This window comes from Microcaecilia unicolor, chromosome 1 (genome assembly GCF_901765095.1).
Source record: "Microcaecilia unicolor chromosome 1, aMicUni1.1, whole genome shotgun sequence".
NCBI lineage: Eukaryota > Metazoa > Chordata > Amphibia > Gymnophiona > Siphonopidae > Microcaecilia > Microcaecilia unicolor.
In genome coordinates this window covers 167,782,507-168,070,864 of record NC_044031.1, presented here as the reverse complement: position 1 = coordinate 168,070,864, position 288,358 = coordinate 167,782,507, and the positions used below count along the sequence as shown (strand labels likewise).

General features: G+C 42.7%; 1 protein-coding gene across 1 annotated transcript in view; it reads left to right on the top strand.

Annotated features, from left to right (window-relative positions):
• SKAP2 (src kinase associated phosphoprotein 2) overlaps positions 1–18,899 on the top strand; it is a 479,896-nt gene extending 460,997 nt beyond the window's left edge. Inside the window, exons 12-13 of the mRNA XM_030202306.1 lie at positions 16,614–16,715; positions 17,076–18,899. Of these exons, the coding sequence (XP_030058166.1) occupies positions 16,614–16,706 (93 nt within the window). The 3' untranslated portion in view covers positions 16,707–16,715; positions 17,076–18,899. The remainder of the gene's footprint in view (positions 1–16,613; positions 16,716–17,075) is intronic.
• The last annotated feature ends 269,459 nt before the right edge of the window (positions 18,900–288,358 follow it).

Here is a 288,358-nt window from a genome sequence, read left to right as displayed (position 1 = left end):
CTTCAAATCAATATTCTGGAGCTACAGGAAATCTGGAATGCTCTAAAGGCTTTCAGAGATTGGCTGGTCAACCAAATCATACTCATTAAAACAGACAATCAGGTTGCAGTGTATTACACCAACAAGGCGGGGGGGGGGGGGGGGAACCGGATCACATCCTCTGTGTCAGGAGGCCTTCCAAATGTGGTAGTGGGCCATCCAGAATAGGATTGGGCTCAAGGCCACATATCTTGTGATCAAATCCAACACCAAGGCTGACAGACTGAGCAGGGTCAGGCAACCGCACAAGTGGTTACTCAGCAGGAGCGTTGCCCGAGAGATGTTCTGAGTGTGAGGCACCCCCTTGATGGACCTCTTTGCCACTCCATACAATCACAAAGTCCCTCGGTACTGTTTTGGGTCAGGGCATATGACAGATTAGCCTTGGATGCCTTTCCCCTCTTGTGGAAAAGACTTTGCTGAAACTCAAGCAAGACCATGGAACCATGATCCTGATCACCCCTTATTTGCCCAGGCAAATTTGGTTCCCTCTTCCTCTGGAGTTATCCTCCAAAGAACCCTGGAGATTGGACTGTTTTCCGACCCTCATCACACAGAATGAAGAATCTCTTCTGCATCCCAGTCTCCAGTCTCAGGCCCTCACAGCCTGGATGTTAAGAGCTTAGAATTTGCTTCTTTGCATCTTCCTGAGGGTGGTGAAGTAATGATTCAACACTATTAGGGAAGTGAAAAATTGAGCAAAACTTTAACTCAGTTTGCTATGTCGGAAATAATTCTGTATGCAACTCATTAGCATGCATTTTCCATGCTAATTGTGCTAAGATTAATACAGTGCTTTACTTCTTGAATTGCATAAAATTTTGCTACATGGGAAATAATTTCAGCATAGTTTATAACATTGTTCTAACCATTTTTTTTGTTTGTTTTAGACACATTAAATTTAGCATTCATGAAGTCATTTGCATTTTGAAGAATTATAAGCTGAAAAATCATGCAAATCATTTCATTTGTGATTCTTCATGAGCAGAATTTCATTTAAATTTTTCACAAAGCAAAATTGTGTGTAATACTTAACTACACCTCCAGGTGATTTAGAAAAAAAATTGTCAATAAAGATCACAGTTCTGCACAGAACATATTGCAAGAAAAATGCTGTACTTCTAATTTCTATATTATTTAAATGAGCCAGCACCACACACAAAAAACTTCCCACAATTCTGGCTCATTGCCTCAAAAATCTTTACTGTTTAGTACATCAGCCTTTTTCTTTATCATATATTCTTCCTTGACATTATCTTAAGAAATTCTCTGATAGGTCACATAATCTCTTTCTACACACACACTTGGCTTTTCTTGTTGGTGATCTCTACTAAACATAGCAGTCTTTGTCAGTCTTTTTATAGACCCTGGATTGCACTTAAAATGCACAGCTCATGTCTTCCTTGGAAAGATTTATTAAAGGAAACTTCCTTCAACTTAACAGTAGCTTCAAGCTAAGAGAGGGTAAGCCAGAGTCCTGCCTTTGTACACAGACAGACTGTTTGGTATTTCCTTTCTGCCTGTCTGAACCCTTCCTGTTTGAAAGGCTAAATCGTGAAAAGCAGATGTTTCTTAATTCCTTATACACTATTGGTGCCTTTCACACATTTGAAATTTGTGCTGCACAAGATTATTTCTGTCGTGCTAATCTTTGCATTCTCAATGTGGTTTTCATGTCAAAGATTCTGAGATATGTTTATGAAAAGGCAGAACTCTGGAAGTCATCTATTTCCAAATCATTGAACTGTTCAACTCTGTTTTGAAATGTCTCCTATTTTTGAAAAACAAAATCATTTTGACTATTGGTGCTTTTCATAAGATGTAGGTTTTGTACAATACCATTTCCTGAAATGTCAGTTCAATTGATTTAATTTTGTTATTATTTTTGAATTGTCTGAAATGCATGTAAAATTCATGAGATGAGGTTGACCTTTCTGTGCACCCACAATATGGCAAATGTATGTATATACTGTGGTGGCCTGGTTATAAGACATTCTCAAATTTAAGATGACCCTTTTGCATTCAGTTCAATACAGAAAATAAAAATATGAGTTGGTGGGTTTCTGTTGCCTTCTCCCCTGCCAGAATTCTGCTGTTCTCTCTCCTGTCAGGCCCATCTTAGGCAGGGAGAAGCACAGTGATAAGAGGAAAATGTTTTGACAGCCAGGTTTAAAAATGGGAACATCCAGACAATTTAATTGATGATTCACCACAGCTGCAAGTGGAGTGCTTTGGGTGGTGGAACCAGGTTTTCAGTGGGGAAGGTGCTTGGTTCCAATTATAAGACAAGATTGGGTGTTTGACATACCAAATGTTTTTTTTAAATTTAAAAACTCTTGTCTTATACTCAGGTCAGTACCATATGTATTTTTCCAAGGAATATGTACACATGCCGTATAAACATTCAACATTTTTTTTAATGTTATATTGAAAGGCATCTCTACACAACAGTAATCATACAATTAACATTAAGGGCCCTATTTACTAAGCCACACTGTAGGCGCTCTAGAGTTTTTAGCGCAAGCTAAAAATTAGCACGTGATAATGCTAGAGACACACATATATTCCTATTGGTAGTAGTAGTGTTAGTGCACTCAAAAAATCCTAGTGCACCTTAGTAAACAGAGCCCTAAATAAAGGAATCTGTGTTAATATAAGATATAAACTAATAAGCTGACTCTAGCTCCATTCCAGTTCACAATAACAGGCATTAACGAACAGTGTTTTTGAATTCCTTTTTGTTTTTAGTTGTGACCACTATTTTATTACCCTCCAAGATGCCATTTACTAGTGTGGTGAAGTTATGCTCTAGCTAGGGGTTAGATGCAAAAATTAATATGCATTAAGTGCAACGCTTGTTCAGTGTTGGGGCTGTTCCCATACAATTACTGCACAGAATAGCTCTTTACTGTGTGTTAAGTGCAGGGGCGTAGCTACATGGGGGCATGGGCCCCCGTAGATTTGGCCCTGGCCCCCCTCCCTCCACCAACCCTCCCCCACCGCCATCTTGTACCTTTGCTGGCGGGGGTCCCCAACCCCCGCCAGACGAAGTCCTCTTCTCCGGCGCGGCCGTGTTGCTGATCTGCAAGGGCAGGCTGCTGTTTTTGTGAGTCTGACGTCCTGCAGCAACACGGCCGCGCCGGAGAAGAGGACTTCGGCTAGTGGGGGTTGGGGACCCCCGCCAGCAAAGGTACCAGACGGCGGCAGCGCGGGAGGGTTGGCGGCGGCGGGAAGAGGGGGTCGAAAGGGTTAGCGCCGGGGGGGGGTCAAAGGTGGTGGTGGCGGGGGGGTTCAAACTGGCAGGGGGGTCGGCGACACCGGGGGGGGGGGGCTAAAATGTGCCCCCTCACCTCGGGCTCTGGACCCCCTCCCGCTGAAGTCTGGCTATGCCCCTGGTTAAGTGTATACCCAGTCAGCACAGATGTACCTACTGCCTCCTATTTAGGAGCCTAGAAGACCCTCCCCTAGGAACCTTGGGCCTTAGGAGGTGGTAAGTGTATCCATGCTATCTATAACAGCAACAGTACATGGTAAAGTAACGTATGTTAACTGCAGTGCCCATCCCATGGGCACTCTAGTTTATATGGCAGTGGGCCAGGTTAAAGGGGCAGTACCCCTATCAGAATTCTCCCCAGGGTTTTAATGTCTGGAGGGCCAGTGAGAAGTCTTCAGCCTCATAACCCCATGCCAGCTCCAAGTATATCTAATCCTGACCCTGGCATGTTGATCCAGATCAAGCTCAACCACCCCCAGGGTTATCCTCATAGTTGTTTAATCACAAAAAGAGCATGAGCAATGTCCAGTTGTTCCTGCCTCTCCATCACTATCTTGCTGCTGTCAGCTGGTGCCATTTGTGAATTTGGGAAAAGGTGACTAAAGTCTCAGATCCATGTTGAGAGTGGCCAATTTTCATGTCATGGGTCCATAAGCAGTCTGAAAAAGTTACATGTTTGAGCATCTGTAACTTTTTAAAAATTTTAACATAAAACCATGGGATTTGAACTGTTGTATTACAAGTTATTTGCTCTAACAGAATTCATTAAAATCTCTCTCTCTTTTTTTTTGTTGTCTCTGGTGATTTTAGTTACCTTTTCCCAGAGCTTGTTGCACTTTCCAAGATGGCATCAGTAGGATAAGAGCAACCAGGGATCTATCCCAGGAGCATCCTGAGAAAGAATCATGCCCTGGGCAACACGCCCCCTTAGCACCCTCACTCTGCTCACTGCACCACAGCCACTGCAGGAGAGACAATGGATGGGGAGCATGTTTTGTGCCCCCCTCCATCTCCTTTCTTCCCTGTGTGACCACACCACCCACACACCCTTTAGACAGCCCTGATCAGACCTGCCTCCTTCTGGATAAATATTAATGTAGGGTAGACCTGGGGGAAGGGTCCACCAGGGGCTTTTCCCTTCCACACAGATGCAAGGCTTTCAGAGAGCAGGGCCTCATGAAAGGGAAGGACCTCATATTTGGGGCTGCTGCAGGGCCAGAGGGAGGGGTTAACAGGTCCCAAGGGTCCCCCCTGCCCAATTGGAAGTCTTTAAATAGGGCCTTGTTAATCCTTTAACCTTGGCTCAATGGCTATGAAGAAGGAAGTTTTTATAGATTTTAGTTGTATTCCCACATCTAGGAACACAAATTTTCATGTGGAAATTTGCTGTGGATTCTAGTGAGCCAGGAGTTCATTTACAACTTAAGTAAAATTTGAGCAAACTGTGAAATTTCTTGTAGGTTAAGTAGAGGAGTGTGGTAGCCGTGTTAGTCCACTCTTAAGGTTAATAAATTGTCCTCTATGGGAGTCATTTCATATCAGGGCATCAATGTGCAATTACCAAAACAGTAAATTATGTCGGTGTCTGAACTGAGCATGTGCAGGAGTGCCGGTGTCGGCGGACTTTCTCGCTTGGTGAACCCCTGAAAAGAGCTCATGGAACCCAGTTTGTGAATCACTGCAGTAGACTGTGCACAATACACAATTGGCTGTATCATATTACTGTAATAGTTCATTGCCTCTTGTAGATGCACCAGTTCCCTCCCCTTAGGGACTGGTGCATCTGTACCACTCCCTAGAGACTGGTGGCTCTGGCAGAAATAGGTAATGTTCATAAATATCACTAATAACCATCATAAAGAAAAAAATATCACGTGGAGGGGCATAATCGAACGTCGCCAGCGATCTATTTTGGCGGCGGCGCAACAGCTGGCCGGAACCGTATTATCGAAAAAGATGGCCAGCCATCTTTTTTTTTCGATAATACGGTTTAGCCTGGCCAAATGCCTTGAATTTCTCCGGGTTTGAGATCGCCGGTTTTGTTTTTCAGCGATAATGGAAAAAAATGCCGGCCATCTCAAACCCGGCGAAATCCAAGGCATTTGGTCATGGGAGGAGCTAGCATTTGTAGTGCACTGGTCCCCCTGACATGCCAGGACACCAACCGGACACCCTAGGGGGCACTTCTAACAATTTTTAAAAAGTATGCAAATACCTCCCAGGTGCATAGCTCCCTTTCCTTGGGTGCTGAGCCCCCCAAATCCCCCCAAACCCACTCCCCACAACTCTACACCATTACCATAGCCCTCATGGGTGAAGGGGGGTACCTACAATTAGGTACAGTGGGTTTGGGGGGGGGGGGTTGGAGGGCTCAACACTTAGCACCACAAGTGTAACAGGTAGTGGGGGGGGGGGTGGATCTGGGTCTGCCTGCCTGAAGTGCACTGTACCCATTAAAAACTGCTCCAGGGACTTGCATACTGCTGTCAGGGAGCTGAGTATGACATTTAAGGCTGGCATACAGGCTGGCAAAAAAGGTTTTGATTTTTATTTTGTTAATGTGGGAGGGGGTTGGTGACCAATGGGGGAGTATGGGGAGGTCATCCCCCATTCCCTTCGGTGGTCATCTGGTCAGTTGGGGCACCTTTTTGAGGCTTGGTTGTGAAAATAAAAGGACCAAGTAAACCCGGCGAAATACTGCTTAACGCCACTTTTTTGTTTTCCATTATCCGCGAAAGCCGGCCATCTGGTAGCCACGTCCATGCACGCCCATGTCCCGCCTTCGCTACGCTGCCAACACGCCCCCTTGAACTTTCGCCGGCGAGGAGACGGGAAAGCGGCAATCCTGTCAAAAAAGCCGCTTTCGATTATACCGATTTCACTGCTTTTGAAAGATCGCCGACCATCTCCCGATTTATGTCGGGAAATGGCCGGCGATCACTTTGGAAAATAAGCCTGATAGGTACCCTAAGATATGCTGCTCTTCTGAAGCAGAACCACCTTCAGCCAGAAATCATAGCAAAGGGAAGAGTGAATATAGAGATCCTTTTGTTTAATGATTAAGGAATTGGAAACTTACATTTGTTTCTTCTTAAGGACAGGATGTACTTAATTAAAATGACCATAGTTCTCAAATGCAAGCAACACTGTCTTGGGTAAGTAAGGATTATTGCAAACAAATGGAAAGGAAGCTCTAGGGCAAGGAGTTGTGATAAGAAGCTCAAAGAAGGTAGACCCATGAGTAACATTAGAAACTATTTTTCACGGAAAGGAGGGTGGATGCATGGAATGGCCTCCCAGTGCAGGCAGTGGAAGCACAAGCGATAAGAGAATTCAAGAAAGTATAGAGTAAGCTTAAAGGGTCCTTGGTGGCCAGTCAGTGAAGGAAATGCCAGAACACAATTGGAACCTATGGCATGCCAAAGGAAGCAAACTGAGCAATGAAGCAGGCCTTTGGGTCCTTATCTGCAATCATACTCTGTTTTTCTCTTTCAGTGGGGAATGTATATGGATGCCAAGCACGCAAGAATTAGATTGAAAATGCTTTACTCTCTTGTGATGGGTCTTAGTTTCCACTGAGTTTGGAAAACATGTCTTAGCTGCCCATTTGCATTATTATAGTGAAAGGGTTCACAGAAAAAAAATGAAAGAAATGCCATAAAACTTGAGCAGGCAATAGTAGAAAGGGAGGTTATGGGTACAATTGCAAATACACAGATATGTTTTTATCAGCAGATTTTGCATTGATTTTCATACCCTTACCTTGAAAGTACTCCCACACGCCTGCACCTATCTCCTGCTTGTGCAAATACATGCTTCAACTAAAGCACCACACGTGTTTTTGAAAATATAAATATGCCCACTTTGTTTCAGTCCAATCCCCACCACCTGTGCCCCCAAACATGAATAAAAGCACACACATTGTTACACTATCAGGACAATTCTATACAGTACGCGCTAACAATAATGCACCAATTATAGTTGTAATTTGCTGGGATAATGGCATATGCATGTGTATGTGTGCACAGATGCACTTAAATGCCAAAATTCTGCTTAGGCGCTATTCTGTAAATATGCACATAGGTTACATAGGGCCAGATTCTATATAAGGTGCCTAAAAAATCCACACAATAAACATTTTCGCCTAAGCGTATTCTATAAGCGGTGCCTAGATTTAGGCGCAGTTTATAGAATACGGTTAGTTGATATCCCAGCGCCTAAAACTACCATTTACACCAATGAAAATATGGCATAAATCCATGCATGTAGATTTACACGCACTGGGCCATATTCTATAACTATACCCATGAAACGCCCATTTCCTCTCCCATAGCCACGCCCCTTTTGAACTGCGTGCATTAGAATTTAGGTGCAGTTCATTCCAGAATACGCTTAGTGAGTTGTGTGCGCAAATTCTAATTATTACCAATTAGTGCTCATTTTTGCTTGTTAGTTGCTGTTATCAACAGTGATTAGCTTGTTAAGCCAATTAAGTTATGCATGCTGTTAAAGAATATGCTTGGATTTCAGCGCAGATCTCTTGGTGCGCTGTTTAGAATCCGGGGGATAGTGCATATTTGACAGGTGGGTGTCCGTGTGTGCAACTTACAGCATACTGTAATTTTCAGATGTATCTATGGCACTTAGGTGCACATACACCAGTTCATGGCTGGCATAAGTGTTGTGCCTAAATTATAGGTGCGTTTTTCATATTATGCTAGTATTCTATAAAGGAAAGTAGGCGCCTACATCCCATTATAAAACAGCCTCCTGCCAGGCCTCCAGTTATACAGTTGTCCCCTGTGCATCCACTTTTACCCACACACAGGATGGACACTTGAAAGTTAACCTTTGTGGGAACAATTATATTAAGCAGGGGCGTATCTGCGTGGGGCCTCAGGGGCCTGGGCCCCCGCACATTTTGCCCTGGACCCCCCTACCGCCATCAACCCTCCCCCGCTGCCGTTGCTTACCTTTGCTGGCGGGGGGCCCCAACCCCCGCCAGCTGAGGTCCGCTTCCACCTGCCGAAGTGGATTCAACAGCTCCTATCAACAGCAGCACGGCCACGGAGGCCGAAGATGAACTTTAAACACCTCGGGGCGGCTGGCGGGGGTTTGGGTTCCCCCGCCGGCTGAAGAAGTAGTTTTTAAGGCAGCGGCAGGTGGAAGCGGACCTCGGCTGGCGGGGGTTGGGGCCCCCCGCCTGCAAAGGTAAGCAATGGCAGCGGGGGAGGGTTTGCGGCGGGAGGGGGGTGGAGAGAGTCATTGGTGGTGGTGGGGGCTCTGACAATGGGGGGGGGGTCGTGGCGGCGGGGGGGGGCTAAAATGTGCCCCCTCCCTCTGGCTCTGGCCCCCCCTACCACCGGAGTCCAGATACGCCCCTGATATTAAGCATTTTCCACATGGAACATGGCCTGTAAAATGGTAAGGGGGATGGAACTCCTTCTGTATAAAGAAAGGCTAAAGAGGTTAGGGCTCTTCAGCTTGGAAAAGAAATGGCTGAGGAGAGATATTACAGAGGTCTATAAAATCCTGAGTGGTGTAGAACAGGTAGAAGTGAATCGAATTTTCGCTCTTTCTAAAAGTACAAAAACCAGAGGACACTCAATGAAATTACATGGAAATACTTTTAAAACAAATAGGAGGAAATATTTTTTCACTCAAAGAATAGTTAAGCTCTGGAACTCGCTGCTGAAAGATATGGTAATGGCTGTTAGCGTATCTGGGTTTAAAAAAGGTTTGGACGATTTCCTGGATGAAAAATCCATGTATGTTATTAAGATGCAGTGGCTTGGCCACAGGTGGGCCTGGGTGGGCCAGGGCCCACCCACGTAGGGCTCAGGCCCACCCAAAGGTAGCACACGTTTAGCGGTAGCTATGGGGATCCCAAGTTCTGCCAGCTGAAGACTTCCCCCCTGATGGTAACAAAAACGCTACTCTCCACGATACTGATACCTGCGCATGCTCAGTTTGTTCAGCGCATGCCTGCTGCAGACTGCCAAGGTGGAAAGAAGCATTTTCATGTCAGCTGAGATATTTTTTTTGTGGTGGTCTTCGGGGAGGGGGAGAACATTTGGTGCCCACCCACTTCTTGCCTAGACCCACCAAAATCTGTTGTCTGGCTACGCCCCTGTTAAGATGGACATGGGGGAAGTCACTGCTTGCCCCGGAATTGGTAGCTTGGAATGTTGCTACTATTTGGGTTTCTGCCAGGTACTTGTGACCTGGATTAGCCACTGTTGGAAGCAGGATACTGGGCTTAGATGGACCATTGGTCTGACCCAGTATGGCTATTCTTATGTTCTTAACACGTTGTTTGTATGAGGAATGCACTAGATGCATTATCATCAATCAGGGGCGTAGCCAGACTTCGGCAGGAGGGGGGCCAGAGCCCGAACTGAGGGGACACATTTTAGCCCCCCCGGTGCCACGGACCCCCCCCCCACCTTTGACCCCCCCCCCCCCGGCACCCCTCACCTTTTGACCCCCCCCTTCTCGCCACCGCCAACCCTCCCCTGAGTCTCCCGCCGCCGTCAGGTACCTGTGCTGGCGGGGGTCCCCAACCCTCGCCAGCTGAAGTCCTCAGCTGGTCTCCAGGCCAGCGCATTGCTGCAGCTGATCTGAAAGCCTAGGATTCTGTTTCTTCTGTGTGAGTCGTCCTGACGTCCTGCACGTTCAACGTACAGGACGTCAGGATGACTCACACAGAAACAGAATCCTAGGCTTCCACATCAGCTGCAGCAATGCGCCGGCCCTGAGACCAGCTGAAGAGGACTTCAGCACAGGTACCCGATGGTAGCAGGGGGGAGGATTAGCAGCGGTGGGAAGGGGGGGGGTCAAAAGGGTCAGCGGGGCCATGGCCAAATCTGGGGGGGCCCAGGCCCCCGTGGCTATGCCCCTGTCATCAATACTAAACTTGTTTGCACAGTACTTAAGGAGCCCTGACGGAAGCATCAGTCAAAACACAGCTGAGTCAGGTTATTTTAATGAAGATTCACATGCCAGCTAGGTTCCTGTGGATTTTCCTTCTATTCCTAGGCCATCTCTACACCACCTTGGGTCAACCATTGTCATTTGTGTTACCATATCATCAGGACAGGAATGTCTGGAGACAGTTCTTGTCTGTGAAAAGATTTTCATCCCAGTGATGGCATAGAAGGGGGAGCTGAGTGGGATGGGAAAGCAGGCCCAGGAGGAATCTGATTCTGGTGCCTTGCATTTATTTCTGATTTGTTTTTTTCATTTTTCATTTGTTTTATTGTTAAATATTTATGTTTATAGAATGAAGTAATCAATAAGTTTCTGTGAATTATTAGTCTTTTCAACAAAGAGTGATACTGGAGAGTCTAGAGAATTGGTGGGGGTAGGAGGCAGTATAGAGCATGAATATAATTGGAGCATGACTGCTGAGAGTGTTTAGGTCCAGCGCTAAAGCGAGGATGAACAGGAGGGGAAAATTCGTGGTCAGCACTCAAAAAAATGAAGTGTGAGTGGTATTGAGGGGGTGGGGGGAGGGAGTGGAAGAGTGGTGCTGCTGCAAAGCAGTCAGCTCATGGAAGTAAATGAGGGGAAAAAAGTCCAGTGTTAAGGCCCATTAGCCACAGAGCAGAGGGCAAGAAGCAGAAGAGGAGAGAAGAAAGCCACAAGAAGTTAGCTCCTATTTCTTTTCAAATTCTTCCCATATGTTTAGGACCCTACCATCTGCTGTGTGCTTGCTGACTGTACTTCAGGCCCCACGCTACCTGCTAGCTATGCACTCCTCCCAGTCTAGCTTTTGATTCCTCCTTCCAACCAACAAAGTCCTAATGATTTTGAAAGGGCCAATGCAAGGTGTGCAGTCAGAGCTAGCATTTGAGAGGGAGAAAAGTGGCACTTTATCCAACAGTATGTTATCCTGTACCTGAAAATATGAGGACATTCTTATCCTCCCTTACTGTCTTTTTCACACTTTCTTCCTCCTTCCTTTCATGATTCACCTCTCCCCTCTCCTCTTTTTCCCTGCTGTCTTACTCCTCTTCTCTGTCCCCTTTCCTTACATTCTGGGTAGCATTTAAAACTTTTCCTTTCACCCCAACACACTGTCTCCAACCAACAAGTAGCTTTTACAGTATGTGCATTCAACAGTATTTACAGTATGTGCATTCAACAGTATGTGCATACTTCTGTAACTGGGTGGGTACCAGGTAGAACCCTAATCTATAAAGGAACATAAGCGCCTCCCCCTCCTTTATAGAATACTATGCTACCTAAGTATATATGCACTTAAAAGTTAGGTACGAGCTGGTGATTACTGCAGATACAAGTGTAACTTATAATATTCTGTAAGTTACATACGTAATTGTGAATCCCGGTTATGCTATGCCCATGTGTTCACCCTCATTGCAAATACATGCTGTGTAAATTGTGTATCTTTACAGAATTGTGCTTAAGCAGGATTTTGGTGGTTATACACATATGTGCACACACACACATGCATGTAAATGCCATTATTCTAAAAATTTACATGTGTAATTGGTGCCCATGTTACAGAATGACCCCCTCAGTGCCTAACACTGTCTGGAGTAGGTGAAAAGGTTTTGGACCATAGTATGTAGTCAGTAACTAGCACATGCTTTAGGGAGTATATTTATAATTCAGATCTGTGGGTAAAAAGGAAAGGGAATGGGATTTGATATAAAAGTGTTTTATGCACAGAGGGGTCCTTTTTGTAAGCGGCGGTAAGCCCAATGCGGAGCTTACCGCTCATCATTCTGGAACTACCGCCGGGCTATCACAGGAACCCAGTGGTAGCTCCCACCCCCGGCATGCGCCATTTCCAGTAACCACCAGGTTAGTGCAGGAGCCCTTACCGCCACCTCAATGGCCCCCCCCAAAAAAATGGTGATGCGGTACCGCAAGGCCATTTCTTTACAGGAAAAAAGACAGCCTTTTACCTACTGTGGTAAAAGTGGACCTCAGCTAGTGTCAAAAACACGTCGCCTTTTACCGCAGCTTAGTAAAAGGGCCCCAGAATTAGGTGTTTACAAATTTGTATAAATGTACAAACAGCCTGCTTGTGGCGTATGTTACCTGACTCAAACTTAAGCATCCTGGGGATTGAGGGGGTCCTTTTACTAAGGTGCACTGAAAAATGGCTCACGGTAGTGTCGCCAATCCATTTTTCAGTGCTCCTGTAAAAAAAAAAACCTTTTTAAATTTTTTGCCAAAAATGAACATGTGGCAAAATCAAAATTGCTGCACGTTCATTTTGGGTCTGAGACCTTACCACCAGCCGTTGACCTTAGCAGTAAAGTCTCACACGGTAACTGGGTGGTAATGACCTCTGTGTGCCAAATGCCACTTGGCATGTGTAGCTGACACACGCCAGGAAATGAAAAATATTTTCCGGACACGCGTAGCAGACGCATGCCAAAAATGAAATTACCACAAGGGCCACGCAGTAACCGTGCGGTAACTCCATTTTGGCACACGTTGGGCGCGTGTAGACGCTTACACGGCTTAGTAAAAGGTGCCCCTGAGTTAGGACTAAACCACATGTGTGATTTTGTGTGAGCATATTTGCTTGAGCCTCAAAACTGGTGTAAGTGTGAGCACCTACTGTACAGGAGTTATTCCTTAAAGGCAGATATGTGAATAAATTCTCTTTAGATAACTTATGTGCATTTGTAAAGAACTAGGTAGGCAGCCTGCTATAAAATTAACCCTTCCTGTGAGTCACTAAGGGTGATTTTCATGGGTCAAGCGATCCTTTTCCCATAGAAATGGTCTTTATAAAATAGCCCACCCTTTATGCAAGTAACAGTATGCTCATAGTATGGGTACTTTTACCCACTGCCGTGGGAGGTGTTACTGGGGGCAGGACTTGAAACTCACACACAAAAAATGTATCCCCTCAAATTAGCAGTTGTAAATGTACACAGGTACTTTTCCTGATACATTTAGAGGAGTGTGGTAGCCGTGTTAGTCCACTCTTAAGGTTATCAATAGACATCAAACAAAATAAAACATGGAAAAGAAAATAAGATGATACCTTTTTTATTGGACATAACTTAATACATTTCTTGATTAGCTTTCGAAGGTTGCCCTTCTTCGTCAGATCGGAAAAAAAGGGCAACCTTCGAAAGCTAATCAAGAAATGTATTAAGTTATGTCCAATAAAAAAGGTATCATCTTATTTTCTTTTCCATGTTTTATTTTGTTTGATTTCTATTGATAACCTGATAAATTTCAAAGTGAACATATGTGTGTAGTTTTTTTTGTAGCACCTTTTTATTGACTTCAAATGTAATAAACAATATAGGCGACCATGTACAGATGGAGATGACCATCAGACAAAACATGCTCGCAGCCTTTCATTCTAAACACTCCTTCTCTGTTCAGGTGCTTCACCTCAGACTATGCAATGCATGTACTTTCACTTAGAAAACTGGTGCAAATTTCAGAGGTAAAATGTACCCCTGAACCTAGCAGCTGTGCAGGCAGTATAAATAATATCCTATTGATCATGTATGCCATTAAGCAACCTTTAATGAATTGACCTCATAGAACAATAGGGCTTCCATTTCTAACTCCCTGTCTTATACTTTCCATCTTCCGGTGTTACATGCCTGGAATAGCCTTCCTGAGCTGATTCCCCCCTGTACTCCCTCTCTGGCTGTATTTAAACCTTGTCTAAAAATCCCCCGTTTTAAGATTGTTTTTAAATCTTAAACTCTGGCTGTTCCTGGCCATAGGTGAATTGATTTTTACAGTGTTTCACAATGTTTTCTGTAAGGAATACAAGTCTCTGTCTTGGTTGTTGTAAGGTCCACAGAGAAGAAACTGTTTCTTCTTTCTTTCTTCAATATTTGGAGAAAAAGTACTTTACAAAGTGCTGCTTTGTCAGCATTTAGGCTGCAGGGTTTCCTCTAAATTTGTTGGAAAGCAGAAGCAGAAAGAAGTATGAGGAGAAAGTCATTTGTTGCCTGAAAGCAAAAGTGTTGTGTGTGCAATTTGTGCATGAAACGAGAGAGACATATTTCAGTACATTCCTGTATGATTTTCTTAAATGCCAAATTGTTGTTTTTATACTTTACTACATTAAAAAATGTAAATCTGATATATTATTGGTGATTTATAATCACATTAAACACTTCTTATTTTCTCTTTCATATTAAGCCAACATACAACACTTTTGCTTTCAGGTGACAAATTGTCCTCTAACAGACATATAATACTGGGCACTTTAAAATATTTGACAGCCAGAAGACAATATACTTTATGCACATGAGCACTAAACCACTGGTCCCTCTAAGCTGAGCTGGGGTTCTACAGCTGCATTGCTGTCAGTGAGGAGTGGTGCTTCAGTACTGTGTTTTCAATTGCTAAGGATAGGCAGGTTCCATGGAGTCCCTGTAGAGCGTTCCTGTCCCCCCACTATTGAAAATGTGGTAGTGAAACAGCACCCCCCACTGGCAGAACTATAGATTGAGGACTCCCGCTCAGCTTAAAGAGAACAGTGCACTAGACTATTTTTTCCACAATTTGCATCTGCAACAAAGATATTTAATATCAAAGCATTTGACTACAAAACTATGTTACATGCCTTGACCTGTATTGATTTGGCAGTATATCAAGTCCTGATACAGCGCTGCGTAACCCTAGTAGCACTTTAGAAATGTTAAGTAGTAGTAAGTAGTAAACAATTATAGAAGCTACATTGGTTGCCTATAGTCTATGGGTTGAGTTTAAGCATTACTGAAATGCCAGTGCTTTTCGCTTCTGCTGGTTGAGAGGCATACCCCACTCATCTTGGACTGGCCTTGCAGGACTCAAGGTGTCATGAAATGCCTAGCCACTCACCTGGGGTTAACCTGTGGCCACTTAGAGGGTCTATACCCAGCACAGCTCAGGCCCACCTGCATCAGCTGCTTGTGCTCTACACTAGCACCCTCCTTCCACCAACTGGATCATAGCCATCTCTGGGCGAGTATCCCGCTCTCAAATTATCCCCAGTGTTTTCTAGGTTACTGGGGGCCACACACCCAGTGGCCCCACAGTTCCCAGAAAACACTCACAGAACCAACACACAAACCACCAGGATTCTTTGTCAGTCCAGACAGGCATAGTCAACAACTGAAAATTCTTTATTGTCTTAAGAATTGAACAGTGAAACAGAAAAAGTGCAATCAGCAAACAATAACAGGTAACTGAAATATGGATCAATTATAAAACTATCTAAACATTTGTTTACTTTCTAAAAAGTACCTGGGGAGATCAGGAAATATGCCGCTCACAGATTATCAAATATAATTGATCACAGGGCCTCAGCAAAAAGATCTGTCTCTCTCTTCTCCCAGGCTAAGACTGGGGAAAAAAACAGTAAAATCCAAATGAAATTGAGCTCCTAAGCCAATCAGAACCTAGAACAATAAGTCTTAAAAAGTATACTGCAGACTGCCTTTCCAAAAGGCTTAAACAAAGAAAACGGCTTGGTTCTACAACAGCTTCAAAACATAAACATGCACCACCTGCTAGTCAAACTAGAGAAATACACTTCAGGAAATAATTAAGACAGTTTTACATGCTTAAAAAACCCACTGTTCTGTCACAAGGAAATTTAACAGGTAAGAGCAAATTTTACCTTTAATGGCACAGAGATTCATTCCTAATGAATATTGGCGGTCACTAGGAAGTGAACCAGGCAGTAACCAATATTCAGACCGGTGCCCAGTTAGTTCAGCAGCCTTTTTGCTGTCCTAACTTTATCTGCTTATTTAAGCGATATGTGGACTGAATATCACCACTAACTGGTTAAGTAGTGGCTGTGCCCAAACTCTGTCCATTGACCACTCTTTGACTAGCCAGCTGCACAGTGGCTAATTAGAGACAATATTCAACAGCACTGTCTGGTTAAGTGCCATTGAATATCAACGGGTAGCCTGTGCAGCGCGGTTAAGCCCCTTTAAATATCAGGCCCATAATGTTTTCTTTTTTTTCCGTCCTATGTAAAATTTGAGGGCTATTATATGATCCATTTCATACATTCCTCCTGCCATAAGTGCTAACTCCACTTGATATTAGTTGCAAATAAAAATGTGTCTTCTCTTTATGCAAATACTTTTAATCTGTCTGCCAAGCTGCAACATTTCATGTGTATGAAACAGAAAGACTGGCACGTTTGTGCTGAGTTCACACATTTGTTGTAACATGTTACAGAAAATACATAACATGAACATCCATAAAAAACAATTGCATAAGAAAACTATGTTGCATTTATACCACAGTAAAGGTTTGCTTTGTATATAATTTTTTGTATTAGGAATACAATAAATATGGCTGGTGGGTTGGAGAAATGAAGGGAGCAATTGGCTTAGTGCCTAAAACATACATAATGGAGATGTATGATATCTGAGTGGCCTGGGTAAGTACATTTTAATCCAATCTACTATAATGGCTTAGATGTTCTCTTGTTCACTGTTTCATAAGTATTTCCTCCCTGAAACCTTTGCAGTAGTTGTATTAACTTAGATTGTAGCAAAAGGAGCTTTTAGTGTTTAACACCGCTCCATTAGCTTTCTGCATCCAATAACAGCACCTTATATAGGGGAATGGTTATTTCTTAACTAACATCCTATTGTTATGCTACACTCTCTGTAAAATGAACTTTTAGGTTTTCCTAATTAGCTTGGTTATTCTTGTGAGGTGGGGGGTCAGAGGATTGTGTTTTTCTGTTTTTTGTATTGCTTTGTGCTAACTATATGTCTTTTCTCCTCTTGATCAGGACTGTTCCATAATTAAAAGCACTGAATAAAAGAAAACAGCAGCTTGTGCAAATTCTGCCTTCAGCACGGGGAATTTGGTTGTCTCAATTATTAGCAGGCCTGTGATTGGTAATGATGCTGGCAAAATATGTTTCAGATAATCACCTGTACTATATTTTTTTGTGCTCTCTCTTAATGTATTTTAAATGTGTGCTTATGAATGCAACAGTCATACCATCTCTAACATTTAGATGATTGTGAAAACTCACATAAAACTGCAGAAATGTTGAAGTGACTTGGATGTATAGTCTGTTTTCTGAGACTGGAGATAAAATGGGAATAGCAGTCTCCATTTTGCAGACATTTACTGCAGCACCTAATTTTTCATGCGACTTCTAATTCAGAGAATCAGTACTGTGGTGGCACAATTCTGATAGTCCAACTATAGTGTGCCTGGTTTGCCATCATAGCTTCAAACCCTAGAAATGCTTAAGGATGAAGTTGTAGAGGAAAGGTTGAAATTCCTCAAACTAATATCTTGGACAGACACAGAGGGCAGTAGTAGAGAGGGCTATAACTGGAGACTGAGAAGGGTTAAAGATAACATGATAGGCAGAAGCCACTGGACAGATGGGGGGGGGGGGGGGGTGGCTGATGCAGAAAGCTGCATGTTAGAGCCACACACTGATGGCTGAGCACACTGCTTTGACAGTAAGCTAATGGCATGCAAATTTGAAGCATGCAGAATTGTTTGCTAATGAGAGCAAGCCTACCCGATGCATGCGCACAAGGTTGTGCACTGAGGGCAGCTAGTGCTGTGTGCATTACCGAGCAAAATAAAAATGTCTGCACACATCTGGGGGTGTGGTGGAATGTTATTCTGTGGATAAATAACAGCCTTGCAAAAATTTCTTGCACATACATTTTTGCAATGCTGGTGTTTATGTGCAGAATAAAATTCCAGTTCACGTGCAGAAGTGTTTTGTTTTGTTTTTTCCTGTTGGGATGCACAGAGCTGTCACATCACATTGTGTGTTAAAAGTTGTGGGTCCTGTTATGTTTACAACAAAATTTTAAAAACCTAGCACTAAATCCCCCAAACTGGCATTAACATAATAATTTATTTTTATAGCCCGTAATACCTTGCAGTTCAATGCGGATTACAAAACAAGAAGCTGGACAAGCCAGGAACACATAATTGAATGACAATCAAAGAAACATAATCAGTTAAAATTAATACATTCAATTCCTAACAAAGTTTGGAAACAAGGATGTTTTAAGCAAATGTCTAAAACTTGCATACCCCGATACCTATAAAATCAAAGAAAAAACGTCTTTACCTAATTTAGCTGCCTGAAAAGAGAACAAAGTCCTTTCAACTAACCCTTCTAACCCTCCTCACACTTGGTGTTAAAATTCTAGCTTTGGGCATGCCTTAAAGTCTTCTGTGTACTTGTCTGCATTGAGGCTGAATGGCTAATAGCCTCATTACCATTCATTTTAATATGCTGTGTGCCAGTGTCCGAAGTTCCGATTTTTGCAGGAAACACTTCTCTGCATCATGCAGTCATAACATTGTGTGCAGACATCTTGCAAATCATGCACTTCCACCCATGATAGCTTTCTGCATCAGCCCCAGAATGTATGAAGCCCTTCTCTACTGAATATTACAGTATATTACTGTACTGCTCACAGGCAGCCCCAGAGCTCTGTACTAAAAAATCAGTGTTGTTCAAAGTACTTAATTAAAAGTACAACAAAGAACATATTAAAAATTTACTTAAGTAACAGTAAAAAAGTTATTGCCTAATATAATACTTTTTGAGTAAAAGTACTGCAACTACAAAGAAATGCAACTATTGTTAATGTTTTTATCTCAACAACTTTATTGCTCCACATTCAATCCAAACTAAATTTTGAAAATGACTGTCACTTATGCAGTGTGCTTGTGAGTCATTAAACCAGCACAGCCTTCAACAACTGCACTGGCAGGAAGTATTCAGTCTGATGAAAAGTTCCTTCAAATCAGACCATGCTGCAATTATACTGATGTCTTCTGACTGGGTCTACAGTTATTGATCAAAGTAATCTCTGGTTTAAACACGTGATTTCTGTATTGTAAAGAATATTTTATTGCCATCACTGTCGTTATCATCTATGTTAGAAGTGTTGTGGTCTATTTCATCACTTGCATTTTCATCTTTATTATCATCCTCATGCTCTCCAATTACAGAGAAGGCTTTCACAAAGCTGGAATCATTGTCTGTTGTTGATCTATCAATTTTTCATCTGATAGCAAACTCTGTTTGAATATCTTTGAGAACTGATGCAAGAGCATCAAATGTGTGGGAACCCTTCAGTCTCAAGGCCAGATGAGCAGACTTCCTTTCTATAGACTCTATCAATCCGGTAGATAGACATCCCAGTGTAAAATTTTCTATGGGATGACCAGCAGTCTGTTATGGCAGAGACATATGTCTATTCACCAAGAATTGCAACCAGCTTCAGCTTCATCGCCGCTTCAAAGTAATCCAACTCATCACTGCCCTCTTTGGCCAGTAACCAGTTCAACAGCCACAGACAACTCCACTGTTCTCATAAGCTATATTCACTGAGCAGCAACATTTAAGATGAGATAATCCACTACGTGACAAGGTTTGCAATAGCAAAATCCTATTCCAGGTTTTGCTGTTTTCATTTGGTTTACTGAGGAATTCTCAGTTACGTCTCACTTTTGCTTTTACTTTTAACTGCAAACATCAGGTGTAACTGAGTAAAAGTTGTAAACAATGGAGAAATTATTACTTTGGTAAAAGTAACAAATGTTTCCCATACTTATTTTCATGTACAAGTGACAAAATGTTTACTTAAGTACAGTAATTAGTAAAAGACCCCCTTAGTTACTATACAACACTGCAATCCAAAGAAAATAGGTTGCCTCATGTAAAAGAAACCTAAATATTCCTCAAAAGGTTATCATGCACCATGACATACTACTAAATATATTAGATCACTTTGGATTAATTGGGAATGTCCTTTGGTGGTTTCATGCTTTCCTTAAGTTCAGACCTTACCAAGTAAAGATGGCTGATTCTATCTCTCCTCCATGGACCTCTGATTGTGGGGTGCCCAGTAGATCCCCCTTCTTCCCCATACTATTCAATGTAATGATGCCACCTTTGGGTAGCAGGCTTGAATCTTCAAATATGCAGATGATGTCACTATATTAGGAAATGCATCTCTGAAATTTTGATCAAAATCAAATCTGGACTCAACGTTATGGAATTTTGGGTATCTGAGTTCAAACTTAAACTTAACAGAGATAAAACCAAGTTTCTGGTCATTACCAATCCATTTTGCTTCTACTCCTTTCAATTAATTTACTATTAATCAACTATCTTATTCCATCGAATACATTCTAAAGATTCTAGGTGAAACTATTGATCAGCAGCTTACATTTGAGCAACATGCAAACAAGGTCATCACCAAATCATTCTCGACCCTCTGGAAGCTTAAACTCATCAGGCCTTACTTCCCACCTGGTATCCTCAGACTCCTTGTTCAATCCTTAGTTCTCTCCTAGTTGGATTTTTGTATTGCTGTTTATTCAGGATGCAAGGAGCTGGTCCTAAAAAGACTCCAAACTGCTCAAAATACAACCATCCGATTTATTTATAAAGTTCCACATTTTGAAAAAGTGTCTCCTCTGTTAATTAGACTGCATTAAGTCCCTATTAAAGCTAGGGTTTCTTTTAAGATATGTACCTTTATCTTTCAAATAAAACTAACTCCAGATTATATGCACCATCTAATTGACCTACCTTCACATATTGCCTTCCTTGGAGCAAGAGATTTCCTCAGACTCTCTGCCTGTCAAATTTTAAAAATGTCTGCTATAAAATATTTTTCCTCAGATTTCTCCTACATTGGAACTAAATGTTGGAATCTCTCCCTAAGTCTGTTAGATTCCATTCTAATTTATGCAATTTCAAAAGAAGTTTAAAAACTCATGTTTTAACAACTTCATTTCAATTTTCTTCAACATTAGTCTAACCCCCCCTGTTTACTAAGACACACGCTTAATGCCGACACAGTCCATTCACTTTGAATGGGATGTGTTGGCATTGCCACGCCGCAGCCGCTATTGCGGCTTAGTAAACAGAGTGGTAAGGTTTTTGTTAATCTAATTAACTGGTTGACAACCTTATCTTCTGTTTGTATTATGTCTTTATCAAATTGTACATTGTTTTAACCCTTCTATTAATCTGTTATTCCTTGTTACTCAATCCAACGTATTATGACCAATGTAATATTTCATTCTATATTCATTCAATCTATATTGTAAGCCACATTGAACTTGAGACTTTTTGGGATAATGTGGGAAATAAATGTCACAATTTAAGCTGTGAGATTTTGCAAACATTTTATGTGGAAGATATGTATCACCAGTTTAAACGTGGACATAATCAGCAAGTGAATTAAAGGTGTGGCTGGTGATTTCCATGTCATGGAGCTTTAGACCTGGTGTTCTTCTGCAGATACTTTCTATGTACTTCTCACTTGCAGTTCTTTTTTTGATTAAAATAATGCTCTTAATATCTGTCATTTATAGTGATCACAAATTTCAAAGTAGATGTGATAAACCTGTACAAATGTGGGTTTGTTAAATACCTGTGCACATTATATTCTGAGGAAATGCTGTTTCAGTATTTGTTTTCTTATTAAATTCAATGAAATTTTAACCTGATAGAACTTTTTCTGATCTGTAGAAGTAGATTTATGTATTGTGACAGGATAGAAGTAATGAATGTTAAAATGAACTACAAAAAAAAACTACGTTTGCCAAGATATTGTAAAATATAGCTGCTTATTATGCTTTGTCATTTGGGACTCTATTGTATCTCATGTTATATCTTTAACCATTTGACTCATTGTATCACTGAATATCTGATAGCACTAATAAATCTCTGAAAAGAAAATCCCTGAAAGAAAAAGAAAACAACAACAGTGAGGTTTTGGAAATGTAGAGTCTGTCTTTTACTGGTGTTGATCACAGTAATCATTTTGACGTGTCAAAATCCAATTCATCTTGTACAGTGTGTTTTATGTGTCCTGGTCAATCATGGGCCCTTTTACAAATCCGCAGGACGGCTAATGTGCAGGTAGTGTGTGCGAAATCAGCAATACTACTGGGGTACAGCATGTACTCACTACCGCGCAAATTAAAAACGATCTACGAAACAAGGAACTTCTGCAAACTACTGAAGACCCATCTCTTTAACAGGGCATACTAAAAAGATCAACCAATGTGAATGTACACAGCTCCTCCACATACATTCAGAACTGTCTTACAATATCTGCTTGCTATACTACTATCACGTTTATCATCACCATGTTACCCAAAAATCCTTCTTGTTATTCTACTATTATGTTTTTTTCATTATCATGCTGCCCAAGATCCTTCAATAACACTAATTGTCTATTTTTTAATATATTTCCACCACTCATGATGTATTGTGTAAGCCACATTGAGCCTGCAAAGAGGTGGGAAAATGTGGGATACAAATGCAAGAAATAAATAATTCCAAGTTTGGCATGGGCCAAATCCTGTGGTAGAAAATATTTTTTCTATTTTCTACCATGGAGCATTCGCAGCGGTAATCAGCAGCATGTCCATGTTGGCATGCACTGCATGATTAATGCGTGGGTAGCTTGTGAGCCCTTACCACTAAGTCAATGGCTGGCGGTAAGGACTCAGGCTGTAAATAGGCACAAACTAGTTTTAATTTTTGTGCACGCCCATTTCCTGGTCCATTAAAAAATGGCCTTTTCCCCAGCCATGATAAACCATGGCCCAGCGTGCACCCAAAAGATGCATCTACACTACCGCAGGCCACTTTTTAACACGGCTTTGTACTAAAGTGCACTGAAAAATGGCCTGTGATAGTGTAGGCACGTGTTTTGGCCGCGGTCAGAATCATTTTTCTGCGCACCTGTACAAAATGCCTTTGAGGGGGCCAAAAATGGACGTGCAGCAAAATGAAAATTGGTGCGCTTCCATTTTGAGTCTGAGACCTTACCGCTAGACATTGACTTAGCGGTAAGGTCTCACGCGTTGACTGGGCAGTAATGGTCAACGTGCATTCAAATGCCAGTTACTGCCCACATGCTAGAAAATAAAAATATTTTCTGATGTGCGTAGTGGACGTGCATAAAAAACTGAAATTACCGCCTGGGCCACGCAGTAGCCAGGCAGTAACTCGGAACTGGCGCTCGGTGGGCACACGTAAGCGCTTATGCGGCTTAATAAAAGGGACCTTTAGTTCTTAGCTCTTAAAATAGTGCAGCCTACACTTTTCACAGTGCCCAGACAGCAAATCATTTTTCAGAGCTGCAAGGAACCAGTAGATGGCAGCAGCTTTTCATGGCATAGTGAAGACCTCTGCGTTCTTCCACCAGGCTCATCTGCATACTTAGATATAAGCTTTGAGGAAGGCTGCAAACATTCCTTGGGCTTTTTGCTTTGTTTCAGTTCATCCAGCAGAGGGCACACCTCGCCAGCTACTCAATAGCAAAAACCTTTCAAGATCAGTATTTTGTATATGCTATAAAGATGATGACAGTATAAAAATAAAGTACACCATTCTTCAAGTTTCTTTTGAAAAATTTTTTGTAGGCAAAAAACCCCCAAAAACCTAAGTGACCCTCCAAAAATGTTAAAAAAAAAATATAAATTCCAAGCGGCAAATACTCTTTCAATAAACTATACAGAATTACAAGGGAATTTTCTTTGACTAGACAACTTAATATAAAACCAATATTATATTAAATAATTTGCTAAATATCAATGTCTTATTATAAATCAGAGGATAAGACAATGCACCAAAGATGTTTTTTTAATTATTTCATTTACTCTTGATTTGACTCCTTGAGTCCAGTTGAAGGGAGCTAATGTGGTGTAAAGGTGACTGCTGTGTACTTTTGATACTGTATTTTTCTGGATTATTTCTAAGGTGCTGATACCTTACTAGGCTGCCATTAGATCTTACAATAATGTTCCACTCTGCAAATTTTTTAAGGTTCAAATAAAGTTTAATTGTTTGCAAACTGGTATGATACTAATAATTCAACAGCCTGCTGTGTTACTAATGAAATTACTTTGTTATGATTAATTTGGAAAATAGTGTGTTGATTGTAGTAATTAAGCACAACAAGGTGAAGTAAATGATTCTAATGCCATCTGGCCTCTAAACTAAATGAAGAAATGAAATGCTGCTGTCGGCTGAATTTATTCCAATAAGTGCATAGAAGTGATAAAGCAGATTCATAGATGTCCTCCGTTGCTGTTCGAGCCTAGCCTACCTGTGTGCAGAACTAAAACTTTTTACTTAGTTCTTAGAACAATAGAAAATGAAGCAGATAAGAATTTCATTTATTCAGGTTATAGAAGTAATTAATAATGTTTTTTCATGAGCTTTTTATTTTAAAAAAATGTAATGTTCTATTTTTATGTCTGCTGTTCCTTTGAAGAGCAGAAATAAAGATGTTCTCATGAATTTATTGAACATCTGGAAGCTGCCCCTGTAGCCAACGCAGTGCTTTCTATGTATTTCACTTTGAAAGGAAACCAACTCCAGTAACTGGTGTTAACCTTTGTACATAATCCCGGCTGCCTTTTGAAATTCTTTAGAGTATATACTGTTGAGGGAAATTGATCAAATAGGAGATGGATTGTAAAAATCGCAACTTCCTTGTAGTGATTTGAACCCACTAATGTGTAACTGTGGTTGTCTTTAACAGCCCCAGGAACTGACGAGCTGCCTCCTCCAGAAATGCAGGATTCTGTTTGATTTCTGTGTGAATTTATTAAATACCGTATTGACCGCTGAAATAGAATTACTACGTTAGTGCTGGAGCGGCACTAACACGAATTCTTTACAACGGGTTCCTCGTAAAAGAAAGAAAGATATGGTTGCACCCCTATCCCACCCTCCCTGTCTGTGGGTGTCTGCTTAAACTCGATCCTCTTCCGGGTACTTTCCATTCTTCATTCGTGTTCTCCTTTATCACATTGGTTACGGTTTTATGGATCTTATTGGGTGTTTTTTTGTTTTAATAATTGTAATTGTTATTTGATATTTCTGTCAGTTTATCCGTGTAAACGATCTTAAATGGGCAATGCCATGAAGAAGGAATATAAACTTCTGTAAATAAATATAGTTATGGGAGATAGTGAATCCACATACATTTCTTAAATTGATAAATCGGAAAGGTAGCCTTCCTCCTTAGATAATACCAGGATAATTATTCTCCAGCGTGTTTAAAGGCCAGGACATATGGTACAGTTTACATCCCATGTGGTGAAAAAATGTTTTTGGTTTTTTTTTTAAATGCTCTCCACCTCTAATCAGTTTGACGATAGTTTTGTAACTTGCTTTGATGAATGCATAAGGGATGCAAAACGTCTGGAAGCACTACTCTTGGACCAGCAAAGCAACACCCCATAATATCCTTATTAAATACTTTCAGAAAGATACATATAGTGATTTTTGCATAAGGGCTGGGCCACTCTGTTTCCTTTCCATCGTTATGGCTGTAGTTATAGACTCTACCAGAACCAATTTCCCCTTTAATAAACTTGTGCAGAGAATCTCTTCTGCAAATGCAACCCCTGGTGGGACCCAGCCCCACTGTCCGGGCTGTATAAACATTCAATTAAGAAACATTTTGCACTACTGCTCCCTACTCTTTCCTACGCTCTTTAAAGAGTATACATTTCTGTGCTACGAACAAAACAGCTAAAAGTGCTCCTAAACTCAGTCTGTTCTTACAGCTTTGCACGAATGTACTTGCTTGTTGCTCTTTTGCACCATAAAAGGGGGAAACTCCCCCCCCCCCCCTGTTCAGTCATGAGATTTAAGGAAACAAACCAATATAAAGGTTTGCATTATCGGTGCCGTTTCAAGCTACAAACCGAAAAGAGCCACAAAGGTCGTGGTCCCACCAGTGAAACTGGGAAACGAACGACACGGGCCATTAGGAAAAGCAGCTGCACTACAAACATAATAAATGAAGCTTTTTTTTTTTTTTGCAGAAATATGATCAGATGTTGAACATAATTGTAGTCTAGACGTATTTCTCTCTCTTTTTTTTGTAAATTTCGTGCGTTGTATAACCGCTACATTAACATTAGAAAAGCGGAGTGCTACTGAATTGTAATGAGGTCTGGCCTAGGAGGCTCCAGTGGCTTCATTTGTATTCCACAACGCATTCCCAGATCCGTGAGCATCCCTGTGGCTTCAGCTTGTGGTGCTGATCATCTGTTCCTACTTTAGGGGGTCTTCACTGCTCTGAGCTGGGGGGAAACAGTTAACCACTTTTCTAGCTTTTGTTCCATACCGGCATTTACATATTTCATAGGCTTCAGCTTCTTGGAAGAGAAAGGGAGGGGAGACTTTTTGTGCAATAGAGAAAAAAACGGGCAAATTGTTAATCTTGTGATTTTATGCGTTTCCCGGGTAAAGTCACGACATCTAAGACTTGTATAGGTAGTAATTTGAATTTTTCGTTCAGTAAACACGTCCATTTCAAATAAAAACAATTGCCATGGTGGAAGGCAAACAAACAAAAACAGCTTTGGGTTACTGCGTTTGTGGACGTTTCCGCTTGTTTGAATATTTTTAATAAAATAAAACAGCGCATTCTAGAAAAGTATATTTAGCGCAAAGGGACTGGAAGATGTCAGCAAATTGCCATTATAATACTATCTGCAGAAGAAAAAAAAAGGCATTGGGGAAGGGAACTAAGCCGGTGCCAAACAGATGGCACACCCTGCTGTGTTTTTGATTGAAAAAGAAAGGTAACATTTGCAGCCACGTCAAAGAGACAGTGATCAGCTAAACAAATTGGTCTCCAAAGGACCCCGCTGCTGCTGCTGCAAACCCTGCTGCAGGATGCGAGGCAAGGCTGTATTTCACAATAATGCTAGGTTTGCTGCTTTGCTTCTGCGTGAAGGCAGAAAAAAGCCTCCTTCAGTCAGAAATGTCAGCTGGACGCCTTTGTGGAAGCGGATGCTGCGAACACAGGCTAAGCCCTGAAAAGCAATGACATAAATGTCAGCGGGTATTTTATTCTCCTCCTTTAAAACCTACAAATAATCCTCAATAACCATAGAACGGTGTGTATAGTCGGTGCGCTTTTAAGCCTGCCAGGAGCAGAGGAGGGTGAGGCTGAAAAGGATAAATGCCATACCAGATGATCAGAAAGGTGCAAGTGGAGGGGAAAGGGTGTCATGGGGGGAGGGGGGAAATAAAAAGACCCTCTCATCATGCCTCCATCTAGCGTGCAGTACAACCATCAAAAATGGAGTGAGAGCGCGGTGGGGGAGGGGGGGGGGTGGCTGGGTTCGTCTCAGCTGGCAGCCTTATTCCACTTCAGTAAAGACAAGGTACAGAAATGTCCTTTGGGTGACATTCAAAACTCGATATAAATCCTCTGCTTTATGAGACTGCAGTGCAATAAATTACTTAGCCTAATTGTAGATGTAATGAATTACCATAATTAGTCATGGGCTACATTAAATTAATCAGCATGGTACATTATTTTGCTAAATTACATCTTTGCCTTCCGAAGCCACCGGTGCAGCAATCAGTGTTTCTTGCAAAAGGGGAATGATGCTGTAATGAGAAGCCTTTCTGCTCCTAAAACAGTGACAGGATATGAATTTTGATGGGAGGCAGGAAGGGTAGGAGACACTGGAGCCTCAACTTGTGCCTGAAGTGTCTTTGGTTGTTAATGATGCTCTAATCCTCCTGCAGGGGAGCAGTGGGCTGGATCTTGTGAAGGTTGTGGAAGATGTTTCTCACAGGGGAAGAAAAACACTTAGATGATGCTCTAAGGCAAATAATATAGCTGATACAAGAAGTCACAAAGCAGTGGGGTGGCAGAAAGATAATGTCTCTGAAAATATTAATAGATTTAGAATGTTCTTTCACATTGGATGATGAGATTTATAGTTACCAGATAATATTTTTGCATTATTTTAAGTATTAATATTGCTGGATCCAGGTTAAAATCTGTATCCTGTTTTTTTTATATACAAACCTTCAGCAGTTCTGAATTTTGCATGTGCTTCTGGAAGAGAAGTGGGTATGATTTAAACCTGTGTTTACCAATCAGCAAAGTGTTATTATTAAGCAGACTCTAGAGTTTACCCTAATGTGCAGGATATTTATATTTTTTGTCTTTTCATGTAAATACAAACAGCATTTTTTTCCATTTAATGAATTATGCTGTTTATATCACAGATGTGGGTGCTCTGAGCACCAGAACTCATATGGGGAGACAAACTTGCTTTCTCTACTGTGGTGTTTTCAAGGAATAAGGTGCTTATCCTGAAAAACAAGATTGTTTTTTCAAACAAGCTCAGTTAAATATTTAACAAATATACAGGAGGAAGCAAGATGGTGATGAATAATCATGAAGTAGAGCTATTGGTGATGTTTTTAGAAAACCATTCCCTTCCATAGTCTGCCAACTTAAATCCTGTTCATTCTGCTTATCACTGACTAGGCTTCAAATGGGTGTGACTGTTACTGGCCTAGGACCTATTAAAGAATGACATTTCCTATAGAGCTTAACAGGGAAGACCTTCTGCCTGTGTACTTGTGTATGTGGTTCACAAGAAGAAGAGGTCAGTCCGCCAAGTGCAACAGAGTCCAAATAATCTGAGGACTGGTCTGGTGAGACTTCAGCCCTGAAGCGGTAAAGTGCACTGCAAGCCTCTGGTCCCAAAGAAAAGTAACACCACAGCCTCATCTGTAGGAAAATGCAGAGGGAGGCAGAAAAGCCCTGCTTTGTAATTTGTGTTTTTGTCCTGGTGGGAACCCATTTAATTAGTGCAAGAAGGTATTGAATTTTAGCTTATCATGCATATTGTTTTCCAGCTGTACAGAAGATTGCCAAGTTTCTAATGGCCTGACCCTGTTCTGTAAATCAACAGTAAATTGCAGCATTTACACCGAGCGAAGGCAGAGGGCTCATTCTGTTGGGTTTCTGCTGTCACATGAACCTGGGCCAAGGGATTAATGGTTTGATGTTAAACATCTGTCCCCTGTCTTTTGGGGGACGTAAACATAAAGAGGGAATCTAATACCATCTACTAAAAGATCCTCAGTGAGAGGAAGCCCTTGCTAACATTTCCATCCAGTGGCACCTTAGACACATTGCCTCTTTATGCTAAAACCCCACAGCACTAAGGACCCTATAAATAGTCGCTATGTGACAGCTCCGAGAAGAAGAGAGGCTTCCTCCAGACATTAGTTGTGCTAAAAGATTCATCATTACCTGCAGTCATGAAATAAATCTCCGATACTTACAACTATAATAATCCATGCTCTACGTTTTATTGCAGATATAGGTAGACGGTCATTATTTCTGACACTTCCCCTGCATTACAAGAAGTACTCTCAGGGAAGAAAAAAAAAAAACCTAGTGCAGAATGTTAAGAAATAGATAGATCTAACCACATAGATACTGGTTCCTTCAGTGAGCCTTTCAGTCAATACAATATTCCCATCATGATTTTTTAAACGGTCACATAAGTTCCAGGGTATAAGAAATTCTATTTAGAAGCAACCACCATGATATTGAAATCAAATTGTTAAGGGAAATGTACATGATACTGTGGGCCATGCTAAATGGATTGAGGCATTGTTTGGTATCATAGGTTGATCATCCTAATTTTAGAACATGGTAAAGAGAAAGGGTCAACAGCAACTACATCACAACCCCTTGGGAGAAATGAGACGCGCAACATTTTCTAAACGGCAATACTAAGAATCCGTTGAGCGGTGGCTGTGGATTGCATGCAAGTGATGCATGTAAAATCTAATCTGCAAACAAACCTTTTCCGGAGACGGGAAGGAAGTAGAACTTGAGGACATGAAATGAGGTTGAAGAGGAGCAGAATCTGGCAAAATGTCAGGAAGTATTTTTTCATGAAAAAAATGGCGGATTCTTGGAATGCCCTCCACCTGGAGGTGGTGGAGATGAAAACGGTAATGGAATTTAAAAATGTGTGAGATAAACACAGAGGAATCCTGTTCAGAACAAATAGATCCACAGAAGTTTAGCAGAGATTGGGTGGCAACACCGGGTAATTGGGAAGCAAAGCTAGTGTTGACTTCTACGGTCTGTGCCCTGAAAATGGTGAGGACAAAGTAAGTTCAGGTATACATATAAAGTAGCACATACGAGTTTATCTTGTTGGGCAGACTGGATGGACCGAACATGTCTTTTATCTGCAGTGATCTATTATGTTACTATGTAAAATGCAAGTGCCCCTCTAGTACTGTAGGTATGGTGTTTCCTCCATGCCTGAGTTCACTGTGCAGGAAAATAATGGGGGGTCCTGGTGGGTAGGGAGGCAATTTCCTCCAAGCTTTCCCCTGCCTCAAGAAAAGTCAATCTACAAGGCTGTGTACTTCTCTTAAAAATTACCTTTATTGATATTTTCCACAAATCCAAATCTGCACAGCAAACAAAGCAAATCAAATGTGATACAGCTTATTCATTTCATTCAAAATCACAGTGCTCTTTTGAATACATTCATGTTATGCAAATAGTTCTTATCTGTTATGTTGGACCTTCCTCCAACCTCAGTACAGATTGGCAAGCTTCCTTTACTCTGATCTCCATCTTTAGGACCAGACTCCTTGCTCCTTCCATAAGCTCCCGGTTAGTACATGGCCTCTCCAGCTTCCCTGAAAGATACTCAAAATTAGACATTCCACCACAAAACACACCAATTCTCACATGGTACATTGGGCTAAAGATCTGTGTGCCATGGATCCTCTGTCAAATATCGAGAAAAAGGAAATCTTTACCACACCAGTGTACCTTGGGATAAAGACACAGAACAGTTGAAAAAATGTCCAAAATCTTCCTATCTGTGAAGGATGCCCAGGGTTGGCCCCTCACAAGTTAGGCTATATTGACTTCCAAAGTAGCTTAGAGGGATACATCTTCCAGGATCCTCCGAAATGGTATCCACATTCATCTAGAAATCTTCATGGGTTCCTGGACTGGGTCCCTGCTGAAAAAAAATGTGATGTTGACATCAGCTGAATGTGGACAAACTCTCCATACCCTTCAGGCTACACCTCTCTCGAGTTCCCTTTTCCTGTATTAGCCTTAGACAGCCTGGGGGCTGCCTCCTCTCTTCGTTTAAGGCCTAGCTGGCCATGAAGAGTGGTGGCTTCCTATTACTGCCGTGAGCCCCCCTGGGCTCAACAATCACTCATGCACGAGTCCAGATTTAGAGAAGGTGTAGGGCCTTTTACAGCTCCCTCTAAAACATAAGTGGGAACAGCCTCTTATTCAGATAGACACCCTTGCCCAGCCTCCTTCCCATCACTTCCATTACTCAGCTTAGATGTAGGAGACTCCATAAATTTCCTCCTCTAAAGGCAGAGCATCATTTTGGGGCCCTGCTACAAAATAAATTTGCCATAAGAATTGTATCTGTGAACGATCCTTTAATCCTTTAATACAGCACATGTATTAACTGATATGCCACAACTTAATGCTGTTATTTTATCTAAAAGATTAGGGGGACATCACTGAACTGGCAATTTATGTAAATTCCAGGTTTCAACCTTTTCTTCAAAATGTGAAAGAAATATAATTTAGCGTACTAGGTTTGAACCTAACAGTAGGACAACGTAGTATAAAAAAATAAAACAGGTTGGGCCCAGTTTTCACTGGCTCTTTGCCTTGAGTATATAACAATAGAAAGACTCTGTTAAAAATGTGTCTCACCGACTGACATTTTACTCTTCACCACAGAGTGAAAGAAAAACATTCGATAAAACTATCACCTATTAAATAGAATTCATGACAGCCATCTGGGATGGTCGTGTGTATGCAGGGAAGAAGAGCTGGGATTTACTGCTTGAATAGGGGGATCGTGGAAGCAGAGATCACTGCTGTAGGTTGGCAGATGATAAGCCTGTACGGCAGCAGTTCTGAAATACCATCTGTTACATAGAAGGGTTGCCCTAATTTTATGGACCTGCTCCTTCAATGCAGAGTTCAAGTGGTGGCAGCTACCTCTGAAAAGAATCAGCAACTGGAAATAAATCATTTTTTTTTCATATAGCCAAGATAATTATTGAATGACAGCTGCACCACAAATAGATGCTTCTGGATGCAATTTAAATTTTAGAGTCTATTGCTTTGGAGGTAATGAGAATTCTTCTTTCATAACCCTTGTTTCCTTTCTTAAAGCATTAAAGAAATTGAGCCCCAAATCAGCCTATTATTATGCTATTGTACATTGTTAACAACTTTCCCTAATCAGATTTTTTCTGCTGTCTAACTGAAGCGGGGGGGGAGGGGGGGGGAGGTAAATTGGTCGCAATGATTTGCTGTAGAAAAACCATATAATGTGGCCTGAAAGTGCAGTGTTCATTACACTAGTATGTACAAGAAATCATATCAACATAAATATGTTTTAGTGTTTCAAATACAGAAGTTAGCAAGCTAAGGTGTCCTTTCACTAAGCTGCCCTTAGGTGCTAACATGTGCCCTAATGCAGCATAAATGGACTAACAAGGGGGAGGGGGTCCTTTTACTAAGAAGTGGTAAAAGGGGGTCTGCACTAGCATCAGCACGTGTTTTTGAAATGCACGAGGGGCCCCCTTTTACCGCAACGGGCAAAAGGCTGTCTTTCTAGAAAAAAAATGGCCATGCAGTCAGTGAATTACAAATTGACCAGGGTTCTCTATATACTACTAAATCAGGGTCAGACGGTCATTATTTTAACTTCATTCTTGATTACCGGAACTGAGACCCTGACGCAGCTAGACGAAATGCTGGTCACGGTCTACGTGTGGAGGACGAAAAATTGTTCAGCTAAGTACCATGAGCCTGCTTTATTGTGTAAAAATTTTTTAAGGAATTATTGGAAGTCAATTTTGAGTACTGCTGTATTTTGTAGTTTTGTTTAAAGGAAGTATTTTTTGCCGATGATGAAGCAGTTCTGCTCCCGTGGCATTTAGCCGGGAGCTTCTTGAGGCTTTTTACTCCTTATTTTTTCAATACAGTTGATGCATCACTCACTTAGTAGTATATAGAGAATCCTGCTCAATTTATAATTTTGTTAATATTTTTGATTCTCTTCCTCATATAATATTTAGTTCATGTGGTAAGTGAACCATTTGCCATGCAGCCGTTTTCGGAGGGGAGCACTTACTGCCACCCACTGAGGTGGCAGTAAGGGCTCCTGCATTAACCCAGCGGTAACCGGGCAGTACCTGGTGCTGCCCGATTACTGCCGGGTAAGCACCGGCACTACAAAAATAGAAAATATTTTTGTGGCACCAGAAAGGGCATGCACTGGGGGTAGGAACTACTGCTGGGCTCTTGAGGTTAGCCCCTTAGTATTTCTGGATTGGTGCACAGTAAGCCTGTTACCGCATGCCAACCCTTGAGTAAAAGGCCCCCAGGATGCATCAACGCACCACAGGTTAGTATTTGCATGCGCACACGTTAACCATATGCTAAATATTTTCTTTTTTTTGGTTTGTTTTTGAGGAGGTGTATCAGTGGCGGAAATTAGGTGTATGGATACCGTTTGTAAAATAGGTGGCAGTAAGTGCTTCCCGCAGTAATTTTAAAAAATGACCACATGCTAATAGCAACATTAATGCACGGCCATTAATGAAATAAATACAAAAAAATGAGATTTTTAAGGCATGGCCTTAGCACACAGGAGAAAGACCTGCTTAAGGACACTCTAAGGCCTGTTTTTACAGCAGCTTTGTAAAAGGTTCCCTAAGTGACTAGTTTTAAAAATTGCATCAAAGTTAAGTTTCCGCCTTACCTTCGGAAAGTAAAATATTTTAACACACTGTGGAAAGACTAAGGTGATCATATTTATTGCATAACATGAGACCATCTAAAAGTGATTTTTGCCAACAACTTATGTGCTTTGTCTGAAAATCCAGATTCAAAGAATTATTTTCAAGGTTAACTAATTGTTTCCAGAGATTTCTCCAAAAGTCTTCTTGGGAAGACCCTATATTAGTAATGGGAAAAGCTTCTATCATGAAGCTATTTAGCCATTATTGTAGTACCTTAAATCTCATCTGTAGTTGTATTTGACATTGGAAGGCAGATATGCATACTACATTTCAAGACAAAAATTAAAATTATGACATTCCAATATCTGCATTTTTTGCTATCAAGCCATCAGGAATGCTGTTGATTGGACAACTGATTTTAAAATATATATAGTGCACATCCAAGGAAGCGTTCAAATGACCTCGACAATAAAGTGTGATTCTTGGCTGCAAGGTCTGTTGAAGGATGGCAAAATGCCAGCTACTCGTACATCATTTACAGGTTGCTCTTTCTGACAGACCAGTGTTAGTTATAGGAAATGAGTGACGGTACCTATAACTCAACTCAAAATCTTACCCCATTGGCACCAGCAGTACAACTCTCTGGCTTCTGTCTCTCTCTGTACCTCGCTCTTCAATGCTACACCCCGTCACAGTGCTCATCAGTACATGGGGCCACCTTGTATGTGATTGACGATAATTAGGTTTCAACTGCCTTCTGATGCAGAAATACACGCCATTACCGCACGGCTCAATCTACTTCTGCAGTCTTACCTCTGAAAGGGTATTGATTCACTCATTCACATTTTTAAAAGGTCATGGCAATAATTCCATCTGAACGGTGCTAAGTGAAAATAGTTTGTAGAAATAATCCCATGGCTTCTCAGTTTCACCATGCTGCAGTTGAAGGCCACAGTCCTTATTATTGTTCTTAAGATATTTTTAATTGCATTTTGCTTTTTTTTTTTGTAGTAAATGGTATCTTTGTAGAGGTAGAAAACTTTGTACAGTAAATATCTCTGTTTTCCACGGTGTGGGTGTTTTTTCTTTTTTTTTAATTTGGTGATACATAGCGTTAATGCCTGTTGTAAATGTATTCCATGCCAATATTAAAAATTAAAAAGCAGTGGAATTAAAAAAATGCCTTTTCCTCACCCTGTATATATCTATTTTAATAAGATTAAAATATATGTGTTGGTGTAAACATGGTGCTAAATTTGTGTATCTGTTTATTTATCTTGTAAATTACCATAGCTGGTGAGTAAACACCCTTCTGCGAGCTGGCAACAAACATATCATTCCCAACAGTTTAACTATCACACCACGATAAAATGAGTTTGTTAGGATGCACAGTGTGGCTGTTGCAATGCAAATCCCCTGGCAAGATGATTGGAAACTGAAGATGCTGTAGTATAAATTATTTGAATGGGTAGGTTGCAGTTCCCTGTTTTTTTTTTTCTCTTTCCAGAGCTACAGATTCCCGGTAAAATGCCATTATACCAAATACTTCCCTTTTTCTGTAATAATTAAAATATCGTGCTTGACTCATCAAGACTTCCTCCATTTGTGTGCCGACAAGAAGAGCCACGTCTAAGACATCAGGTGATTCTATTATCAAACAGTGCTTGGTTTGTGCTTTGAATCTTTACCTTCATTTCAGTACTTCAATCCATAAGTTTCTAACCTCTCTCTCAGTTTTTTGGCCCACGGTACAGTAAAAGCAAAATCACAGCTACTAACTTTTTTTTTTTTCTACAGTGTTAGAAAAGAGACTTTTAAAAATCTAAACATGCCAATTGTTCAGGTGATACCACGACTGGAGCTTGACAATTTGGTCTAATTAGAAATATGAATAAACCCTCTCTGTGTTCTCCATTTTATGTTTGTTTTTCCTAACAATCTTTGGGGTCCTTTTACTAAGCCGTGGCAAAAAGTGGCCTGCAGTAGTGTAGGCGCGTGTTCTTGGCACACTCCTGGCCAGTTTTTACCACATCTGGGAAAAAGGGCTTTTTTAAAATGGGCCAGGAAAAGGGCCTGTGGTAAAATTGAAACCAGCGCGTGTCTATTTATGGCCTGAGCCCTTAATGCCACTCATTGATCTAGCAGTAAGGGCTCACGTGCTACATAAGTAGTGACCAGTCAGCGCGTGCCAACTGCTGATTAATGCTGTAAACGCCATGCACGGTAAGAAATAAAAAAAAATAATTTGTCCCGGCGGTACGGCATGCGCCAAATCTGAAATTACCACCAGGGGGTATGCTAGCCTCGTGGTAGTCTCATTGTGCTGCATGCTGCACATACCTAGAGCCTACCGTAACTTTGTAAAAGGACCCCTTTATGGCCTGCATGTAAACCTTCGCTCCACAACCTACTTTTAGGAGTCAGCACACAACCTGGAAGACAATTTCCCCCAAATTCTATATATCGCACCTATGGGTCTGTTTACCAAGCAGCGTTAGTGGCTGTCCATGCGCTACTGCCAACATGGCATGGGTCGTGTCAGCACTAGCGCATTATCAACTGCTAGTGCTGCATAGTAAACCAGAGCACTAGTGTTCTGTACCAAAATACTACTACTGCTACTACTTATCATTTCTATAGCGCTACTAGACATACGCAGCGCTGTACGCTTGAACATGAAGAGACAGTCCCTGCTCGACAGAGCTTACAATCTAATTAGTACAGACAAACAGGACAAACAAGAGATAAGGGAATATTAAAGTGAGGATGATAAAATAAGGGTTCTGAACAAGTGAATACGGGTTAGGAGTTAAAAGCTGCATCAAAAAAGTGGGCTTTTCGCTTAGATTTGAAGACGGCCAGAGATGGAGCTTGACGTACCAGCTCAGGAAGTCTATTCCAGGCATATGGTGCAGCAAGATAAAAGGAACGGAGTCTGCGTATTCTATAACAATGCACATAACTTAATAGGCTTAACAAGCTAATCAGTGTTGATAACAGCACTTAACAAGCAATAATGAGCACTAATTGACAATAATTAGAATTTACCTGCACATTTAACGCAGAGTGGCCAAATTCTAATGCGCCCAGCCAAAAAAAAGGGACATATTATAGGCAGGGAAGGGGCGTTCCAAAATTTATGCGTACTGTTATAGAATATGGCCCTCTGTGCCTAAGTCTATACACCAGTATTTATGCCTTGTTTTCACTGGCGTAAATGGATGCACGTAGTTCTAGGCACTGGGTTATTAACTAAGCGTATTCTATACACCATGCCTAAATCTAGACGCTGCTTATAGAATACGCTTGGGCAGAAATTTGTTCCGTGCAGATTTTTCAGGCGCCATATTTAGAATCTAGCCCATTGTGCTACAATCAACAGAAAAGAAATGTGGCTTGGAAAAAGGACATAACTGCACATTCTTCCCAACCTGCTTCTGGAGGCACAGTTATGCAGTCTGGTTTTCAGGATATCCATAATGAATACGCATGAGATACATGTGCATAGTTTTCATTTATGGAAATTTGTCTTACACATATTCATGGTTATCATCATTTTTGGATTTAGCTCATACCTTTACAGTAGTCATTCAACATGAGTTATGTTCCAGTACAGTAGGTATTTCCTTGTGCACAGAGGACTTACAATCTAAATTTGTCCCTGAGACAATGGTGGGCTGAGTGACATTCCCAAGTTCACAATGAGTATCATTGGGATTTGACAACAGAGAAGTGGGAAATAGACCGGGCGATCCAGAGACAAACAATAATACAATAATAAAATAACAAAAAAATAGACCACATTGGTCCCTTTTCTTGAATCTATGATTATCGACCATCTGATGGCATTGCTTTTATTTAAAGGTCAGTTCCTACTTTATTTCATTTCAATATTGTTATTGAACATTGCTTCTTTTTGTTTTTTGTCTTGTAGACCCTTGCATATCTTATTATGTTTGTCATAATATCTTTTAAAATATTTTTTTAAAAATAATTCATTTTATTAATTATTTATACATGTTGTAGCATACTGTCATATTTTATTGTTATTTTAATGTTATTTTATTATTGTACTATTTTATTAGACTCCTGATGCAGACTACCAGCCGAAACACGGTACTGTGTCGAGTCTTCACCAATAAATTGTCCCATATCAACTCAAGTCTCCTTGTTTGTCTCTGGTTCGACCGGTCTATTTCCCACTTCTCAGTTGTCATTGTTTCTCCATGGGATCTCGGTGTTCCCCACCTTAGCGGTCTTTCACCTTCCCTTGTCCCCAATCCACTGCTCTAATCACTGGCCTACTTCTCCACTCCTATCCCGGCTATCCTAAAAGCCATACAGATTACGAATAGCTCCAGGACTGGGTTGGAAAACACTGCTTTAACTTTGATTGTGAAGCCACGATAATATTCAAAATCAATTATTTCCACATTCCGCCTCACTGCTACCTGGATAAAAGGCAATTTGATAAACTCTATCGATCAGCACTACTAATGTGCCTGAATGCCCTACAAACTATTTTATAAGGTAACGCATAATTGCTGTGGTGTGTAAGTGTGAGGGGGCACATATTTGAGTGCCAACACGGGTGTGGTGTGCACTTAGACACACTGCATAGCGTACCTTAGGCACACCAACTTACACTAGCCATTGATCTGGCACAAGTGGTCGCACCTAATGTAGATATGTTAACGCTGATTTGCACCAGTATTCTATAACTGAATCTTGATACCAAGAAGCTGTTATTGAATTGACACTTGGTGCACAGCATCAAGGTGCTTAACCTGAGGTGTCAAGTTAGAGAATTGCCCTGATAGTGCCAGGGCTGAACATGGATGGAGCCAGGGCAGTTCCAGAACTCTTCTAGACAACGGCAATATTCAATCCATTATCCAGACAAGTTAGAACTGGGTAGTCTGTCCTAAGTTATCTGACAGCAGACCCAGTATTGCCACTATCCGGAAAACATCCAGCCCTGACCGCATTATCCTGATAGTGCATTGAGGGGCCCTTTTACAAAAGAGTTGCCCCCGGCAATAGTTCTGGCGTGCCAGAAAATATATTTTTTATTTTTATAGTGGCACTAACCCAGCGGTAATCAAGCAGCAGCAGCAGGCACTGCCCAGTTACCACCAAGTTACCGTAGGAGCCCTTACCGCCGCCTCAGTGGGTGGCAGTAAGTGTTCCTCGCCGCATGACCACATGGTGAGAGTAATCTTACCACATGGCCATTTTATTTTTAGGGGTTTTTTAACTGCTACAGTAAAAAAGGGCCCTAGCGCATGAGAATAACAGCTGTCGCAGGTTTCTTTTTACAGCAACAGACATTTTTTGTGGAGTCCAGAGTGCTCTGTGTTGTAGAAAGTACATTGTCTAGTCTTTGCAGGTGAAAGAGTTCTTGTTGTAGTTGTCCAAAAGAATGACATTGGTCTTGAGAGAGCTCAAATTTCAGCTCTGATTCCCAATATTTCTTAAGGCCAGCCTTTTCTTTATGATAACTTTTTTAAGAACAATACCATTGGCTGAATATTGACCTGTAGGAGTGTAATATTCAAAAGGTTGGTTCAGGTAGATTTGGGAGAAATCTTCAATTTTTTGAAATCCCTCCCCCTCCTCAATTGAATGCATAATGTTTGCCTAGTCAACCGACAAGCAAGATAATATTTATTCAGTCAAATAAATGCAGTGTTTACGGTGTTTTTGAGTGCAGTTTCAATTTTGCAGGAAAGCACTGATAATCAACACTGTGTAGTTATGCTTAACTAGTTAACTCCAGGCTGTTAATGTTATCTGCATAACCTCCTGGTCATATTCAGGGACAAGGCTGATAAAATTATTTGGTTAACTTTAACAGGCCACTGAATATTGGAGAAGTTGGTTCAGATTGAATCCTGCATCCCTCACTGCATTTAGAGAAAGTTAGCATTAGTCAGCATGCAAAATCTAAACTCTCCTGATACATGTGGCTGACTTCAGCTTCATTCTGAACTTCTGTAACCCTACATGCCAACAGCTGGACAAGTCCACTGATTTCTGAGGTTGCCTTGACTTTAAGTACTCTGTGAAACTATTTTCAAATTACCTTGAAAAATGTGCTTACTTGTTTGATGTTCTACAGACAACTCATCTTTGCAGCAGTCATGTGAAAAATTGACATGAGAAATAATGGTTTATGGGATTCAGGGAAATCCAAGGGATTTATAACTTCCCACTGAAATCCAGATCTCAGCTCTGAATTGCCCAATTGACTTACAACCAAGATTAGGTCAGGCTGATCTAGTTCACAGTTGACACACATCCCAGCATAAATCCATAAAATGAAATAGCTTTGCATAAGGTAGAGAATAACACCAGTAGAAAAAGATACAGGCAAGTGAATATTAGAGAGATATATTTAATAATGAATGATCAGCCCAATTTTCAAAAGCACCTGTCCAAATAGCAGCAGCTTCTGTCTGGAGAGATGCCCTGTCTGTGAAGTTTCAGTGACATTTATACCAGTGGTTCCCAAACCTGGCCCTGGAGGCACCCCAGCCAGTCAAGTTTTCAGGATACCCACAATGAATATTCACGAGAGAGATCTGCTTGCACTACCTCCACTGCATGCAAATCTCTCTCATGAATATTTATTGCGAGTATCCTGACAACCTGACTGGCTGGGGTGCCTCCAGGACCAGGTTTGAGGACCACAGCATGATACAGATAGTACACTAAACATTCTGACAGAGTACCAGGGTAACGCGTGGGCATTCTGTCTAAATCTAGAGATAGTTGGTGATAGTTGAATAAAGTTAGGGTAGCAAAAAGGTTGTCCTAATCAACTGCATAGCTATCCAAATAGTAGCTGAATATCGCTGCTGTCCACATAATTAGTGCCGGTCACTACTGGATATATATCTTCAGTGCCGCTGCTTCTGCAGATGGCAGCATTGAATATACATGGACAATTTTTTTATTAGTTCAAAAGTTTTATTGTTATTTAAACATTACAAAACATTTGAAGATCTTTAACATTTCAGTATAATATAAAGAACTAAGGAAGTCTTTTACAAAGCGGCAGTAAGCCCAACGCGGGCTCACTGCTTGCTAAAACGAAGTACCACTGGGCTACCACAGCGGCCTGGCTATAGTTCCCACCCCCAGTGCACATCATTTCTAGTGCTACACAAATGTTTTTAGTTTTGTAGCGCTGGTGTGTAGCCAGTGGTAATCAGGCAGTGCCGCATGCTGCCAGGGTAACACAGGAGCCCTTACTGCCACCTCAGTGGGTGAAGATAAGTGCTCCCCCGCCCAAAAAAAAGCGGGCACAGGGCAAGTACTTCACTTGCCACATGGCCATTTCTTTAAAAAAAGAAAGACCTGCTTTATACTCGCTGCGGTAAAAGGAGGCCTCTGCAGATCAAAAACACTCATCCATGCCAGCGCAGGTCCCCTTTGCCGCAGCTTCATAAAAAGGCCCCTGAGACAACAACAACAGAACAATTAAAACAGTGCAGCCAGCATTTAAAACTGATGACCATGCCAGGGTCAACATTCATCCTTCTAACACACATTAGTAAAGCTCTATTTTCAGAAGGACACCTCAGTGCTCAGTAACTGTTATTGCCTAAAATCTGTCCTGGAATTTCAAGCAGAAGCTGTTTGAGTTGCACTGTTCTGAAAATCTGACTATGTCTAGCCTAAACATTGCACATACAAAGGGAAATTCAATAACAGGGCACCTGGTAGGATAGGTAGTCAACATTCATCCTTCTAACACACATTAGTAAAGCTCTATTTTCAGAAGGACACCTCAGTGCTCAGTAACTGTTATTGCCTAAAATCTGTCCTGGAATTTCAAGCAGAAGCTGTTTGAGTTGCACTGTTCTGAAAATCTGACTATGTCTAGCCTAAACATTGCACATACAAAGGGAAATTCAATAACAGGGCACCTGGTAGGAACCTATCCTATAAAGGAACATAGGTGCCTCTTTCCTTTAAAGAGCACCAGGCTAACCAGGTATATATGTGCTTAAAAAATTAGGCTTGGGATCTTACACCTGCCATGTAAATGCAGACGCTTCATTGTCAGAGGCACCAGTGGCGTAGGAAGGGGGGGCGGTGGGGCGGTCCGCCCCGGCTGCACGCTGCTGGGGGGTGTCGGCTTCGCTGGTTCCCTGCTCCCTCTGCCCCGGAACAGGTTACTTCCTGCTCCGGGGCAGAGAGAGCAGGGAACCAGCGGAGCCGACGCAGCTCCCAGCGACGTGCACCCTGGGCGGATTGGCGTTCCCGCCCGCCCCCCGCTTTTGTATGGCAGTAAGAATGCGTTCCAGGGGGGGGGGGGGTGCACAGCGGTGACCCGCCCCGGGTGTCAGCCGCCCTTGCTACGGCACTGAGAGGCACATGTGTAACTTACAGCATTCTGTAAGTAACGAGGAAACCCTGCCCATGCCCTGCCCCTGTGTACACCCCCCCCCCACACACACACACATACCATGAATGCACACTATCCCACTAATTCTATAAAAGTTGTCAAAAATTGTGTGCACAAATTTAATTGGATAACAAACTAATTATTTATTTATTAGGATTTATTTACAGCCTTTTTGAAGGAATTCACTCAAGGCAGTGAATTAGTGCCAATAATTGGCTTTTTAACAAGCAATTGGTACTAATTAGATTTAATTGGCATTTATACACATAACATAGTAACATAGTAGATGATGGCAGAAAAAGACCTGCACGGTCCATCCAGTCTGCCCAACAAGACAACTCATGTGTGCTACTTTTGTGTATATCCTACTTTGATTTGTACCTGTGCTCTTCAGAGCACAGACCGTATAAGTCTGCCCAGCACTAGCCCCGCCTCCCAACCACCGGCTCTGGCATAGACTGTATAAGTCTGCCCAGCACTATCCCCGCCTCCCACCACCGGCTCTGGCACAGACCGTATAAGTCTGCCCAGCGCTATCCCTGCCTCCCAACCTCCAGTCCCGCCTCCCACCACTGGCTCTGGCACAGACCGTATAAGTCTGCCCCGCACTATCCCCGCCTCCCAACCTCCAGCCCCGCCTCCCACTACCGGCTCTGCTATCCAATCTCGGTTAAGCTCCTGAGGATCCTTTCCTTCTGAACAGGATTCCTTTATGTTTATCTCACGCATGTTTGAATTCCGTTACCGTTTTCCTCCCCACCACCTCCCGCGGGAGGGCATTCCAAGCATCCACCACTCTCTCCATGAAGAAATACTTCCTGACATTTTTCTTGAGTCTGCCTCCCTTCAATCTCATTTCATGTCCTCTCGTTCTACCGCCTTCGTATCTCCGGAAAAGGTTCGTTTGCGGATTAATACCTTTCAAATATTTGAACGTCTGTATCATATCACCCCTGTTTCTCCTTTCCTCCAGGGTATACATGTTCAGGTCAGCAAGTCTCTCCTCATACGTCTTGTTACGCAAATCCCATACCATTCTCGTAGCTTTTCTTTGCACCGCTTCGATTCTTTTTACATCCTTAGCAAGATACGGCCTCCAAAACTGAACACAATACTCTAGATGGGGCCTCACCAACGACTTATACAGAGGCATCAACACCCCCTTTCTTCTACTGGTCACACCTCTCTCTATACAGCCCAACAACCTTCTAGATACAGCCACCGCTGTAGGCTTGGGATCTGCACTTAAAATTTACATATGATCTGAAAAAGGGGGCACATAATGGGAGGTCATGGGAGTAATGGGGGCATTCTTAAAATTAGCATGTGTTGTTATAGAATAACGGGGATACTTGCCTACATTTGCATCATGTTTCAGTTGGTGCAATGGCCGCATCTAAAGTTAGCCGTGATTCCCGGGTGTAAGTGCTGTTCTATAAAACGCACCTAACGTTAAGCGTGGCTTATAGAATACCGCTTTTTTGGCACTGATTTTGTTTGGCACCATATATAGAATCTAACCCTATGTAAATGAAGTGGGTATTTCCAGAACAGTGCTTGAGTGAAATTGGTGCACATATGGGTATATTTACCATTAGGCTTAAATGTTAGCACCTATTTTATAGAATTTCCCCCACAGGAGGAGAGTCTATATATGGCACCTAAAAAATCCAAGTAAAAAACATTTCTGCCTAAGCATATTCTATAAGCGGTGTCTACATTTGACACGGTATATAGAATATGCTTAGTTGATATCCCAGAGCCTAAAACTATGTGCATCCATTTGCACCAATTAAAACATGGCGTAATTCCTGATGCATAGATTTAGGCACACTGAGACATATTTTATAACTATGCCTGTAAATTTTAGAATGTTCACAAAATGTCCATCTCTCCGTCCATAACCACACCCCCTTTTGCCTGCATGCATTAAAATTTAGGTGCAGTGTGTTACAGAATGCACTTAATGATTTGTACGCGTAAATTCTAATTATTGCCAATTATGGTTGTTAACAACACTGATTGGCTTGTTAACTCAATTAAGTTACACTCGCCGTTATAGAATCCGCTTGGATTTTGGTGCAGAAGGCTAGGCGCGCTATAGAGAATCCGGGGACAGTGGGTAATTTCATTACTAAGCACCTTTGTGAAATGTCCAAACAGTGCCTATTTTTATAAAGCAACAAAAGGGTATATGTGCCTTGTAAAATAGGCTTGTACTGGACCCTCGGCAGCGCACAAATTTGCAATTGCTCCAAAGAATGTATAAAGATGTGTATGTGTTAAATGATGTGCAGTGAACGCATGGGCCTATGTTTATGTGATCTGTGGGCTGGCATTGCCAGGGGCATACATTGTGCAGAGCAGGGACAGAGTTGTAATATACATGAACACGCCCACATTCACATCAACTTTGGAACAGATGTGCAAGTGCGCATTAGCATTTCTGCACAATTGGAGCTGGATCTGGGAGTGCATTTTATAAAGACACATAGGTGCCAATCAAGCCTATTTTTGAAGGAGATCGCTGGCCATCTTCCGACACAAATCTGGAGATTGCCGGCGATCTCCTGAACCCGGCCAAATCGGTATAATTGAAAGCCGATTTTGGCCAGCGCCAACTGCTTTTCGTTGCGGAGCCGGCCAAACTTCAAGGGGGCGTGTCGGTAGGGTAGCGAAGGCGGGATGGGGGCGGGATGGGGGCATGATCACGAGATAGCCGGCTTTGCCCGATAATGGAAAAAAGAAAGCCGGCCCTGATGAGCATTTCGCCGGCTTCACTTGGTCCCTTTTTATTTTCAGGACCAATGACCACCGGAGGGAATTGGGGATGACCTCCCCTTACTCCCCCAGTGGTCACCAACCCCCCTCCCACTCCCCCCCCCCAAAAAAATATATTTTTGCCAGCCTGTATGCCAGCCTCAAATGTCATACCCAGCTCCCTGACAGCAGTATGCAGGTCCCTGGAGCAGTATTTAGTGGGGGTGCAGTGCACTTCAGGCAGGTGGACCCAGGCCCATCCCCCCCTACCTGTTACACTTGTGCTGGTAAATGGGAGCCCTCCAAATCACTCCCAAAACCCACTGTACCCACATGTAGGTGCCCCTCTTCATCCCAAAGGGCTATGGTAGTGGTGTACAGTTGTGGGGAGTGGGTTTTGGGGGTCTCAGCACCCAAGGTAAGGGAGCTATGCACCTGGGAGCAATTTCTGAAGTCCACTGCAGTGCCCCCTAGGGTGCCTGGTTGGTGTCCTGGCATATCAGGGGGACCAGTGCACTACAAATGCTGGCTCCTCCCACGACCAAATGCCTTGGATCGCCGGCATTAGTTTCCATTATCAGCGAAAACCGATGCTGGCCATCTCAAACCCGGCCATCTCTGACATTTCACCGGCCCCAACCGTATTATAGAAACTAAAGATGGCCGACCACCTTTTTTGATAATACGGTTCGGGACTGCTCTTTGCGGCACCGGCCATATAGATGGCCGGTGCCGTTCGATTATGCCCCTCGTTGCCTACATAAAATAGGCTTTAAATAGGTGGCTTTTTTGGGCTAACTCATATAGGTGTCCTGTTAAAGAATCAAGTCTCATGCATGTACCTGCGTGTTTTGTAAAATGAACTAACAAACTAGGTGATGCAAATCCTCAGAAAAAGCTCAAACTTAAACATCAAAGGACAATATTGCTCATTTCCCCAAAATTTAACAGACCTCAGCGGTGTCACTCAGAAATTCAAAGATCTTCATTACGTGTGAGATTCACACAAGCATCTTGTCACTGGTCCAGTATAATAATTTACGTATTTACCTTATTAATTTAACATACTTATTTAGCTTATTATTTTCTCAATTAGTAAATTGTATTAAATAAATGCTCATCTTAAACATTCAGCAGATCAACATTTCTCCCAATCAGTCAGGGGATTTTGTCCAACATGTTTTGCCCAAGGCTTTATCAAGGAGCTTCCCCTTAATATGCCGACCACACCATCCTGACTGGTAACGCTCAACCTTGCAATGTTTTATAAAATGTTCATGTTTCCACATGTAAAGCATGCTGTATACGTCGAAAAAGCTTTTTAAAATTACCCCCATACATGCCTGTGAACCTTTGTGTGGCTGCTTTTTGTAAGTGTGTCTTTTGTGAACTCTCTACTTCTGGTTCCTTTAGACAAGCATATAGCTAAGGTGATATCTCTCAGCTACAAGTCACTCTCCTGCTTGTCCTAGTGAAGCTGTTCCTGCTGAATGAGGGCCAACTACTTCCATCATCCCATGCCTGGAGGCACACCCTTCTCTGCCACTACAACTGCCCAAGAAGCTAGCCATGATCATGTGAAGGTGTTATATTTATGTTTGGAGAAATGTTTTGTAATGTTGAAGTCTCTTTCTTGTTTTTATGCTTTATTATGTATGTTTTGTGATACCCTGTCAAGCGTGGTAGATTGTGGAGTATATACATTTTTAAAAATAAATGGATGTAGAAAAGGGCCTGGGAGCTGAGGTTCTTTGAAGCAGAATGGCTGCTTCAATCACATGACTCTCTGAGGCCTGGTGCTGATAAGCAAATGCACAGATGGTCCTGCTTGTCAGGGCCGGCCCTAGGGTTTCTAGCGCCCTCCTGCAGTCTATTAGTCGGCGCCCCTACCCATTCAGAGGCGGGATCACTATGGCTCCGCCCCCACAGTAGACACACCGCTTTTAACCAGCCATGGCATCATTGAAAATATTACACCAGTATAGAAGAAAAATAACTTAGCACACAGACCAGTAATTAGGAGAACAGACAGTCTTGCCAACTCTGAAAAACAATGTGTTATCAAAATTTCAGAATCTAACAAACAGATCCCTATTCAGACACTTGGCCTTGCAGTCACACATGTAGAACAGAGATAGTCCCTCTTCAAATTCTTCAAAAATTAACCTGAAATCCTAAGAAGTTAGACTCTGCATGCAGCACAATAGCCTTTGCATCAAGCACAGCTTAGGATCTAGCTAGGACAGACTTAATCAGCATAAACTAACATATTCTACAATCTGAGTTGGACAGACTAACAGGAGTTACTGAAGTGGGAATGAGAGATAGGTGATGGTTAGGAATTGAAAGCAGGCATTGCCTCATGTAAGCCACATTGAGCCTGCCATGAGTGGGAAAGTGTGGGGTACAAATGTAACAAAAAACAAAACAAAACAAAACAAATCTAGCCCTCCTGTCCTGTGAGTTGCTGTGTTGGGGGTGGGGTGGGGGTGGAAAAGGGTGGGTCAGGTGCAGCACTAAACAGCAGTCTCTGACAAAACAAGGGTCCAGGCTCTGCTGTGCTGTCTCTGTCTGAGCCCTCTCTGGGCAGAGGACAGAGGTTAGCTAAGCTCCCACAAGTTATTTCAGAGCCAGATTCAGTTGGAGCAGTGACGTCCTCTGACAAACACAAGGAGGATATTTCTCTGCTTGGGAGGGGGGAGGGGACGGGACAGAGAGCTGACAGCTTTGGAGCCAGACTGAGATGAGCAGCAGAGATTAGATACTCAGCAGAGCTTGATTGCTTGCAAAGTGGCACCCTTAAAGGCATGCGCCCCCCTGCAGTGCTTACCCTGCTTACCGGGTTTGACTGGCCCTGCTGCTTGTACTCTGACTGGCTTGAAGTACAGTTACTACAAGCGAGGCAATAGTAGGCTGACTGGACCTACACAATGTCGGTTAAGTTTTAGTACCTTTTGGCACAGCTCCTATGGCCTATGGCCTTACCAGCTGACATATATATGGGACATTGTATCAGTGTCGGAGCAGATCTCAATGTGTTTAGTGTTGCATACCTGTTTAAAGGTAAGCAAAGGACAATGTTCAAGACTTCACTGTAGCTGCAAAAGGTGCCAGTATGTTGTAGAACAGCAGAGAGAAGGGACCCAAATCTTCCACAGAAACTCAGAGGATGACAAGAAAGGGGTGGAACTTGGAAGAGTAGCATTCCAAGGATGTCAGTCAAAAATGAAGTCTGAAGCTTCTAAAAACTCTGTTCTCCAACAGTATACCAAATGCATGTACAGTCTTCACTTGCCAAATGCATGAACAGTTCTGACCCTACACAGGCCATGTTTCGGCATAAAGCCTTCTTCAGGGGTCACCGATGTATCAAATAGCGCCTTTAAAATCAAACTCATGTGGAAATCCGCATTACAAAACCCGCATTACAAATTACATTAAAATGCATGTTAATGCAGTCATTTACTATCCCCTAGCTATGCAGAATTTTTAAAAAAGTTAATGCTTGGGAAATTTTGCACCAGATCTAGGGCAGTAGAGAAGAGTTGGTTGAGAGGAGTGGGTGACTAGTGATACCCCCTCTCTCACTCCAAGCCGACCACCCTGCCCAGACTGCTCTCTGCACTGGCCCTATCCCTGGTAGTCTAGTTTCCTCCCTCCCTCAGCCCAACCAGATTCTACCTCCCCCCTCTGTTCCCCTCACAGTAATGTCTAGTGGGCCCCCCCATCAACCAATCTGAATCCCTTCGCCCCCAATATCAGCACAAAAATCCCTGGTGGTCTAGTGGACTCCCTCCCTTCCCTCACCCTGACAAGTCTGCCCTCACATGTTAAAGGAAACCTCTTTGCTGACTAGCAGCACCCCTGGGCCTGTTGGACCTGAAGGCAAGAGTGATGTCCACTCACTCCTATTTCCAGCATTGTTATCCTACCCCACCTGATGCATCCTGGGATGTACCAGGCAAGGCCAGTTTACCATAAAAGGGAGAAATTTCACCCAGAACATTCCAGGATACACTGTACAGGGCAGAGTGCTGCCATTTTGCTCCTGCCTTCAGGTTAGGGGGTGTCATTAGATACCAGGTAAGTTTCCTTGTTGGGTTATGGGAAGGGAGGGGCCCACTAGACCACCAGGAATTTCTGGGGTGATGCTGGGGGTGGAAAGATTTGGATTAGAGGGTGGAGGGCACTCTAGACTACCAGGTATTTTTCCAGATTTACTGGAGTGATGAGGGGATTAGGGTGTGGTTGGGTTGGGGAGAAAAAGGAAGGCTGCTAGACTACCAGGGATAGGGGCCCTGAAGAAAGCTGGATCAAAGTGCTGGGAGGGGATTTTTTTTTTTTTACATTGAATGTCACCCTTCCTGTCAGTACCTGAGCCAATCACCTCTCAAGCGTGACAAGAAGAGTGACATTTAGTAATGAGCTGCAGACTACTGCTGTGATTTTAATGTGACAGTAATTTGCATGGTCATTAATTATAGCATACTGCAGTATATATTTTTGCAGTAATTTTGCGGTAGAGTGTAGACTGTCTGCATGGGCCCCTGAGAGGGTTTCAGCAATGATCCTATATTTGACCACCTAGCCCGAGTGTCACCCTTCATGATCATGAATTGAGGTGACCACATTGAATAAAATGATCGGTCATAATACAGGCTTGATGTTTAAATTGCATCACTGACGAGAAAAGTCTGTAAACACAGACACTGTCCAAGAGCTAAATTATCAAGTAATGATTTAGGGGTGGCTGCTGGTGCCCTTGCTTTTGAGTTGCATCACAAATCAGAACAGGTCTCAATTCATTCATCTGGAAATAGCTCTCTTGGCAGCTTCATCTCCTGAGACAAAAGGATACAGCAGCAGAATGTGCCAGAAAACTCTTGCTGAAAGCTGCATGCAGCCTGCTTCCTTTCTGGAGCTCTCCATCTGCTGCAGACACTTCAGAATAGAAAACAGCCCCAAACACTAGACAGAAAGGAGAGGTCGGGACCGGTGTAAGGCTATTAGGTACCCCAGTTGAATATCAGATTTGCACCCTCCTGTGAATTTGATAATTAAATGGCACAATCATGATTAGCCCAACACCACCCCTCCCAGGACAATCTTGTAAAAATGCACAGCTTTGAAATACTATACCCGAATGGAACTCACTTGAGCTAATAATGAATAAGTGTTGGCTAAATCCAAATAAATAAAGTTTTGTTTCATAATGAGAATAATTTCCAAAAGCTATTTATCTGGGTAAATGGGCTATTTGAAATCTGCTCACCATCCTTGCAGGTAAAAGTATGGACTGAAGGGCATGGCTTCCTAATGCAAAAGTAATGCCAAAGTTTTGTTCAGCAGTGCAGTGAGCAAATAATATGCACATCAGCCCTGCACAAGAAGCATGCACTAACATGGCAAAGTGCACCAGATGCAGGCACACATGGGCCTGTACTACCATAGCAGAAGCTAGCCTTCGCACAGATTGGCACCCAGAGACCTGCCTATGCACACATTTCTGTGCATGACCTGGAATGCTATTCGGTGCATAAATGTTTTGTAATACCAATATTTATGCACAGAATAGAATTCCAGCATATAAACAGATGTATGAGCTTGCAATTTAGGTGATGATACAATTTTTTCAACGCAGACCTGTGTTTCTCCACAGGCCGACACTTATGCTTTTTGCACCAGCATACCTCCCACATGCTTTAAGAAGTTGTGAATCCTTACGCCCACAGTAAAGGGATGGATAGGCATGAAATCCTCAGTAATGTTACTGCAGAAGGTCCAAGCAAATCTTTTACGCCTTCTCAGGTCTGGCATTTAAGCTCCAGTGTTGTGCTCAGCCTTTTGGCCTTCTTTGCTCTTCTGTGCATCTGTGCTGAATAGCCCAAATCCTCATGATCATGGTTTAAACATGCTGTGTGCTGGTGTGTGCTCTAGGTTTGCCCCCCCCCCCCCCCCCCCAATAAGCTTGCGGGCAGTGCCTGTTTTTTCATAGGGAACCCACAAAATTGTGTGCTAAAAGCCTAACACACTTTTCTGTATTGGTTCCTGAGTTTGTGTGGATGTCACGACTTACTGTTTTGCTTTGAAGGCAATGTTCTTTGTCACTCTCTAGAACAGGGGTGGGCAACCTCGGTCCATAAGGACCACAACCCAGTTGTGTTTTCAGCATTTCCCCAATGAATATGCATGAGATCTATCTGCATGCACTGCTTCCATTGTATGCAGATAGATCTCATTCATCATCGGGGAAATCTTGAAACCCTGACTGGGTTGTGGCCCTCAAGAATCGAGGTTGCCCTGCCCTGCTGCAGAAGCTGCTGCTTTATGGAAATGCCTAGTTTACTTAATAGTTAAGCCGGCCCTGGGGGCGTTGGATATCATTCATTGCCTACTGAAAAGGATCCATGTATTCATCTATAGTCATCAGTAAAGGATCACACTTGAGGGCTGACAAATTTTAGTTTTTGGGTCATGTGGAGAAAAAATCAATGCAAAACACAAATACAGTGGTGTTATCCTCACCATCCATTTCAAATAGCAAATTAAATTATTTTCAATGGACAGCGTGAGAGAACTTAACGTTTAATGAGACTTGATATATTGCCTTTCAATTGGAGTAATCAAAGCAGTTTGCAAAATACATGCAGAATGGAAAGAACTACAGTCACTGTCCTCAAAAAGAAGAATACAATTCAGGCTTTGCTTCTCCTAAGATCACTGCAAAATTATTAAAACCCAATAACCAGTTGTGAATAGATTTAGGGACTGTAACCTTCTTTTTCTTAACTTCCTCCTTACCCTCATCATTGTTCCTTAATACATAATCCTGTTCCTTGATTAAAAGCACAAACAAATCCACAAATTTTCCTTTCAAAAACCTTCAAAGACACATGAGTTCCTAGTGGAGCCAATGCACTAAAAGTATGTCCACTTTTGCTACTACATTGATCAACACCTGTCTTTTTTGAAACCTTAGACCTCACTCCTGAAGTACCAGCTCCCAAAACCACTCCCTCAGAATCACCATCAGAAGAAGATGAGGATGAAGACTCAGATGAATCTAAAGACTCCGAAGACTCCCAAACATCCAAAGCAGTTCTACCAATGTCCCTACGGTTTTGCTTCTCACTATCCTATCTCCTCACCACATGGTGCAAATTACATATACATTTTTTATCCCTTAGGAGATTGAGTGACATTGACTGCTATTAAACCAGTTAATCCTTCAAGGAAGTAGAGTCAGACATAGGAGGAAGATAAACAAGAACATGGAACTGGAGTAAGGTTACTATCATAGGCCTCTAGGCTTACCTAATGGCATCATCATTGCTTGTAAAGTAATTCCAGTGGGATGGGTATTTATTAGAAGGCTGTCCCTTTTGACAAGGGGAATTGTTAAGGCGCATAATTTTTATCAGGATCCTGGCACATGGGAAGGGAGATTTAATGTTATGGAAGTGTTTGGAACAGTTTAATAGTGTGCCAGTGTGGCAAACACCAGAGGTTTCAAATTCTGATTTGCAGTTATTCTCAGATTTTGGAATTGGGTTCAGCATTTACTTTGCTGAATCTTGGTGTGCTGAGGCATGGCCATCTATTTGGTTTGAGAAGAGTTGGACCAGGAATGTTGCCTTTTTGGAATTATTTCCTATTTGGGTTGTGCTAATGTTGTGGGGTAACCAGTTGAAGAATAGAAGATTAGTGATTAAATCTGATAACAAGGCAGTAGTCTTTGCTATTAATTGTGAGTTTGTGCATTGTGAACTGGTTTTTGTCTGTTTTGCACATGATTGTTTTAAGATGTTTGCATTTGAATGTTTTAATGAAAACATGTCATATTCCTGGTTATAACAATGATTTAGCTGATGCATTATCTCGCTTTCAGTGGTTCCATTTCTGGTAACTTGCTCCGAATGCAGAAAGAAGAGTGACAGGAATGCTAGAGGAACTATGGGCAGCTTTGCTTCATTAGTTGAGCAGTTTTTGGCTGCTTCCTTTTCAACTAGTATGATGAAAGCTTACTCAGCAACTTGGAAGAAATTTGGGTCAATAGTGGGATTTTCTTACTTTTTATTAGGAGGTCCTGTTCATGAAGAATTGATAGTTCAATTTATTTTGGAGGTTTGGAGAATTTTTTGGTCAAAGTCTGCTGTTCTGATGACTTTGGCAAGTGTTGGTGGTTATTGTAAATGTTTAGGGTTTAAGAATCCTTCAACTTCTTGAAGGATTCTTAAACCCTAAACATTTTCTTTGTGAAGAAATTGTTAAATGGGGCTTGTTTGACGAGGTTTAGAGTTTGTAGTGCTAAATGTCATCTCCCTATTAGTTACAATATTCTTGTATCGTTATTTGATGTTCTTCTGGAGATATGTTTTTCGGAATATGAGTTGGCCTAATTTCAGGTTGCTTTATCATGGGCATTTTATGGGGCTTTCAGGGTTAGTGAGGTAGTGGCAAATTCGAAAACAGATATCTCTATGAGGGGTTTGTTATTTGGTGATGTTCAAGTTCTTTCAGATAAGGTTGTGCTTTCCATCAGGAAATCTAAGACAGACCAATTGGGGAAAGGGGTTGTGGTGATCTTGAGGAGGGCAAAGGATTTATTTACATGTTCAGTTCTTGCAGATAAAATGTTTATGCAGAAATAGAGAGAGGGTGAAATCTATTGGTTTATTCATGATGATTTCAGTCCTTTAACTCATTATCAGTTTAATGCTGTTTTGAAGTTAGCATTAAAATTGATTGGATTGGACTCAGAGAGTTTTGGAACTCATTCTTTCAGAACTAGAGTGGCATCATTTGCAGCTGCTCAAGGGTTATCAGTTGAGGCAATTAAAAAGATTGGTCTGTGACGTTCTTCTAGTTATAACAGTTATGTGCACTAGCAAGTGCTTGAATATTTTAGTTTGTAGTTTTGTTTTAGTGCTACAGAATGAAGAATAATCGTTTGGATTTGCAGCCATTCCTATATTTTCTGGACTCAGAAGTATTTAGAGAAAGCAGAAAAAGGAATGTATTTGGGATTGGCTTGCTGAGGATTTTGGATCTACTGGCTTGAAATGCGTGGAATTTTCTGGGACCAGTTGTTGCTTTCTTTATTGCAAGTTCTAAGATGGTTGGCTGAGCCAAAACTTTTATTGTTGCATTTGGAGGTGGTGGTGGAGGGGGGGATAGGTAATGATTTCTGTATTGTGAAGGGAGTGGACCTTATTAACAGATAAAAAAGAATTTGTTGGAAATTCATGAGTGGTTTCCTGGAATACAAATTATTTGGTCTTCAATTATTTCCAGGAGAGTTTGGAAGGGTGCCTCTAAAGTAAAAGCTATTGAGCGTATGCAGAAGAGGGTGAATTGTGAAATGTCTAAGTTGGTGTTATTATTGGGTGGTTTTGTGGTGCATTACGATTTAATGATTGTCCTGGCCTTCATCAGTCTGATGGGGTCCATCTCTCTAAAATAAGTGTGAATATTCTTTTGAGTGATTTTCAAGATGTTTTGGAAGATGTGAGGAAGAGTATGCAGGCTGCAGTTAGGTTTGGGAGCTGAAGACAAGCAATTCACTGTCTTTGCTTTTGGCGATGGAAATTGGCATACCCTGTGAAATTCCAGCTTAAAGAGTTATGTGATAATGTTGGAAGGATAATACATTTTCTCTTGTGTCACCGCTTGAGAATGATTGTCCATTAAGAATAATTTGTGAAGGCATTTGGTCAGGACAAGGTGCTCGGCAAAACTGTAGGGGTCTTGGTTGGCCATTGTCTTTGAAATGTTTGGATAGGACGGTACTGTCTATCAAGTGCATAGCCAGACCTGACATTTTTGGGGAGCCCAGAGTTAACATGGGGGGCACTAGGTATATAAGTGAGAGTAATGCTTGGTATATTCCTAAATAATGCCTTAGAGTGCACTTGCTAATGATATCTAAGTAAACAGTCTGTCCTACAACAACATAAACTACATATATACTTATGGAAACTTTGCAAACACTGACATTTTAAAATAAAGTTGCATTATCCCATAACTTAAACTTTGTCGTCATACTAGACTTGAGTCTGATCAACTTCTCAATACACATAATAATTACTGCAGTGGCACATATCCCTCTACATTGCTTTGTAACAAATATAAAATGCCTTATTAAGCTGTATTAATAAAATAAGGAAATACCTTTGAAGTTGTCTCTTCTTTTCCTCTGGTTCTACTGCTTTCTTTCCTTTTTGAAGCTGACATTCACCAGTTCAAGTCCCTGGAATTCCTGTGTTCCTTCCACTCACTTCTTCTTATGAAGGAGCAGTCAAATAAAGGATTGTCGTAGATTAGGTGTGTAACCTGGACAGGCCCTTATCTCTATCCGCTGCCCCGTCTCCCAGGTTAATATTATCCGCCAGGTCCTTTACCTCTGAAGTTTTAATATTGATATTATTATAATCTGCCCAGGAACTGAAGAAGCATTTGAACTTGAAAAAGGCACTGGTCAACTAAACTGTCCTGAAGGGTCAGCAGAAAACCACCAGCCAAGCCCCCCTCTTAATTAAAACCCAACTGTCCATTCCTCGGCAATCTCTTTCATGGGGAGAGGATGTAGAAAAACCAGAAATAAAACTGCTGCCTAACTTTTATTGAGGTTTATTTCCATGTATTCTGGTAGACTGACCCAACCATCAAATTCCTGATAAAAGGGTAAGAAATCTCCAAGGGAGTCAAACTAAATTATAAATGGATGGAACATCAGCCAGCAACAGCACTAAACCTGATCATGGATGACTTTGTATATAAATGTTTCCTAAATAAATAAATAAAATCCTTCCACAGCAGGACCTCTGAAAAGTTCTTTGTATGTGGAACTATTTCTGATCATATCCTCCTTAACCTCTGCTGGCTGCTTGAGCTTCCAATGATCCTTGCTCCCCTGGTCCTCCTCTGGCTCTCAATCCAGTCTCATCCCCCTTCTCTTTATCTTTATTAGAAACCTGTCAACATTAGACCATATGTGGCTCCACTTAAAGGCACAGTTTGATCCCTTTGCTGTTGGCCCAGAAGGGCTTCCCTTAAAGGGCGGTGGTCGTCGGGCTGGACACTGTTCATGTGGGTGGGTTCAAGTAATCAGCTGGCGTCAAACGCTGAGATGCCTATTATATTCCTACTAGTAAAACAGGCCCATTTCTGACACAAATGAAATGGGCGCTAGCAAGGTTTTCCTCGGAGTGTGTATGTTTGAGAGAGTATGTGTGAGAGTGACTGTGTGAGAGAGAGAGAGAGTAAATGTGCGAGTGTGTGTGTGTGTGACAGAGAGAGAGATTGAGACTGGGTGCGAGTGTGTCTGTGAGAGAGAGAGAGTGTGTGTGAGAGTGTGTTCCAGGGGCCCTCGCCCCTCCCTCCCAGTTCCAGTGTCACCCCTTCCTCCGTGTTCCAGGGTCGTCGTCACCCCCCCCCCTCCCTCCCTCCAAGTTCCAGGGTCGTCCTCCCGCTTTTTTTTTCCTAGTTTTTGTACAGGTGGTGCATTCCCTTCCTCCTCCCCTCTCGTCCCCTCCGCCGAGTTCCAAACCCCTGTCCTCCACTGAGTTCTAGACACCCCCTCCCTCCCACGAGTTCCAGGCCCCTTCCCTCCCTCCCTCCCTCCTTCCTTCCTTCCAGGCCCCCTCCTTCCCCCCCGAGTTCCAGACTCCACCTCCCTGCCTCCCTGCCTCCCTCCCTTCGATTTCCAGACCCCCCTTTGAGTACCTGACCCCTGGACCCCCTGCTGCGACCCTCTCGAGCCCCCTTCCCGCTACCAACCCTCCCCCGCCGCCGTCAGACGCACGCACACAAACAGATTGCAACTTGATCAGATCATTCGTCCACGCCACGCGGCCGAGAAGAGGACTTTGGCTGGCAGGGGTTGGGGTCCCCCGCCAGCACAGGTACGTGATGGTGGCGGGGGAGGGTTGGTGGCGGGAAAGGGGGCTCGAGAGGGTCACGGCAGGGGGGTCCAGGGGTCAGGAACTCGGAGGGGGGTCTGGAAATCGGAGGGAGGGATTCTTCTGATGTCGTGTTACCATGGGTGGAGCGATTATGAAGCCTACAAACACTACAGGGCTTCAGGGCTTCACTGCCACAAAGTCAGCTTCAGAACGTTGGAGCTGCGAATTATTATATTAGATGGGCATCTCAGCATTTAAAGCCAGCTGATTTTTAATGCAAGCTAGAAACACTAGCGCACCTTCGTAAAAGAACCCCCCTAAGTTTGTAACAGGACTGACCCCTACGTTAACCTGCATTACATAAGGAGCATTATTTATAAACATGTTATGTATGTTTTTAATTATGTATTTTTATTGTGAATGTTTCATTTGTTAGTTACCGAGCACATTAGGATCATGCAGGTTATAAATATGTTAAATATATAAATAAATAAGGGGGTTTCTACAAAATCTCCCATACCAGTAGTGGTCCAGGGGGCATCCTGTTATCCATAGGCTCATTCTCTCCCCTAGGTGGGCAATATGACCCTTATTTCCATAGTTATACTACAGAGGGCTTGTTTCTTATGGGAAGGCTCCTGGAGGACCTCTGGTGGAACTCTGTTCTCTGGTTTGGGTCCTAATAATTCATGTTTAATTTATTTGCTGTATAGCTACACATGTACATCTTTAATGGGTCCTTTTACTAAGCTACAGTTAAAAGTGGCCTTAGAATGCCTTTATGCGGGATTTCCTTGTGCGCTAAGGGCAGGCCATTTTTACCGGAGTCACAAAATGGCCAATTTCCATTTTCTGACTGAATGGCCATGTGCTAATGTTGCCATTAGTGTGTGTCCAATACTAAAAATTAGCGTATGAGCCCTTGCCACTACCTATTTTGTGGTAATGTGGCTGAGCTAACTGATTTGTGATGTCATGCTTACCCTCTGCCTCCAGACATGCCCCCTCAGAAAAAGAGAAAGGAAACGGCACAGACAGGGCACAGGGAGAAGACAGTCCCTCTGTGCTGCTAGAAATAGGGATGCCAGCTGGGATTGGAAAGTATATAAAGTAAAAAGAAAATCATTTGAAAAATTTCTAGCCTTAAAAAATAAATAAAATAACTCACAAACCACAAAAAAAAGTCAGAAAAAATGAAAAGCACAAAATAAAGGATTTTATGTTTTTCCTGGTTGTTAAAAATGTTGGCTGACATCCAACTTGCAAAGTATTTCTTCCACTCCTGGAGATGATGAGAATGAAAAGAAAAGTGATCAGTTGTTTTAATTCTGTTTTTGACAGACAGGGGCCAGCAAGTGTTTGTCGGTAATGTTTTCCAGTTATCCATTAGTGGAGGAGGTCACTGCCAACTGTCTTATTTAATTTATATTTAGCCTTTATGTGTAGAGAATTAGCTGATTTGAGAACACATTATCAAATACATGCTGATGAGATTCAAGTTTTTCTACCAGTTACTTATTCTTTCTCTGAAACTTTTAAATCAGTAGCAAAGTGCTTATCAGCCATCAAAGACGAAGTTTTGCAATAGATTGGCAATTAATTTGAACAAGAATGAAATTATTGCCCTGAGAAGGAAAAGATCTGTCAATTACCCTGAGGTGTTAAGAGTAAGTGGATTGTTGTCTTGTAACATACTAGATTCAGCTATATTCATGCGTCTCTAGTTTGTCAGTGATTTTCAGTGACATTATTCAGAGCCTGGGCAGAGTGACAATTCATAAAGTGACACTAGCAAAAAAAAAAAAAAAAGTTGTCCTAAGCTATATGATTAATGGCACTGAATATTGGTTATTATCCTGCTAACAGTGTTGGTCATTGCATAAGTACATACTGGGACAGACCGAAGGTCCATCAAGCCCAGCATCCAGTGTCCAACAGTGGCCAATCCAGGTCACAAGTACCTGGCAAGATCCCAAAAGAGTAAAACAGATTTTATGCTGCATATCCTAGAAATAAGCAGTAGATTTTCCCAAGTCCATCTTAATAATGGTTAATGGACTTTTAGGAAATTATTCAAACCTTTTTTAAACCCTGCTAAGCTAACTTCTTTTACCACATTCTTTGGCAACAAATTCCAGAGTTTAATTACACATTGAGTGAAGAAATACTTGTAGTAATTTTCAGATCTGTGCGAGCTTCCCTCACTCTAAAAAATACTTTTTTAGCACTTGGATCACGTTTGGTGGCAGACAGTAGGCATGTCCAACACTAAGTGTTGGTGTTGTGATGACCACTCCCCCTCTGTGGAAGCAATGCTGATACATCAGTCTCCCCCTGAATCTGGGACTCTGCATCCAATTCAGCTTCCACATCTTTGCAGGCTGTTTCCACATCAGCACTGGCCCTGCCTTTACTGATGCCTGCCCTTGGGGAGTGGCTCCAAATCATGTTACAGGAGCAGCTAGGGTGCATCCTAGCTCAGCCCAACACCAAGGCATTGAGAGTGCTGGTACTGACTATGGTGCAGCTTCAGCACATCCTGGAGACCCATGCCCTGTCTGTCAGACATTCATCAAACTGGTGCCTCATTGGGCATCGGAGCCAGCACCGACAGATGCAGTGCTTCTTTCCAACCCATCGAGAGAGGAAGCGACTTAGGAATCCAGGAGGAAACCCTGGCATTCTCGCCCAGAGCCTGGTCGCACGTCCAATGGTCCAAGGCAGGTGCAGCCTCAGACATTCCAAGAGGAATACTTTGCTGAGTTGGAGTTGGACTGCTCCTGAGGATCTGATGTAGAACCAGAGGACTTCTTGGAGGAGGGATTCCTTGGCTTACTAGTAGACTCCTCTCTACCACAGGAGGTTTGTTTTTTTTTTAGAGAAATGGCAGAAGCTACTCCATTTAAGTTGGAGATTGAGGACAAGCCCAGGGCCAAAATGTTGGATATCCTTGATTATGACTCCCCTCCTAAGGACATGTCCATGTATAGCATCCTTATGACTGCATAGATGAAGAATTGGGAGACACTGTTCTCTGTACAGGTAATTCCAAAGAAGGTGGACTCTATGTATAGAGTCCAGAAGGCCCCTGGATTTGAGAAGCCGCAAATTTCACACCATTCCATGGTGATTGAATGCACTCTCAAGAGAGCCAGAAGCTCAAGGACCCATGACTCAGCCTCCCTGGACAGGGATGCTTTCACTCCAGAGTCTTTTGGGAGGAAATTGTTTCAGGACTTGATGCTCATTCCCCACATCCAGTCTTACTAGCTGTATATGAGCATTTACTTGAAGAACTTGTAGTGCAATGTGCTAGAGTTTGCGGACACTCTGCCTCCAAAACAGGCCGCAGAAGTTTGGCAGCTAACCACAAAGCAGAAGGAGTGTTGGAAGTATATAGCTTGGACCACTTTTGATGCTTTTGAAGCGGCATCCAGACTTTCCACCATAGGTATTGGCATGCATAGACTCTCATGGATGCGTGTCTTGGACCTCGAGCCAGCTGTTCAGGAAAAGTTGGCAGTCATTCATTGCTGAGTGACACTCTTTTTGAAGACTTACTGGAGAAGAGAACTGATACCATCAAGTCCCTGTCTTGGCCCACTCCTTCTGTGGCCTCCACTTCTTGGCAGTTTTCCAGCACAAGTTGAAAGTGTGCTTACCACTCTCAAATGGCTCCCAGATACAGCAAAAACATTCCCCTGGAACTGAGTCTCACCCCCTGCCATTCCAGCCATAGCATACCAGTCATCAATGTTCTCCACAGAGTCAAAGAAGGAGGTTCTGCCTGCAACCAATTTAACAAGATGGACTTATTTCCCATTAAGATCGCACATTTCAGAAAACCCTTAAGACCCTTTGGGAGGGGATGAGATAGTGTCAATACATCAAATAGGTTCTTAGGATTTAAGCGCCAATACACTCTACCATTGTCCCGAGGCATGAGCAAAAAATTGTCTCCAAAAGACTCCAATCCAGGGACAACATCAGAATATATGTCCCAACATCACTGAAGGCACTAAACACTTTGGGTAGGATCACTCTTTGTCAATTTGACTTTAGAGGCTCTATATGGAGAAATATGTAAGCGCATCACCATCTTGTACTGAAGTTCCCTTAATTGCGCATTAGCTGTCCAATGATAAGTACTCATCAAACAAGCCTGCACCTGGCTACCACTTAGTTCCATGGCTAGGTCAGCGGCCCACATCAAAGCCAAAGTGTCAGTCAAAAGCCGGTAACTGGTCCTGTAGATATTTATGATAACACTGCAAAGGGGGCCACCTGTTGTGCATCTAACCACACTGCATTTGTCAAAAGTTCCAAAACAGCTATTAAAGCAGATGCTAGCAGAGATGTGAGGTAATGATGAAGCTGTAAATAGACAAAGTGATCCCATGTAGATACAGAATATTCCCCACACAGCTCTGCAAAGGATTATGATGCTCCACTGTCAGCAACCACTTGATGTACATAAATGAACCCCTGTTGGGCCCACAGTCTAATGGCCACTGTAGTGATGCCAGGCAGAAAAGTTTTATTGCCCGGAATCAGCAGCAATGGGGAAATATTATGGTCCAGTCTCAGCAATTTAGACAGCCAGTGCCACTCCTGGCGTAAAGACATAAAGGAAGGGGTAACAAAGTGCACAATTGTTGACTCAAGGCATGTAGCACATAACTGAAATGGTAAGGCTTAACTAACATTGCTTCTGCACCAGTAAATGAGAATTGGGAGGTAGATGACACAAATTGCATGTTATAGTAAAACGACATATAGTCAACATCCCCAAGCCTCCCTTTATTCGAGGTGAGCTAACACGAGCAAAGGGGTTAGCGAGCTTTCTTACCATTCTGTGATACAATAGTGATACAATAGGCCTTGAAGCTGATTATAAAATTTGCCTGATAACATATAAGGAATCATTTGAAATACATAGAGTCATTGAGGCACCACCATCATAGTATACAGTGCAATTTTCCCAATTAATGATCGGGGAATAAGTCTGCCAGCAGCACAATCAGGCAGCAGTAGAACTAAGTAGTGGGGTTACGTAAGATCCCTAGGAACTGAATTCCCAAACATTTAATCAAGTCAATCACCCCACCCAGTCTCTTTGTATCTCTGGCTATAAGGGCAAGCCCACTGATTTTTGTACATTAAGACTAAAACCCGAGAAAAATCCAAATTCATCATCATACTAAGAGACTGGGACAAAGATTGCTGAGGGTCAGAGAAAACCAATAAAATATCAGCAAATGTCAACAATTTCAGTGGCGCAGGACCTAAACGGAGGCCCACTATCACCTTATTCTGTATAATAGTTTATAGCAGTGGCTCTAAACACAGAAGAAAAGGAGGCATACAAGGTCCATATAGCCTGCAAAAACCAGCCTTCCCAACCCACATAATCCAGAACCTGAAAAAGGAACCCCTAATCCACCTTATGAAAAGCCTTTTTGGCATCTAAGCTTACCAACATAGCTGGAGTTTTGATGGTATAACTATATTGCATCGCTAACAAGACCTTCCTAACATTAACTACTGACTAGAAGCCCAATACAAGTCCCACCTGATGTGGGCCTATAATAGTAGGGAGGTGAACTGAAGCCAATTGGCCAATACCCTAGAAAGGATTTTGATATCCACATTAATGAGGGAAATGGGCCCATAAGACTTCAAAAGGTGTGGGTCTTACTTGTCTTCGGTAGCAGAGTGATCAAAGCAGAATTATCTTCACCTGGGAAAGGTCCCCGCTGTAGAGCCTCCATAAAGAAAGCCTCCAGAGGGCCACACAACTAGGCCAATAACAGCTTATAAAACTGGGATGTAAATCCATTAGACCCTGGGGCCTTTCCCCACTTACTGTCAAAATAAAGGATCTTTGTGTAGGTGGGTGTCTGATTTAGCTTGGAATTTTATTCTGAATTTGGATATATTATTAAAATTATGTTGATTAAATAAATATGATTTCCAATATTGTTTACTTCATTTACAGTTGATACAAACAGAAGTTATATATATGTATATATTTTGATTGCCCTTTTTAGTTATTTATTATATGTGTGGCTTCTTATTTATGATAAATTTATAACATTGCTCATTTTATTTTAAAAGTTGATACAAACAGCAGTCATGTATGCCTTTTTAGTTATTTATTATATGCGTGGGATATATTTGTGTTATATTTATTTTATGTATTTGATATGAAATATGCAAACATATATTATTTATATATTTTTAAGTTATTTATTATATGTGTGGGATATTGTGTTATATTTATTTTATGTTATATTTACTTTCTGTATTTAATATACAATATGCAAACACATATATATGTAGCATGTATATGAGTAATTTTTCTAAATTAACATCTTTTGTTGTTTCTGCGTTATGTTTTTAAACGTGATTTTATTTGTTTTGTAGCCCCTGAAGCAGCCCTGCTGGGCGAAACACGGCCTGTGTCGGGCTGATTTGTATATACATTTTTAGTATTTCATTAATAAATTATATATTTTTTCTCATAACGATCTGCTTTGTTGATTTTCCATCTTGGAGTTTGCAGATCGTCTGCCCTTTTCCTTTCTTGGACCCCAACACGCCCTAGACCATCAAAGATTTAAAAATTAGGCCTAAAGAGGGCTACAGGGAGTGAGGAAGGTATGTGTAGGGCTACAAGGCTTTTGGGGAGTGAAGGGAGGGAGGGGAAAATCACATTTGGGGGGGTTGGGCTTTTGATCTTTTGGAAGGTGAGCCTTTGCTCATTGGAGGAGGGGTTGAGAGGGAGGGGGACAATAGGACATTTCAGGTTGCCACCTAGAAGTTATGCAGGTACTCAGTGCCGATGTCCGGATTGCTAACCAGGTGAGAATGGGTCTGCTTCTTATGCTGTCCTATCTGCCCAGTTTGCTATCCAGGCACCAGCACTGAATATCTCCAGTGCCCAGATAAGTGCCAGCTCCTCCCACGACTCCACCCCTGGATGACCCTTCTACTGGCTACATTTGACATGAGTGGTTAGTGCCGATGTTTAGCAGCACTGCCCGGTTAAGTGCTGCTGAATATCGGCAACTGACCTGCTCAGCATGGTTTAAACCACACGGAATAGCAACCTCTAAATGTCTCTCCCCCACCCCTCAACACCACTCTTTCATTGCCACTCCCATTCCCTACTGATCTCACATTCCCCATTAGCTCCATCTTTTCTCTTCCTTCTCTCCCCATGCGCATTATCTCCCCTCTCTCCTCCCCTCACCCAGGTCCAGTATCCCCTTCTTTCTCTACAGTTAATCCGGCATTCTCCCCCTTCCTTCTTCCTGTGACCTGACATGTCTCACTAATACCCATCCCCGCACCATCCCTGTGGCCCAACAACCTTGCTATTGTGAGCAGCAGCTCTGAAACATGCTGCCTCCGACCAGCACAAGACTTTCCCTCTGCTGCATCCTGCCTTCTCTGACTCAACTTTCTGTATCTGGCAGACAGGATGTGGCAAAGGAAAGGCCTTGAGCTGGTTGGCTGCAGTATCTTTCAGCACTGCCGTCCACAATAACTCAGGTTATGTTATTGGCTACTAACTCGATTTCATCCATTCCTAAATTCTGCACAATTGATGGTATTGATATACCGTTCGTCCAGAAAATTGTCACATGGTGTTATTATTGATCCAACTTTATCCATGCATGATCATATACGCAGCATTCTGAGGAACGTTTTCTTCAAGTTAAGGTTGGTGAGATGCTTGAAGCATTTTTTTTACAGATGACAATTTTAGAATGGTTGCACAAAGTGTGATCTGTCCCCATTTTGATTATTGTAATAGTCTGTTAATTGGTGTTCCTAAGTGAGTTTTGAAATCCATGCAAATTGTCCAGAATTCCACTGTAAGACTAATTTCTGGACATTCTAGATATGCAAAACAAACCAGTGAGGTAAGTCCAAGGAGGATAAAAGATGCTTTATTGTAAAAGGTAATATGACCCGTCACGGGCGTGTTTCGGCCCGAAGGCCTGCCTCAGGGGTCCTGATCAATCTTTGATGTTGTAAAGTAGTGCTTGATGACCGGATAAATTGTTGTGAGGAAATCTTCAGAAATCTTCTATTGTTCGGATGCACTACGAAAAATAGCCGTATAATCGGCCAATGTAAATATCGCAACTGCGCCCCTGATACAGGCCTTCGGGCCGAAACACGGCCGTGTTGGGTCATGTTACGTTTTACAATAAAGCATCTTTTATCCTCCTTGGACTCACCTCACTGGTTTGTTTTGCTTCTCACGGTTTCGTGAGGTTCCTCTTCTCCTCTTGTTGTTTTGTTTGTTCATTCTAGATATGAGCATATCACCCCCATTTTGAAGGCATTACATTGGTTGCCAATTGAATGCCGTATCCATTACAAGATACTATTATTGATATTTAAGGTTTTGATTAACAAAATTTCTCCAGTTGTTTTATCAACTTTGCATTTGCATCAATCATGGTCTTCAGCTTGGATAAGTGATGGCTGAGGGAGATAAATGATTGAGGTCTACAAAATCCTGAGTGATGTAGAACGAGTAGAAGTGAATTGATTTTTTACTCTTTCAAAAAGTACAAAGACTAGGGGACACTCAATGAAGTTACATGGAAATACTTTTAAAACAAATAGGAGGAAATATTTTTTCACTCAAAGAATAGTTAAGCTCTGGAACTCATTGCCAGAGAATCTGGTTAGAGTGGTTAGCATATCTGAGTTTAAAAAAAGGTTTGGACAAGTTCCTAGAGGAAACGTCCATTGTCTGCTATTGAGATAGACATGGGGGAAGCTACTGCATGCCCTGGGATTGGTAGCATGGAATGTTGCTACTATTTGGGTTTCTGTCAGGTATGACTGTTCTTATGGAAAACACAATAGAACGGGAGAGGATTCTTTCCTGATCTGTTTTTTTTTCTCAGTTAGGGACAATCCTTCTTCCTTTCATCTGGATGACTGAGCAGCTTACTGTAAACCTCCCCCTTATATTCCTAAATTGTAAAATGACAATAGCTAATAGTCTTTGATTACTCCAGACCTGAGGAGGAGCTTCATGCAGATCTAATGGGTGGCAGAAGGCATTTGCAGATAGAAGAGGATCTTCACCTTGACTGGGTGTGAGATGGGATTGCTGGTTCAGGAGTGTAGTTCTTTACAATACTGGGCCACTGGACTGAAGAAGGAGGAATTACTTGCTCCAAATGAAAGAGTTCTGGGGTGCTGAGACATGTGCCGGGGTAAATTTTAAGTTAACTTTTTAGCCAGCTGCGACTCAGCTGTGACTAAGTGAGCAGCTTAGTCACAGCTGAGTCGCAGCTGGCTAAAAATTTAACTTAAAAATATTTTTAGCTAGAGCCTAATCAGAAGGAATTTTTGGAATTTTTTCAAACCTGCTGAGAGATCTGTGCCGGGGCAAATTTAAAGCTAACTTTTTAGCCAGCTGCGACTCAGCTGTGACTAAGTGAGCAGCTTAGTCACAGCTGAGTCGCAGCTGGCTAAAAGTTAACTTAAAAATATTTTTAGCTAGAGCCTAATCAGAAGGAATTTTTAGAATTTTTCCAAACCTGCTGAGAAATCTGTCAAAGTTTTACCAGAGGAACATGGGGTAAACTCAAAAGAAATTGAAAAATTTGAAGTGAGTGTACCAATTTGACAAAATTCAAAAGACGTTTTTTGAATCCATTTTGAATTTCTCTAAGAGTTCAACAAAGTTTATTTGGAGAAGTTTGCACATTTATGTTTTAATGGTTAATATTACTCTCAACAGAAAACACATCTGCTTGTGTTAAACAGTGGCATAATTTATTAAGATGAAAATGAAACTAGAAGTCTATTGAGTATAATTTATGAGGCAGTGGATAGATAAGGCAAGCAGAGGGCATGTTATAGACCTATGTGTTAATCTGTTTTCATTGTTATGGGGTACAAGTTTCATAACTTGATCACACACATGGTAGGGTTTTATTTTAAATCAAAAGTTCACTATGGGGACTCACTCTACATTCCATATTAACAATACTTTATTAACATATTCAATAAAACAATATAAAATTACAAAATCTTACATTTCTACAAGACCATTCGAGTGATATGTCTTTTGTATTTCCTTAAAGATATTTATACATCTGGTTCACCTTCATTTTTAACTTATTCTCAAAGCCTCAAGTGAATTAGAAGAACATCCTTAAGATATTGGAACTGGTGATAAACATTAGGCTACAGTTTGGACATGATTGGCTAGAGTGGAGGAGTGGCCTAGTGGTTAGGGTGGTGGACTTTGGTCCTGGGGAACTGAGGAAGTGAGTTCAATTCCAGGCACAGGCAGCTCCTTGTGACTCTGGGCAAGTCACTTAACGCTCCATGTAAGCCGCATTGAGCCTGCCATGAGTGGGAAAGTGCGGGGTACAAATGTAACAAAAAATAAAATTGTTAAAGATATGAGATAATATAAAGTATTGAAAGTAGTATATCATGTAGTTGAATATGAAGTAGATGTATAAATATCTTTAAGGAAATACAAAAGACATATCTCTTGAATGGTCTTATAGAAATGTAAGATTTTGTAATTTTGTATTGTTTTATTGAATATGTTAATAAAGTATTGTTAATGTGTAATTTTGGAATTTAGAGTGAGTCCCTATAGTGAACTTTTGATGTAGATTATCATTAGGAGACTGAATGTTGTTGAAGTCCTTTAGTTGTACTAGGGTTTTATTTTAGCCATATTAACAATTCTTGTTTTCTTATCAATTCGTTTCTCTGCATCTGCTTAGAACCACTGGCCAAACAGAACAGTAGTTACCTTGGCACAGTGCAGGACGCTGGTGGGACACACAGTGTCTATTGCGAAGGGTAACCTGTTGAAGCTACGCTTTCCTGAAGTGTTAGCATATATACAACAATCTGTTACAGCAAACAGCCAGAAATGTTGAGCCTCTCAATCTTGTAATTTCTGGACTCATGCCATGGGAAAAATGTCAAGGTCAGATCGTGTCTAAAGAACCTTCTTCCTCTCCTCGTGCTGGCGCTCATGATAGTTTTCCACTGTAGAAGGTTTTCTCAAAAATGAGGTTGAGATCCCTTAAGAAATTGCTTCAATCAGCAGTAGTGCTTAATGACTGTTAATGGGAACTGGAGATAGGATAGTAAGTGTTACTTTGATTAATAAGAGAACTGCAGAGAATTTAAATTGTGCCATTGATGGATTATTTTCTTCAAGCTTGATAAGAGCTTCTCATTTGTTCTTAAATTTGGTCAATACTGTTAAAGACAGCAAAATGAAGTATAATTAATTCTTTTGCAGTTACTCAGGCCGGATTGTTACTAAGAAAGATTATGATGCAGGAAACAGAGAAACACTTTTGACAGTGGCCCTTCCAGCACACCTGTTAGGAGCAAGTGGTCTAAAAGATGGAAAACTATGTTCTCCCATTTTGGGGAGACAGGGGCAGTCAAAAACAAAGATGTAGAGCAATCTATTGCTCAGTCGTACATTAATACATATTAGTCTGTTAGTAACGTGGGAGAAATATAGTTATAATTAGCATACAGTATAAATAGAGATAGCACAGAAAGCACAAAGATTCCCACATTTAGAAATATGTAACACACATTGCACTGAGGTTATATGTCCAGTTAACATTCCCAGCTATTTATAAAGCTTATTGTGAAGCATTTCCAAGGTTTCTGTCACCAATGCGCTTCTCCCACGTTGCATCTGTGGCAAAGTAAAGGAAACCACATTTAATGACATTTGATTGCTGCCTCCACCTCTGTCCTAAATCTGCAGTTATCTTTCTCTTTAATCTATACAGATTTAAATGTAGTACAAGGAAGAGCTGAAATCAATGTGAAGGCGCGTTACAGCGCATGTTTTGGCTGCACTGCTATAAAGTTCAATGTTACACATTCACATTCTCTACATCTCTGCCCCCCCCCCCTTCCCGTGCACTCCGCTCCATGGATAAATCCTTCTTATCTGTTCCCTTCTCCACTACTGCCAACTCCAGACTTCGCGCCTTCTGTCTCGCTGCACCCTACGCCTGGAATAAACTTCCTGAGCCCCTACGTCTTGCCCCATCCTTGGCCACCTTTAAATCTAGACTGAAAGCCCACCTCTTTAACATTGCTTTTGACTCGTAACCACTTGTAACCACTCGCCTCCACCTACCCTCCTCTCTTCCTTCCCGTTCACATTAATTGATTTGATTTGCTTACTTTATTTATTTTTTGTCTATTAGATTGTAAGCTCTTTGAGCAGGGACTGTCTTTCTTCTATGTTTGTGCAGCGCTGCGTACGCTTTGTAGCGCTATAGAAATGCTAAATAGTAGTAGTACTAGTAGTGTTAATATCATTTAGCTGTTACATACATTTTCTGTTGTTTTTTCCCCCCAGAAAAGTAGACATATGAGACACAGGGGTTGCACATGCAGACAATGGGTGAATTAGTACAGGTTTGACATTTGTGAGCAGTCTTGCTAACAGTGGGGGTGTTTTACATAAGCGTGCTGGCGTTTTTAGCGTGCGTTAAAAATAGGCACATGCTAAACACTAAAGATGCCAATGTATTCCTATGGGCGTCTTTAGCGTTTAGCGTGCACCTATTTTTAATGCACGCTAAAAATGCCAGCATGCCCACATACAAGACCCCCAGTGTTTTTATATACAAGGAGCATTGACAATTACCCATCTGACTTTTTAAATAATTTGTCTACTAATCACTAGATTTATGCTTTAACTAAGAATAGGGATCAGCTTTAAGGGGTTGGAGAAAGAAATTTACAAACTTCGAAAAAAGAGCCCCTAAAGTGAATATACCTCATTATACCACAATATCAGTTTGTATTCATTCATACTATGTATTTGTTCAAACTGTAATCGGCTAACACCGCTAAAGGTTATATGTAAGCCACATTGAGCCTTCGAAAGGTGGGAAAATGTGGGATACAAATGTAACAAATAATAATAATATCTGTGAGTGAGGCGTTGTTTCAAATGTTGCACGTTTTATTTTTATTTTATTTATTGTATTTATACCCCACATTTCCCCACCTTTTTGCAGGCTCAATGTGGCTTACAGAGTATGGAAATGAGAACGTCATTACATGATTTAAGTACTGAAGTTGCTTAAAACTTGCAACATCTGTACAGAAATGAAGCGGTGCCGGGAAGGCGTGTTTTCCCCAATGCAGGATGCATCATTTCAGCTTAAATTTTCTTTACCATCTTAGCTGGTACATCTGGGTGAGCAAACAGAGCACTTTAAGAAATGCTCTGCATGCGGCCTGCACCTCACTAAAAATGAAGGTGCTCAGTCAAATTAGTACCCCCCTGTAAAATTAATTGGGAGATTTGAAAGATCAATGAACTCTTCTTTCTGCTCTCTGTTCCATCTTGTTTATCCCCTTTAGTGTCTGTCTGTCACTTTGCTACAAAATTGTAGGCATGTAGGTCAACTGTGTAGCCCTGCTTATTGCTGTGGTTTGATGGTGGAGCAATAAGCTTGTCCACTGTAACTGTGTAATGGCCTCATTTGTCAAATTTATTTGCAGTTCTAACAAAAAGATATAATTACACCCCACCTTCAGAACCAACATCATCTAAAATCAAAGTTAACATTTTTATGTGCTTCGATGATATGGACATGCTGTTCTCGGGGTGTTTTTTGCAGTTAAGTGTTGTCAGAAGCCAGAGTTTAGCTAATGAAGGAGATCTTTGAACAGGCAGAAAGCTTTATAATGAGTGAGGAGTACAATTTGTTACAGTGATGTGGTTACTAAGCTGTAATATCTTTTTGAGTTTTATTAAATCATATAAAATTTCAATTTAGGCTGTAATAAGCTATAAAGGATGGAACACATGCTAGTAATAACGATGACAACACGTCTTTCATTTACGAACTGTGTTGTTGATTGTGTTGAAAACTGCTGTACCCAGTAAGATTATTTATGTTAGAACAGTAATCTTCTATCTTTCAGTTTAATGTAGCTAAAGTTAATTACAAATCAGAAAAAAAAATGAGTGAATGTTTTTGAAAACCAATGAAATGGTGATATAAGATGATGTTGGGGGCAGGACAAAATCCAGTCTCTTTTTATTGAGAATATGGTGACTATTGAGAGATTAGAGCAGCCCACAGGACACAGCCTATGAGACACAACCTATGTGAAGAGGAATGAGGTTTCCAAACAATATTATTAAAACAAAAGCCACCAGACGGGGAAGGATAAAGAAAACAGAATAGTGCAATTTGGTAAAAATCAACACAGACTTAGCTTAATCATACTGCTGTATACATAATTTTTTCAAAGGAATGAAAAGAAAATATATCCTTATAACCATCTTGACCGCTCTATCAAACTCGATATTGTAAAGCGGGTCCGCTTCCTCCTCTTGGGTGGAGCCAGCAAGCCTGCAGGGCTCCCAAGGTTCCAGGACAGAATACTGCTGATACTGGGACTCAGGGCCAAAGTATTTTATTATCAAGGCAATTTCATACCAAAAATCATAATATATTCTTCAAAACAAAAGGTACAGCCCTCTTAATATAGTCTTTAAAAGAAAAAGGTACAGTCCTCATAGGATAATCTTCAAAAGGAAAAGGTACAGTCTAGGTCTCAAAATCCCTCAGCAAATGCTCAGGTCTTCTATTAGGGCATTAGCTTTCCCTTCCCCCTCCTTCAGAAGGGTTTAGTAAGAGTTCAGCACACTTCCAATATAGCACAACAGTTCAGAACAAATCTTCATGGACAGTCTTTGCACGTCACACCAATACCACAAATCACCTGCCTTATCACAGCACAGAGGGAACCCTGTAAGGAGCAGGGTTGGCAGTTTCTCTCACCTCTCAGCACCACGCCTGGTGTGGCCTCCTCCATTGCCTTCAAGTGCTGGGCAGGGCAACCTTTGAATTCTTCCACTCCATGGTAGCTGGCTCCTCTCCCTTGGGCAGCTCTAGTGGCAGGCTACTTCCTTCCTCCACATACTCCATGGAATCTCTCTCTCCGTTCGTCTCACCTCTCTCCTGGTGACTGAGAGCCTCCAGGAAATCTGCTTTCCTCTTCTCATAGCTGGGGGGAATTATATACTGATGGCGAAGCCAGGGAAACTGAGCTTCATCCTTCCCTCTCCCTCTAGTGGGGAAGGGAGTAACAGGCTCACCCTGCCTTGAGCCATTGCTCCCCCTGCTGGGGCTGGGGATCCATTCCATTTTTTTTGGACTACTCTCTTCTCTCATTCTTGCAAGGACTTCTGGGACCCGTAGTTCTGGGCTCAACTGCTTCACTGGGGAATCTCTGGGGCTTGCCTTGTCACAATAGTCATACCAGGGCCACCAAGAGATAAGTCGGGCTTAGTGCAAACAATGTTAAGGGTTCCGCTGCCACCAGTCCTCTACTTTCCTGGAGTGCAGCAGTAATTGAGAGAGACTGCTCTGTCAGCCATGGGTCCTTCCTGCTGCATCCCGTCTCCTGTGAAGTAACTTCCTGTTTCCACAGAGGCAGGACATGGCAGAAAGAAGGACCCATGGCCAGCAGAGCAGTCCTCTGTATTACTACTGCCTGCCATTCAATGACTCCAGGTAAGTAGAGGATGGGGAGGGGGGAGGGGTGTGTTGGAAGGGAGAGAAAGATGCTGGATATCACCTGGGTTGCCAGTGCTGGGCCCCACTTGGAGGACAGGCCCTGGAAAATCTTGCCTCTCTGCTACCCTCCCCCCCTCCGGTGGTCCTGATTCAGATATGTGGTCCACATAGAATTTGAAATATCTACTTTAGTGGTTCAATTCATACATATGTCAGTGACACTGTGAACTCGATATTCAAAGGATTTAAGCTCCTAACTTTGAGAATTATGCTCCTAAATTAAATTGGCCTCTTAGAAAATTTACTAGGCATCTGGATTTGACCTAGTGCTGAATATCCAGTCCAAAATTTGCCTGTAACTCTGGTCTCACCACAAAGTTCTGGGCACCAGTTAGCTCTTCAGATTAGTACCTGAACCAGGATCACCACAAAAATTTTATTTCTTACAAGTCGTTGGTGGGGCCTTACTTGGAGTATTGTGTTCAGTTTTGGAGGCCGTATCTTGCTAAAGATATAAAAAGAAATGCTACAAAAATGGTATGGGATTTGAATTGCAAACCGTACGAGGAGAGACTTGCTGACCTGAACATGTACACCTTGGAGGAAAGGAGAAACAGGGCTGACATGATACAGATATTCACATATTTGAAAGGTGTTAATCTGAAAACAAACCTTTTCCGGAGACGGGAAGGCGGTAGAACTAGAGGACATGAATTGAGGTCGAAGGGGGGGGGGCAGACTCAGGAGTAACGTCAGGAAGTATTTTTTCACAGAAAGTGTGGTGGATACATGGAATGCCCTCCCGTGGGAGGTGGTGGAGATGAAAATAGTAATGGAATTCAAACATGCATGGGATAAACACAAAGGAATCTTGTTTAGAAGGAATGGATCCATGGAATCTTAGCGGAGATTAGGTGGCGACGCTGGTAATTGGGAAGCGAAGCCGATGCTGGGCAGACTTCTACAGTCTACGCCCTGATTGTGACTGAATAGATATGGATGGGCAGGAGTGTAAATTTTAAGGGGTTTCGATATTAGCTTCAGAACTTAGTACAAGAACACTGCTGGGCAGACTTCTACGGTCTGTGTCCTGAGAATGGCAAGGACAATTCAAACTCGGGTATAAAGTATCACATACCATGTAAAATGAGTTTATCTTCTTGGGCAGACTGGATGGATCATATAGGTCTTTATCTGCCATCATTTACTATGTTACTATCCAGCTTATTTTCGAAAGAGATCGCCGGCCATCTTCTGACACAAATCTCCTGAAGCCGGCCAAATCGCTATAATGGAAAGCCGATTTTGGCCGGCTCCAACTGCTTTCCGTCGCAAAGCCGGCCAAAGTTATAGGGGGTGTTTCGGAAGGGTATGGAAGACTGGACGGGGGGCGTGGTTATGAGATCGCCTGCTTCGGCTGATAATGGAATAAAGATGGCCGGCTCTGACAAGCATTTCGCCGGCTTAACTTGGTCCATTTATTTTTACGACTAAGCCTCAAAAAAGTGCCCCAATTGACCAGATGACCACCGGAGGGGATCGGGGATCACCTCCCCTTACTCCCCCAGTGGTCACCAACCCCCTCCCACCCAAAAACAATTTTAAGAACAATTTTTTGCCAGCCTCTATGCCAGCTTGAAATGTCATACCTAACTCCCTGACAGCAGTATGCAGGTCCCTGGAGCAGATTTTTGTGGGTGCAGTACACTTCAGGCAGGTGGACCCAGGCCTATCCCCCCCCTACCTGTTACACTTATGGTGGTAAATGGGAGCCCTCCAACCCCCCAAAACCCACTGTACCCACATGTAGGTGACCCCCCCTTCACCCCTTAGGGCTATGGTAGTGGTGTAGAGTTGTGGGGAGTGTGTTTTGGGGGGGGATTTGGAGGGCTCAACACCCAAGATAAGGGAGCTATGCACCTGCGAACAATTTTTGAAGTCCACTGCAGTGCCCCCTAGGGTACCCGGTTGGTGTCCTGGCATGTCAGGGGGGCCAGTGCACTACAAATGCTGGCTCCTTCCACGACCAAATGCCTTGGATTTGGCCGGGTTTGAGATCACCGGCATTAGTTTCCATTATCGGCGAAAACCGATGCCGGCCATCTCAAACCTGGCCATCTCTGACATTTAGCCGGCCCCAACCGTATTATCGAAATGAAAGATGGCCGGCCATCTTTTTTGATAATACGGTTCGGGACTGCTCTTTGCGGTGCCAGCCAAATAGATAGGCGGCTATCTATTTGACCGGCGTCGTTCAATTATGCCCCTCCACGTTACTGAGCTGAGCACAGACTGGGGCTGTAATAAATCCAGTAGGCCATAGGGTTTTAAGTCACACTTTTACCTTATGTCTTTAGTCTGGGAGCAAATTAACTTCACTCTCGCTCCAAAGAAATTCTCCACTCCAGGATTTATGAAACCAATGCAAACTTTACTGGAATGCTTTAATAGGCAGAATCCAAACTTCATATTTTCTTGTAACAAACAGTTTACTTGATATCAAACAATTCAAATTGTATCCAAACAGTTCTTTTTGCTGAAAAAGGGGTTTTGTGCCAGTCCAAGACTATTTTTCTTAGGGGGTAAATCAGATCAATTATGAGCGTAGCTTTTGTTGCCTTTTCCTTTAGTGTGGAAAAATTTACTAGATTTTTGTCGACTTCTCTCTTTATTACCAGGCTCTTGCCTTTTGGAACTCTTTACTGCTGGAGCTCCGAGCAAGTAGTTATTATAGTTTTAGAAGGTTGCTTAAAACTTTTTTTATTTAAGAAATACATAGTAAGTTCTTCTAATTAAGTTTTATTGTATAGGTTAAATTGTGCTTGAATTTATGCATGTCAATATTATTTTTTATAAATTGTGTATCTGAACACTGTGTTCACTCTTTTATTTTGTAACCCGCAGTGAACTGTATTAGTATTTGCAGGCTATAAGTCCTGTATAAAATAAAATAAACAAATAAAAAATGTTGATAAAAGAACTACTCACTAAATTGGCAGTCTCTTACTACTACTACTACTACTACTTAGCATTTCTATAGCGCTGCCAGGGTTACGCAGCGCTGTACAAGTTTAAACATGGGGAAGGACAGTCCCTGCTCAAGAGAGCGTACAATCTAAAGGTAACAAACTATGTAGTAAGTGCAGGTATCATGAATGGAGAAGGTGGTTAGGCGCCAAAAGCAAGGGAGAAGAGATGGGCTTTGAGTAAGGACTTGAAAATGATCAGGGAGGGCGCATGGCGTATGGGCTCGGGAAGTCTGTTCCAGGCATAAGGTGATGCGAGGCAGAAGGGGCGGAGTCTGGAGTTGGCGGTGGTGGAGAAGGTATTTACATATTTACAGCACCTCCAGTGCAATACCCATCCCTTTGTGCAGAATTATCCAAGGCTGTGCTTGCAGCGAGAAATCCCGCTGGGCTTTATTCCAGCTGCTGGACCCACTCAGGATTAGACCTCCCTGTCTGTCTTCTCCTCCCAAGGTGCATTTCTTTGAGCTGCTGCCTTCAGTACCAAACAGGCTCTTTCCTGTTCTGTTTCTGGGCTGGGTTAACCCTTCTACACACCCGGAGCACTCCTCACTCTCCAGTTAATGTTTTGTTGGCAAAAACCTGCTCTTTATTCAGCCTTAGGTTATTGGGCCTATCCAGGATACCCCCTCTCCTCATGGGTCCTGGTGGGGGTGAAGGCAACCAAAGACCATGTGCTCCCTATTCCTATTACTTTTACCAACTGTGACCCCTACTGTCAGTTACTCATTGCAAATCCTCCCTCTGGGCTGGGCTCCACTCCCACCCAAGGAAGTTTAATAAGACAGGAGATGGTATGACATCACAAGGCTGAAGCCGATTCCCTTGCGGAGCCGCTGTCTTGGTACTTCCAAAACAAAGCAAACAAACTATCAGCTGCTGCATCCACTTTGTCGTTGTTCATTGTTATTTTATCTTAGTAATAAAAACATGCCGGCTTGTGCAGCATACGGATGTACACAGTGGAACTGTCAGGATGGAATAACCTTTCATCAGTTAGAGCAGTAATTTGTTCTAAATCGTAATCATTGTGTCATTTCGAGGGGCTGATTATAAGGACACCCTAGCAGGTGTTGTACTGGTGCTGAGATTTTTTTTTTCACCTAGTAAAGGACCACACAGACATCATGTTATGAGAATCAGGTGCTCAACTTTCAGGGTTTTTATTTTGAACTACAAAGATTTTTTTCAACCTTAATTACGTGGAAACCTGGGAGCATTTAAAATCTATTTTTTCCTATGTGTAGATCAAAAAAGAAAGATGTATGTGGGAATATGCTCCTTTTGTTTTGCAGTAGTACAGTATATTATAAAAATGCACCTGATATTTTTTATTACTACTATTTAAAAGAGAGGTGTTGAATAACGAGGGAAGAGCTAACTTCCTGCAGAAGTCCAGAATCAGTCTAAATGTACCAGTTCTGTTGTATATATTTATTTCTTGTTAAAGTCTGTTTGGATGTAAATGCAAGCAGCACACTATTAGCCACCACGTTCATACAAAGTTAATTATTTTCAGTGGAAAATAAATCTGTTGGATGCCTGCTATGTGAATATTCCATCACTGTTTTATTATTGCTACCAAGTATTATATATTTGGGACATTTGCTTAAAACTTTTATTGTTTTAATTCATTTATCCAGACCTTACATGCACATGGTATTGCTTTTTAAACCTAAAAGCAAAACCTAAGGGTGGTTGAACAATTAATTATATACTGTGTTGTTTCTGACTTTACATGTTTTGGATTGCTTTGGGTCTTACTGATCTGTACAACTGCTGTCTAGAATTTTGGGAGATGGAAATTTTGGATGTACTCTGTAGAAGTTGTTGTTTACTTTATATTTATTTATTAATTAGGATTTATTTACTGACTTTTTTAAGGTATTCACTCAAGGAGGTGTACAGTAAGAATAGATTAAACATGAGCAGTAGGCCATTACATCAGTAAAATATTTAATTAACAATACAAAGTATAGCATAGTATACTACTTACAATGGCAACACAATACAATACATAATAGAACATTTTAATTGATAGTGAAGGGTATAAGCAAAGCTAGAACATATAGATAGGCAAGAGAGTAAGAAAGGTGACTAATTTAAAGAAAGTTGCACATGAGCTCAGAGGATCAGCAAGATGGCCACCGACAGCGACAGGATGGTCACGGAGCTGATGCTCCAGTGAACCAGATTGTTGCATGGCCCGAGGGAAATCGTTTGGCTACTGGGACAGCGCGAGCGGGACATCGCAGAGCGCAAGTACCTCACGATCCCATAGCACAGACGAAGGGATGCGGAGACCGACCGTGGGACCGAACGCCGAGACTGACTGCAGATCACTGCCTGCCTGCCTCGTGGCCGAGGCGCGACTTGACCGAACTCGATTCCCATCCACGCCGGAATCGACTACCACACCAGCGACCACAGGCAACGATCAAAGCGGCTGGGCTGACTCTCCCTGGCCGTGAACACCGCTCCGGACTAGTGGGGGACCACGAGCGGAGGACTCCAGCCACCGACTGCATCGACTTGGGAGGGTAAATCATCGCTGAGTCGACGGAGTGTCGAGAAGCCGCCTTGTACCAACGAGACCCTCCTGAGGTCCCATCACTGAGTTGATCGCCACGGACCGACACGATCAAGCCGATCCGTAATCGCCCATTGAGGAACCACGCTGAATTGCCGCAGCCACGCAGGAGAGGCTTGCACCCATCGGAGAGAGGCACGCGACGGCACATCGGAGGTCGTGTCTGCGCTGGGGAGCATTCCTGCACCCCCACACAGCAATCCCTGACCAATCCCTAGCTGCCTCAACCACGGACTTGCGCAGAGCGCGACGGCTTCGCAGGAGAAGCCCCAACTCGTCTCCACTGAGCACCGAGCAGAGAACAACCGGTGTGAAAGGGACCTTCAGCTATTGAGTCCTCCTTCAGTAGTTCTAAATAGTAAACACATCATTGCAACAACTGATGACAAATCTGGAGACTCCATTTTAACAGCATATGTTGAAGAGCCATATGCAAAAGCAATGCAGAGAGGTCAACAAGGGCCCAGCGTGTTCCAGTCCGGTTGCTCCGCTCTCTTTGGCTCCAGCCTGTCCCAGCCCGGTTTCCTCTGCTTCAGCTGGCTGGCTCCAGTCCATCTGCTCTAGCTCGTTCCAGTCCGCCTGATCCAGCTCGTTCCAGCCCATCTGCTCCAGTCCGGCTCTCCTCTGCTCCAGCTGGCTCCAGTCCATCTGCTCCAGCTCGTTCTAGTCCGCCTGATCCAGCTCGTTCCAGCCCATCTGCTCCAGCTTGTTCCAGTCTGCCTGATCCAGCGTGTTCCAGTCCATCTCCCCCTGCTTACTCAGCTCTCCTCTGCTCCAGCTTGTTCCAGTCCATCTCCCCCAGCTTGTTCCAGTCCGCTTGATCCAGTTTGTTCCAGCTTGCTCCATTCCTGCTGCTCAGCTATCCTCTGCTCCAGCCTGTTCCAATCCATCTGCTCCAGCTTGTTCCAGTCCGCCTGATCCTGCCTGTTCCAGCTTGCGCCAGTCCTGCTGCTGCTACTCTGCTCCCCTCTGTTCCAGCCTGTTCCAGTCCATCTGCTACTTGTCCCAGTCCGCCCGACCCAGCTTGCGCCAGCTTGTTCCAGCTTATTCCAACCCTGCCGCTCAGCACTCCTCCGCTGCAGCTTGTTCCAGCCCGCCTGATCCAGCTTGTTCCAATCCGTCTGTTCCAGCTTGTTCCAGTTGCCTGCTGCTCCACCCTCTTCTGCTCCAATTTATTCCAGCTTGTTCCAGTCCTGCCGCTGAGATCTCCAATGCTTAGCTCTCCGCTGCTCCAGCTTGTTCCAGTCACATCGCATCAGCCTCAGCCTACCTGCCTGCCTGCTAGCCCATCAACCTATCCACCTGCTTGTCAGCCCATCAACTTGCCTGCTTGTCAATCCATCAACTACCTGCCTTCTAGCCCACACAACTACCTACCTGCCTCCCCACCTGTCGGCTCGACAGCTTATCAACTTGCTTGCCTGCCAGCTCACCCATCAACCTCAGTCTACTCATGGCCCCTATACACATTCTTTTCCTTGCCCTGTCCCTTCCTAATCTTTTCCCCCTCCCCCTACCGCTGTCCACCGCAGAAACTCACTGCCCATCCATGTCCTCTCCCATCCTGCTCACTACTACAATACCCTACCCACTCCCGTCCCTCATCACCTCACCATCTCTCCTATCCCCCTCCTCCTTCCTAGCTCTCAACCTTCAACACTTCCTTCCTGCCATTAACCCATTCCCATTCCTCCTTAGCCCATCCCGTCTTCATCACCTTCGTCGCCCTACCTCCCCCACCCTCCTCCGCATTCTCTTGCTCCTTCTCCTGCTATCCGTGGGAGACATCAATCCCAATCCAGGTCCCCCACACCTGTCCTCGTCCTATCCATGCAAACGATTCCATGATGTCTCCAATCTCATCTCTATTCCCCTCCTCCCCCCTCTTCACTCCCCTTCTCGTGTGCCCTGTGGAATGCCCGCTCGGTCTGCAACAAGCTTTCCTTCACCCATGATCTCTTCATCTCCCATTCCCTCCAATTGCTCGGCCTAACTGAAACCTGGATTACCCCCGACGACTCTGCCTCAGTCGCGGCCCTGTGCCATGGAGGCTATCTTTTCTCCCACACTCCCCGCCCAGTTGGCCGCGGAGGAGGAGTCGGGTTTCTACTTTCGCCCTCCTGTAGTTTTCAATCCCTGCTCCCACCGCAGTCTCACTGCTTCTCATCCTTTGAAGTCCACTCCATCAGTCTATTCTACCCGCTGTCTCTCAGACTTGCAGTCATTTACCACCCCCTGATAAGTCCCTCTCTTCCTTCCTTACCGACTTCGATGCCTGGCTCTCCGTTTTTCTTGAACCCTCATCTCCGTCCCTCATTCTTGGAGACTTTAATATACATGCTGATGACCCATCTGACTCTTATGCTTCTCAATTCCTCACTCTGACATCCTCCTTCAACCTCCAGCTGAGCTCCACCACCCCCACTCACCAAACTGGCCATTGCCTTGACCTCGTCCTCTCCTCTACTTGCTCACCCTCCAATTTCTGCACCTCTGCTCTTCCTCTCTCAGATCATCACCTGATCACCTTCACACTTCATCACCCTCCCCCTCAGTTCCACCCATCACTAACCACTACTTTCAAGAATCTTCAGGCTGTCGACCCTCCCACCTTATCCTCTTGTATCTCTAATCTCCTCCCTTCCATCATGTCATCCGAGTCTGTCGACAAGGCTGTCTCTGCTTACAATGCCACTCTCTCCTCTGCCCTAGACACCCTTGCACCATCCATCTCCTGCCCCACAAGGCGTACTAATCCACAGCCCTGGTTGACCCCTTGCATCTGATATCTTCGCTCCTGCGCTCGATCTGCTGAATGCCTCTGGAGGAAATCTCGCACTCATACCGACTTCATTCATTACAAATTCATGCTATCCTCCTTCCAGTCCTCCCTATTCCTTGCCAAACAGGACTACTGCACCCAATTGACTAATTCTCTCGGCTCCAACCCTCGTCGTCTCTTTGCCACCCTTAACTCCCTCCTCAAAGTGCCCTCCGCTCCCCCCCCCCCACTCTTTCCTCAATCACTGGCTGACTACTTCCGCGACAAGGTACAAAAGATCAACCTCGAATTCACTACCAAGTCATCTCCTCCTCTTCACCCTTTAACCCACTCCCTCAACCAACCAACCCAGGCCTCCTTCTCCTCTTTTCTTGATATCACTGAGGAGGAAACCGCCCACTTTCTTTCCTCCTCGAAATGCACCACCTGTTCCTCTGACCCCATTCCCACCAACTTACTAAACACCATCTCTCCTACTGTCACCCCCCCCCCCCCCCATCTGTCATATCCTCAACCTCTCTCTCTCTCTCTCCACTGCAACTGTCCCCGACATCTTCAAACATGCCGTAGTCACACCACTTCTCAAAAAACCATCACTAGACCCTACCTGTCCTTCCAACTACCGCCCCATCTCCCTCCTACCCTTCCTCTCCAAGATACTTGAAAGCACCGTTCACAGCTGCTGCCTTGATTTTCTCTCCTCTCATGCCATTCTTGATCTGCTTCAATCCGGTTTTTGCCCTCTTCACTCGACAGAAACGGCACTCACTAAAGTCTGCAATGACCTGTTCCTTGCCAAATCCAAAGGTCACTACTCCATCCTCATCCTCCTCGACCTATCTGCCGCTTTTGACACTGTCAATCATAATTTACTTCTTGCTACACTATCCGTATTTGGGTTCCAGGGCTCTGTCCTCTCCTGGTTCTCCTCTTATCTCTCCCACAGTACTTTCAGAGTACATTCGCATGGATCTTCCTCCACCCCTATCCCGCTCTCTGTTGGAGTTCCTCAGGGATCTGACCTTGGACCCCTTTCTTTTTTCAATCTACACCTCTTCCCTGGGCTCGCTGATCTCATCTCATGGTTTCCATTATCACCTTTATGCCAATGACACCCGTCTATCTCTCCACATCAGACATCACTGCGGAAACCCAGGCCAAAGTATCGGCCTGCTTATCCGACATCGCCGCCTGGATGTCCAACCACCACCTGAAACTGAACATGGCCAAAACCGAGCTCATTGTCTTTCCACCTAAACCCACTTCTCCTCTCCCTCCACTCTCTATTTCAGTTGACAACACCCTCATCCTCCCCGTCTCATCTGCCCGCAACCTCGGAGTCATCTTCGACTCCTCCCTCTCCTTCTCTGTCCATATCCAGCAGACAGCCAAAACCTGTCGCTTATTTCTCTATAACATCAACAAAATTCGCCCCTCCTCTCCGAGCACACCATCCGAACTCTCATCCACTCTCTCATCACCTCTTGCCTTGACTACTGCAACCTACTCCTCACTGGCCTCCCTCTTAACCATCTATCCCCCCTTCAATCCATTCAGAACTCTGCTGCCCATCTTATCTTCCGCCTAGACCGATATGCTCATATCACCCCTCTCCTCCAGTCACTTCACTGGCTTCCGATCAGGTACCACATACAATTCAAGCTTCTCCTACTAACCTACAAATGCACTTAATCTGCAGCCCCCCATTACCTCTCTACCCTCATCTCCCCCTATGCCCCTACCCGTAACCTCCGCTCACAGGACAAATCCCTCCTCTCAGTACCCTTCTCCACCACTGCCAACTCCAGGCTCTGCCCTTTCTGCCTCGCCTCACCCTATGCTTGGAATAAACTCCCTGAGCCCATACGCCAAGCCCCCTCCCTGCCCATCTTCAAATCCTTGCTTAAAGCCCACCTCTTCAATGTCGCTTTCGGCACCTTACCATTGATCTCTATCCAGGAAATCCAGACTGCCCCAATTTGATTGACTGCATTTTTGTCCTTAGATTGTGAGCTCTTTTGAGCAGGGACTGTCCTTCTTTGTTGAATTGTACAGCACTGCGTAACCCTGGCAGTGCTTTAGAAATGTTAAATAGTAGTAGTAGTAGATAATATTATCTCAGCTAGAGTATGAGTGGATAAACAATGTGTGTATGGATGCCTGTTCTGGTGTGTGCATGTGATAATGTTTCAATAACTAACTATACTTATAACTATGATTTCTGAAAACACAGCATCATTACCAGACATACTTTTAAATGCGCAGTTGGGTATATATGCTAATCTTAACTTTGTTAAATGTTTTAGATATATCAATTTACTTGCTCCCATGATGTTACTGAATTCTATTAATCTGTCTCACTGTATTTTCAAATGTAAGCCACATTGAACCCGAGTTTGCTTGGGATAATGTGGGATATAAATGATAAAAATAAAATCCTTTATACTTCGCTTTTTAAGGCAGTGCCTAGCCAACTGGATGCTGATTATACAAGGAAATCAAGTTTGGCCCAGTGAAAACTTCAAAATAACCTGTTCCTTAGCTGTGCTCAAGTACTACCATATTGAAAATGCGACCATACCATGCCTTTGTGGTTATATTCGACTAATAAGTTAAGGGGGTCTTTTACAAAGGTGCACTAGCATTTTTAGCGCACACTAAACAGTAGAGATGCCCAAAGGAATAGTACTATTACTTATCATTTCTATAGTGCTACTAGACATACGCAGAGCTGTACACTGTACATGAAGAGACAGTCCCTGCTCGACAGAGCTTACAATCTAATTAGGACAGACGAACAGGACAAATAAGAGATAAGGGAATTACTAAGGTAGGAATGATAAAACACGGGTACTGAACAAGTGAGTAAGGGTTAGGAGTTAAAAGCAGCATCAAAAAGGTGGGCTTTTAGCCTAGATTTGAAGATGGCCAGAGATGGTGCTTGATGTATTGGCTCAGGAAGTCTATTCCCGGTGTATGGTACAGCAAGATAAAAAAGAACCGAGTCTAGAGTTAGCAGTGGAGGAGAAGGGTGCAGATAAGAGAGATTTGCCCAGTGAATGGAGTTCCTGGAGGGAGTGTAGGGAGAGATAAGGGTAGAGAGGTGCTGAAGAGCTGCAGGATATTTCCTATCAAGAATTGTGGGACTTATATCAGCTGCACCATAAAAGCCTTGAATGGAAATTGTACAGGTTTTGATACATTTCCTGTTTCCTTTTGAACATTACTAAGTGTGAGAGAGTTCTGTTACTCAGGCATTACTATGGAGTGGCAAGTGCCATGTCAAAAAAAATGGATTTCCATGCTTTTGCCATCCCAGTTTCAGCACGTTTTCAGTTTGACATTCCTCTCCCCTGCGAGTGCAAGGTCTGGGATTTCTCCCACCTCCTCCCCTTCCTTGTGCAGTCTGGCAGCAAAATCTCCCTTCCTCCCTTTCACTGGTGGTCCTCCAACCTTCACGTGGATCATCGGTTGGTCATCGTGGGTCATCGGTGGAGTTAGTGATTAATGAAGTCTGCCTGTAGCTGGATCCAGAAACCTTCTATCTGGTAGGATGGAGGGAAGTTGGAGGGCTTCTGGGGGGAGGGACAACTTGGGAACAGTGGGAGGGGGGAGAGAGAGAGAGAGAGAGAGAGAGAGAGAGAGAGAGAGAGAGAGAGAGAGAGAGAGGTGCTGTACCTGTAGATGTGGAATGAAGGGAAGGAAAAAAGAGATACTGTACCCTGGGGGGGGGGGGCAGGGAGAGAGATGCTAGACTGAGGGTGGAGTGGAGAGACTACAGATCAGATGAGGGGATGGGGAACAGAGGGGTAGAGATACTAGACTCACAAAAGAAAGGGGGAGGGAGAGAGAGAGATGCTGAGATATGGGTGAGCAGAGGGGGGGGGGGGGGAAATGAGAGAGACGAACGCTGGACCCATGGAGGGAGAGAGAGATGCTAGACCACAGGGATGGGGTCAGGGAAGAGAGAGGGAGATATGCTAGCCCTGAGGTGGAGGAGAAAGAGAAGAGAGGAGAAGAAAATGGACATAGGGAGGGACTCAGAGGGATAATGCAAGAAATGGAGGGGATACGGAAAGGGACACAGAGGGGAGATACTAGTCAGAACATATAGGGATACAGATGGAATGATGGTAAACATGGAAAGAAAAGACATTTTAAATGGACAGTAGACCCTGAAAAGAGCAGAAGATAGATGACATTTAGGGGTCTTGGAACAGAGAAAATGGATAGGACTCAGGAAGGGGATAGAAGAACAGAGCAGAAAATGACTGGGACTTGGTAAATGAGTGGGAGAATGTTGGGGAGTAAAGCTGGAAATTGTGGATAGGAGAAGTGGAATTTTGAGGGGATAGTGAGGACCTGGTAACTGGTAGGTATAAGTGGGGGTGTTTTGATGGGTTAGGAGGATGAGTGAAGGTGTGAAATGGAGGGTAAAATAAAGCAGATGAAGTATGGGGAAAGGTTTAGACATAATATGAATGACCTGGAAGACTGCAGGGAATGAGAGGCATTGAAAAGGGGTGGGGGTACTGAGGAGGGGTTTGAGAAGACAGGATTGAGTCTCTGAAGGGGTTAAGTGAGGGTGGAAATGGAGTTAAAACATGGTGAAGGAGAGGCAATAGGAGATGGGGTACATTGTAAGAGAGAATAATGCCATGGAGACAAGAGGAGAGCTGGGGCTGGTGAGGGGAATGAGAAGCAGTGGAGGGTAGGTGAGGGCTGAGAGGGTGAATACAAACGATGGAAATGGGAGACTAAGGAGTGGGTGAAAGATGAAAGGATAATTTTTCAAGCAATTTACCATGCTATGGGACTAATTTTGTAAAGCCCTAGTGTAAAGTGTGTTTTACATGTGAAAAGAGCTCTTTTAAATTTACACAGCCAAATAAGGGCCCCTTTAACTAAACTGTGGTAAAAGGGGTTCTGTACTAGCGGCAGCGTGAGTTTTTGCCATGTGCAGTCTCTTTTTACTGCAGCGGGTAAAAAGGTGGAAAAAAAGAAACGGCTGTGCGGTAAGTTCTCATTTGCTGCGTGGCCATTTTTTGGGGAGGGGGGCACTTGAGGCGGTGGTAAGTCTCCCACACTAACCCAGAGGTAACCAGGCTGCCCGATAATGCCAGGTAATCCCCTATGGTGATAATTTTCCAAAAATTGCAGCAGCACCAGAAATGCTAGGCACTGGGGCGGAACTACCGCCTGCGGCCACGTTGGGTTGGCAGTAGTTCCAATTTGCTGCAAGGCAACCCTTTAGTAAAAGGGACCCTAAGAGCGTTAAAAAGATTCATGCCAACAAGATGAAACACACTTAAATGCACAGCATGTGTTGGCATTCCCAGGTTTGTAGTCTGACTTATGATATAAGCTCATATTTGAAAAAGACATGAACGAATGTACACATTTACATCTTTTTTTTGGAGCAGGTGTATTTTATGCAAGAACATTTGCATGGGGTCTTTGTAGAAGCCTGTTTCATAAGGGCACAAGGACACCTTTATTGCCTTTATACAGGATGCAACTTTTGGGCTTTTCACTTAGGCATCCTCTTATAAAATAACCCCCCCCCCCCCAAAAAAAAAAAATGTGCATAAATTGGATGTTTGCAGAATGCTGTCCGTATATATAGCCCAAGTTCATGTATTGTTCTAGAATGTGCACGTGTTTAGCTCTAGTTAGAGAGATGTTCCTAGGCGTGTACCTTGGCTGAGATCCACAACTAACCATCATAAATTGTACTTTCTCATATATATGTGTTATTTTCCGAGGAAAATCTACCATGGAAAAGCAGATGCAAATATTTGCAGATACTTTGGGGCCATTCTATAAAGTGGCATCTAGAGGTAGGTGTTTCTTAGGCATGTCAAAGTTGCCGTTAATTGACAGGTAGGTGCCTATTGTGCTCATTTTCAACGCAATGGATGTCTTAAAATGCGTAATAAAATGTCCATCTGCTAAAACATCCAAATGCTGCTTTTGGAAAGTCAGAATTTGGACGTTTTACACTGCAGTTTGTCCAAATAGCAAGGGAGTGTGTTTTAGGCGGGACTAAGGAGGACCCAAAAGTAGGGATTTTCGAATGGAAAGAAACGTCCATCACTAAAAGGAAAGATGTTTATATCTAGACCTGTTTCAGTCACATCCAAGTTACAAAACATTGCTCTATCTGTGCAGCTGACCACTGGAGGGATTAAGACATGACCCCTTCTTAGTCCCCCAGTGGTTGCTGTCCCCCTTCCTTTCCCCTGAAAAGGAAACTGGAATGGAAAATCTGGCTCTATGTCAGCTGTCCTACTTCAATACTCCTTTTTGAAAAAAAAAATAAATCTGAGCTTTCCAGAAACAGAAAAACACTGGAAGGTAGCATCGTTTTGGTAGAAGGGCTGTTGTACTAACGCTGCTACCTGTCTTTTATATTATATCATTTGTTTATTGCTATCACATTTTCAGTTGTATGTTTTACTCTTTTATGTATAAAATTGTATTTTGTAAATTGGTTTTTTTAAATAAATATTTTTACACAGTTCTGTGACCCCTGAAGCAGGCAGCAAGTCCACCGAAACATAGACCTGTGTTGGGTCTTACTTTGGTGCCTCAATTAAGACTTTTTCATCTGTTACTCCTATCTTGAGAATCATGAGTCACCCTCTACTCCATAGAGGTTTCTTCTTGTTTCCCTGTGGATTCAGTCAGAGCGTGTGCCTACATATGGGCAATGCCAATCTTTCACCACTAGACTATAAAAGAATCTTTGTGCCATGTTGCTGTTATAGAATTGGTGATAAGCACACAGCTTCGGAGCACCTTTGCTGAAACACCAATTTATAGAATTGCCCTCTTGGTGCCCAAGGCATGTTTCAAAGTGAAAGTAGGCATGGATTTTATCCCAAAGTGGCAAGTTGAAAATTACCCCTAATCTCTTCTGATAGGAATGACCAAGAAGGAAGTTTAGTAGTGTGAAGCATAGAGCTCCTGGGAGCCCCCTGCTGAATTATTTTATGAAAACAAAGAGTATCACACTATGAGGAGCAGGACTAGTGAATCTCTCTCTTTTTTTTTTTAGTTCAATTCTTTTTTATTAATTTTTTTAGGTAAAGTAACAAAAGCATGTATGCAAAATGATGTTTCATCAGATAAATACATTACATGCTCAAATGAATAGAACTATTGAAACAATTATATATATATAAAACTTCTGACTAAATGAGCAGGTCATGATATCTTTATTGAAAAATCAGGTTGCTATTTGGTTGTTACCATATATTTTTTTAAAGATTGATAAGAAAGAGAGATATTTAGAGTTAGTTGGGTCTATAATATTCTGTTTTTCTAATCTATTAATCTCATGCTCAAGAGTTTTCTTTTCCAGAAGGTCTTGTTTTTGTTTCCAAATAAAGTAACATGATTTCATCTCTGAGTGAAGCCTTATAGGCCTCCCATACTAATATTATGTTGCTGTTTTCATATAGGTTATTAGATAGAAATTCTAACATACAAGTTTCAATTTTTTTGTTAAAATTGAAATCTGTTAAAATGTTATTGTTACATCTCCGTTGAGAATTAGCCTTATCTTTGGTGGAAATATCTAGCAGTAATGTGATAGCTGCATGATCAGAAACAAGAATAGGGAGTATCTCACTTTTCAAAGCTGAGGAGGAAATTAATTTGGAAATTAAGAAATAGTCAATTCTGGAGTAGGTATTGTGTGGTACTGAGTAAAAGGTAAATTATATGTAGGGTGGGTTAGTCTCCATGGGACAACTAGGTTCAATAGGTCAATAGAATTAAGTAATTATTTCCAAGAATTGGATTTAGATGGATGGCAGGAAGACCGTCTGTCGATGAGTAAGACTGAAATCACCAGCTAAAATCTTTATGTAATCTTTATAATCAAAAAGCAATTGTGTGATATATTGGAAAAATTCTGGATTATAAGAAGTAGGAGCATATGTACTCATGAATAAATATTTTTGTTCATTGAGAAGACCAGTTATCAGTAACCATCTGCCTCTTGGAGAATAGTGAGTCTCTTGATAAGAAAATGAGGAGTTTGCTTATATTTCAAGCTTCTCTCCATCTCCAAGAAGTACAATTTCAAAATATAAGGATACTCTTAATTAGTTTATACAGGTTAACTACTGACTGAGTTATCTAAAACAGTCAAAATGTTTTGGTAGTCCTGCCTCTTTAATGTGAGGGAACATAAGAACTTAATAGATATTATCATAAAATCACTTGTACAGTGCTCAGCTTTCCCTTTTTTAACAGCAAGGCGGATTCCATTTGCAATTATTTCTGCTATAATAGGAAGTTGCACTAGAAAATGGACATTAAAAAATCATTAACTGTGGTCTATTAATTTTCATATTTTAATCTAGTATTTTTCATCTTCTTTGAACAATAAATTTCAAAAATAATGGCATGTGGGAAGCACATCCTTTTAACTGTAGGTAAAATACTATTTCAGCAACCACTGCAAAATGGATATTTATAAAGATGACAAGATACAGCGTTCCATTCTTTAACAATCATAGACCTTCCATGCACAAGCCCTAACTGAGGAAATACCACACTGCAGCTCACTCACTGGATCATTTTAACAGCCACATGTTAAAGAATCACTATGAAAAATAGAAAAGGAGTAAACCAAATCCCCGTTATCTAGTTTTGGGAGGAGGGGTAATTCAAGTTTCAAGTTTAATAGGACTTGATATACTGCTCTTAAAGCAGCTGTCAGAGTGGTTTTTAGTAAATATAAATATGTCAGAAACAGAAAAGAACTACAAATCTCGTAGAACGGAGAATAACAGTCCAGCAACCAGTGGGTCGAACTGCAGCTAATCACAACTTAAATGCATCAGTGAATAGGTAAGTTTTAAGGTCCTATTTGAATCTGCCAAATTAGTTTTCCAGGCGGAGGGTTACAGGTAGAGCATTCTAAAGGGAAGGAACGTTCAGACTATATATATGGGAATGAATAAAGTTTTGATGTACAGTATGAAGGGAAGGGATGGTAAGCATGTTTGATGATAAAGAATGAAGGAGCTCCGTTGGCATGTAGGAGGTCAGAAAGTGAGACAGGTAGAGGGGAGTACCTGAAGTGCAAATCTTGTAAATCAGTCTAATTTGTGTGTGATTCTATGAGTGACTGGCAGCCAGTGTTCTGTCTTAAGAAGAGGAATAACGTGATCACATTTTTTAGAACCAGTGATAATTCATATAGCTGCAGTTTGGATGAGCTGGAAACAGTGAATACCATGCCGTCTAATGCCATGTAGTAGAGAATTGCAGTAGTCCAAATGGGTAACGACAAATGAATGAACCAGGACATGAAGAGCAGAGTGATCAAGAAGATGTCAAATGGAGTAAATCTGTTTGAGTTTATAGAAGCAATATCTAACTGTATTTGAGATCTGGGATTTAAAGAATAGTGTGATGTCTAGGAAAATTCCTCACACTTTAATTAATGGGACAAAGCATAGTGGTGTCTCTGTGTGCATAATTGGAGAGACTGGGGTACAATCCCCATGATGGCTAATGATGAAACCTTTTGTTTTGTCAAGGTTTGGCCTGAGTTTATGGGAATGAAACCAGGTGGCAATACTATCTAGGTGTCAGTTTAGATTATGAATCTCATCCCTATCAGTGCAGGTTATGCTGGCCAAGATCTGAATATCATTGGCATAGAGAAGGGGTGTCAGCCTAAAAGATTGAATAAGGGTTAGTAGAGGTGAGAGGAATATATTAAGCAAGGTAGGCACAAGGATGGACCCCTGTGGAACACTGCAGGGGAAGGAGTAGGTATGGGAGGTGGAAGACAATCATGTTACTATATTATTCCTGACAGAAAGGTAAGATTGAAACCAAGCATAAACACTGTCCCTGAGGTCAATGGTGTGCTATAGCCAGCTCACACTGGTTTGCAAGAACTGGTTGTTAGATTTTCTGAAAATCTGCAAGCTGATTTTATGCCAGTTCAGCTTGGGCAGGAGCAATCCTCCATCCTACACTCCTGCCAGGGCCGGCGCAACCCAGTAAGCATGGTGACTCACAGTTCCAGTCCTAGCCGCAGCCCCCGGTCTTCCCTCAGCTCCTGCAACAACCTGCGTTTATTTTACCTCAAAGCGGCAGCGTGACAGCGGTTAGTGAAAGAAGCAGGCTGCTGGCTCGGGCCTTCCCTCACTGTGTCCTGCCCTCATGGAAACAGGAAATTACATCAGAGGTAGAAACTTAACAGCCAAAAACTTTAAAAGGCTCAAATCTTGTTCTAAAAGACAGTTATTTTCTGTTCTTTGGTTGCTGGAGAGATAGCACAGCCAGTGACCTCAATTATGTGTTAACTAAGGTGTGAGGAGGTAGAATATTTGCATAGATTGCTGAGTTAGCTTCAAAGAGCCTGTTTTGAATAGGTCCCCTTAGATTCAAAACTATATAAAGAGGAAAGGTCCCACTGAGCTTTCTGAGAAGTTCCAAGAGAAGAGAACATTCCTCTGGTAAGTGAACACTATTTTGCTTTGTGGTTTGGGAACGTAAAGATTGGACTTTAAAGGAGGAATCGTAGGTTAGTGATAGGCAGAATAAAAATATAAAAAAGCAAATTTTATCAACTAATCTCCATAGTCTTTTCCCCTTAGTTTTAAAACTTGATCTTTGTACCACAGCATGAACAGCCTCTAGCAGGCACTGCAGGATCTAGTTTAGTCTTCCCGCCCACCCCTAGGACAACTCTTCATTTATAGTCAGTTATTATAATTAGGGTAACAAGCAAGGAGTGCTCTTACAGAGTTTTAAATACATTTCATTACCATCAAAGAAGGCAACACTAAATAAATCATACAATATACTATATAAAATACATTTTTATATTAGGCTAATATCCTTAATACTTTAGCAAGTTTTAAATTATTGAAAAACTCAAAAATACTAAGATGGAGTCAGCAGTCCAGCAGAGAGAGGGGTGCTATCCAGTCTTTTACATTGAGTGTCACATGTATGATTATCTCCCAGTTGGTGAGATGTCATATGTGTGTGCCCAATGCAAAGAGCTCCTAGCTCTCAGAGAATGTGTTTGTTTTCTTGAGGCTACAGTAGCAGACTTGGTGGATCTGAGGGAGACAGAGAGGTACTTAGAGGAGACCTACAGGGATGTTGTAGAGGAGTCTCACCTCCAGTCTGGTAGCCCCCTGTGCTACCTTGGAGGAGGGAGGTCTCCTAGAAGGAGAACATCACCCTGGTTAAGTAGGAAGTATGTCTGTAGCCAGGACCTGCCCACCAGGGAATGTACTATCCTCTCGCACCAAGGATATGTCTCCAAGTGCTGCCCAGGAGGGAAGGATTAGGACAGCTGTTGTAGTTGGTGATTCGATCATTAGGCATATAGATAGCTGGGTGGCTGGTGGATGTGAGGATCGCCTGGTGATTTGCCTGCCTGGTGCGAAGGTGGCAGACCTCACGTGACACCTAGATAGGATTTTAGATAGTGCTGGGGAGGAGCCATCTATCTTGGTACATATGGGTACCAATGACATAGGAAAATGTGGGAGAGAGGTTCTGGAAGCCAAATTTAGGCTCTTAGGTAGAAAGCTCAAATCCAGAACCTCTAGGGTAGCATTTTCTGAAGAGCTACCTGTTCCACGTGCAGGGAACAAGAGACAGGCAGATCTCTGGAGTCTCAATGCGTGGATGAGACGATGGTGCAGGGGAGGAGGGTTTTAGATTTGTTAGGAACTGGGCAACATTCTGGGGAAGGGGGAGCCTATTCCGAAAGGATGGGCTCCACCTTAACCAGGGTGGGACCAGGCTGCTGGCATTGGCATTTAAAAAGGAGATAGAGCAGCTTTTAAACTAGAAACTGGGGGAAGGCCGACAATCACTCAAAAGCTAAAATCACCAGCTATGGTTTGGGATAAGGTATCTTTCAAAGATATCACCAAAACAGGTAAGATAGGGTATCTCGATAGTGAGGTTGCAAAAGAGACCGTAGTAGATCAGGTGTCCTTAAATAAAAATCAAAATCAAACAAAAGATTGCAAATTAATACTGTCAAGTACTGAGCATGATGTAAATAGGAACAACAAACATAGTTTGAAATGTCTATATGCGAATACCAGGAGCTAAGAAATAAGATGGGAGAGTTAGAATATATTGCACTAAATGAAAAATTAGATATAATAGGCATCTCTGAGACCTGGTGGAAAGAGGATAACCATATATATCGTCACTCAGAGGATGCCTGATTGGTGCATTTTCTATAAAGGATAGTAGGCACCTACATTGCTTTATAGAATACTAGCACAACCAGGTAGACACAAATGGATATGCTCAGGCAGGAACACTTATGATAGCCATAGAGCTGGCTTAAGTGTGTGAACCTATATTCCAGAGATATGAGTGTATTGTAGAACTTATGCATGGAGTTTTGCACCTCAAACCATGCTCCACCCAGACTCCATTCATGTGTACACCTACCTGTAAATTATGTACTATTGGAGATAAGTACATACTGTGTTTCCCCGAAAATAGGGCATCCCCATAAAATAAGACCTACCGAGGTTTTTGGTGCCCTTGGAAAATATAAGGCCTCCCCCAAAAGTAAGGCCTAGCAAAGTTTTTCTTTTACCTGTAAGTAGGGTCACCCCCCCCCCCGAGATCGCCAGGCCCCCACTCCGTCGCTCCAAAACTAACCCCCACCCGAGGTCGCCCCCCCACCCGAGATGGTGCTCCCACCCGAAGTTGCCGGACCCCATCCCCCTCCGTCGCTCCGAAACTAACCTGAACTTAAGCCTCCTTTCACTTCCTTCCAGTTCGCAGCAAGCAGCAGCAGCAGGAGGGCAGGCCACTCCTTCCTTCCGTGTCTCGCCCTCGCCTGACGTAACGTAACGTCAGGCGAGGGTGGGGCACGGAAGGAAGGAGAGGCCTGCCCTGCCCTGCTGCTCCTGCGAACTGGAAGGAAAGTGAAAGGAGGCTTAAGTTCAGGTTAGTTTCGAAGCAACGGAGGGGGGGTGGGGTCCGGCGACTTCGGGTGGGAGCGCCATCTCGGGTGGGGGGGGGGGCGACCTCGGGTGGGGGGTTACCGGTAGTTGCAGGAGCGACGGAGGGAAGGTGGGCGGGCCAACCGTGTTTCCCCGAAATACTAAGACATCCCCTGAAAATAAGACCTAGCGCCTTTTTGGGCGCAAAAATTAATATAAGACAGTGTCTTATATTCGGGGAAACACGGTAGTTATAGAATAGTGCTTAGCACCTATCCAGCATATATGCCCTTTTGTGCACAAATATGAGTGTATATGCTAGTATTCTGAACATTTACACATGTAACTGGTGTTAAAATGTTAGTGGGGGAGGATGTACATTTCCTAAAGCTGACATATTACAATTAATAAATTCAGAAAAAAATACTTTTATTCTACCTTTGTTGTCTGAGCATTGCTTTGGTCCTACTGTCTCTCTTCTATTTTTTTCTTAATTCTTTCCAGATCTCCTGTCCTTTTGACATTTCTTCTCTATGTTCACTATCCATCTTTCTTATATGTCTCAATCCACCCTGTCCTGTGTTTCCCCCTCTGTGTCCCTGTCTCTTTACTCTGTCTCTCTCTCCCTCCCTCCTTCTAATTGGTGTCAGGTTCTCAGGTTCAGAGCCCGCAGGGACGGGCTCTGGAGCAAACGTGAGCCCTTGGACTGCTGACGAGGAGCAAAACCCACAAATCAACACTGGGCCAGCACACTGGCACAGGCAAAGACTGCAGGCACCGTCCAGCGAGCCGGAACACATGAACCGGAATCCACTGGACTGGAGTACACCGGACTGGTCCGCACTGGACTGGAACACACCAGACTGGAACACCCTGGACCGGAACACACTGGACTGGAGTACACCGGACTGGTCCGTATAGCTTCACCTGCATTTAGCCACTGTCCCCCAGTAGTTGAGCCCCTGGGTTCAAGCGGCCGGCAGGACTTACCGGATACAGGATAACACAGGGACCAGGATACTAGAACAAGCTTGAAACAGAAGTGCTCCTAGGTACTGACCTAACAGAAGTGCTCCTATGCACTAAACTAACAGGGGTGCTCCTAAGCACTACACTAACAGAAGTGCTCCTAACAGTAAACTAACAGAAGTGCTCCTAACAGTAAACCAACAGAAGTGCTCCTAAGCACTAAACTAACAGGGGGGTTCCTAAGCCCTACACTAACTAAGGTTCCACTAAGCACCAAGCTACAGCAGTGCTCCACAGCACTAAACTAACACAGGTGCCCCTAAGCACCAAGCTACCAGGAGTGCTCCTAAGCACTCCACTAACAGAAGTGCTTCTAACAGCACCAAAAGGGAAAGCAGGGGAGCCACAAGGAAAAAGCAGGGAAGCTAAACACATAAGTCAAAAGTGCACACTGCACCAACACTGACTTGGACCTATAGCAAATGCAAGCAGGGAAGCTAGACACAAAGTCAGAAGTGCACACTACACCACCCCTACCTAAAGCAAACGTTGCAAAGGCCCTGAAGGGAAGAACACCACTTCCTTATCAATGTCCTGCCTGATGATGTCACAACTACCAGACACAGGCAGCCAGCATACTGAAACACAGAGAGGCGTAACCCACACAGCTGCAGTATAGTAAAGCAATTAGAGCTATGCTGGAAGCAGCCAGCACACAGAGACAGAGCTAGCTCAAAAAGGACAGACAGAAGAAACAAAAGCCAGCTAAGAAGCTGACCCCCAGAAATAAGGTAAGTCTGGGGGGGGGGGGGGGTTCACGGCCACAATCATGACAATTGGGCTAGTGTCTCTCCCCCAGTCCAGTCTCTGCCTCTCTCTCTCTACCTTATGCTCCTTTCCCCAGCCCAGCATCTGCCCCCTCTCTTACACTCCCCTTTGCTCCAGGTCTCTCTCTCTCTCTCTTCCCTCAGCCCCACCCGACCCCAGGTCGAGCATCCCCTCTTTCCCTTCTCCTTTGATTCAGGCTCTCTTCCCCTCCCCTCTCCCACATGCCCAGGTCCATCATCTCTCTCCCGCATGCACTTACATGGGCCCGGCATCTGTCTACCTCCATTCCCCCCAGTCCTCCAAATGCTGACTGGTCACGGTAGAAGAAGCACTGAAGTCTGTTCTATGTCCTGCAGGGCCTTTCCCCTGCTATGTCCTGCCTCTCTGATGGAACTTTCTGTGGGTAGGATGTGGCAGAGGAAAGGCCCCACCAGACAGAGAGCAACCTTCAGTGCTGCCACTACTACAACCCGTCAGCATTTGGAGGACCTAGGGGGGGAGAGGTGGAGGAAATGAAGGTCAGCAATTGCCAGATCCACTTGGGTGCATGGGAGTGGGGGGTTGATGCCAGACTCAGGTGGGGGGAGGGGGCTCCAATTTCAGGCAGCCCCTACGATTAGGCGGCCCTGGGCATTTTGCCAGGCTCACTCAACGGTAGCTATGCCCCTACTATGATGAGCTTTAACAGTAAGTTTGAGAAACTGAGATAATACTCCATATACTCTGGCTTAGGAATGGGGTTTAGTACTGTAATGATATGTGCAAAATAAATCCATTTGGAGATATTGTCTCTAGTGAGGCACTGCTATCCTGTAATTGTTTCTCAGTATACTGAAGAGGGCAGGGGTCTCCCCAATGACCTGCACCAACATGAAGATGTATGCTTAATGCATAATGTGTTTCTGTCCAAAATATAAGCAAAGAGGAAATTGTAGATATAATCACCTTTTGGAGTAAATTCAGTTAATGGCACCCAAATTTGGACCAATGAGGGTGAAAGTGAGGAGAGTTCCAAATGACCAAGGCAAACAAGGAATAAGAGTGTCCAAGAGTTTATTTGTCAAAATATGCTGGCACAAAGACCCTACACAGACTGTGTTTCGGCACAAAGTCTTCCTCAGGGGTCATAGTAGTTCAGATAAAATCAGCTTCACAGAGTTTTTAAATGGAAAAAAAACATAAACGCGCTGGAGCAATATGCGCTGTAAATCATGGCAACCAGAGACGCATGTGTCTTTATAGAATAGCGCCTCACAAGAGACACACATAAATCTAAATTGCTGCCAATTAGTGCCAATACTTGTTAGCACTAATTATTGGCGCTAGTCAGCTCATTATTTAATTAAATTGCATGCGTAAATTGGTCACATATCCAAAATTGTGCATGCAGTTTTAAGCGTCATTTATAGAATTTGTGGGTATATGACATGAATTTCACAATCATTACCTCCTTTCAAAGACAGCATAACAACTAGCCACAAACTATTAACAATACGTCAAATGTTACATACACATACAGGTGTTAGAAAAACGCTATTAACCAGTGTGGGTAGGAGCAGTTACCAAGGGAACAATAGATGAGCTAGAGACAGTATAGATGGCTTATGGTTCTGTGCCACAGCCTGTACCATGGTTAGGCAATGAAAAAAAAATCATGTGATGAGTTTACCGGGCCACAATAATTGTTTTTGTAGCTCTGAAACTGATCACAGCGGTAGTAAAAATGAGCCAGTGATAATGGCTCTGCAAAGTTCTCAGAGGTGATTGGTCATGTTATGTTATAATAATGTTATATTCCCCTCAAACACCTTAAATAGGTTCAGAGTGCATTGCAGTATAGTAGGAAAAAAACAGTCAATCAGACTGATAGCTTATAATGTAAAAAAAAAATTACAATACAATAACTACACAATGTCTAATTAGAAAGTACATTTATCAGTATGAGTGCATAATAACTAGGGGGCCCTTTTACTAAGCCATAATGGAGTTACAGCCCGGTTACCATGCGGCTCTTGTGTTAAATTCATTTTTGGTGCAAGTCTGATACGCGCGGCTGAAAAATAATTTTTATTTTCAGACACGTGTATCGGATGCGTGCCAAGAAGCATTTGACGCACATAGATCATTATCGCCCGGTTACCACGTGAGACTTTACCACTAGGTCAATGGCTGGCAGTAAGGACGCAGACCCAAAATGGACGAACAGCAATTTTAATTTTGCCGCACATCCATTTTTGGCAAAAATAAAAAAAGGCCTTTTTTACAGGTGCGCTGAAAAATGGATCGGTGTGTGCCCAAAATCTGTGCCTACACTACCGCAAGCCATTTTTCAGTGCACCTTAGTAAAAGGACCCCTAGATGTATAATTTAATTTAAAAGGACTCCTATAATCCTCTTAGTCCCAGATAAGATTCAATGGGGAGCACAATCAAGAAACACAATTCACAGTGGAGGTAATTTTGTAACAGGAGAACCTTTTAGAAAGGTGCTTATTTTAAGCCTGAGTCATCCAGAATTGTTGTCCAAAATAGCTAAGAGTATATACAGGCAATGGTATATTACAATTGCATCCCATTTTTCACACGGGTCCGTGTATTGCTTACACTCAAGGCCCAATATTAGGAATTGGGTGGTCCGCTCATTTATTGTCAATTTTCAACATTGACATTTGTAATATCACATTGGAATGTTCAGAATGGATGCACCCACATACAGGGAAAATTTATCACCTCAAATTCCAGACCACTTGTGATTCTGATTTCTGTGTATACTTATTACTCTGTCCTTGCCATATGTTTTATGTGGGTCAGACTTCAAAGAAAATCAAAGTGTGCTTAACAGAACATAGGAACAGAATTAACACTTGGAAAATGTCAGTTCACTTAGGGGTCCTTTTACAAAGCCATGCTAGCGTTTTTAGCTTGTGGTAAAAATCAGCTGGTGGTAAACGCTAGAGCAACTTTATAAATGACCCACTTTTGGGCTTATTTTCAAAAAAGAAGGACGTCCATTTTTCGACATAAATCGTAAGATAGATGTCCTTCTCCCAGGGTTGCCCAAATTGGTATAATCAAAACCCAATTTAGGATGTCTCCAACTGCAGTCCGTCGCAAGGACATCCAAAGGGGTTGTGTCGGAGGCATAGCAAAGGTGGGACTTGGGCGTGCCTAACACTTGGTCGTCCTTGACCCATAAACAAAAAAAAAAACAAGGACGTCCCTGACGAACACTTGGACATTTTCACCCGGACGTGTTTTTATTATGAATAAGGCACAAAAAGGTGCCCGAAATGACCAGATGACTACCGGACGGAATCGGGGATGGCCTCCCGTTACTCCCTTAGTGGTCACAAACCCCCCCCTCCCACCCTCAAAAAACATCTTTAAAAATATGTTGTGCCAGCCTCTATGCCAGCCTCAGGTCCCAGCGCATGCAGGTCCCAGGAGCAGTTTTAGTGGGTACTGCAGTGCACTTCAGACAGGCGGACCTAGCCCATACCCCCCTACCTGTTACATTTGTGGGGGAAACAGCGAGCTCTCCAAAACCCACCACAAACCCACTGTACCCACATATAGGTGCTCCCCTTCACCCGTAAGGGCTAAGGTAGTGGTGTACAGTAGTGGGTTTTGGGGGGCTTAGCACACAAGGTAAGGTAGCTATGTACCTGGGAGCAATTTATGAAGTCCACTGCAGTGCCCCCTAGGGTGTCCAGTTGGTCTCCTGGCATGTCAGGGGGACCAGTGCACTACAAATGCTGGCTTATCCCGCGCCCAAATGGCTTGCATTAGGACATTTTTGACATGGACATCTTTGGTTTCGAAAATCGCCGAAAGTCAGAAACGTCCATGTCTAGGTATGTCCATATTTAAGGATTTGGATGTCTCTGATGGTATTTTCGAAATGAAAGATGGACGTCCATCTTTTTTTTGAAAATATAGGTTTCCCCACCCCTGGATTCTGCCATTTTGCAAGGACGTCCAAATCGCAACTTGGACGTCCCTTTCAAAAATGCCCATCTTAGTGCAGCACTTTGTGGAACAGTAACACACTTTTGACCAAATTAAATGGATAGTTATTGATAGGGTCTGTCCATTACCCTTAGGTGGTGATCGAGCTCAATGCCTTCTTGAAATGGAACAATGGTGGATTTTTAGCCTGGGTGGTTACGCTGAGTGGGGCCTTTAATGATAACGTTGAGTGGAATTCCATATTATAATGTTGCCAGAACCAGTGATGTTACATACTCATTATTGTTCAATTTTCATTTATATTGGGTTAGTTACTTCAGTCAGTTTTGTACTTCTAATAAAGTTTTCATATCTAGCCATTTTGATGTCATTATGTTGTTGACATCAAGAGCCACATAATGCAGAGAACTCTCAAGAAGGCACCTCCTAGAAGCAGAAGCGTAGCTAGGAGGGGCACAGGGGGAGTGGTCGCCAGTGTTGCCAGGTGGGCGGTTTTACCGCCCAATTGGGCGGTTTTCCGCGACCCGCCGCGGGAAATTTTTGCCCGCGGCGGGTTGCGGTTTTTTGGGCTGGTTTTTGTGCTTCGGGCGGTTTTTTTCGGCCGCGGGGGGGGCGGGGTTAATGACGTTTTTGGGTGGGGTTAATGACGTTTTGGGCGGGGTTAGTGACGTGGGAGGCGGGCCGATGACGTGGGAGGCGGGGCCGATGACGGGGAGGCGGGGTCGATGACGTAAGAGGCGGGGCCGATGACGGGGAGGCGGTGCCGGTGACGTGGGAGGCGGGGCCGGTGACGGCGGGGGCGGGGTTGATGACGGCGGGGGCGGGGGTGATGACGCGGGGGCGGGGGTGTCAGGGGCGGGGTTTGTGTTTGGGCGGTTTTTGGGCTGTTTTTTGGGCTCCAGTGGGCTGGAAAAAAATTTTCCACCTGGCAACCCTGGTGGTCGCTCCCCTAAATCGATTTTCAAAAAAAATGGCGCCTATGCAGCGTGCATGCGAGGCAGCGTCTCACCTTCCCGCCTATGCACATGTGCTGCCAACTTCCCACTTGCACGCGGTGCCACCAGTTTGAAGGATCGTCGTCCGATCGCGTCGCCTGCTGCTGTGAGCCGTCCAGTGTCTGCACACTCCCCGTCTCCTATCCCCACACTGTGCTGCCTGCAGAAGTGCTTGAAGCCAGGAGAAGGAGAAAGTCGTCCAGAAAGCTGCTCAGCTGGAGCCGCAGCAGCCGCTGTGAGCTGTCTCAACAACATTCTTCTCCTCCTACTCTTGGCTTCAAGCAGTGCAGGCAGGCAGGCAAGCAGGCAGGCAGGCAGGCAGCAATGTGAGGGGTGCGCGGGGCCCAGGCCAGGGTCCTCTTCAGCACAGTCCTCATCGCCCGGTGTGTGGTCGATGCAGGGCAGGCTGCACTGCTGCAGCCCAACTGTTCGGCGGTGGCGCTTGGCTGTGGAGGCTGATGGAACATGAAGGCAAACTCACTGTACCCTTTGCTCCAAGGTCAGCTTTTGATATTATTCAAACCGCCGGTTGATTAACAAACCGGTGATGTGTGCAGAGGGGGAGGGGGAGGAAGGAGATAAACCACTCCATAAGCAGCACACAAGTCTTCTTAAAAGGAGAGCTTCACTGCATACTACTTAAGGTATACACACAGAGATTCTGTATCATTTAAAAATTTTCTAAGGTGTATAAATTTATTAATCTGCCTTAAAGGAAAGGAATTTATTGTAGGGAGTGCTGTAATCAATTTACTTTGTGGGACCTGGATATTAATGAGATGTTAAGTAATTTTGAGTATATAGCTCAGCAATAGCTAAATGAAAGTTCTGAAATGAAGATTTTACATCCACTTCAGACTGTACCTTGAGCATATCATGGAAACTGGACTATATATCGTGAGAATACACATGAGGAGCAAATTCCCTGAAAATGTTATGAGAAAAGTCATATTTATTGAAAACCAACTGTGAAACTCCACCTTATGTATTCGAATATTTTTACTGCTGTAATTGCCTATTGCTCGTGTTAGATCTATTCTTACTGTGCACCGCCTTGAGTGAATTCCTTCAAGGAGGCGGTAAATAAATCCTAATAAATAAATTATGTGGACCCTTTCAAAGGCAGGTGGCTGCTTGAGGCACTCCTGCCCAGGGGTGTATCTGAACTGCGGCGGTAGGGGGGGCCAGGGCCAGAGTGAGGGGGCACATTATAGCCCCCCCCCCCCGCCGCCGCCGCCGCCGCCGCCGCCGCCATTGCCGATCCCCCTCCCCCCAGCCGCTACCATTGCCAACCCTCCCCCTCCGTTGCTCGCTTACCTTCGCTGGCGGGGGACCCCAAACCCCCGCCAGCCGAGGTCCGCGTCCTCCTGCCGCTGCCGCTGCCGCTGCCGGCTGCCTTTGGTGCTTTCATTTGTCCATTGAAGCTGGCGCCAACTAAAGTTTCTTTTGACTCTGACGTCGCTGCACGTTGTACGTGCAGGACGTCAGACTCAGAAAATGTTTCTGAGTCTGACGTCCTGCACGTACAACGTGCAGCGACGTCAGACTCAAAAGAAACTTTCATTGGCGCCAGCTTCAATGGACAAATGAAAGCACCAAAGGCAGCCGGCAGCGGCAGGAGGACGCGGACCTCGGCTGGCGGGGGTTGGGGTCCCCCGCCAGCGAAGGTAAGCGAGCAACGGAGGGGGAGGGTTGGCAGCGGTAGGGGGGTCCAGGGCGAAATCTGCGGGGGCCCAGGCTCCCCTGCTCCCTGCTCCTGCCTGAACTCACACAAAATGGAGGACATAGATGTAGTTTGACTGTTCCATTTGGGGGGCAAAATGTGGGCTGTGACACACTATCATATCCTTTTCCAGAGATGGGAAGGAGGTAGAACGAGAGGACATTAAAGGAGATTGAAGGGGGACAGACTCAGGAAAAATGTCAGGAAGTATTTTTTCACGGAGAGAGTGGTGGATACTTGGAGAATTCCTTTATTAAATAAAACGGAAAAAACCAATATTCAAGACATTACATCATGCCGTTGTAAAACCAGCCCCACTACACTTTTATACAAAAAATACAAACCCGATAAAACCCGTCCCCCCCAAATCCCCCCCACACCATACATTCAAATCAACTTCAAGCGGACATGCTTCCACCAAACCCCAAAATTATGTACCCCCCCCTCCACCTTTTCCCAGCGTGCCAATTCCTGGACGGCTCGGACAATGTCCCAGGAAACCTGCTCAGCCGACCTGCACTCCTGGCGCATAGACACCCCGCATCGAGCCACCCACAGGCAGTACCTGATAATGACTGATATGAGGAAGGCGGTACCTGGCTCCAGCCGCCCCGTCCCCTGCTGCCTCCCGTACACCCAGTCTGCATAGGTGTAGGACGTGAAGCTGGGGATGGCCAACAAGGCGGCCACTCTTCCACAAACTGCTCTGGAGAATGGACACACCATAAGGAAGTGGTCCATCGTCTCCAGCTGACCAGCACACTCCCCCCTCGGGCAGTTTCGGTCCTGCATGCTTCGGTGCATATTTGCCCTAACATATAATTTACCGTGAAGGGACAGCCAGGCAATGTCCCTGTACTTGTTCGGGAGTCGTCTAGATGAAATAAAGCGCAGGCCCTGCCTCAGCACGGGCCCTGGAGCATCCCTAAGAGTCAGGGGAGATGAGAAATGCTGGGAGCGAACCCGCTCCACCCAGCTCTCCCTCTGCCCCGCCCTTATTTCCTCCCATGTAATGTCCCACAACCGGACCAGCTTTACTAAGGATTTGTAGTAGCCTACCCCCTCCGGGAAACCCTTCCGCAACCTCCCCACCTTCCCCCCTCCCCACCAAGGGCCCCAAAATCCCTCCCACCACTGCACAACACTTTGTGCCCACCCTGGGGCCTCCGGCCCTCCCCCCCGCCCAGGTTAAACTGGATGAACAGGGAGGAGAATAGCAGGACAGGGTTTACCATCCCCACCCCCCCTTCCTCCCGTGACCGGTAAGTAATATTGCGTTTTACCGGGTTCATCCTGTTGCCCCACAAAAGTTGAAAAAACACGCTGTACAATGAAGTGAAACAGCATTCCGGCAAAAGGCAGATGTAACTCAAGAAGAGAAACATGGGGACTATCTGGGTCTTCAACAACCGGACCCTGTCTGCCATGGACATCCGCCACCCCTTCCAACGATCCACCTTTTCCCTTGCCTCCGATATCTTTTGCTCCCAACTCTCCCGCCCGTAATCCCCCCCCCCAAAATACACTCCCAACACCCGCATTCTTTCAATCCCTGCAGGAAACCCGCCCCCTAGGTTAAATCGCCGTTCCTCTGGACCCACCCACAAGCTAGTACACTTACCCAGGTTTACCCGTGACCCCGATGCCTTGGAATATTCTTCAAGGGTCTCCCGCAGCATCCTCCCCTCCCTCTGGTCTGCCACCCAAACGGTGACATCGTCTGCATAAGCGATGACTCTCAATACGTTCCCTTTGCCAACCTCTACCCCTCTGAGCCCTCCCTCCCCCCCCCCTCCCAGCCTCCGCACCAGGGGATCTATGGCAAAAGCGTACAGCAGGGGGCTCAATGGGCACCCCTGCCGTACCCCTGCCGTGACCCCCACCTCCGCCCCCCTCCATCCATTCACCAGGGGAAAAAATCGCGCCCCAGCATACAACAGTTGCAGTTGTGCGATCCACTCCCCCGGGAAGCCATAGTGATCCAGGACCTTCCACAAGAACTCCCACTGCACTCGGTCGAAAGCCTTGTCCTGGTCCAAGGCCACGACCAACCTACCATCTCCCACCCGGCTATGTTCCAAGCCCTCCCTCACCCAGGCTACTGCCTCCAGCACCCCCCTTCCTGGGACCCCACACCTCTGCGGGACTGCTAGCACTTCACCGGAGACCTTCCTCATGCGAGCATGAAGCATGTGGGCGAAGATCTTCCGGTCGCTGTTCAATAGTGCTATTGGTCGCCAGTTCGCCACGTCTTGAGGATCCTTGCCTTTGCTAAGGAGGACCAATGCTGATCCTCCCATAGACTCTGGCAAGGATCCTCCTGTTCGCGCCTCCTCCCAGAGTTCCAGCAAGAGCGGCGCCAGCTGGTCCCTGAACCGTTGGTAAAACTCCGCCGGAAGTCCATCCGGCCCCGGCGCTGTTCTGCGCCGCAAGGCCCCAATGGCCTCCTCCACCTCACCCAGCGTCCACGGCTGCGTTAAGACCTGAAGATGGGGCCCCCAGTTACCCACCCCCGGGGTCCCCTCAATATATCTTCCCATGGCCTCTGTCCCCAACTGTAGGTCCGAGAAAACCCGCCCAAAATGCGTCCCCACCACCCGCAAAATACCTTCCCTGGATTCTTGGAGCACCCCCCCCTCATCCCTAAACCCCACCACCACCCTCCTCTCCCTTCGTTCCTTGCAGCAGTCATACGGGTCCGGACCAAGCAGCTTCCCGAAGTCCCGCTCGTAGACGAGGGAAGAGTAGCGGTTGTACTGTACTCTTTCAACCTCCTGCTGCAGTACCTCAATATCCTCCCTCCTCCCCCCCCGGGAAATTAGATTATCCCGTCGCTTTCTCAGGGCGATCCCCAACCGGGTGGCCTCCCTTCCCTCCCGCCTTGCCTGACGGAGAAAAAAACCCTCTGGTGCGGTGTTTCAGTACTTCCCACCAGTCCCTGAGGGAAGGGAAGACACCCTGAATGGACACCTGGTCTGCTAGGAATTCCAGGTACTCCTGGTGCAACACCCCCTCCTTCAACCATTTGAGATTCAATCTCCACAACCCTTTCCCTAGCTTGCACGCCCCCCCTCCCCCCAACTCTATCATCACCATCCTGTGGTCAGAGAAATCTACTTCCACCACCCTAGGTGCCTGCCTACATGCCCCTTCCCGAACTAGAAACCGGTCAATTCTGCTCCTACAGGTGCCCCGTGAAAAGGTGAAACCCTGATTCCCACCACCAAGTGCAATATGTACATCCACCAGCCCTGCTCCTTTCATAATCCCCGCTAGTCGAACCCCATCATAACGTACTTGTGGTGCCCGCCCCCCCACTATCCTCTTTCCGTAAGATAGTGTTGAAGTCTCCTCCCCACACCAACTGCCTTGAAGTGTATAGGTAAGGCTTAATTTTGTTGAACAGTGCAGACCTTCCCTGTTTGCTTTGCGGTCCATACACATTAATCACCCGCAAGGCCACCCCCCGCAATATTACGTCCAACACCAAACACCTACCAATACCCAGCTCCACCACCCTCTGAATCTCTACTTTATTGGTTTTAAAGAGGACGCCTATCCCCCCATACCTCTCCCCGGCCAGACCCCAAATAGAGGGTCCCCATCTCCAGGCCCTCTTTGCCCGCCGGATGTCCTCTAGCGTCTGCAACCGGGTCTCCTGTAGGAGGAAACAGTCCGCCTCCACAGCAGAGAGGCCATCAAATGCCAAGCTTCTTGCCCTCTGGGAGGCGACACTAGCCACATTAAGTGTGGCGAACACCAATAGCAGTCCCGCCATCAGTCCTCGCTACCACACCCCCCGCCTTCCTGGCTGCCTTCCCTTCTCTCCACACCATCATCCGTGGTCCCTTCCCCTCCACCCTCTTCTTCCTCCTCCGCCCAATCCCGGACCCCTAGCTTAAACATCCCTTCCCCCACCCTTGCTTTCTTCCTCCCTATCTTCTTTTGTCTTCACCCACCTCCCTCCCTCCCTGGGGATCATCAAGCGACCTGCCCCCCTCCTCTCCTCCCTCTTCCACCCCTACTACCTCCTCTTCTTCCACCCTTCCCATCAATCCCGCCTCCGACCCTTCCTCCCTCCCCTCACGGGCCTGCATTACTACATCCTTTCTTACCTTCCTTTCCTCTCCCGCCCTCCCTGCATCAGCCGTCACCTCCCCCGATCCACCCACCTCCCCCCCTACCCTTCCCCCCTCTTTGTCCCTCAAAACCCTCCCCTCCCGTTTCTCTTTCCTCTTACCCGCTGTTCCCTTCACTCCTTCTCCCCTACCTCCCAACCCGTCCTGCCGGCTACCCCCATCCTCTACCTCCTCACCAGCCAGTTCCTCAACCCCTCCCTCCTCTTCCAAACCCCTGAATCTATTCCCTACTTCTATCCCCATTCCCACCCCCCTTCCCACCTTTCCTCTCCGCTGTTTCTTGGACACCCGCGTCCAGCCCTCATCCTCCCCTTCCTGCCGCTTCCGACCCTCCCCCAAGCCCCCCCCTCTACCTGTCCCTGTCCTTCCCTGGACCCTTTCCCTCCCGCCCCGGGAACCTGATCATGGTCTGCTTCCCCTCCCCCCTCCCCCTGACCTGAACCATCCCTATCTATCTCCTCCTCACCCCCATTATGGGAGGCCCAAGGGCAGGCTCGAAATGCATGCCCCAGACCCCCACACAAGTTGCACCGAATAGACGTACAGGACTCCGTGGGATGCTCCTTAGACCCGCACTTTCCACACTGCACAACCGGGCATGACATACTAAAATGTCTAAATGACCCGCACTTGTGACACTGCCGTGGCTGCCCCTTATAAAAGCAGAGAATCCGATCCCTGCCGATGAACGCCGAGGAGGGAATGTGCTGGGTGACATGCCCTGCCTGCCTCAGCCTAACCTGCGCACCCCAACCTCCAGCCCACACCCTACTGGGGTCCGGGAGTTTGGACAAGGGGGTACGCAATTCTGCGTACCGTTGTAGCCAGAAGGCCAGGTCCGCCCCTGATAGAGACTCATTTCGAACAAGAAGGGTTACTTGCACCAGGTCGGGTCTGCTGATCGGTACGGCCCGGTAGTTCTTCCAGTCCCCTCTCCCCCGTACCCCTTCGTATCTCTCCCAGAAGACCTCCATGCCTCGCTGGGTTAGAAAGCTGACATCGTATTCTGGTATATTCACCGGATGAATACAGGCATAGAGGTCCTCTGGGAGGAATCCTAGACCAAGGACCAATCTCAGGACCGCATCCCTGCTTGGCATCCCCCCCTCCCCCACCCATCTCAATTGTACCACATTCCTCCTTTTGGGAACCTGGCCTCCCCCCCACCCCCCTCCCCATCCTTCCCCGCTGCCCCCTACCCCCCTAGTTCCCCTGCGGCCACCTCCTCCACCCACCACCGCCGCAAAGGACGGACCCCCACCCCACCGTCCCCCCCCTTCTGCAGCGCGGGGACCCCCCCCGCTCCTGATGCACCATATCCTCCTTCTCTTGCCTTCCCCGTTTCTCAGCCTCCCTCCCCTCCCTCCCTATCCCTCCCCCCAACATGCCTTGTACCCCTTCAACCAGCAAACCTTGGTCCCCTGCACCCCTCACCCCCCGAGCACTCGTATCCCCTGTAGTCACAGTGTCCATCAGTTCAATGCCTCCTGCAACAGAAACCCTGCCTGTCTCCCTATCGATTTGGTCCATAGGAACTTTGAGAGCAGGTTCCCCTATATAACTGGTCCCCTCCCAGTGCCCCTGCCCCCCTCCCGTCGAATCAACCCCTCCCCCCAGAGCCAACCACCCCGCTGCCTGGCCGGAATCAGAATCCCTAGTACCACCAGTTAAGTTTACTTCTGGTGCGCATGGCAAGGCAAGCACCCCTCCCTCCCGCCCAAAACCTGCTCTCTGGACCGGGTCCCTTTTTCCTCCAACGTTCTGCTCCTTCGGATCCTCCAGCCCCGCTGTGTCGCCAAGCGGATGAGGCTTCCCACACTCCAGAAGTGCCTGCCCTCTCACACATGGGGAATCTTCTGGCGCTGCAGCTATTTCCCCTGCCAGCCTTTGTAGCTGTTCTGCAGTCTTTCCTGCTCCCACAGCCCGATTGGCTGGAGCCTCTGCTGCCAGGCTGGTTTGTTGCAAACACTCCTGATCCTCCAGTGCTTTCTTTATCGAGAACCCCTCCTTTTCACCTGCTGTTTGTCCAGCTGCAGCACTCTCTGTCACCAGGTTTTCCTCTGCTAAAACCTCATCATTCTCAGTCTTTGGCAGTGCTGCAGCCTGCCTGGCCGTGACCTCCAGCCCCTCAGTGCTGCGTGGGCGGGGCCTCCCCAGCTGCAATGGAGTCAGTGTTTGTTTGCTGCTCTCAACTCCTGCTGCAGGCAATGGGCACAAAACCTGTGGCTGCAACTGCCTCTGCTGACCTCTTGCTTCTTGCTCAAGTAAGTTTTTCAGTTCTGCTTCCACTGGTGTAGAAAAGAGTCTCTCTCCTGAACTTCCAACCCCTGTTTCTACAAGATGAAAAGTCTGGGTTTTAAAACTTTTTTCCTGTTCAGTTTTTCCAACCTCAGGTTCCCTTAACGAGCATGCCTCTCCAGCCCCACCTCCAGTCCTGCTTGCTTCAGAAGCTGCCAGAGACTGACTAGCAAGGTACTGCATATACTGTAATGTCTTTTGGGTACTGGGCCCAGGAAGCTCCTTTGGCCCCTGGGTGTTCTGGGGTCCAAGGTCTGAGCTCCTACTCTCCTTCTCTGTTTGCTGTTGTGACTTTTTGAAGGTTGTCAGGGCTTTTCCCCCCAAGGCCATTCTTTCTCTGTTGATGTAAACTTCTCTCAGAGGGTTCCCAGGGCCCTTTTTCAATGCCCCCAGCAAATGTTCTTTCTTTTGAAGAAGCTTGAGTAAACGGGTTACCTCCTTTGTATAAGTCTTGCGGTGCTCCACTGGGGCTAGTTTGCACAGGGCTTTTGCCATTTTAACCCGTTTCCCCAACTCTACCACCTCTTTTTCTGTGCTTTTTATTTTTCTCACCATTTGAATCAGGCCACTGGTCGGGTCCTCTGGATCCTGACTATAGTCTGTGAAATCTTCCTCCTCTGAGGAGTCACTGTCCTCCTCCTCTGACACCGGTAGGGCCTCCCGGCAGATCTCCATTACCTCTGCTCTCTCCTCTCTCTCCTCCGATCTGCTGTTCTCTGGGGCCTCCCCCAGCTCTCTCCCCCCCTCACCTGCTAGATGGCGTGCCACTGTGAGGGGGGTACCGGTCTGGGTTCCTCCCATGGAAGCCTGCACTCTTCGATCCACAGGGCTCCTTTCCCTCCTCTCTGGAGTCCTGCCAGAGAGGGAACTACTTCTCCTGGCCTTCTGGTCCCTGGCCCCAGGAGACCCCCTGGCCTGGGGCTTTCCTGAGGACTGCTCCCCAGGGACCTTCCTCATTTCTGGGGAAGGAGCTAGGCCTCACTCCCTTCCCCCTGGAAGCCTGCAGAGCCTCTGGCAGCACTTCCTCCTCCTTCCAAGTCTCAACAGCAACTAACTTGGAATTCCCTCCCGCGGGAGGTGGTGGAGATGAAAACGGTAACGGAATTCAAACATGCATGGGATAAACATAAAGGAATCCTGCTCAGAAGGAAGGGATCCTCAGAAGCTTAGCCGAGATCGGGTGGCAGTATAGCGCTGTGTGAGTCTGGTAGCACCTTGGAAATGTTGAGTAGTAGTAGTAGAGGTGGGGGGGGGGGGGGAGGCGGGGCTGGTGGTTGGGAGGCGGGGCTAGTGCTGGGCAGACTTATACAGTCTGTGCCATGACAATGGCGGATACAAATTAAGGTACGGTATACACAAAACGTAGCACATGAGTTTATCTTGTTGGGCAGACTGGATGGACCATGCAGGTCTTTTTCTGCCGTCATCTACTATGTTATGTTATATGTTACACTTCTGGGTTTTGTTTTGTGTTGTAGGTTACTGAGAACCTCACAAACCACCAGAGGTACACTGCAGTGCTGGCTGGGGCTTTGGTCTGGCTATATCACCTCCTTTCCTCCCCACCTTCCCCACAACATCTGCATTATATTTATTGATTGGGTGTGTTTAAGGGGAAGGGAAGGGGGTGGGGATGAGGAGCGCTTTAGCCGATATTCAGCTGGAGATAACCAGCTATCTCCTGCTGAATATCCCTGTCAGTGGCTAGCCCGGTCACCGACTATATCGCATGATACAGCTGGTTACCGCTGATTTTCAGCAGCTGAGTTTCTTATGCATTATTCTTTGTTATGTATCGTATACTGTTTATTGTAAGCCACATTGAACTCAAACTTGTTTGGGATAATGTGGGATATAAATGTCACAAATAAATAATAAATAAATAGATAGACCCACATAAATAGCAAGTCTATCTTTGGCCACTAGAACCTAGCCAGTCAACTGATAAATATCAGCTTAACCGGCTATGGTTGCAGCACCAACCCCCCCCCCCCCCCCCCCCCCCCCAGAAATTCAATGCTGGTGGCTGGATACAGCCCCGGCATTGGATTTCTGGGTTTGCCAGCCTCAGCGGGAGTAAGCCAGTCTAACCTCTGCTGTCTCAATGTCAGGGCCATTTGCTTTTAAAACTTGTTTATTTAGAGTATTTATAACCCACATCATCTATAATTCTGAGCTAGGTACAATATACAGTACATATACAATAAATTTATAATACAAATAAATAAACAGAAGAATTTAAAAAAAGAATTAAAACAAAAACTTTTGACAGTAAGTGTATAATAAAATGTTTTGCATAAATAGCAGACATAAAAGAGCAGCTGGGCAAGAGTTCAAATTTTTTATGAACTGTAGATTCCTCTAATTGTATTGAGTTTACATGTAATGGGATGAGGCAATATCAGAAATTACTTCTGGATGAAATTCAGTGCCTCGAGGCATTAAAAAAACCCTCCTCAACTTAGAGAATGAACAAAAATTGCCTACCTTTATATTCAGTTTTAAATATCTGTCACATTCCAACTCAAGATGAGCTTGAAAGGTCTAATTGTGTCAGACAACTGACATTTTAATAAACATTCGACAAGCACAAAGAAAATCTTCATCAGAGCCTGAGTACAGCTTTCTCCTCAGACAGAGAATGAATTTGCTGAAATGTTTTATAATGAAGGCCTTTTGCTCTGTGTGAAAACACATTTGATTTATAGACTTCTGTCTTGTAATTTGCACTTGTTTTTAAAGAGAGGGGGAAATCAAAACATGATCAGTGCTATCACAGTCAACTGACCTTGGTAGTTACCAGTATGACCACCCAGTTAAACACCATTTCCTTCATTCTTCTGCTCTGCTTAGGCTGACTAAGCTGCTCCATGTCAAATGTGATAGTCCTAGTTCTTCCCCATGCCATGCCATACCTACTATCAACAATGTTTTTTGCTTATATCTGCTTGTTTGAATTTTGATTATGTTATCTTCTATAGCACCCCCACCTTACCTAATACCAGTACTGTTCTCTACTTATACTTACTTGTTTAAATTTCGATTACGCTATTCTTTATGTAACACTAACTGTTATCTCCTAATCTACTATCTACCAATAACGACACATTGTAAGCCACATTGAGCCTGCAAAGAGGTGGGAAAATGTGGGATACAAATGCAATAAATAAATAAATAATAAATATACAGGGCCGCCGAGAGACTGAGCCAGGCCTGGGGCAAGGCCGACCCGGGGGGTGGGGCAGCGGCGTCTCCCTCTCCTGCTCTCAGGCCACCGGCGCCGCGCTAACGTCGAAGCTCCTTAAAATTTACGCTCCAGCCCATCCCTATCTATTCAGTCACTATCAGGGCATAGAACGTAGAAGTCTGCCCAGCTCCCATTTTGTTTCCCAATTACTGATGTCGCCACCTAATCTCCGCTAAGATTCTGCGGAAACATTCCTTCTAAACAGGATTCCTCTGGAGTACCTGGCAAGATTCCAAAACAGTACAATACATTTTATGCTGCTCATCCTAGAAATAAGCAGTGATTTTCCCCAAGTCCATCTTATTAATGGCATATGGACTTTTCTTTTAGGAAGCTAGCCAAACCATTTTTAAACCCCGCTAAACTAACTACTTTTACTACATTCTCTGGCAACAAATTCCAGAGTTTAATTACACATTGAATGAAGAAATATTTTCTCCAATTTGTTTTAAATTTACTACTTTGTAGCTTCATTGCATGCCCCCTAGTCCTAGTATTTTTGGAAAGAGTAAAGAAGTGATTCATGTCTACCCATTCCACTTCACACATTATTTTATATACTTCTATCATATCTCCCCTCAGCCATCTTTTCTCCATGCTGAAGAGCCCTAGCTGCTTTAGCCTTTCCTCATAGGAAAGTCATCCCATCCCCTTTATCATTTTCAAAACCCTTCTCTGTACCTTTTCTTATCTATCTATATAAAGCAGATGCATGTGTTTGTTTGTCCATGTACGAACTCCTCCAGCCCTAGAAGAGCTATGGCCCCCAAACCTGGCTGTACCCGCCGTTGCAGAGGTTATTGTGTAGTTTGAAGTGATTTGGTTCACGGGGGCATTAAATGAATAGGCAGCAGGTCGGAAAGTTCTTTCTTGCTGTTGCTAAGCAACAAACTGCTTGGGACAGGGTGAGGGCTGAGAGACTGGTGGGGCGAAACACGGACAGCAGCTGTGCATTTGTCCCTTTCTCATTGACTAATACCCTCTTCTCTAACAATTTCAATACAACGGGGGGGGGGGGGGGGGCATTCCTGGAAACATTGATCGGAAAAGAAACGTTAGTGCTACCTAGGGATCCAGTCTCCACATTTTCTGATTTAAGAGAGTATTAGACTCAATGTCAATGTCACCCTTTCTCACACACCCCTCAGCAAAAGACCCCAGTTACACTCAGCCATTCTTACACTCCCCACCTCCACTCATACTCAACCATTCTAATACAGCACTCAGCAAAACACCCCACTCACACTCACACTCACCCATTCCCACACACCTCTCAACAAACAACCCCAATCACACACCCTAGAATAGCACACCGCCACTCACACTCACTCCTCAGCACCACACCCAACCTGACACCCACCCATTCTCACACACCCCAGAGTGGCACATCTCCATGCACACTCACCCCTCAGCAGTATACCCCCACCCACACACCACAGAATAACACACCCCCTCTCACACTCATCCATTCTCACACACCCCTCAGCAAAACACCCCCACTAACATGCACCCATTCTCACACACTCCTCAGCTAAATACTCACACTCACCCATTCTCACACACCCCTCAGCAAAACACCCCCATTCACACTCGCCCATTCTCACACACCTCTCAGCAGGAAACCCCCACTCAAACCCTCTTCACCAGTACATTCCCATTCACACTCATTCATTCTCACACTTACCCCTCAGCGGTACACCCCAACTCACCCATTCTCACATCTTCGTAGTAGCACACCCCTATTCACACTCATTCTCACACACCCTTAGTAGTACATGCCCACTCACACATTCTCACCCCCTTGGTACCACACCCCCATTCACACTCACCCATTTTCACAACTCCTCAGTAGCATACCCTCACTCACACTCACCCATTCTAAGATACCCATTCTCACTCACTCAGCAGTACACCCCCACTCAGCCAATTTCACACACCCCTCAGCACTATCAATATTTAAGTAGAATGTATTTAAAGTAGACCATAGTTTTTCGGTCAGTCATGGATCCAGATGCCAAATAGTTTGTTTTCTATCCTGGGTGGTTGAAACTACAATGGAAAATGAAATATGGCTTGCAGATCAGCGGAAAAGGCTGGCTAAACTACGAGTTGATGAAACGCCAGTTGAAAATCAAAGGCGACTTGAGCACCAAAAGGGAAAGGCAAGCTCAAATAAGGAGCATTGAAAACCAACAAGAAAATGAAATATGACTTCAGTACCAAAGACAAACACAAGCTGCTATTAGAGCCCAAGAGACAGGACAGCAAAATGCTCAATGTTTAGAAAGTAATCGTAAAAGAGAAGCCACTAGAAGACTATTAAAGATGTCAAAATGTACAAGGGACAGCTTTTTCTTACAACTGAATGAACGAATATAAAGAGTCTCCTCAACTGAGCATTGGCAAAATGAATATTGTCTATAAATCATGTCGTGCACCTATTATTTATGTTTCATTTCTCGTATTAAAGACATCAAACAAAATGTAACAACCATCATAAACAAGTTACAAATACATACTTATACAGTGTAATTACACATAAATAAACCTTGCTTTTTTCAATTACAAAGTACGAACTTATCACTGAGCGACACCAGCAGGGATAGCTAGCTCCACCACATCTTTTTTGAGATGCGGTGACTAGAATTGCATACAGTATTCATGGTGCAGTCACACCATGGAGTGATACAAAGGCACTATAACATCCTCATTTTTGTTTTCCATTCCTTTTCTAATAATACCTAACATTCTATTTGCTTTCTTAGCCACCACTGCACACTGAGCAGAGGATTTCAATGTAGAAATACATAAGTATTGCCACGCTGGGTCAGACCAAAGGTCCATCAGACCCAACATCCTGTTTCTAACAGTGGCCAATCCAGGTCACAAATACCTGGCAAGATCCCCCAAAAAAGCTCAATACATTTTATTACACTTGTACCCCGTGCTTTCCCACTCATGGCAGGCTCAATGCGGCTTACATGGGGCAATGGAGGGTTAAGTGACTTGCCCAGAGTCACAAGGAGCTGCCTGTGCCTGAAGTGGGAATTGAACTCAGTTCCTCAGTTCCAAAGTTCACCACCCTAACCACTAGGCCACTCCTCTCAGAAATAACACAAAAAAAATAGAGTGCTATGGGAGAATCACTATGGTGGAGTTTACGGGCAAAGTCTCATATTCAAGTCGCAGCTAATTTTAAACTTGCTCGCTGCTAACGTTCTAATCATAGACACACGCCCTCCCTCCTACTACTACTACTACTTAACATTTCTAGAGCGCTACTAGGGTTACGCAGCGCTGTACAATTTACCATTGAACTCAGCTAGCAGCAACGCTGATTTCTTTGTATCACTTTTTTCTTATTTTTGTTTTTTATTTTTTATATTATTCTAACATGCTGCTAGCTTTCATATTACTGTAGCAAACTTGCGAAAGATGGCTTTAATAACTTATAACTTATCTGCATGCCATTGGACTGCCGTTGGACAAGCTTGTTTGTTGTCTCCAATTTCCTCTCCATGAGGTATTTTGTCAAATGCCTTTTGAAAATCTAGATACACAATCCAGCTTATAATTGAAAAAGAAAAACGCCTATATTGCGACCCAAATCGGGAGATAGACGTTTATCTCACAAAAACGAATAAAGCGGTATAATCGAAAGCCGAATTTGGACGTTTTCAACTGCACTCCGTCGCGGATGTGGACAAAGTTGATGGGGGCGTGTCGAAGGCGTGGTGAAGGCGGTACTGGGGTGTGGTTATCGGGCAATCAGAGATGGGCGCCTTTTGCCGATAATGGAAGAAAAATATGCGTTTTTAGCGAGAATTTAGGGCACTTTTCCTGGACCCTGTTTTTCCACGAATAAGGCCACAAAAAGTGCCCTAAATGACCAGATGACCACTGGAGGGAATCGGGGATGGCCTCCCCTGACTCCCCCAGTGGTCACAAACCCCCTCCCACCACAAAATATGCCGTTTCACAACTTTTTCTTTTCACCCTCAAATGTCATACCCAGCTCCCTGGCAGCAGTATGCAGGTCACTGGAGCAGTTATTAGGGGGTGCAGTGGACTTCAGTCAGGTGGACCCAGGCCCATCCCCCCCACCTGTTACACTTGTGCTGGTAAATGGGAGCCCTCCAAACCGCCCCCCAAACCCACTGCACCCACATGTAGGTGCCCCCCTTCACCCCTTAGGGCTATAGTAATGGTGTAGACTTGTGGGCGGTGGGTCTTGAGGGGGATTTGGGGGGCTCAACACCCAAGGGAAGGGTGCTATGCACCTGGGAGCTCTTTTACCTTTTTTTTTTGTTTTTGTAAAAGTGCCCCCTAGGGTGCCCGGTTGGTGTCCTGGCATGTGAGGGGGACCAGTGCACTACGACTCCTGGCCCCTCCCACGAACAAATGCCTTGGATTTATTCGTTTTTGAGCTGGGCGCTTTCATTTTCCATTATCACTGAAAAACAAAAACGCCCAGCTCACAAATTGTCGAATAAAACATGGACGTCCATTTTTTTCGAAAATACGATTCAGTCCGCCTCTTCACGGACCCGTTCTCGGAGATAAACGCCCATGGAGATAGACGTTTTTGTTCAATTATGCCCCTCCACATCAACTGCCTCACCATTATCTACATTTTAATTCACCCCTTCAAACAAATGTAACAGATTAGTGAGGCAAGACTTCCCTTCACTAAATCCATGTCGGCATTGTCTCATTAATCCATGCTTTTGAATATGCTCTGTAATTTTGGCCTGTATAACAGTCTCTACCATTGTCCAGCACTGATGTCAGGCTCACCAGTCTATAATTTCCCGGGTCACCTCTGGAACCTTCTTAAAAAATTGACGTTACATTGGCAACCCTCCAATCTTACGGTTCCATGCTGGATTTTAAAGATAAATTTCATAATAATGGCAATAGTTCTGCAAGTTCATTTTTCAATTCTAACAATACTCTGGGATAAATACCATCCAGTCCAGGTGATTTGCTACTCTTCAGTTTGTCAAATTGTGCCACTACGTCTTCCAGATTTCGTTCAGTTTCTCTGACTTGTCAGCTTTGAATACCATTCTGGCACCAGTATCTCTCTCAAATCTTCCTCCGTGGAATTTATTTAATCTCTCAGCTATGGCTTTATCTTCCCTGTGAGTGCCCCTTTTACCCCTTGGACATCTAACGGTCCAACTGATTCTTTTGCCGGCTTCTTACTTTTAATATACCCCCAAAAAATTTTACTATATGTTTTTGCCTCCAACGCAATCTTTATTTCAAAATCACTCTTTGTCTTTCTTATCAGTGCTTTGCATTTGACTTGCCATTCTTTATGCTTTTTCTTATTTTCAATTCCATCCTTCTTCCATTTTCTGAATGATTTTCTTTTAGCTGTAATAACTTTCTTCATGTCACTTTTTAATCATGCTGTCTGTCGTTTGGCCTTCCTTTCTCCTTTTTCAATAAATGGAATATAACTGGCCTGGGCTTTCAAGATAGTATTTTTGAACAACATCCACACCTGATGTAAATTTTTGATCTTCACAGCTGCTCCCTAAACTTTTTTTTTTTTTTTTTACTGTTCTTCTCATTTTATCATAGTCTCCTTTTAGAAAGTTAAATGCTAACGTATTGGATTTCCTGTGTGTATTACTCCAAAGCCGATATCAAATCTGATCTTATTATGATCACTGTAATCAATTGGCCCCAGCATCATTACCTCCTGCACCAGATCATGCTCTCCACTAAGGACTAGGATAGAATTTTTCCTTCTCTTGTTGACTCCTGTGTATCAGCTGCTCCATAAACTGGTCCTTGGTTTTGTCAAGGAATTTTACCTCCCTAGCAAGCCCTGATGTTACATTTACCCAGTCAGTATAAGGGTAGTTGAAATCACCCATTTTTTTAAAGTTCCCCAGTTTTTTAGCATCCCTAATTTCTGATAACATTTCTACATTTGTCTGTTCATCCTGGCCAGGTGGATGGTAGTACACTCCTATCACTATCCTTCCCCTTTACACATGGAATTTCAATCCATAGGGATTCCAAGAAGTGTTTTGTGTCCTGCAGAATTTTCAATCTATTTGATGCAAGATCCTCCTTAACATACAGTGCTACCCCTCCACTAATTCGATCCACCCTATCACTACGATATCATTTGTACCCTGGTATGATAGTGTCCTACTGGTTATCCTCTTTCCACCAGGTCTCAGAGATGCCTATTATTTCTATTTTTTTCATTTAGTGCAATATATTCTAAGTGTCCCATCTTATTTCTTAGGCTTCTGGCATTCGTGTATAGACATTTCAAACTGTGTTTGTTGTTCCTATTTACATCTTGCTCAGCAGCTGACAGTGATAATTTGCAATCTTGTGTCTGCTTTTTATTTAAAGACACCTGATCTACTATGGTTATAACTATCTCTGTGGTGTTTCATGCTGTGTGCGGCCTAGCATTGTTATGAAGTAGCAAAATGTCCTTCTTCTGGTTCCAAAGTCTTCTCAATCATTCTTTCAGAGTTTTCATGGTTGCAATATAATGCTTTCTCATTTGAGACCTGTCTGTTGCTGTCATTAGTCGTCCACTTCTTTTTTGAACACATATATCAGCCCATCCCAGCCCACAGTGTTTACATGTTTGGCCCAGCAATGTGCAGTACTCACATCAACATATTCATTACCATAAACAACCTGCATGTGGTGGTCCATTTTCATCAGAGGGACTCCTTCAAAAATCAGAAATTCTATCACGGCATGTTGCTTGAATCACACCGATGAGGGCTCATTACATGCTTCCATTTCACAAGCAATAGCAAAACAGCCTCTTCATACAAACATTTCTCACCAACTGAGGTGAAGGAAGAGAATTTAAAATAGCAAGTGAACAAATGAAGCGCATCAGTGCTCCCATCTATTGATGAATTATGGACGTGAAGGCATTACTTTTCATTTAATCCTTGTAGATACCTTGTTTTTCCTAAGAAAAGATGGTTCAGTGTACGCAAATGAGTAAATCAAGGACTGGATCTACCCGCCCTTTTTAATATGGAGTTATATCGTTGCCCTAGTTCAAGAGTAGACAATTGCCACTCCCTGAGGGCACTAATGTGCTCAGGTTTTCAAGATGTCCCCAATGAGTATGCAAATCTTCTTTATGAAACTTAATGGAAGCAGTGTGCATTTGGATTGCAGTAACCCAAGAGAGCAGTACTGTATAGGGCAATGTTTTTCGTTGTAAGATCTGGGGCTAATGGTGGCTCTTCTCTACCCTAATTGTGGCTCCATGACTCCCTTCCCTCAAAACACACTGTCCTCTGACCTTATCGTTAATTCTATATCAGCAATTATGCATGTAATTGCCATTATAGAATAATAGCTTAAGTTTGAAATTATTTATTTATCTATAAAACTTTATATACCCTGGATTGGCATTAGGGGAGGGGCAAACAGGGCAGCTGCCCTGGACCCCACAGCCCTAGTGGGCCCTGCAGTCGAGTCATCTCTTTATCTCCCCACCACAATCTGTCTTCTCCTCCTCCCTTCCCGATCTTCTTTAAAAAAATGATTTCCCTTCTCAGAAGGGGCCCCAGCATGGCAGCCACTCTCATAAGCTGCCTGCAGCTGCCCCAAAGCTTTTCCTCTTTGCCACGATCCACCCCCCTCTGATGCAATTTCCTGTTTCCGCCTGAGCAGATCACAGAAGAGGGAAGCTTTGAGATAGTCAAAGGTAGCTTTTGAGGATTGCTGCTTCATTGGGGCCCCTCTGAGAAAAGAAATAAAAATTTTAAAGAAGACCGCAAGTTGAGGGGAAGGGAGGGAGGCGGATTGTGGTGGGGAGAAGGGGAAGAGATGCCCGGACTGCATAGTAGCAATGCAGGTAGGGAGATTGGGGGAGGAAGGATCAGGGAATCCTTCCTTAATTTCTGCCCTGGGCCCCACCATGTCTAAAATGGGTCCTGTATATACCCTCTTCTTTGCAAACAAACTGCCATTCAAGAAGGTGATTGTATAGGAGTGGAGGAGTGGCCTAGTGGTTAGGGTGGTGGACTTTGGTCCTGGGGAACTGAGGACCTGAGTTCGATTCCCACTTCAGGCACAGACAGCTCCTTGTGACTCTGGGCAAGTCACTTAACCCTCCATTGCCCCGTGTAAGCTGCATTGAGCCTGTCATGAGTGGGAAAAGCACAGGGTACAAATGTAACAAAAAAAAAAAATCTCAAAACTGGAGAAGTCCTCCACCACATAAAATACCAATTCAAAACACAAACCAATGGAGTTATATCAATCTTCATCAAAATACTTTTCATCTTCAGTTCATTGCTTGATCAAAAGCTATTCATACTTATGGAAGAAAAGGTCTCAACTGTCTTTGGCTGTGCGATTCAATTTCTGGTATACTGCTTGTTAATCAGACTTATATATTGTCTCCAACAGACCCATATCAATCATTGGACAAAAACATCCATGTTAAAATTACTCTTGATTGTATAAGTTGCATGCATAAATCTTCATAAATAATCTGAACTTCAAAAGCCCATCCAATCAATGTTTAAATAGTTTTAATACTTTTTAAATACTTTCTGTCAAGGGGGGGGGGGGGGGGGGGGGAGGAAGCATTCAACTTTCATAACGGTCCTATTGGGGACCTGTTTCAGCCACTGCTTCTTCAGGGGATCCTTATATACTTCAGTACTAGTGAGTACTTCCAGTGCAATTCACTATCCCACAGTTTATAGTTCCACTATTTTGAGCTTTGAATTGATACATTCAAGATGGTGAGCAATACAGTGAAATAATAAAAGTACATAAATAAAACACTTGGGGATAGGATGATGGAGACTGATTATTGGGAGGGGTGGCTGACAATTGAAATTGGCTGGGATAAGGTGGGGGAAAGTGTATTGGGAGAAGAAAATGTGGAACTTGGATAGAGAAAGTTTTTTTTAGGAGGAGAGTGTGTTAGGGAAGATAAATTGGGGAAAGATGGACTGAGGGAAATGTTTGTTTCTGGGGAAGCAGACTGTTTTAGTTACACATGCCACTCTGAGTATCTGAGCAGCCCTGCTTGCTGCATCAATGGAGACCCCCCTCCTCCAACCCAATTGCCCAGGCCACGTTGAGTGAGGTCCTAGCACCCACATTGAAATTATTTGGCTAATGTGATCCTCACTTGAAAAGTAGTTAAGATGACTGGTATACGTGAGGCAGAAAACGAGATGGTGATGATGATCATATCTGATCTTAAGGTGACCAGATAGACAAAATGATGGCAAAATCCAGAAGGATACTTGGTTATAGAGGGAGAGGAATGGCCAGCAGGAAAAAGGAGGTGATAATGCCTTAAATTAGTCTCAAATGAGAGCTCAAATACTGTGTGTGCAATTCTGGAGAGCACACATTCAAAAAGATATCAACAGGGAGGTAGATATTCAGACTGAGGCACTTATAGCTGCAGGCTGAACTAATCCTAGATATTCAGTGCTGGGCTATGTCCGGTCTCAGGCACAGAATAGCTGGGTATGTGCAGGTACTCAAACCAGTGCCCAGTCTCTAACCAGTTAAGTTCCAGTTCCACCCCGGATCCACCCCTGGATGGTCACAGGCAATATTCAGCAGCACCAACCATTTAAGTGCCACTGAAAATTGCTCAGCTAGGAACTTTCTGGAAGCAATGCCAGCTCAGCCGGTTTAACTGGGCTGGATGAATTTGATCCAGAGAGCAGCTATTAAAATGGTCAATGGTCTTGTGAGTAGAGGAGTGGCCTAGTGGTTAGTTTAGTGGGCTTTGAGCCTGGCAACCTGGGTTCAATTTCCACTGCAGCTCCTTGTGACCTTGGGTAAGTCACTTAGGAGCCCTTTTGCTAAGCTGCATAAGCGCTTACACACGCCCAACGCGCATCAATTCTGTTACCGCTCGGCTACCATGTGGCCTGTGCGGTAATTTAATTTGTGGTGTGCGTCCCCTATGCACATCAGAAAATATTTGTATTTTTTGGCGTGCGGGCAGTAATTGGCATTTGAACGTGCATTGACCATTACCACCCAGTTAATGTGTGAGACCTTACTACTAAATCAATAGCTGGTGGTGAGGTCTCAGACCCAAAATGGACGCACGCCAATTTTCATTTTGCCACACGTCCATTTTCGCCCCCCCCCCCCCCAAAAGGCATTTTTTTACAGGTGCGCTGAAAAATGATTCTATGCACAGCCAAAACACACGCCTACACTACCGCAGGCCATTTTTCAGTGCACCTTAGTAAAAGGACCCCTTAACCCTCGAATGCCCCAGCTACAAAAAAAACTTAGATTGTGATCCCTCTAGGGACAGAGAAAGTACCTGCATATAGGGGAAATTCTATATATGGCACCTAGAAAATCCATGCGGAAAATATTTCCACCTGAGCATATTCTATAAGGGGTGTGGAATATATAATACGCTTAACTGATATCCTATCGCCTAAAATTATGCACCTTCATTTACACCAATGAAAATGTGGTGTAAATCCCATGTAGATTTAGGCACATTGGACCATATTCTATAAAAATAAACGTAAATTCTGGAACACCCACAAAATGCCTAGTTCCCCGCCCATAACCATGCCCCTTTTTGTCTGCATGCATTAGAATATAGGCACAATGCATTACAGAATACACTTGGCAAGTTATGCACGTAACTTCTAAGTATTGCCAATTAGAGCTCATTATTGCTTGTTTGGTGCTGTTAACAATGCTGATTGGCTTGTTAAGCCAATTAAGTTACATGCGTTGTTACAGAATACGCTTGGGTTTTGGTGCAGACTGCTAGGCACGCTATATAGAATCCAGGAGATAATGTGTACAGTGCTGACTGTATTTAGTAGTGCTATAGAAATTAATAGTGGTCTCCATTATACTGACAAACTCAAAATTGTAAACATATGCACACTTGAGGAAAGGAGAGAGAGGGAAAATTTGACAGAGATATTTAAATATAAGGCTTAAATGCACAGGAGGTGGGACTCTTTCAACAGAAAGAAGGTTCTGGACCAAGGGGTCATTGAATTAAGGCTGAAAAGGGTAGATTCACAAGTTATCTAAGGAAATATTTATTTTCATAAAGGGCATTGGATACATAGAAGAGCCTCTCAGTGGAGGTGGTAGAGGCAAGGATAGTATCTGAATTAAAGATGGGATAAGCAGAGTGGATCTCTGAGGGAGAGGAAGAGATTGTAGAGATGAGTGGTTAGTATAGATATGCAGACTAGATTGGCCATATGGCCTTTAATCTGCTGTCATGTTCTATTTTTCTGTGCTTCTTTTTACATTGCAGATATCTTTGAAAATCCAAATGGATTGGAGTCCACAGGGACTGGAGTTTGTCTTGTCCTGTCCCTTCTTCAATTTATCCTTTGCTGCTGAGGTAGACTGGTACCGTGTATTCACTCATTCCAGTTTCTGCCCCCCCCCCCCCCCACACACACACACTCTGCTCCTATCCATGAAGCAGAAGCCTTGCCTGTCCCATTTATTAATTATTCCTATCACAGTATTTCCACGTTTAAATGTGGAGAATCAAGGCTAAAGCACAGTGTATTAACTTACAAATGAAATGAACCAAAATTATGTAAATCAATGGGAAAATGCATCAGAAAGTCTATGAAAAAATAACAAGGTATCTATCTACATATAAAAGAAACAGAGAATGCATGAAATGAGAATGCACTGATATATTTACATACTTCATTCTAGAATATTCTCTAATATGCCCTTCACAATAATAAAAATGTCTCCATGTAGCATGTAATGAATGTATCATGCACACAAAATTCACTAGGTTCATTTTTCTCCCTGTTCAGTAGTCTACAGGTTAGTAAAGAGTAGATACGATGGGGACCTTGGTCTTTCAACTCTGTGACCTTAAATCCAGCCTTATCCAAACTGAGTACAAATCATCATGATTAGATTGCTGTTGTAAGCCTTGAGTTCAGTGGGTCTGAACTCCCTTGCCAAACAACTAAATTCAGTGAAAGGTTATCAGTGTAAGATGGTTGGCGTTTGCAAACCTCCTCAACACAATTGCAAGCTGTACTATTTTTGCATTTTGCTGTAGGAGAAAGTTACTTATATGATGCACTATCAACTAGATTACCTACTGAATGCAACACTATTCATTTATTTCTATTTGACTTCCAAGATGAAATAAGTATTGATGTATCTAAAAACTCCTCTCTTTAAATATTCCTTTATCACTGAGCGGTATGATAAACCCAGGTGATGTTATGGCAATTGACATGAACCAAAAATATCAGCATGCTAAAGAATCCTAAAATTAGATATTTTATCTATTTATTAGGATTTATTTACTGCTTTTTTGAAGAAATTCAGCCAAGGCAGTGTAAAAAAAGAATAAGCCATACATAGGGGGTCTTTTACTAAAGATTAGCTTGTGTTATGTGCAGCAAGGCCCATAGGAATAAAATGTGACCTGTGCAGATAACTCAAGCTAACCTTTAGTAAAAGACCCTTATAGACAATAAACAATAACAACAGTGAAAAATATTCAGGGGATCTTTTACAAAGGTGCACTAGCATTTTTAGCGTGCGCTAAGTTTTAGCTTGTGCTAAATGCTAGAGACACCCGTATATTCCTATGGGTGTCTCTAGCATTTACCGCATGCTAATTTTTAGCGTGTGCTAAAAATATTAACACACCTTAGTAAAAGAACCCCTCAAATAATAGTATACATTATGGCACAGTGTGCTACTTATAGGAGCGGATGATGAAGCAAGACGTTTGGCCATTGGTGTTTCGATGCCTGCATTTCTGCGCTGCTGTCATGGTGCAGACCTTTTGGCTGCACTAATTTTGGGTGTGCTGAAATATTTAGACATAGACAAAATTATTGCTGCTCTCATGCTGGCACCAAAACAGCAACTCCCCCTGCCAGATCTTTACAGCCCTGCTCCCCATACTCAGCCTGCCTGCAGAGTCAAAATAACCGGTGTGGGAGTAGTGTGCTGTGCAGCCAAGTTGGTTCTAGAGTGCAGCTGGGGATCCTAGAGCAGAAAAGAAATGTTGGCTGCCCCAGGTGGTGCCTGTGAGGAAGGACAGTTCTATAGGAAGCCTGTTCTGCCCTTCCTGGGACAGCCCACATTTCCTTTTTGCTCAAGGACCCCCGACTGCTCCTGAGAACCGCCCCAGCTGCACAGCACGCTGCTCCCACATTAGCCACTTTGACTGCAGGCAGTTGCTGTTTTGGCACTGGCAGGAGAGGAGCAATAATTTTGGCCATCTCCAAAATTCCAGCACCGCCAGAATTATTGCAGCAAAAGGTTCACAGCACAGAAATGCCAACGATGAAACACTGATGCTGAAAATTCACATACCAGTGATGGAGTAGCCTAATGGATAGAGCTGTAGGCTGAAAACCAGAAGGTACAGGTTCAAATCCCACAGCAGCACTTTGTGGCCTTGGGCAAGTTGCATAACCCTTTGTTGCCTTTGGTGTGATGCTGGGCAGGTTCTGGAAGCAATGCTAGTTCAAGTCAAGCCCCCCTATGTTGGGAAGCAGCAGCATAGTGGTGACTCACACTGCACAAGAGAAGGAAATGGCAACCTACTCCTACTGTATTTCATGCCAAGAAAACCATGGGGGGGGGGGGGGGATAGGTCCTTCACTGTGGTTGCCAGGAGTTGGTTTGACTCGAGGGCACATCTGGATCTGGATGCTACTTACAATGTCAACCTAATACACATTATAACATTTTAATAAACTGCATAGGGTGTAAGCAGAGGTGGAACATGTAGGAGCTAGAAACAAGGATAATTAACTTAAGGAAAAATTTACATGGAGTCAGAAAAGATGCGTGAAAATGATCTCAGCTAGATTGAGTCAATAAGCAAGTCCTGTTGCAGGTTATGCAGCTGGTGTTATTCCTTGTGTGTTAGACAAGCTAGTTAGTTGCTTTTCCATGACAGGCTTAGAAGAAGATCCAAGCTTTCACCAGCTTCCTAAAGTAGAGGTAGTCTTCTGTTAAGCAAAGCCTTTCTGGGGGTGCATTTCAGAGTGTCCTTGTCCTTACTGTAGGGTAATTTGTCTTAATAAGCAGTGATTGCATACTGTGTTATAGATAGACAATATTCTAGAATTAAGCAGAAGGTGTAGCTTTTGTCTCCCTCCAGTAAGTGGCAGTGCAGAAGCTCTGCAAGAAAATTTTATTTCTGAACTCATTTTTTGCAGAAAGGAAGCAAAGTCCTAAACTACCTAAGTAGAGAAGCGAGTTGGAAGAAATTTATCTCCCTAGCTTCATAGGAAATTTCTGAAGTCATAACTCTTCTTCCATCCTGTTGCTGAAGCATCATTCTTCAGTTTGAAAGATCAGTCAGTCAACTTCCAGGAGCTGTAGTTTGAGAGCCATGTGACTTGTATACTGTTTATCCTAGAACATAAAGACACAAAGAGAAAGGTGTTCTAAACTAGGTGTAAATATTAACAGCCCTAGAACTGGAAGGGCTGTCAGACAGTATCACCTATCTGAAATCCTGTGACTGGGGTGACTTTCCATATAGGGGGTAATTATATAAAGTGTAAGTAAATCATTTGAGTAATAGTATTTATTCAAGTATGTGTGCACATATATGTAAATGACAAAATTCCACTTAAGCGCTATTCTGTAAATTTGTACATACTTTACATAGCACATGTTTTAGAGGTGGGCATACACATAGGCATAGTCTATTAGGAGCAGGGGTGGGGCTTAAATTATACCCATAACATAGAATGCTATAAGTTATGTGCATATCTCTAGTACTGTATTTAAAGGAAATTGTGGAAGCAGACAAGATGAAAGATAGATGAAGGCTCTGATACTCAGATATTCAATGCCGGTCCGTTTCCGGTGACTGCTTAAAGTGAGACCGACCAAAGTTATTCCACCTATTGTGAAGGCCAAATATGACCAAAAAAATTGGCCACTCTCACTTTAAAAATCGGCGGATAGCTGGTTATATCGCCCAATATAACCAGATATCTTTAAGCTATTAATGGCAATATTCAGTGCCGGATAGCCAGCTGTCTGGCACTGAATATCACTGGATAGCCACTAAAGTGACATTTTAATGGCCATTATCGTTTGAATATCAGGCGGGAAATCTTCAAACTTTTATTTGTAGTAAAGTTAAAATAACACCTGACACGGCCATATTTTGCCCTGCATGTGCTGCTTCAGGGGCACAAACTTAACTGTAAAACACAATATAATACACAATAAATAACAGATTATAAACAATGGCAAATCATAAAAATAATGACATTTAACATTCATTTAACATTCAAAATAAATATTAATAACACTAAAATTCTACATTCAAAAGGATGCAAACCCTTTAACTAACATATGGCCCTGTTTACAAAGGCGCGCTAGTGTTTTTAGTGTGCGCTAAAAATTAGCATGCACTAACCATGTAGACGCCCACAGGAGTATTATGAGATAAGATAAAACATAAGCACTGGCAAGTCAGATGCAAAGCATTAATAAAGAAGGCTAAAAGAGAATATGAAGAGAAACTTGCCACAGAGGCTAAAACTCAAAGTAACAATTTGTTCAGGTACATCAATAGAAATCAAACAAAATAAAACATGGAAAAGAAAATAAGATGATACCTTTTTATTGGACATAACTTAATACATTTCTTGATTAGCTTTCGAAGGTTGCCCTTCTTCGTCAGATCGGAAATAACGAAGAAGGGCAACCTTCGAAAGCTAATCAAGAAATGTATTAAGTTATGTCCAATAAAAAAAGGTATCATCTTATTTTCTTTTCCATGTTTTATTTTGTTTGATTTCTATTGATAACCTTAAGAGTGGACTAACATGGCTACCACACTCCTCTACTTCAGGTACATCAGAAACAGAAAGCCTGTGAGGGAATCCATGGGACCATTAGATCACAATGGAGCAAAAGAGGTGCTCAGGGAGGACAAGGCCATATTGGAAAAATTGAATGAATTCTTTGCTTCTGTCTTTAAGGAAGAAGATGTAAGAGATCTGCCTGTACCGGAAATGGTTTTCAAGGGTGATGATGCGGAGGAACTGAAAGAAATCTCTGTGAACCTGGAAGATGTACTGAGCCAAATTGACAAATTAAAGAGTAGTAAATCACCTGGACTGGATGGCATACATCCAAGGGTACTCAAAGAACTCAAACATGAAATTGCTGATCTGCTCTCAGTAATATGTAACCTGTTGTTAAAATTGACCATAGTATCTGAAGATTGGAGGGTGGCCAATGTGATGTCTATTTTTAAAAAGGATTCTAGGGGTAATCTGGAAAATTATAGACTGGTAAGCCTGACATCGATGCCAGGCAAAATAGTGGAAACCATTACAAAGAATAAATTCTAGAGCACGTAGACAAACATGGTTTAATGGCGTGAATAAACATGTAGATAATGGTGAGCTGGCTGATGTAGTGTGTCTTTCAGAAAGCTTTTGATAAAGTTTTTCATGAGAGACTCCTGCGGAAATTAGAGTCATGGGATAGCAGAAGTTTGCCTAAGTACAATTCTATAAATATGCATTAAAATGTCTTTACCTGTAATTGTTTTAGGCATTCACAAACACAGATCTGCCAAGGGAGGGTCAACATTTTGAGCGGGAGATTTAGGGCACACTCATAGCACCGCCCCATTCTGGCCATAGCTCCGCCCCATTCAACCTATAGCTCCACCCAGCCTGTCCATAGCTCCACCCCACTCCGCCCCAGCTCCCCCCATAGCTCCACAACACTCCGCCCCCAGCTCCATCCAACCCACCCATAGCTCTGCCCAGCCTGCTTATAGCTCCAACCAGCCCACCCATAGCTCTGCCCTAGCACACGGTGATTTGCAGCCAGGGGCCCCAGAAGTAGCCTCCCTTTCTAGTGACAGCAGGAGACGCCTTCATAAAACATCATCTCCTGCTGCCGCGGGACCAGTGGCAGCAGGAGATGATGTTTTATAAAGGCATTTCATGCTGCCACAGGAAAAGGAGGCTGTTCAGCAGCAGATCTTGGCTCCTTGGCGGGAGTGAAGGAGATGACCTGTAAAAGCGGGAGACTTGGCAGGTCTGATTCATGTGGGAGGACATGGGCGTATCATAGGCAGGTCTGACATTTACACTGGCTACTTACAGAACACTGTAAGTTACATGTGTATATGTTGCATTTGGGTACTAAACTTATGCCATCCATAGACCTGACGTAAATGTGCTTGCTTACACTGAAGTACACTAATGCTGGTGTGTGCCAGTGTTCTACAAAAATACTTAGACATGCGAGTGTTCTTATAGAATAGGCTCACTGTCTGTGCCAATATGATGCCTAAATGTTGGCATCTTGTTATTGAATTGCCTCCTATGTGTCTTGCATGTGTTATTGCTGGCAAAGTGAAAGGAAGTGTAGAAAGCAGGGTTTACTTCTACTACTACTTATCATTTCTATAGCACTACTAGACGTACGCAGCGCTGTACACTTGAACATGAAGAGACAGTCCCTGCACTACAGAGCTTACAATCTAATTAGGAAAGACAAACAGGACAAACAAGAGATAAGGGAATATTAAGGTGAGGATGATAAAATAAGGGTTCTGAACAAGTGAATAAGGGTTAGGAGTTAAAAGGACAGTCACACTGAACATTAATGACATAAATCTGCATGCATTGTAGACTCAATCCTCCCCAATATTCAGCCAGCAGCAGACAACTTTTTTAAGCACCGTCGTCGCCAGCTAGATTAGCCCCCAATATTCAGTGCTGTGCCATGTCCAGGCACCGGCACTGAATATTGGGGCTAAATGTGATGGGGATGTCCACCGGATCCTGTGCAGGTCCCAAACAATATTCAGCCAGGGCCCACATAAGAGAGTTATGTGGCCGTGTCTGAATATCGTCCGGGACCCATATAACTCTCTTTCACCTTCAAAGCCCCCCCCCCATCCCCTCCCAGTCCTACAAAATAGCCCCTATCCCTCCTACTCCCTCCTCCCAGTCCACAGGCATCAATGGCATTTCCCTCCCCCCCCCCCCCCGAAAAGACCCTCCCCACCCCAACCTCCCTGAGGTCTATGTAGGCTCTCCCAAGCATACCTAATATACCTGATGGTCTATGGGAGGATCATCGGGGACAGGATTAACCCGTTTAACCCCTGCTCCTCCCTAATGTCACTCCCGGTACTGCCCCTGACCTGCCCACTTTTTCTGGGACTGGTCAGAGGGGATATGCAATAGCACTGCCCACTTTAGTGCCGCTGAGTATCAGGAGTTAGGCAGTGGTAACCAGTGGCGTACCAAGGGGGGGGCGGTGGGGCGGTCCGCCCCGGGTGCACGCCGCTGGGGGGGTGCCACGGCGTGCGCCTGTCGGCTGAGTCCGAATTCGCTAACTTCGCTAACTTCGTTCGTTTGTTCGCTGCAGCTCCCTCTGCCCCGGAACAGGTTACTTCCTGTTCCGGGGCAGAGGGAGCTGCAGTGAATGAACGAAGTTAGCGAATTTGGACTCAGCCGACAGGCGCGTGCCGCGGCACCCCCCCCCCCCAGCGGCATGCACCCGGGGGGGTGTCATTTTGCCGGGGGGGAGGTGTCATTTCGTGGGGGGGGGGGGCGCATCGGCGATCCGCCCCGGGTGTCATGCAGGCTAGGAACGTCACTGGTGGTAACCAATTTAAGTGGTTAGAAGAGGCTCCTGCTCAACATCAGGACACTGTGTAGAAAATAAGAACTACAGATCTGAAGCAAGAGCTCTGTTAGACAAATTACCGCCAAAGCCGAAGGCGGTTTTGGCAGTAATTTGTCTAATGGATCTCTTGCTGCAGAACTGTAGTTCTTATTTTCTACACAAGTGTTTTTATTTCCTAATGTTGAGCAAGATTGCTATAACTGTGCTTTTTATATTGAAGAGATTTTTTAAAAATCTATACATATATGGACATTTAACTTCATTGTGACCCCTGACGTAGGTGCTTGGTCTCCGAAACACTGCCCATGTCGGGTCCTTTCATTAAAGATCCTGTTTTGTCCTGTTCCTAAAGGTCCACTTGTGCTTTTTGTTTGGCTTTGGTTTCTTACTGTACTTTGAACCTTCTCTACTCTCACTACACACAAAAAAACCCTCACAGCATTACATCCTGTTAAGACGAGGGCTGTTCTTTATGACAATATTTGTTTTCTAATGTTGATAACATTAACGCACTGTGAAATAGAGAATACGGGGGGGGGGGGGGGGGGGAGTTGTCAAGGTGCAGTAAAAAGCAAGCTTTTACAGTACCTTGATTTACCATAGCAGTCACCAACATGCAGTATCTCATTGCAGGTTGCTGACCACTGTGGTAAATAAATAAAGCCACCTCACAAGCAGGGTCATTCCCACAGCATGGGAGCACTGGGCCTCAAAGCCATGGCCTGATGCTCTTGGGTCACATCTCAAAGGCACCACAGTCTTCCTTCTCTTGATCATCACCTCCACCCCTTGATCAACACCCTCCCATTCAGAAGCCTTCCCCCAATGTCCTAATCCACATCTCAACCATCCCCAATATAAAGCTCCCCCCCAAAAATCCCCAATTCACTTCTCAAACTCCCTCCCCTATCAGAGGCTCCTCTCAACCCCCGTGGATCTACCAGCCTGTACCTGGGATCAGGAGAGCTTCTGATCAGGGAAGTTTGAGGTGTGGATCAGGAGGTTGTGGGGCTTTTCATCAGAAGGGCTTTTGATGAGGGGGTTGATGATTGGGGATGGGAGGTGATTGGAAGTATTGATTGGAGAGATGGAGGGACAGCACTGTGGTCCTTTTAAGATGTGGCCAGAGACCAGGCTGCATTTTTGAGACTAAAAGCTCCCAGGTGGGTAAAATAACCCCAGCTTTATTTTAATGACTATACCACAGCTTATGTTGTGCACTCAGTGCACACTGCAAGCCACAGCTTGCTATTTACATAGTAATGAGCTGTCTTACATGCATTTGCATATTTTATATCTCATTAATATGTACTGTGGGATAACTTATTTAGCGCTGTGTTAGGGCAAGGCACCCAGCGTTAGACCCCTTGAATACATGTAAAGGGGAAAATAATAATGGTTAATGCCCTGTGTCCTAATACAATTTGATAGCTCCCACCCCCAAGTGGTCTTAGTTAAGATGATGTTATGTGGTTTGAAGGAAATAATCTCCCAGTATCTGTGACTGAAGATCTGAGTGTAAGAACCATGTGCATTTGTTACTATAAATTCAATTCATTAAGTGTGCCTTAAAAAAAAATGTAATTTAATGTTCATTAACCTATAAGCTAATGTGTGTTGTCAATTAAAACAAATAGTGAAATGAACTCAAAGCATATCCGTAAATTGGGGAAAAAAAGCCAAATCAAAAATGATTTCTCTGAACACTCTTACAGTCTATCTTTATTTAGGGATTTGATACTGTATTCAAAAGGTGTCCCATTTGTTTTAAAGTTTGTAATAAACTATGCTGTAATATTTGAGTGGTAGCTGCTTTTAGGTAATGGCTTCTTTTTTCTGTACTATTACAGCAATATGCTTTCTTCCAGTGAATTGAAAGTCGGATAAATATCAAATGTTGGGTCAATATTGCGCCAGCAGTGCTTGCGTTTTTCAGAATTCAGACTTGGATATTCAGTGCCAGGTCATATCTGGGCACTGGCCCTAAATATTTGGGTTAGCAGTGGCACCCAGAAGTTATACGGATGCGGCCAATATTCAATACTGTACCTGCATAGCTAACCAGGCAAAAACAAGACTGCTATTTAAGTGGTTCTACTTGCTTGGTTAGCTATGTGGACTCTGACCAGACTCTGCCCCAGACTACCCAGACGCTGTCTGCACAGAGCTGAGGTGTCTAAAGGGGATATTCAGTGACACTGCTGGATATCCCCTTCTGACCTGCTCATTATGATTTAACCAGGCAGGAGCCTTTCCTGACTGGTTAAATACTTTTTAATATTGGACCTAGTGAATATAGGTTCTCATACTATATTTCTATTTTGTAGTTAGTTTTTTTTGTTTTATTTTTTTCTTGTACGTGCAATTGTAACATGATTCATACTTTTGAGGCAAAAAATCTCAATAAGAAGAGAGTGGAAAAAGACTCATTGAGAATGTTGTTCATATAAAACTTCAGAGTAAATGCAATGGTGCCTGTTAAAGCTGTTTACAAATGGTTGTCTTTTCACTGTGTAATTTTCAGGGCTTTTTTGAGGGGGTACTTGGGGGCACTGAGTACTGGCACTTTTTCCATTGTCTTCTAAAATTGACCCAAAGTTTTAATGAAAGAGCTCAGGCTCTATACACCAATTGTGCCCTGTCTTAGATTCTGTGACTGGTTGCAGGACGCCTGGCTATTGTGGGGTGGGTCCCTCAGTGATCACCCCACCCCTGAAGGGTAGCCTGGCATTTGAGTATAGGCACCTTTTTTGCTAGAAAAAACACACTGGTAATTTTACTCTTGAAATTCCTAATTCCATCACCACAGAAGTGCAACTTTGAATCCACACTAGTGGATTTAGATTCACAGGTTGGGAAATAGTGATATCCAGTGGCGTACCAAGGGGGGGGGCGGTGGGGGCGGTCCGCCCCAGGTGCACGCCGCTGGGGGGTGCTGCGGCGCGCGCCTGCACTGAGTTCCCTGACTTCGTGCATTCGGTGCAGCTCCCTCTGCCCTGGAACAGGTTACTTCCTGTTCCGGGTCAGAGCAAGGGAGCTGCAGCGAATGCGCAAAGTCAGGGAACTCTGAGCAGGCGCACACTGTGGCACCCCCCCCCCCCCAGCGGCGTGCACCCAGGGGGGAGGTCCGCGCTGCATCGGGGGGTGGGTGCTGCACCTGGGGGGGGGGGGGTCCGCGCTGCATCGGGGAGGGGTGCTGCACCTGGGGGGGCAGGGCACCGCCCCGGGTGTCCGCCCCCCTAGGAACGCCACTGGTGATATCCATTGCATCATCTGATAATTATGACCTTCCAGCCCTGGGGGGGGGGGGCACAAAGGAGGGACGAGAGAGGGACACTTGCTAGACCCCCAGGGAAGGTGCCAGGAAGGAAGGAAGAGAAAGGGAGAGATGCTGGCCCATGGGGGATAGAGGGAGGGACAGGGAATGGTACAGGACAGGAGGGAAGGAAGAGAGATGGACTGATATTGGCCACAGGGGATTGGGCTGTGCAGGAGAAAGGAAAGAGTGAGGGGAGAAGCTCATATAAGGAGAGATATAGGTACAGAGGTGTGATGCTGGACATGGGGAGGGGGATAGGGAAACAGAAGGGCAATGCTTGGCACATGGACAGAGATATAGACACAGGGAGAGATATGGACATTAGAGGGAAGATACTGAACAGGACACAAAGAGGGGAGATGCTCAACATGGCAGGAAATGAGAGGCAGGGACAAAGAGGGGAGATCCTGTACAGGGTGAATAGGGATACAGAAGGAAAATAAATAGTGGACATTGACAGAGAAGAAATGCCAAATGGACAAAGAGACCCTGGCAAGAGAATTAAGAGAAGACAGAGGAAAGCAGAAAACAGAGACTAGGACCACCAAGTTAGAAAATTAAAATGACTGGACAACAAAGGTAGAAAAAGGAATCTTATTTTCTATTTATTGATTAGAATGTGTCAAATTTTGGAATGTACATCTGACATGACTATGGCCTGTGAGAAAAAACTCACTCATCAGCCTTCAATCGCAAGCATACTGAGTAGTAAATCTTCAGCTTGGCATCTCTGTACCATGCATACTTTTATATGTGTAACACCCTGGAAAATTTTATATAAGCCCATTTACACATCTAAAAAGGCCTTTTTGTACAAAACAAAATCCTTTTTTAAATTACTGCCAAGGTGTGCTGCAAGTTCTGGGCATCCCTATTTAAGAGCAGGTGCAAACTAGATAGTTTTAGTGCATATCCTTTACCTATATTTTCAAAGGGAAAGTAAATGCAGGGTTTCCTTTTGAGAATTTCAAGCCACTATATTGACTATTTGAAAATTGCTCTTTCAAAGCATGATAAGCAGAAGAAGCAAATAGAGAAAAAGTGAGGAAGCAATTAAACATCAGTCTCTGTTGTGTACAAAATCCTATTCCAAGCCTCAAACTGGCTTACTGGTACTACCCTTTCACTGTTGCCAAGGTAACAGCAAAAAGTTACATTTCCCATAACCTCATTCTGACCTTATAAAAGGTTGTCGTCCTGGCAACCAACCTTTATGTTCCCATAAAGGGCCATAACATGAAAATTCTCTGGACATCAATTAACCTGAACAAGAAAATTGGGGGAAAAACCCCCTTTGAAATAACAAATAATTTCAGGAACAGTGAAAATGTGTGATTCTTGCTATAATTTTTGTGAGTTTTGGCTCAATCCTCAAAAGAGCATTCCAGCTACTTCAAAAAAGAAATTGTGCTTCCCCCCACCTTGTCTCGCCCTTCTTTCCCCTCCCCCACCTAGACAATCATCTGTTGATATCTGCCTTATTGGTAGGTAGTTTAATTCAGATGATAAATGTTCCGATTCATAAGGGAGATCATACTGTGGATTTGTTTAGGATGCTAACAGAACTATAATTAAATTATATTTAGCCTAATTTCTATCAGCTGAAATGAGTATGAAATTCTACTTATGTCAATATGTCTGTTGCATGTGTCTCTTCGCCAGGGTTTTTTTTGAGGGGGTACTTGGGGGTACTGAGTAACGGCACCTTTTCCATTATCTGCTAAAATTAAGTTTTAATGAAAGAGCTCAGGCTCTACACACCAATTCTGCCTTGTCATAGATTCTGTGACTGGTTGCAGGGGGCCTGGCCATTGTGGGGTGGGTCCCTCAATGATCATCCCACCCCTGAAGGGTAGCCTGGCATTTGAATACTGGCACCTTTTTAGAAAAAAACGCACTGCTCCTCGCCCTAGTTGGAAATCTCGAGGGATATAAGTTGGAAACTTTGGGTAAGTAAAGGGTCATGAATTTGATATACCACCTTTCTGTTGTACAACTAAAGCAATTTACATTGTTTTTAAAATTATATGCAGGTACTTCTTTATACCCAGTGAACTCACAATCTAAGTTTTTGTACCCGGTGCAATGGAGGGTAAGGTGGCTTGCCCAAAGTCACGAGGGACTACAGTGAGAACTGAACCCAGTTACCCAGGTTTTCAATTCACTGCACTAGCTATTAGGCTAAGTACTCCCCCACTCTACATTGTGGGAATATGGAAGAAGATTTGAATGTTTAATAGTTTAGATAATATAGTGTAACCCCTTTGGGGTAATTATTTAAAATACCTGAGGGAAGGGGGTCCCATAATCCTCTGGTCTTTCCTGACCCAGTCTTCCATCATAGGTGGCTGGTGGAGAGGTTCTGGGCTGTTTTTTGGAGGGCTCTGGAGCAGAGCCACTCTCTCTGCGGCCCACCATGATGCTGCCCAGCAGGCGAATGAGGCTTCTGGCCGGGCACGTCAAAGAAAATGGCTGATTGAGACCTGGGCGGGAGTTCTGTGCATGTGCAGAATCACCCAGGGATCAGCACTAGGCCCAAAACAAAGTCGGGACCTAAATTTTGAAGGCTGCTTGGTCGGAGCTCCACGAAGTTTGCGGTTTTACTATGCAGTCGCTGGGGGTCCATCTGTACCTGAATGAAGGGTGGTTACCATGTGAGGAGATTCTGGGGAGGAAGGTAAGGGTCTGGTGAGCCGTGTTAACTTTTAGTATTTTAAAAATGTTGTTATTTTTGGGCACTCACTCTTGGGACGTGAAGGGTTAATTTTATTTAATTTTTCTTAGTATTTATGGGTTTTTAAGAACCTCTTGAGGTGGGCTAGGAGGGTGAAATTTGAGGAAAATTTCATTTAGTGGATAAACCCCAAGGTAGTGCTTGTAAGGCCTGAGGTAGATGCCTTTGGAAATTCCTCAACAAAGGAGGTGGCTGGGATAGTATATTAATTTTTCTGAAGGGTGTCTAGGAATTGCGTGAAATGTTAAACTGTTTTATTTGAGGAAAATGCAAGACATCTTTAGGAAATGTGTATTTTTAAATATTAAAAACACTGAAGTGTTGGTATAGCTGTGCTAACGTGACATGGTAAATTGGATGTAATTTGATGTTTATTTCCCAACAAAAATCTATAAAAGTAAATTCTTCCCATTATTTCCTATGGAAAAACTTAAAATCAAAATAGAGATTGGTTCTATTTAAAAAGGTTCTATGTGGAGAGAAAAAAAAAAACCCTGAAGGTTCTAAGGGGGTGATTGGCTGAGCTCAGTGAAGTGACTCACCCAAAGTAGTGTTATTTAGGGAACCGCTGCTTCCCTTACTGTTGCTCAAAAGAGCAGAAGTAGCCTAGTTAGGCAGACATGCTGTGCCTGTGCTGGCTGCACAAGTGTGAAAAAGGGCCTGACTTAATTGGCTGAGTGTGAGAAAACCAATTTAGAATAGTCTGTGAGACATTGTATGTGTCCTGAATGTGGGTGGGTGATTTTGTTTTCCATTTTATTTATATCAGTTAGCAGATAGAAACATCAAACAAAACTATGGGGTGCAATGAAAAATAATATAAAACCTCTCAACCCCCTCCACCCCCCTGCTCCCCATCTATCTAGAAAGATAAATTGTCCATCCAACAATGCTCCCACATGCTGGTCAACCATTCAATACCAGACTACGAGCCACATGGGATAAGGTGGACCAGAAAGGTTTACAACACCATTGTTAGTGACGACCTTGGCTCGTATCCCAGTCTTGCACCGCAGCCCACTCTAAGAGCAATAACTGAATCATGTAAGTGTGCCAATGGGCTAAAGTATGAAGGCTTCCATTCAACCACTGAGCCAAGACTGTTTTAAGACTCATGAGCACAGCCCGATGCAAGAAGGGCATCATTCCCTTAGGAACAGGGTGCACGAGATCATATAACCTGAAGAGGCTGTATGCATTGCAGTGCTATCGGACATGTCACATGTGACTCGCATATGCAAATAGTTATTTCCAATAATGGCTAATTACAGTACAAGTCCAAAACATGTAAGCCAATGTAGCATGAGACGCCAGTGTAGACAAACACCTCTCGATCCAGGCCCACTCAAAATGCTCACCAGGGAGCAATGTATATTCAAAACAAAAATTTATAGTAGTCCAAAACTGTAGAGACTTCAAGAAATGTTGTAAGTGTTCAGTGCGGAACTCTAGCTGCAAATCAGAACTCTATGTTCGGGCACATGCTGCATAATCCACTTCATGCTCACGGTCCTGTAAATATTTATGATGACATTTAAGTGGCACTATGAAGTGAGTATCCAAGCAGTACAGCTCAGTGAAGGGCTTGCATGACTACTGAGATTATGTCCTCCTTCAATGCTGTTGTAAAGGTGTCTGCCGGCTCGGGCACTGGACCCGCCATCTTGTCCTCAGCATCTCATGCATGATTCTTGTAATTTTTTTATTTTTTTTTTTTTTGGGGGGGGGGGGGTTGCCTGCCATACCAGCACACGATTTTACTAAAAACTTGTCCATATGATCTAGAGTAGTTGACAGGCAACACCAGAGGTGTCAAAACCACCAAAAAGAAGCTGATCAGATCATATTCTATGACCACTGCTGAGCAGATCAGGCTAGCACGTCCTACCTGCTCACAACATCTCATGACCTCCTGGGTGGGTGATTTTAAATTTGAGTAAGCTCGAGTATGGAGATTAAACTAAAGACAGAAAGACAGTGTCTGCGGTATGACTGAGCTGGTTTGAAGGGTCCTTGAGTGAATTGTGTGATAGAAGTGTTTGGGTGAATGAGCCTAGGTCACTGGATTTCTTTAAAGTGAATGCATAGGCTGCTAGAGAGTGTGTGTGACATCGAGAACAGTGGAACTCTTCTGTACTGCAGGGAATCAGTTATTATTGTTTAGTTTTAAAGGAAATGTATACAATAAATCTTGACATAACTAATTGTTCTGGACCATATTTTCTGGGGAAAAAATCCTGAATTTAGCTTTTTTTCCTCCTCCTAGCCCTGGGTTAGGAAAACAAGGTTGGTTTATTTGTCCCCACTTGTTTTAGAGGTGCAGCTTGAGATATTACATACAACTACTAACATCAGGAACTGTAGAGCTGAGCATACCCTGAAACAGAGTGAACAACAACAGCGTAAGCATCCATGGTATGTTTTTGGCCAGTTGACCTATGCACAGTACATTGACATGTGTAGAGTGGCAAGTCACAACTTTAGAATCAAAATGAAGAGGCAGCAAGAACTAAGACTATTTAATTGTTATATTAAATGTTCATCCACTTTGGGCTCAGGCCACAGGTGGGCCTAGGCCCATCCACTTTGGGCTCAGGCCCACCCAAAATTGTTGTGTGCTTTTTATTGGCTGGTGGGGATTCCCAAGCCTCACCAGCTGCAAGGGTCCTCCGGCAACAAGAACAGCTCCCTTTCCTACTTGCTCCAGCCGATGGCACTGTCTACATTCTGCCATTGCGCTGGCCTCCCCCCTGCCGTATGTGTGAAAATCAAGCATCTGCAAAGGGACAGGGCGTTGGCAGTGCATGGCCAGTGTTGCCAATTTAAGCAAGAAGGAGAGGGATCTGTTCTTGATGTTAGAGGACCCCTGCAGCTGGTAGGGCCTGGTGATCCCCACCAGCACAAGTATTTACTGTAAAGTTTTGACTTGGCATGGGGGTGGGAGGGTGTTGTGAAGACTACAGTACATGTGCCCACCCAGTTTGCCCAGTGGCCCATCCAAAATTTAAGGTCTGGCTATGCCTCTGGTTAAAATCCACTGTGAAAAGGCCAGATTTCTCTGTGGGTCTTCTCACATGAGCTGCTAGTCAAAAAGGGACTTGCCAATAATTAAAGCATTATGGAAACCAACTCACTATATCTTAGATAAAGAAAATTAGGCAATTCAGTTTAGCAAAAACCATTATGTACTATGACTATCTGCTGTAGCAAATAACTCATCTGAGCTTTTCAGGGTTCTCAAGGAATTATTAGGAAAATCTTTGATTCCAGCTGAGTCATTGGATCTTACTGATTGTGAAAACTATGTGCTCTTTTTTCAAGAGAAGATTAATACAAGATGACAAGAATTAGATTTGAAAGGAAGTTCCATACCTCTATTTAAACCTGATATGATTAAACATTCTTGGACTACAGGTATTTTTCAGCTGCTATCATTATAATATAAGACAACATCTGAGTGACATCTTGTACGGCTGAACCACGTCCTGTTTGGTTAATCATATATTCACATGACAGACTGTAAAAAAAAAGCTGAAATAGTAACAAAAAACAGGCCACTGTTCATAAATTATAAGAGATCGTAGCAAACATGTGCTTAGCATGTGAAAACAGGCTACCACAAAAATATTGAAGTGCTTTGCAGTAATTTTTCTATTTCCATGCACTAACCATGCATTATTTATTTATTTTTGGGAGGGGGCATGGCATGGGTGGGGAATGGGGTTACATATTAGCATAGCAGATAGAGGCAGATAAAGACCTGTACGATCCATCCAGTCTGCCCAAGATAAACTCATAATATAAAATATGATGTGAAACAGAAGAAAAGAGCAGACATTATTGGAGAAAAACGGTCTTTAATGGGTTGTTTCAAAGCTCCCAGGACTTACAAATGAATGCTCGACATGGGCATGTCTCTTCCTGGGTCCAGTTTCAAATGGACATAGGAAGAAACACATTAATCAGCATTGGTGGAATTTGTAGGTTAACAAAAGTTCTCTGTTGCACCAGAATGTAAAACCAGACATTAATTCGTTTCAATTTTTTAATTTTTTAAAATTGCAGTGCTCAGTCGTGCTGATGTGCATAAATCCATAATGATATGGAGTAAGACCTCAGCTTCCAAACAACACAGCACAAGTCCTTTCTTCCTTTCCTTGTTTATCCAATCTAACTAATCTTGCGCTGCCTCAGTAGACTGTTATCTATCAATAAACAGGTCACAACTGATATCTGAGGTAAAACGTTCTTCACTTATCTTTGATGAGTAGATGCCTGAGTCTAGTCTGCTCCATATCTCCCAGTGTTTAGTGTTCTGTGTTTTAAAATCTTCGTTAACACCAGCAGGTTTCTGTTGCCCCTGACATAGCCTGTACTTCTGGATTTCATGTGTAAGTCCTGGGAGCTTTGAAACAACCCATTAAAGATTGGTTTTCTCCAATAAGGTCTGCTCTTTTCTTCTGCTCCACAGTGGATCTTGTACATAAGAACGTAAGAGTAGCCATACTGGGTCAGACCAATGGTCCATCTAGCCCAGTATCCTGTTTTCCAAACAGTGGCCCAGCCAGGTCACAAGTACCTGGCAGAAACCCAAATTGTGGCAACACTCCATACTACAAATCCAACGGCAAGCAGTTGCTTCCCAAGTCTGTCTCAATAGCAGACTATGGACTTTTCCTCCAGGAATTTGTTGAAACCTTTTTTAAACCCAGATACGCTAACCGCTGTTACCACATGCTCCGGCAAAGAATTCCAGAGCTTAACCATTCGTTGAGTGAAAAAATATTTCCTCCTTTTTGTTTTAAAAGTGTTTCCATGTAACTTTCTCGAGTGTCCCCTAATCTTTGTACTTTTGGAACTAGTAAAAAATCGATTTGCTTCTACTCGTTCTACACCACTCAGGATATTGTAGACCTCAAATTTATAGACCGGTTGCCTTCTTGTTTTCTCACCTAAGGTATGATGTGATACTACATACTTATACTTGAGCTTGATTTGTCCTTGCCGTGTTCGGGGCACAGACTGTAGAAGTCTGCCTGGTACTAGCCTTGTTCTCCAGTTACTGAAGCTCTACCCAGCTAGTGCGTTGCAATTAGCGTATACTAACTGGATAATACAGTTAATTCATTAACTGTGCATTTTGTTTCATGTAGAATTTGATTCTATGCTGTCCTTAACATAGATCACCACCCTTCACCAATTTGATTCAACCTATCATTTCTGTCATTTGTACCCTAGCATAACAATGTTCCATTGATTATCCACATTCCACTCAGCCAATGAAATGCCTATTACGTCAACAGTGCCACTGAATATTTTCTCTGACCACCTTGACACTATCTGGACAGTGTCAGGGCAGTCTGTGGGTGGAGCATGGGTGGAGTGGGGATTATCTGGCTAGCAGCCATATTCAGACTACTAACCAGATAGCTAACTTGATAAAGTTAGAACAGCAAAAAGGCTGCTAACTTTATCTGGTTAGTAGTCTGAATATGGTCACTAGCCAGAAAGCATATCTGGGTTGGTACTGAAAGTGGATTTTCAGTGCCATCCAGTAACTGAGTACCAGAACTGAATTTCCAGTTTCATTTTAATCACAGCAGTCAGTGTTTTGCCTAAACACTGATTGTCACAGTTAAATATCGGGCAGAGAATTTTTAAACTACCCTGCATTCTACTTTTAATTAAACAAGCACAGACAAACTGATATTCAAAATAAGTCAAATGGATAAATGCTGTGCAGTAAGAACCTATTTTGTAATAGCATCTGAGTGCTCAGATTCCTTTATAGAAAACTAGTGTAACCCGGTATCAACATGCCTAATATTCAGACACTGGCAGTTACACCAAACATAAACCTGATGCAACTGCAGGTCAGTTACACCAAACATAAACCTGGTGCAAGTGAAAGTCAATCACACCAAACATAAACCTGATGCAACTGCAGGTCATTAACACCAAACATAAACCTGGTGGAACTGCAGGTGCCTAAATGCAGTAAAAATGTGTGTAAATTACTGCATTCTGTGTGAGCATAAGTGGCAACCCTGCCCATGCCTCTCCATTGCTCTACTCCTGTGACTGCTCACCTTGCATTTACATGCTATCCTCCTAATTCTATAAACTTGTGCGTCCAAATTTATGCCTACTGTGCACATTTTGACCTACAATTTTAATGTCAGTTGCACTCACAACTTAATTTAATAATTAGCTAATTGGAGTTAATAACCAATTGGCTTGGCGTTTCCTGATATCACCGAAGAGGAAACTGCCCATCTTCTCTCCTCCTCGAAATGCACCACCTGTTCCTCAGACCCCATCCCCACCAACTTACTTAACACCATCTCTCCTACTATCACCCCCCCCCCCATCTGTCATATCCTCAACCTCTCTCTCTCCACTGCAACTGTCCCTGACACCTTCAAGCATTCTGTAGTCACACCTCTCCTCAAAAAACTTTCACTTGACCCTACTTGTCCCTCCAACTACTGCCCCATTTCCCTCCTACCCTTCCTCTCCAAAATACTTGAATGCGCCGTTCACAGCCGTTGCCTTGATTTTCTCTCCTCTCATGCCATCCTCGATCCGCTTCAATCTGGCTTTCGCCCACTACACTCGACAGAAACGGCATTATCCAAAGTCTGCAATGACCTGTTCCTCGCCAGATCCAAAGGTCATTACTCCATCCTCATTCTCCTCGACCTATCCGCCACTTTTGACACTGTCAATCACAACTTACTTCTCGACACACTGTCCTCTTTTGGGTTCCAGGGCTCTGTCCTCTCCTGGTTCTCCTCTTAGCTCTCCCATCGTACCTTCAGAGTACACTCTCATGGTTCTTCCTCCACCCCTATCCAGCTCTCTGTTGGAGTCCCTCAGGGTTCGGTCCTTGGATCCCTTCTTTTGTCAATCTACACCTCTTCCCTGGGCTCCCTGATCTCGTCTCATGGCTTCCACTATCATCTTTATGCTGACGACACCCAGCTTTATCTCTCCACACCAGACATCACTGCGGAAACCCAGGCCAAAGTATCGGCCTGCTTATCCGACATTGCTGCCTGGATGTCCAACCGCCACCTGAAACTGAACATGGCCAAGACCGAACTTCTTGTCTTCCCACCCAAACCCACTTCTCCTCTACCTCCACTCTCTATCTCGGTTGATAACACCCTCATCGTTCCCGTCTCATCTGCCCGCAACCTCGGTGTCATCTTCGACTCCTCCCTCTCCTTCTCTGCGCATATCCAGCAGATAGCCAAGACCTGTTGCTTCTTCCTCTATAACATTAGCAAAATTCACCCTTTCCTCTCTGAGCACACCACCTGAACTCTCATCCACTCTCTCATTACCTCTCGCCTTGACTACTGCAACCTACTCCTCACTGGTCTCCCACTTAGCCACCTATCCCCCCTTCAGTCCGTTCAGAACTCTGCTGCACGTCTTATCTTCCGCCTGAACCGATACACTCATATCACCCCTCTCCTCAAGTCACTTCATTGGCTTCCGATCAGGTACCGCATTCAGTTCAAGCTTCTGCTACTAACCTACAAATGCACTCGATCTGCAGCCCCTCCTTACCTCTCAACCCTCATCTCCCCTTACATTCCTACCCGTAACCTCCGCTCTCAAGACAAATCCCTCCTTTCAGTACCCTTCTCCACCACCGCCAACTCCAGGCTCCGCCCTTTCTGCCTTGCCTCACCCCATGCGTGGAACAAACTCCCCGAGCCCATACGCCAAACCCCTCCCTGCCCATCTTCAAATCACTGCTTAAAGCCCACCTCTTCAATGTTGCCTTTGGCACCTAACCACTACACCTCTACTCAGGTAATCTAGACTGCCCCAACTTGACATTTTGTTATTTAGATTGTAAGCTCCATTGAGCAGGGACCATCCTTCTTTGTTAATTTGTACAGTGCTGCGTAACCCTAGTAGCGCTCTAGAAATGTTAAGTAGTAGTAGTAGTGGCTTAAATTGATGTTAATTCATGCTTAGTGTGCATCATCCCAGCATATATATTTTGGCGCTCTTTCTTGTATCTACCCCTATGTCACTTATGCATGCCCTTAAAGAATAACGCTCAATTGATTTACTGCCCCTTAAGTACATAAGTGCCAATTTTAAGCATCCTGTCATATAATTGCCCTTTATGGCCCAGCTTCTATGTATGGTGCTCTTAATTGTGTGCACAATTCAATTGGTTTACAAGCCATTTAGTGCTAATAATTGGTATTAATTGGCAAAAATTAGGATTTATGAGAACATCTAGCTAAGCGCTAATCTATAATGATGCATGCGTAAATTCTTCAATGTACAATTGAAAAGGGGGTGTGGCCATGGGAGGGGCATGGGTGGATCAGGGGCATTTACTAGAGATGCATGCTGTATTATGGAATTTGGGGGATCTGTACCTAAGTTACGCATGAAAATTTACACCAGCTTTCAGTTGGTGTAAATCCGTGTGCCAAAATTTGGCCTCAGGTCCCAGTGGTAAGCACTATTCTATAGAGCACCGTCCATAGAATAGCACTTAGCGCAGTTCTTTGGTGCCCAAATATGGGCATCATATATAGAATCCGGCCCTATATGTTTATTAAGCATTTACTACCTATATGAATATACGGATAAACCAGCATTTAACTAAATCCAGTCACTGCATAAGCTGAAAACTGGCCCCAGAATTTTTAAACAACCCTGCTTTCTAATTTTAAATAAATGTGGGCTGGGCCCACTGTTTTTTAAGCTGCTAATTCCAGGGTGATACTCAGATGCATGTATTATAGTTCACCATTTGGGTTCTAGGGGACAGTGGTGAGGGAGCCAAAAAGCACCATAGCTCTCACCAGATGACTTGGTAAAAAATACCTTTCACTTGTAGTGATGCTTTTTGCTAAAACTTCACCTTTACTATAGTGAAATAACCGAATTTAAAAGTGAACACAACAACAATATTCAATCAAAGTAGCAGGAATAAATTAATAGCAACCTAAAGCCCTCTTTTAAGGGTTCTTCTTAAGTAGAGGAGTGTGGTAGCCGTGTTAGTCCACTCTTAAGGTTATCAATATAAATCAAACAAAATAAAACATGGAAAAGAAAATAAGATGATACCTTTTTTATTGGACATAACTTAATACATTTCTTGATTAGCTTTCGAAGGTTGCCCTTCTTCGTCAGATCGGAAGTTGGTTCACCTTGTGAAGCAACTTAAAGAGGATCTACATAACATCCAAGGAGAAAAACAATACATTACTATCCGCAAAAAGGAAATAAAGCTATATTCTCTTCTTCAAAATCAAAGAGAGAGAAACTGCTTATCCTTGAATAGCTACAGCTCTTCAGAACCAACATCCCCAGACACCTTGGAGACACTTGGATACACATCTGAGGCATGTGAAAATCAGAGCCCAAACAAACCAGGGAATACTGATCACACCTTTACAGATGCAAACCAAATGGGGATAATAAACTTCTCGAACCATCAATTATCACAGCATGAGGTCTCCGTGCTCTCCAAAGAGCTCTCATTCTGCCCATCCAGGAAACTACATGAAATCCAACTATACTCAGACCTAGAAGAATTCTTTAGAAAAATGCGCCTTAAAACACATTTCTATAATAAAGGGACACCAAACAGACCGGAATACAGTCTTAAACAAAAGAACAATTATTTCACCCCACAGGAGAGACAAAACTACAAGCTGGATAATTACATAGAAAGTTTCAGACATAGGGTGAAATCCCAACTTTCCAACAAGCAAAAGAGAATCCTGTACAATCTTACCCCACCAGAAAGAGCGGCCATAAGAACCCTACAAACTAACAAACGCATTATCATCAAACCCGCAGACAAAGGAGGCGCAGTGGTAATTATGGACATTCAAAAATACATTGAAGAGGGGCACAGACAGCTCTCAGACAATAAATACTACAGGAAACTAACTGAGGACCCCACACAGGATTACACAAAACAGCTGAAAGACCTTATCAAAACATTTCCTACACAAGCGCAACCTCACCTGAAGAAACTCATACCAAACCAGCCTGCTGTGGGCACATTCTACATGCTACCCAAGATCCACAAACTGGGAAACCCTGGCAGACCAATCATATCAGGTATTGGCACACTCACGGAAGAAATATCTGGATTCATAGAGGGAATTCTGAAACCTCTCGTACACAAAACTAACAGCTTCATACAAGACATCACAGATTTTCTGAATAAATTGAAAAATATCAAGCAACTACCACCTAACACCCTTCTGGTCACGATGGATGTAGAATCACTATACAGCAACATTCCACATGCGGATGGCATAGCTGCATGTGGAAGACTCCTAAAAAAATCCACACTGGACCATTAATACTCACCAGAAACTATTACAAAATTAATCAAATTCATTTTAACTCACAACTACTTCCACTTTAACAATGATATCTATCTACAAATAATGGGCACTGCGATGGGCACCAGGTCAGCACCCCAATATGCCAACCTTTTTATGGCTGAGCTGGAAGAGACATTTCTGAATACACACCAGACCAAACCTCTAAAATACTACCGGTACATCGATGACATTTTTATGATTTGGACGGAGGGTGAAGAAACTCTGAAACAATTTTATTCTGCCTTCAATACATACCATCCTACAATCAGATTCAAAATTGACTACTTCCCAGAAAAAGTCAATTTTTTGAACACCAAGGTCTCAATCAGTGATGGCTGTATACAAACATCTATATACAAGAAACCCACAGACAGATGCAGCTACCTCCACAACTCCAGCTTCCATCCTTCACATACAAAAAGATCCATCATTTACAGCCAAGCCACAAGATACCACCATATCTGCTCTGACCCAGGGGACAGAGACAGACACCTTAAAAGCCTGACTGCATCCTTCAAACAGAAAGGCTATAACCCCAAAATAATCTCCAAGAATATTGCCTCCTCCTCCCTCAAAACACCCAGGGAGAATCTGCTACAGTACAAGGAGAAAAAATCCACAGACAGAATCCCCCTTGTAGTGACATACAATCCAGAGCTGGAAAAACTGAGGAAAATCATAAGAGACTCCAGGAGGATGAATTACTGAAAGAGATATTCCCATCCCCACCAGTACTGGCCTTCCGACAGCCACCCAACTTAAAACACAAGCTAATCAGAAGTAAACTTCCATCACAGACTGAAAAGGAACAGAAGGGCACACTTCCCTGTAATTTATCCAGTTGCAAACTATGCCAAAATATTTCACAGGACCCCAAAGTCATCCACAAAGGAAAGATATTCAACATAAAGGGATCTTTCACTTGCTCATCTTCCAATGTGGTATATATCATTCAGTGTAAAAAATGTAACGAAGGATGCTATATTGGAGAAACATGCCAGATGCTTAAGACAAGATTCAATTTACATAGACATCACATGGACAATACTGGTGCCAGTAGGGTTCCCACACCTGTTGGTCAACATTTTACAGGACCAGGACACTGTACCAGTGACTTCACAGTGAGAATCCTGAAAGGTAACTTTAAAACCATACAAGAACGTAAGACCTTTGAAGTCAGAATGATTGAATATTTTAACACCCAACAGAAAGGACTTAACAAGGATCTGGGGTTCCTAGCCCATTATAAACCATAAAGCTGTACTGTATGTCTCTGTTGATCACCCCACCCCTCACCTATCCACACCCATCCTGTTAGAATATCAATGATATGCTTTGATGTTCCCATGCATACCTCCTACCCACCCCCATCCTCCCACCCTGTCAGACTGTCATAGTAATGCTTGAATGTTTTCACTTATATACACTGTTAGCTAGCACATTTGCTTATTTCCCATCTGACGAAGAAGGGCAATCTTTGAAAGCTAATCAAGAAATGTATTAAGTTATGTCCAATAAAAAAGGTATCATCTTATTTTCTTTTCCATGTTTTATTTTGTTTGATTTATATTGATAAGGGTTCTTCTGAAATCAGAAAACCTCTGTCTCCGTGTGTGGTCAAATGGGCCAATCTCTACAATTCTCTGGACCACTTTCTCACTGCGCTGTTCTTTTTCTCTCACCTTGCTGCAGGTCCTTGATTGGGTATCCCAGACTCCTGGTTCTTTCTCTGAAAACCTCTCACAACATACCAAACCATAGTTCCTTTGGAACCTAATTTAAGCACCTGTGTCTATATTATGGACCTTGTACTCCAAAAACTGAACATTCAAATGTAAGATTTAGCAGAAACAATGATGAGAGAAGCACGAGAATCATGAGAACTCCTCTCTTCCAGCACTCTAACACCTGCTCCGACCTGGCATTATTTTTTGCAGTGGTAAAGCAGTTTTGTTTCAGGCACTCTTTTCTGAGCATTGGGGAGGAATACAAAATGACCTCATTTACATGCTATCTGTGCTAGTGCCTGGAGCGCTCATTGTTTCCTGCACTAGACCCCTCTGAACATTCTGTGCAGGTAAATGTGGGTGCTAGTATGACACTAATGGGTTTACTTTTGAGCATCGGGGCATTAGAGCTTTGAGGCATCGTGGACTATATCCTTCTTTCTGCGTTAGCCTTAGCCAGAGCTGAAACCACAACTCACCCAAGACTTCATCATACCCATAGGTTTAGATTGTTTACACAGGCCAACACCCAAGCAAATGCTTGTCCTGGCCTCAACATTGGAAGTTGATTGTCAAATGAGCTGGTGAGATGCTAGTGCCCTCTGGAGCCACAGTAGGTAACTTCTCACCCTGGCATCACTAGAAAGTATGTCCTGCGGCTGGCTGAGATACTAATTGACAAAAATCCTTTTACCCCTCCACTATATCCTTTGCCTTCTTGAGATGTCCCTTGGGCTGGGTTTCCTCCCATCCAGGGACATCCCAACTCTCCAGCCCACTGGCAAGGACCTCCTTACCCCTAGGGCCTTTGAAAATTCTAACTCTGCAAGCTCTAGTAATACCCACATCATAGGGTATTACACATTTAACAGAACCCCCTCCTACAAGTGGGTCATAGGCATGTGCTAGTTTGCCTGTGCTTTAATCCTGCCCTGAGTCCTGGAGTTCAGATGCTCTCCCACTTCTGTCCTTGCAACTGAAAAACAACCTCATGCACCAGGCTTACTTTTATCTAGGTTTGCAGCAATGGGGCTGAGTCACCACTTAAAAAAAGGATTATTCTTCCTCATTTTAGAAGATACATACTAATTTGTGTAGTGTCTATATCCTGGCTGGCTATTTCACAGAGAATCCATACTTTTGGGGACTGTACGCAGCTTAATACTGTGCATGCACTATAGCAGTGTTCTTCAATGCAAGGCCCCGGGGCCAATGGCAACCCCCGGAGACCTATGGGGTGGTTCTCATTGTCTTTTTGGCTTTTGTTTCCCTGCTACTCTACCTCTGTACCCAGGTTTAGGACAAAAAAGGGGAAAGTGGATGGGGAGAAGAACCACATGTTTGAAGGGCAAGACATTTCTCAATAGACAAAAGAGAATGCATTTCGATATGTTCACAACCTTGAAGAAACTGTTCCCCTCCCACCCCCATTGAAGTTTGAAGGTGGGTTAGTGGGAGTGGATGTCATTGATACACACTGGTCAACAGAGTCCTGGCTCAGCATGGGAAGATAGCTCTCCTTCAGCTTATTAGAATCCATGGAGGGGCATAATTGAAAGGGGCGCCCAAATTTTCCTGAGGACGTCCTTGCAGGACGTCCCAGTGAAGGGGCGGGGAAACCCATTTTATCGAAACAAGACGGGCGTCCATCTTTTGTTTCGATAATACGGCCGGGGACGTTCAAATCTTGAAATTTAGGTCATCCCTAGAGAGATGGTCGTCCTTAGACTTGGTCATTTCTGATTTTCGGCAATAATGGAAACTAAGGACGCCCATCTCAGAAATGACCAAATACAAGCCCTTTGGTCATGGGAGGAGCCAGCATTCGTAGTGCACTGGTCCCCCTGATATGCCAGGACACCAACTGGGCACTCTAGGGGGCACTGCAGTGGACTTCAGAAAAAGCTCCCAGGTACATAGCTCCCTTACCTTGTGTGCTGAGCCCCCAACCCCCCCCCAAAAAAAAACCCCCACTCTCCACCACTGTACACCACTACCATAGCCCTTGTGGGTGAATGGGGGCACCTAGATGTGGGTACAGTGGGTTTCTGGTGGATTTTGAAGGGCTCACATTTACCACCACAAGTGTAATGGGTAGGGGTGGGTGGGCCTGGGTCCACCTGCCTGAAGTGCACTGCACCCACTAAAACTGCTCCAGGGACCTGCATACTGCTGTCATGGAGCTGGGTATGATATTTGAGGCTGGCAAAAAATATTAAAAAAAATTTTTTTGAGAGTTGGAGGGGGTTAGTGACCACTGGGGGAGTAAGGGGAGGTCATCCCCGATTCCCTCCGGTGGTCATCTGGTCAGTTCAGGCACCTTTTTGTAGTTTGGTCGTAAGAAAAAAAGGACCAGGTAAAGTCATCCAAGTGTTCGTCAGGGACGCCCTTTTTTTTCCATTATGGATCAAGGATGCCCATGTGTTAGGCACACCGAAGTCCGGCCTTCACCACGCCTCCCACACGCCCCGTCAACTTTGGTCGTCCCCGCAACAGAAAGCAGTTGGGGTAGCCCAAAATCGGCTTTCCATTAGACTGATTTGGGCAACCCTGTGAGAATGACGCCCATCTTGCGATGTGTGTTGAAAGATGGGCGTCCTTCTCTTTCGAAAATAAGCCTGAAAGTGTCTTCAGCTCAAAAATGAATGAAGACCACTACACTATAGAGATGTAATTTTAGCAGATATGTTAAAAGAATTTAGGGCCCGAAATTCAACCAGTGATGATCAGTGTCTTGCTGACTGCTGTCAGAGTTTAACCTGGAAATTCAATGCCGTGCTATGTCCAGGCACTAGCATTGAGTTTCCAGGTTTCTGAAGACAGCTAACACACAGCCGGTTAAGTGTGATTATTCAGTACTTAACCGGCCATGGATTACTGCGTAAAAATAGGACAAACTTTTATGTGGTCCTATTTATGCAGTTAACCTGGCCGTCTAAGTTCTGAATATCAGCACTCAACTGACCAAGTGCCAGCTCAGCCCCAGATTGCTCCCCAAATATTCTATTTTCATTTCGGCGCTAACCGGTTATTTGCAGCAGCACTAACTTAAGTGCCACTGAAAACTATCGTAGCCCGAACAGGCGATTTAACCAGCCAGGAGTCATTACTGGCTGGTTAAATCACTTTGAATATCGACCCCTGAGTACACTATGCAGTATGTCTACTAAAGTGTGTTAAGCCCAATTCATGCTTAACGCACATGAAAATGCTTACCGCAAAGCGCATTAAAGCATTTTTTGATAAGTAACTTTTTTGTGCATGCTAAGCACATGTTATTTATATTTTTGTATTTATTTTTTGGAGGGAGTGTTTCAGGGGCAGAGAATGGACAAGGACGCGCTAACCAGCTAACATATCCACATAAGTGCTTGACCTAAAAAAGAAACAATTGAAACACTCTATTTCCTGGGTGCACTAGAAGTGGACTTAGTACGCTGGAAAGTCCCATGTCAGCATGTGCTAGCCCCCGGATTCTATACAGCGCACCTAGAGATCCGCACCAAAATCCAGGTGTATTCTGTTAACAACGTGCATAACTTAATTGGCTTAACAAGCCAATTAGCGCTGTTAACAGTATTTAAAGAGCAATAATGAGCACTAATTGGCAATAATTAGAATTTATGCACACAACTGCCTAAGGGTATTCTGTAATGCACTACGCCTACATTTTAATGTGTGCAGGCAAAAAGGAGCGTGATTATGGGTGAGGAAATGGGCAATTCAAAATTTACTCGCGTTGTTATAGACTATGGCCCTCTGCACCTAAATCTACATGCTGGGATTTACGCCACATTTTCACTGGTGTGAATGGAGGCACGTAGTTTTAGGTGCTAGGATATCAACTAAGCGTATTCTATATAGAGTATGCTTAGGCGGAAATGTTTTCATTGTGGATTTTCTAGGCGCCATATATATAGAATGTGGCCCTAAGCCCATTTAGTAGAGTATTTTAGTAGATATATCCCTATATGTCAAACCAGTGATTTTCAACCTTTTTCATCTTGTGGCACACTTACAAGGTACAAACATTGTTGAGATACACCACTGTAATCTGACCCATACCCGCCTGTCCCTGTTAAGATCCACTCCATCCCCACCCATACCTATAACCTTCAGAAGTAGTTATTTCATTAAATATGCTATTGAAATACATTATAGCACCAATAGACCTGCTACTGGGAAACTGAAAGAAGATGGACTGTTACAGATTTCTACACAGACACCACATGCCAGCAGAATCATTTATCTCAGCTGAAAGTATAGAACATGACTCTCATCTGATACAAAATACGGAACTGCAAAAAAACATGCAGATACAAACTGAAAGCAGAGATACAGGACTCTGCATGTTATGCAACATTAGAGAATCAATGAAATGCATGTCCTCCTGTACAGTGCAAAATAAAACCAACACATGCAAATTCTCAACACTGACATAATTCGATCACTAAACTGAAAATAAAATAATTTTTCCTACCTTTGTAATCTGGTGATTTTATTATTCCAATCATCTTGTTCCCAATTTTTGGTTCTGCTTTCTTCCACCTGTGCGCTTAACTCTGTTTCCAGGGCCTCCTTTCGATTTGCAATTTCTTTTCTCACCTGCTGCCCTATGTCTGTTTGGCACTGATCTTTCACGTTCAGCTTTCTTCAATTTCTCTGCCTCCTTCTCAAATTTATCTTGTCTCCCCTGTTTCCTTCCCTTCATATGCAGCCTGTCTCCCCTTTTCTCTTCCCTATCTGTGCAGCCTCACTCCCCTCTTCCCTTTATGTGCAGCCCATCTCCCCTCATCTCTATCCTTCCCTATATGTGTAGCCTATATTCCCTTCCCTATATATGCAGCCTGTCTCCCCTCTTTTCTTCCATATCTATTATCCACCTTCCCTCTGTGTTCCTGTCCTTATCCTACCTCATGTTCAGCATCTCACTTCCCTTGCCCAATATCTCCATTCAGTATCCCTACCCCCCCCCCCTTTTCAGCATCACCCCTCTGTGTTCCTATCCCCACGTGTCTAACATCACCCTTTTCCCTAATCATAGGCTCCCTTCTATGTCCCTAACCACCCCTCCCCCAAGTTCAGCATTGGTCCTCTGTATCCCACCCTCTCTCTATCCAGCATTGGCCCTCTCTGTTCTTAAAACTTGTGCTAAACTATTTTTGGCTTGTGCTATCTAGATCATTGTTTAACAGTTAAGCAATGTTCAAATTAGCACATGCCAAAAATAGCTTAGCATAAGTTTTAAGAACATAGGCCCTCCTAATGTCGAAATCAAGGTGCATATGTACCATTTTCCGGAAGGAGCCACAATTTGTGGTCCCTGGTCAAGTAGTACGACTCAGTGACTGAGCTGGATAGAAAGGGAGTTTAAAATGAGGACATATCCTTTGGTTGTGGCAGATGGTTCCATAACCCAATAGAACCAGTTCTGATTGAACTAGAAGCCCACAGAAGCTGGCAGAAACCAGTGGGCAAAAAAAAAAAAAACCAACAACCCAACAACCTCTTGATTTGCTGTTACAGTGCATGTATTGCAATACATTGCGCTCCTAAGGTTTGCATCTATGTGTATAAATTTGTCATATATTTTTGTGTGCAATTTCATTTTTATTTTGCAGTGTCAATGTTTGGTTACTTGTCATTTATAAGCCACTTAAATAAAGGTAAATGTAACATTCAGAATGGTTTATCATAAAGCTAGGATAAGGTGATCTCTTGATATATTACAAGACTTTCATAGCATGAAATAACTATCAGCTATTATTTTACTGCTGACATTTTTATTTTTAAGGGAATTTCACTTGATTTGTGCTGCCGAGTGCTGACGTCCCTGATATGTTGTTTCCAGTGACCTTACATCCAAAACTAGCAGTGTGTGACATTTGATGGTCCAGATAAAACACATTAATGGAGAAACAGGAGGTGATATTTTACTGGTCATAAATTATGTTTAAATAACTCTGAATTTATTTTAAACTCTTCAGTACTTTTTACTGTCTGCCCAATAAATGTATTTATTACCGGTGACTAGTTTCTGTTTCCTTGGCAAGGAGGCTTGCTTAGCTTATATATATGGCCTAATCCCTCTTACCTGACAAAAGCAAGCTATTACAGTCAGAATTCGGGTCTCTCAATCTGAGGCACTTTAAACAGGAATCAACAACAACAACAACAAAAGCAGAGGGATTCTTTCCTTTTCTTGACCTTAAACTATCTTGCTTCATCCTTCAATTGATGTCTTCCTGGTAAGTTGGTGCAGACATAGAAGAATGAGGTGTGTTTAGGAGAGGTAAAATGTTATTGTTGCCCATTTTTTAATTTTAAATAAAGTTTTGACATTCCATGGATGCTTCATTTCCTGTGAGCCAATTAGGTTTGCATTTGGTTAATGGGAACATGTTACACGATGCAGAACTGCCCAGGTCATTATGGAGCAACTTCCAGGGGAAAGTTTTACCCCGTAGATCAAACCTATTTCACACATTATGGGGTTGAATTTTAGTTGAATGTGGCCAGCTATCCAAGGAATTAGACAGCTTGATTCCAGAAGGTGAAAGTACAGCCCTCAAGAGAGGCTAAATCTCGCTGTTCAGTGTTAAAAATGGGTGAGATTTAGCTGCTCAAAAATCAGGCAGTTACATAGACATTTCTATGAGTAGAGAAGGACTTAGCCAACCAGCTGTAATTCTCTGTAAGGCCATTCAAAATTACCAGTCTCCCATCTGGAGGACTTCATCTGATGGCACAAATGCAAAACATCGCCCAGAGTCTTCTAGACAAGTTTTCATAGTATATAGCAATCAGAGGTCCCAAAGACAAATTATAGAGAGTTATTTCCATGTGGAAGTTGGGAGAATCGGAGCTACAAGATCCTACTGGTGAGCACATGGAAGATAATTTTATAACAAGGTGCCTAGGCTACAAAGGCAAATAGGTCCATAGGAGCTGGTACCATTCAGCTGCCCTAGAAGTGTAGCACTTAGTATTTATTTAATGTTATGCAACTCTTTGAAACTTAATATTTTAGTCCCTTGTCTTCAAGGTGCCTGGCAGTGTACCTGTACAGTAATAGTTTGAAAGGTTTGGTTTAAGGGGGCATTAGGCATGTAGTAGAAGCCTATGCTACAACAGGACCTAGGTATCTAGGTTTCATTAAAGAATACATGTGTAACTAGCTATCGTTGCCCCTAAAATTTACACACTTGAACGTAGGCCAGCCAAAGAGCTGGTGTAAGTACGAGTATCTAAGTGCAGCAGGGAGAGATACAACTTAAAGTAAAGTTAGACACCCCAGTGGGAGCCCTGCCCATGTTCTGCCCCCATGTATGCTCCCTTACAAATATGCATTATGGGGGAGATTCTATATATGGTGCCTGGAAAATCCACGCAAAAATCATTTTCACCTAAGCGTATTCTATAAGATTTAGGCACAGTATATAGAATATACTTAGTTGATATCCCAGTGCCTAAAACTACGCGCCTCCATTTACACCAATGAAAACATGGCGTAAGTCCCTGCACGCAGATTTATGCAGACTGGGCCATATTATATAACAATAAGCGTTTATTAGGAGAGACAGAAGTTGGGACTGCCTGTAAGGACTGCTGGTGTGTCTTACCAATGAAAACCAGCTGGGTGGAGGGAGGCAGAATTTGAGTAGCATCATCCCTCTGTGCCTATTCAGATCTTTGTTGCTGTGGTGCACAATCGCAAGTTGTGCCCAAAAAGGTTTAGTCAAAGGGGCAGGCTTTGCCCCTTTGGAGCCCCTTCAGAGCACTGAGTAGTGGTGAGGAGTGGCGTCTCTGCTTCTTTTTTTTGTTCAGGCAAAACGCTCTAGTATGGGTAAGTGAAAGGTTAAATCTTACGGTCAGCCAGCTGCTTCTGCAGTTAGGTCTGAGCCTATGGATATGCATGTAATATCTGGCACACCATGTCAGGATGGGGCCTCTCTTGGTGATGGGGCCTGCCTACCTTAGTTCAGGCCCCACTGCCCATTGACTTACCGTCTTACCACATGTTTCTATAGTTTTCTCTCCTGGTGTATCTCCTATTTCTAATATGCTCATGTCAGGGGTTAGTGCTCAGCAGAGGATTCCTTTGCTATCTGTTAATGAGACTCTTCAAGAAGATTGTACTTTTAAAGATGTGTCTCTGAGAGACTTCTTCAGGTTGGTTACTCAGGCCAAAGGTTTGTTGCAAGGAACAGTCAAACTGCCTTGTGAAATTTCTTCAGAGGATGTTGCTAAACTGGGAGAATTGGACACTTTCCCTCTGATTCTATGTCTCCAAAAATTGCATGCCACAAATTTTTAGGCATGATTTATAGAATTCACCCCTTTATTCCCTGCAATGGATAAGCAAATCACTTTATTAGAATCTCAAAAATTGTCCCTACAGGCAGCGGGTACAGCAGCTATTAGGGATAATTTGAGTTTGCATTATAAACAAGAAATGTTGAAGAATGCTTTAAGGGCTTGTAACTTATGATTTTTTTGAATTGCCCTATGACTCATTATCTTAAATAAGAAATTCTTTTGAGTATGTATTTAAAGGAAAATCTTAAATTGTTGTAGATGTTTATAGCTAATTGTCATTATCTACCTATCTATCCCTCCCCCGCCCCCTTGGTAATCATGATCCTCAGTGCTCAAGGTCTATACTCCTTCCAACAATAGATTACTGGCTAGCCATTATAGCTCCTCCCTCTCACTTTCTCATTCCTGCTAGTTGGGCTTGTTGATCAATTAAATTGTGCGTGAAACTTTGGGCACATCCTCTGGATTCTATACAGTGTGTCTAGAGATCCAGGTGTGTTCTGTAACAAAGTGTGCAACTTAATTGACATAAGCTAATCAGCATTGATAACAGCACTTAACAAGCAATAATTGGCAATAATTAGAAGTTATGCACATAACTCCCTAAGCACAGTTCAAAAGGGGTTTGGGTGCGTAAATCTACACACAGAGATTTATGCCACATTTTCTTTGGTGTAAATGGAGGCATGTAGTTTTAGGCACTAGGACAGTGATGGCGAACCTTTCAGAGACCGAGTGCCCAAACAGCAACCCAAAATCTAATTATTTATCGCAAAGTGCCAACAGGGCAATTTAACCTGAATAACAGAACTTTAAAAGCATTTGGCATGCTTTTGAATAATTAATGTGATTTTTGCTGTTGCAAATTAAATGATCCCAGGTTCCAATCTAATTCATGTTTAATGTGGGATAAAATGCCATAAATAAGTAAATAAATATAAACTTTTAATGTTGAGCACCTGATTCTCAAAGTGGACATATTCCAAACACTATAATGAAAATAAAATGATTTTTTTTTCTACCTTTGTTGTCTGGTGACTTTGTTTTTCTGATCATGCTGGCCCAGTATTCTGCTGCTATCTGTCCTCTTAACACCGTTTCCAGGGCTTCCTTTCCATTTATTTCTTTACTTTCCGCCTTTCTTCTTCATTTCTTGCCCTACATCCGTAAGTAAAAGCTGGGTCCTCCGCAGACTTGATTGTCCAGTGGATCCAGCTTCTGCTTATTTTCTTCATCCATGTGCAGGTTTTCTCCTCTCTTCTTTTTTCCTCATCTCATCTTCTTCCTCACTCTTCCCTCCCCTCCATCCATGTCCTGCATTTCTTCTCTCTCCCTTCCCTCCCCTCCATCCACCCATGTCCAGCAACCCTCCTCTTCCCCCTGCCCTCTCCTCCATCCACCCATGTCCAGCAACCCTCCTCTCCCCCTGCCCTCCCCTCCATCCACCCATGTCCAGCGATTCTCTCCTCTCCCCCTTCCCCCATCCAGCCACCCATGCCCAGCGATTCTCCTCGCTCTCCTGCCCCCCTCCAGTCACTCAGGTTGTGCAGTGGATTCTTTGGGGCAGGCAGGTAAGAATCCCAGTCTTGCCTGCCTGCTGCCGGCGCTGACTCTCCCACGGCGCTACTGCATCACTCTTCAAAATGGCTGCCGAGACTTACAAGGGTGGCCTCCAAGACTTCAGCAGAAGTCTCGTGAGGCCGCCGCTGGAAGTCTCGGTGGCCATATTTAAAGAGCAATCCGGCAGCGGGGGAGGGTCAGCGCCGGCAGTGGGCAGGCAAGACTGGAGATCTTTCCTGCCTGCCCCGAAGAATGCCTTCTTCAGGTATTTGGAGGGACCCTGTAGCTCAGGGGAGAGAGGGAGGAGAGCCGACTCCAGCACATCACTGGGTGGAGGCGACTGTGGTGCCGGCCCGGGGAATTTTGTCCCCCCTGCACCCCCCTCTCGGCTTCCCTGGCGATGGTGCGCATGCCAAGAGAGAGGGCTCTGCATGCCCTCTCTGGCAGGCGTGCCATAGGTTTGCCATCACTGCACTAGAACATCAACTAAGCATATTCTATATGCCATGCATAAATCTAGGTGCCAATTATAGAATATGCTAAGGCGGAAATGTTTACTGCATGTATTTTTTAGGCACCTTATATAGAATCTGGCCCCATATATAAAACCCTGGGGTACAGTATTCCTCTTCTCTGCCCAAACTACGCCATGATATACATTTTATTTTATTTCCATTTCGCTCACACCTTTTTCAGTAGTAACTCAAGGTGAGTTACATTCAAGTACACTGGATATTTCTCTGTCCCAGGAGGGCTCATAATCTAAGTTTGTACCTGAGGCAATGGAGGGTTAAGTGACTTACCCAAGATCACAAGGAGCAGTAGCAGAATTTGAACCGGCCACCTCTGGAGTGCAAGACCGGTGCTCTAGCCACTAGGCCACTCCTCAACTCTCAGGTACATGTGCAAATACTGGCTTTTCTAATATTACTATTCATATGTGTATGCCCATTTTCGCATGTACATCAGCTTTTCACATGTTGAAATTGTGTCCCACCCTTCTGAAAGCAAGGTATTAATTTTAACAGAAAACTTGCCTTAATTAAAGTGGCCAGAATTTGACTGCCTACGTGAAGCACTGGGCATTTTTTTGACATTGACTCAATAATCTTGGCAGATCTTCACTTCAGGCTTCTCTTCTTGGTTTTTTGTTCTTTGTTCCTGGGAGGTCCCTTCTATTTTGCAGGATTTATTGAGCCTTCTAGGAGGCCACACTCATCGCAGCAGGTTTTGCTTGCAGTGCCTGGAAATGTTAAATTGTAATCGACTTGTTCACAAGCATTTATGGCAATGGGGCCTAAGTTGTGGAACACATTTGCCATTAGAGTTGCATTAAAAGAGAGGTTATTTAACATTTAAAGAGAAAATTAAAACATGGTTTTATGTGAAAGCTTTCAGCTAGTTGAGGGACAAACAATGCTAATTAAAGAGTTGTGGAAGGGATGGGTTATAGGGTAATTGGTTAGTTTTATTTTTTTGTATTAAGGGGTATGTTTTAATTATTATTATTAATTACTGCTAACATGCTTCAGGCTTTTATTGGTGAGGTGTGAGTGCTATGAAATCCAGTAAAGTAAAGCACTAGTGTTTCAAGCTTTACATGCAATGTTGTCTTTTCCCAAGGACGTCTTTACTTGGAAATGAATTCAACTTCAATTATCTTGCTAAAGGTATACACATTGTACAAGCCAGGCTTCATCATTATGGGTGATCTTCTAATTAAATTCCTTTTCCAGTTTAGAGAAAAGAAACATTTAAATAGCTCTGGACAATGTGCCTAATTTCCTGATGCAATAGAAGAATTGCTGTTTCCAGTGTCAGGTCTGGATGGGTAATTCCTTCTTATTACACAAAGATATACCTGTTGGAAACAGGATGCTGCACTTGATGGACCTTTGGTCTGATCCAGTATGGTAGTCTTATATTTTTTGTGCATGTTTCAGGAATTATTCATATTAAAAGCTAAATACCTGGATACAGTCCATGCCTTAATACCAATTTGAATCCAGAACAGACTTTTCTGGAATCTGTTGGGAAATGTCACAAAGATACTGTATCCTGACAATTTTAGAGAACAAAAGGGCTTACTCTGCCAACTGGCAGGTAGTTTCCCCAACTGTTGCAATAGAATAATTTAAGAGAGAATTATGAGCTGCATATCCCCCAACCCCTCCTGAGTTGATTAAGTTCTCTGTTTCATGTTCACTAGGCAACTCTTGCAGGCAGGGCAGGCCTTAATCAGGAGCAACAGGGGCAGCCGCACAGGGCCCCGTGCTTAACAGAGTCAGCTTTGCAACTGGTAGCTGACCAGAACTTTTCCCATCTTCATCTCCCTCTCCATTTATATCTCCTTCTCTCTCTCTCTCTCTCTCTCTCTCTCTCTCTCTCTCTCTCTCTCCCCCCCCCCCCCCCCCCCCCCCCTTGGTAATCATGATCCTCAGTGCTCAAGCTCTATATTCCTTCCAATACATTACCGGATAGCCATTATATCTCCTCCCTCTCACTCTTCCATTCCCACTGGTTTCACGCTTCTTAGAGAGATAGTGCCATTTTATTAACTTTTCAGCTTCACCTCCTTATACATGTTCATGTGGGTGGGCCCTGCAGTAGCACCAACTTTTCCAAGCACCAGCCTGCCAGGTCCCCGGGAGACAATCACTCTCACCTTCCCAGCCAGGCTCCAGCCAACCTCAGTCACAGTCATATCGGAAGGGCAGAGGTGACTGGAAGAATCACTCATTGATTGAAGTCGTGCGGGTACTGGGAACTAGCTTGTCTCTCAGGTACTGTGGAGAGGAAGACTGGAGGAGAAGTTGAGAGGGACTGAAGAAGCCTGGGTGGCAGGCCTCACTGATCATTCTGTCCATGGGCAATCTAACTGGTTAACAACAAGTGCATGTAGACTGGTATTTTGTTCAGTGGTTATTGGTTCTCCTTGGTTTTGTTTGCATTTCTCATTTCATTTTGCTTAGCTTGCTTTTTTTATTTTGGAAATATTTCTACCGGAACATAATGTAAATATACTTAACTTATTTATTTTAATAAATTTTGTTTAGAAATAAATATATGCAGATGTTTTATTTCTAATACAGTGTAATAAGTAGGTGATACGATGTAAAAATGTAAACTATCTATTAAAAATTAAGTAACAATAAAAATCACTATAACTCAACTTCATAATCACATAGAAAATACAGCAGAATGGAAAATTCAGGGAAAAAAATGCCTGGCTAAATAAGTTTGTGTTTAACTGTTTCTTAACCACAGATAAATCTGTGATACCTTGTAACCTCTCAGGCAATTTGTTCTACAAACATGGACTATAATTGAAAAAGCAGCATTCCTTCTGATAGTGTAAGTGTATCTATGAAGTGCCTAATAAACAGAGTAAGTATTTTCCCTCAGATTGTAATGCCCACAGTGGGTGATAAACCTCAAGGGCCTGTTGAAGGTACTGTGGTGCCAGCCCAACTAAAGACTTAAATACCAAAACTAGCAACTTGAAATGAATTCTATAATGGACCAGCAACAAATGAAGGGCCCTGTTTGCTAAGCAGCGCTAAGGGTGCGCTAGCATTTTTAGCGCATGCTAAACATTAGGGCGTGCTAAACACTAAAGACACTCATAGGACTATATAGGTGTCTCTAATGTTTAGTGAGCACTAAAAACACTAGCACATCTTAGTAAACAGGGCCTGAAGTGACTTCATTACCGGAGAAACATGCTTAAACTGCCCTGACCCTTCTATCATCTGTACTGCTGCATTGTGCACCACCTGGACAGCCTTGCACCTAGTTTGAGATACACCCTTATACAGATCATTGCAATAATCCAATTTTGATAATACAAGGCTCTTCTCAGACTGAAAGTCAGACAAAAGGAGAAGGGGTTTCAGTCTAGTCTATAGTCACTTTCGAAAACTTTTGAAAACTTTTTTCTTTATAAACTGTATTGAACAGAACTTATGATAATAGAGAAGGAGTAGAAGGTTAGGTTTAACTGTATTTCATCTGTAGATCGTACCAGTTATGTCCTTCTTTGTTATTTTTGGTTTGCTGTGCTTTTCTATCAATGATTGGAGTTCTTATTTATTTATTTGTTTGTATGTGTGTATGAGTTGTATTTTTTAAATGTAAACCGTTCTGTTTTGCAGTTGCAATAAGAAACGGTATATAAAATGAATAAATGAAAATGAATAAAAGATCTGCAACTGATGAAAAGAAGACTGAATCACCCTTGATATTTGAGATTGCAGAGTCAACTCTGAACCAGCACAACTTCCAGACTCACCAACAACTGCTGTATGGGCAAAGTGACTCCCCAAAACCGAAACGGCTCATAGTGAACATCCATTGGCTGCCTACAAATAATCATTACCTCCATTTTCCCAAGATTCAGTATAAGTTTTTTTTTGTGATCATCCAGCCCTGTATCTCTCCCAATGTTTCAAGTAGATGAGAAATGTCTCTATTTTTGCTATTGTACTACCTTTGGGGTCCAGGGTATCCCAAGCTCATAAATCACTACGATTACAGTAGTAGTCAGCGATTAAAGAACTCTGTTTCAATAAATCCCTGACACCTCATTTGAAATCTTAAGCTGTCAGTGGGGTGGGGGGGTGGGGTACCAAACAGGTCTGAACAGGGCCCCACAATTGCTAAGGCCAGCTCTGCCTACAAGTATACCTAAAAGTACGCATGGTGCAAGCTAGCACTAGTACAGTAAACATGATCATGGGAGAAATTTGGGCAGAGCAAGGGCGGGGTCACAATTTACACATATATTTTATATAAAATATTTATGCACTAATATATGGTCCTGCTCCCAAGCAGGTGTATATGTCAGCACCCAAAACCTGGTACTCTATCTCTACAGAATTAAGAACATAAGAACCGCCATTAATTGGGTCAGACCAAAGATCCATGTAGGCCTATATCCTGTTTCCAACATTGGCCAATCCAAGTCACAAGTACCTGGCAGGATCCCCAAAACTGGTAAGATTCCATGCTACTTACCCCCAAGGATAAGTAGTGGTTTCCCCTAGCTCTAACTTAATAATCAGTTATGGACTTTCTTCCATGAGTTTCTTAAACCCAGTTATGTTAGCTGCTTTTACAAAACCCTCTGGCAACAAGCTCCAGAGATTAACTATGTGTTGAGTGAAAAATATTCTTATAAAACTGGCCTCTTCCTGCCCTATTAACCTAGGGAGTCTATTATAAAATTACCCTCTAAAATGGGCACATCAGAACTCATAATAGAGTCATGGCAATATAGAATACAAGTTTAGTGCAGATCTTTCCAGCACCTAAATGTGGGTGCCGTTTATGGAATCTGTCCCTAAATGTTCCATCAAAGACAAACTAATGGCATGATGAACTAAGTTTTCACAAGACTGCCTCATCCTGGCAAGGTAGCTCAGCAGTGATGTGGGGATTCCAACATAATAGTCCTATCTGTACCATAAAGTATGTTTGATTGTCTTCAAGGCAGCTGAGGGATACTTTATAGTTACATCTCATCATACCTGGACATTTGCCAACTTTTGAAAATCTGAAATACTTTGGCAAAAGAGATTGCTTTACCTCTGCATGAGAGACCTCATGTTCTAAAATGCCACCTTACTGACCTAAAAGAGGTTCTTCAGACTTTGCTGAGGTTTCATGTTGATTGTACTATACATCTCTTACATCTCAGGCAAGCAGTCTGGATTCAGCTTGCATCTTGATTTTGACACAGACCAATGTTATACAATGCATGCTTGGACTATAAATTCTTTCAAAGCATCCCTGCAATTAGATTCTCTTGGTGATTGCATGATTAGCATAACGAGAGCTGGCCACATGAATGTGTGGCAAAGAATAAACATTATTGATTCTCAGCTCCCAAGATTCATTGGAAACAGGTGAAGGACTCCGGTTAATAGAATCGTAGTCAGAATATACATCTCCCAACAAAGGCAAGCCAGGGGAAAGTACAAATGGGTAACTTCTAAGAAAACTCAAAGAAAGTCTACTTCACTTCTTTGTTTCATTTCTCCAAATGAGACTGAAGGAATATTGAACTTAACTCCCCCCCCCCCCCCTCCACCCACCAGCTCCATACACAGGCACACAGAGAAGGTTATATACCATTAAGGAGTCCATGAGGTTTACAATTAGCAGGCAAAGATGCGATGAAGTAACACGGCAGGGTTTTTCCACAGAAAGTCACAGCCTAGCTGAAATGCAACATCTCATTAGTGAGAGGCCCCGGTGATTATCCGCTAATCTCTTCCATCCATTACTGATAGATGCCTTCCAAAAAGACCTCCACATAAATAACATTCTGGCCAATCAAGTAAACATAATTTCTTCTAATCTTTGTCGTTAACCCCCATTTTGTATAATTCACACTTTTACGACTTACCATGATCTTGCCCACATAATTTAACCCTCGTGAGATTTCCGTTATTAACCTATTTGCCTCAGTTTAAATAGAATGCATCTCGGCATACTGTATCGCTGCTGTGGGTAAATGGCAGTATTAATAGCTCCGTTGTCAGGCGCCATATTCATAAAGAAAAAAAAAACCTACAGCAAACACTGATTAATTGATTAAGCATTGCAACTGTTCCCAAAGAGAATGATTTGATTAGGGTAATTTATAGTGATTGTATCTTTTGTCATCATTTGTCTTTTAAAACAAAGACGAAAACTGCTTCTGAGGGCATGCAGCTGCCAGTGTGAGATATGGTGTGTAGTGTATCATCAGTTACAGCACGCTGCCTTATTCTGTACCTTTCTAGCTAGTCAAATATCCAATCACACACACACACACATTCACCAAAAAAAAAAAAAAAAACCATCCACAATTGCAATCTGCACTATAAACTTTTCTTGTTCTCCCTTATGAAAATATTTGGGGTTGCTCATTGCTCTGCTTTCTGTACCATAAACATTTATTTAAATAGAGCTGTCTCTTCAGTAATGAATAATGAAAGAAAAACAATGGGCTGATTTTGACAAATTAACTTGTGATTTGGAGAGTCAGTGAAGCAGGGAAGAGACATTCCTAACTATTCTAATTAAATGAGCTTGTAACATTTATTTCGATGCAATGGAAGCAGGCACATGAAGATGCACATTTTAATTTATTTTGCAGTGACATTATGAAAAATTTCTTTGCTGCAGCCTATCTAGAAAAACAGATCTCATCAGGATCCAAGTTTGTATATAAAAGCTACCTTCCCCAGCAAGAGAAGCAGGTTGGGTTTTAAGCTTTAAAGTGCTGGCAGCTTTAAATGGATAATCAGTAGCGTTTTAAAGCAGTTGCAGTGAAAACCAAATCAGCTTGTTTCTATGGGACCATGCAAATGAAAAATATCTAAATCTCTTTTATGTGGAATGCAAATGTAGCTCATTAGTTCAAAAACATTTTCTATGACAGGCTGCTGAATATTCTCAGGCAGATGAGATGTAGTTTGAGCCAAAAATAAATATCACATCAGCATTTGAAGTTGTTTCTTTCTTCATGGGCATCCCATGCTACTGAAATGGAAAAATGTAGGAAAACTTGGTTCCTTCTGCCAAAATATCAATTCCATTATTATAATATGCATAATTTCTTAAGATGGGTGGGGGAAGATGAGTGCTTCACTCACCCAAATTATTTTGGGTGTTATGGAGGAAAATGGAGCCAAAAACAACAAATATTTGGTGAAAGAAGAAAATATTAATGAGGCATAAAAGGATATTTGGAATGCACAGAAAAAAAAAGAACTACCAGATATTTCACTGACACCCTCCACTCTACTGCCCTCAGGCCTGTCCACAACACCAGTTCAGTCAGGTGAAAATGTACCTTTTATTTACCTTCATCAACTTTCAGATCAGAATGTATGTGCTTGCTTCAGCTCAAGGCAGGAGTAATTCCAGACTTTAATACTACTGCAGTCATGCAGTTCCCATTTGTTAATCTAAATGTAATGTTAATATTTTGTTGCTTGGAAAAATAGGAAAGCTTCCTCTATCAAATTATGCTTTCATGTACTACACTATAAGCTTTGACTCCCTTTCTTTCACATTTATTCACTCATCTGAATACTTCAGTAGTATTGCAAGGTTGTTTGTAGAGTTTGTGGTGGCAGCCATTTTGTAAAGGCTACCAGTAACCAGGGGCTTCAGGTAAGCCCGGAAAGAGGCCTATCCTGAGTTGGGTGGGAATGGAAGGGAATATGGACCGGCTGTCTTGGTACATGTGGGTACCAACAACATAGGAAAATGTGGGAGGGAAATTCTGGAAGCCAAATTTAGGCTCTTAGATAGAAAGCTAAAATCCAGATCCTCCAGGGTAGCATTTTCAGAAATGCTCCCTGTTCCACAGGCAGGACCGAAGAGGCAGGCAGAGCTCCAAAGTCTCAATGCATAGTTGAGACAATGATGCAGGGATGAAGGATTTAGATTTGTTAGGAACTGGTCAACATTCTGGGAAAGGGGGAACCTATTCTGAAAGCATGGACTCCACCTTAACCAGGATGGAACCAGGCTGCTGGCACTAACATTTAAAAAGAGATAAAAAGCAAATTTTAAACTAAAATGGTGGTGGTAGGGGGAGCCAACAGTCTCCCAGGGGCACATGGTTTGGTGTAGGGTATCCTTGACAGATACTATTGAAACAGGACATTTAGGGAATCCCAATAGAGAGTTTTAACCAATGGTGAAAAAAGCCAGGAGTGTTTAAAGGGAGAACAGAGTAAAGGATGCAGATTATCACCATCAACTTCTAAGCAGCTTGTAGATACAAAGAAAAAACACATTTTGAATTGTCTGTATACAAATGCTAGAAGCCTAAAAAAATAAGATGGGACACTTAGAGTATATCGCACTAAATGAAGAGACAGATATAATAGGCATCTCAGAGACCTGGTGGGAGGAGGATAATCAATGGGACACTGTGTTAACAGGGTACAAATTATATCTCAATGATAGAGTGGATCAAATTGGAGAGGGGGTTGTGCTATATGTTAAAGAGGGAATTGAATCAAACAAAATAAACATTCTACATAAAACAGATAGCAGCTTGGAATCCTTATGGATAGAAATTCCATGGATGAAGGGAAGGAGTATTCTGGTAGGGCTGTACTACTGTCTGCCAGGACAGAATGAACATACAGATGAAGAAATGGTTACAGAAATTAGGAAAGCTGGCAAATTGGGCAACAGTATAATAATAATAATAATAATAATAAGTATTTCAATTACTCCGATATTTACTGGATACATGTTACATCAGGGAGCACTAGGGAAATAAAATTCCTAGAAGTAATAAATGACTGCTTCTTGGAGCAACTGGTACAGGAACCAACAAGAGGGGCAGCTGTTTTGGATCTAGCCCTTAGTGAAATGCAGTGCATAGTTTGAGAGATAATAGTGTTGGGTCCACTGGGAAATAGCGATCATAACATGATCAAATTTGAGCTAATATCTGGAGTAAAGTCACAAAGGAAATCTACTGTAGCAGCATTTAATTTTTGAAAGGGCGACTATGATAAAATGAGGAAAATGGTTAAAAAGAAGCTAAAAGCATTGGCTACAAGGGTTAGGACTTTAAATCAGGCATTGACATTGTTTATAAATGCCACCTTGGAAGCCCAGACCAGATACATTTCATGTATTTACAAAGGTAGAAAGAAGAGCAAATGACAGCCAGCATTGGATATTAGAGCCAAAAGAACACCCTTCAAAGAATGGAAAAAAAGACCTGAATGAAGAAAATAAGAAGCAACATAAGAACTGGCAAGATAGATGCAAAGCATTGATAAAGAAGGCTAAAAGAACATGAAAAGAAACTTGCCACAGAGGCAAAAACTCACAGTACCAACTTTTCAAGTACATCAGAAGCAAAAAGCCTGTGAGGAAATCTGTGGGACTGTTAGATCATGAAGGAGCAAAAAGGGGTACTCAGGGAGGACAAGTCCATAACAGAGAGACTGAATGAATGAATTCTTTGCATCAGTCTTTATGGAAGAAGATGTAATGGATCTATCTGTACCAGAAATGGTTTTCAAGGGTGATGATGCAGAGGAACTGAAAGAAATCTCAGTGAACCTGAAAGATGTACTAAGCCAAATCAGCAAATTAAAGAGTAGTAAATCACCTGGACTGGGTGGCATGCACCCTAGGGTACTGAAAGAACTCAAACATTCTGCTAGTAATCTGTAACCTGTCATTAAAATTGTCCATAGTATTTTCTAGCGCTGGCGGTGAGGAGTGGGCATGCCCTTCAGTAATCAGGCAGCACCGCGCGCTGCCCAATTACAGTTGGGTTACCTCCAGAGCCCTCACCACCTCCTAAATAGGAGATGATAATGGCTCTAGCAGTAAATGACCATGCAGCAATTTTTTTATTACTTCATGGCCATTTACGGCCCCTTTAAAAAAAAAAATACCACCTTTACCCACAGTGGTAAAAGGTGGTCTCAGCAAGTGATGATCCCCTGTAAAGATGCAACTACAGGCCATCTTTCACCGCCATTTGGTTTAAGGCCCCAAAATGTTTTATCTTATTTGTTTCAAATGTACTAATTAGTCTTTGTACTGTCGGAAAGTCAACAATCAGTTCATGTTTACGTTTATTTAAAATACGTTATACTGCCCTTCCTCAAAAAAATATCACAGTGGTTTATAAACCACTCCACTCTACTCAGGATTTTATAGACCTCTATCATATCTCCCCTCAGCCATCTCTTGTGCAAGCTGAAGAGCCCTAGCCTCTCTAGCATTTCAAATAGGGGAGTTCTCTTATGCTCTGGTTTACTAAGCAGCGCTAGTGCCGATACTGCCCATTCAGTGGGCCATGTCGGCAGTAGCTCATGGATAGCTGCTAGCGCTGCTTCGTAAACAGACCCCTAAATATATTTAGATGGCAAATAGTCTGACTGTAATTTCAAAACATCTATTTTAAAAATGCAGTGGAGGCAAAAGAAAATGCAATTGTGTATGATGTTAACACAGCAGGAGGATTACTTTTAATTACCATGTACCTGTTGTACTAATCCACTGACAATTTCATGAAGAAAATCAATTATATTTATTTCTTTATTGGGATTTATTAACCATCTTTATGAACAGATTCACCCAGGTGGACTTTAGCAGGTATAGCTTGACATAAAATTTACAATTTTGTTAATGACCAAGTATAAACATAAATATATCAATGAGGTAAATTTGGTCACAGATAAATTGTATCCTAATAAGAGGAATAACATGGTACGGTGTCAGAAATTATTTTATTAAGGGGCCCTTTTACAAAGTGGCAGAAGAGCTAGCGCTGCTTTGTTGCACGCCAATCCGGCACTACCGCTGTCTCACTGTGGGAGCCGGAGGTAGTGCTGCCCCCATGTGCTATTTCCTGGGCTATTTCCTGCCACACACTGCTAGTTACCGCTGGGTTAGCACAGGAGCCTCTACTGCCTGCTAAATAGCAGGCGGTAATGGCTCCCCCAGGAAATGGCCACTCGGCAAGTGTATACTTACCGCAGAGCCATTTCCTTTTTACAAAAACCCCCCACTGTGGTAAAAGGGGCCTTGGCATGTGGCAAATTCATGTGCCAAGAGCACCACAGAGCCCCTTTCACCACAGCGTAGTAAAAGAGCCCCTAAGTGCATTGGGGGTAATTCTATAAAGTGGGCACCATCATTTTGGTACCAAGTATGAGACCTGAATACTGGCCTATATGTGCACATATGCAAGTAAATACCATAGGTCTGGCAATACAACTACTTTATAAAATGCCAAAGCAATAGTGTGTATCTAACCTGTTTGTTTACTCTTTCCAAAAATACTAGGACTAGGGGGCGTGCGATGAAGCTACAAAGTAGTAAATTTAATATGAATCAGAAAAAAGTTTCTTCACTCAATGTGTAATTGAACTCTGGAATTCGTTGCCAGAGAACGTGGTAAAGGCGGTTACCTTAGCTGGGTTTAAAAAGGGTCTGGCCGGCTTCCCAAAGGAAAAGTCCATAGACCATTATTAATTTGACTTGGGGGAAATCAACTGCTTATTTGTGGGATAAGCAGCACAAAATGTATTGAGTTTTCTGGGATCTTGCCAGGTATTTGTGACCTGGATTGGCCACTGTTGGAAACAGGATGCTGGGCTTGATGGACCTTTGGTCTGTCCCAGTATGGTAATACTTATGTACTTATGTAAGTAAAGTAAAGGGTAATGGGATTTGATAAGCACCTACTTTCCTTTACTGGATAGGTGCCTTCTAGGCACCTAAATATAGGCACTCTGGGCCAAATTCTATATATTGTGTCTGAAAAATCAGCGCCAATTAAAGACATGTTTAATTGAACAACAAGCTAGTCAGCGCTGATAATAGGAGATAACAATCATCAGCACTAATTGGCAATAATTAGGATTTAGGTGCATATCTGATTCTATATCAGATTGCACCTAAATCCTATTGTGCATAGCAACGCTCATAGAAATATATAGTCAGCTCTAACGTTTAGGGTGTGCTTATTTTTAGTGCATGCTAAAAACGCTAGCGCACCTTTGTAAAAGGACCCCTTAGGCATCCGTTTGAAGGCCTAAGCAGGCCTAATTGCAGCCGTCTACAGTCAGATGCACCTTTAATTATTATTAATTTAGATTTTGCTCACTCCTTTTTCAGTAGTAGCTCAAGGTGAGTTACATTCATGTGCACTGGGTATTTTGCTGTCCCTGGAGAACTCACAATCTAATTTTGTACCTGAGGCAATGGAGTGTTAGATGACTTGCTCAAGATCACAAGAAGCAGCAATGGGATTTGAACTACACACCTCTGGATGCCAATACTGGTGCTCTAACCGCTAGTGCTAAGCACAAATCTATAAAGGAAGCAGACTCGTTATAGAATCATGCTATGCACGTTACATTATTGTCACTGATTTTTAGGTGCTACTTATAGAGTTTACCCTTCTGTGAAACAATTGCCCTCTTTGGGGTCAGTTTTCAAAGGAAGTTATACTTTTCCCAGTTGCTGGTAAATATATAATTCCCTATTCATACACTATGCATTAAAGGGGAAATTCTATAAATCGTGCTCAGAAACGGGCACCAGAAAAGATTGTTGCTAAGTGCAATTCTATAAAAAGCACATACCTAGATGCTAAAATTGGATACAGTCTTTAAAAAGACTATGGGGTCTGAGGCACAGACTGTGCAGAGTATTGCCATGATAGTTGTTCAAAACCGTTAAAGTAACGGCAATACACTGCACTGTTTGTGTTTCAGATTTTATAGTCTTTTTGTCATCTTTGTGGGGCTTTTTTTTGTCACGCTTGGGCTTATGACTTGTATGGAGACTCCTGGTGCAGGCGCTCTGGCTGAGGCACGGTGCTATGTCAAGTCAGTATGTGCTATGAAATAAACTGAATGTAACTACCACCGTCTTTCTGGTGTATTTGGATGTGTCCTGTTGGACCACATTACTCCACTGTTTGACTAGCTGTGCTGTAGAAAAGCATTAGTATCATATCTGTGTAATTAGAATGTTCTAATGTGTGCTTATTATTTATTTATTTATTTGTATCCCACATTTTCCCACCTATTTGCAGGCTCAATGTGGCTTACATTGTTCCGTAATGGTGATCACCAATATGGAAAAGAGAAATACATAGTAGAATGGAAGTAACAGAGTTAGATGTATTAGATGTTTTATCATTAGGTTTCATTGTGCTGTTTTTCAAGTTTTCCTCATTTATTGTATTTATGTTTATACTTGGACATTTTACTATTGTTATGCTGTTATCAAAATTGTAAGTTTTATGTTAAACGTACCTGCTGTACACTGCCTTGGGTGAATCTCTTCATAAAGGTGGTTAATAAATCCCAATAAATAAAAAATAAATAAAATACCCTTTATAGAATTGTGCTTAGTGCTGATTTCTGCAACCAGTCTTACACCTACTGAAACTTGATGTAAATGCTGGCATCCGAGTTGGGTGCGCTAACTTCATATTATTTAAGTACATGCACACCCATACCCCTCCCGTGGCCATACACCCTTTTCAGATGTGCGCTATAGGAAATAGGCACCTTACCTTACAGAATAGTGTGCAGCCAGATGCATGCGCAAATTCTAATGGGTGCCAATTAATCTCAATCATTGATTGCTAACACCCAATTATTGATGGTTCAGAGCTCATTAATCAATTAATTTGCACATGCATCTGGGGAGCACAAGCAAATTTTGGCATGCAAATCTAGAAACCATATATACAGTGACAGGCAAAAAAAAGTAACCCCCTAGAGATTTTTTGCTGTTTTCTCAGCAATCACTTGGAAGTTCAATGTGAAATTTTACAGCATTATTTTATTGTTACTATCTACGTTTATGTGCCAAGTGGAATGAGATTATCTTTAAACACGGTGAAGTTACAGACTTTTTTGCATGACCACCCAGTGATTTTCACACTTTCAAAAATGTTTACACTGTAATGCTACCATTATTTGGAAAAAAAAATGGGGTGCCAGTTTACTGTTAAGGATGTCACAGTGACGTAGACTTTTGTAAACAGTCATTTGAATAATATGCATTTGATAATGTGATAATTTACAGATAATTTCTTTTTTAAAGCATTTTGGATTGGAACGGCAATCTTGAGCAAGGTGTTGGCAGATGATCTGGGACAGCCTGCCACAGGGACCAATCTACAAGGCTATTAAGAACTTTCCAAAGCAACTGAAAGCCTGTGTTAAATCTGGGGGTGGACACTTTGAGCATTCACAGTGACTGCAAAATTCTGACACATTGTTAATTGGATCTTTTGAATGGTGTTTTTTTTTTTACTGTGTTTTAACATTTTTAATGCACATAAATCTCTAGGTAATAATGCTAAAATTTCAGTAACATCAACATAGCTTAAGATAGTTAAGGAACCCTTTTACTAAAGTTTAGTGTGCACTTAATGCTAGAAAGCCCATTTTATACCTATGGGCCATTTAGTATTTAGAACTAGATTCTATATATCATGCCTAAAAAATTGGTGCCAAAATAAAATTCACATAACTGTATTCTATAAAGTACGCCATAATTTAGGTGTACTTTGTAGAATAAGCCTAAATTTCCATGCAGTATATAGAGTATGCTGAGAGCTGCTCCATGAGACTAAATTTAGTTGCGGGCAGTTACGCCAAGTAAAACTTATTTTAAATCCCAATGCTTATATTATGTGCGGAGTGGGTGTATTCTATAACAGTGCACATGGATTTTAGAAAAGCCCGTGACCTGCCCATTCCATGTCCATGGCCACACCCCCTTTTCAACTATGCAAGTTAGAATTTGAATGCACCACATTACAGAATATGCTTATGCACGTAAATTCCAATTAATGCCAATTAGTGCTGATAATCAGTTGTTATCATCTAATTATGAACATTGATTAGCTTGTTAACCAATTAGCATATGTGCATTGTTATAGAATATGCTTCGATTTCTGTTCGGAAATCTCGGCACAATATATAGAATCCAGGGGGTTAGCTTATGCCAGTGGTTCCCAAACCTGGTCCTGGAGGCATCCCAACCACTCAGGTTTTCAGGATATCCACAATGAATATTCATGAGAGAGATCTGCATGCACTGCCTCCATTCCATGCAAATCTATCTCATGAATATTCATTGTGGATATCCTGAAAACCTGACTGGATGGGGTGTTTCCAGGATCAGGTTTGGGAACCACTAGCGTATGTTAAGCTTTAATAAAAGGGCCCCTAAATGTTATTTAATAGTAATTTGTAAGTATCATAAAATAAGTAAGTAAAATTTATCGTTGACATTCATAGCGGTTACTGGAAAACTGCAAAAAAACTGTGAGGGATTGCTTTTTTGTGCCTCACCCTGTAGAATCCAGGGGTAACTATCTCTACTGCTGAGGAGCACAGGAAGGACAGATTGAGGGTGGCATCTTGACAGTATCCATACCATATATACAAATACACTATAAGTTTGAGCTTGCTGATTATTGGGTCTAAAGGAAAGAGCAGCAGCAGCAGAGGTCCCTGCACTGCATTGCCATAATTGAACAGTCACCTCAGAAATGTTCATTGCTTGTAGCTAGGGAAGTTCAAGAGTCTGCAGCTTCTTCACACTGACCATATCACAACTAGGCCTTGATAAAATAGCTGCTTGCAGTTCTGAAATTTAAAAGCAACCTCCAGGCTCACAGTCAAGTACTGATGATCTGACCAAGGTAGGACAAGTAGATCAATTCAGTCTGTTAATAGTTCATAGTTTTTTCCCCAGGAAGGTTACCTCTGAAATATGTATAGGAGAATGAGTAGGACCTTTAATGATCTGAATGAGCCCCAGTGCAGACATTAATAGCAAAATTTATTAGCACACTTCCCTTCTATTGTGTAGAGTGACAACAAGCTTCTCAGGAGTAAAAAGCACTGATTAACATCAAATCAGAATCTAATAACCAGGATTAGATCATGAATGGCAATAGATTTGTTCCTCACAGATTACTCATATTGGGGGCTCACTCTTCTGGGACTACCGCCGGCCCAACACGGCCACTGGCGGTAGTCCCGCCCCAAGCGCACACTATATCCAGGGGAAAAAGAAAACCTCCGGAAATGGCTTGCATGGCAGTAACCTGGTGGTAATCGGTGCTAGCACAGGGCTCTTTTTCCCACAGCTTGGTAAAAGGACCCCATGGCGAGAAAGCAGTTTTTAGATGGTCAATTTATGTGAGTAAATCATTTATCCACTAAATAGCTTTTAAAATTATTTTCTGTAAGGCATCATACTGAGGCCAATAGTGCAGAATTACCAATCGGAAAATAACATGGCATGCTATAAGCCATGAGCATGCAAATTACTGCCATGTTACAATCGTGGCAGTTAATGTGCAGCTCATTGCGAAAGGTTACCCTTTTTGTCAGCGTGTGAGTGGTGATTAGCTCATGCACTGGCAGGAAGGGTGACATTAAAAAAAACATACCAGCTTCGGCATTGGCTTTGGCATTGGTCTCTCTCCTTCTAGGCTTCCCTGAACTGAACCTCCCACCCTAGGTGTTTAGTGGCACTGTCTACCCCACTGTTCCGACCCCCCTGCCCCAGCCTAATAAAAAAAACAATTCCATGGTGTCCAGTGTACCTCCCAACTCCCTCCCCGCAACTTTAAAATATAATCCCTGGTGTCTAATAGCACCCCTACTCACCTGACCCCTCCCTCAGGTTCCTCTGATCCTTCTCAGATTGTACCTTAAGGATGGCAGGAGCCCCTCTGAAGGGACACCACCTTGTAAGTGGTGGAGGGGCTTCCGTGTTTCAATGACTTAGAGGGCTATGCTGAAGGGTTACCCATATCAGACAGGCCTCTGAGGAGAAACCAGACAAAGAGTGTCCCAAACTGGAGGATCCAAGATGGCGTCGAGGAAGGACGTACATTAGTTGAGTTCCCGTTTTACACCAGAATACCTGAAGAAGAATGGGGAAGAAAAAAGGCAAAGCCGTGGTGTTGTCCTCCTCGAACACGGCTGGGGTTCCCACCACTTAGTCTACTTTGAAGAGATTCGGGGTCATAACGTCGGGGATATCGGTTCCTGCTTCGGGGAACAGTAAGGCTTTATTGCCGAATCTCAGTGGAGAGGGAGTGACTTTGAGTCCCCCTGTTGGCATGACCTCTCCAAGACCCAGAAACAGTAACGCTTCGCTATGGAGGTCGACAGTGGAAACTCCCGAAGTGGGTTAGGATTCTCACGCGATCCAAGGAGGTCCTGGCGCAGCATTGACTCTGGATAATAAACTAACTGGGGGATTGGAGAGTGAGCTCTTCCCCCCGAAGATATCTGGAGCGGTTTCTGTGGAGAAATTGGACATGGTGAAGCCAAAAAATGTCATAATGGACGCACTATGGGAAGTGCTGCAGAGTGTGAATAATTCTCTTTTTCAGATGTCAAAAAGTTTTCAGGAATAAATATGTGATTATATCAATACTTATCTAACAAAGTGGAAGTCCAAGATATAAAAATAGAGACTTTGATTACGGAAATGGTTTCTTTACTAAAATCAGTTAATCTGGTAATGAAGGACAGTCGTGTTTCTTGTAAAAAAGTGGAACTTCTGGAGAACCAATTAAGGAAAAATAACTTAAGAATGATAAATCTTCCTAAAATACCCTATATAGAGAGTTATATTACTAGTGACTTTTGCCTTTGATTTAGATAGGAACAATGTTTTGAAATTGTATTTCCGGATCATGGCTGATAGTTTTTTTGGGGTTCAAAGATAAATATATTTCCTGATATATCAAGGGAATCACAGACTAAGAGGTGTGAACTCTTGGCTTTTAAGCCAAGAATCATTGCCCTAGGTGGGACCTTCCTAGAGCGATTCCCTTGTAAGTGTTTTATTTCCTTATTACTTATTTGTTGAACCCAAGAGATTACAAGAGTTTGTGGAGTTAAAAGAACAGATGAAGAACCCTCTGCAGCAACTTCCTTTAGTTACCACTGTACCAGCTGCAATTACCGATTAACCTTCCTCCCTCAGAAAATATGAATTTGTAAGATTAACTACTTGGTGTTTTTCTTATTTTCTTATTTCCTGATCTTGGATCCCCCAATTGTGGACAATTATATATATTGTTGAGAGAAAATGTTTTTTTCTTTTTTTTCTTATATTAATTTCTGTTTTTCCTTACATTTATGTGATAAATGTGAATGTAATTAAGTAAAATGATAAATAAAAAAATTTAAAAAAAAAGGATGGCAGCAGCAATACCCTGTTGCTTCTGCTTCCAGTGCCAGTGTATCCTGGGACAGACTGGGTGGGGTTAGTCTACCATATAAGGGAATTTTTCCTGTATTTGGTGGTCTCTGCCCAAGCACCAAATAAGGGAAAAATTCCATTATATGGTAGATTGACCCTGCCAGGTGCCACCATTTTCCAAGATGGCAGAGCAATGCAGGAATGAGCGGGTGTTGCTCTTACCATCCTTAAGGTACAACCTGATGAGGAGTTTGGGGTTAGGGGACCTGGGGGAAGGGTTGGAGGGTGGGGGCTACCAATAGATACCAGGCATAGGAGCCGACTCTGTGGGTGCTGTGGGCGCTTGAGCACCCCCAATATTGAGAAAATTCCATGAATATGTCCAGTGAGGAGTTATTTCCACTGGGCTTAGCACCCCCAATAATTTTGAAAACTTGGCTCCTAGGGATTATTTTTTAAAGTTGAGAGGAGGGGGTTGGAGGCACCCTAGACACCAGAGTTTATTTTCTAAAGTTGTGGGGAGGGGGTCAGAGAGTGCCCTAGATCCCAAGGATTTTTTTTTTTATTAAGCTGGTGTAGGGGGATTGGGGGGGTGCCTGGGGGGTGCCCCTAGACACCAGGGAAAATTGTTTAAGTTGGAGGAAAGGAGGAAGGGAAGGGGGTGCCAGTGCAGAAAGCTAATAGTCCAGGGAGGTCAGGTCAGGTTACATTGCTCTGGACCTGGTGAAAAAATCCAGGCAGTAAGTGCATGCCCAAGGCCACTTTTTACTCCCATTAGTTGCCAAGGCATACTTAATGGCCTCCTATGTAATGTGTATGCAATGTGCAGTCATGTATGCCACAGGAGTTAAATCCATGCAGAACCATGTGCGTGCATTACACACGTGCATATACCCAGATTTATCTCTGCAGCTGAACTGGTGATAGCTTTCTGCTTTGGCCCCCATACTTGTCTTTTCTTAGTTTTAAACAGCCAACCACTAGAGAAAATTCTATGGGAGTTACTAAAAACAAGAAAGATGTTGTCACTCTTGTGCAAAAGCTACTAGTTGTAGTTTTAAGAGAATCTATTCTGGCAAGTCAGACAAAAATAGTTTGGGAAAAAGAGGAAGATATGCATCTCTCAATTATTAAATGTATTTTTCTTTTTATGCAATTTGGTTGGGATCTTACCCCATGAAATACTGGAATATCATATGAAAATAAACAAATAAATAGATAGCTGGGTGGCTGGTGGACGTGAGGATCGCCTGGTGACTTGCCTGCCTGGTGCGAAGGTGGCGGACCTCACGTGTCACCTAGATAGGATTCTAGATAGTGCTGGGGAGGAGTCCGCTGTCTTGGTACATGTGGGTACCAATGACATAGGAAAATGTGGGAGAGAGGTTCTGGAAGCAAAATTTAGGCTCTTAGGTAGAAAGCTGAAATCCAGATCCTCCAGGGTAGCATTTTCTGAAATGCTACCTGTGCCACGCGCAGGGCCCAAGAGACAGGCAGAGCTCCAGAGTCTCAATGCGTGGATGAGACGATGGTGCAGGGAGGAGGGCTTTAGATTTGTTAGGAACTGGGCAACATTCTGGGGAAGGGGGAGCCTATTCCGAAAGGATGGGCTCCATCTTAACCAGAGTGGGACCAGGCTGCTGGCATCGGCGTTTAAGAAGGAGATAGAGCAGCTTTTAAACTAGAAATGGGGGGAAGGCCGACAGTCGCTCAAAAGAGCATGGTTCGGGATAAGGTATCTTTCAAAGATATCACCATAACAGGGAAGATAGAGTATCCTGATAGTGAGGTTGCAAAAGAGATTGTAGTAGATCGGGTATCTTTAAATAACAATAAAAATCAGACAAAAGATTGCCAATTAATACTGTCAAGTACTAAGCATGATGTACTTAGGAACAACAAACATAGTTTGAAATGTCTATATGCGAATGCCAGGAGCCTAAGAAATAAGATGGGGGAGTTAGAATATATTGCACTAAATGAAAAATTAGATATAATAGGCATCTCTGAGACCTGGTGGAAGGAGGATAACCAGTGGGACACTGTCATACCGGGGTACAAATTATATCGTAGTGATAGGGTGAATCGGATTGGTGGAGGGGTAGCATTGTATATTAACGAGAGCCTTGAATCAAATAGATTGAAAATTCTGCAGGAAGCAAAACACTCCTTGGAATCACTGTGGATTGAAATTCCATGTGCAAAGGGGAAAAGGATAGTGATAGGAGTGTACTACCGTCCGCCTGGCCAGGACGAACAGACGGATGCGGAAATGTTAAAGGAAATCAGGGACGCGAACAAACTGGGCAACACAATAATAATGGGGGATTTCAATTACCCGCATATAGACTGGGGTAATGTAACATCTGTACACGCAAGGGACATAAGATTTCTTGATGAAATCAAGGACAGCTTCATGGAACAGCTAGTTCAGGAGCCGACAAGAGAAGGAAAAATACTAGACTTAGTCCTTAGTGGTGCTCATGATCTAGTGCAGGGGGTAACGATACGAGGGCCGCTTGATAACAGTGATCATAATATGATCGGTTTTGATATTGGCATTGAAGGAAGTGAAACTAGGAAATCAAGTACGCTAGCGTTTAACTATAGAAAAGGTGATTACGACAAAATGAGAAAAATGGTGAAAAAAAGACTGAAAGGAGCAGCTCGCAGAGTAAAAAACTTGCATCAGGCGTGGATGCTGTTTAAAAACACCATCCTGGAGGTTCAGGACAAATATATTCCACGTATTAGAAAAAAGGGAAAAAAGACTAAACGTCAGCCGGCGTGGCTAAACAGTAAGATAAAGGAAATCATTAGAGCCAAAAAACAATCCTTCAGAAAGTGGAGAAGAGAACCAACTGAAAGTAACAGGATAGATCATAAGGAATGCCAAGCCAAATGCAAAGCGGAGATAAGGAGGGCAAAAAAGGACTTTGAGAAGAAATTAGCGTTGGAAGCAAAAATACATAGTAAAAACTTTTTTAGATACATTAAAAGCAGGAAACCGGCCAAAGAGTCGGTTGGGCCGCTGGACGAAAATGGTGTTAAAGGGGCGATCAAGGAGGACAAAGCCGTAGCGGAGAAATTAAATGAATTCTTTGCTTCGGTCTTCACCGAGGAGGATTTGGGGGGGACACCGGTGCCGGAAAGAATATTTGAAGCGGGGGAGTCGGAGAAACTAAACAAATTCTCTGTAACCTTGGAGGATGTAATGGGTCAGTTCAGCAAGCTGAAGAGTAGTAAATCACCGGGACCTGATGGTATTCATCCCAGAGTATTAATAGAACTAAAAAATGAACTTGCGGAGCTACTGTTAGAAATATGCAATCTGTCCCTAAAATCGAGTGTAATACCGGAAGACTGGATGGTAGCCAATGTTACTCCGATTTTTAAGAAAGGTTCCAGAGGAGATCCGGGAAATTATAGACCGGTGAGTCTGACGTCGGTGCCGGGCAAGATGGTGGAGGCTATTATTAAGAATAAAATTGCAGAGCATATACAAAAACATGGACTGATGAGACAAAGTCAGCACGGATTTAGTGAAGGGAAGTCTTGCCTCACCAATCTAATGCATTTTTTTGAGGGGGTAAGCAAACATGTGGACAATGGGGAGCCGGTTGATATTGTATATCTGGATTTTCAGAAGGCGTTTGACAAAGTGCCGCACGAAAGACTCCTGAAGAAATTGCAGAGTCATGGAATCGGAGGTAGGGTATTATTATGGATTAAGAACTGGTTGAAAGATAGGAAGCAGAGAGTAGGATTGCGTGGCCAGTATTCTCAGTGGAGGAGGGTAGTTAGTGGGGTCCCGCAGGGGTCTGTGCTGGGTCCGTTGCTTTTTAATGTATTTATAAATGACCTAGAGATGGGAATAACTAGCGAGGTAATTAAATTCGCCGATGACACAAAATTATTCAGGGTCGTCAAGTCGCAGGAGGAATGTGAACGATTACAGGAGGACCTTGCGAGACTGGGAGAATGGGCGTGCAAGTGGCAGATGAAGTTCAATGTTGACAAGTGCAAAGTGATGCATGTGGGTAAGAGGAACCCGAATTATAGCTACGTCTTGCAAGGTTCCGCGTTAGGAGTTACGGATCAAGAAAGGGATCTGGGTGTCGTCGTCGATGATACGCTGAAACCTTCTGCTCAGTGTGCTGCTGCGGCTAGGAAAGCGAATAGAATGTTGGGTGTTATTAAGAAGGGTATGGAGTCCAGGTGTGCGGATGTTATAATGCCGTTGTATCGCTCCATGGTGCGACCGCACCTGGAGTATTGTGTTCAGTACTGGTCTCCGTATCTCAAAAAAGATATAGTAGAATTGGAAAAGGTACAGCGAAGGGCGACGAAAATGATAGTGGGGATGGGACGACTTTCCTATGAAGAGAGGCTGAGAAGGCTAGGGCTTTTCAGCTTGGAGAAGAGACGGCTGAGGGGAGATATGATAGAAGTGTATAAAATAATGAGTGGAATGGATCGGGTGGATGTGAAGCGACTGTTCACGCTATCCAAAAATACTAGGACTAGAGGGCATGAGTTGAAGCTACAGTGTGGTAAATTTAAAACGAATCGGAGAAAATTTTTCTTCACCCAACGTGTAATTAGACTCTGGAATTAATTGCCGGAGAACGTGGTACGGGCGGTTAGCTTGACGGAGTTTAAAAAGGGTTAGATAGATTCCTAAAGGACAAGTCCATAGACCGCTATTAAATGGACTGGAAAAATTCCTCATTTTTAGGTATAACTTGTCTGGAATGTTTTTACGTTTGGGGAGCGTGCCAGGTGCCCTTGACCTGGATTGGCCACTGTCGGTGACAGGATGCTGGGCTAGATGGACCTTTGGTCTTTCCCAGTATGGCACTACTTATGTACTTATGTACTTATGTAATATATCACACAGGTGAAAGAGAAGTCGAGGTGCTTAAGAGTAATCACACTAGTGGGGAATCTCCATTTCAGTGGTAACTGGCTGATGTAGAGTTCAGCCTCTGGCCAGTCTATAGGAGTAGAGGTTGTTTTCTAACTGCATGTAGGTAGACTAGCTCCTATTTAAACCTTCAAATACTTGACTGAAATGTCTTAGTGACTTAGGCCAGAAAGCTGAATAATAATCTAATAATGGACTTTGAATGAAAACATTGTAACATAGTAAATGTCGACAGATAAAGACCTGTACGGTCCATCCAGTCTACCCAACAAGATAAACTCATTTTACATGGTATGTGATACTTTATACCCGAGTTTGATTTGTCCTTGCCATTCTCATAGAAGTCCTTGCCAGACCATAGAAGTCTATCCAGCACTGTTCTTGCACTAAGTTCTGAAGCTAACGTCGAAACCCCTTAAAATTTACACTCCAACCCATCCATATCTATTCAGTCATGATCAGGGCATAGACCGTAGAAATCTGCCCAGCACTGGTTTTGCTTCCCAATTACCGGTGTCACCACCTAATATCCGCTAAGATTCCATGGATCCATTCCTTCTAAACAGGATTCCTTTGTGCTTATCCCATTCATGTTTGAATTCCATTATCGTTTTCATCTCCACCACCTCCCATGGGAGGGCATTCCACATATCCACCACCCTCTCTGTGAAAAAATACTCCCTGACATTACTCCTGAGTCTGCCCCCCTTCAACCTCAATTCATGTCCTCTAGCTCTACCGCCTTCCCATCTCCGGAAAGGTTCATTTGCAGATTAACATCTTTCAAATATTTGAACATCTGTATCATGTCACCCCTGTTTCTCCTTTCCTCCAAGGTATACATGTTCAGGTCAGCAAGTCTCTCCTCGTAGGGTTTGCAATGCAAATCCCATCCATTTTTGTAGCTTTTCTTTGCACAGCTTCCAGTCTTTTTATATCTTTAGCAAGATACGGACTCCAAACCTGAATACAATACTCCAAGTGGAACCTCACCAATGACTTGTAGAGGGGCATCCACACCTCCTTTCTTCTGCTGGATATACCCCTCTCTTTGCAGCCTAGCATCCTTCTGGCCATGGCCGTCACCTTGTCGCCTTGTTTCTTCACCTTTAGATCCTCAGACACCAACACCCCAAGGTCTTTCTCCTGAGTCGAGCTACTAATCTCTCCCCTCCTATTCGGTATCTTTCTTTTGGGAAGAAAATGAAGAAAGAAAAAGATAGTTTGTGCATCATGCTTCATATCTAGGAAAAGAAGAGAAGTTAAGTCCCATTCAAAAGAAGTTATTACTACTACTACTACTTATCATTCCTATTGTACTACTAGACATATGCAAGACTGTACACTAAGGTCTAGATTCAGTAAATGGTGCTCAGAAATCGGTGCTCTATGCTATTCTATAGCATTGAGTGCTGATTTCAGCACTCAAATTTTGGCGCCAAGACTTGCGCCTACTGAAACCAGGTGTAATTCCCGGTGCTCAATTTGAGTACACATCCCTAGTATTTCATAACACTGTGCACAAATTTTAGGCATATCCCTGTCCCATCTATGCACCTCTTTTGACTACGCCTCATTTTGGATTGCATGCTATGGGATTTGGGTGCACACTGATATAGAATAGAGCATAGCAAGATGTGTGGCAAAATCCAAATTGGTGCCAATTAGTACCCAATTACTAGCACTTAATTGGCTCATTAGCCAATTTAGTTGGGCACATATCTTGGACTGGAGCCCAATTTTGGATACCACATATAGAATCCGGAGGTAAACATATATGAGACAGTCCTTGCTTGACAGAGCTTACAATCTATTCACGACAGACAAACAGGACAAATAAGTGATTAGGGAGTTATTTATAGTGGAAATGATTCAAACAAACATGAGTACTGAACCAGTGAATAGGGGGTTAAGAGTTAAAAGCAGCCTAAAAAAAGAGGGCTTTTAGTCCAGATTTGAATAGAGCCTTAGATAGAGAATTTCATATGGTCTCAGGAGGTTTATTCCAGTCATATGGTGCAGCAAGACAAAAGGAATGGCCTCTGGAGTTGGCAATGGAGGAGAAGGCTACAGATATGTCAGTCCACTAGCCCTACGGATCCAATCATTTAGCACTAGTTCATATTCATATGCAGATGATTTTTTACTGATATATCACACAAACCCCTAATCCACTGATTTGCAGCTGATTCAAGATTATCTCTTTGAGGTTGCTCAATTGCTTAAACTTCATTGTCTTGTACTCAACCCAGACAAAACAATAGCAAGCTGGATCTCAGGTTCTCTATCTACACCTGCTCTAAACCCAACACTCTTTGGCAGGCAAATTGTTCCTGTATCCTAATTTAGATACTGAGGGATCATCATAGATTCTTCCCTTTCTTTCGGTCCCCAAATGTCTCACATTATAAAAACAGGTTTCTTTTTTCTCCACCGGCTCAGATCCATATGGTAGATTCAGATTCTCTTCGTTCTTTGTTTTACGCTTACATAAACACTCAATATGATTACTGCAATATTGCCTATGCTGGTGTAATGGTATCAGTTTAAGTGTCAGGATTATTGAAATATGTAGAATTGTGCTGAATCAGGCACCAATATAAAAATACAGTTTTAAAGGACTTATTGAAACTGCAGCAGAAACTGGCTTTCAGTTCAAGCCCCTCTTCCCCCTCCCTTTGGGAACATTTAAAATGACAAAAGGAACTACTTCAGAAGTCTTCAAACTTCCTCTCCCCCTCCCACTTGAAGGACTGTTAATAAAACTTGGCTAGGCGTTCACCTAAAAGCCATTAACACCTCTACTACTTAACAAAAGGACAAACAAGTAAGAGGCTGCTTCAAAGGTTTAACTTTCTTCCTCTGATCAAAAGCCTGGCTGATCAACACAACAAAGATCAAAGAGGCAAGGAGACAGAAAACCTGTGATGGCGGGAATCCACACACCTATTGACAAAAGGAAAGTATAATGTGTATCTGCTACAGAGACTGGAAGCCTTTTCACTTCAAAAGACCATTTATCAGCAAAATCCAGACAGGAAGTCTTGTGATGTCATAAGACATGAGACCAAGATACCACTATGCTTTGCAAATACCCAGGGTCCAGTGCAAACCAGGAAGCAAATGATCCAGGACATGCACTCAGTCTTCCCTGCAAACTAAGAATATAAAAGGAAGAAGTGTTCTTCAGCTGCAACCCAGATCCATCTCTGCTGATGCCTTGCTCCTGACCATGTGCTCACCTCATGCTGCTCATCAATCAGCTGGATCACAGCATGCTCTGTAACAAAGACTCTCCTGTAAGTTAAATTATAACCTTAACTTTTAAACCTGCTACCTTACAAGCACAGATTCTCTGTAAGATCTCTTAAAAGAACTATCTCTCGCTTGTAACCTTATTTATACAAGTGCATTAATCATATTGTAACTTAATAAACCCTTTTGAATCTAAATATATAGTGCTTCTGTTCTTTCATAAACCTGGTAATGCAGGTTAATGTAATCTAATAAATGTACTTAATGCTTAATTCATTGCAATTGTGAATATTGTTGCTTTAATCGGCAACTGGTGGAGAATGTTTATAAAAATTATAAACATTAGTGAGTGCTCTAGAGCTATCCCCAAGTATAAATTATTCCTTGTAAAACTGGAATCAATAAAGCGAATCTAAAGCGTCTACACACACTACAGAGCACTGTCTGTATTATTTGTCGGGTTTCTACATATGACAGAGTCTCCCTTCTCCTCCAACAACTACATTGGCTCACTATAGAATATAGAATAAAGTTCAAAGTTCTAAGACTGACGCACAAAGCCTTATATACAGTTACCCCCACCTACCTGGCTTCTTTAACCATTCTGTAAACCCCAGCCTGTATTCTGCACTCATTAATTGACAACAAACTAGTCATACCCCCTCTGTCTAAAGCCAGATCGGAATCTACTAAAAATTCAGCTTTTTACTTTCTGGCACTAGCTCTATGTAATTCACTTCCCCAACCAATTTGGTTGTACAAATCTTACATACTTTTTTTGTTCTGCACCAAAAACTTACTTCTTCCAGCTAGTACCTCTTGATAATGAGATTCCCACCTCTACCAGTGGGTCTCTGCAATGAGAAATATTGTAAATTTGCCATTTCTGGACTCATTTAAATACCAGAAATTTGAATGTCTGTTACTTTCTTATTTTGTGTTAATGGTTGATGTGTTCTCTGGGTCGCCTTATGTACCTTGTAAGAATGATTATAGATGGAATCTGTCCTTTGATTTTATGGCATTCTTTTCTTATTGTGTTTAATTTTTTTATTATATTGTAAACCATTCTGACTTGCTTGGCAAATACGGTATAGGAAAATTAATAAACGATAAACGATATGAGTGATTTACTAGATGAATGGAATTCCCAAGAAGGGATGTAAGGGAGAAATAAGAGAGGAGAGAGACTGTGGAGCTGTTATGAGACTTAAAGCCTGGTTAATGAAGAATTATTTCTATTTTGTGCCTCCAAGGCTTGCTTGTGAAATCAAACCCACAAAGGTACCACAATAATACATTTCTGTTAAAGTAAGCATTAGTACAACTTAAAACTGAACTGTTTAAGGATTATTCTGTTACATTAAAACAGAGTATGTTTATTGCACAAAACTAACTACATTTTCTACAACAAATAGATGCATCCCTAAAAGAAGAGTTTCTTTTGCATTGCAGTTGAGTACTTAATAGTTTTCCCAGTGCACCAGAAAACTAAATTATCGTGTCAGAGTTGTGCAAACAGCAGTAAAACATATAACCCAGCTCCCTGACCTCCCTTAGAGCTCTGTGTTTGTAATATGCTTGGGCTCAGGCTATAAAAGGGTCCAGCCTCAATAAAGAGGCTAATAAAATAGAGTAAGAATGGTTGAGTTCACATTGATAATGAAAGAGGGCTCCAGATTCATCTTTCTCAGTCATGTGTTGTGGCAGCCTTTCCATTGCAGTACAGGCAGGGCCCTCTGTTCATCCAAGAGCAGGAACAGGTTGGTCTTCATTATGGAATGGAAACCTTTTCACATGTTAGGACTTTATGGTATGTTGAGTTGTGTGCGAAATATCCTCCAGACCATAAATGTGAATGCAAGGCTTCCTGAGATAATGACAAAAAAAACAAATGCTACGAAACTGTATGCTCTAACAATTTTCTGTTTTCTATGTCAGGAAAGAGCTCACAAGTTCAGGCTCTGATGGTTTCTTTAGGTTTGCGTTCATCATGATGCGACCATGGATTTGATCCTCACACTGATAGCCCTTATTAGGGATGGGCTGTCATTTGCAAAGGCATGGGAAATGTGAACAATATATCCCCATGTCATTACATGTCTTTAACAAAGGAACATGAGCAGAAAAAAAAAACACTTTTTTTTGTAGGGGGGGGGGGGGGTTCATTTGTCAACAATAGACTACACTTTTTCCAAAGAGGACACATTCCCCCTGATATTCAAAACCATTTAACTAGCCAGGAACAACACCTTGCCAGTTAATGGCACTTAACCAGCTATCTGGTGATAGTCAGTGGGAAATAGCCGATTATCCCCTGCTGAATATTCCCAGTTAGCGTCTAGCAGATAACCGGCTGTATCACATAATATAGCTGGCTATTCGATAGTCAATTCACATCCAGCTGTGGCCACTTAAATAGCTTTATATCTTTAGCCAGTTTAAAGTTAACCAGCCAGGGAGCATGAGCCAAAGACAAGAAAACTCTCCTTGACTCGACATTTATATCACCCCAGTTTTCCCTTCAAGGGATGACTCCTCCCACCCTGTCAATCCAGGCAGAAGGGCCATACCTTGTTCCAGAATTTGATATACTCCCAATTGCACAATGTGCCATTATCCTGATAGTCACAAGAGGTTTCTGCAAGTCCGTAAGGGAGCAGAACCATGGGGTCTCTACATTATATTTAAAAACATTTTTGAAGTACTTTTTATCAAACACATCATCCAGAAGTATAATATTCACATAACTACAATAATGAAATGGCCAGTGTTAAGCATACAGTAGCCCAGAACAGAAACTGGGGAGGAAGCCCTAAAGCCTACCTTCAGGCTATGCCTCCTTGAAATTGCATCAGGCTTTTGCCCTGTGGCATAGGTCAGACAGAGCTGGAACTTTGAATAACTATACATTTCAAGACTGAACAACATCACAGCACCCTTTACCAACTTGACTCCTAGCTCCATTCTTCCCAGGTTGCACATGTTGTGTGCACTTTTCATTATCATTGTTATACATGGTTATTGCTATTGTATCTCTTTCCCTCCCACCCTTCCTTTATATACACCACCACAATTCCTTCTTTCAACATTCATTTGTACCCCCTTCCCACGAAACCAGGCTTCAACATATCCCTCACCCATCTTTGTCTTTGTTACCACTAGCTCTGCACATGAAGGGAGAGACCCCTTCTTACCATTCATCATCTCTTCTACCTTCTTACCTGCTGCAACAATAATGTAGCCTCCTCTGCCATTAAGTCTCTTCCCCTACTCCTACCCTGTTCAGCTGCTCTACTAACTTCTGCATGTTTGCTTCCAACTAGTAGTAGGCCATTTTCACTGTTGTTTAAAATACTAGGTCAAAGTACTTGAGTAAAAGTAAAGATAAATACATATTTTTTTTTTACTTAAGTAAAAGTAAAATGTACAATGAAAAACATATTTAAAATTTACTCAAGTAAAAGTTGTGTGAACCTTCATGCGGAACTTTGGGCGTGACTCCTTGAAGTAGGGCACCTCCACTGTCCTTTGTCTGCCCTGGACAATCTTTGTGACTTTTACCATGCTGCAGCAAGTGAACTTTATTCCTTGGATCTGCTGCTTATTGATTTGTGCGCTGTTGCTCTGCCCTCATGCTACTGCGCTGAAAGTTTCATGTTCGATTCTTATTATAATCTTTCATAGGATTAATCACTCAGTCCCTGCCTGTGCAACCTTGCTTCAGTCAAGCTTCTCTTGCGCTCATGCAAGGCAAGGAACCTCCTTCTCCAGATGCCATTTAATCTTCAATTAGTTCGGTCTCCACCTCCAGCCTCCCTATTCCAATTGGGTATGTAAATGCTAGGTCAGTGGTCAATAAAACTGATGTTATTAGGAGTTGGTTGGTGGAGAAACAAGTTGGGTTGTTGCTTGTCTCTGAAACGTGGCTTCATTCAATAGAGGATTCTTTACTCAATGCTTTTTGTCCTCCAGGTTACAAGGTCCTTCATCAAACTAGAGCAAATCAGAAAGGGGGTGGAATTGCCATCATTTATAAGTCCTTCTTCAAAGTAGAACTATTGTCCCAACTGAACTCTTCTGACCTTGAGACTATTAATTGATCCTGCATTGTTGGAGCCTATATGCCTTGTTCTCTTCTATCGCCCTCCAGGAAGCTGGTCTGCCTCGGAAAGCTGTTTTACTGAATTCCTCTCTAATATTTGTGTTACATTTTCTAATGTTTTATTAGTAGGTGATATTAAGTTGCATCTTGATAATCCTATGGATGTTAAGACAAAGAGCTTACTTGATTTTCTCACTTCCTGGTGATTCCTTCTGCCACATTCCCAATCCTCCCACAGTAGGGATCATCTGCTGGATCTGCTGGCTTATAGAACTATACATATGGAGAATTTCTACCTGGGTGACCCATTCTGGTGCCCTGTCCCTTGGTCAGACCATAAGACTCTGGAGTTCAGTCTTTACTGGAGGGAAGGTACTAGATCTTTTCAGTCTATTCTCACCTCTCCTTCTTTTAAAATTAGAGACAGAATTGATCCTGTAAAATTCTGGTCTGGAATATTTGATAGTCCACAGCTTCCAGATGCAGACAGTGAGGATTTCATGTGTAAGTGGGATGGGTTATGTAGTTCTACCCTGGATAGTATAGCTCCCATCAAAGTTTTGCCCAAATTCACTCATAGGGTGTCACCCTGGCATAATCAAGATATTCTCCTCCTGAAGAGGCAGTATAGAAAATTAGATAGAAAGTGGTCTAGACATAAATTTGACAAGAACAAAATGCTTTGGAGGAAAGCTATAAGAAAAAGATTGTAGAAGCTAAAACCTACTACTACAAAGATTAAATTGGTTGCAACCACTTCAATACCCACAAGCTCTTTAGCCTTCTTAATAGGCTTCTGTCACTGAAAACAACATCAGTTACTGTAGCCACTCAATCTGCTAATCAATTAGCCATGTCCTTTGAACAAAAAATAACTAAAATTAGGGGGGGGGGGGGGCTGTACTGCAACTTAAGGCCACTAGCATTCAATCTTGCATCAAGCAGCCTAGTTTGGATGCTGGTATTTGCAGCTGACCAACTGTGGTCCTCCTTTCTGCTACTCACTCATGAGAATGTCAGATTCTTTCTCAAAAGTTCTCTCTCACATTGCCTTCTGGATGCTTTTCTGAATTATATATTAAAAACTGCATCGACAGGATTCATTGACCTTCTTCAAGCTCATATCTCATATGAATTACCAAAATCCATAAAAACAACACATGACATAATTAATTTCTGAAAATTACTGAAAACCAACCTATTCAAAAAGGCATATCACAAAGATCCATCCTAAACACCAGTAATAAATTTCCACCGGAACTACACAAAACGTAACCTTTAATTTTCTGATTGTTCAAACTAACCTATTCACGATTGAAACTTATTATTTCTGATTGTTCAAACTGATTTATCACGATTGAAGTTTAATCTTATACCTTTTTACTTCTCAGCATGTATTTTCTCTTTTCCGGAATTGGTGATCACCATTACGGAACAATGTAAGCCACATTGAGCCTGCAAATAGTTGGGAAAATGTGGGATATAAATGCTACAAATAAATAAATAAATATCTTGTTTATGCTGACTCAGGGTGCTTTTCTTCAGCAGAAAGGTTCCATTATTCTTACCCCAATCCCTAAGAACACCTTGGTTTCAATGGGAGACATTATTAATTACAGGCCTGTCACTTAGGCTGACTAAGGTAGTGGAGGGAATAGTTGGTAATCAGCTTATGAATCATATTTCCTCTTTCTCACTCTTGCATAAATCTCAATTAGGCTTTAGGCCTTGTTATAGTACCGAGACCGTCTTGACCACCTTAGTATCTGATTTTAGGAAAGCAATCAGTCTAGGCTTTAAGTTTTTAGTGATGCAATTCGATATGTCAAGTGCCTTTGACCTTGTTGATCATAAATTGCTTTTAGGCCTGTTGAACCAATTTGGACTATGTGGGAATGTTCACCAATGATTCCATGGCTTTCTAAAATCCAGATCATATCAGGTGATGTTGTCAGGTTCTCTCTCATCATCTTGGTCTCCTGATTGCGATGTGCCACAGGACTTGCTGCTATCTCTAATCCTGTTCAATGTTATGATGGCTCTGTTAGGTGAAAGACTGGAGGCAGTGGGGTTCTGCACTTTCATTTATGCGGTCAATGTCACAATCTATATCCCTTTCAAAGACTGGTCTTCCAGAAATGTCCCTGAGATTAGGCTTGGTCTTGATTTGTTGGAATCCTGGGCTTCTGAATTTACATTTAAGTTAAATAGAAATGACTAAATTTCTTGTGGTAACCAAGCCTTCGACCATGCCATATATAATATTTTACCATTGATAATGAGGCATATTTTCAAAGCACTTAGCCTTCCAAAGTTCCATAGAAACCTATGGAACATGTGTCCTACCCCCTAGACACTACGTTTAAGGTACTGGGTGTATTAATTGACAGTCCTCACGTTCAAACCTCAGGTTTCCTCAGTAGTGAAAATATCCTTCAGATCTCTTTGGAAGCTGAGGAGAATCAGATCATATTTCTTGCCAGACATCTTTAGAATGCTAGTTCAATCCTTTGTTCTAACTTAGTTTGATTACTGCAATTCCCTCTCTGCTGGATGTAAGGATGGTGTCCTAAAATGGCTGCAAATGGCCCCAAATAAAGCAGCTAGGCTTGCCCTCAGGGTATCACATTTTGATAGAGCCACTCCATTATTATGCAAGCTGCACTGTCTGCCCATTAAAGCCAGAATTATTTTTAAATCATGCGTTTTTGACTTTCAAATATTATATGGCATGACACTGGATGACATGCAGCCCTTAATAACTATTTCCTTACGCAATATAACCTCTGTTTCTAGGTACTACCTTAGACTTCATCCTCCAGTTGGTTCACTCTGCAGACTTTAGATACCAAGGTGCTAAGTGGTGGAACTCACTGCCAATGGTAACCAAGGGTCAGCCTGATTACTTGGTATTTTGTAAATGATTGAAAACTTTGAGAGGTTTCTACCCATTTATGGAGCGTATTAGTTGTAACTGGCCATCAATTTGTTTATTATTTAATTCTTATTTGTGCTACTCTGTTCTTACTTGATAATGATATTTTGTTTATGGTATTGTAAACCTTGCCTGTCATTTTATTTATTGTAAGCCACATTGAACTTAAGTATGTTTGGGATAATGTGAAGTATAAATGTCAAAATAAATAAATAAAATAAAACAGATAAGTGCCTAATAATACTCTTTGAGTAAAAAAATACTGTGACCATAAATATTTATATTTCTTTGTGTTTTTATTAAATTTGATATACCACTAATGGCAGTTGTATCACAGCAGTGAACACAGTCAATTAAAACCAATTAAAATTAAAATCAAATACTTAACACAAGTAAAAACTGGCCAAGCAAGAACATGTTTTGACAATGATAATTGATTGTCTATTTAGACACACACATACTTATTAAAAGTGTCTAACAAGTTTTAGTGAACAGGATAAAGAGGGAGCCTTACTATTTTGCAAAATGTGCCTTTTGCCACGAAAAAACATCTTACAGTCCTGGACTTCAGAACAGCCTCCTGCATTTTGGCAGTGGAGAAATCAATTACACCAGCTGCTTAGCTGGGAGGTGAGAGAAGCTCATGGCTCCCACAAATGTAAGTCAAAAAATTGAACAAATCACAAGATGGAGGTCACACAGCAAATTCTTTATTAAGAGAAACCCGATGTGGCCATTTCACCTGAAGGCAGCGTCAGGAGTAATGCCAATAGGGATTGAAAGATAATACTCCCCTATTAGCCAACTAATGGTCCGATGATAAGAAGCAAACGCAGGTGCTAGAGGCTGTTAACACCATACTAGCACCTGCATTTGCTACAGCCCATGATCATAGCCCCTGAGCATGTAAAACAATGCGCTTGCGGGTCTGAACGCAACTCGCATTTAAATGCATGCAAAACAGAACTCTTAGCGCAAGTAGCATGCAAATGCATGCTAAACATATTCCTTCCCAATGATCAGCTTGCAGCACACCAAAAATTGTCGCGCTGTCAGCGGCAAACCCTAACGCCAGCTCAGAGCTGGCGTTAGGGTTTGCAGACCATTGGGGAGGAATAGTGAGCCCTGTACAGCATGCATATGCATGCTAGCAGGCCTCCATTCCCCCCAATGCAGCAGCCCCCTGCAGAAACCCTGACCCGAACTCCCCAGCGGCATGGGGGCTGGAGCTCCGGTGGGTCTCCGGTCCCCCGACCTCCCGAACACAAGTTCAGGGGGGCTGGACATCCGGTGGGTCTCCAGTCCCCCTAACCCCCCCCCCCCCAGCATCCCCTCAGATGTCCCTGGTGGCCCAGTGGGCCGTGAGTCAATCCCCCCCACCTGGTGGTCTAGTGGCCCTTCCCCACCCTCTACCTTCATTAGAGGAGGAATGTGGCATCCCTCCTCTTCCATTGGTGCCACCTCGAAAATGGCACATAGCCCTGTCCAGTGCAAGGGTGTCAGGGGGGTTGGGGGACCAGAGGTCCGCCGGACCTCCAGCACCTGTTTTTGTTGGCTCGGGATGGGGATACATGGGGTCTGGTGGTCCCATGGATCTCCAGCCCCTGTGTTTGACAGGTCTGTGCTTTTGACAGCCCATACCTGTCACAAAAGTGGGGGAAGATTGTGCCTGAGTACATGCTCAAGCACAATCCTCCCACACTTCTACCCTATGATCAGAGAGAATAGCGTGCTTAAATTTGCATGCTATTATCTCTGATCATAGGGGCGGTAAAGCCCCGTGCTGTTCCAGCTCCCATAGGAAATGCACAGCAGAGTAGGAATTGAAAGATATCTCTCCCTTGTTGGCCAAATAAAAAGTGTATAGCAAAGCAGAGTAACAGCATCTAAACACAACAAAAAAAGAAGTTGGGTTTCTCTTTAAAAAAGCATTTGCTATGTGTCCTCCATCTTGGGATCTGTTCTGTTTTTTTTGGCTTGTGGCTGACTTACGAATCTATAGCACCTTTTCTATTTGGACTCCCACAAACATAAGACTCGATTTTTGAAGCTCTGGATTGGGAACAATAGATAGCTGTGAGGAATATCTGTATTTTCTATTCATTCTGTTCGTTAAGTGTATTTATTGTAAGAGATGTTCTGTTTAAAGAAAATGTCAATAAAAATAGTTTTGAAAATAAATACACTTGCTGGAATTTAAGAGAATGACTACAACTACTGTTGACATTTTTATCCTCTATGATTCAATCCACTTGTTTGCCTTTAGTAACACTAAATTCTGAAAATGACTGTCACTCATGCGAGTACGCTTGTGAGTCATTTTAAACCAGCACAGTTATAAAGACATGCAATGGCTGCACTAGCAGGAAGTGGAGTGTCTGATAAATAGTTCCTTCAAATCAGGCCAGGCTGCAATACTACTGATGTCTGACTGGGTCTGCAGGTGTTGATCAAGGGAATCTTTGTCTAAAACATTTGACTTCCTTATAGCAAACAATGCTTTATCATTATCATCGTCACTATTATCTGCTTTAGAAGTAATCAAATCATGTGAAGATTTATTAGGAACCATATCAAGGAGGTGTCATATATTTTGAAGACTCTTGTCCATAGTGCTCTGACTGTCAGTCCACCCTGTGCAAAACTTGGGATGCAGGATTGCTGTTGCAATTGCTTCTGATTCATCAAATAGATCAGAGAAGCATTGCCCAATTGCATTTATGAGGGCAGTCACAAGAGGCTTGCAAGTTGTTGATGCTTTCTTGTCAATGAGTATCTGACAAAGACTGGTAATGTTTGACAGCAAGTAGGCCAGGAATATCTTCTTTTCTGACTACAGAATGTTCAAAGACTGAGCAACAGGTTTCAATTCAGAAGCATAATCAACCAAGAAAGTCAACTCACTTGCAGTCAGTCTTTGGACTGATGGAACAATCAAACAAGTCTCTCAGCTGCCAGGTAAACAGAGTTCCATTGTGTCTGGTTTGGTTTCTTGAGACCCAGCCCAAATGAATCAGTTACTTTATCAGCAGCCAATGCAGATCATCGATATTTAATCCAAAGTCCTTGGCATTTGGCAAAAGCACTTTGAGATATTTTCTTGAAGGCCAAATCACTTTCAGCTTTGTCAGCATCAGTAGTAGACATCAGTTTTAATGTACAGTATGGCAGGCATGTTGCTGATGACGAGGAGGCTCATAGACATGATTTCCACTAGAGTAGAAAGTTCCACAGACATTCAATGCCTCAACTTCTTTGCCATCTAATTCATCACTTGCATCTTCATCGTCATTATCATCATCAGACTGTCCAAATAAAGAGAAGGCTCTCACAAAGTTGGAGTCATTGTCTGTTGTTGTTCTAACAATTTTTCATCTGATAGCAAACTGTATGACTCTCTTCTAGAACTGATGCCAGAACATAAAACGTGTGTGAACCCTTCAATCTTCTTAAAGCCAGACAAGCAGACTGTCTCTCTAAAGATTATCAATCCAGTGGACAGTCACTCCAGTGTAAGATTTTCTATGGGATGACCGGCAGTCTGTTGTGGTAGAAACATATGTCTGTTCATGAAGAATTGCAAGCAGCTTCATCTTCATCTCCTCTGCAGAATCACAGGTTTTCTGCTTCAATGTGACCCGACTCATCACTGTTCTGATTGGCTGAATACCCACTAACCAGTTCAGCAAATGCATGCAACTCCACTGTTCTCATAGGTTGTGCTCCCTGAACAGCAAAATTTAAGACAAGATGATCCACTGTTATTTACAAGATGAGGTTTGCATTAGCAAAAATATGTTCCGGTTTTTGTTGCTTCATTGTTAATTTTTCATATGTTCCCATTTGGTTAGGATGCATTCTGTACAAATGTTTTTTTCAATGCTCAACATTCTGTGTACTTTGGTGTGCAGAATAATCATATGAGGACGACAGTATTTCCATCTATACTTTTCAACTGAAACATTGATGGCAAATAGGGCCATGGATATTCCATATTTTCAAATGACTCTGACTCACTCATTATTAACCTGGGGGAGGAAGGCTTCAAAGAAAGATGTATAGAGATTATACAAAAAAAAATTATAATCAGAAAACGAACAGTCAAAATAGAGAAATAGAAATAGATGCCAGATGTTGAATAGGGGTAGGGGAGATTCATAATTCCAAAGGCTGGCATATTCCAATTAATAAATTCAAAACAAAATATTTTTCTACACTTACCAAAGCAACAACAACAAAAAAAATTCCTCTCAATAAAAATAAACAGTCAGACCCCATAGAGTAGTTTTGTAACGATTATAGGAAAAATATGGTAACATGTAAGCTTTGGCATCTATCCTGTCCTTCCTAATACCCCACCCCCAATCCCACCTTGAAGCACACCAGCACAAATATTAAACTTTTGTTTTTAATCTAGGCACTGCAAAGCCCACCCCCCACCCCAAACCCACCAATATTAAATCTAAGGGGGTCTTTCACTAAAGCTTAGCTCGAGTTATCTGTAGCAGGGCCCATAGGAATAAAATGGGCCCTGCTGCAGATAACTCAAGCTAAGCTTTAGTAAAAGACCCCCTAAAACTTTTGTTTAAAACCTTGGCAGTGCAGAGCCAATTCCTACTTGAAAGCAAAGCCCACCAATATTAAATATAAACTTTTTAACTTGGGCATTAAATATAAAACTTGTTTTTAACCTATTGAGCTGCCCCAATGAGGCCCTGATTGATGAGCAGTGCTGGAGAAGGGGCCCAAGCTGGCTCTGAGTCCTTGTAGTGCTGCAGGGCCAGGGGAGAACTGTAGACTCAGTGGGATGGGACTGATGACAGCCACTGCCTAAATTTCTCAGCACAGCAGCAATACTGCCCAGCATGGGATGGGGGGAAGAGGGGGGCCAGCAGGCTAAGTTGTACTCTGGAGCTTAGTCCTGGTGCTGCTGCCTGCCTGCCTTAGTTCAACTAAACAGAGCTCTCCAAGTGCAAGTTTCTTCGCCGGTTCCTCTTGGGACTGGCTCGCTCTGTCTAATGATGCATTTAGTCTCCTACAGGATCGGCAGCAAATAACAAATTCAGTTGCAATAAACTGAGGGGGCACAGGCAGCTCACAGGAGGCTTCCTCTTGCATGTGGCTGAAATGCTAATGCCAGAGCAACTTACTGCAGTTGTGCAGGGTAACCGGCGTCTAAGACAGGCATCTGATTGGTGGTGATCAGAGACAGACAGGGTAGTCCCATAGCTATGCCCCTGCCTCATAGACCTCCAAAGGATCTCAGAGCTGTGTGAAGAGGAGGAGAGGGAGGAAAATTGAGTTTTTCAGCCATCACGTTACTTGTAATGAAACTGAATTGTAACGAGGTGAAAGTGCTTTAAATTGGTGCAGATAATACAAGGTAAAAGTGCTCTGTCTTATCATGTACTCAGTAATGAGTAAAAGTACTGAAATGTTTACTTAAGTATTGTAACATGTTACTTTTATGGTTACTATAGAGAGATGAGTGGAAAGATGGGGAGAGAAAGAGGGGACATGGAAAAGGGCAGGAGAGAGAGAAGCTGCTGGGGAGAAGAATGGGGAGAAAGGGGGAGACCTTGGCTAGTCAGAAGGAGGGAGAGAAAAAGGGAAAATGCTGGAAGATAGGGGCAGAAAGAGGGAAGACGCTGGATGGAAGGGTAGGGAGAGCAAAAGAAAAGACACTGGAAGGATGGGGAGGGGAGGAGAGGGGACATGCTGAATGGAAAAGGGTAACAAGAGAGACACTGGATGGAAGGATTGGGAGAGAGGGCAGACATTGGATGAAGGATGGGGAGATAAAGAGGGAAGACACTAGATAGAAGGGTAGGGTGAGAGGGAATATGCTGGATAGAAGGATGCAGAGAGAAAGAAGGAGACACTGGAAGGGTGTCAGAGAGAGAGGGGGACAAGCTGAATGGAAAAAGGTAGAGAGAGAGAACTGGCTAGAAGGAAGGGGAGATAGAGGGACACACTATGGAAGGATTGGGAGAAGGTAGATAAGTGGATGGATGGGGAGAGAAAAGGAAGACATTGGATGGAAGGGTAGAAGAGGAAGAGCGAAGATGATGGATAGAAGGATAGGGAGAGATAGAGGAGATGCTGGATGGAATGATACAGACAGGGGGAGACACTGGAAGGATGGAGAGAGAAAGAAAGAAAGAGGGGAGATGCTGGACGGAAAGGGGGAGAGGATAAAGTTAGTGAAAAAGTAGAGAATAATAGGAAGGGGCATGGGGAGAACAAAGGTGAGGCAAAGATGAAAAGCCATAGGTAGATGAAGTAAAAAGAGGGAAATTAAAGAATGGATAGTAAGAATGAATTAAATCTGGACAGAGAGAGAGAGAGAGAGGTAGAAAAATAAATTGAAGAAAGGAGAGAAAAATGACAAATGGACAGGAAACCCTGGCAAGAGAGTTAAGAGAAGACGAAGGAAAGCAGAATCAAGAGACTGGGACCAACACAATTAGAAAAGGTAAATGGCCAGACAACAAAGGTACAGAAAATAATTTTACTTTAGGATAAAATAATATGGTAGCTGTGTTAATAACAGTTAATAAATGCAAATACAATTCTAAATAGAAAATAAAATGATACCTTTATAGTGGACTAATTTTAATACATTTTTGATTAGCCTTTAGAGACCAACACTTCTTTCCTTAGGTCAGGAGAGGATACCATAACAGCAGTATACTGTCTTGACCTGACCTGAGACAAGAGGTTTTGGCCTCTGAAAGCTAATTGAAAAGGGTATTAGGCTACTTCAATAAAAAGGTATTATCTTATTTTCTATTTTCAAATGTCTGAACTTAACATATGCAGGAGGGCCAGCATCGGTGGCTAAAGTACACCGCCAACTGCTGCACTGCTCAAACAGCACATTAGGAGGCACATGCAATGGACCTCTTCAACTAGCGGGGCTTGGGCAGCTCCAGTGATTCAACAAGTGCCACAATTTTGGAGTCGCTGTTTTCTCCCTGGGGGGAATAGATACTGGACAGGGGGTGTAATAGAGTGAACTGAAACACTCCCTCTTACACATCCCTGATGTCACTGGTATAAATACCACTGGAATGGCCATAGGATTGAGGTGTGCCAGAGGGTGGAAACATCAGGTAGAGTGGATAGAGCCAAGGCAGAGTGGGGCAGGGCTGGAAGCATGCACTAAAATCCCCTCGCAAAAATCGGGACCCCTTGGCAGCTCTGCTCCCATGGTCTGGCATCTCTCTTCTTCCCCCCACCCCACCACACCCCATCCACAGTCTGGTATCTCTCTTTTTCCCTTTCCTTCCCTCCCCCCCCCCCCCCCAGCAATAATGTGGTGGCTCTTTCTCCCATCCCTCTCCAAATCCATGGGTGCATTTTGCTTCTTGCACCCTCTACCCATGGGATGTGGTATGTGGTACTGCTCCTTCTTCCCTGTCATGCTGCCCTCCTTCAATGTTCTGGGCCGTTGGCACTGTCAGTGTCAGTGAAGTAAGCAGATTGCCTTCTGTAGCTTGTAAGTTTTTCCTCTGCTACAACTACCTGTCCCCACATAGGCAGGCAGGAAGTTGCAGCAGAGGGAAAGCTTCTGGGGCAATCTGCTTACCTCACTGACACTAACTGCTGTCAGCGGCCCAGAACATTGTAGGAGGGCAGCACTGCAGGAAGGAAGGAGCACTCCATGAATGCGTGAGAAAATGGGGCTTTGGTGTGTGAGCTGGAGTCTGGCGCTGAATGCGTGTGACTTGATATGTCTGTGATCTTTCCTTCCACTTTCACTCCTCTGTGCCCAGCATGTTACTCCAATCTCCCTTTCCACCCTCCTCCATGCCCTGATTGACCTCCCATTTCACCTCCCACATTCCTCCATGCCCAGCACATCCCCCGATCTCCCCTTTTACCATGTCCAGCACGTCCCCCCAAGCTCCCTTTCCACCCTCCATACTCAGAATGATCCCCAATCTCTCCTCATTCCTGTGTCCAGCATTCCCCCAATCTCCCCTTCCATCATATGTAGCATATTCCCCAATCTCCCCTCCCAGCTTTCTCTGTGTCCAGAATGTCACCATGATCTCCCTTTCCGACTTACCTTCTTGCCCATTGTATCCCTCTAATCTCCTTTTACACCTTCCATGTCCAACATGTCCCCCAATCTCCCCTTCTACCCTCCTCATGCCCAGTGTGTCCCTCCGATCTCCCCTTCCCTTCCCACCTTCCTTGCCACTGCTAAGCTGCAACGTTGAGCAGCATTGATCCTCAGCCGCTGATGATGGTGCCAGCTCCACAATTTAAAATGGTGACTGCAACCTCTCACAGTAGCCAGCACAGAAAGCAGTGATTAGGGGATGACTGCTGCCTGACCGGATGCCAAAGCAGCCTCCTCTCAATACTTGAGAGGAGGGAGCTTGGGCGTGTGAGCTGGAGTCGGGAGCCTAATGGGTGTGTCACATGCAAAATGCATGTGACTTAGTATGTCTGCAGGCCTTAGCCTTACAGCCACATCCCTCAGTGGCTTGATGTGGTGCACTCACATCTTACTCCACTACTAGCTGTCTTGAGACCCAGATGTTCAGGTACGCATGACTCAGAGAATGTGTTCAGTTCCTGTTTCTGTACCATCTCTGGAAGGCCCACCCTGCTAAGATTTCAACAGCTCTTATTCGTCTGTTCTTCTACCCTATCCAGAAGATGAACATTTTTTTCCACAACATTTCCGCTTACCGGATGAGTCGGTGAATTCCATCCTCTTGCAAGACACTGTCTGTTCCACATCTATAAGCCATTGCCCCTGGGATTCAAACCTATCATGTATTTCTTCCATGGCTGACATATTTTTGATATTTCCTGGACTAAATCTGCCAATACCACCATCACCAGTCTTTTCCCCTTTGCCACCGTGTTACTTCATGTACTTTTGTTTTGCTATGACCTCCTTTCTGCCTCTTCCATAACATCCCCTGCTCTCTTGGGTAGTTTTAGTCACCCATGTCTCCACCATCATAATCCTGGACTCAGGCTTCACTGCTTGAGGAGGGGGTGGTTTCTGCACAACTCGCTGCTTGGGGTACAAATTAAATAAGCCATGGGAACAACTCTAACACATACTTGCTCTGACCTCCCCTCCCCCCCCCCCCCCCCCCCCCCCCACACACACACGCTTTTTGCATTTTAGAGCCTTGTTTATGAAGCCACACTAGCAGTTCCAGTGCGGTAATGCCAATGGAGCCCATTCAAAGAATGGGTTTTGTCAACATTACCACACCGGGAGCCACTAGCGTGGCTTGATAAAAGAGGCCCTTAGGGGGTTGTTTACTAAAGCTTAGCTCAAGGTATGTGCAGCAGGGCCCATAGGAATAAAATGGGCCCTACTGCAGATAACTCAAGCTAAGCTTTAGTAAACAACCCCCTTAATTTGTTACTGTTGTTAGAGGATCATTTACTAACAGCACACATTAGCAACATTAATGCATGTTATTTGCCACAAGGCTCATTGCATTAAAATAGGCCCCATAGTAGATAATGTGCATTAATAGCATCAGTGCATGTCAACTGTTTGAAAACAGCCCCCTTAATAATTATTGTATCATTAATTGCTTTTTACATCACCTGGACTACTATTTGGTAGAATGAGCCATAAATCTTTAAATAAAGAAATAAATGAAGACATATGTCAATATGTCAGTTTGTTTGACTTGTATTTTAATACTAATGTATATGTAAGTGATTATGTCTAACTTGTTTTATTTTTTTATTGTTGCCCATGTTGTAGAAAATTTTGGAGTTGGCAGAATAGAAACTGCTTAAATAAAAAAATAATCTGGACTATTTATTATGTTCTACACAGATTTCTTACAAAGGGTGGGGTGGGGGCTAGCAACACATAAAACAGAGGCTGATTAAGGGAATTTATGCAAAGGCCAGAGTAATTAGATCCGCTGATTGAATTTTCCTGGTAGTCAAAACCTCCCTATGTACTCCTGGGATTAGAATCATTCCATCGCCAGCCATACTGCTATGTCCAGGGCTTCTGATCATAGCTGTTAATAAATTACAAATTTAGACCTTTATTTTCCAGCTAAAATTTTTTTTGAGGGTAAAAAAAAAAATCTGTGTTTTGATGCCAAAGGTAGAGCTGCTATCTCTTCTGGTGGCATAAAACATACACAGTTGTGTCAATTAGGAGTCATTAGCACAGAAATTGTAAAAAAACAAACTGAGTAGAGGATTGGAGACAAATCAGGGAAGGGTGAGAGAATACTAGGGAAAATGGAGTCTTTCCAGTATTTAACAGTGGTAAAAACTGGCTTTAGCACGTCCTTACACAGGTCATTCCCGCATGCTAAGGCCATTTTTACCACTGAGTAAATTAGTCGATTTTTCTATTTCCAGCATTAATGACCACGTGCTAATTTTCCCATTAGCGTGTGGCTATTAGTGCATGATCCCCTACCGCCAACCATTAGGTAGGTGGTATGGGCGCTCGGCAATGTAACTGTGCTAACCGATTAGTGCAGAACACGCCCACCCTCTTCCTCCAACCCGCCCCCTTTGCACATCCAAAATTACCGCAGGACACCTCAGTGCACCCTGAGGTAAGTCATTTCTTGCTATGGTAAGCACGGATTAGTGCTTACAGCAGCTTGGTAAAAGGGCCCCTTAATTTTGCTTATCAACTCAAACCTAAAATCAGTCATCACATGAAAGTAAAGGCAATCATTTCTTTCATATTTCCTCCAATATTTACTCCTACCCTTACTTGACAGTATTTAATGCTACTGGAGACCTTGGATTGATTTGACATAATACACTTCTTTGAAACCAGTGTTTCTTCTGTAGGGAAAACATATTAATTGAAATTCATAAACTTTTTTCTTCTATTCTTTCCTTTTTAATCTGATACCTTTAATTTACTTTTATCTTACTGGCTACCATTTTAGCCTTATATCGCTCATTTGTGTTACTTCTCCTTTGTTGTAACTTTGCAATTGTCTCATGATATTGCACTGTTTGCACAGCAGCACAAAATCATAATAAAATCACTAATAAAATGAAATTAAACACTAATGACTGATAAGTGGAGGAGTGGCCTAGTGGTTAGGGTGGTGGACTTTGGTCCTGGAGAACTGAGGAACTGAGTTTGATTCCCACTTCAAGCACAGGCAGCTCCTTGTGACTCTGGGCAAGTCACTTAACCCTCCATTGCCCCAGGTACAAATAAGTACCTGTATGCAAGCTGCATTGAGCCTGCCATGAGTGGGAAAGTGCAGCGTACAAATGTAACAAAAAAAAAAATAAGGAAGACTTTATGGGCTACTAATGACCAGCTGGAAGAATTTCACCTCAGACCTTTAACCTAGACAATACGTAATGGGCAGAGAATACCGACCTAGAGGTCATAAGTGAAACTATAATCCATAAAGCGTAAATAAAAATGAGGAAGATTATTTTGTAACTTATTTTCAGTGACTGCAAATAACATTGCAAACACTCTGCATCTATAGCAGTGGAACATCTCCTGGACACTAATGAGTGTTATAGTTTGTAACTAATCAGAAAAATTGGATTCCCATCCTTTCCATTAGATTTACAATTTGCATTTATTTTAATGAGCATATATTTAAATTGCTAACAGGAGCAATAATGGTCAACAGGACAAAGGATTTGGCAGCTATTAACAGCTTGCTGAAAGAGCTGGCCTGTCAGTCATTAATAGATAAGCAATGCTTCATTTAGAGTGAACAGGTATAGTATATAACCAAATACTGTACCCAAAAATACAGGATCTGCATACAGTATTAGTTATTTCCTGCTTACCAATGTCTGAAATTTTAATCAAAGAGTACAGGATTCATATTCTTGTATCAGAAGCCTCATCTCTTAGATTCTTCATATATAAATTAACGCAAAGCAGAGTTTGTGATCACAAAGTTAAATACGTGTGAGAGAAGAGGGATGTTCAGAGAGTAATTTTATCTTTAGAGGATAATTTTATAATTTTTTATGTGTAAATTCGATGTGCATAATAGACTGCTTATAAAATTGTCCCATGGTTTACACATGTACTTCCCTCAAAAGGTCCACCTACATTCCCCAGGATTCTATATAGAACACCTAGCATTCTGCGCTGAATCTAAGCATATTCCACAACAACATGCACAACTTAACTGGCTTAACAAGCTAATCAGCAATCATAGCACACTTAACAAGCAATAATGAGCACAAATTGGCAATAAGAATTTAAGTGTACAACTCGCTAAGCGTATTCAGTAACATACTGTGCCTAAATTCTAATGCATGCAGTTCAAAAGGGACATGACTATGGGTGGGGAAATGGGCATTTTGTGGGTGTTCTAAAATTTACGCACATAGTTATGGCATATGGCCCAGTGCTCGTAAATCTATGCACAGGGATTTAAGCCATGTTTTGATTGGTGTAAATGGATGTGCCTACTTTTAGGCGCTGTGATATCAAGTAAGTGTATTCTATAAATCATGCCTAAATCTAGGCGCTGCTTATAGAATACACTTAGGTGGAAATGTTTACTGTGTGGATATTTTGGGCACCTTATATAGAATCTGGCCCATTATGCAAACCATATATAGGCATGCTCAAGGCATAACTGGATCGGGGCACAGGCAGGGGTCATGAATTATGCAAATCCCTCCCCTCCCCTGATATTCATAACCATTTAATGAGCTAGGAATGGCACCTGGCCAGTTAAATGGTACTTAACCAGCTATCCAGTGATATTCAGCGGGAGATAACCAGCTATTTCCTGCTGAATATTCCCAGTTAGCGAATAGGAGATAACTGGCTTACTGGTAGATATGGTCAGCTATCACCAAATATTCAGCACAGAGCCAGCTCTTGTAAGCCGGTTTAAACTTATCCAGCTATCTCCAAATAGTAACATAGACAGTTACGTTTAAACCAGCCAAAAATAAACCGGATATTCAGTGCCGCTCACTGAAAATGGTCTGGCATTGAATATCCGGTCTGACTGCTGACCATTGGAGTTAGCCGGGCTCCCTGAATATTGGCCCTATAGTTTATAAAATTCATACTTACGTGTGTATTTCACCCACATACATTTACATCTGTAAATGTACCCAGCTGCATATTAACTGCAATTCAGCAGATTTTCTGAGGCTATTTTATAAAGATACATAGAGGCATTTTCAATATGATGCCCAGGTCCAATTGTAGATATTTTGCTGAAAATATCTTTATATCTCATCTTCAACATAGAAAACTTTGAACCAGAAAAACGTCTATTTTTTTTTTCCAAAAATCACAATTTTGCAGACATTTTGTGCTAAGTAAATATATCTTTAGGTACCTATAACAAAAAAAGTCCTACAGAAAAACGCACAAAAACAAGCCATTGGGGTAGCAATGTGGCACCGTTCCTAGCAGAGCAGAGGGACAGCTCACACAGGCTCACAGGTACCACTTGGGCTAGCCCACATTTCCCTTCTGCTGAAGGCCCCCAGCAGCAGCAGCGAGCAGGCACAGGACCTGCTCCTGAGTACTGGAGGTCAGTGCATTGGGGTTGGGGGGAGGATTTTTGGAGGCAAGCATCCAAAATTCCAGCACAGCCAAAATTATTGCTGCAAAAAGATCTGTGCGCTGACTCTGGCATTGAAATACCAGCACCAAAATGGAAGAGCCCAAAGCCTGCCCCTTCAAATGCCACATATTGGTTAAATTATTGAGATAGACATGGGGAATAAGCCAATGGTGGTATGAGGTCAAGACCACTTATTCCAGGTAACTATCTACTCTGAGGAATGGGGACTTTGAACTGGGGAGATCCAGATTTGGGGATTAGCAGAGTAGGGGGTTATATATAGGGGGGAAGTTATCAATGTGTGCTACTGTAAAGTGGGGTTATTTTACCACAGGTTCGGTTATTTTAGAACAGGGCTGATTGCATAAAATGGCACCCTGTGCTTAAATAACCCAATTAACAGAAGTCCATTGTGATAACGTCCCCCCTAAATCAAGCATTTCTTGTAGATTAAGATACAGACATGTTAGATTTTGACATCTTGCGAGAGCATTATGGTATCTGTGAGATCAGGTGGATCCCCTGCAGGCAAGTTAAGCATTATGTGACGGAACTGACACAGCATTGTAAAGAGTGTACGGAAGATTCAAATTTTGATGAATGTTGGCCCATGGAGACAATGGACAAAGAATTGATAGGTAAAATATTATAAACTCTCTTTTTCAAAAAACTGCAGATAAGTGGGTGTGAGATTTAGGTGGGAATGTGGGATACAAATGTAACAAATAAAATAAATAAAATAAATATTCAATATCAGTAATTGGTAATGATGCAGGGAAGGGCAGAATTAGCTGAGGGTTCATTTACATGAAATACACTACAAGATGTTCCATCATATGTACATTCACATAACCAGGGCATACAAGATGAGGATACTCCATGTGGCCACTGGAATTGTGGACACATGGAGGGCACTTTCAAGCACTGCATGTGGGTTTGCCCAAGGATAACAGATTTCTGGACCAATTGGTGGGCCTATTTATCTGAGATGCTGGGAGCACATGTGGCCAAATGGGTGTCTCCACTAGTTACAAGTTTACCAGTTAAAGAAGGAGCACATCTGTTGTTTTGCTATGGATTAATGAACATCCATCAGATTTAGTGTTGTGGAGGAATCAAATGTGTACATTTTTATGAATGGAACATATATCTCTGGGGTTTGCACATATCATCCAATATCATCACACCAAGATTGTATGCTTTTGTTTTATTCTAAAAGTCTGTGATCACTCTGGATCTTAGTCAACTTTTATTAGTAGGGTGTGTGTGTTAATCCATCTGACATCCATATATTTCATCATTTCAGATATTTATATTAGGAACTTTTTATTCCAATCTTTTCTTCTGCCATGCATTCTCTTGTTTTAATGAAACTGAGCATGCTTGCACATGCTCAGTTTCATTAAAATGAGCATGCAGTGCACGGCGCACTGAAAACAAGAGAGGAAGCAAGTGCAAGACCAGCGTGGGACAGATAAACGCTTCAGCTAAAATGTGCCTCCCCCACTTTGGTCTCTGGACCTCCCTCCCGCCAAGGTCTGGCTACGTCCCTAGTGAAGACTCAGAACTCTTGAACCAAAATCTTCTTTAATGCAAATTCAAACTAAAGGAAATAGTTCTGGAGTGTTGAAAAAGAGTCTCTGCCCTGCAGATTTGAGTCTGTTCTCAACCAGTCCCCATCTTCCAGCATACATGAAGGTGCTAGGAGAATTCCAGCTCTGTGCTGGGAGTAGATGCTGTAACTGCTTTTAAACTGGTTAAAAACTTGGTTATTTTACAGTAGCTTACAGCAGGAACATGCAACAAGGTATAGCAAGTCAGTTTACAGTTCTGAGAAAGCATGCAAGCATGTAGACAGTTCTCTCAGCCCCTACTGGAGAGAGAAACAGGCTAGCCACTTACCCAGCATATACAGAGTCAGGGGCCAGCCAATAAAGAAAAGTCCCATAAGACTCAGGGAACAGGGACATGGGCTCAGGAAGAACAAATCACACAGAACTACAAATGACATAAATCTGTAGTCCTATCCTGTTTATAGACACAGGACTAAACCTGTCTATAAGCAATGTTCAATATTTACGTAGAACAACAAGCAAAACTGCATCCATGAACATGGGAGCAGAACATTTTGAGAGTGGGTATTGGGGGGGGGGGGGGGGGGTTGTGGGTGTGAGATGAACAGTCTTACATGTTGTACTTTTTTACCATAATGGATAGCAAAACAATTTCCTTGTGCCAGAAAGTAAAACATCGCGAATTAGACCTGCTTTAAACTTGTCTTTGGAACCATTTGTGATATTTTATGAGTTGGAGAGTAGAGAGGTGGAATTGCTGGTTTATGAAAATGAGTGGAGATTTGCTTAGTGGTCTGTAATCTTTGTTTCTTTACCCCTGTCTGAACCTTTGGCTCCTCACATTTCCTGCCTTGCCTCTGTGCCTCACCTCCTCAAGTCAAATAACTTGAACTTCAACTATAATAAGGAGTTCCAGAATGTGGCCTGCAGCATTGGTAGGGGCAGTGAGTAATTGATCCAAACCAGAATGGAAGTCTTGTGATAAAACATTATTTAAGTCCATTTTATGGAAGTTGAAGTCGCCCAAGAAAACAATGGAAGATGGCTCAAAAAGGTAGATTGAAAGGGAGTCATATAGAGTTTGTACTCATAGCTAGGCAACTGGGGTGAGGAGGGGTGGGGGTTGATAAGCTAAAAAGAAGGACAGTGCTTGAGAACCCTGTAGATAGAAAAATAATCCATAAATCCATTTGTAGTGTAAGACATGAGGGATTGAATAGGAAGCTTACTGGAGTATAGAATAAACATCAGTTTCTCTACCTAGATGACCTATGCAAAATGATCCTCATTAACTGTAACATGCTTTTTTCTAGTACACATGCATTGTTCATATCATGAGCTTGCTAAATATATAATAAATCTAGTTTTCTTCTTACATCCGGTAAAGATTTCTTATGAGCAGTTAGCTGTTGAATTTGGCAGACCTCAACAAGTCTAGTGTATCAGTAGTAAGCTGGTAGAGTAAAGCCATTGCCCTTCTAGATGGTTAATGGACACTCTATGGCCAGGTGGCTGGCAGTTTATGTTTCTGCACATTCACAGATTGTGGAGGTATAAGGTTTCCAGCTGTGTATTGAGGAGTTGAAGTGCTCTAAACATGTTTGCAGATGATTTAAATGGCATTTTTAGCACGAGTTTTGCATGTTGGCCCTGATGTTCTGTTTTCTGCTTTGATAGGACTCTACCAGGATTAAGGTCCAGTCAAGAAGTTCATGCCAGAAATTATCATGGAAATAACATTTTTTCAATGGAAAGATTTTTTTTCTTCCAAAAACTGTATCTTACTTTTCAATAATGCAGATGAACTTTATAATATTGTCGACATTGGGTTGACTGAAATGTTGCCTTAATAGGTTCGCTCTGAAGAAGTCATGCTCCAAGTTTTAGAATTCATCAGATCTGATTAATGATGTGTATATACAGCTTTCTGAATTATCTTTCTCCTTTTGGTCTTTTGTATTCACTTGTTTGCTGTGCTCCAACCCTGCGGATAGACCGTTCTGCAGTGATAAATGTAAAGTTTGCATAAGCCATGTAACAGCAGGATGGCCTATTATCACTGTACATTTTCCATGGCTGTGCAAATCTCTGTAGGCTATTTTATTGCTAATAGATCCATGGAGAAACAGTAGTGATTTTATGATTCTTTTTAAAATGGAAATTCATGTTTGAAAAATACAACTGGGAGGAAACAGATGTAAACCACTTAAGCATTTGCAGAAAATTGAGATGCACAATCTTATTTACAGACCCGCATAGCCTCCATCTCTTTATTTTCACAATTAAAATAAGCAATCTGTTTACCAGGGGAAATAAGGAACAGTAAACTTGTTGTTTTTCCTTTGTGCCAAAATGGTTGTTGCAGTGCTTAATGGCACAGCTGAAATGCGATGACAATTTTTTCCCCAGATTTTATTGTCTGTAACGTTTTCTCTCTGTAATCTATACAAGAGGTATGCAAGTGGAAAATATTTTAGCATAACTGCTCTGGCTGAGTTCACATTATGTTTTCAACAGTTAAAAAAGATTGCCCAACACATTAGAAGGTACTGCTAAAGTATTTAAAGCCAAGAGTAAACCATATTAACAGCTTTCCCAACAAAAACTAAAAACAAACCTAAGGCGAAGACACTGGTGAAATTGAGATCTTATCAAACATGCCCTGGCTTATGAGTGATGCTCTTTCCTGTCAAGGTATGCACACAACAAACTAATCTGGAGAAACTACCACGTGAGAAAATCAACAGCCAGAGAGACAGAGGGGTTTCACACTGGTCTTGCTTATGATCAGTGGCACAATATTATCACTTTTTAAGCTATTGCAACATTCAATTCATTCCTGCACATAAACAACCTGAATTTGAAGAAATGCCACTAAGGGGGTATTTTCCGAACCCCCCAGTAGCATTTTTAGCTCGAGTAGAAATCAGCTGGCGGTAAATGCCGAGACGCCCATAGGAATATAATGGGTGTTTCGGCAATTACCACCAGCTGATTTCTACCGTGAGCTAAAAATGCTACCATGGCTTAGTAAAAAACCTCCTAAGTGCTATAGACTAAGTAGTTTAATCCTGGTATATACCTTAGCTGATTTACAGGCTCATTTTCAAAGCACTTAGCCTCCCAAAGTTCCATAGAAACCTATGGAACTTAGCCTCCCAAAGTGCTTTGAAAATATGCCTTTAGGCACTGGAGTATAGATATGTGTTTTCATTTGAAGCGAAAAACCGTTGATGTGATATTCATAGTAGGTGCTCCATGATTTTGCTCTTGCATTTACAAATATTATAAGGAGCCTCAAATATAAGAGTCACTGCCCTAATAGGACTAACACCATGTAGAGGGGCATTTTTGATATGGCATCTAAATCCAATTTTGGACATTTTGCTGAAAACATCCAAAAATCAAGTGGTGAACATAGTGATTTTTGAACCAGAAAAATATTTATCTTTTTGTTTGAAAATGTCCATTTCCTAGATGTTTTGTGCTCAGCGCATTTTTCTTTTATGACCATTTTGGAAAAAAAAAAAGACCAAGTGAAAAACACACAAAAACAAGCCATTGGGGCTTATGGGGAGGGGCAGCATTCTTAGTAAACTGGCAACACAGACATCCCAACAGAGCAGTGAGGCACCCTAGGGGGTGCGGCAGTGGACTTCACTCAATAAGTTCCAGGTACACATCTCACCAATACCCCCTTATATTGTACGGGGGGGGGGGCTCCAAAAACCTACTGTACACCACTACAATAGCCCTTGTGAATGCAAGTGTCACCTATATGTGGGTACAATAGGTTTTTGGTGGGTTTTGGCGGGCTCACACTTTCCACCACAAGTGTAACAGTTAGATTGAGATATGGGCCTGGGTCCCCTTCTCTACAGTCCACTGCACTGACCACTGGGCTACTCAAGGGACCTGCTTACTTCTCTAATTGGACTGGCCATAACTTCCAAATTACTTGATAGAGGATATCCACAGACATTTTTTTAAAAAGCATATACAAGAGCAAAATATAATCATAGAGAAATGTTTCTATCAAATATCAAACAGGAAAAAGAAGACATTAATACACAAACTTGTGTGTTGAAGTATACTCAAGGATCTGCAGCAGCTACAAGAATTATTGAAAGACATTGTCAGATTATGCAGGCGCACCCTGCATTTCAAGATCAACATTTACGTACAGCATATTCCAGAAGGAAAAATATATTAGAACTTTTACAAAGTAATTGTTTACTGAGATGAAACACAATCTGAATGTAAATACAAGTTTAATGAAGAACATTGATATGGATATATCAAATTTTAAAGAAAATACTTATAAAAAAAACTTTCATAAAAAATGTTTAAAACATAGTCTAAAATAAAGGAGGTTTTAGACTGATAAGGAAGTTTTCACCCAGCAAACAAAGTATTTATAAGGAACACAATGGCTGAGCATCTGAAGTCTATTTCCTCCAAACATTATAAAGCTTTGATGATTGATAGGAACTTGATATATTATAGATTGGAATATTTCTAAAAGGAAATTCACTGCTTATATAGAAGTAGTATATTAAACAGGATGGCAGAGAGTTCATGGCATACAGCATATGGGTTTTCTGCTCAAGAAGCCTCCACATTGTTGAAAGACCGTAAAGCATTTGGAAAAGCACAGACTATACTTTCTATATCACAAGATTTAGGAAATCTTACAACTCTGTATAAAGAAATTGTGAAACTGGAAGTGAATGGAGCTATGTTAATAGATTATTGTAGTCATGAATGGATACCAAGGGGCTTACAAATGAAGGTAGGTCCACAAGTCTTTTAAATGGTTGAGGAATTTGTCAATAAATGGAATAAAATTCTCAATCGCTGTTTTCTAGATCTCTTGAAATAATTGAAAAAAAAGCAAAAAGGAAATAAGTAATCAGAAAGAAAAAGTAAAAACAGAAATGTCAAAAAACAGAAATTTCAAAAATATAATCAGTGATAGGACCAGATAATTTTGATAAGCACCATCAAGAATTTAAGAACATCAAGGAGCACATACATATACGATTTTATGAGCTATGTCACATGGTACAAATGCATGTCCACATGTAATGAGGTACTTTCCCTTTTAATGTTCTAGAAGTTTTGGTTTACATGTTATAATATTTTTTAATATCGTGTATTTTTAAATTTAAGTTATGCTTATTACTCATATAGATGTTCATTTGTCACTTAGAGTTTTATATAGGTTGTGTATGATTTTTGTATGTTTTTTTATACTCCTCAAGCAGGTGCATAGGCGCCGAAACACAGCTGCTGTGTCGAGTCACTTGATGCTCCTTAATAAAGATTATAACTTTATATGTCTCCCTGGATTATTGAAAAGGCCAGATCATCCTACTCCTTCTTTTGCTTCACTACTTTGACGTAGGAATTGAGGGTTCCTCCACCTCCTGTGGCTGATCCTAGCAATCTAGATAATCTGACAACTGATAAACCACCAATTCTTCCATCATTGTACAGAAAAGAGGTATAAAAGCAATTGATCTGTAGTTCAAGACAGTGGCGTAGGAAGGGGGCGGTGGGGCGGTCCGCCCCTTGGTGCACGCCGCTGGGGGGGTGTCGGCTCTGCTGGTTCCCTGCTCCCTCTGCCCCAGAATAGGTTACTTCCTGTTCCGGGCCAGAGAGAGCAGGGAACCAGCGGAGCCGATGCAGCTCCCAGCGACGTGCACTCGGGGCGATTAGGCCCTCCCGCCCATCCCTCGCTGCTTTCCCTCATAAGTATGCGCTCGGGGGGTGCGCTCCGGAGGGGGGAGGGTGTGCTCCGGAGGGGGAGGGTGCGCCATGCTGCACCCGGGGGGGGGGGGGGGGGGGGGTGCGGAGCAGCGACCCGCCCCGGGTGTCAGCTTCCCTCGCTACGGCACTGGTTCAAGATCAAATTACTAGGTTCTTCAGTGTTCTTTAGAACAGGAGTAATGATAATTTCACCCAAGTTTAATGGAAAGTCCCCCAAATCAAGTAAAGTTTGTAATCAATCCAATAACAAAAAGTTAAGGGGCCCTTTTACAAAGGTATGTAAGAGACTATGCGCATCCTGTGCGTGCCAAATCTGCTTTACCACCCAACTACCACATGGCACTTATCCGGCAGTAAGTGGCAGTGGACGCACGCTGCATGCCTACTGCCTGGGTAGTGCAAAAAGTTGGACGGCAAAAAATCCCTCACTGTTTAATTGTTAATTGGGAATTCAGAAACCAGCTGAAAAGCTGAATGCACATCAAATGTAACTAAGGTCCTTTGAAAAAAATGGTATAAAAAAGTTAAAAAAGTAAGATCAAAAGGAAATTGTTCATATGAAATATACATTTTGATTTATCATCATTAGCCAGCAGAAGTTGTAAATAATTAGTTTCTTTTAAAATCTTACTTGAGAAGGATGCTTTGAACTGTCCTGATGTCATCTGATAAAAACCATATTGCACGAAATGGTTTCTGCATTCCCAATAATAACAATTAAACGGCGAGGTTTAGTTTGCTGTCCAACTTTTATTTTTGACACTTTTTAATGTAAAGATTAAAATAGACCATTTGCATTACAGTAGGCAAAGTATAATGCCTGTTTCATTTTCATCACTTGATAGTTTTTTGTCACGGCACCATTCCATTAGGATTTGTTTTGGATTCTTTACATTTATTATATACAGTTTCACACACTCTCACTCACTGTATGATGTGTATATACAAACACATTGCATTTAAACTAGTCTAGCACTATGAACATCATCTTTTCACTATTTTATATTCAAGCATCTGATGTCTCACTAGCGACACGATGGCTCACGTACACCTCAGACTATCCGATGTGCATGTTCACATAACATATGTGTATTGGTTCTTTTAAGTTTCCATTTGTGATGTCAGCTCTTGTATTTGGTTTACAGTATATGATTTAAAATTATATTTATGTTTAATTTAGACTTCAACACGGCCCGTGTCGGGTCAATGGTACAAGATTGATGTACAAGACACATGTTTTACGATTTAAGGATTTGTTCCACTTGTGAGGCTCCTAGTGCCTTTTCTTGCTTTTTGGACTTTGTTTTGTGCTTTGAACCCTCTCTTTGTTGGTTTATTAACTTGTGTTGAAAGCCAGGTTAAATACCTAACCCAGCTTAGTTAAAATGTCCCCATGTGGGTACTTTACAAATTGCCCCCCTCATAACCCCTGCACATTTGTACTTGATTGTAAACTGTGGATGAGAGAGCAGGCTGGCCCACTATCTCCTCCTGACAGACAGGAACACCACTGGACAATGAACATCTACAAATGAGACCGTGACTTATACCTTAATTACCTGTGTCACCTTCTATGCAGAGCAATCTGTACCTATCACTGACTAAAGATACAGTCAAGGTCTCCTGTGTCCTTGTGAACATAGAGATGAAAGTTCTCCCCTCACGCTTCTGCTGCCTGCAGCACTTTTCCAGTCACTAGAAAATTTCCATCTCAATTCCCTTTCCAAATCATCTACAGTCACAAACAAATCCAATCTCTTTTTCTTGGCATAGATTGAGTCTCCCATGCATATCTAAAACACCTGTGTACACTAGATATTCCATATTTATATGCACAGTTGGCTTGTTCAAATGCAGTAGCTTGTCATCCTTTTTTGTAAGCTACTTTTTGTTGGGCTGCTAGAAAATTGTAAGTTATATAATCTAAGTCCATTTTAGTGTGAGCCAGGTCACAAAATGCCCTAGTACTTACTGGAGGAGCTTCTGTAACAATGCCAGAGGAGGCCTGATTGGCATATATTCTATAAAGGAAAGAATAACTGGGTATATATGCATGTATGTGCTTAGGTGCAAGCACTTACACCAGTCATAAAGCTATTTCCTATGTTCCACAGATTTGCACCTTACAGTATTCTATAAGTTACATGCATAAGTGTGCCCTCTGCCCAGATTCCGCCCATGTGGATGCCCACCTGTAGATATGCACTTAAAAGGCAATTCTATAAGCCGCACCTAAAATAAGGTGGCAATTTTGTAGCAAAATATATAGACTGCTCCATCCTAATCACCTAAATGTAAGATAAAGCCATGGTCAAAGACTTTGCTCTCCCCATTCGCCCTATAAGCATCCCTTACTCCTTCCCCAGCACCCCTACCCAGCCCTAACCCACCTTCCCACCTACTGTACTTCCACTGTTGTTCTGTCTCTACAACATGTCTTATTTATAAAATGCTATGTAAGCCGCATTGAACCTGCCGAGGAGTGGGAAAGTGCGGGGTATAAATGTAACAAATAAATAAATAAATAAATGTGTGTGATTGGAATCATTAATTGGCTGTTGTGTGTGTAAGTGTTTGGTGCTATTCTATAATCTTGGCGTGCATCTTGCATAGCGCATCATTGCAAGTGGGCCATACCTGTGGGCAGAACGAGGGTGTGTCATGGGCATGTTGCCTTCTGACACACACAACTTATGGAATTCTCTTAGTTCCATGCATTGCATGGTGTACTTAGGCTTGGCACTTAGAAGAGCTATTGATCCAGCATAAGTAGTTGTGCCTAAGTTTCAGCATGCCAAAGCAGCTTTGCACTAGTATTGCATCATGGGTTAGGAGTGCCTTAATGCCATTACAGCATTGTGGCACCTTAATGTAGCTGCCACTTTATAGGATTGCCCATAGTTATAAAATATCATTTAGGCATACTTTGGCCTGTGTGCACATATGCTAGCATTCTTGACATTTGCATGTGTCAATGGCATGTAAATGTTAGTGCATACTTTATAGAATTATCTCGATTGTGTGTGCCTCACTATTAATCCAGTGCTGAGGGCCAATATCTGTGCTGCTGTGAACAAGGACACCAATTGCCCTGAATGACATGAGGAGGGTAAATTTAATAGGAGGATGCCTACAGAAGAAGTCCTATTTTGGGCCTTTCATAAAGGCAACATTAGTCTCTCTGTGTCTTTAGTTAAAAAAAGCTAGAAATAGCTCCTGTAACATGTAAAAAGTAGGTGCAATGTATGCATGTACTCACACATTTTATAAAATACATGGATATGTTGCAACTCTTCCTCTGGAGGGACTGCACTAAAGAGTGAGAAATACAGAACAGGAGGTCTGGGCACAACAACTCCTCCTTGGAAAACTTGCATTAAGGGGAAAATAAAATCTTTGCAAACAGAGGTGTCCTTGATAGATGGGTACCCAAAAGGATCTTGATCGCCAAAGATACTGAGGAAGATCCAAAACATCAAACTGAAACATGCTACATTGACGGAGGAAGATCTTAAATTCATATGTTCCAATAATATATTGAAAGTAGCAGCTGAAGCATAAACATTTCAGAGATAAGAAGAAAATATAAAAGAGAGATATCAATATAAATTATTTAGGGAAAACCTAAAACAATTCTACAGGGAACTGGGAAAGAACATCAGTACAGTGAAAATAGCACCAACTAAAGCTGAAACAGAAACATTCCGAAGGAACTTATACAGGGACTCTGTAGACCATAACCAAGATGCAGAATGACTACTCTGCACACAGGAGAATTTGGAACAAGTAAACATTACAGCTATGAAATAGCCTGAATAAACAACAGAGTTGGAAAACAGATTAAAAAGAGCCTCAGATTGGAAGAGCCCTTACCCAGATGGGGTGACCAACATTTGGCTGAAACAGTTAACATCTCTTCATCAAGACATGGCAAACTGCAAAAATCAATTACTCAGGCAGCCAGATCGGACACCATATTGGCTGATATCAGGTAGAACACTTCTTGTTCCAAAGGGAGATCCAAGTAAAATTCCTAAAAATTACAGACCAATAATCTGTCTACTAACAAGTCTATAAGCTGTTCACTGCAATAGATGCCGAAAGAATATACAATCATATGGACTCTAATGACATCACAGCACTAGTGCAGAAGGACAATAAGAGAAGAGCATATGGAACAAAAGACCAGTTAATGTTGAATAAAGCCATCATGGCTTGAGCTAAGAAAAGCAGAAATCATAGTAAAGCATGGATTGATTAAGAAAGCCTTTGATAGTATCCCATATTCCTGGATAATAAATTTCCTTAAAATGTACAAAATAAACACTGAATTGATTGAATACATCAAGTGCACCATGAAAATGTAGCAAACTGTGCTCAACCTGCAATGTGCAAATGGGCAGTTTGTCTTTTCTAACATCAAGATCCAGCGAAGCATATTTCAAGTAGATTCCCTGTCCTCACTTCTGTTTTGTTTGGCACTTAATCCACTGAGTACTCTTACTCTTTGAGCTATGGGTTAAGCCTTAACCCTAAAGATGCCAACAATCCACAGGTTACATCACATTTACTGTTTGTAGATTTCCTGAAGCTCAGATCAAAAAAGACAAAAAAATAGAACAGGAGGGTAACAGAAGAAGTGGTTTATTACAAGTTACCCGACGTGGCCACGTTTCGCCCTCAGGCTGCGTCAGGGGTAAAAAAACTACAAAATAAAAATACATAATGAGTAAAACAAACTTCACCATTGTATATTTGATAATAAAACATATCTAAAAACACTATCACATCATATAAAATAAAAACAGATCAAATCTAAAAACATAATACAATAAAATATAATATCAAATCAATATCAGTTAAAAACATTCAGATTAGATATGCATGCAATAAAATAATAATTTTAATACAAGACATGATATCAACACAAAATATAATAATATCAACACTAAAAGTATATCAATAGAACTGCATTGGACAGATAGGTGGAGATATACAACACTAAAATAACTAAATGACCATACATACTAAATATCACCTACCTAATAGGGGTAAAAAGCAAAGTGAACCCCTAAAAGTAGTCCTACAACCACCTAAAAAATACAAAATGAAATAAATAAATAAAATCTCACAATGCTTGGCCTCAATTGCCGTCTTTTATGCACATTCAATGATCTAAAAATATTGAAATTAATATTCACTTTGTTAAAAAGTGAGAATCAGTGGGTTTCCATGTTCTAATAGATAGCAACTCAAATCAATAGAAATTGATACAAAGTACCTAAAAACATCATACTGTTCTATGACAATCACATGTATCCTGATGATGATATCATTCAAAAGAACTCCACAGTGGCCATGAAAAAAAAAAAAAAAAACTGATTACAACTCACAGGCAATCCAGCACTCATTGCTGTTGTTTGAATGTACAAACATCAATTGAAATTGTGCTGTTGCCATTAGAAAAAACTTTGTAATGGATGTAGCAATACTGATTCAGAGGCGCTCAGCCAAACTCACAGGCAATCCAGTGCTTTATGTTGCTATTTAAATGGGTGGTTATCCATACATAAACCCTAATGATTTTATCATTAGAAAGAATTTAGCAATCACACTCAGCACAACTGGCATGTAATGCAGTGCTCTTTACTGATACTTGAATAGGTAGATACTGTTGTATTATGTTTTTAGATTTGATCTGTTTTTATTTTATATGATGTGATAGTGTTTTTAGATATGTTTTATTATCAAATATACAATGGTGAAGTTTGTTTTACTCATTATGTATTTTTATTTTGTAGTTTTTTTACCCCTGACGCAGCCTGAGGGCGAAACGTGGCCACGTCGGGTAACTTGTAATAAACCACTTCTTCTGTTACCCTCCTGTTCTATTTTTTTGTCTTTTTTGATCTGCTTTTTTTCTTTTGATTTGCCATTTCTGTGGCAGATCTTTGCCTTTTTTTTGTTTCTGTCTGATTTCCTGAAGCTCTACAATTCCAGTGACCAGCAATTAGTGAAACAACTTGGAGTGGTGAAAAGCTTCTCAGATGACATCAAGATGACTTTTGGTCTGGACAAATGTGCTAAGGCAACTTTATTTAGGGGACGTTGTGCAAAACTGAAACCATCTCTCTGACTAATGACTGTGAGATAAAGGAATTTGAACAGGAAGGTATACATAAATATCTTGGAGTGGAGGAAGGAACAACTCTCAGGCAGAAATCACTGAGAGAAAAAAATCAATAAAGAATATTATAGGAGACTAAAATTGATATTGAAGAGTGCATTGACATAAGATACTGGACATTAATCAACTGGAAATTCCTGCATCCTCATACAGCTTTGATATTGTAGATTAGCCTCTGAAAGATGTTGAAAAAATAGATGTACAAACAAGACAATTCCTCCTTGTCCATGAGGTCATCTATAAGAATCAGTGTATACCTAGGCTATATATTCCTAGAGCTGAAGGAGGAATGGGCCTTATAGAAATTGATTATATAGAGAGAGCTACCACCATAGGCCTATTGAACAGCATCAACTGATCCAAATGTTCAAAAAGTGCTGAATTATGAGATCAAGTGCCCAGAATCTAGTTCCATCATTAAGCTTGGTCAGGCATTCCAACAAGTAGAAGGAATGAATGAGAATCCACCTGTTGGTATAGAGGTTGAACCAACAGAACATGCAAAGCAGGAGAAAAAATAGTTTTTAAAGAAGTGGATCACAAGCACAGAAAAACAAATGGCAAATGCACAAATACAGTGGTAAATGTAAACAGCTACTTCAGGAACCATACATGGATCAAGCCTGGACACATAAATGTTTAAGAATAGAACTGAAACCTAAGGATGAGAGGCTGATAGTTGCAGCTTAATATAGAAGATTACAGACAAGATGGTTCAAGGTGAGCATAGAAAAAACTGGTACAACCAACATTTGTAGATTCTTTAAGAAAGAGCTGGAAATCGTTACTCATCTCATAGCTGGTTGTGAACTGCTGATGGCAGAAAATTTTTATACAGAAAGGCACAACAAGGTGGCATGTCTCATTCATTGGAAACTCTGTGAACATTATAATATCATGTATTTGAAAAGCATTGGGATCATTACCCTAAGAGAATTGTAGAATATGAAGAGATTATGATCCCCTGGGACATTCCCATCTCAACAGATAAAAAGCTGGATGCCAGAAAACCCAACATAGTAGTAAAAGAGAAAAACACTAGGGCGGCTTTAATCATAGAGGTGTCAGTTCCAAGTGATTACTTTGTTAATCACTTGGAGAGAAGGAAGATTCTTACATACCAAGAAATTTAATCTGAGACCAAGCAAATGTCGAACAAAGATACAGAAATATTTCCCATAGTTTTGGGTGTCACAGGCTTGATCAAAAAGAATTTCCAAACACATCTGGATAGATTGCCTACACATGTTCCATCTTACGAATTCAAGAAAGAAGCTGTCTTTGGTACAATGCAAGTTCTACTGCAAGCATTAGCAGCAAATTTGAGAGACTCAGATCATACTCCAGGTGCCCTGGTTTAGGAGTGAGGATCATCCCTCTCATGGTATGTGCAAAACTAACCCATTTGGAGAAACTACCACCGTTGCAAACACTAAACAGCAACAGACCTTAAAGCTGAGAAGTGTGCTGAAAACCAAATCCATTCTTATGATAAGTAGCTGGAGAATATTTCAATATATATATAGTTTCACAGAGTATAATGAATAATAAGAAAACTTTGGGCCAATAAAGATGGCTATTATTGGATTAATCACACAGTCCTGATATCTATACTGTTACAAAACACCTAGAGACTGATAAAGAGTGAAGACTGGGGCTACTATAGGTCCCTGAGGTACAACAGGAGCAGAGAGACAAGAGAATGTGGTAATGGTGGTTAGCTTAGCGGGGTTTAAAAAAGGTTTGCATGGCTTCCTAAAGAAAAAGTCCATAGACCATTATTAAAATGACTTGGGGAAAATCTACCGCTTATTTCTGGGATAAGCAGCATAAAATGTATTGAACGTTTTTGGAATCTTGTCGGGTATCTGTGACCTGGATTGGCCACTGTTGGAAACAGGATGCTGGGCTTGATGGACCTTTGGTCTGTACCAGTGTGGCAATGCTTATGTAGGGTGAAGGACCCATCCATCAGAGAGGAGTGCAAGGAGAGATGCAGGAGAACAGGAATGACTACATGCAATGGAAAAGACCTAGTGACACTAGAACTGTGAACCAGCTTGAAACCTTTTGCCATCATCTTACTTTGAAGACCTTTTTCTAAAGCTATAGAATGGGTTTCTTAGCATTTAGCAAGTGACGATTCCGTTAGCAAGCGTTAACCTTTAGTAAAAGGGCTCCTTTATTTTTGTAGAGGTCTTATTATTTTCACTGCTTTACTTTTATATATTTTTGTTGAGCTGAGGAATGCCCAATAAACAGGTATTTTTAATGTAAATCTCTAAAGGCCTCCTTGGTTTTGTTTCCAAGTTTGGGTTGTTTGTGCTTGCCCATAGACTCTTCACAGATTGTTAACCAACCACCAGGGACCCTTTATCTTTGTTCAGTGTGCATGGGAAGAGAGTGGGGAAGGAGATTTTAGCCAGAACTATTGCTCGTAACCACCTCAGGGATAACCCTCAGCACCGCTAATTGAGGACCGGCTACACATGAAAGAACACTGTCATCAAATTTGTTTGTGAACAGACTCGCACAACAAACAGTGGCCAGAATCCATTCTTATTATGTAGCGATAAATGAAACCGGTCTTCATGTTGTGGGAACCTCTTGAAGACTTAAACAACAGGAGCAGACGTACGATATTAGAATCCTCAGTACCCTGGAAGGCGCTGAGCAATCTGATCCTGCAAAGTTTATGGAGCAGTTACCATCACAGCTGTTAGGCATTCATTTTGAATGCATCTTTGAAACTGATCAGGCTCACAGAATCCTGCCTCACAGTCAACAATTGTGCTGCATGTTCAATGATACTCACACACATTAGGATTCCTCCAGCAGGCCACATTAAATGCAGGGCTAATCTTTCCAGATCTGAATAGGGTAACAGTTTACAGGAGGTAACAGTTCTTAGTGATGAGAGAGCAGCCAAAGAAAATGAATGATCTGCATGAGAGTTACTTACAATAATGAGACATGCAATTTTAATGATTCGAAAAGATAGGTGACTGTATGGAGGTGAAATGAGTCCGCAATCAGTTGTTTGGATTGCCTGTTACTAGTTGTCTTGCAAAAATAGAATTATTTTCCCTTTTTAGGAATGCTAACAAGTGTTCATTTGCACTGAGGTTTAACATTACTGAGGACTGCATGGGCTGCAGTATGCTATCTTTGTTTTAGAGACCCGCTGTTCATTGTGAAACTGGCCTTTGTTTCCTAGGGCCTGGAACCATCTTCCTGTTGAGAGCTGGCTGGAACTGCCTGGATCTGCAGATGCGACTGGCAGGCTGCAATTATATTCCTTTGCCCTCCCCCACCCCCCACCTCTTAGCGGCCCTGGTGTCTCTCACTGATGCACACACCTTATAGGATACTGTGTGTGTGTGTGTAGCTTGCCACATTTCTGCCAGACACCGACATGCTGTAAGTGGGAACCAGGGCCACCGAGAGACTGAACCGGGCCCGGGGCAGGGCTGCTGACACCCACCCGATCGCTGGCGCTCCCCCTCCCCCGATTGCTGCCGCTTCCCCCCAATCGTTGCCACTTCCCCCCCCCAATCGCTGCCTTTGCCTTAATACCCGAGGCCACGCCAGCAGAAGACATCTTCCTCCAGCGCCGACTGCCTGCCCCTGTGGCTGCTTTTCCTCTCAGGGCATGCTTGGTTTCAAAACTGAGCATGTGCGCCTAAGAGGAAAAGCAGCCGCTCAGCAATGGGCAGAAGAGCAGCGCTGAAGGAAGCTCCAGGTCCTCCTCAGCCTCCAAGGGGGGCCCGGCGCCGGATTTTAATCTCTCCTGCTCCTGTCAGGATGTGATCACTTGGGTCCCGTCAGGAGCAGGAGAGAGAGAGACCCCGGTGCTGGGCCCCCTTTGGAGACTTGGGCGCGGGGAATTTTGTCTCCCCTGCCCCCCTCTCGGCGGCCCTGGTGGGAACACATACATTTTGGCATGTCAATGCCAGTTTATGCTAGAATTCTATAGTGGAATCTTGGCACCCAAATACCATTACAGAATTAACGCGAATCACGCTACATCGGAGCACCCACATTTATAGAATTATCCCCATATTGTTTGTTGTTAGGTTCTCTGCAGTTATAATGCTTTGTTGCTTTTTGAATACATGATTCCCAAAAAGTATGACCCTTTCATATTTGGATCTGTATTGTTTAGCGGGGGGGGGGGGGGGGGGGGGATGTATTGAACTTTCAGGGTCTCTTAAATTTGGTATTTCACCCTGGGATCAAATTCTCTTAAAGGGGTTCAGTATGAATTTACTTTTCTCCCTTCAGAAGTTATGGTCTATCAAGGTCCATCAATGGATATGTTGTCAAGTTCCTCCTATGAGACTATTTTAATAGCTATATTTCTGAAGAGGTGAAGCTCAATTTACATAGAACCTTGCTTGGAAATGAGATATCAAGATTGGGACATTCACAATTCCCTGGAATTTTACAGAAGGTTCTGCAGCTGTTATCTTTTAAAAAGCACTCCCTGTCACTATCCTCTCCCTAGCTTCTAATAGAGAAAGCATAGCTACAATATTAAGAGAAGCAACATGGAAGTTATTTAATGTGTATTCTGCCACTGCAGATTCTCCAACTTTCTTTTGTAATCTCTCTGGAAAGAATTGTGGGAATGTTTCCATCCTTCCTGCTGTATTTTGTATTAACTGAAGCCTTGCCAAAGTTTTCTTAGGAAGTCTGAAATACAGAATGTTACAGTAATCAAGGCCAGATGAGATAACAGCCTGAACTATCTTTTGTAGGCCATCCAGAGAGAAATAATCCCAGACTATCAAGACGCAATCTGTTAGTTATATATTTCATGAGCCAGCTCATTTAACTGTCCTCTTGAATTCTAAGCCCATGGTGCCTAGCTCTCTGTCTCCTGGTGTTACTGGAATATCCACCTCTTAAAGACTATTTTTTTGTGTTTTCAGCTATCAATCATTCCTCTGACTTTAAATTGTATGATAATGGATAGTTATGACCTTACGATGAATTGAGAATCCCGCCCCTTCATTATTGATTGACTGTGGCAAGGGGAACTTTTTTTTCTTAAATTTGATAGATGAATGACTGTAGTAGTTTTTCCTTTGTTTTCTTTATGACTACCCACAGTATTTCCTGGATATATATTTGAATTGCAAACCAAAAGCAAATTTTAAAAATTAGGCCCTCAGATCCATCCTCATAAATGCTAACACACAAATTAGCACGTGCTCTAAAGAAGGTATAAATGTGTGTGCATTTTTTACATGTGTACAGCACTGCGTAACCCTAGTAGCGCTTTAGAAATGTTAAATAGTAGTAGTAGTAGTTTTACAACAATGTGCTTGTATGCTATAACTCCATCTTTGCTGTGCTCAAATTGTGCTTCCTTGAAGTTCTACACACAGATCATGTATAGGTGCATGATTTCCATGTGCTTACCTTTTATATGTTTGTGTGGTCATGCAGATTTGCAAAAGCACTTTTTTTACTACCTTTTTGAAGAAATTCACCAATGATAGTGTACAGCAAGAATAAGCCATACATAGGCAACAGATAGCAATAGCAATATTCAAATAACGGTACACATTATGGCATTGAGGAGCATTTTGGAAAGCACATCCAAATCAGAATTGGGACATCCTGTTCATAATATACAAAAAAAGAAACCCCACTTCCATCTCACAGCCATTTTTGAACAGGAAAAATGCCAGGGATTCCTGTTCGAAAATATGTGAGATCGTCCAAAATGAGCAGCCATTTTCCAAAATGTCCAAATAATGAATGCCAAAGAACCAAGGACATCTATCTGGCAGTGTTTTTACAGAAATGGCCACACAGATGTCCATGCAGAGCAGAGGTGCAGCCTAGTGGACAGTGCAGCTGACTTTAATCCAGGGCACCCAAGTTCATATTCCACTGCAGCTCTGTTATTTTAAATGGTAAGCCCTCCAGAGACAGGAAAATACCTACTGTACCTGAATGTGCACCACCTCAGTAACCCTCTCTCTAGCAGATATCTTTAATATTTAGGTACAGTAGATATACCTCTGTTTCTGGAGGGCTCACAATTTAAAGGTAGTGGGAATTGAACCTGGGTACCCTGGTTTATTGTCCACTGCACTGACCGCTAGGCTACCCTTCGGAGCTGCTTGCTGCTGTGTTCATAATGCCCACAATACCTGATGATGTCAGGGAGCCTAATTTCCCTTTCCAGTGTCACTTTCAGGGGTGAGGGAGGGGAAAAGCAACCACTGGGGACTTCATGAAGAGTCATGCCTTAATCCCTTCAGTGGTCAGCTGCTCAATCAGAGGATCTCGTTGTACCCTAGATGTGATTGAAACAGGTCTAACTTAGGAAGTCCTTCTGTTTAGACTTGGCCATTTTTTTCCATTTTGGTAATCTTTGGTTGAACATCCTAAATTTGGGCCCTCCCTAGTCCTGCCATAAACACGCCCACAACACGCCCCCTTGCTATTGGACAAACTGCAGCGTAAGATGTCCAAATTCAACCTTTCGAAAATCACAATTTGGATATTTTTGGAAGGCAGATTTTTTTTTTTGGCCATTTTGAGACATCTATATACTTTGAAAATGAGCCCCATAGTATGCTACTTACAAGATCAAGACAATACACATTGGGTCCGATATTCAGCCAGCAGTGGGCAGAACATTTGCTGTCCTCCGCTGGCATTAAACTCAGATATTCAATGCCAGGCCTTTTCCAGCAACCAACATTGAATATCCAGGTTTATTTTGGCCATTAAAAAGTTAACTGGCTATGCCAATATTCAGCGCTAAACGATTAACTTTTCAGCAGTGAAAGATAGGCCTGCTATTTAAGTGGCCTATTTTAACCATTCAACATAGCGGTTTGGGATTGAATATGACGTGTCACGTGATATAGCCGGTCACTGGAGCCAACTCTGTGGGTGCTTTGGGTGCTTGAGCACCCCTACTATTGAAAAAATTCATTGTATGTATCCAGGGAGGGGTTATTTCCATTGGGCTTAGCACCCCCAATCATAGGCGGTCGGTGGCTCAACTGTTGGGGGAGGCTGAAGGGGGCAGGGTTAGGGGGTGGGGCCAGGGGTGGAGCTTAAATCCATAATTGTCTGATAACACAGAAAAAAATAAATAAAAATAAAAGTCACAATTAATACCTTTTATTAAATTTAGATATTAGATATGTATCATATGTCAAAGAATAAAGTGGTTGCTCAAAGCATATACTAACCACAATCGTTCAACTGCAAAACACTATGTACAACTTTGTGCAAAAGCACACTCAGAACCTTACTGTACCATAAATATTACACTGGGCAGAACCTAATACACCAATATACCACCCATACGGAAAATGCAGACCGTCAACAATATGAAACAAGGGATCATAATATCACAATTCTCATGTAGAGACACAAAACACCCTAATTCATGGTTAATGTGGGCTAAAATGCCATAAATAAGTAAATAAATATAAACTTTTAATGTTGAGCACCTGATTCTCAAAGTGGACATATTCCAAACACTATAATAAAAATAAAATGATCTTTTCTAACTTTGTTTTTCTGATCATGCTGGCCCAGTATCCGATTCTGCTGCTATCTGTCCTCTTAACTCCATTTCCTTTCCATTTATTTCTTTACTTTCCGCCTTCTTCATTTCTTGTCCTACATCCATAAGTAAAAGTTGGGTCCTCCACAGACTTGACTGTCCAGTGGATGCCTATTTTCTTCATCCATGTGCAGTTTTTCTACTCTCTTCCTTTTCCCTCATCTCATCTCCTTCCTCACTCCTTCCTCCCCCTCCATCCATGTCCAGCATTTCTTCTTTCTCCCTTCCCTCTCCTCCATCCATGTGCAGCAACCCTCCTCTCCATCCACTCACCCATGTCCAGCAACCCTTCTCTTCCCTGCCCTCCATCCATCCACCCACCAACCCTCCCCTCCATCCACCCATGTCCAGCAACCCTCCTCTCCCCCTGCCCGCCCCTCCATCCACCCACCCATGTCCAGCAACACTCCTCTCCCCCTGCCCTCCCCTCTACCCATGTCCAGCAACCCTCCTCTCCCCCTCCTCTCCTCTCCATCCACCCATGTCCAGCAACCCTCCTCTCCCCTCCATCCACCCATATCCAGCAACCTTCCTCTCCCCTCCATCCACCCATATCCAGCAATTCTCCTCTCCCCTGCCCTCCCCCCATCCATCCATCCATACACTGCCTTGTAAAAAGTCTACTACAGCCTGGGCAAAGCTCTTCTGCAATCAGAATCAAGCAAGGCCCTGGGGCTGGGAGCTTTAAAATATATTTACATTAGGTAGGGGACCCGAAGGCTAACTTGCCTAGGCTCTACTAGACGCCTAATCCTGCTCAGCTCCTAAGCTTACATCAGACAGAAAGCTCCCTACTCTCACCCGTTAATTGCACATACATTTTTGTGCTTTATTAAAAATCCTGGTTAAGATCGGTAGGAACAGCTCCCAGTCACAGGGTTAAAACTAGCCGCTCTTCTAAAACCTTTCCTGCAGCAACCAGCAAGCCGAGCTCCACTTTCCACAAACACCAAGTCCTCCTCCCTGCGTCGATGGGCGGAGCTTCAAAGACTGGATTGACGCCTGGCATTGGCTCCTTCTCTACTACTACTACTTATCATTTCTATAGCGCTACTAGACATACGCAGCACTGTACACTTGAACATGAAGAGACAGTCCCTGCTCAACAGAGCTTACAATCTAATTAGGACAAACAAGAGATAAAGGAATATTAAAGTGAAGATGATAAAATAAGGGTTCTGAACAAGTGAATAAGGGTTAGGAGTTAAAAGCAGCATCAAAAAGGTGGGCTTTTAGCTTAGATTTGAAGACGGCCAGAGATGGAGCTTGACGTACCGGCTCAGGAAGTCTATTCCAGGCATATGGTGCAGCAAGATAAAAGGAATGGAGTCTGGAGTTAGCAGTGGAGGCTAAGGGTGCAGATAAGAGAGATTTACCCAGTGAATGGAGTTCTGAAATAAGCAGCATAAGATGTTTGTACTTTTTTGGGATCTTGCCAGGTATTTGTGACCTGGATTGGCCACCGTTGCAAACAGGATGCTGGGCTTGATAGACCTTTGGTCTATCCCTGTATGGCAATACTTATGTACTTATGACTGGGCAGAAAATGAACCACAGAACTGAATTGTCTCAGGCTCTGCTCCCTTGGGCTCCCAGATCCTCCCTCTTTTCCCTGTACCCTCCAATCTAGGAACCAACAAGATTTAATTTTTCTTCTTCCTGCCTCTGTGCAGGATCTCGAGTAAATGGACTGTAACTTATTTTTAAGTAAACTTTAAGAGCCTAGTGGGTCAGAGAGTATAGGGGGAGGGGGGAAGAATGGAGGGGAGATGAGGGGGAGATCGTTGATATTGTTCTGTATTATTTGCAGCTAGTACATTTGTAATATATAAATGACAGTTGTACAAAATTTTGTTTCCTATTTTTAATTTTAACAAAAAAAGATTTAACTTAAGTAAAACTTATGAGCAGGTTTTTCCACACCAAAAAAGGAGGCGCTGGAAGTTGAAACTGACAGAATGGAGCGGGTTGTCCCAATGCTGCTTAGTAGTTACCGATCTCTAGCAGTTCACCATGACCTACACAACTATTGGAAAGGCGGGCGGCAGCGGGAGCCGGCTGAGTTTGAGCTCTTCTTCCGGTAGCCCCCCTTCCGCGGTGGTTTCTCGTTCTTCTTTGGGTTGCACGAGTGCTTCAGGCGTTCTCCCTCCGACGCCGGCGATTCACATGGCCAGGCTAAGCCAGCCTTAATCTGCCTGCATCGGAGACTCTCCCTCAGACACATCCCGCCTCCTCTAATGCAACTTCCTGTCTTACGCAGAGGTGGGACGCGTCTGAGGGAGAGGCTCCGATGCAGGCAGATTAAGGCTGGCTATGTGAATTGCCGGCGTCGGAGGGAGAATGCCTCAGCTGGCCAGCCGGAGTGACCACCACGCGGATCGGTGAGAGCGGGGGGGGGGGAGGTGCAAGACTCGCACGGGAGGGGGGAGGAGGCAAGAGACCGGTCACTGCAGCATGTCTTCTAAAGATCTGTTTGGGGAAGCAACCGCTCCCCCTGCGCCCCATCTAGCTACGCCTCTAAGTCCATGATTGGGCTGGGGAGGCTTAGCCTCCCCAAGCCTCTTATACGGGGCGCCTATGCCAATAATTTTGAAAAGTTGGCTCCTATGTAGCCGGTTAGAGGCTAGCCACTGAGATATTCAGCAGGAGATAACCAGTTATCTCCCGCAGAATATCTGCAATTAGGTGCTTAAATGCTATGTAACCAGCCAGGAGCCATTCCTGGCCGGTTAAGTCATTTTGAATATGAGGGGGATTATGATAGTCTAGACAGTAGTGTAATTGAAAAAGCGATATGCAGTGCATGTGGACATATTGGAGATAATTCTTAAAGGTTGCAGATAGACACCTAGAGTTTGGGCACTAAGCATGAATTTTGTAATGATAATTATGCCCATAATTACTATAATAGAATACTAGTAAAAGTCTGCACTTATGGATGTAACTTTAGGCATATCCACTTATACCATGTCAATGGCTGGTGTAAATTCTGGTGCCTAAATACTGGCAGTCACACATGTTACTGACAATATTCTAAAAGGTTAGCGAGTAAAAGAGTAGCGTTCAAACACAATCTAACAGAAATCAGAAACAAAATTGAACTCAGCCTGCAACTCTTGAACTCTTGGGTGGATACATTTCAACTAAAACAACGCAGAAAAAACACAATGTCTCGTGTTCTCATCTCAATACAACACGAACAAACTCACCACCATTAACACCCCAGAATACATTCTTCCAATGCCATCTTAATGGTTAATAATTCACAGTCTCCAATGATATAGTTCCTCTCATCCCTGGGAGTCGGATTGAGAGAGGATAACACCGGCCCCAGTGGAGGAAGCATCGACTTCCACTTTGAAAGGCTTTTCAGGATCAGGATGTCTAAGTACTGGGGTAGAAGTGAAAGCTTGTATCAGAAGTTCAAAAGCTAGTATTGCTTCCTCAGACCAGTCCTCATGTGCTAGCTTCTTTCCGAGTTTACTTTTGCCAAAACTTGTAGGACTAGGGGGCACGCAATGAAGCTACATAGTAAATCTAAAATGAATCAGAGAAAATATTTCTTCACTCAACGTGTAATTAAACTCTGGAATTCTTTGTTGAAGTTAGCTTAGCATGGTTTAAAAAAGGTTTGGATAGCTTCCTAAAAGTCTTGCCAGGTACTTGTATCCTGGATTGGCCACTGTTGGAAACAGGATGCTGGCTTGATGAACTTTGGGCTGTCCCAGTATGGCAATACTTATGTGCTTATATTCTTATGTAAAGGAGGTACGAGGCACTGCAATAGAAAAGTAGTCATGGATAAACTGACGATAGTAATTCACGAAACCCAGGAAACACTGTACAGCTCAGTGCCCCTGGGGACGAGGCCAGTAAAGGATAACTGATAGCTTCATAGGATCCATCTTAAGACCTTGATCCGATATGATATAGCTTAAAAAAGGCAACTCATTTTGCTCTAAAGCGCACTTCTCCAGCATATAAATGATTCTCCTAAAGTCACTGCAGGACCTGTTTTACTTGTTCCCGATGATGAGCTAGTGTCTTGGAATATACCAGTATGTAGTCTAGGTAAACCACAACGCAGTTCTGCAGCAGGTCCCAGAAGATGCCGTTCATGAAATTCTGGAAAATTGCTGGCACATTTGAGAGCCCAAATGGCATGACCAAGTACTCATAATGCCCATCTCTTGTATTAAAGGCTATCTTCTATTTGTCTCCCTCACAAATACTGATCAAGTTATATGCTCCCCTTAGGGTCAGCTTAGTGAAGATGTGAGCCTCTTCAAGATGGTCAAACAACTCAGATATTAGTGGAAGTGGATATTTATTTTTGATTGTGATGGCATTCAACCCTCTGTAGTCTATGCAGGGGTATAGAGTACTGCCTTTTTTCCCTCACAAAGAAGAAGTCAGCCCCTGCTGGAGAAGTGGATGGATGGGTAAACCCTCTTCGTAGGTTTTCCGCAATGTAGTTAGACATAGCCTGAATCTCGGGCATAGAAAGTGGGTAGACTCTTCCCCGAGGTGGCATCTTACCCAGTATCATCACTGAAACAGAAATATATGTAGATTACAAATGAAAGGCACTGTTTACTAAAGCCACACTAGAGACGTGCTAAGCATTAGCGTGTGCTAACCGTGTAGATGGCCATAATATTCTTATGGGCGTCTACATGGTTAGCACGCATTAATTTTTAGCACACGCTAAAAATGCTAGCACGCCTTAGTAAGTAGGACATGAACAGATGTATTTATGTATTCAATTTTAATAATCCACATCTACTCTAATAAAACTCACCCTCAATGTTCTGAGGACACTGACGTCAGTGAAGCCAAGCTCTGACTTCCTTCAAAAAGGTTCGAAGGTTCGTGGTGGTGGTGAAGCCACCAAAATCACTCCGGGCCCCGCCCTCAAGGGCGGAGCAATGGCAGAACAACGAAGGGGTTGGCAGGGAGGGAGGCAGGGAGGCGGGGGGGGGGAAATCTCTCCAGGCCCCGCCCTCGAGGGCGGAGCAATGGCAGAACAACGAAGGGGTTGGCAGGGAGGCAGGGGGGGGGGGGAAATCGCTCCGGGCCCCGCCCTCACGTCAAACATCATGATGTTGGGGACAGAGCAATGCCAGAACAACGAAGGGGTTGCCCAGGGACGGAGGGGGGTGTTGGCGACGAAAACCTTGCTAGCGCCCGTTTCATTTCCTCTGAAACGGGCTTCTTTTACTAGTTTCCTTAATAACATGAAACTAGAATACAACAAATGCATAGAAAATAATAATAAAACCAAATATCAAGAATTTGTAAAGAATAATTAAGATGTTATTATACCCTGTTCTTAAAATTTATGAAAATATCCTCTTCATAGATTGCTTTTATTAATACATTTATTATACTTCTTGAAACTCCTCATTCTGAATTTCATTTTTCAAGAGCCCCTCTGACCTTTCTATTTTACGCTTTTTTCTTTTTAAAAAATTGCTTATATATTTGTTTTGTCTCTCCATCCATGTACACAGTATAGTAACATAGTAGATGACAGCAGATAAATTATTATTATTATTATTTTTTATATTTGTATCTCTCATTTTCCCACCTTTTTGCAGGCTCAATGTGGCTTACATATTACCGTTAACAGTGTTAGCCGATTCCGGTCTGAACAAATACATGGTATGAATGAATACAAAGTGATATTGTGGTAGAATGAGGTACATGTATGGCAGGTACAATTGGGGGGAACTTAGAGAGGGAAAGGAGAAGAAGAGTCAGGTAATGTCTGTTACGGTCTTTGGTTACATTGTGTCGTAAGTGTCCAGGTATTTTTATGTTGGGTTGGTGGGGTATGCTCTTCTGAACAGGTCTGTCTTTAGTGCTTTCCGAAAATTTAGGTGGTCAAGCGTAGTTTTTACTGCTTTTGGCAATGCGTTCCACAGTTGTGCACTTAGGTAGGAAAAGCTGGATGCATAGGTGGATTTGTATTTGAGTCCTTTGCTGCTTGGGTAGTGGAGGTTTAGGTATGATCATGCAGATTTTGTGGTGTTTCTGGTTGGCAGGTCAATGAGGTCTGTCATGTATCCCGGTGCCTCACCGTAAATAATTTTATGAACAGTCGTGCAGATTTTGAAAGTGATACGTTCTTTGATTGGTAGCCAATGCAATTTTTCTCGGAGTGGTTTGGCGCTGTCAAAACGTGTTTTTCCAAATATAAGCCTGGCTGCTGTGTTTTGGGCGGTCTGAAGTTTCTTTATGATTTGATCCTTGCATCCTGCATAGATTCTATTACAGTAATCTGCGTGGCTTAGTACCATTGACTGTATCAGGTTACGAAATATTTCCCTCGGGAAGAATGGTTTCACGCGTTTGAGTTTCCACATTGAGAAAAAACATTTTCTTTATGGTGGATTTCACTTGGGTCTCTAGTGATAGGTTACGGTCGATTGTTACTCCGAGAATTTTCAGGCTATCTGAGATAGGGAGGGTGTATCCTAGGGTGTTAACGTTTCTAAGTTTTGAACTCTGTACGGTCTATCCACAGTATAGTAACATAGTAGATGATAGCAGATAAAGACCTGTACAGTCTATCCAGTCTGCCCAACAAGATAAACTAATAGTATATGGTATGATGTGATACTACATATGTATACTTGATCTTGATTTGTCCTTGCCATTTTCAGGGCACAGACTATAGAAGTGTGCCTGGCACTGGCCTTGTTCTCTAACTACTGAAACTGAATCTTCAATGCTAGGAGTGGGGGAGTGGCCTAGTGGTTAGGGTGGTGGACTTTGGTCCTGAGGAACTGAGTTCAATTCCCACTTCAGGCACAGGCAGCTCCTTGTGACTCTGGGCAAGTCACTTAACCCTCCATTGCCCCATGTAAGCTGCATTGAGCTTGCCATGAGTGGGAAGGGGCAGGGTACAAATGTAACAAAAAAACAAAAAAAAACTACTGAAACTGAATCTATCCAGCCATGATCATGCCACAGACTGTAAAAGTCTGTCCAGCACTGGCTTTGCTTCACAGTTACTGGTGTTGCCATCTAATCACCACTAAGCTTCTTTGGTTCCATGCCTTCTGTACAGAATTACTTTGTGTTTATCCCATGCATTTTTGAATTTTGTTACTGTTTTCATCTCCACCAGCTCCCACGGGAGGGGATTCCAGGCATCTGCCACCCTTGCCATGAAAAAGTAGTTCCTGACATTATTCCTGAGTCGGCTCCCCTGCAATTTAAATTTATGTCCTCTAGTTCTACCATCTTCCCTTCTCTGGAAAAGGTTTGTTTAAGAATTAATACCTTTCAAATGTTTGAATGTCTATATCATATCACCCCTGTCTATCCTTTCCTCCAGGGTGTACATCTTCAGGTCATCATGTCTCTACTCATACATCATGTGGCGCAAACCCCATACCATTTTGTCGCTTTTCTCTGAATTGTTTACATCCTTAGCAAGATGTGTCCTCCAAAACCAGTGCTTTTTTTGTGCCGGTACTCAACGGTACGGCGTACCGGCACCTTTTTTTTTTGCCCCTCCCCCCACCCCGCGACACTCCGGGCCAGTCCTGCACTTACTTTTTTTTTTTTTTAAAGACTCAGAACGTGCGAACGATGCAGCCGGCAGCGATTGAAAGAGGCTGTCTGGCGTCTGCGTCGGAGCTTCCCTCACCCTCTGCGAGTCCCGCCTATGCGGAAACAGGAAGTTGTAACAACGAAGGCGGGACTCGCAGAGGGTGAGGGAAGCTCCGACGCAGACGCCAGACAGCCTCTTTCAATCGCTGCCGGCTGCATCGTTCGCACGTTCTGAGTCTTTAAAAAAAAAAAAAAGTAAGGTCAGGACTCGCCGGGAACGTCGCCGGGGGGGGGGGGGGGGGGGGGAAAGGTCCAAGAATTGCTGGACATGGGAAGGAGAGGACAGGGAACGGAGAATTGGTGGTGGACATTGCTGGGAGGGGAGGGGAGGGGAGGGAACAGAGAATTGCTGGACATTGCTAGGAGGGGAGGGGAGGGGAGGGAACGGAGAATTGCTGGACATGGCTAGGAGGGGAGGGAACAGAGAATTGCTGGACATTGAGGGGAGGGGAGGGTAGGAGAATTGGTGGTGGACATTGCTGGGAGGGGAGGGGAGGGCAGGGAACGGAGAATTGCTGGACATGGCTGGGAGGGGAGGGAACAGAGAATTGCTGGACATTGAGGGGAGGGGAGGGAACGGAGAATTGGTGGTGGACATTGCTGGGAGGGGAGGGCAGGGAACGGAGAATTGGTGGTGGACATTGAGGGGAGGGGAGGGCAGGGAATGGAGAATTGCTGGACACAGGTGGAAGGGGAGGGCAGGGAACGGAGAATTGTTGGACATGGCTGGGAGGGGAGGGAACAGAGAATTGGTGGTGGACATTGCTGGGAGGGGAGGGCAGGGAACGGAGAATTGGTGGTGGACATTGCTGGGAGGGGAGGGAACGGAGAATTGCTGGACATGGCTGGGAGGGGAGGGAACAGAGAATTGCTGGACATTGCTGGGAGGGGAGGGAACAGAGAATTGGTGGTGGACATTGCTGGGAGGGGAGGGCAGGGAACGGAGAATTGCTGGACATGGCTAGGAGGGGAGGGCAGGGAATGGAGAATTGCTGGACATTGCTGGGAGGGGAGGGAACGGAGAATTGGTGGTGGACATTGCTGGGAGGGGAGGGCAGGGAACGGAGAATTGCTGGACATGGCTAGGAGGGGAGGGGAGGGCAGGGAATGGAGAATTGCTGGACATGGCTGGGAGGGGAGGGAACAGAGAATTGCTGGACATTGAGGGGAGGGGAGGGAATGGAGAATTGGTGGTGGACATTGCTGGGAGGGGAGGGCAGGGAACGGAGAATTGGTGGTGGACATTGCTGGGAGGGGAGGGCAGGGAATGGAGAATTGCTGGACACAGCTGGGAGGGGACGGCAGGGAACAGAGAATTGCTGGACATTGCTGGGAGGGGAGGGAACAGAGAATTGGTGGTGGACATTGCTGGGAGGGGAGGGCAGGGAACGGAGAATTGCTGGACATGGCTAGGAGGGGAGGGGAGGGCAGGGAATGGAGAATTGCTGGACATGGCTGGGAGTGGAGGGAACAGAGAATTGCTGGACATTGCTGGGAGGGGAGGGGAGAGAACGGAGAATTGGTGGTGGACATTGCTGGGAGGGGAGGGAACGGAGAATTGGTGGTGAACATTGCTGGGAGTGGAGGGGAGGGCAGGGAATGGAGAATTGCTGGACATGGCTAGGAGGGGAGGGGAGGGCAGGGAACGGAGAATTGCTGGACATGGCTGGGAGGGGAGGGAACAGAGAATTGCTGGACATTGCTGGGAGGGGAGGGAACGGAGAATTGGTGGTGGACATTGCTGGGAGGGGAGGGCAGGGAACGGAGAATTGCTGGACATTGCTGGGAGGGGAGGGCAGTGAAGAGAGAATGGTTGGACATGGATGGCAGGGGGCAGAGAAGAATCGTTGGACAACAAAGGTAGAAAAAATCATTTTGTTTTCATTTTAGTGTTTGGAATTTGTCCAATTTGAGAATTTACATCTGCTGTCTTATTTTGCACTGGGTATACTGGAGCTGTAACATCTTACAGAAATGATTTATAATGAAAAAAAATCACAAGTTATTGTTTTTCTACTATACCAGTATATTTTCAATGATGTCTGTTTATATGCGCCATGGCTGGTATAAGGGGTGTGGCTAATGTGGGTGTGGCTATCATAGGGGTGGGGCCATATGTGGTGACTCCGCCCATAATGAGTACCGGCACCTTTTTTTCTACAAAAAAAGCACTGTCCAAAACTGAACACAATACTCCAAGTGGGGCCTCATCAACAACTTGTTCTGCTGGTTATATCCCTCTCTATGCAGCCTAGCCTACTTCGGGCCATGGCCACTGTCTTGTCGCATTGTTTCATCATCCTGAGATCCTCAAATACTATCATCCCTAGGTCCCTCTCCTGAGCTGTGCTTATCAATCTCTTTCCTCCTATCTCATATATCTCAGTTGGGTTTCTGCACCCCAAATGCATCACTTTGCACTTCTTCACATTAAAGCTTAACTGATAGACCTTTGATAATTCTTCTAATTTTTGGAGATCTCTTCTCATGGTTTCTACTCCCTCTAGGGTATCCACTCTATTGCTATCTTTATGTCACCCACAAAAAGGCAAACTTTTCCTTCTAACTCTTCAGCAATGTCTCTCACAAATATTAAACAGAATTGGCCCCAGTACTGACCCCTGAGACACTCCACTGTTCACTTTCTTTACCTCTGAGCTTTACCTTCATTTACTGTCACCCTCTGTCGCTTGTCAGTCAATCAGTTTCCAATTCAGTTCACCACTTTGAGTCCTAAGTTCAGCCCTCTCAGCTTATTCAAGTGTTTTCTGTGAGGAACCATATCAAAAAAAATTTCTGAAGCACTCAACCTACAGCAGCCAAATGTTCAGGATATAGTAGGTATTTGAACATGAAAGCCAGAAATCAACATAACATTTGTGGATCTAACGTAACATTAACAAAACATGATTTATAAACATTATCCCATTAAACTTATGGATCTAGTGCAAAATTGCTTGCAGAATAAAACCCAGGTAGGAGTTGCTCTACAATTGTTTGTTTACATTTTCAATGATTTCATCGTGTATTGCCCCTGATTTCATTGTATATTGACTTAGATCTATTTATAGGAATGTTGTCTGGCACAAAAAATCTATACTTTTATCTCTCCATAAAATTTAGGAAAACAATGGCATTGTTTAAAAAAATATACATCCATGATAGTTATATGTAAGAGAACAATGCTAGATGTTAGTACCAATTAATATTTTCACTGCTAAGAAGTTCTTATCCTTTACATATTCATTGTAGACTGAGTGGAAACTTCAGTTAATTTACACAGCTCCTGTCATACATACAAGATCCCATTGTGCTTTACAAATATATCACTTCAAAAAAAAACACTTTATGCTCATTTATTAGAGCTATCTAGGTGGGGAAATTTAAGTGACTGCCCTAAAGATAGGCACTGCCTCTGATCAAGCACATTTAAGGCAAATCATTCATACTTTTTTTTTATTTATCATTTTACATAATTGCATTCACATTTATCACATAAATGTAAGGAAATACAGAAATTAATATAAAGAAATTAATATAAAGAATATATTTTCTCTCAACAATATAAATATTTATACAATTGTCCACAATTGGAAGATCCAAGATCAGGAAAACAATCTTAAAGAAAATAAGAAAAACTCCAAATGGTTAATCTTACACTTCACATTTTCTGAGGGAGGAAGGTCAATCGGTTATTGCAGCCGGTACAGTGGTAACTGAAGGAAGTTGCTGCAGAGGATTCTTCATCTGTTTCCACAAACTCTTATAATTTCTTAGGTTCAAACAAATATTCTGGTTGACTCAGCCTCTCAAATGAAAACCAATGAAAGAGGGTATAACAGATAAAAAAAAATCACGTCCTATCTTCTTCGCTCATTTCCTATCCCATCAAGACTGGATACAGTGATGTGCTATCAAAGGACTTTCATTTCTACCAATTTAGGGAACTCTATAACTGCATTCCTTTAGGTGAAATATTCATTGTTTTCAAAAAATTAATTCTAGCTGAAATTATTATTGGTATGCAAAATCTGTTCAGGGCTGACCCAAGACTGTTGAACACCATAGCTGAAGCTTCATTCATGTAGTCCCCTTGAGGTGGTGACTCAAGGCCCTTCCACCATTCCTCCACCTAAAGTTCAGCATCTTCTCTTACCCTCACTATTCCTCTTAGGTTGCTAGCATCTCTGCTTTGCCTCTACACCTCATCCCTTTCTTCTGTCTAACCCCCCCCCCCCCCCCCCCCCCCCACCAAAGCTGTCACTATCTCGTATTTTCCTCTAACCCCCAACTTGTCCAGCATCTCATCTTTCCTTCTGTACACCTTCCCCAAATCCAGCAACTTCCCCCTTTTTCCAGGCCAATGCAGATGTTTCCCTAGCTCTTCCCATGCTGGCCTCCAGCTTAAAGAAAGTTGAGCACTGTATACCTATGCTCAGCCTTTGGACCTACTTAATTTGTGTCTAGTGTGAAGCTCCCTTCCACCTCCCCCCTTGAGTTGTGTCTTTATGTCTAGTTTGAAGTGAGTGTAAGAGACAGAGATTTTATCCGCCTCTCTGCCTGTTATTGGGCTAAGGAATGAAGCCCCTCTCAAGACCTGGACTACTGGAGGAGGCACTTATACAAGATTATTCCTATTGGGAAAATCTGTGTGGAAGTGGAAGGAGACACAATCCTCTTGATATTCAAAGCTATTTAACTGGCAAAACACAGCCACTGACCGGTTAAATAGCATATCAGCGCCTAACTGCTAATGTTCAGAGGTAGATAAATGGCTACCTCCACTGAATATAGCTGTCCTATCTTTAACCACTAAAAAGATAACCATTTAGCGCTGAATATCAGCATAGCCGGTTAACCTTTTAGCAGTTAAAAATACCCTGCATATTCAATGCTAGTTGCCAGAAATGACCTGGGATTGATTATCCAGGTTTAATGCTGGCGGTGGAAAGTAAAAGCGCTGCTCTTCGCTGGCTGAATATCAGGCCCAGTGTGTTTTATTTAGAAGGGAATAGGTTTGCCCTTGTACATAGGAAACCTTTGACCTGAAAGGACTGATTATTATTAAAAGGAGTCACAGACACAGATAAAGGAAGAGTGTGGAGTATTACAGCATTTGTTCAATGTTGCCCAACCTCAGGACAGAAAGGTTACCTCAAAGCAGTAATTGTTTTGTACACATTGACCCCCTTTTACTAAGGCACGCTCCTATTTTTAGCTTGCACTAAAATTGGGTGCATGCTAAACATTAGAGATGCCAATGCATTCCTATGGGCGTCTTTAACGTTTTGCACGTGCTAAAAACATGATCACGTCTTAGTAAAAGACCCCCATTGTTAGTAAAGACAGTTGGAGCACTCCCTATCTGGAAGATTGTTCTGAGGAACTTGTATCCAGGGCCTTGAATTCCCCCTTCTCAGAAAGATCCATCGATGGATCATCCCACAACCGAGACACCCCTTGTACATGTGTAAACGTATACAGTCTAAAATTATTAGTTTAATTTATAAAACTGTATACGGTTTAAATTCCGAGGGAGCAGGGGAATTACTAGATGTATCATTACAAGGTCATCGGTTATGGTTCTCAAGGACCTTACACTTAGGATTTCCGTCTATTAGAAATATACACTATAAACCTACTCAGTCCAAGGGGCTAGACTTTGGAATTTGTTACCAACAGATTTGAAAGAAGTGTTGTCTCTCTTACAGTTTCGGAAACCTCTGAAAACTGTAAGAGTCCTTACAGTTTAGTTATTCCCCCAGTGGTCACTAACCCCCCCCCCCCCCCCAAAAATGTGATGAAAAGCATTACTTGCCAGTCTCAGATGTTATACTCAGGTCCCTGGAATAGTCTAGTGTTGGGTGCAGTGCACTGCAGACAGGTGGACCCAGGCTCCTACCTCCCCCTACCTGTTACACTTGTGGAGGAAACTGTGAGCCCTCCAAAACTCACCAGAAGCCTACTGTACCCACATATAGGTGCCCCCTTCACCTGTAAGGGCTATGGTAGTGGTGTACAGTTGGGGGTAGTGGCTTTTGGGGGGGCTCAGCAGACAACGTAAGGGAGCAATGATAAGATGTGTAACTGGGAGCATTTTATGAAGTCCACTGCAGTTCCCCCCTAGGGTGCCCTATTGCTTTCTTGGGATATTAGGGGGGGACCAGTCGGTGGTGGGAGGCGGGACTGGTGGTTGGGAGGTGGGGATGGTGCTGGGCAGACTTATACGGTCTGTGCCAGAACCGGTGGTGGGAGGCGGGGCTGGTGGTTGGGAGGCGGGGATAGTGCTGGGCAGACTTATACGGTCTGTGCCCTGAAAAGGACAGGTACAAATCAAGGTAAGGTATACACAAAAAGTAGCACATATGAGTTTATTTTGTTGGGCAGACTGGATGGACTGTGCAGGTCTTTTTCTGCCGTCATCTACTATGTTACTATGTTATGTAACTCCTGGCTCCTCCTACATCCCAATGGCTTGATTTTGTGCATTTTGCACTTGGACGTTTTGTTTTTGTTTGTTTTTTTGAAAATGGACCAAAAAACAAAACCCCATATCACAAAACCTTCTGTTTTCGAAAACAAAAGATGTTTTTCTTTTTTGAAAATGACCTTCTTTCCTATTCAGATTTTGGACGTTTTTTTGTAAAACATCCAAAGTCGGACTTAGACGTCATATCAAAAATGCCCCTCTAAGACTCATAGGCTAAATGGGTGCTTTCTCCACTTCCAAAACTCAGCAGCCTTTCGTAAAACTACCTTCTTAGGGGGCAAATTATGGTTTATGGTTTATTTAAATTTACTATATTGCCTCATTTGCAGAGCAAGTCTAAAGGGTTTCCAACACTACACAAATTATAAGATAGAATGAAAAGAAATTTCAATATAAATAGTAAAGAAAACAAACACTCAAAGTACAATCATACGCTGTGAAGCTGAGCTCCTGTCCGCAGAACCAAGAAAACCCACTGGCCCACAAACAATCAAAATGGGCTTTCAGATTAATCTTGAAAGCTTTAAGTGACAATTCAGCACAGAAAAATAAGGGAAAACTGTTCCACGAAAAATGGGCTAAAAGGTGCTATTCCTGGTCCAGGCCCATTTCACCTGAGACAGGACCAGAAGAACCAAGTGATGATCATTAATTGAACGTAACAATCAGGAGGGGTGTAGGGAATTGTAAGGGTTGACAGATAGGAAGGGTACCAGCGTACAGAGCCTGATATGTTAAAATGAGAATTTGAAACTGAACTCTGTATCTTATTGCAAGCCAGTGAAGCTGGCGCAGGAGGGGGGACATCCTTACAACACTGAGAATGCTGACTGAAGGTATTAGCATTGCTCTAAGTTTGTGAGTTTGGAATTAAGTTTGATTATATACTAAATTTAGAAGTATTCTGTGGATTAATTAATGCACAATTTATTTTTTAGTTTTTGCCTAGATTTTCCCTGAAGCATTTTTTTATGAAACACTGGCCACCATCACAAACCAAACCAGACACAAATAAGTTTTCCTTTTGATGTTTCAAACAATAAAATCAATTGTTCGCATAATTAATAAATGCAAGGAAGATTTTTTTAAATACCTATGATAGAGTTACTGGAACACTGAAGACTTGTGCTGACTGTGTTCCAATAAGTACTTCTGAGGCTTTTTCCTTTTTATATTTTGAGGTTGAAATGAGGTTGAAGGGGGGCAGACTCAAGAAAAATGTCGGAGAGATTCCAAGATGAAGACTGAGCAGGATGTGGGAGAGGAATGCTCCTCTTAAAAATCTAAAAACATACCTTTTCCTCAGGAACGAGCATGCCGAAGAGGAAGGGTAAGCCCAAGGGACCTCCCCTCCCGAAGCTAGTGGCCCCCTCTTCGGGACAAACGGCCATCTCCTCATTTTTGGTGTCGACCCCGACGGGCGTTTCCGCTACCGGGGCAAGGAAGAGCCCCGGTCAGGAGAGCGAAATTTTGCTCAGCCCATTAGGACCAGCTACCCCCCCCCCCCCCCCCCCCCCCCACCGCCACAGCCAGACGGGGCCATAGTGCTGAGCGCCAATGCAAATGGCGACTCGAAGGGGCGGCAGACCTCGCCGGAGGAAGTGGCAGAGGAGACCATCTTGAGTTTGGTGGAAGGGAGTCAGTTTTCACCAGGAATGGCATCGGGAGAGGCAGCAGCAAAAGGGATTCAAACTGTTGGTTTGCAAGAGGAAACGTCTCTGTGTGCCTTGGCGATTCAGCCCCTGGTGAGACCCCAGGAAATATCATTGGAATCTATCTGGTCAGCTCTTGAGGCCTTGCATAAGGTTTGTGCTTCTTTTATTACAGTTTCATTGAATAATTCTACGCAAGTAAAATACATTAAAGAAAAGATTGAAATTATTTCTACTAAACAAACTTTACTGGAATCAAACTTGGTTAAAGTACAAGAACAACAATCTCAAATAGCAGGAGACCGCTTAGTAATACATCGAAAAATTGAAAACTTGGAGAATTTAACAAGGAATTTAAATATGCATATATTGAATTTTTCTCAGACTAAATATATTTCCCCTAGACATATGTTTATTAAATTTCTAAAAGAGATCTTTAAATATCCAGAACAATCTTTTCCACCTTTACAAAAATTATACTATTTAGAAGATAAAAAGAGACTTCAAGAAACTAATCCACAAGAAGTTCCAATACAGCAGGATATTTCAACAGATATATTGGACATTACAGGATTTTTAACAATCCAATGAGGAAATTAAAACTTGAGCAACCCTAATTATTACTTTTGTATTCTTACAAGTTAAAGAGGCTTTATTAAGGCTGTATTTTAAAAATATTCATCCTGAATTTTTGGGAAGCAAGGTTTTAATTTTCCCAGATATTTCTAGATGGACACAACAAAGGAGGAAGAAATTTCTGGAACTGAAACAGAAATCTATGGAGATAAATGCTTCTTTCCAACTGAGATTCCCTTGCAAGTGTTTATTGTTCTTTAAAGATAATAGATATGTTTTCTATGAACCTGAACAATTGCGTAGTTTTCTTAACATGCAAGGTAACAAGAAAGACTGACTGATAGATATGAAGCTGGTTAAATTGATAAAGGGGTATCCTCCTGCTCTTTTTCTTTGTTTTATAATTATTCCTTTAAGACCAACTTCCTTTGGTTTAATATTAGAATCTCTCCATTATTGTGGACTGTTAAAACCAATATTTTACACTGTGTAAGATTGCTTTCTTCTTTATTCTGATGTAGAATTTATTCAAATGCAAATATTGGTGTATCTTTCAAAGATTGTTATCTTTGTTTAATATGAAATTAATAAAGAATATAAATAATAAAAAAAAAAAAGAAAAATGTCAGGAAGTATTTTTTCATGGAGAGAGTGGTGGATACTTGGAATGACCTCCCGCGGGAGGTGGTGGAGATGAAAATGGTAACAGAATTCAAAAATGCGTGGGATAAACATAAAGGAATTCTGTTCGGAAGGAATAGATCCTCAGAAGCTTAGCGGAGATTGGGTGGCAGCACCGGTGGTGGGAGGCGGGGCTAGTGGTTGGGAGGCAGGGCTAGTGGTTAGGGGGTGGGGCTAGTGGTTGGGAGGCAGAGCTAGTGCTGGGCAGACTTCTATGGTCTGTGACTTGAAAATGGCAGATACAAATCAAGGTCAGGTATACACATAAAGTAGCACATATGAGTTTATCTTGTTGGGCAGACTGGATGGACCGTACAGGTCTTTCTCTGCCGTCATCTACTATGTTACTATGTTTGCACGATGAGTTTGAACGAATACTAACTTGACATATGTGAGTATTTAAGACACCTTGGAATATATGCATATGGATAAGACTCGCACAATATTGTTTGGGTTAGTTTTAGTGATGTTTGCACAGGGGAAGGGTAGCCATCAGTTAGGTGCCAATGCACTGCACATGAACATCAATTCTATAACAGCACCTGTGCACCAAGATGCCATTACGGTATACTGCTGTAAGTCAGCATTAGTGCACTGTACATAATATTGCCATACTGGGAAAGACCAAAGGTCCATCAAGCCCAGTATCCTGTTTCCAACAGTGGCCCATCCAGGTCACAAAAACCTGGCAAGTTCCCCAAAAAAGTACAAAACATTTTATACTGCATATCCCAGAAATAGTGGATTTTCCCCAAGTCCATTTAATAATGGTCTATGGACTTTTCCTTTAGGAAGCCGTCCAAACCTTTTTTAAACTCCACTAAGCTAACCGCCTTTACCACATTCTCTGGCAACAAATTCCAGAGTTTAACTACAGGTTAAGAAAAATTTTCTCCGATTCGTTTTAAATTTACTACATTGTAGCTTCATCGCATGCCCCCTAGTCCTAGTATTTTTGGAAAGCGTAAACAGACGCTTCACATCTACCTGTTCAACTCCACTCGTTATTTTATAGACCTCTATCATATCTCCCCTCAGCTGCCTTTTCTCCAAGCTGAAAAGCCATAGCCGCTTTAGCCTTTCCTCTTAGGGAAGTTGTCCCATCCCCTTTATCATTTTCATTGCCCTTCTCTGCACCTTTTCTAATTCCACTATATCTTTTTTGAGATGCGGCGACCAGAATTGAACACAATATTCGAGGTGCAGTTGCACCATGGAACGATACAAAAGCATTATAACATCCTCATTTTTGTTTTCCATTCCTTTCCTAATAATACCTAACATTCTATATGCTTTCTTAGCCGCAGGAGCACACTGAGCAGAAGGTTTCAATGTATCATCAACGACAACACCTAGATCCCTTTCTTGGTCCGTGACTCCTAACCTGGAGCCTTGCATTAAGTAGCTATAATTCAGGTTCCTCTTTCCCACATGCCTCACTTTGTACTTGCTCACATTAAACGTCATCTGCCATTTAGACTCCCAGTCTCCCAGTCTCGTAAGGTCCTCTTGTAATTTTTCACAATCCTGACCACTTAACCCTACTCTCTGTTTTTTATCTTTTAACCAGTTTTTAATCTACAATAGAATACTACCTCCTATCCCATGACTCTCCAATTTCCTCTGGAGTCTTTCATGAGGTACTTTGTCAAACGCCTTCTGAAAATCCAGATACACAATATCAACCGGCTCACCTTTATCCACATGTTTGTTCACCCCTTCAAAGAAATGTTGTAAATTGGTGAGGCAAGATTTCCCTTCACTAAATCCATGTTGACTTTGTCTCATTAATCCATGCTTTTGAATATGCTCTGTAATTTTGTTTTTAATAATAGTCTCTACCATTTTGCCTAGCACCGACGTCAGACTCACCGGTCTATAATTTCCCGGATCTCCTCTGGAACCTTTTAAAAAAAATCGGCGTTACATTGGCCACCCTCCAATCTTCTGGTATCACGTTTGATTTTAAGGATAAGTCCCAAGTGCCAGCTAACTACTGTGTTAAGGCAATTCTCTTTTCAAATGATTTAACTTCCAAATTTGCCCTAGAATATAAAAAATAAGCTTTCCTTGTTGTAATATAAATCCAGATATTCCCAATAATTATATCAGTTTCAACAATGTAAAATGCACTTTAGAGCCCCAATACAATACAGCCTCCCTCTCAGAGCTTGGTAGGAAGAGAAAAGAAAGAAAATAAGAGGTTTCACGGGGCAAAATTAATTAAGCACTAAGCCTTAAATTAAAGAGAATATCAGGAAGCTCACCTTAGCCAGCAAGTTGAGAAGTTTGGAATTTAAAAGGTCCAAATTTGTTATACTTTGGAGGAGTTTGCTTCAGGTACAGAGAGGTCAGCACCTGAGCAAAGTTAGAAATGGTTTGACCCCTATTCAGAGCTCAAGCCTTACCTCCTGCTGTGTAATGATTAAGTCCCAAGTGCCAGCTAACTACTGATTTCCTATGTATACTTACTTCAAAGCTAATATTAAATCCAATCATATTATGATCACTGATATCAAGCAGCCCCAGCACCATTACCTCCCGCACCAGATCATGCACTCCACTAAGAACTAGAATTTTTCCTTCTCTCGTCGGCTCCTGTACCAGCTGCTCCATAAAGCTGTCCTTGATCTCATCAAGGAATTTTACCTCCCTAGCGTGCCCCGATGTTACATTTACCCAGTCAATATCGGGGTAATTGAAATCACCCATTATTATTGTGTTGCCCAGTTTGTTTGCATCCCTAATTTCCTTTAACATTTCTGCAACCGTCTGTTCATCCTGGCCAGGCGGACGGTAGTACACTCCTATCACTATCCTTTTCCCCTTTACACATGAAATTTCAATCCACAGTGATTCCAAGAAGTGTTTTGTTTCGTGCAGAATTTAGAATCTATTTGATTCAAGGCTCCCGTTAATATACAGTGCTACCCCTCCAACAATTCAATCCACCCTATCACTACGATGTAATTTGTACCCCGGTATGACAGTGTCCCACTGGTTATCCTCCTTCCACCAGGTCTCAGACATGCCTATTATATCTAATTTTTCATTTAGTGCAATATTTTCTAACTCTCCCATCTTATTTCTTAGCTCCTGGCATTCGCATATAGACATTTCAAACTATGTTTGTTGTTCCTATTTACATCATGCTTAGTACTTGACAGTATTAATTTGCAATATTTTGTCTGATTTTTATTTTTATTTAAGGACACCTGGAGGGGAATAATTGAACGAAAACGCCTATCTCCATGGGCGTTTATCTCCGAGAACGGGTCCGTGAAGGGGTGGACCGAACCGTATTTTGGGAAAAAATAGACGCCCATGTTTTATTCAACAATGTGTGAGCTGGGCGTTTTTGTTTTTCAGTGATAATGGAAAATGAAAGCGCCCAGCTCAAAAACGAATAAATCCAAGACATTTATTCGTGGGAGGGGCCAGGATTCGTAGTGCACTGGTCCCCCTCACATGCCAGGACATCAACCGGGCACCCTAGGGGGCACTTTTACAAAACCAAAAAAACAGGTAAAAGAGCTCCCAGGTGCATAGCACCCTTCCCTTGTGTGTTGAGCCCCCCAAATCCCCCTCAAAACCCACTGCCCACAAGTCTACACCATTACTATAGCCCTAAGGGGTGAAGGGGGGCACTTACATGTGGGTACAGTGGGTTTGGGGGGGTTGGACGACTAATAAGCATTAAGCAGCACAATTGTAACAGGTAGGGGGGATGGGCCTGGGTCCACCTGCCTGAAGTCCACTGCACCCCCTAACAACTCCTCCAGTGACCTGCATACTGCTGCCAGGGAGCTGGGTATGACATTTGAGGGTGAAAATAAAAAGTTGTGAAACATCATTTTTTTGTGGTGGGAGGGGGTTAGTGACCACTGGGGGAGTCAGGGGAGGTCATCCCCGATTCCCTCCAGTGGTCATCTGGTCATTTAGGGCACTTTTTGGGGCCTTATTCATGAAAAAACAGGGTCCAGGAAAAGTGTCCTAAATTCTAGCTAAAAACGCATACTTTTTTCCCATTATCGGTGAAATGCGCCCATCTTTGTTCGGCAGATAACCACGCCCCAGTTCCGCCTTCGCCACACCTCTGACACGCCCCCATCAACTTTGTCCGCATCCGCGACGGAGTGCAGTTGAAAACGTCCAAAAATCGGCTTTCAATTATACCGCTTTATTTGCTTTTGTGAGATAAACGTCCATCTCCCGATTTAGGTCGGAACTTGGGCGTTTTTCTCGTTCGATTATAAGCAGGCTGATCTACTACGGTCTCTTTTGCAACCTCACTATTAGGATACCCTGTTTTGGTGATATCTTTGAAAGATACCTTATCCCGAACCATGCGCTTTTGAAGCTGCTCTGTCTCCTTTTTAAATGCCAATGCCAGCAGCCTGGTCCCACCCTGGTTAAGGTGGAGCCCATCCTTTCGGAATAGGCTCCCCCTTCCCCAGAATGTTGCCCAGTTCTTAACAAATCTAAAACCCTCCTCCCTGCACCATCGTCTCCTCCACGCATTGAGACTCCAGAGCTCTGCCTGTCTCTTGGGCCCTGCGCGTGGAATGGATATCATTCCAGAACATGCTATCCTAGAGGATCTGGATTTGAGATTTCTACCTAAGAGTCTAAACTTGGCTTCCAGAACCTCTCTCCCACATTTTCCTATGTCATTGGTACCCACATGTACCAAGACAACCGACTCCTCCCCAGCACTATCTAAAATCCTATCTAGGTGACGCGTGAGGTCCACCACCTTCGCACCAGGCAGGCAAGTCATCAGGCGATCCTCACGTCCACCAGCCACCCAGCTATCTATATGCCTAATGATTGAATCACCAACTACAACAGCTGTCCTAACCCTTCCCTCCCGGGCAGCACTTGGAGACATAGCCTCGGTGCGAGAGGATAGAAGACCTCCCTCCTCCAAGGCAGCACAAGGGCTACCAGCCTGGAGGTGGGACTTCTCTACAACATCCCTGTAGGTCTCCTCTATGTACCTCTCTGTCCTCCTCAGCTCCACCAAGTCTGCTACTCTAGCCTCAAGAGAACAGACACGTTTTCTAAGAGCTAGGAGCTCTTTGCATCGGGCACACACATATGACATCTCACCAACTGGGAGGTAATCATACATGTGACACTCAATGCAAAAGACTGGATAGCACCCCTCTCGCTGCTGGACTGCTAACTCCATCTTAGTGTTTTTGACTTTTTCAATAATTTAAAGCTTGCTACAGTATTAAGGATATTAGCCTAATATAAAAATGTCTTTTAGTTTATGTGGAGGGGGGTAATCTAACGGGGGCGCCCATCTATAAGGGCACCCATCTCTAGGGACGGCCCCGGAAAGCGGCGTCTCCGACCGTATTATCGAAACAAGATGGGCGACCATCTTTCGTTTTGATAATATGGTCGGGGACGGCCAAAACTCAACATTTTGGCCGCCCTTAGAGATGGCTGACATTGGTTTTCGCTGATAATGGAAACTAAGGGCGGCCATCTCAAAACCGGCCAAATCCAAGCCATTTGGTCATGGGAGGAGCCTGCATTTGTAGTGCACTGGTCCCCCTCACATGCCAGGACACCAACTGGGCACCCTAGGGGGAACTGCAGTGGACTTCATTAATTGCTCCCAGGTACATAGCTCCCTTCACTTGGGTGCTGAGCCCCCCAAATCCCCCCAAATCCCACTCCCCACAACTGTACACCACTACCATAGCCCTTATGGGTGAAGGGGGGCACATACATGTGGGTACAGTGGGTTTGTGGTGGGTTTTGGAGGGCTCCCATTTACTACCACAAGTGTAACAGGTAGCGGGGGGATGGGCCTGGGTCCACCTGCCTGAAGTGAACAGCACCCAATAAAACTGCTCCAGGGACCTGCATAGTGCTGTGATGAGCTGGGTATGACATTTGAGGCTGGCATTGAGGCTGGCAAAAAAATGTTTTATAATTTTTTGGGGGTGGGAGGGGGTTGGTGACCACCGGGGGAGTAAGGGGAGGTGATCCCTGATTCCCTCCAGTGGTCATCTGGTCAGTTCGGGTACCTTTTCAAGGCTTGGTCGTGAACAAAAAGGGACCAAGTAAAGTCGGCAAAATGCTCGTCAGGGCCACCTTTCTTTTTTCCATTATCGGCCAAGGACGGCCATCTCTTAACCATGCCCCCGTCCCGCCTTCGGTACACTGCCAACACGCCCCTTTGAACTTTGGCCATCCCCGCGACGGAAAGCAGTTGAAGCCAGCCAAAATTGGCTTTAGATTATACTGATTTGGCCGCCCTTATGAGAAGGCCGTCCATCTCCCGATTTGTGTCGGAAGATGGCCGCCCTTCTCCTTCGAAAATAAGCTGGATAGTATATTGTATGATTTATTTAGTGTTTCCTTCTTAGATGGTAATGAAATGTATTTAAAACTCTGTAAGAGCACTCCTTGCTTGTTACCCTAATTACAATAACTGACTATAAATGAAGAGTTGTCCTACGGGTGTGCGGGTGTTGGGGAGGGTGGGTGGGAAGACTAAACTAGATCCTGCAGTGCCTGCTAGATTCTGTTAATGCTGTGGTACAAAGTTTTTAAAACTAAGTGGAAAACACTATGGAGATTAGTTGATGCTTTTTATATTTTTATTTTGCCTATCACTAACCTACAATTCCTCCTTTAAATCCCAATCTTTAAGTTCCCAAAGCACAAAGCAAAATAGTGTTCACTTACCAGAGAAATGTCCTCTTCTCTTGGAACTTCTCAGAAAGAAAGTTCAGTGGGACCTTTCCTCTTTATATAGTTTTGAATCTAAGGGGCCTTTTTTAAACAGGCTCTTTGAAGCTGACTCAGCAACCTATGCAAGTATTCTGCTTCCCCCACCTTAATTAACACTTAAATGAGGTCGCTGGATGTGCTACCTCTCCAGCAGCCAAGGTACAGAAATAATTGAACAAGAGTTTCTACTTCTAGAAAAGGTTTCATTTTAAAACTATGGAAAAAATGCTTTGACATTACTTGTGAATGTTTAGGCCAGGCCTATGTTGTAAATGTCAGCACCTAAATGCTGCACCTTAGCGTGTAATTTATAGTTTTCTGTAAGTTACACATGTAAATGTTGGTCTTGCTTATGCTCCTCCTCTGTGAACATCCCCTTATAATTATGTGATAAGTAAGTTTTGCGCCAAATTTATAGAATAGCACTGAACACTCAGCTAGCACATACATGTTTAAGTGTACACTTACCTGCGTAAGGGCTAGTATTCTATAAATTTGCATGCACAATCAGTGCAGAGCTGACAAGTTACCCAGATCCTGTAGGGAGACCTTTTGGCCAGTCCAGGTTTTAAACTTGCATTCCAAAGCACTGAAGTGTTACTAGACCCTGATTCTACCCATTGAAATGAGTGCTGCAAGTTCTATAATACACCAGGATGAGGTTGGCAGAAATCCAGGACTGGCCTAAAATCTCCCTCCTGGAACTGGATAACTTGGAAGCTATGTCAGTGTGTAAATTTAGGCACCAAGCTATAGAATAAGGGGGTTTGTGTCTTATTAGTTTACTAGTTTCTTCATGCAGTTGCACAAGATAAAATCCTAACTTAGCCAACTGTACTTACAATTCCTGGCTGTTGAATTCCACCTTTAGTGGGTTTTTAGTACTGCATCAGTCATGCAAATAATAAACAGCTTTCAGAAAGCTTTATCATACCAAATTTGATGTTTCAACTACATTTGCACATTAATTAGAATAAGAGAGGTCTGATCTTAAACATAAGAAGCAGATGATGTCTGAGAACGCCGGCCTGAAATATAGTGAAGAAACTGCATGAACACTTTGTTAAATGCACAGATTTAACCCTGCTGTTTTGCTCCTAATCATTATTAATTGCCTCCAGTAGTGGACATTAATTTCCCTATTGCAGCAACATGCGTTTTGAGCTTGGGCATATCCTAATTCATCAAGTAGGACAGGTGATATAATTCAGCTGGTCACAACTGGAAAGGAGACAACCACCCACACACACAGTCTGTCAGCTTTCGTTATACTGCAGATACTACCTCAGCCTACATAACAACATTGTCTGTATACCTCCAGGGAAAACTTTGCATGACATACTGGCTGATCAGCTCCTTCCACTGATTCACCTATACTCTCTGGCTTTGCAGCTGTGAATCACATGTAACTCCCACAGCTTTCTAGAGTGAGTTTTCCTTAAAACCTTGAAAGAGGATGGGCATGAAGCATGCTCAGGTAGATGTCACTACATTACTGTATCAGATGACTGTGATATTTTAAATAGTGGGAAAACGCTGCAGTCATTTTAAGCACAGGATGAAGATAAGCATGGAGTAATTGAAGTAAGGTATGAAGACCTAATAATCAGTTTGGGACAGGAAGTGATATTAATATGAAAAAGTATGTTTTGATGATTTAAGTTTTTTTAATACATGTCTTACAGTAATGTGTTTATTACTTAGGGAAACAAGCCTTGAAGCAGCCAAAGGCGAAACATGAGTTTGTGTTGGCACACATTTTCCCAAGTTTGAATAAGATAAGTGATTCAGATCTATATATAAATTGTGAAAAACTTTTATAAACAAGATTAAAGGATTTTAAAAAAGGACTAAAAACGATTTTTAAAAAGTCAAAAATTTGGTTTAAAAATTCATGGACTGATGAAGATATAAAGTGATGACATTCTAGCAGTCATTGAAGGAATATCACTTCTGATGGTCTATTACCTTTATATAAAATTTATTGAAAATATTTTGATAGCAGGTATTAGTTTTGATTATAAATTGGCTATTTTACAGCAGCCATGCTTAACAGCAGCACATATGCTCAGTAGTCAAAACAACTATTCTTGGAATAGCTGTATATAGCCAATAGGAAAATGGGGTTTGCTGAATCCTTCACAGAACCCTGAGGAGCCAGCAAACCTGTGTTACCAATCGAATAGTAGTAGGCCTGGGAAATTTGACTGGATTGCAGAACTTAGTTGTGGAGCTTTTCAAGATGGAGTAAAGGATTGCTGAAAGAAGTGAAACCAGAAGAATATTGATCAAGAGAAATCTTACTTCAGGAATTGGACCTCTATTCTGAAAGAGTTATAAGTTACAAACATTTTGAGTACAGATTTAGAATGTGAAATGTTTTTATTCTTTTCTGTCTTTATAATCATACAGACAATTGTAGAATAGAAAAAAAATATTATTTTCCAGATAACAAGTTGCCTAGTTTGAGATGTCAAGTTGGTACCTATTTTAAGCCTATTTTGTAAAGACACAGATGCCTATTTATCTTTATAAAATACCAGCAGAAAATGAAGCTAAAATGTGGCTGTGTACACTTCCTTTAGCTCTGGAGCAGGTGTAAATGCACACATCTGAAGTACACACATAAATGTGTATTTTATAATCTATGTGTAACCCTGGGCACACCTCTGGCTCAGCTCCACCCCAGGGTTTTGCTCAACTCCCACCATGATCACACAAACAGAATACTTCTGCATACACACTGCTCCCACTTGCTGGATCCGTCAAGCTGGGTGTGGACCGGAGATGGAATAAATCCAGTAGGCTACAGGGACTCTTCTCTGGGCACTTTAAAAAAAAAAAAAACAGCAGTCTCAGTTGCAAAAACTTCAACTTGCTTTACTAACAGAAACTTGGAAAAACAGTTCATAAACTTGTCAACTTGGTCTGGACAATTCAGGGTGTTTTTCTTCAGATGGTCAGCACAGAGCAAAACAAAGTCTCCACATGATATCAGGGTTTTTGAAACTCACAGTTCAGTTCTATTTTAGATCTCCTCTATTTGCAACCAGAAAAAGGTATTTATCAATCTCCTCTATTTGAAGCCAGGCATCAGCAGGTGGTAATCTCCGCACTGATCCCTTTCACTTCTCAATCCTCTTCCCATAATCTCCTTAGTTATTTTCTGTCCCATCCTGGAACAGAGTCCATTCACCAGCGCAATGCAAGTCCCACCAGAAGTGAGGCTTGCCTGCTCCCAATTCTCCCACCTGGGGTGGTTATCCCTAGGCAACTCTTACTTTGTTCCCAAGTTGGGAACATTACTGCAGGCACCTTCTGCCTTGTGCAGAGGCTTCCAAACACCACACTAGCAAACTTCTCCTGCTTTGTTTCCCAGTAATTCCCCCTTGGTGCTATGGATCTTGGTGGGGGTGGGCTACTAAAGATCAGAATTTTCTCTAAGCTCTTTTATTAACTTCTTTGTCCTGCCCTCATGGGCTGGGCTTCACTCTAATTCTTTCACCAGACAGTCAATACCAGTTCTGTCTCCTTAGTGACCACCCTGAAAATCCTTCCTCCCATCCTTCAGGCATGGGCATTTTCAGGGGGGGAGTCACATATGCATATACTTTGCGATGATGCCTGCACTCTACCCAAACATGCCTAATCCCTGCTCATATACAAGTATGTGTCTACTTGTCAAAGAGTATACTTGTATGTATGGGGAAATTTTATGAGGAATCTTTTATTTAGAATTTTCATATATTATATATGAAATTTAAAAAGCAACAAAAAGAAAAAAAATACAATTGTTTCAGAAGACAAAAATCAAGGAAAAACAAATCCATTCAAGTTAGCATCTATGGAGAGAAGGCAAGAGAAAACGCAAAGATTGATCATGAAATATCATTACATAACTTCTCATCATTCCCACCCTCCTTGGAAACATAAAAGTAATGAAAGAACTGCATGTCTCTAAAATCAACAAAATAAACCTTTAAGCAATTGCCCTCTTTAAGAAAAATAAATTTAACATTTGAATAAGTGGCCAAGCATTTACAAGGAAATTTACGGAAGTAGGTCCTACCCGTAGCTAAAACTTGAGGGTGCAGCTGTAAGAATCACTTCTCCCAAGTTGGGTAGCTCAGCTAACTTCTGGAAAAAATATATACTTGCTGACCACAAAAACGCTGATGTTGTCAAAAGAGGGCTCCAGAAAATCAGAAACATCTAGAGTCTCCTTGCCACCTTCTACCTCTCTTTGAATAGTAACCCTAGGTATTTAATAATCAATGGAAACATAACTGAAGTCAATATCAGATATATAAAGAACCTCACAAAAAAAATTTCAGTAACTAAAGGAGACAAAAGCCTGGTCTTTGGAAAATTCAAGAACCATAGGTTCTTAGATCTTAACAAATTCTCCAGACTCAGATTGCTGACGTAGAACCAAACAGTCCTTAATATTATTTGTCAATGTAGCTTTCTGCAACTTCCGGACAGACTGTACCTTACTCAAGGAGTCTACAATGTGGAGCAATTTGTCCTTTAATTTAGAAACTACATTTTTAAAGAAAAGGGAGAAAGAATTTATCAACCCAGATAAGTTTGAGTCTGTATGTGAGATCATCAATCAAATATCAAAGTAACTTTTGTCGGCACAGAAGCCATTTTGTTAAAAAAGCAAGATATTAGAGGGAAAATCTAAAGGTACTGGAAGGGGGACCCTCATCTCCCAAAGATGATCCTCAATAGATGATCCCCTCTATGAAGCATCCTTAGTGTGTCCAGGAGATAAAACAATCTCCTGATCTCATTCCATGGGAGTTACATTCCCCAAAGAGCAAGAGGGTGAAATCCTAATAGAGGAGTTCAAAGAAGCTCACAATATCATGAGAAAATCATTGACAATTGATGGTATAATAGGAGATGACATACCTGAAGGACATTGTACATGTTTATCCATAGGTCCCATAATTATAACAGCAGCTGGAGCCTTTGATTTAATCATCTTGTTCCCTATTTTGCTCTCTAAGAGGTAATATGTGGCCACTCATGCCCCTTTGGTCATGGCACATCAGTGATATGCCATTGCACACCACTTAAGTGCTGGTGGTTAAAGGCCAGGAGCCAAAAATGACATCAAACACCACTGGACCCAGCTTTAAAACCCAAAATAGCATTCTCCTTCGGGTAGATGGCAATTTCAGCTCCAACAGGCAGCAAAGATGGTATAGATCAGGCCCCAATTCATTTCCTCTTTATGGATCCCTCCTATAAGAGGCGTTTTATTAGTATATACTGGCATACATTTATGAAAAATCCTTTCTCAAATTATCCCCTTAATGTGTACTGCATCCTTATTAAGTATAAGTAAAAACAAAATTAAGCGTTTGATTACAGAAACCTCTCTCTATGGCTTTTCTTGAGAAGCAAATCAAGATCTACAAGTGATACCTCTTCACCAGACTAACCGTATGCCTTTACATAAGGAAGAGGGGAGATGCCCTATATCCAAACTAATTCTTCTTATTATTATTATTACTAATTATTATTCCTACCCGTTATATAAATGCATTCTACGCTACTACTGATCATGTAAGACTGAAATTTTGTAATTGTCTCTCTTGTACTATGTACTATGAACCTACGAAAGGGTGGGGAAAATGTGCAATACAAATGCAATAAATAAATAAACTGGCAGGTAAGTGAAATACGTAGGCTCTGAGCTGCAGAAATATTTGTTACACTTAGAAAAGCTGTCTTCATTATCAATTGTAACAGTGACATAGATCCAATATACATTAAAGGAGTGCAAATGATAGATTTGGTGTATTTGTAATATAACAGTTGACAGCAGATAAAGACCCATATGGTCCATCCAGTCTGCCCAACAAGGTGGCCAGAGGCATACCCACCACTCCCTTTAGGTTAGACTCCTTCTTCATGATCGAATACCAACATCACAAGCATGTATAGGCACTTATATCTGATGCAATTTGGTTTTACAGTTTTGGCTACAGTATAGTCACATTCATTATCAATACTTGATTAAAATGAACAATGCTATTTATCTTTTTGATTATAAGAAAGAAAAAAAACCAGCATTTCGCAATTTCAGTCCTTTACTCTGTGCTCTAAGGGGTCCTTTTACTAAGCTGCAGTAAAGGGGGGTGGGCCTGTGCTAGCGTCAGCGTGTGTTTTTGACACATGTCTGAGGCCCCCTTTTACCACAGTGGGTAAAAGGCTGTCTCTCTTTTTTTTTTTTTTAAAATAAATGGCTGTGCGGTAAGTGAACCACTTACTGCACAGTCATTTCAGGGGGGAGCACTTACCACCACCTATTGAGGTGGCGGTAAGGGCTCCTGCACTAACCCGGTGATAACCATGCAGCGTGCGGCACTGTCCAGTTACCACCGGGTAAGCACCGGTGCACCGGTGCTACAAAAATGGAAATTGCGAGTGTTGGGGGAGGGAACTACTGCTGGGCTACCTGTTTGGCGCACAGCTTCCTATTGGCTTTTGAAAAGGTCGGTGACAATGAGCATATTTCAGTGTCTATCAACCAGTTCAATAGTCAAAAACTCAATACAAGCAGGTTCTAGGGGGTAATATGATTTTGTGTTGACCAAATGTCTGCCTTCTGTTCTTTTTTGGGCTGAGGACAGGAAAGGTATAAGAAGATACAAGACATGGAAATTTGGAGCAGTGAAAATCACCGACAATGAAGTAAATGTGGGTGTAGACATCTGAACCCCCTGGCTTTTATAATATATAGCAAGCAGCTATAAGTATCATTTGTAAAATCATCAAAACTTTAGCTTCTGACAACATTCTTTCTGAGGTCCAGCATTTGCAAATAATTTCAGTACAAATATATGATATAACCCAGGGCTTCCTAAACTTTTTCAGTTCACAGCAACCCCTGGCCACATGGGTCTCCGCACATACCCCCCCCCCCCCCCCCCCCCCCCCCCCCCCCCCGGCCACATGGGTCTCCACACCCTCACCACCACATAGGTCTCCTTTTCCTTCAGCCCTCTGCCTTCCCCAAATCCAGCATCGCTCACTACCTTCCTTCCTGCAGGTCCAGGATCACTGCCGCTTCCTTCTCTTTCCCACGCCGCCAGTGTAGTGCTTGCAGCTTACATTTTTGGGCCGTCCACGATTCACACAGGCACTCCGAGCGTCCGGCCCTCTCTGATGCAACTTCCTGTTGTGAGGGCCGGATGCGGCAGAGGGAAGTCCCTGCAGTGCCTGTGTGAATCGCGGACGGCCCGAAAATGTAAGCTGCAAGCACTGGAGCAGTGGCGGAGGAAGAAGCAGGAAGCAGCAGATGCTGGACCTGCGGGAGGGGAAAGTAGGGAGTGATGCACCACAGTACCCCTGAGAGTTCGCTGCAGTGCACCAGGGTGCCACAGCACACAGTTTGGGAACTGCTTCTAAAACCTGATTGTTTCCTTGTTTCTTTTTATAAATGTAGGTGACTTTCTAGCCTCCTTGAGTTATTTGGTTTTACTACTACTACTACTACTTATCATTTCTATAGCGCTACTAGATATACGCAGCGCTGTACACTTGAACATGAAGAGACAGTCCCTGCTCGACAGAGCTTACAATCTAATTAGGACAGACAAACAGGCAAAATGTCTTATTTATTTTTATATTGTTGCCATTCTTATTTATTTATTTAGGGCAGTGGCATAGGTACGGGGGCCTGGGCCCCCCAAATTAGATCTGGGGCTCCTGGTTTGGCTGGCGGGGGTCCCTAACCCCTGCCAGCTGGAGCCTTTCTCTAGCACTGTTCGCTGCTCATTGCCTGCCCTGCTTCCTCTCATGTCACGTGCATGCTCGGTTTTAGTGAAACTGAGTATGCTCGACACTTCACAGGCCAGGCAATGTGCAGAGAACAGCACTGTAGAAAGGCTTCAGCTGGGAGGGGTTGTGGACTCCCGCCAGCCAAGGTATGTGGGGTTGCGGCGGGATGGGAGTTGCGCCAGGGAGGCGGGCCAAACTGCACCCCCACACACACACTTTAGGCTCCGGAGCCCCCAAACTTTGAGTTCTGGCTATGCCCCTGATTTAAGGGTCGATATTCAAAGCAATTTAACCAGCCAGAAATGGCTCCTGACCTTTTAAATTGTCTGTATGGGACTAATTGCTAATTTTCAGCAGCACTTAATTGGTTAGCGCCGCTGAAAATAACTCGTTAGCACTGAAATGAAAGCCTGCTATTTTGGGGACATTCAGGGGGCAGAGTTGGCACTTGGCCAGTTAAGTGCGAATATTTAGCACTTAACCAGCCAAGTTAACTGCATAAATAGGACCGCATAAGTCCTATCTTTAAGAGGTAACCCATAGCTATTTAAGTGCTGAATATTGCACCTAACCGGCTATGCGTTAGCCAGCCCCAGAAACCCGAAAATTCAATGTCAGTGCCTGGACATGACCCGGCATTGAATTTCCAGGTTTAATTCCAGTGGTAGTGAACAAAAGCTTGGTATTTCCTCTTTTTGGTGGAAGCCATTCAAGATGGTGTACAAATCTGAAAATTAGAACAATAACATGTATAACAAGCAGAATAATTATAAACAACACTCCCCAGTTCCAGTTTTACACTGTTTTTCTGGGAAACAATATTTTAAAGCCTTTCTAAAATTAAGTACTGATTTTTAATTCTTCCAGTAAGCTACAAAATTCTGAGTGGTGTAGAACCTGTAGAAGTGAATCGATTTTTTACTCTTTCAAAAAGTACAAAGACTAGGGGGACACTCAGTGAAGTTATGTGGAAATGCTTTTAAAACAAATAGGAGGAATTATTTTTTTCACTCATTGAATTGTTAAGCTCTGGGACTCTTTGCTGGAGGATGTGGTAACAGCAGTTAGTAGTTTAAAATTTTTTTGGACAAGATCCTGGCGGAAAAGTCTACAGCCTGCTATTGAGACAGACATGGGTAAACTACTGCTTGCTCTGGGATTGGCAGCATGGAATGTTACTTCTATTTGGGATTCTATCAGGTACTTGTGATCTTGATTGGCCACTGTTGGAAACAGGATACTGAATGAGGTGGACCATTGGTCTGACCCAGTATGGCTATTCCACCATTCTGTAGCTACTTGTCTAAAAGCCTTCTGCCTCCATATGCTTCCCTAAAAGGAGCTTATCAGGAACCCTCAATAGGTTCCTCTGAGAGAAGCATAATGAATTCCTGGGGGTGTACACCTCTACTCTACCCAGGAACATAATAACTGTGGTATCTAAAATTTTAACCTGTCAATGTTCAGTAGGCAGCAGTCAGCGTATTTTTAAATGATAACTGTCACTGGCTATGTTAGACCTGGTATTCAATGCTGGGCCCTGTCTGGGCAGTGGCATCAAATATTTGGGTTAGACCAGAATGCTGCTGGCCACTCGCACTTACGCAGGTCCCAGCTGAATATCTTCCGGGACCTGCATAAGTGCCTCTGTTTCTCCCCTGCCCCCTCTCAACTGATTTTGACCCCCTCCTACTCCTGCCCCACTAATTCCAAACCCCCTCTTAAATCTCCCTCCCCAAGATCAACCCTCCCATGATTAGCCCCCCCCCTAAGATCACCCCCTCCCTATGCCCACCTCCCCCATTCATCCCTGGTGGTTCAGTGGGGGTATCCAGGGCAGGAATGATTCCCACTCGCTCCTGCCCCTAGTGGCTCCATTTATTAAAATGGTTGCTGCAAGCTCTAGCGGTACTACCCCTGGAAGTCAGCCTTCCATATTCAATAAGAAACAGATAAATAGTAAAACCCTACAAGAATCCCCCCAAAATACAAAAGAAAAATAAATCCAACGATAGAAAAAAGGGAATACCAAACTTTCAAATCCATACTCCTCATTCAGCCATTAGTAAAGAGCCACACTTTTACAAGCTTATGGAATCTCACACAGAGCACCTCCTCTCAAATTGACTGAGACAACATATTTAACAAATGTGGGCCAAACGTAGAAAACACTCTCCACACTGCAACTGTACACATGATGGAAGACTCAATAATTGATGCTGGGAAGATTGCAATTGTCTTGGAGGAGGTGTGAGAATGAGTATTTAGAGCTACGACAACATGTTCCAAACAATATGTGCTCAGCAAGAGAAACAAAATTCTGAATTATTTTCTAAAGTGTTGTGCTAGAAAGTCCTTCAAAAACTTGTAAAAAGCTCAAATATCACTGGAAGTTGACCAGGAATATTATTATTAGAGCATGCCCCAACTGGGTGTGCATGTCAGAAAAGGGATTAACATATACAGCTTGAGCAAACTTAAAACTCATGTAAACCCCACAGACACACAGATGCCAAGATGTGTGGTATCCCTCCAGAGCCTTTTTAAAGAGTGAAGGTATGCTTACTTCTCTTTGCTAAGGCCACTGAACATCCTTAAGATATTTTTTTCTGTCACACTCCTGCATGTGAGAGAACTAAACAGTATACAGACAAAAATGGATAATTATCTAGGGAAAAACCTGGCTCTAATCACAGAGTCAATTGTATGGGTTCTTATTTATGGCAGCAGAAATTACATAATAGGGCAAGCTGTACTTCAATTTAACCTCCTGTAAGAGTGTGATGTACTCTCAGTCACTCCATATGCCCACACACTCGTACTGAGAAGAAACTTACCACACTCTTGTTTACCACTTTTTTCGCTTCATGGTAGGTTTGTAGTCTTCTAAACAAGCCAGATCTGATTTACTTGGCTTTTCAGTGATCTTTGGCATAGAAGCGCTTATTATTTATAGAAGCTCATCATATAATTCATCTCCTCTTGGCATGGGTTCATAGGTCTGGAAAGCAATCTTTATTCTGCTTTTTTTCTTACTTTCAGATGTGCTGCTATTTTTATCTTCAAATGTTTTGAAAGATTTAAGATATGTTGCTGGAAAACCCACAAGTACAGACGCAGCTGTGGACATTTTGGAGTGCTGTCAGTGTCTAGCAGAAGATATCTTTGAGTAAACAGTATTACAAATAATACCTTTATTCTCCAAAGGAAGGGGAGTGCCCTGAAGCACCCACTATTTACTTATTATAGATTTTGCTCACACCTTTTTCAATAGTAGCTCAGGGTGAGTTATATTAAGGTATACTGGGTATTTCCCTGTCCCTGGAGGGCTCACAGTCTAAGTTTGTGCTTGAGGCGATGGAGGGTTAAGTGACTTGTCCAAGATCACAAGGAGCAGCAGTGGGAATTGAACTGGGCACCTCTGCATATCAAGACCAGTGGCGTAGGTAGGGGGGTGCCAGGGGAGCGGCCACTCCCTCAAACGGACTTTCGCCGGCGCCTATTTTTTACTCACTATGTTGCATTTAAAACGCGCACCGGCACCAGCGGAAGTCCACTCTCGTGCCGCTCTTGCTCCCCCCGTGCCTTCAACCTGGCTCCGCTTCTGATCAAGACAGAGAGGTGCTCTAACCACTAGGCCACTCCTCCACTCAGTGCAGCCCTAGATCAACAAAGGCTGGACAGCAGCATATTCTTAGTGGCAGCAGCTAGGCCTTAAACCTGGAAATGAGCTAGGCTGGCTGCTGCAGAAGAGAATGAGGAGACAGTAGCAGCAGCTTGAAAGACCACAGGATCAGAAGCACTGGAAAGAGCCACAACTGGGATTCCCTCCCATCAGCAGCAAGACCTGCAGCGAGAGGGATTCCTCATGAGGGTTGTAGGAGTGAAGCCTCACCATCCCTGATGACAACCCCAGTCAGAGTTGCCAGGTGGGTGGTTTTTTGCCAGCGGCGGCGGGAAAATTTCGCCGGCCACGGGATGCGATTTTTTGGGCGGTTTTCCTGTCGCTGCTGTGCGAGTTTGGCGGTTTTTTCCGGGGCTTCTATTGGTCCAATTCGGTCCAATAGGAGCTTTTCCGGGGCTTCTATTGGTCCAAATTGGACCAATAGAAGCCTTTCAGGGGCGGGGTGACGTCAGGGATGGCGTAAAAGGGGGTGGGGCTAGTGATGTGGGAGGCGGGGTTGGTGACGTGGGGGTGGGGTTCGGTGACGCCGGAGACGGGGATTGGCTACGGGCGGTTTTTGGGCGGGTTTACGCTCGTTTGGGGCTGGGAAAATTTTTCCCAGCTGGCAACCCTGACCCCAGTTGAGAGATGAGTTCCCCTACCTCACCCCATGGCAGAAGTGGAGTGTGGACAGTGACAGCTGCAAGGACAGCAAGCAGTGAAGGAGGTAGAGGTACCCCAGTGGGAGCCAGAGGGGAGAGAAAGCATGGAATGGGAGCCCAGGAGAGAAGGCTGGCAGCCAGAGCAGCTGCAGACCAGGCCCAATGGAAAACAAGAACATCTCCATGCCCTGTTGCAGAGGAAGAGAAAGAGCACATGGTCCCATGTGCAGAAAGAAAACCTTGGATGTAGAGCTAATGAAAATAAATTATCACCAGTCTCAGGTATTGCAATAAGAATTCTAAAATTACATATAATTAAAATCTTTCCAAAATCACATTGCCAGATATTTAAATTGAGAAAAAAAAAGTTTTTTCTTTTTTTCTCTACATCATTTTCTTTCTAACTCTCCTGTGCCCTTTGTTCTTCCAGTGCTACACTTCTCATTCTTTTGCATTTCATCTATCTCTTATTCCTCCTCCCCATTTTATTCCTCTATCATGCCATCCCAGGCCTCTATAGGTAGTATCTCACACCCAATTAGTTATCTTTCTTTTACTTCTTAGTTTTCTGCCCTTCCCCTTCCTTTACCCCCTGCCAGTCTTCTGTCTTTGTGTCTGATCATGCTCCCTCTGGCTGTCTCTCCTCCCTCCAGTGGCATTCCCAGCCTGGATGGCACCCGGCGGATCGTGGATGCGCCCCCCCCCCCCCCCCGGGTGCAGCACACCCCCCCTCCACCTGCGAAATAACACCTTACCCCCCCCCCCCCCGATGAAGCTTCAAAGGATAGGGAAGAGAAGTAACCTGTTCCGGGGCAGAGGGAGCTGCAGCGAACGAGTGAAGTTAGTGAAGTCAGAGCCCACAGGTGCGCGCCGTGGCACCCCCCAGCGACGTGCACCCAGGGCGGACCGCCCCCAACCCCCCCCCCTTGGTACGCCACTGCCTCCCTCTTCATACCCACTCTGTCCCTTTATACCCCATTTTCATTCGCCCTTCCTTTCCCATTTCATGCTCTTAAAGTAGTGTGATTACTTTCTCATATGGCCTCCTGCATCTTTCATCCCTCCTTTTTAGTTATCTTATGACCCGCACTCCTTCCTTCTTTTTCCCTCCTCATTGCTCACCCTGCCCTTCTCTTCCCTATCCTTTGAAGCCCTCTGCCCTCCCTTGTAGCTTTTCGCTCCTCTCTTGTTTCTCATCCCTCCTTCTAGGATTACTAGGTATTTAGGCAGTAACATGCTCATTAATAGAGCTATTGTGAGGGGGACAGTCTTAAATGCACCAGGTCCCCTAGGAAGCCTCTGAGGTTACTACAGTTAGGAAGCACTGCAAAATAATATTTTACAACAAGGACTTAATAGAAGTACTTTAGCTTTTTAAAACATCCTTTCTCTCCCGGTTTAGGATGGGCTAGAGAGAGCTTCAATGGAAACTCCAGTAATTTGGAACACAAGGACAGTGCTAGGCAGACTTTTACAGTCTGTGTCTCGCAAATGACAAGACAGATTTGGATAGGCTTTGATGGCAACTCCAGTAGTTGGAACATAAGGACAGAGCCGGCCGGACTTCTACGGTCTATGTCCCAGAAACACCAAAGAAAGACCATGATCAAATATATAATATCACGTTCATTGTTAATTTAATCTTGAATTGAGAATGAATGTGGCTGTTGGGCAGACAGGATGGACAATTCAGGTCTTTATCTGCTGTCACTGTTACTATGTTACCCCTTCAGGTATCTGGAGTTTGGTTTTGTCGGACTGAGCTCTCCAATACCTGGCATCAGAGTTCTGGGACTTGTGCTTGCTGAAGTGTTGGATAGCTGGTATCAAAAGAGACAGCTACTCTTTGAACTATGCAACAAAGGAGATGGTGCTGGGCAGACTTATACGGTCTGTGCCAGAGCCGGTGGTGGGAGGCGGGACTGGTGGTTGGGAGGCGGGGATAGTGCTGGGCAGACTTATACGGTCTGTGCCCGGAAAAGGACAGGTACAAATCAAGGTAAGGCATACACAAAAAGTAGCACATGTGAGTTTATCTTGTTGGGCAGACTGGATGGACCGTGCAGGTCTTTTTCAGCCGTCATCTACTATGTTACTATAAGTATGCCTCAGAATTTACCAGAAAATAGGCAGTAATCAACAACAAACAACTTTATTGACATGTATTTAGTAACTGTACTGTACGCTATAGTATAAAAGGCATTATTAAACAGACATTAACTTGAAACACTAAGATTACTTTTAACAAAAGGAAACACTAGCCTTGCAACACTGGTAAAGGACTGTAATGTTCCTAGCCAAAATACCCAGCTGCAAGAGCTAGTAGCCAAAAAAAAAAGAGCTGAGAGACCCTCCCCCCCCCCCCCCCCCCCCCCCCCAATGATGATATGGTGGAGATGTTAGTTTCCTAGGCAGTTCTTCGGGAGCACTAATACTAAATAAATCTTTACTTGAGGTTATAACTTCTCAACCACATGGCTGCTGTATAACATATACTGAAACAATCTTTGTGGAGCCCTGCTTGGACAGTAGTAGTCTCTTCCTGGGCTGAATGGCTCCAAATGCAGTTCCCTCCTACTCCCAAATGGAACAGTTTGTTCAAATTGCCACTCAAAACGTCAAAAGCGCTGGAAAAAATAGCAATGCATGCACACATGTTGTGAGAGCATATTCACTGCTATCTTGCAATTTAGCAGGACTAAAGTAAATGTATAGGTTATCCATATGAAGAACAACCCTATAATCTAGGACCCCACATTTACACACCCCCCCCTTGCATTTGCAAATGTATGGTATACTAGCACTCACACATACCTGTGAAAATGGAAGTAGGGTCTCTAAATAGTGTTCTGTAATGGCACATGTAACTTACATAGAGTTTAAATGCAAGGGGGATTACATATGGGCAGATCATAGGTGGGACATGGTCAGGGCTCCCAGTTATGCATGTAACTTACAGAATACTATATGTTATAAGCATCCCTGCTACATTTAGGGGGTCTTTTACTAAGGTGTGCTAGTGTTTTTAGCTCACATTAAAAATCAGCTGGGCTAAACGCTGAGACGCCCATAGGAATATAATGGGCATCTCAACACTTAGCTCTATTTGATTTTTATGTGAGCTAAAAACACTAGCGCACCTTAGTAAAAGACCCCCTGAGCTCTAACAATAGCTGGCAGAACATCTTCAGCCATTCCCAACATATCTCAAATACAGTGCAATCCGCTTAAGTGCAAGGGTCTGGGACCAAAGAAATACATGCAGTTAACTGGAGTGTGCACTTAACCATTGTGACCCAAAGAAGCTTGACATCTGATAAGCATATGTACAGTACTGTTTATTATACGTACAGTATACAGTCTCCATTAACTGACGTTATACAGTCTTCGTTAACTGAGGTTAGGCTTACTTGAAGTAATCAGTCATAGTCCTCTGTACACTCTTACGTCTTGCCCCATCCTTGGCCATCTTTAAATCTAGATTGAAAGCCCACCTCTTTAACATTGCTTTTGACTCGTAACCACTTGTATCCACTCGCCTCCACCTACCCTCCTCTCCTCTTTCCTCTACACATTAATTGATTTGTTTGCTTTATTTTTTGTCTACTAGATTGTAAGCTCTTTGAGCAGGGACTGTCTTTCTTCTATGTTTGTGCAGCGCTGCGTACGCTTTGTAGCGCTATAGAAATGCTAAATAGTAGTAGTAGTAGTAGTGTCTGTGAGTTCCATAGACTACGTCTGCCAGATGGTAAAAACTGTCATAGCACTGACATCCAGTGGCCTCCAGATAGGCCTGCACGGTGTTGAGACTCTCCAGCGCTCTTGCAAAAGTGACAGGAGGTTGTTGAATTTCGTCAGCATGTGCCTCGCTGCTCATTACGTCATCTATTTCATCATTAGCTGTTGCCTGTGTGTAGGCGCATATGTGGACATCAGTGCTGTTGTCAGCTGTTTGTAGATTGTAATCAACAGCTACATAGTGATGAAACTCCTCTTCAGTAACATAGGCTGGGATGTCAATAGCCTGTTCATCTGATGCATTTGCCCGCTTGTTTCAGTTCACAATGGTTGCCTGTGTAACATGATTCCAGCCTTCTTTCTGCATATGTAGGGAATCCAACAGTGATAGATTATGAGCCAGTTCAACAGCACGTTTATCCTTCCCAGTCTAGTTATACATAATGGTCATCAGACGACATAGCACAAGAACCCGATAATGTTGTTTGAAATTGGCTGTTATGCCCTGATCATAGGTTGGATCAGAGAGGTAGTGTTTGGTGGCAGGAAGACCACCTTGATGTTAGACAGCCTGACATTATCACTGTGTGCAGCACAATTATCACAAAGCAACAAAATCTGACACTTTTGTGCCCGCATTCTAGTGTCTAACTCCTTTAGCCACTGCTTCTAAATTTCCCCAGTCATCCATAAATTTGCGTTAGCCTCGTATGACACAGGAAGTCGCTTAACATTCTTGAAGCAACGGGGTTGTTTGCTGTTTCCAATGACGAGTGGTTCCAACTTCTCACTCCCATCTATATTGCAGCAAAGGAGGATCATCAGACGGTCCTTCGACGTTTTACTTCCTGTAGTTTTGGCTTGTTTGAATGCAAGTGCCCTATCAGGAATCGCTCGCCAGTAGAGACCGTTTTCATCAGCATTGAAAATGTCACAAGGTGCAAACTCGTTCAAGATGGTAGGAAGAACTGAAACAACCCAATTTTTAGCACCAAGGTCATCAGCGTCTTGTTTTTCGCCATGCTGTTTCTTGAATTTTATGTTGTTCTTCCCCTTCCATCTTTCCAACCATCCAACAGTGGCTTTGAATTCAGTTAGTCCAAGACTTTCAGCTAGCTGATTAGCTTTCTCCATAAGCAGTGGACCACTGACAGGAAACTGTCTGCTCCTGACTTGAGAAAACTACCGAAGAAGAGCATCTTCTACCTCCTCAACTTTTCCCACCTGTTTTTGTTTCCGTTGTGGGGCTGGTGGTTGGGAGGCGGGGATAGGGCTGGGCAAACTTATATGGTCTGTATCAGAGCCGGTGGTGGGAAGCGGGACTGGTGGTTGGGAGGCGGGGATAGTGCTGGACAGACTTGTACGGTCTGTGCCAGAGCCGGTGGTTGGGAGGCAGGGCTGGTGGTGGGGAGGTGAGGATAGTGCTGGGCAGACTTATACGGTCTGTGCCTGTGCCAGAGCCGGTGGTTGGGAGGTGGGGCTGGTGGTTGGGAGGCGGAGATAGTGCGGGGCAGACTTATACGGTCTGTGCCCTGAAGAGCACAGGTACAAATCAAAGTAGGGTATACATCCACCCATATCACCCATATCCACCCATATCAAGCCAATAACTCTTCTCTCCCCTGCCCTCCCCTCCATCCTCCCATGTCCAGCAACCCTCCTCTCCCCCCTGGCCTCCCCTCCATCCAGCAATGTTAACTTCCAGCCCCCCCCCCAATTCCCGATCCCCCGCTCGTCCATCCCGTCTGCCCTCAGCTCCCCCCTAGCCCTCGTTTGCTTCCTGCCGCTGCCCTACCTTTAAATATTGCATTTTTCTTCCAGTCGCGGCGCCATTATTAAAAGCAGAAGCAGGCTCGGCTCCAGCCTTCCCTCGCATGGCTCCGCCTTCGCGCAAACAGGAAATACATCAGAAGAGGGCGGAGCCATACGAGGGAAGGCTGGAGCCGAGCCTGCTTCTGCTTTTAATAATGGCGCCGCGACTGGAAGAAAAATGCAATATTTAAAGGTAGGGCAGCGGCAGGAAGCAAACGAGGGCTAGGGGGGAGCTGAGGGCAGACGGGATGGACGACCTGGGGAGCGGGGAAGCCTGCAGCTCGTCGCAGGGTGGGGGCAGCAGGCGAAGAAGGTCACAGTTGGGCTGGGGAGGCTTAGCCTCCCCAAGCCTCTTATACGGGGCGCCTATGATGTACAGACATATATTATCTTAGAAAACATCTTGTTCATTTTACTGCTATGCACTGTCTCCGCTGATGTTATTTTCCTAGAGATTCCCTCACACTCAACGTTTTCAGACTGATTACCACAAGACAAAGGGCCTTTTTAGTAATGTATCTTTCTAGTGCCTTTGATTTAGTAGATCACATCTTAGTACATATTATGAGGAGAGGTTAAGACGGCTAGGACTCTTTAGCCTGGAGAGAAGGCGGCTGAGAGGTGATATGATAGAGGTTTACAAAATAATGAGCGGGATAGAGCGGAGAGATGTGAAGCATTTGTTTACGCTTTCTAACAATAATAGAGCCAGGGGACACAAGATGAAATTAGAATGTGGTAGGTTTAAAACAAATCAGAGAAAGTTTTTCTTTACTCTGGAACTCATTGCCGGAGAAGGTAGTGACGGTAGCTGGCCTTGCTGAGCTTAAAGGGGGTCTGGACAGATTTCTGAAGGAAAAGTCCATTGATCGTTATTACATTTTGGGTTTTTTTGCCAGGTTCTTGGGGCCTGGATTGGCCGCTGTCGGAGACAGAGTGCTGGGCTTGATGGACCTTTGGTCTTTTCCCAGCGTGGCAGTGCTTATGTGCTTATGGGCATTGTTGATCAGGTTCATAACTGGTTTTGGGGTTTCCTTACACAATGACCCTACAGAGTTAAAATGGATGATAAAGTATCAAATAGATGGATCAACTCATGGGTACCTCAAGGATCCCCCCCTGTCTCCCATACTCTTCAATGTTTATGTGCATTCTCTAAGCTATTTTCTGGAAAAATTCAGGATCCAGTTCTGTAGTTATGCAGATGACTTAACAGCGTTAATCTCTATTGATACTTTGGTCTCTTTATATTCTTGTTTATTTCAGGATGTGATGGATAATCTGCAAAATTGGATGAAACGGCATGAATTGAAACAATGCAGAAAAGAAATTTCTTTTGATCAGTAACTCTCTAGTAGAAGGTTTCACAATATGCATGGCTCGCAAAAAGATGGTGAATATGGGGCTTACGCAGTTCAATGACTGCCCCAAAAAGTATAGAACATGGAAATCTAACTTTAAGGAGGCCATGGCAATTATGAAGCCTACTCAAAACCAAGAAATGAACATGACAATAAAACGGCTGGGAACAGAGTCAGCCGAGTGTCTGCAAGGAACACCACATGCATATCTGCACAACCCCTCCATAGGATTGAAAGAAATGTAGGAGAGACTTAACCAGTGTTATGGCAGTCCAGAAGCTATTCAACAGGCACTGATGAAAAGAATAAGGAGTTTCCCAAAGGTCACAAATAAAGATAATAAGAAATTAGAGGGATTCGATCTCCACCAGGAACTGGAAGCACTCAAGGCTGATCTGAACCTTCCTGGCCTGTACTACTTGGATACAGCTTAGGGTATAAATGAGATTATATCAAAGCTGCTACATGGCATAAGAGAAAAATGGTCATCAGTAGGCACCAAGTATAAAGACAAACACCAAGAGAGGCTTCCTCCATTCACTGTCTTTGTGAAGTTTATCCGGGATCTGGCAAATAGGAGAAATGATCCCAGTTTCGTGTCTGATGTGCCTGAAGCAGTCAACACAGGCTACTTCCTGAGTGAAAAGCCAGTCAAGAAGTATGGCAACACCAGGAAACCTATAGCTGTACTTATGATAGATATGTCACCCACAGCTACACCACCAAATGATCGTCCTCCTACTACAGAGAAAGTATATCCAGACAGACTGTGTCCTATACACAAGAAAGCTCATCCTCTCAAGAAATGTAGAGGGTTTGGGAAGAAACCTGTAAGAAAATGTAAAGATTTGTTGAAAAAGTACAGAATCTGCTACAAATGTTGTTCTTCATCCAAGCATATGGTTACATACTGTAAGGCAACCATCAAGTGTACAGAGTGCAATAGTGACTAGCATGTCAGCACCTTACACCCTGACAAGAATAAGCCTACTTCTCCATGAACCCCGGCGTCAGAGTCAAACCACGGTGGGGAGAAGGAGATAGAGCAAGTGTCACTACCAAACATTATTACAAATTGTACACAAGTGTGCAGAGGAGGCCACAGGAGATGGTCATGCACCAAGTTATGTGTAGTTAAGATATATTCAAAAGAGCAACCAGAAAAGGCAGTAGAGATGTATATCATTATAGATAAGCAGAGTAACCATTCCCTGACAAGGACAGAGTTCTTTGACTTATTTGACATCCAAGGAGCTCACTATCCTTATCACCACACGATCTGTTCAGGGATTAGAAAGAGGACGGGGAGAAGAGCAAGTGGATACATAATAGAAATGATGGATGGTAGCAACAAGACCCATCTACCAACTCTTATTGAATGTAATCAGATACCTGATAACCAAGAGGAAATTCCCACCCCAAAGGTTGTGCAACACCATTGTCATCTCCAACCTATCAACTTTTTCACGTACATCAGAAGCAGAAAGCTTGTGAGGGAATCCATGAGACCGTTAGATCCTGAGGGAGCACAAGGGGCACTCAGGGAGGACATGGACATAGTGGAGAGACTGAATGAATTCTTTGCTTTGCTTTTTATGGAAAAAGATGTAAGAGATCTACCTGTACCAGAAATTATTTTCAAGGGTGATGATGCGGAGGAACTGAAAGAAATCTTGGTGAACTGGAAGACGTACTGAGCCAAAATGACAAATTAAAGAGTAGTAAATCACCTGGACCAGATAGCATGAATCCAAGGGTACTCAAAGATCTCAAACATAAAATTGTTGATCTGCTGTTAGTAATCTGTAATCTTCCATTAAAATTGTCCATAGTACCTGAAGATTGGAGGGTGGCCAATGTAAAGCCGATTTTTGAAAAAGGTTCCAGGGGTGATCCAAGAAATTACAGATCGATAAGCCTGAAGTCAATGCCAAGCAAAACAGTGGAAACTATAATAAAGAATAAAATTACAGAACACATAATGGGACAGAGTCAGCATGAGTTCAGCCAAGAGAAGTCTTGTCTCACCAATTTACTTCATTTCTTCGAAGACGTGAATAAACATGTCAATAAAAGTGAGCCAGCTGATGTAGTATATATAGATTTTCAGAAAACTTTTGACAAAGTTCCCCATGAGAGACTCCCAAGAAAATTAAAGAGTCATGGGATAGGAGGCAATGTTCTATTATAGAGTTGGAATTGGTTATTGGACAGAAAACAAAGAGTAGGGTTAAATGGCCCTTTCTCTCAAAGGAGGAGGGTGAATAGTGGCATGCCAAAGGGATCTGTACTGGGACTGGTGCTATTTAACATGTTTACAAATGATCTGGAAATCGGAACGACAAGTGAGGTGATTAAATTTGCAGGTGATACAAAACTATTCAAGGTACTTAAAACACATGCGGATTGTGAAAAATTGCAGGAAGACCTTAGGAAATTGAAAGACTGGGCATCAAATGGCAGATGCAATTTAATGTAGACAAATGCAAAGTGATGCACATTGGAAAGAATAATCCAAAATCATAGTTACCTGATGCTAGGGTCCACCTTGGAGGGTCAGAATCCAAGAAAAAGATCTAGGTGTCATTGTAGACAATATGCTGAAATCTTCTGCCTAGTGTGTGACAGCAGCTGAAAAAGCAAACAGGATGCCAGCAATTATTAGGAAAGGGATGGTAAATAAGACCGAGATTATTATAATGCCTCTGTATCGCTCCATGGTGCGACTGCACGTTGAGTATGGCATTCAGTTCTGGTCACCGTATCTCAAAAAAGATATAGCGGGATTAGAAAAGTTTCAAAGAAGAGTGAACAAAATGATAAAGGGGATGGAACTTCTCTCATATGAGGAAAGGATAAAGAAGTCAAGGCTCTTCAGCTTGGAAAAGAGACAGCTGAGGGTAGCTATAACTGAAGTCTACAAAATCCTGAGTGGTGTAAATTGAGTAGAAGTGAATCCATTTTTTTTAATCTTTCAAAAAGTACAAAGACTAGGGGAGACTTAATGAAGCTATGTGGAAATAATTTTATTTATTTTATTTTTATAAATCAGTTTCACAAAGAACCAAGAAATTTTCGAGAATACAATAAGAAAATAATCATAAGTAACAAAATAAACATTTCAAAGACCACATTTTTTGCTGACTGGGAGAGGATGTGTTCACATTGAGCTCTACAATCCAGGTTAAATAATACACTATTCACCTATTTACTGCTCAAAGTTTACAAACTTTTGCTCTGTCTACATCGGGGAACCAGTCCTTAGTTAATTGCATTTGTTTTGTTTGGACAAAACCATCACTACAAGTTGTGAGTTAAAGTTCATATCTATAAATTATATTATCTCTAAATTCCTGATATCTGCTGAAGCTTCCCTAGCATTAAAACTTCCACACAATTTCACAGGAGTGAAACACAGCCATTTGATGTATGATTCTAGTGAACAAAAGTGCCTGTTAAATATTAGATACCGGACTTTAAAAAACAAATTACCTTGTTTCAAGTTTTAAAAGTACAAACTATAGGTAGAATTAGATGACTGACTTCATATCTTATTCTAAATAAAAAGTCTTTATTGAAGCAACAACAGAGCTCCTCTTCCTAGGAAGCTGATACTTCAAAGGGACTCAGACCCTCAGCAAGCACTATCTGCATAATTAACACACCAATGATAACTCCTGCCAAAGACAAACTGTCTTTTGCTATACTCTAAAACTCTACAAGTCTGCATGCAGTGAATTCTTAACCAAAAAAAGCAATATTTCTGACTTAAATAAAACTGTATAAGTGAATTCAGAAAAAGAGCTAAACAGTAAATTGAAGCAACACTTTGAACCAAATGAAGATATCTAAGGATAATTATCAAGTTTTGTGGAAATCTAAAAACAGTACTGCATTAGCAATGCTCTTAGCTGCAGTCCAAGAAGTTCTTAAGATCAACTATTCTCCTTTGTCCTTCAATTCTCTGAACTGCTCAGCTACCCTCCTCTTCACCCTCCATTGCCTGCAGTAATTCCAAGCCTGCAACTTGAATAAAGAGAATTATCTGGATTTGTAACCATGAGAGCTACACTGTGGCCTGTCACCTGCCCTTAACTCTCCTTTCACAGCTGTATGACTGGCTATGGAAGAACACCAGCTTGAAAGAGGAACCCAAGGAGTGCCTAAGGTCAATTACTTTCCTCTGTCATACAAATAGCTATCCTGCTCAGCTCTGTACTCATAACCATAATTCAAACAAAAGAAATTGACAATTCTATAACATGAGAGCTACACTGTGGCCTCTCACATGCTCTAAACTCTCCTTTACTGCTTTACGACTGTTTATGGAAGAATGGCAGCTTGAAAGAGGAACCCTACCTAATAACAGCGAGTCAAAGAATCATTTTGAAGTCTGCCACAATGGCACATCCACACCTCCCCACCTTATTAATTCCTGAGACACCATGACCTCTCCTCACTTCTACCATCAGTAAACAACTCTCTTTATATCTGGAAAAAGTTTCTATATTACACTGGTCACAATTTGGCTTCAGATTGTCACATAGTACGCAAAACACTGCTGCTAGTTCTAACTATATATGTCAAACAACACCTATGCAAATGCAACCAAGTAATTCTTCTCCAATTTGATATATCAGCGGCATTCAATGCGGTTGACTACACAATGCTACTTGAACACCTGGACCAGATAGGAATAACAAAGACTGTGATCAAATGGTTCAGTGAATTCCTTTCAAATTGAAGCTATTCTGTAAACCAAAACAACCAACTTTCCAACTACTGGTCTCCTAACTGCAGGGTCCCGCAGGGATCTCCCCTCTCATCTATCCTGTTCAATCTCTTTATCTCACCCCTCGTCCCAATACACCTGGGTCTTAATGAATTACTATTATCGTATGCAGATGACATCATGCTTTTACCAGTGACAACATCAAACAAAGATACAACTCAGTCTGTAGTGAATGGCATGATTGCTGTTAGAACCTGGGCTTGAGCAATAAACTAAAATTGAATGCACAAAAAAACAAGGTCCTGTGGTTCCGAAATCAAGGAGTTGAGGTCCCTTTATCAATATCTTTGTCCAATGGTCAAAGCTTTACAGTTGAGTCTGAAACCAGAGTATTTGGGGTCTTGCTTGATTCTTCTCTCACCTTCTCTTCCCATATTAACCAGGTATGAAAGAAAACACTATTTAAAATGAGACAGGTACGTCTAGTCAGATCATTTTTTGACCAAAAAACCTTTGCACTACTAGTCCAAATGTTAGTCCTACCTCACTTGGATTAGTGTAACATTCTATTTCTTGGTATTAAGTGTCAATATCAGAAAAAACTGCTAATTATACAGAATACAGCTGCTAGACTAATACACAGATTGAATAGATATACTAGTGTTTCAACTCGTCTTAAGAAACTGCACTGGCTTCCCAGAGCAGAAAGACTCAGGTTCAAAGCTGCTTGTTTAGTTTTTCAAATCTTACAGGGTTTCACCTCTGAACTGCTGACTAAGACCACTTCGCTATGTTTGGTCCAGTCTAACAGACTGAAAAAACAACTGATGCTAGCATCACTGTTTCAAAAGACAATTTGAAATCAGAAAACTTTCAGCTCTCTATTCCCTGTACTTGGAGTTAAAATATGGAACTCTCTATTGCCATCAGAACAGAAAACAGCTACCTTAGCTTCAGGAAGAGGCTAAAAACTGTTCTCTTCCCAAGGACTGCTTCATAGCAATCCATTGACTTCTACCTCCTAGTATCATCCATTATCCTTTCCTATAATATTTTTGGTCTCATGCATTACACCAGTGGTCTCTAATCATTCTCATACCTCACACTAACATTATTGGCTTTTGTCTTACCTAGAATGTAAACTGCACTGAACTCTGGAAAGGGGATATTACTGGTACAAAAGAATTGATTTAATTTGATCTAGGGGAGCAAAAGCAAGTCTAATAACAAGAAAGATTCAAAGAATCCAGTCCTAAATAATAGTACAGTATGTGTTGACTAAACAGTTGCAACTCATCCTCTACCCTGACTATTCCCTGTAGTCAATTCTTTCTCACATAAAATTTTTTCCTATTGAACAGAGTCAGAAACCACATAATTCTGTCCCTGAAACAGCATCAAACACTTGCATAGGAACTTAAAAAAAAACAGTTTTGCCCAATTCAAAGAGACACAGCTTCAGATCAAGAAATTGTTTCTGTGTTACCTGAGTGGCCCCTAGACACATCAGGAAAGATTCTCACTTTTTGACCACAAACTAATGCATCCTTAGTCTTAAAGTAAGCACGTAAATTAAAAATTGATCTAACTCTAATATAAAAATAACTGATAGTGTTGCAGAATGTGAAATCTTGAGATGTCTCATGACACTTAGATCAAAATCAGTGGCAGAGTCTAACACATCCAGTGCTTCCCTTTCAGGCTTCTGAGAAACTTTCTTTTGAGGTACATAATATAGATTACATAATTAAAGAGAATCAGCTACGGACAGCAGCGATACCTCCTTCAAAAATGTACGGAATAGAATTTCAGGAGACAACAAAAGAGTACCTCTCTGTACCTTTTCTAATGACAATATATATTTTTTTGAGATGCAGTGACCAGACTTGCACACAGTATTCAAGGTGCGGTCACACCATGGAGCGATACAAAGACATTGTAACATCTTTGTTTTTATTTTCCATTCCTTTCCTAATAATACCTAACATTCTATTTGCTTTCTTTGCCGCTGCAGCACTCTGAACAGTGGTATGTTTTTAAAAAAGAGACTAGTGAAGTTTCTGGAATTCAATGGATTGCAGGACACAAAGCAATATGATTACACTAGACACAGGTCTTCTCAGAAAAATCTGATTAATTTCTTTGACTGGGTAACAAAGAGTTGAATTGAGGGACAGTGCTAGATATGATGTACTTAGATTTTAGCAAAGCTTTAGACACAGCTCCTTATACATGACTAATATATAAACTGAGTGCCCTCAGAATAGGTCCTAAAGTGACTGACAGGGTTAGGAACTCATTGAGTGGGAAAACACAGAGGGTAGTGGTAAATGGAGCTCACTCTGAGGAAGGGATTATTACCAGTGATGTACTGCAACTTTCAGTTCTTGGGCCAGTTCTTTTTAACATTATTAAAACATTAACATTTCTCTACAACATTAGCAAAATCCGTCCCTTCATCTCTGAGCACTCTACCAGAACCCTTATCCATACTCTTATCACCTCTCGTCTTGATAATTGTAACCTACTTCTCACCGGCCTCCCTCTTAGCCATCTCTCTCCTCTTCATTCAATCCAAAACTCTGCTGCGCGACTCATTTTCCACCAAAGTTGCTATGCCCACATTAGCCCTCTCCTTAAGTCACTTCACTGGCTCCCTATCCATTTCCGTATTCAATTCAAACTTCTCCTATTGACCTATAAGTGCATCCACTTTGCCGCTCCCCAGTACCTCTCCACTCTTGTCTCTCCCTACATCCCCCCTCGAATACTCCATTCTGTAGATAAATCTCTCTTATCTGTCCCTTTCTCCTCTACTGCTAATTCAAGACTCCGTTCATTTTATCTCGCTGCACCTCACGCCTGGAATAGACTTCCCGAGCCTATATGACTAGCCCCGTCTGTGGCCGTTTTCAATTCCAGACTCAAAACCCACCTCTTTACCACTGCTTTTGACTCCTAACTCACTTGCCCTGTCCTTTATCCTCACCTCTTTATTCTCTTACCCTTAATTGTTCTGTCTGTTTACCTGTCTTTCTAGATTGTAAGCTCTTTGAGCAGGGACTGTCTTTTGTGTTTGGTGTACAGCGCTGCGTATGTCTAGTAGCACTATAGAAATGATAAGTAGTAGTAGTAAGTGATATTGCTAAAGGGCTGTCTGGTAAGTTTTGCTTCTTTGCGGATGATACTAAAATCTACAATAGAGTAGACAGCTCTGATGGTGTGAAAAACATGAGGAAGGACTTAGCAAACCTTGAAAAACTTTCCAGAATTTGGCAGTTAAGATTTAATGCTAAAAATGTAGGGTCATGCAATTGGGCTGCAAAATCCCAAGGGAATGGTACAGTTTAGAGTTCGAAGAACTTTTGTGTATAAAAGAGGAGCAGGACTTGAGTGTGATCATATTAAGGTGGCCAAACAAGTAGAAAGTTGATTGTAAAAGCTAGAAGTATGCTTGAGTGCATAGCAAGAGGAATGGCCAGTATGATAAAGGATGTGATGATGTCTGTGTATAAGACTCTAGTGAGACCTCATTTAGAATATTGTGTACAATTCTGGAGACCACACCTTCAAGAAGATATAAATAGGATGGAGTCGATTCAGAGGGTGGCTACTAAAATGGTCAGTGGTCTTCATCATAAAGCATATCGGGACAGACAAAAATCTCAATATGTATTCTTTGGAAGAAAGATGGGAGAGATGAGATATGATAGAGATGATAATTACCTCCATTGCATAAACGTATAGGAAGCGAGTCTCAATTGAAAGGAAGCGCTGAAATGAAGGGGCATAGGATGAAGGTGAAAGGGGACAGACTCAAAAGTAGCCTGAGAAAATACTTCTTCACAGAAAGGGTGGTGATTTCATGGAACGACCTCCCAGTGGAGGTGATGAAGATGAAAGCTGTAACTGAATTCAAGAAAGCTTGGGACAGGTACATAAGAACTCTAGGGGAGAGGAAGAGAGAGTAGATGATTAGATGGGTGGACTGGATAGGCCATGTGGTCTTTAGCTACCTTCTTTGTTATCTGTTTCTATGCTTCTAAGACATACAGTCAGGAGTGTAAAGACTGTAAATGACTAAAAGTCACTAAAATAATGAAAAATATGCTTCCTAAAAGCAGACTTCTACAAATATAATCAAAAATTCACATTGAACATCAAATTCCATAGGAAGACAGTCTTTGTGAAATGTGCACAGATGGTTACATTACAGTATTTCTCTAATATTTTGTGCACATTATACAGTATTAACTTACAAGGACATTTTGACTTAATTATGCAAAATGGTATATTTTTATATGATTTTGTTCATAAATATGCACAACACATTAAAAGTAAAACCTAGAATTCCCAAGCCATTGTTCATTAAAAATGCCAGTGTTTTATCAAGGGATTTCTCTTAGCACAGAGCACTTTAAGACAATATGAAAACGAACATACAAAGCAATTTCTGATGACTAGGATCAAGGAAATGTCCCTCTGTTGATCGGTAAGCAGATCTGAGGTGAAAGAAACATGTATTCTGATGACACATCAGCCAATTGCTCTGCTCAGTTACAGCTGCATTACAGTACTGACACTGAAAGTTTTGCAAAATCCTCAATTTACATTTGTCCTGAAACACTAATGATAAAAATTGTTAAATAAGCAAATTAAAGGAGAACATTTTAAACTCACTGTGTAGCAAAGACCAATGTTGTTGCATATATAACTGTTGCATCATAAGAAAATGGAGACATCAGGACCCTTGGAAATGATTGCCATTTGTACAAAAATGTTTCTCTCCTTTTCTGGCTTGCCAACCCTATTTCTTGGGTCCATCACCCTCACCTATTTTTCTTTCTACCAAATTCCAATCAAGCCTTCACCAAAGTAGAAATAGGGTGGCACCAGGTTATTGGCATTAACCTCCAATGGTGAGCTTGACATTGGTTCCAGGCCAAATGGTAAATGTGTTTTCTCTTCATTAACTGTATGGGAAGATGCTGAGCATGCTCTTAACAGTTAACACAGAAGCATTGCATGGCAATGGCAAAATATTTACATAGATTAATAAAAGAGCTCCTAAGACTATATGGTCAGTTTTCTAATGACAAAAGGGGTAAATAGTGGAGAGTGATCCAAGATTCTTTGCTGGGGCCTGTCCTGTCTAACATTCATACATTTTCTGAAGAAGGAAACAATGAGTGAGGTGGTCAAAATTGTTAATGACACAGCGGATGACCACAAGGAATTGCAGAATGATCATGTGAAACTAGGAGACCGTGCAGACTACAAACTGATGCACATAGGGAAAAATAATCCCAGTGCTGGTTTCTGAGTTAAGAAGAGACATTGTGGACAATACATTGACTATTTGGACCCAATGTGCTGCTGCTTCCAAAAAGCAGTGTTTTTCCTACCAAAAAATGTGCTGGCAGGGGTGTAGTAGCCAGGTTTTGAATCAGCGGAGCAGATTTTTGTAGAATAGGCACCAGGGTTTTTTTTTTAAACCATAACATTTCTAAAATCCGCTTAGGCGCAGTTTTCATTCAAATCCATTTGGATGAGTGGCCACACTCCTTCTGACTCCCCCCCCCCCCCCCCCCCCCCCCGCCAGTTACATCTCAGCCAGTATTCACATACAGGACCATCCTTAAAGTGTGGGATAACCTCACAGGGACCCACTTTTACCTCCTGCAACCAGCCATTGAGTCTAGGAAAAGGCAGCGTTTCGAATATTATACCAGTTACTGGAACACACTTCTTGCTGGGAAAATATAACAAGCCAAACTACTATGAATGCCCACACAGAAACGACAGTCTCACAAAATATTTCACCTTGGTTATATATGCAAAATATGGATAAACCCTCATCAAAAGACCACATATTAAACTTAGAAATGTGCAGACAAATTCTGAACTAGAACCCCCACACACATACATACATACAGACACACAAGAAACTGGACTCTGCTTGCAGTACAGCACTGGAGAAATAAAGGGGGTCTTTAATTAAGGTGTGCTAGCATTTTTAGCTCTTGCTAAAAATCAGCTAGTGCTAAACGCTGATACGCCCATAGAAATATAATGGACATCTTAGTGTTTAGTGCCAGTTGATTTTTAGCACAAGCTAAAAATGCTAGCACACCTTAGTAAAATCAAAACTAAACATTTTTCTACCCTTCTTGTCTGGATTGCTCATTTTGCACGGGCTGAGTTATGTATTGTCTGTGGTATGGAGCTACACATTCTCCCGTAGACTCTGGGGATTGGCTGAAGATACTGCTTCTTCCATGGAAAACACATGTTTTGATTCACAGAGCATGGATTCTGACATTAATACTTAGGGACCATGGGTCAGTTTTAGTAGTCAATGGTAAAAGTCTTGGTACTCGGTACCACCAAATCCCCCCTGAAAAAAGGGTCCTAAAAAAAAGCAGAGAGTTATGTATTGTTTGAAAAGGAATGGAGAACAAAACTGAGGATATTGTTAGTTCTTTATTTTCTTACTCCTGTTACTCTATCTTATCTATCTATGGACCCTGTTTACTAAGCCACGCTGTAGGCACACATTCATGGGTGTCTCTAGCATTAGCACATCCTAAAAAGTTAGTGTACCTACAGAGCATCTTAGTAAACAAGGCTCTATATGTTCCATCCTTGCTTACAGCCTATGCTGTCTATTAAAATGTTTTATTGTGTTTTGTGTTGACATTGTAAGTAGTGTACTATCCAGCTTATAATCGAAAGAGAAAAACGCCTATATTGCGACCCAAATCGGGAGATGGGCGTCCAACTGCAATCCGTTGCGGAAACGGGTAAAGTTGACAGGGGCGTGTTGGAGGCATGGTGAAGGCGGACCTGGGGTGTGGTTATCGGCCGAGGAGAGATGGGCGTCTTTAGCTGATAATCGAAAAAAAAAGCTGCGATTTTGGGTCACTTTTTTTGGACCCTTTTTTTTTCACGAACAGGTCCCAAAAAAGTGCCCCAACTGCCCAGATGACCACTGGAGGGAATCGGGGATGACCTCCCCGGACTCCCCCAGTGGTCACTAACCCCCTCCCACCAAAAAAAAACCCACTTTAAAAACTTTTTTTTCAGCCTCTATGCCAGCCTCAAAGGCCGTACCCACCTCCATGACAGCAGAATGTGTTCTATCCTGTGACAGCCTTTCCCTGGTTCTGATGTGGCTCTCGGGTGAGTGTGACACCTTTTCTGTTAAGTGGGTGTAGGGTATTGGGCTCCGTGATTCCACTAGCTTGTGGCAAATGTTCACGATGTTGGTAGTTGGTAGGCTCTACTCCCATGGTGCTTTTCCCCCTGCTTACTGGGTCAGAGTGTGCCCTGTTTTGTTTCCGGTAGACCATGAGGTAGTGGCCATTTTTGTAAGCCAGTTTTAGATCCCATTCACGTGTTAGCCACGTTACAGAACTAAGTTCTTACCTTGAATGTGGCTAAAAGAGGGCATTGTACAACATTCTGCCAGCTCTGACCCACTGCTCATCTCAGTACCAGGGAGACTCATTGCCAGTGGGGCACAACCTCTGATCTGCAGTTAACTGTGAGTAAGCGTGCTTATTCCAATAAAGGACGTTTTTGGAGAGATTAGTCTTCAGGTGTCAACTGGTGTGCCAATGTTATATAGCAGCAACAAGTCCTAGAGGCCTGCGTGTATGCAGGTCCCTGGAGCACTTTTAGTGGGCACCGCAGTGCACTTCAGCCAGGTGGACCCAGGCCCATCCCCCCCTACCTGTAACACTTGTGCTGGAAATGGGAGGTCTCCAAAACCCACTGTACCCACATTTAGGTGCCCCCTTCACCCCTAAGAGCTATGGTAGTGTTGTACATTTGTGGGTAGTGGGTTTTGGGGGAGGGGGGTTGGGAGCTCAGCACCCGTGGTAAGGGAGCTATGCATGTGGGAGCTTTTTCTGAAGTCCACCGCACTGACCTCTAGGGTGCCCAGTTGGTGTCCTGGCATGTCAGGGGAGCGAGTGTACTACGAATCGTGGCCCATCCCACGACCAAATGGCTCAGATTAGGACGTTTTTGAGCTGGGCGTTTTTAGTTTCCATTATTTCTAAAAAAAACAAATGCCCAGCTGAAAAACGTCCATTTTTTCAAAAATACGGTCTGTCCCGCCTCTTCACATACCCGTTTTCAGACATAGACGCCCATGGAGATAGGCGTTCGCGTTCGATTATGCCCCTCCACGCCATACTTTGTATTGTTGTTTGAATATTTCTACCTATGTAATTATTGCTTATGTTTGACTTATTCTTACTGTAAACCGCCTTGAGTGAATTCCTTCTAAAAGGTGATAAATAAATCCTAATAAATAAAAAAATATTCCTCTGTATAAATCCATGATGTGACTGCACCTTGAGTATTGTGTGCAGTTCTGGTTGCTCCATCAAAAAAAGATATTGCAGATAGGGATGTGCATTTGTTTGAATTAACATGGGAAATGTCAACAAAGTTTCTGGTGTAGCTGTAAGGTTGTTTTTATCTCTTAATGATAGGGAGGGGGGAGCAAATTCTTAGGTAATAATCACTCTTCGGGAAAGAGTACACACTTTTTGAAGATTCTGCGCTATTTACAACTGTCAGAAATGAAAAAAAATGTATAAAATAAAAAACAAAAAAACAAAAAGGCACACAACTGCTTAGAAAACAGTAGATAAAAAACAACAAAGCAGTGGAATCAAATGCATTTATTTGGAATAATATTCCAAATAAATGCATTTGATTCCACTGCTTTGTTGTTTTTTTTTATCTAAAATAAAAAAACAAAACAAAAATTCCCGTGAACAACAAGGGAAACCAAAGAAAATGAATATTTTGGGTGGCTGCACAGTCCTAATAGTGGAACTAGAAAAGATTCAGAGAAGGATGGCAAAAATGATAAAAGGATCCTTTTACTAAGCTGCGGTAAGCACTAACGAAGTAAAAAAATGGCTTACCCTGGGGCACGCTGAAGCATCCTGCGGGAATTTTAGGAAATGTTTGTGCTACCCACATGTGAAAAAAGGACATTTATTTTTTAGCACTGGGGCAGAGAGTGAACATGTTCTGCAGTAATTGATTAGCACAGCTACATTGCCGTGCACTAACCGATTTGCACGTGCTTAGCACATGAGCCCTTACCACCTACATAATGACTGGCGGTAGGGGCTCATGCACTAATGGGAAAATGAGCTTGTGGCTGTTAATAGAGAAAATAGAAACATCAGCCTTTTTACCCCAGCGGTAAAAATGGCCTTACAGTGCAGGAATGGCCTGCGTAAGGAATAGAACACTTTTGAAGACAGGCAAAACAGGGTGGAGCTCTAGAGCAGTTGCTGTTGGAGACAAGATGCTGGGCTTGCTGTATCTTAGTCTGTATCAACATGGCTGTTCTTATGTTCCCCTTAAACCTCGTATGATGTTGGATTGTTGGATAGTATTTCCTTGTAATTACATACTGTCGCTTCACATTTTAAGGTTTCCAATGAATTGGACAGAAACAAAACTCTCATCCAACTTCCATTAAGGTCCCGCCCAGCCTGACTTCATGCCCAAGACCTCTTTCTTACCTGACTCCTCTTACTGCCAGCTACAATAACCTACTCACAGTCTTTTGTAGCCCTTAGATTGTTCTGGATTCCATTGTCATCAGTGCAGCTGTAACAGCTCCTAATTGATGATGTTGTATCATGAACATAAAAAAAAGTAATGGCGGATAGTTTGATCAAGGTCATGCACGTTCTCAAGCAGAAACAAAATGCTGCTTTTTCAAGTTAACAGGAAAAGTATCTCAAATATGCACCAAATTAAATACATCACAATATTTATAATCTTTAATTTCACTGCATGTCATTAATGGTACAAACACAGAACTGAAGTTTAAGAAAATTAATGGACTGGAGATGGACATCTGGGTTACAAGCTATACAATGAGCTTTGATTTAAATTAATCTTTTACTACCATCAAATCCACGTGAAAGGGGCAATCAAGTTTAACTTACCATATGAGCAGCATTTAAAAATGCCTTATTGTAAGTGAATGTAATTCTAGCTTTATTTAATGTTCTAATCGTAAAATACATGCCATGAATGGGTCACAAATAGTCTTAACTACCTCTAATTAGCTTGCATTGCTTGTTTCTGCATTTTGTTTTTATTTAATGCAGTTCTTCATTTGTTCTATAGCCTTTTTAATAGCCGTGCATGGTCCCCCCTGCTGTGGAAACAAGAGCTGCTACTGTTTCAGTGTCCTTTTGGCAAAGTTCGACCCCTGGTGTTTTGCAACCGGCAGCCAATATGCTCCAAGTACAAGCCTTTGGGATTCAGATTTCAGAGTTTAATTTTCAGACTCCATGGTGAGTTACTCCGAATCTTCAAACCCTCTCCAGTACCCCTGAAAGATATTGCGTTGACTAAAATCAATTCAATTAACAGAATAATATAGGAATTCCTTAAATATAGGGATTGCCAGTCTTCTACTTATGGCTTATGGTTTGTCATATTTGATATACTGCAAATAATAAAATTTCTAAGAGGTTCACAATAAAACACATTTAAAAAGAGAGATAACATATAATCACAATACATAAAACAAATAACAAACAATAATTACTATGAAATAAGAAAAGTAAACAAGTAATACATGAAGAAAAGGAACAATAGGATCCTCTCTGTCAGCATATGGAACAAAAGACCAGTTAACGTTGAATAAACCGATCATGGTCAGTGCTAAGAAAAGCAGAAATCTTAGTATAGCATGGATTGACTATAAGAAAGCCTTTGATAGCATCCCACATTCCTGGATAAATCATTTCCTTGAAATGTACAAAATCAACCCTGGATGGATTGCATATATGAAGATTACCATGAAAATGTGGCAGATCACTCTCCATCTGAAGTATGCAGATGGACAATTTGTAATTCCTAACATCAAGATTCAGCAAGGCATATCCCCGCTTCTGTTTTCTTTGGCACTTAATCAACTGAGAACACTTATTAACTCCTTGGACTACGGGTTAAGCCTTACTCCAAAAATATGCCAACAATCCTGAAGTTACATCAAACTTATTGCTTGTAGATGACCTGAAACTCTACAGTTCCAGTGACCAGCAATTAATGGAACAACTTTGAGTGCTGAAAAGCTTTTCAGATGACATAAAAAATGAATTTTGGTCTAGACAAATAAGCTAAGGCAACTTTCCTTAGGGGAAAGTTGAGCAAAACTCAAAATGTCTCTTTGACTAATGACTGTAAGATAAAGGAACTTGAACAAGAAGGTATATATAAATATCTAGGAGTGGAGGAAGGAACAACTATCAAGCAGAAATCACTGACAGAAAAAAATCAGTAAAGAATATTATAGGAGACTGAAACTGATATTGAAGCATGCATTAACATAACAGAATAAGATACAGGCTATTAATCAACTGGCACTTCCTGCACTCTCATATAGCTTTGATATTGTAGACTGGCCTCTTAAAGACTTTGAAAAACTAGGTGTGTGAACAAGAAAACTCCTCCATGCCCATGAGGTCATCTATAAGTAACAGTGTATGGCTAGATTTTACATGCTAGTTCCGAAGGAGGTATGGGTCTCATAGAAATAGATTATATCTACCGAGCTACTATCATATGCCTCCAGGCTTACCTAATGGCATCATCAGATCCCAATGCACAAAATATGCTGAAATGTGAAAGAAAACTTCCAGAATCCAGTTCCATTATTAAACTCGGACAAGGTTTCCAATGAGTAGAAGGAATGGGTGAAAATCCATTGGTTGTAAAAGGGAAGGAAGCAACAGAATTTGTGAAGGAAGAGAAAATACCCTTCAATGAACTGGATCAGCAGGGGAGAAACAACTAGTGACAAATGCATAAGTACAGCAGGAAATACAAAATGTTACTCCAGAAACCATTCATGGATTAACATCGGACACATGAATGGTTAAGGAGAGGTGAATTGAAACCTAAGGATGAGTGATTGATAGATGCAGCCCAGAACAGTGGATTACAGACAAGATGATTTACAGCAATCATTGAAAAAACTGTTGCAACAGACATCTGTAGATTCTGTAAGAAAGAGCTAGAAACAGTTACTCATCTTGTGGCTGGCTGCAAAGTGCTGGTGGTGGAAAACTTGTATATGGAAAGGTGCAACATTTGACACTCACTAAGAATTACAGTATCAGTGTACTGGAAAAGAATTGGGATCATGGCCCTAAGGGAAATACTAGGGTGCAAGCAATGAAGCTAGAAAGTAGTGAATTTAAAACGAAACAGAGAAAATATTTCTTCACGCAACATGTAATTAAACTCTGGAATTAGTTGTCAGAGAATGTAGTAAAAGCAGTTAGCTTAATGGGGTTTAAAAAAGGTTTGGATGGCTTCCTAAAGGAAAAGTCATTAGACCATTATTAAAATGGACTTGGGGAAAATTCACTGCTTATTTCTAGGATATAACAAAATGTTTAAACACACATGAATACAAGTGTATTGCTTCTTCAGCTTATTGAGAGTGGAGTAGTCTCATATGTAACACACGATAAAGATTATTTGATTTTCACCCAATGACTGGGTGTATTATCTGTGTGTATTGTCTAATCATTGACTGAACCTCCACCACCCTTTGCTAATCTTATATATAAAGATATATTTCTGTTTGTCAATATGCTAACATCTAATTTTATGTAGCACTTAGCTTGAACAAGTTGGTGCTCTTAAAACCCCGACAGGTCCCCGTTTCGTGGTTACTTTCTCAAGGGGGAGTCACCAGTTCAAGTAACAGTCTCAAGTGCAACTGCAGCATTATGTAATGCTGCAGTTGCACTTGAGACTGTTACTTGAACTGGTGACTCCCCCTTGAGAAAGTAACCACGAAACGGGGACCTGTCGGGGTTTTAAGAGCACCAACTTGTTCAAGCTAAGTGCTACATAAAATTAGATGTTAGCATATTGACAAACAGAAATATATCTTTATATATAAGATTAGCAAAGGGTGGTGGAGGTTCAGTCAATGATTAGACAATACACACAGATAATACACCCAGTCATTGGGTGAAAAATCAAATAATCTTTATCGTGTGTTACATATGAGACTACTCCACTCTCAATAAGCTGAAGAAGCAATACACTTGTATTCATGTGTGTTTAAACATTTTGTTATATTTTGATGCTCGACAGAGCACAGGCACAATTGTTTATTTCTAGGATAAGCAGCATAAAATGTATTGTACTGTTTTGGGATCTTGCCAGGTATTTGTGACCTGGATTGGCCACTGTTGGAAATAGGATGCTGGGCTTGATGGATCTTTGG